Below are 288,358 nucleotides of genomic sequence, written 5' to 3' on the forward strand. Positions count from 1 at the left end.
ATTTGTCTGCTTCGTGTTTCCTGGCCTTTTAGAAGTGTCCTTCGACGCTGATCCATCTGTATCTGCAGCTGTTTTTGCTTTTGTAAATTTGTACATGTTAGGTTGCCCATCTGCTCGTATTTCTCCTATTGTAGTTATCACTGGGGATTCAGTTATTCTTACAGTGGAAAATACAGTTCAGTTTTGAAGTATAAGTCAGAGATCACCGAGAACTAAATTCATTGACCTGGTTTTTTTGTTTGTTTGTTTGTTTTGTTTTGTTTTTTTTACTTTTAAACTTTCTTATATGAAGTCCCTTTTGGATCTAGATACTTTAACATTAGTTGCAATGAAAAATGTCCACTTATGTTAGGGCACTGATACCAGCACTATTCTGTGCCTCAAAAATAGGGGAGAAACATTTTATTTTGCTTAAAGTGACAAAATATATATTTTTTTAACTTTTGAAAGTCCAGCCTTAACACGAGTGTGTGAATGAACTGTGACATACTATCCAAACTGAGGTGCTCTCTTAAAAAGAACTAGCTTATTTTTCTTTAAGCACTGAAGATCTTTTTGTTTACACAACTATCTGGCATCTAGGGTGGTCCAGGGCTGTTGGAGATAGCAGTAAGCAACACCAACAGTAATCCTTAAATCCTCATGGGAGTATTAACAAAATGCCTTATTTCAAATGTTAATGGTCTACATTGAAATAGCTCAAAAAACATCTTCAGAGATCTCAGGTTCCTGTCATAAAAGGGTACTTTTGACAAACTGATTTCATTCAGAACCCCATGGTTCTACATGTATGGCCATATAGTCTTAAGAGCTAATATAGGGCATTCACATTACAGTTCTTTAAAAAGAAAATTACTGAAATTACCGAAAAGTGTCATGTCAAAGAAAAGTGGCAGAATAAGTTAGGGGAAAAAATGAGTATTTAAATGCTAATTATTTCATGCATCCAGAGTTAAGGGAGGGAATATCAGTTTAAATATGTTTGGAAGGGACAAAAAATTCATCAAAATCAGGGATGCTTGAAATTTTCTTGGGTCAATGATCCACTTAAGATTCTGTCAGAACTATGGACTCCTCCCAAAAATATACCATACATGCAACATACATATATATAATAATCTTAATAAAATGTCAAAAGAATCATGGATTTCCTGAAGTCTGATCTGTGGACCCTCAAAGACCTTGAGTTATGAGCATCAACTTTGACTTGGATACCATCTTGCAGTTATTTAAAACCTGCTTTCTGAATTCAATTATAGATAAATTTAATACTTTACCATCAAAGTACACTTATTTACATTTTGAAAAGGAATATTTGATACTGAACAGGCATTGCTAACATTCACAGATTTGTTGCTTTATCCCTCTACATATAATGCCATACTTGTAAGGATTATCTCATTCTTTGGATGGACTCTAAAACATGTTGCTATACCTGTATGGATCTATTAAGACAGGAGCGTAAACATAATCTGAGGAGTGGATGCTGAGTAATAGTAAAAAGAACAGTTTTTGCTTGATATGCACCCCTGTCTAGAGCTAAGAAGTTGCTGCTGGACTTTATGACAGTCTTTGTATTTGGAGATAAAATCAAGTTAAATTATAAGTAAGGGCATTTAACAGACTATTAGTCTTACTAATCTGGTAGGGTATTGGACCTAAAGAAAATAAACATTAGCATTCAGCTTTCTTTAATGGTACCTTTGGAATGTAATCAAATCAGTGAAAATAGAGTCATTACCTAAATTTCCAGTCATTTTTTTAAAGTAGGTGGTGGGAAAAGGTAAGTAAGAGAAAATTTAGTCAAATACCCCTTACTCTTCGATAATATGGGGAGGATATGGGCAGTTTGAATTACAACCTAGATTTATCAAGTCTGGGAGTATTTACAAAGTTGTTCTTAGATAGTGGAGAAATGCAATAGTATATTGTACTTACTAAAATTTGTTGTAATTTCCAAATGTTTTTTTAATCTAGTTGGTTCTAAGAAACTTTTTACAACTAATGGAAAATTAGGAAGAGAAGAATTTCAAAGGAAAAAGGACCAAAACGTAAATGGGAGGGTGTAAGTATGTTAATGCATTAGGTCTAAGTGATAAAAGATTTTTCCTTAGGTACAGAGATAACCATGTGTAGTGCAGCTATTATCAAGATTAGTTTCAAAATCTTTCTCATTGAGGTAGAAACTGAAGAAATTTTTATAAAATTTAAAGGTTAAAGTCTAAAAATATAACAGTGTATTATGGAAGTAATTTGAAATAAAAAAGTTGAAAATAGGCCTGTATTTGTTCCACCTGGAGTAGTCTTTGTTGGCAGTGATTAGGAATGTAAGTACTAGAACATTACTGTATTTACAGTGCCTACTTGAATTCTTCATGATATAAATGTAGAAGTCTACATGTTTATGATATATTTACTATAAAACCATAGAACATATGAGACTTCAAAGTTGCAAATAATGACTAAAACTTGTTAGGAGTAGTGGTCGGTACTATTGTAATTCAAAATATCAATAATATAAGAATATCCATAAAATTGGTATCAGAATGAGGTTTGACTCTGAACTGACTCTGACATCTTTAGCAAAAATCGTACTTTTTGAAAATGGGGCAGGAAGCCCTTTAAAGTAAAAACCTAGTTTAGTGGTAGTTTCACCTACTTCCATTTCATCCTGAATGCAGTGTCTACATGGCGTATGTCCAAGTTTTTAATAGTGTGTTTGTGATATGTTATGTTCCAAACAAAAATTTCAAAGTAAGAATAATAAAAGAAATATGTAAGACACATCTAAGGAGTTATTTGAAGATCTGAAAATACCAAGTAAGGAAAAAGTCAAAGAATCTTGTAAATCAAATAAATAATGTAATATACCACATATTTGAAATTTGTTTCAGTTGCCATTTTGAGCTACATTAAAATGGTTGAAAATATGGAGCTCTTGACATTGTCGTTATACTTTTAAGGGAAGTGAAGTGCATTGGAGGTATGCAATATACAGATTGGTTATTCATTCTGGAAACATCTGATTTATAGATAAAACTTGAGAAGAAGCTAGTGGGTCAAGTACCTTAAACTAGGAATTTTTTAAACAGTCTCTTCAGAAGAGGTGATTTAAAAAAGGGGGGGGGTGCTTTATGAGCTGCCATTGTGGGAATGGACAAGACAGTCCTCATTTTTCTACACACTGTTTTCACTCAGCATTCCATGTGCTAGGGAAATTGTGGTGCAGGGTCGTTTATTTGACAGGAGTAGGCTAAGACTGGCTGTATTTTCAAAGCCACACCAAGTTTTAAAACTTGTTACAGGAATCTTTGAAGAGCTGAAATGACTGAAATGAATTTTTTATGAAGCTATGATACCTTTACTTTGAGGTATTAATTGCTCAATGTACATGAAACTGGTATACGTTATCTTTTAGCAGTCAGTGTTCGAATCAAGGAGTCAAATGTATTCACCCATCTTCAGATCACAAAATAGGCGTGGGCATTAAACAATGCCTTTCGAGTTAATCACTTTGCCTGGATTCCGCAAAATGTTACTATATAAAACTTGAAAGTCCAAAGTGTGAATAGAAATATGAGAGTTGACAGACTGACTTTTGTTGTACAATATGGTAATGTGAATAGAACATTAGGCTATTACTCACATGATTTTAACTTTGCTTCCAGCTTGTGATTTTCGGCCTCAGTTTCTTTATATTAAAAGAAAGATCTGAACTTGTTTTTTTCTTTTAAAAGGCTCTTTACGGCTTGCCTACATTGCCAAACCAATGGACTTGTCAGTGACCAAATAGCAAGATCTGGATAAAGGGCAATATTTTTTCTCTTAAAAATTATACTTTGGGGTAAAAGAGAAGAACTCTTAAAAAATTCCCTTCAAAGTAATATGTTCTTTGTAGATATTAACCAAGTCATAAGGGCTCTTACAGCTTTTTTTGCCCAACTCCTTCCTCCCCTAAAGAAGGGTTCTGGAGCTGGAAAAGCAGCTTCTACTAGTGTTCTGTGATAGTCATTGCCTATCTTTAAAGATTTACATTTTAACCACTTTAATAACTACAATGTAGATATAAAGTATTAAAATTGCATATTGTTTCTTAGAACCTCTTAGAACTGTTGGCTCTGACACTGCAATCAAGTTATTGTTGAGAATGAGATTGCAACTAAAAAAAATCCCAAGAGAATGTGTTTGGAGAACACTTAAAGGTCATGTCAACCCAAAAAAAAATCTGAAGGTCAAGTCAACCGAAAAAATACCAATGGATACTGAAAGGCATGAACACACAAGACAGTGTTTTACTGAAGTGTGAAGAGGCTACACAATTTGGCAGGGGCTTTTTGTACTACTTAAAAATACAGCTAACACCAGTTTGAAGTTTTCTTTGGACGACAAGAGGAATGTCATTTTATTGTCTCCCCCCACAACCCACCCCCCGCCCCGCCCTGCCCCCAAGGCCTCCCACACCTGTAAGGGTTCTTTGACCCTGAGTATGCACAACTGGCCTGTAGGTTGCTATTCCTAAAAAGCCCTCTTAACTGGCTGGCAGGGGTCGAGTGTGAGCGGTGGCTGCACCCTGTTGATCCCGTTTCTTCCGGCTCCCATCCGGGTTAGGGAGTGGCTGTCCTAGGACTTCCAAAGTTTTGGTGCTGAGGCACTGGTGCTCACAAAGCTCCGGTGCATTGTTTCCTTCCAGGCAGTCTCGGTTAGCGCTTCGGCTTAGACATTTATTTTGCATTCTGTCGTCTTGGGCTGCGTGTGCTCTCTTGTTTCTGCGCTCTCTCCACGCCAGTCCCAGTTTCCTGTCAGCAAAGGGATCGCTCTTTCTGAACGAAAAGTTCTCAGAGCCGAGTGGAACCTCCCGGAAAAATGCTCTTCTCTTCCGTGTGCGCCGGCTGGGGGCGGGGGTGGGCCTGGGCCAGGGCCAGAAACTAAACCCCACGTTCCGCAGATTTGAAAGGAACCGAACCCCAAAGCGGAGGCGGGAGAGATACGGTTCACCCAGAAAGGACTGAGGGGTAATGACAGACCGGGGCAGCGCCCATCCATCTCCTGGATGGACTGAGGAGACTTGGTAGTCAGTGGGAACTGTGCAGCGAGGCCCAAGTCTCTCTGGAGAGTTTCTGGGTCCAGGTGGTGGCGGGGTGCACTCAAAGGAGTCGGGAGGAAGCCCTCTGGTTCCCTCTCTACCCCAGGAGCCGTTCCCTGCTGCCCAGATTCCAGGGAGGGCGCGTCGCGCTACCCGGCTTGCCGGGGTTGGTTAAGGTTTCCTGTCTCCTCCGCCCTCCCTTCCATTCTAGGGAACCCAGACCCTTGGGAAAGTGGGAGGTGGATCCCACATCTCCATCACCCCATTTCTCTGTCAGCCTTCATCCTAGGCTATGTGAGGAACTCTTTAATATCCCGACACTGGGTTTGCAGGACTCCCCGGTGGGGGGCCTCCGCGTACCGGGTGGCCCCTGGAGGCGCCCGGCAGACGCTCCGGGAAGGGCGCGCGGTCCCCCGAGACCCTTGGCCAGCGGGACTGCAGGGGAGGCGGAAGATGGCGGCTGCAGCTGGGTGCGGGGCTCCGGGCCCCGCTCGGACAGAGCCCCCCCACTGACCGCCCCCGCCGCCCGCGCCGGGCGGTGCTGTGTCCCCGCAGGAATCGGACAGGATGGCCGGGGCCGGTGGCCAGCACCACCCTCCGGGCGCCGCGGGCGGAGCGGCCGCCGGGGCTGGCGCCGCGGTCACCCCAGCCGCTGCCCCGGCGGGCCCGGGAGAGGATTCATCCGACAGCGAAGCGGAGCAAGAGGGACCCCAGAAACTGATCCGCAAAGTGTCCACCTCCGGGCAGATTCGGACCAAGGTAAGGCGGGCGGCGGGGAAGTGCAGAGAGGGCGCCTGGGGCGCGGGGGTGATCCCAGGGTGATCCCGGGAAGATCCCGGGAGTCTGGGGCGGGGTTTGAGCCGGGGGCGGGGCCCGGGGCTGGACCGCGGCGCTGCTGGAAGGGGTGCCCGGCCCCCGGCCCGCGCGGGGGGTGGGGGGGGGGCGGCCGGGGTCCGCTGCCCCGGAGCGCGGCGGGCGGGACCGAGGAGCTAGGAACCAGCGGCTCCGCGGAGCGTGGGAAAAAGCTGAGGCGCTGCGGAGAGTTCCCACTTAGGGACTTGAAAGGATTGCTTTTTGGTGTTTTGGGGTATTTGTTTGTTTTGCACTCGCAGCCGTGCAATGGTTTGTTAGAGCTTGTGCGTTGTGCAGGGAGCGGAGTGCAGGACGACCCTCCCCAGCAGCAGTGATTTCCACCACCTCGCCCCGCAGCAGCCTGCCCCGCCCCTGGCCCACTCCCCGAGGATGGTGGGGGGCGACTCGGGACAGACGCTTTGCCACCGGCGGCCTTTTGGGAGGCCTGTGATAAACACTGCTCTCCCCGGACTGCTCCCTGGGCAGCCCAAAGAGCAGGCCAGGCTTGAGGGTTCTGGATTCCCACTAAGTGCAGAGGTCAGAGCTCATCAACACACCCATGGTTTTTTTTGTTGTTGCTGTTTTGTTTTGGTTTAAATGGTACGAAGTAACATCTTTGTGATACATGGAGTTTAGAATAGAATGCTGTCTGACTTTTGTGTAGCAGGTACTGATGGCCAGTGAAAGTTCAAAGTTGAGAGTTTTAATTTCACCGTGAATATATACATAGCAAATGCACGCAATTCAAGCTTATTTACATATTCTAATTTTCATGAAACTTTTCAAATCACCTCGCAATCAGTTATCACTGGGGGACTTCAAGGAGGAATTTGAGAAGGGAGCCAATAAAATCATTGGAATTGTGTGCTCTCTTTAAAAATAAATTTGCAAAAGCTAGTTCATTCTATGTCTATTTTTATGAGAATTTGTTTTCTAAGGTTAATGGATTCCTATATGAAAATAGAACTTTTATTATATGCTTGTGGATTCATGTTTGTATTAGCCTGTCTCATTTTCTGAAATAAATGTGTACTCATAAACACAACTGTTAATAAGATGCACTTAAGAAGGAGTGAAGGATTGCTTCAGTCATTTTTAAAGTGCACATCTTGTAATGCTTTTAATACTGACGTTTCTGAATTTAGTGGGCTTTGTAATAAATTAAGTATATGAGGTTTAGTATTTTTGGAAGTTAAGACTAAACAAGATAGGAACTTTCCTCAGTCCCTTTAACACTTAAAATATTAATATTTTTAAAGATCATAAAATTATGTTTTAATGGACAGCATGGCAGGTTTTTTTAAAATGATATATTCTGTGTATTTACACAGAATATGAATCCATTAAAATTCCTTATGTCGAAATTAACCAGTAAATTTATGCTGTTTGAAAGAAAATTTAGAGATAGCTCTAATTTGAATTGAGTAAAATCAAATAACAAGTTTGTTGGAATATCTCAAAAATGTGTAGGTGTAATGTACTCATGGCAATAGCTAAAATTATTCTCTTTAAGTTGATATTATCTATGGTTTGGGGTAAAACATCCTTATTGAGACTAAGTGAATTCAAAAGAATCATGTATTGTTTTTTATTGACCCTAATAAAACTATTTAGTTCATACGTTTTGCCAAGATTAGAGGTAATTAGTAATCAACTAATGAAATGTTCCTTAAATCTCAATACAAAGTTTTACTGAGTTTCAAAAATTCTGTATTTTATACCAGGTCATACAAGTGCATATAAGTTCATCAACATTTTCATTAGGAACACCTGAAATCAAGGCCTGAGACTGCTGAGACCAACTGGCCTCTAACCTCCCTGCTTGCCACCACCCTCCCCACCAGTCCAGACTGTTTATATACACTACCAATGTGAGCAGTTAACCTACATATTGTTTCTCAGGAAGGAAAATGAAGCAGTGTAGAAACTCATTGAATGAGAACTTCTAAGCTAAAGATTTCCAGTCTTCATTTATGATCCAAATAAGAGGGAGGGGAAAGACCTTCTCTTGATTACCTCCAAAGGTGTATAAGATGGGAACCCCTAAAGGAGAAGGAAGCCCTAGGACTAGTTCAAGGCTTAGTCATTTTTAAAACAACTGTAGGGGTTTTTGCTCATACATCCTGAAGATTAGAGGACACTAGATCTGACCGCTTATAATTGAAGTGGCAACATCAGCCTGGTTGAGTGGCAGCCTGGGATGGTGTGTGTGGGCACACATACACACCTACCTGCAGTATATGCACATCTTACATTGCAGGTGTATAGAAATTCTCTGATAAAGCATGTTTGCTTAAACACACAAAAGTCCTACAGCAGAATGAGTTGCACTTATACATCAAAATATATCTTAAATGAGCAACTGTGAGAAATGAGAGAGGGTGTCTTTTTCTAAAAGTCTTTTCCCCTCCCTCTTATTTGGATCATAATTGAAGACTGGAAACTGAAAGGTAAGTTTAGCAGTTCTCATTCTGTGTTACATATATATATATATATATATATATATATTTATGTATATATGTATGTATAATGCTCTGTATGTAAAGATTATCATTAAAACATAGTACTTTTTAAATTTTCTTTTAAGGTGCTTAGGATCATACTGCTGCTTAGTATCCAGTTTAGATTTGAAGTGATAAAAAGCCACTAATTTTAGTAAATACCTCATTTGAAGTGTTCTTTGTAAATGCTGATCAATGTCTTAAATAATTAAAGAATATTAGTAAAGAACTTTAAATTAATTGTGACTTTTAAAGAGTACCCAGACTTTTCTTTCTTAGCAGTAAGAACACACGCAACATTTATTGTTTGTCATCTTATATTGGTGTATTTATGGCGCTCCCAAACAATTGCAATAGTCACATTAAAAATCACTGATAACAGATCTCCATAACAAATAAAGTAACAATGGAAAAGTGCAATAGCGCAAGAAATATCAAAACGTGACAAAGAAACACAAAATGGGCACATGTTGTTGGGAAAATGGAACTATCAGACTTGCTCAATAGGGTTGCCACAAACCTTCAATTTGTGAAAAATGCAATGTCTCAAGTGCAACCAAGCAAAGTACAGCAAATGAGGTATGTCTGTATTTTCAAGGGCCTTACATTTTGGTTGTCCAGACATTTCCTACTTGAGAAAGCAATGCAAGCACTAAATAAGGCACTCAGATAGTGTGAGAGGGTGTTCAGTAATGGAGGGTGTCCAGGGAAAGGTAATCTCCCTCTTACCACAGATCTCTTGTCTCCATCTCAGAGCAATTGTTGATATTTTCTTGGCATGCTTCCAGAAAATTTCTGTGCAAATGCAAATATATATATATATTTCTTTAAAAAAATTCCAATGGAAACATTCTATAAACATTCTTTCTGTGTTTTGTTTTGTTTGTTTTTGTGGAAATCATTTCTCCAATGACATGCATACATCTACTTCATTCTTTTTAGTGATGGCAAAGAAATCCAGTATATTAGATTGAGCTAAGTGAAGTTGCTATGTCAATAAATCAAAAATGGTCGCGAGTAGAAAGGTGGTTGGCAGGAGGTGGGGAGTGAGGGGAATTGGGTAAATGTTGACCAAGTGGTGCAAACTTTCAATTATAAAATAAACAAGTTCTGGAGATTTAACCAGCATAATGCACATATATTCTTTATTATATACTGGAAAATTGCTTAAGAGAGCAGATCTTATTTTTTTAAAAAAATATTTATTTATTTATGCGCACAAGAGCTGGGGTGCAGGCCAGAGATGCAGGGGGTGAGAGGATTCACCAGAAACAGAGTGTCTAGCAGAATAGGCTGATCTACTGAAATACGCTGCTGAGGAGAGCAGCAGGCGAGACAGGAGAGATCTGCTTGCCATGTGGGTCACCTCCCTGGCCGGGGATCCAACTTGTGCTGCAGCAGCTGAGGATAGTTTCATAGTGCTATATCTTAACCCCCTGCACCACCAGGGAGGCCCCAAGAGAACAGATCTTAAGTGTTCCCACCACACACAAGAAGTAACTGAGGTGATGGATATGTTACCTCACTTAATTGTGTGATCATTTCGCATTGTATATGTCTATTGAATCACATCATATACTTTTTTTTTAATTTTTTTTTTTATACAGGCATGTTTATTTATTTATTTGTTTGCTTGTTTGTTTGTTTATACATGCACTGGGTACAGTCAGAAGCGCGGGAGGGTGAGAGAATTCACCAGAGCCAGAGCGGGGAGCAGAGCAGGCAGAAGGACTGAAGTACACTGCTGAGGGGAGCAGCGGGCGGCAGGAGAAGTCTGCGCGCCACGTGAGACCCTCCTCCAGTGGCCGGGGAGCAGCCGGGGATCGAACCGGCGCCACAGAGGCTGCGTGCAGCTTTGCAACCCAGCGCTCAACCACTGCGCCACTGGGGAGGCCCACATCATATACTTTAAACATATACAATTTTATTTGTCAATTAGATTGCAATAAAACTGGAAATAATGGTAGAATATGGAAAATTCATATGATTCTGCCTAACATGGAATGTCATCAATTAATTAAAGAGTATTCTGTGGAAGGAAATATGGTTTGTTTCAGGACAACTCTAATCTCAGAGTTTTTTTTATTGGACACGATGACTTTTTAAGTAAAGAATAAGACTAGCATGCTTTCAAAACTAGCATAGTTTAACAACATCCTCATGTATACTTTAGTCCCTTCCTCACATCCCCGCATTGTACACTTCTTTCCTTTTTCCTTTTTCCTTTTTTCCTGTCTTTGTCCTTGCCATTCTCACTACTATTTTTCTCTTTAATTCATCTTTTTCCTTTCTTTCCATCAGCTAAATGGAATTGCAGGTAGTCTCATCTAGCTACCCAGGTACTAATGACTAGGTAATTTTACGGTGCCTGCAGTCCCCCAAGGGGAAAAAAGAAATCACTTGCACACAGAAGTGGAAATAGTGCTCATGTGGGAAATCCAAAAGGAGCCATAACTACTTATCTCTCTTCCTCTCTCTTTACCCTTTGCTATTATTTCTAAGTTCTTAGTCTAGTCTCAGGGAGAAGGTGGATTTTACATTCGGATTTACTGTTATAGGGAATTTCCTAGGTATTTACTGAGTGGGAGACTCTGTGAGACATCACTAATGCAAACTCTGACTTTGTTGTGAATATGAATGTGAAGGAGACTTTATTTGCTTTTTGTTGATCCATGAATAGTGTGGTATCACTTTGCAGGGAATGACTAGTCAGGTTTATAGACTAGGATTCTTCAACTGTCAAAACTAAATGGTATAAACAAGTGGAAACCCTCTCAGTGACTTTTTTCTGATTTTGACTCATCTCTGCCAAGGTCTCGAAACTTCATGTGTCAAAAATATTTCCTAATTGGGTTTATTTTGCTCTCATTTGACATTTACATGTTAATGTTGAATGGCCATAGATGAATCTCTAAATTTAGGAAGGACATACCTAATACCAGAAAGATACTCAGAATTTTGTAACATTATACTTGGATTGGGAGTTCTCTCAGGCCCATTTATTTATTCTATTATTTTTTTAAAGATTTATTTATTTATGCACACAAGAACTGGGGGATAGGCCAGAGGTGCGGGGGGGGTGAGAGGATCCACCAGAGACAGACGGGGGAACAGAACAGGCAGACTGACTGAAATACTCTGCTGAGGGGAGCAGTGGGCAAGCCAGGAGAGGTCTGCTGTGCCATGTGGGTAGCTCCCTGGTTGGGCATTGAACTTGTGCTGCAGAGGCTGCACACAGCTTCACAGTGTTGTGCTGAACCCCTTGTGGCACCAGGGAGGCCCTCAAGCCCAGTACCTGAAGTCTTCAAAAGTTTTACTTTCCAAAAATTAACAACAATGTAAGAAAAAAAGTACTACATTAAAAAAAATATTTTTTTGAAAAAGAAGATTCTCCATTTCCATGAGGGATGTATAAGCAAACTCAAATCTTTATAGTAAGGAAGTATATGGAAATGTTGACTTGTACTTTTCACTGCTTTGTGAGATGCAGTTTGTAAAATTAAGACATTATCTTTAACCATAAACTTTAGGTAGAGTGGGGTAGGGAAGACTGGTGAAGCCAATTTAGTGGGTCATGATGATTCACACCTAGCAATTAAAATAGAAACAATAGATTAGAAAATACTATTTAAAACTTTTAGCCCCAGTTCTGGGTGGAAACATTGGATTGGGTGATGATTCCAATAGGAAGGGAAACAGAAACATGGCCAGAAGATTGTTAGAAAATGAGAAAAAAGTTGACAATGAGATTGTTAGGAAATGAGAAAAAATATTGACAGGTTAATTGTCCAGAAACAATATGATAGGAGAAGCAACTAGGAACTTGTACATTTTTGACAGGTATCTTGAATAATATGAATAATTAATATTCATCTAGTACAAAATGGGCTTCCTTTTTCTGTAGAGGGCCACATGGTAAATATTTTAAGCTTCAAGGGCCATAAAGTATGTATTAAAATCACTCAGATCTACTACTGTACTGTAAAAATAGCCATAGGCAGTACTTAAATAAATAGACTGTTTCAATGAAACAGTTCTTATGGACACTGAAATATGAATTTTTATATAATTTTCATGTGTTAAGAGATATTCTTCCTTTAAAAAAATTTAAATATGTAAAATACTTCTTAGCCATGGGCTGTACTAAATCAGATGCCTGAAGGATAAGACCTGTGGATTTAGCCTGTAGGCTACAGTTTGCTGACCTCTATTCTAAATGATGGAAAATAGTATAGTTTGGTTTGCAAAGCCTTGCAAAGTTAAGGTGCTGCTAACTGCAATCAGCATTTAAAGGACCACTAAAGCTAGATTTCAATCCATTAAAAATCACATCTTTGTAGAACGATTTATTTTTAGCTTGGTTTGCGTTTTTGCTTCCATTTTAATGTGAACTAAATATAGACTGGAAACTCTGAGTCTTGGTACAGTAATATATGGTATAACAGCTTTCTATTTTGATTGTGAGTTAAACATGGTATCTTATTATTAAAGATAAAAGACATAACGACTAATTTACTAAGCCTTTACCTATTACTTAAGATGCATTATTTGAAAGTATCTAAATTTAGAAAGCTTTCCCTTGGGTTAAGGTGGCATGTTTGCTGTTGGTGGGAGGGATGAAAGGTTATAGGAAACTACTATTCTAAAGGATGCGGGCTCCTTTCTGTCTCCAGGGTACAGTGTTCTACTCATATTGGATTTGTTAGGCTTTCCTTGCTCAGGAAATGTGTTTATAAGCAACGGTTTTAATTAAAGAGAGTTTGTTTTATGTCTAAGAATAGACCAAATTGAAAAAGACCATAACATGTTAGTATATTACATTTTCCTTTGGCAAATTTGTTTGGTTTGGTTGGTTATCGAGCATTTTTCTCTGTGGAAATTTAGTTACTTGAAACACATTCATATGGTTATTTGGTTAAGTGACTCAAAATGGTTCGTAACCATTCTTGATAATAGCCTTAATAATAATTCCACCCCCTTGCTTTTCCTGCGAAGATGTTGGAAGGCTTGTTAGCCTCTTTTTTTTTATCAAGGAAATTTGATTAACTTTATCATGTGTGAAGCTCGAATCTCCAGCTTTCTCACTGTGCGGGTTGAGTATTGTTCAAACTACCAGAATATTACTTTTTATATTAGTGTGGGGCGTACATGTGAGAAATTTAGTAATGCCTTGTTCCTTAGCATTTTGTTTACAGAGCAGTTTTATATATATGCACTTATTTAACAGTTGTGTACAGCTATGCATATTTAAGAAGTGATGAATCTGACACCGAGTTTGAGTATCAGCCTGCTAAGTGTCAGGACAGGGCCTCAGAAGCAGCACTTGTAAGTATTGTCCCTTTATTCCTGGCCACAGTGGAGACAGTGGGTGGGTCCCACTTGCCTTTTTACAGTGGCTTTGTGGGTTTTGAAACTTTACATCTACAGTGAATAAGTGTGAGTATAGGGTACCTGTTCTTACTTCTTTTCCCTTCCTCTTCACCCTTCCTGCTTGCCTCTTCTCTTCCCTTCTCAGCCCTGCTCTGCCCTGCCCTGCCCTGCCCTTATTTACTTGTTTACTTCTCTTTACCAAAGCTTTAGGCTTCTTAATGCTTTTTTGCATTTGAATACTGTGTTTTTAGTGACATGTTGAAGAGTGTGTGTTTGAAAACTGAGTTATAAAATAAAAAATTTCAGCTGAAATTTATTTGAATTTTAATTAATGATTAGCAAAATCATGGGGTCCCTTTGAAAATATTTTTAGAAGGAACAAATTTGGGAGAAAGGCTTATAGGTATCCAACTCCTCAAATAGATTTCTAAAGAAAACTTACTTTCACTTCCAGAAGGTAAGATGCTGTTTTTAAAAGGTCATCATATAGCATTAACCAGAATAATGTAATTTTCCATTTGATTTATGATGACATGTTAGAGGGAAAAATGTGGGTAAAATTTATTTTTAACTAGCTAAGGAGTGAAAATGACAGCTTTCTGGGCCCAATTTTCTCCATATGACTATTTTATTTAGATAAGAAATGGTGAATGTTGGTTTGATTTGGATTATTTGTACAGACTCCTGTGGGACTTTAATCTTGTGATATTCTAATATTTGACATAGTTAGTATTGCTATAGTTTATGAAGCGTGATGGTAAAGTGAGCCCAGAATCCTGCTTCAGAACTGGAACATTTTCAGTACCATGCATCTAATTTTTTATTCCGTTGGTGCCCCTTAGTTCAATCATAGGAAAAAAATACCTGTGAGGTTTGAGGTACCATGGTAGCTGCCAGGGATAGAGCAATAAACAAAATAGACAAGAACCTCTGCCTTCTAGGAGCTCACATTTTAACGCAGGAAGAATTTATAGTACATAGTTTTCTTTTTCTTTTCTTACATCATGATTCATTTTTGTACAATATTTGATTTCTCCCCTCAGGTGCAGTCCCTGTACTTTTCCCACCATGTCACCTGTGACACATCTCCACAGTCCCTTGCGCCCTCCCTTCCCTGACTTGACCCCTCTCCCTCCTCTGCCCTAGCCTCAGACCTGTGGTCAGGTTGCTAGTTTTTGTCTTTTTTTCTGACCCTTTGTTTAGTTTCCCTATATTCCACTATCAGTGAAATATTGTATGCAGTTTTCATGTCTGCTCATAAATATGTATAATGTATAGTATTACAGAAGGTGAGAAGTGCTACAGAGAAAAATAAAAGCATGAGTGGGAGTGGTATGGGAAGGGGAATGTCTTCCTAAGAAGGTTACATCTGAGCAATAATTTTGAAGGAATGAGCCATGTGGATTCTGGGAGAAAAGAAATCTAGGCAGAAGGAATAGCAGCTGCAAAGATCAGAGACTGAGCTGCAACAAGGAGTGGGGCAGTCAGTGGTGCTGAAGTGGGGTGGGGGGGGAAGCAAGTAGAATCTTGGAAATAAAAGTGTCAAATGTAACGTACTATAGAGAAGAACTCTTAGTCTGGTCTTCATGTGTTCCTCCACATGGGCAAGCTTCAAAGGGCTCCTCCGATTTTATGTCTATGTGTATGCCATTCAGAAGATTAAAGGGAATTGTGGAACTGTTATAGGGCAGCCCCGATACAAAACGGGGTGCCTGACTGTGGGTCCTCACCTGCGCACTTAAAAGGACTTATCAATGCTCTACTGCAGGCACACGCGAAAGGTTAATAAAAGGTTTATTTACCAGGGAAGGGGAAATGAGGAAATGTACAACTCAGGGAGAAAAGTGGGAGACAAAGTTTTAAATGTGTCCTACCCGATGCGCCGATCTGGAATCCCAAATGGCACTCAGAGATGGCCGCGAGCCAGGAGCCGTGAAGCCAGGAGGCGAGCGACAGAGCGAGAGAGCCCAAGGCCCACGTGTTTGGTTTTTATACCCAACCTGGCTGCTTAACTCCCCCTCAGGTCCCAGCCACCTTCCCTTTGGCGGTGATGGGATTTGTCTTTCCCAATGCCTTGATGACTTTGGTCTGGAGTGGGAGTGGGGTCCACAAAGCCTGTATGGGATTAGCTCAGAACATCCTTTCCCCCTAACAGGACTGAAGATAAAAGATAGATAAACACAGTATACCCAATATAGTTCTACAATAACATAGAAACCTTGCAACATAGATGAGCCATTGTCATTGTTATATAATGGAGCAATGCTAAATTGGGGTGACTTTAATAAAATGACAGAAGCAACAGCATAGAATAGCAAGTTTCTTTGGAGCAGTTAAGTAGTGTTGGAGTTTGTTTCTCAGCTCTTTCATGTGCTATTTAGGTGACCTTAGACATGTTACTTAATGTGGCAGAGGGTTCTGTGCCCACCAATATCTGTGTTTCTTTTGTTATTCCTGGCCTATGAATGATTTCCTTTCCCCCTTGCAGGTTGGGGCTATGTCTGTGAGTTCTAATCTGTGGAATAGGGTGGAGGTGATGTTTGTCACTTGGCCTCCAAAGCATTTAATGGGACTCATGTTCTGCCTCTTCCCTTGCCTGCCAGCTAGATATGATTATCTGCTGGAAGGAGCTTGGATCCTTGAATGACTTCATGGAACATATCCCTCTGCATTGCCACCCCGGTCCCCCCAGTAGCTACATTGGATTGTGACATGATAGGGAATTAGACCTTTGTTCTGTTAAGCCCTTGAATCTGGCCAGCAGCTGTAGTAGCTGGCATACCGTGACTGTTACACTCCATCTGTCTTCACTTTGGATTTCTCATTTGCAGAATGACTCCTACCTGTTGAGCTTTAATGAGTATTAAAAAAATAGGGCCTCCCCTGGTGGCGCAGCGGTTGAGTGCTGGGCTGCGAGGCTGCCCCAGCCTCTGCAGTGCCGGTTTGTTCCCCGGCCGCCTGGGAGGGTCCCACACACACACATACACACAAATACAGTATGGCTTTGTATCCATGATGATCATAATTATTTTTAAAAATTGGTATAAAACCCTGATAACTCAGTTATTCCTGATCTGTGTGCTCTAAATAATTTAATCAGGGTGTATATAGGCTGCTATACTTCTTACTTATTTAAAAGACCTAATGAAATGGCTCTGTTTTTACAAACCAATATTTTGTGATTAAAAATGCCCCCCCTTTTTTTTTTACCACGAAGTCCCCTTTGGACATACGAAAAACCATTCTGCAGTGAAGATAGACTTATTCTATTCATGATGTTAGTGAGGACCAGGCTTGATTCTAGAGTAATATAAGTTATGAGTGTCTTATGAAAAAGATGCCCTATTAAGAATGAATGACCTTTGAGAGGTGGCAGTAGAAATGATTGGTCAGGTGGACTTTTAGGTGCTTTCATGGTCAAATCTACTTTATCTTGAAATGATCTTCCTTAGATCTTCCCTGCCTCCTCTTTCACAACTCCACTTTATTCCTCAAACAACACAATCTTGCTTTTGCCCCAATAACTTCATGAAAATTTCTTTTTCTAAGGTCACTAATGATCTAAATGTTGAAATCCAGTGGTCTCCTTTTAGTTTTTGCCTGTGTTTCGTGTTCGTTTTGATACTGTTGACTATTTTGTCCTCATGTTCTCCTCTGCTTTCAAGGATTAAATTTCTCGTATTTCTATATCACCATCTGAAGATCTTTGGTCCACTCCTCTCATCCTTCTACCCCTTGCCACCTACCAGTTCATTCCCTTGTCTCCATGGTGTTCTTGAAATGTACCCCCCTTGTAAGGACTAGCCATAATCAAATCTGTAGCTTTGTGATAGCAGTTCCATAAGGGGTTTAAGCAAGGTAGTTTTACTTAAAGCTAAATTCAGGCATAAATCCCAAAATATTTTTGAAGACGAAATACATGACATGACTTCAAATAATCCTCCCATTAAGGATGTCTGCTGAAGTAGTTACACAGTATTGTAGAACCTCAGGTCATCTGCTGTTTTTCACTTATTAATATACAATTGATAAATTTGAAGTTTCTTCAGGACTCTCAACTTCATATCTATGATAAATGGTATATAACCAATTTAAAATTGTTTGCAGTTCTTTAGAAGTACATTGCAGAATGTTAAAAAAGATGTATACATTTTAGTATTATTGTGACAATAGCCTTGGCCTCTTGGCTTCTGCGGAAGATCTTAGGAACACTTTGAGAATGACTATGTTAGCACATTGTACACTGTCCTATTATTTTTGGAGAGAGAGCTATGAGGCTACTTGGAGAAGCAGAGCAAGCAGAGGAAATGTAAATGCAAAGGTCCTGAGATGGAAACACACCTGACAGAAGCGATGAATGCTAGGGTGCTAAGGGTGGCTGGAGCAAAGTGAGGGAGGGGGAAGTGAGTAAGCAGGAAAAATGTCAGCGAGATCAGAGGCGAGCAGACAGGTTGTTGTGATGATTTCTGTGAGGTAATGTACATAGTTAACACTGTGACTGGCACATAATTAGCATCCAGTAGGTGCCAGTATTATGTAATATTATAGCAATGTGGTTGCTATTCCATAGCAAGTTTGATTTTTAAAATAAAATCAGCATCAAAAAAAAATCTTTAGAAAAATAGGAGAGAATTAAAGCACTAGCTGGAGAAGGACCTGGGGACCAAGGGAAGACTTTTTGAAAATGTGAAATGATTTCTCCTAGGAGGAAGAAGGGGATGCTGTATTCTGAGGAGAGTAATCCAGTTGAGAGTAAAGATTAATCTGTGAGAGAGGATGGGGTCTAGTGAGGCGCTCTCTTTAGTGGCAGCAGAACGTTTGTCTAGCATGAGGTAGATGCAAGCCTGGGCTTTTGGGAAGTTCAGTTCCCATTGTTTCAGTTTTCTTAGCTAACTCACCAGCTGAGAATCAAAATGGAGCTATCAGAGTGCTCGCTTTGGCAGCACATATACAAAATGGAGATATCAGAGATCTGAGGAGAAAGGAAAAGGCATGAAATACTTGAATGGGAGAATGGGACGTAAATGGAATAGAGAAATATAGTGTGATTATCAAGTGACATTCAAGTGGCTGAGAAAGAAAAAGAAAGAAAAGAGAAACTACTGAAAGAACCTATGTAGTTTTAATTATTTCAAATATATTTCACATATACATTAACAAAATATTTTGCTGGGGAAATCCTTAGACCACATGTGCTTGCTGGGGCCCCTCCAAGAGTAAAATAAATAAAAAGAATATTTTACTTAAAACATGAAAAGAAAAGTCCTTCAAAGAATGAAATAGATCTAGTTTGGAATAAAGAAATTGTGGTTGATATGTGCAGTGTATCTTTCCCTCCTTAAAAAGGAAGGAAATTCTGACACATGCTACTAATGTGGGTGAGCCTGACAGACGTTGTGCTAATGAAAGAAGATGGTCACAAAAGGGTGAATACTGTGTGATTCCGCTGAGCTAAGGCACCCAGAGTAACCAAATTTATAGCTACAGAAAGTAAAATGGTGATTTCTAGGTGTTAGAGGAGGTAAGTGAGGGAGGAGCTGTTATTTGATGGGTATAGGGCTTCAGTGTTACAGAAAGGAAAGAGTTATGTGCTGGATGATGTGATGGTTGCACAATATGAATGCACTTAATGTCATTGACCTCGGCAATTAGACATGATGAAGAAGGTAAATTTTATGTTATATGTATTTTATCACAATTAAATCATCTTATCAAGCAAACATATAGGAATGGCTCGTATAAGCTCAAATAACATTATAAGAATTTTTTTAGTGAAAGAAAAGTGAAAAACAACCAGAAATATGCAAAACAGCAGGAAAGTGAAGAAAACTATAAAACTTTGTGAGGACCAAAAAGAATTTGAATGGATGCTATAAATTTTGCCCAATTTATAAGTTTTACACAATTACAAATACCTTTGTTGTTGGAATTTTGAGTAGCTTACTAAAATCACAAGTAAGGTAAAGTGCAGTTACCTGTTGAAAAGTGTGAATAAGTTAAACTTAGCACAAAACTGCAAAAAATAGTTACTTTAGTATGGTAATAATCAGAGATCAAAAAATACGATAAAAAGTTAAAAAAATGAGCCCTTAAATATATAAAAATATATTTTACAATCAAGATGTTTTCAGTCAGTGGGGGTAAAAGATGAATTATTCAATAATTCTTGAAGCACTGACTTACTATTTAGTTTAAAAAGTTGAAACCAATCCAGATCTCACATTATGGGCTACATAACTTACATAAGGGTTAAGATAAAATTTAAATATGTAAATCATAAAAGTACTAGAATAAATATAGGTAAATAATTTTATGGTTTCCAATTGGAGGGAATTTTAAAATGTGACACTAAGGAAGAAAACAACAAAAAAATTCATGTTAAATCCTTATGTGCTAAACTCATCACTAACCAATTTACAAGGAAAATAATTTCCCAATTACTACGATGCTTAGTAAAAAAGATATTTCTTATTCTATGTTCAATAATCAAGTATTAATTAAATAAATTGTGTTCTATCCATACAAAAAGTCACCATTTCATCAGGCTCAGTGCCTGTCCAGTGGTTAATAAATGAATGGATAAGTGAACAAATAAAGTAAGTAATTCATTTGTGCCATGATGACATGGAAGATAATCATAGAGAAGGCAGAAAAAGGAGATTATAAAACCAAGAGTAGATTTAGCCTCCTGAGCCCTTTTCTGTTACACATCCTACATGCATATGTAGGCATTGAAATAGGTATGGAAGGAGATAACAGAGCTATAGTGGTTTCTTTCTATATTACATAATTATGGTTGTTTACTCTTTTCATTTCTATCTAAATTTTTTGTCAGTTTATATGCTTGATTGTGTAATAAGAAAAAACTTTAGTTTTTGAATTCAGATAAATTATGCATCAAAGGAATTCAAATACCACCAAGTTTAAGATAATAAAATGTATTTGATAAATAGGTGGCATATGCTTCATATTTCTAGATACATTTCTGTTGGAATACTCAAAGACAGTCATTCCTTCAAGTGCCTTGCCATCAGTAGCAACATGCTAACATTATTGGACATAGCACATTTATATAGTTTTTCCTATAGTAAACATAAATACATGGATGTGCTTAACATTTTATGTGATACATCCTTTTTTAAAGATTACATATTTGCTAATTTGCTAGTCACTAACATTTATTTGTAACTACAAAATCAGTACTCAGTGGCTTTTGGTCATTGTCAGACATGTAGAATGGCGGGAAATTGATTTCCTGCCTGCATGTCCCCAGTGATGCTGAACCAGGCCACAACCTGCCTTCCCATACAGTAAACAAGTGTCCTTTTTGTGAGTAAAATGTGAGACATTTTTCATGTATTTGTGCTGTTTGTTGGTGATCCACTGTTTAAAATAGTCTGCAAGCTTAGTGATGAAATGCTGTCTAGTGCTCCTACAAACAAGAAGACTGTGATGTGCCTTGGGGGAAAAAAAATGTGTGTGTTACATCAGTTTCTTTCAGGTGTGAGTTATAGCACTACTGGCCATAAATGCAATGTTAATGGACCAACGTATATATTAAATAGACACCACACACATAAAATGAGGTTTGTATTGATTAGTTGATGGAAATATCACAGGAACTTTACCCTGCACTTTGCCTGGGAACAATGATTCAGTGTTTCCTAATTCAGCATTCACTGCGACTTTATTGAGCATAACAACTGTATAAAAGGGAGACTCAACTCTGTGTTAAGCTGTTTTAAAGGAAAAATGTCATTAACTTTTATGCATTTCAAGGAAAACAAAAATGATCTATGGAATCCAGTTTAGGAAATGTTTCTACAAGAAAAGATCTATTTAAAAAAACTTAATTTTGTTGAATACCTCTTTTGCTTTTTTGGTTCCCCAGGAGAAAAATATTATCAGACTTTCAATTATTTTTTATTATTCATGAAAGCAGAGCCAATATTTGTGTTGAAATCCATCACTTCAGAATCCATCCAATAGTATACCAGAATAGTATACCAGAATATCTGTTCTGTCAAAATAGAAACTTGTTTGTTTTAATTTTTAACACACTTAAAAAAAAGAATTTTGAAGATGGAACACAGGATTATTCATTTCATTAAGATGACCAGTTTTTCTCTACAACAAACTTATATTTGACTGGGAGATAGTCTATTCATGTCATAGAAAAATGACTTTTATCTCAGAGGGGTTATAAAAGCTCGCAATGACAGACACACATCATTGTGTGTGCTAATACAGACTCTTTATATAAATTCTTAAACTATGGGGTTAATTATTAATTATCACTATAATTGATCTAGCAATCAATAATACAGTTCTGGCTTCAATGTTGGTTTAAGAACATTGAAGGAACGACTCTGAAACTGGAGACATTCTTAGAGATGGAAGAATGTGGTTTACTTTTGTTTTTATCGGTTACATTTGATTTCCTTTTCCCTATCATAATGACCCTTCTGGGATCACTCCTCACTGTATTTATGTAATAGAGTCCCAAGGTGGTCTTTAAAAATAGGGACTGCATTTTGCTTCTGGGAGTTTGTATTGTTTAATGTTTGAATTACAAGGAAAACTTTTGTTAGGAGGCCTCTTTGCATAGTAAGATGAATCAATAAATTGCTGTGTTGAGATGCTGTACATCATAACCGCTCTTACTTCTCAGGCAGGAGGATGTTGGGGTTCAGCACACAGATATGGTTTCTGAGACAGGCCTGGACTTAAATCTCAGTTGTCCTACTTATTGTCTAAGTAACTTTGGGTAAGTTAGTCAATCCCTTTAAACCAATCTCATCTGTAAAATTGGGATGATAATAGTATCTCCCCAGTAGAATTGTGGTGAGGATTTAAATGAAATAGTGGGTAGTTAGAACAGTGAGTGGAATGTAGTCGGTACTTAATAGATGTCAGTTATTACATTAATATGAAAGGAATGTAAATAATGTACCATAGCAATTTGGATGTTTAAAATAAAGTCAGTGTTTGAAACAAACTTAACTTGGTGGTGATTAAAAAAATGTTTACCTTGCAAAGAAACATCTGTCCATTTTCACCAGACAATAGCATCCTTTCTACTTTCTTTCTACTTTTAATTTGTAAGTGATACATAATAGTTACTGAGATGATACTTGAGGTTTCATTGTGGAATGGAAAAAAAAAAAGGCATCCCTGCCCTACCTTGGCATATGGGCTGTGAGGTACCTGTATTCCTGATACAGACATTCCAAAGCAGACTACTCTCCAGTATCCATCCATTCACCTATATCCTCTGACTTCTTGAACACAGAATATTATCTATGTGCTGGGATTACAAAGATTAATAAACATGTCTCTTAACTTCTAGCTGTTCACTGTTATGGTTATCTAATGCTGACTAAAACCCCAAAACTTACTTCTAACAAATGCAAAATTTGATTTAACATAACAATAGAATTTGATTATTGCAAAGTGTATCTACTCTGGAAAGGAGTAGTGGCTGGTACTTGGTTTCATGTTGTGCACTGGAGAGTTAGTGTGAGCTAGTGGGTGTTGCTTGACTTTCTAAGGCATGTAAGCTTTCCTGTCTTTAAAATTAGATATGATAGTAGGTGACTTAATTCACAGCTTCAAGTCTCAGTTTCCCAACTGTAAAAGTTGAGATAACTGGGTTCCCTGTGTTAGTGTTATGAGGAGTCAGTGAGATATGTAAGGGGAATTTCAATCTCACTTTCTGTCTCGTTTGTGCTATTTCCTGCATTAGATCATATTTCTGCCATTTGTTAAAAAGTTCACATTAAATTTAGTAGCGGTGCTTAAAAGTATAATAAACCCTCCAATTTGGCAATACACTGAGAATATTAATTTCAAGACTGGCAGATTTGTGGTGGTTATACTGCTGGATTGTTTCTCACTGTTTTCAAGTGAAAGAACTTTTTAACTAAAATATTTACTTGATCATGAAAGTGTGTCTCCTGAGACTAAGGACATCAATGAATAAGAGACCTAAGTGTGAAAGTGCAATAAGTGCTAGGCTCAGCTTCCACTATCATTATTTTTGTACCACTGTTAAATCTACAAATAAAATACTGGCATTCTCTTCCTAAATTTGCAAATCTTTCAGAGCCCCTTTAAAATTTTTCCCTTAGTACATTTGTAACTAATGCCTAGTACATTTGTGAACTAATGCCTAGTCCTTTTGCCTTCTTGTTTAGATTACTTAAGTGTTACTTCCTAATGTCTAGGTTGCTGAAACCACTGACTGAAACTTAAGGAAGGTGAAGCTTCTCTTAGACTCCTGCAAGGATGGCTGTTCATCCAGTTCTCATTGTAGGCACAGAAAGAAGCACTTGCTGCTACCTGTTTCAGCAGCTTCCTCCTACTCTTTCCTATTTTCAGACTACTGTCTACATTTTACAAACTCATTGTCACCTCGGTTCTACTGGTGTTAGCTATTTCCATCCTTGATTTCTATGCTCTTAATTGAACCTTCCTATTTTTATTTTCAAAGCAACTGAATCTCCTGAATAATTTTAAACAATGTATTTATTTATACAGTAAGCTTTGAATCTCACCCAGGCAATAGCCTTTTCCTTCTAATATGAGCCTACTTTCAATGTGATTTCACTTCCCATTTTGGATCATTGCTTATATCCCCTTATAACCTTTTTCTGGAAATTACAGATGGTGTTTGTAAATATTGTGCAAATTATTTTTATATGTAAATTTCTCAAGGTTCAGTCTGTGATTTAAAGAAAACAAATCTCTATCCTTCAAGAAACTTAAAACAAGTTTTCAAAAATTACTTGACTAGTAAAAATTGTTATTCATTTTTCATAGCCTGTGTAACAGACTGCTGGACAGAAAATTGCTCAATTCTTTAGCCTAAAGAATAAAATAGTTATTGCTATAAACTGAATGTCTTTGTCTTCCTGCAACCCCTACTCCCAATTCATCTGAGACCTAATCTCCAACGTGATGGTATTTGGAGGTGTGGCCTTTAGTAGATAAATTAGGTCATGAGAATAGAGCCTCATGAATGGGATTGGTGTCCTTATAAAAGGGAAGCCCCATGCCCCCTTTGCCATGTGAGGACACAGTGGAAAGACAGCTCTTTATGAACCAGGAAACCAGTCTTTACCAGAAATTCGATCCGTTGGTATCTAGCTTTTGAACGCCTCAGTCCCTGGATCTATGAGAAATTTCTCTCATTTATAAGCCACCCAGTCTAGGATATAGCAGCCCAAATGGACTAAGACAGTTATTTTGAATCAAAAAGATTTTGTGTGTGGCATATTTGGATGTATAGTATGTGCTACATAATAGTTTGCTTTGTATCATGTTATATTCTTGTTATAGAAACTTTCTGTTCTGACTTTGGGACAATGAGCCATTGAAGAAAGAAAGGAAAACCAACCTCAACCTAAAGCTGGAAGGGGAAAGTCATGATATTTATAATAGTAAAATGTTTTATAAGAAAACGTAACCCTCTTCCTGCCCATTTTCTAGAAATCTCACTGCCCTTCATGTTGAGGTTGACCTTTCTTCTCTATATTTGACTCTTTGGAGCTTTGTTTCCAGTTCCCTTGACTATAGCTTTGTAACATGTGATATTGAGAATCTGATTTTATCATGTCGTTTATGGTTCTTTTCCAAGGTCACAGGACGTTGATTTAAAGAAGTGCTATTCAGGTATGACAGTACAAGCCACCCAAAGAAAGCAGCTAAGACCTACTTATTAAAATAAACTCTAGGGCCTCCCCTGGTGGCCCAGGCAGTTGAGCGCATGCTGTGAAGCTGTCCGCAGCCTCTGCAGCACCAGTTAGATCCTGGCCAGTCTGCGAGGGTCCCACATGGTGCTGCAGACCTCTCCTGTCGCGCCCACTGCTCCCCTCAGCAGTGTATTTCATCAGTCTGCCTGTTCTGTTTCCCGCTCTGTCTCTGGTGAATCCTCTAACCCTCCCGCGCCTCTGGCCTGTACCCCGGTTCTTGTATAAAAATAAAATAAATAAATAAAAATAAATAAAAAATAAGCTCTAGTTTCTATAGCATTGAGAAAGGTTATTAGGATGATTTCAGTGTTTAAAAATGTGTGTATGGATGTATTTTTCTTTTGGTGGTTTGTAACCTTGTCAAAGCAAAAGCCTTCAATGTTTTTTCCTCACTAACTTTTATAGACTGTTGAATTATGCACCACTTTCTCTTTCTTTACAAAGTTTATTCACACTCTTTTGGCAATTTAGTTTAGATATTCTTCTTCAGGCTTTGAAATCGCTTATATTTGTGATAAGCCCCCTGCTTGACTATTCAATACCTTCTATAACATAGCCCTTGAGAAACTGGATAGTGTATAGAAAAGACTAGAAGATGATTTTACATTTCTGTCCACATTATGAATTTAACACTTCTGAAAATAACAGTATTTTTTCCTGATATGGTTTAGACCACCATATTATCAATAATTTAAAAATGATGTTGCAAACTTCAAATTAAAATAATCAATACTTAAAGAAAGTCTGCTGTCAGGACCTTTGAAAGCTTGCATGAAACTTTGATTGACTATTACTGGTGGCACTTGGCTTAGGGTTGCAATACCAAGAAAGAATAATGTTATTTACCCAAGAAACAAAAAAAGGATTAATAGTATGTTCCTACAAGGAATAGTAAGTATATATTGTTCATGTGAAACCAAAATAAAATTGGAAAGTAACTTTCACTGTCCTGGGCTCTGTCCTTGAACTTTTATCTGTTTAAAGGAAATGTTAGGGTCATTTAGGTCAATCTATTTGGAAAGATCTTAGACTAGTTTGACTTTTGGTTCAAGGCACTTGTCTGCTGTTCTGGCTAAAGGAAATTAAAGGGACTTTTGACCATCCAGATTTAAATGTTATCTACTCCTATTTCAACCAAATAGAATTAGGATAAAATTTCTAGCTGTAATGTGGCTGTAAGGGTAGTTTGGTATTATTGCATCAGCTTTCTATGTGGTTTTCCTGATTCCGGTCTTGGTTCCCTTAGTCCTCTCTACAGCTAAAGCAATACATTTCTTCCAAAGAGAACTATTTTTTGAAAAAGATACAGAAAAAGTAAAAAGAAGATAATAGCTTTTATATTCTCATTCCAAATTAAACAGTATGAACATCTTGTCATATTTGCAGCCACTTTTTTGTTGTTGAACTAAAATCAGTATATTGTTGATATGAAAGTAAATGCAGTGCATGCAATTGTAATCAGGAGGAATGCAGTAAAGTACTGTATACATGAAGTTTTCATGAAGGAAACAAAAGTCTAGGTAATTTAGGCAGAAACAGATATAATTTAGGCAATCCATCTTTACAAACTTCTGGAGAGATTGAAGTGAAAATCAGAGACCACCATTGTTTGGGTGCCAGTGGGGGTCAGGAGGCTGCTTCTGCTATGGAAGCATCTCTGCCACTGCCGTGGCTGCCTCCTACCTATGAGCACTTTCAAAAATGGCTTATGGGTATTGTTGAGTTCTTTTTGATTTGAGAATGTCCATTTTTAGAAATGTTTGTTTGGCTAAGTATAATATTCTGGAGCCCCATTTTCCTTTCCTCTGAATTTTTAAAAAAGATTTATTTATGCATACAAGAACTGGGGTACAGGCCAGAGGTATGGGGAGTGAGAGGATTCACCAGAGACAGAGCAGGGAACAGAACAGGAAGAATGACTGAAATACACTGCTGAGGGGAGCAGTGGGAGAGTCAGGAGAGGTCGGCTGCAACATGTGGGTAGCTTCCTAGCGGCTGGGAATCGAACTTGTGCTGCAGAGGCTGCAGATAGCTTCACAGTGCTGTGCTTAAGCCCTTGTACCACCAGGGAGACCCTGATTTTTTTTTTTTTAAATTGAAGTAAAATTGGTTTATAGGAGTACCACTTCACACCTTGATAAATGTGTATACCACACCACACCTACTACTAAAGTCTAGTTACCTTTCCCTCTGATTTTTGGTTTGCTGTCTTATTACTGTTAATTGTGAAAAAATCTGAGGACAGCCTGGATTTTCCACACTGCTTTTTCTATCTGAATGCCTGAATAAATCTTTCTTTATCCTTGAATTTAACAGGTTAGAAATATGAATCTAGTTTGTATCCCTTTATAGGTAATGAGACTGAAAATCAGAAAAGACACTAAGAATTAGACCCAACCAGTAACACAGAGAGACTGACTCCAAATTTTTATGTGTCTTCATCCACATAGTGCTGGGAAATGATAGTCCAGATCATTCTTCACTCAATGTTTACCCCTACATATACATAAATTTTAAAATGCTAGAGATACTTTATTTTTGAATAATTACTATGGCATATGCTAAATAGATTTTCTAACTTTACCCTGTATTTATTGCCATTCTACTAAGGAAATTCTTTTCTCCTTTTATTTTAAAATTCATTTTTGCATAAATCAAAATAGGACATCCTATTTTATGCAGTGGGTTACAAGCCACTGCTGTTTATTTATTTGGATGCCTGAATGACCTTGGCTATTCCAGGAGGAGCCCTCTCAGACTAGTTTCATCTGATATGTTCCCTTCTTCATTTACTTGCTGGCATAACGAGATAGCCCAGATTTCATCTTACCTTGTTCTTCCTTTCTCTACAGTTGAAATAAGCCCTCTCTCTCTCAAGAGCTCTAGTTATTTTAAATGGGAGAGTAGTATAATGGTGTGCTCATTGCTATTGACATGTCACTGTCCCAGCCTCCCTCAGAGGCCAGTTATATACACACTGACTGACATGTCTCTTTCTGTATCCATTAATATTGAAACACATCTTTTTACACTGGCACCTGTGACTTCATCCAATACCATAAGGTTTGTTCACTTGTCTCCTTTCTCAGATGAGAAAGCTGATTCTCCTTATCCTCAATGTTTATTTCTCAGATCAATACCCTTTGAAAGTAATCAATCTCTAGGTGTTCCTAGCCCTTCTTCCCACGGTTGCTGTCCTCCATCCAGTGCTGCGTGGGGATCTTTATAACCTGGTGATGGGCTTCTGGACTGAGTTATTAAAGAGAGAAAGGAAAAGTTAAAATATTTTTATTGGTAACAGTAGCACAAAAGAAAGCTACTTTTTGAAAATATTTTTCTAGGTCATTCAACTGTATTGTTATGACTTATATGTTTTTCGGATTTTTATATTCCTAATTTTCTCACAACGTTTGCCTTATCTCAAATTATGTCCAGCCTCCATTTCTATTTTATTATTGTAGGGTTTTTTTTCAGTGTTAGTACATTTCAAAGCAGAGACCCATTAAAAAAAAAAAACAACAACAACAAAACTTCACTGTATGGTACAGTATTTCTTTTTGATATTATGCATCATTGGACCTCAGTGCTTGTTCTGCAATGGAATTAGTGAGTGTAAAGAAATACTAGCTTGTTCCAAGAAGTCACATGAATATTTCAAACCATCATTTTTATGTGATTCTAGAATGATGTCTGGATAATATGTCAAGAGAAGGGCGTGCCAGGCTAACGTCTGTCTGGAGAGGCTTAGCTCCCCTTCTGGGCATCGGGCATCCTCTGAATTTCACCTTTCTCTGCTGTTACAAGTTTTGTTACCATTCTGTATTTGTTTCTTCACTAGCACCTCTAAACTTCCCCTGTTTGGTTTAGATATCCATGAGGCCCAGCCGAGGGTTTGTGAAGCTCATTTGAAATGAATAAAAGAACACAAATGAGTGGTGAGGTCTATTCCTTTGGGACAATAGAGAGCCGGTAGGTTTATGCTGTGACTGCCTAGATTCTTCCTATTTTTTGGTCTAGGAAAAAAGCCTAGAAATCTTGACTTTAGCTAGAGTAATTCTAGTAATTTACTTGACAGTATGTAGTACTTCAGGACTCTGGTTTTGTACAAATAAAGCATATTTGTTAAGACCATGGGCATTAAAAAGAGTTAATGAATTTAAATAAAGCTGTTTGAAGACGGCACTCCTACTAAGCATGGTGACAGATGTCAGAATTTTAAAATATTTAAGATGCCAAGAAAAAAAAATCACAACTTAAATGGGGAGAGCTCTTGTTAAGGGTGTTGGAACTCTGAATAGTGATACGACATCCAGACATCCCTGGACCATTTTCCATTTGTCAAATAGTGAAATGCCTTCTTTCTGTTTTATTCAGCTGTGAGACTCAAATGGAGAGATGCTGAAAACCATGACAAATTATGCAAATGCTAGCTTGGGTTATTTTATTGCTCAGAATGCAGGAAGTCAGGTGCACTGCTTTCACCCTGCTGCCTCTCCTGTGCTGCCTTTCCTGCCCACCAGGGGGGCCTTGATTGGAGAGGCACGGGCGTTGCCCCCACTGGCTTGCCTGGAGCCGCAGGACTAGGGATAGTGCCCTCTGTCATACAGGCTATTCTGAGGTGACCGTGGATTCCCTGAGCAACTGGTTGCAGATCCACAGCACTCTACTAACCTACCCCTTCTCTTTGCTGACCTTACTCCTGTCTCTCCTTTGCTGCCTGGGGTTTGGTTTTCTACATTGTCTAAACTAGGAAAAATGACTTATAAAGCTTTAATAGAAATACTGAAAATGAAACAAACAAAAAAAGTTTTCAAAAGAAAGAAAGAAAAGGAAGGAAGGAAGGAAGGAAGAAAAACATCCCAGACAGGAACTCATTATAGTTTCTCCCAAAATATACAAAGTAGGAAATAAAAGTACAATCGGTGTTAAGCCCTGTTTTAAGAAGCATCAGGGACAACAGAGAAGACTTTCCTATGGAAAACAGTGACCACATCTGAGGAACAAATATGAGAGCAAGTTAAGGTGAGGCTCTAACACAAACTGTGTCCAAATTTTGGTAACAAGCTTTACATAGTGATAGGAGACTCCTAGTCATCTATATTTATGTAATTACGTTAAATGTTTAATGTAAATAACAAGATAGATATTTATACATGTGCATACTTAATATCTTTATAAATATTTACATACTAAAGTGATTTAAGAAAAAAATTTTAGATTGTTTATTCACAGGTATCTCTTAGAAGTTCTTTGCTGTTCATCTTACTGTGTTCCAAACAGAGATCGTACAATCTGTTCTTTTTTCTTTGCTACTGCAGGGTAGGAAATGATCCCATCTGCTATTCAGTGTTGTATATAAGAGTGCTTGTGTGTTTTTAGTTTAGGTGTAAATATTTAAAACTACGGGGATTTTTTTTTCAGGAAGTTATTCACAATAGCCTCATTCATCTTAAAGAGTTTTACTATTTTTTAAAAAAAGGATACTGAGGTTAATTTTATATAAACATAATAAGATGTAGTTACCTAAAAAGTGTGTTAATATATTTAAGCTTTGGCACAATACAGCATTGCCTATATTCTTTTCATTCTGAACAAATATGAAAATAATCTCTTGGTTATATTTGATCTAAGCAGTAATATATTCATATAATTTTATATATAGTTAGTAATATCCTAAGTAAGCTGTAGAAGGTAGGTAAGGATTAGTTTTTCTCCAGACTAGTAGCTTGAACTTGTTAGATTTCTATTTCCTGAAAAATACCTATAATAAATTGGGTTGGCAGTGTTCTGGCAAAATGACAAGGCTTATGGCTACTTAGGTTCTGAGTGTAGCACAGAAATACAGCAAATTTGGAAAACAGATGTTAGTGGTAAATTAATCATGTTTTATTAACCAGTGAAAATTTTCATAATGCTTTGTTAGCATAAAATAACCTTCAGTCCCATAAGTTTATATTGTACATGCACCCTGGATTCCTATTTACTATTTTTGCTCCTGGTACTTTGTTTCTATTTTTATCCCTACTTTTAAACATCAAACAGTAATCCATTTTGAGTCACTGACCCATTTTATGAACTTGAGACATAATAAGAGAAAATGCATATAGGTTATTAATTAATATAAATTATGTAATTAATATAACATATAAAATGATAAAAATGTTAGTTGAGTCTTGCTGGATCACCAGCTGATAGATTTATAGGGCATATGGGGCCTTGGAGAATATAATAACTATTTCTAAATCATAATAGTACATTTCATACTTGTAAAATATACATCAATAAAATAGTTTCAAGGATTCTTCCTTTCCATCCTCTCCACCAGCAGTCCCCAAGTAATGGTCATCCTGCCTGACAGCCCCTTCACTAACTGCACAGTTTGGCCCTTACTCTATGGACTATACTTTGAGATACTTTGTAATAAGAGGGAAGGTAGAGTGATTATGATTTGGAGTTTGTGGCAATAGTATTGATTTTGCTATGATGCAATAGACATACATCTTAAGATGTTATATTACACCCCCCAAAAATAAAACTAGGGTACTAAAAGATATTTCTTCATCCATTTTCATAACAGTATTATTCAGTATAGCCAAAAAGTGCTAACAATTCAAATGTCAATCATAATAAAAGACAAAATGTGATATATATGTTATGCATAAATATAAAATGCAATATTATGCTAGGTGAAATAAACTATTCTCAAAATAATAAATACTCTATGATTCCACTTACGTGAGCTGTCTAGAATATTTTGATTTAAAGACACAAAGCAGAATGGTGGTTCCCAGGGGCTTCAGGTAGGACAGAATAGGGAGTTATTTAATGGATAGAGTTTCAATTCTGCAAGTTGACAAAGAGTTCTGGAAATTGGTGAGTGATCATGTAAATGCATTTAACACTCCTAAATGGAATATGTAAAATGGCTAAGATGGTAAATTTTGTATATTTTATCACAAGTTCAAAAACAGCTTGCAGATAGTGTGTGGAGATGGTCGTTAACACAGAGTTCAGCAACAATTAGAATTGGTTATACGTTGAGATTCTGGGCAGCTTTAAAAATCAAACTTTGACTCAAAATATGTGGCACAATTCTTATCTTTAAATAAAACATTTTCCAAATGTAAATTCAAAATTAGATGTGGTGAAAGTGGAATTTAGTGTGGATCTATAAAAAAGCACCACAAAGTGGTTCACAGGTATTTGTTATAATAACTATATAGATATGCTTTGTTCTAATTTTTATGCTACCTGAATGAGTTTGTATTTTTTCTTCTTAATTTGTCGCAGACCTGTACCTGTGTAGTAAACTGAGTGAGCATTATTAGTTAGATACAATTAAGAGACAAGTGTGCAATACTGTACCATATATAAATTTTATTTTAAAAGGATATTTAAATTTTGATATAGTCTAATTCTGCCAAGATAGAGATTCAGAATTAATTTTTATGCAAATTGCCTATGTTGTTTTACACAGCATATGAAAGACATGTGAATTGACAAATCCTTACATCTGTTTCTCATATACTTAACATAGTTACGACTCATGTATTTCCTTCCAGGTTTTTTGTAATTGTATCCATAGAATAGTAACCAAAAACAAAGTGATGATATGAAGTGTGTCATCTGACTAGAAAAGTCCTTTAAAAAACTTGATAAAATGGGGAGACAGTGGGAGAACTGAAGACCCAGAAGTCACTGAGAGATAGGAAGGGGGTATGGAAGGACTGCTGGGCTCCCCTAAAACACTTTACCTGCTTCACAACTATTTTTCTATTTTGACTGTGGAAGGTTTTGCTGTCATTACCCTCTTGGGTTTGTTGAGTACTTGCTTAATAAGTGTGGACTACTTTTAGTGAGTCATTCCTTTAGGAAAAACAAATTAAATATTGCAGTAAGAAATTGTTTTTAGCAATGCCCATCAGCTTTTGAACTTGAATTATTAGGCAATCATTAATAATTTTTTATTTTCTCTATTCTCTCACCTTCAGAGAAAAACTAAAAAGTCTACTCTATTTTTCTTAAAATGAAGTAAAAAATTTACTGCCTCTGAGTATCTATGTGACTTTACATTTGTTTATGCCCATACAGTCCACTTTCATAAAGCAGTCTTTGATTTGTTACTTATATATAACCATTTAGCTTCATTGTCATGATTAATACAATTTAATTAAGATTATAGTTTGACTTATTTCACTATTTGACAGGTAGCTATGTATTTGCTGGTTTTCTGATTTAAAAACTTTATATTTAATTTACCCAAATCTCCATCTAAATTTAGAGACATTTGCAAATGTCTGTTTAAAAATTATATAATTTTTATGCCATTTGTTAGTTTTAAGAGTTTGAAATTTTTTATTTTATGAATAATTTTAGTTTGTATAAATTCAGGAGAAGTTATGGGGAAAACCTCAATATTCAGCATGTAAAATTTTGTGTCATTCTCTCCTGTTTTCAATATTATATACCTGCCTTCAGTTATGCCTGGGGCTCTCAGTCCAGACATCTTCTTTGTGAGCATCTCCAGACTGGACCCTCACTTTCAGTCCAGGGTGGAGGAGGGCATTTGCTAGGCCATACAAAATTGAAGAAATTGAGGATGGAGGTGAAGTGGGGAGGGGTGGTGTAGGGGAGCATAGTGGTTTAGAAATATATTTCCTTTTTTTTAAAAAAAGATTTTATTTATTTATGCATAAAAGAGCTGGGATCTAGTCCAGAGGTGTTTGTGTGCGGGAGGACTGGGATGGGGAGAGGAGGGCGTTAAGAGGATTCACCAGAGACAGAGTGGGGAGCAGAGCAGGCAGACTGACTGACTGAAATACACTGCTGAGGGGAGCAGTGGGTGAGACAGGAGAGGTCTGCACCATGTGGGTTAGCTCCCTGGCCGGAAATTGAACTCATGCTGCAGAAGCTGGTGATCACTTGATAGTGCTGAGACTTAACCCCTTGTGCCACCGGGAGGCCCCTGAAATAGATTTTCAATTACTTCCTTTTAGCTTCCCCCTTTATCCTGGCATCCAGAGGTATCTAATTTAGCCAGTGCTTAAGTAATCTAGAGATTGTTTTTTCAAGTGGGGTTGATTTTTAACTTTTTCCTATTGCTATTTTACGGTTATGCTAAGTCCATCCACACTCATCCATCTGCTTGACATCTTACAAAAATGTGCAGTTCCTGTCTGATGCCTTTTGATACCTTTTAGAAATCTCTATACTAGAACTTTGAAGTATTGGGAATGAGTAGAGATAAAAGCATATGTTCAATCAGCCATTTTTAATTGGCTCATTAAAACTTAAAACTAAGTTAAAACTTGATGTAGGTGGTAAATGAATGAATGGAAATTATAATTTAAAAATTGATAATTAAAAGCTTGCTAGTGTGTACCAGCAGTGGGACCATATTTTATTTATTTATTATTATTTTTTTAATAGAGGCATGTTTTATTTATTTATTTATTTGTTCGTTTTGTTTATACATGCACTGGGTACAGTCAGAAGTGCGGGAGGGTGAGAGAATTCACCAGAGCAAGAGCGGGGAGCAGAGCAGGCAGAAGGACTGAAGTACACTGCTGAGGGGAGCAGCGGGCGGCAGGAGAGGTCTGCACGCCATGCGGGACCTTCCTCCGGTGGCCGGGGAGCAGCCAGGGATCGAACCCGCACCGTAGAGGCAGCGGGCAGCTTCGCAACCCAGCGCTCAACCGCTGCTCCACCGGGGAGGCCCGGGACCATATTTTAAGAGCCACTCCTTTTGATGACAACACTCCCAAAATAAAACTCTTAAGTACTTGATTCCTCAAGTCCCATTTTCTTTACATTTTCAGTGTGATGCTAATTTTTGTGGTCTAAATGATGTAGTGAATTGTATGGTAAAGAAAATGTCAGGCTTTTCTGCCCTCCTGCCATCAGGATAGATGATGGATCCTTGAGGTCATGAATGCATGCCTGATGGCGGGCACCTGGAATAGGGTGTGGGCATAGGTAGATGGGATTCACCTGGGCTAAGACTGGGCTTTTAAGGGCGGCATCACGGGGACGCCAGGAGAAGTCAAAGAGAAGCCGAGAAGCAGCAGAATGAACGGAAGAGCAGAAAAGCAGAGAGAACACTGGAGAGCCCAGATAGAGTGAGGATTTGCTGGGGGCTGGGAGGCCTGCCAGCCTCCTGACCCCCCACCACCCCTGCCTTCCATGTACCTGGTAATCCCAATAAAAATCTGCAAAAACCACTGAGGACTCACACTCCTCCTTTACCCGGTCTGCTGGATCATAGAAGACCTGCACTGTGTCCTGTCCTGCCTCTACAGAATACATCAAAAGTATAAATAATGTACTCTAAAAATATATTAGTAGTATGTATTTATAAAGTGAATCATAAGGATTCAATGATAAATATTTGAGTGCATATATATATACTAGTGATATATGAGATATTTGTAAGCAAAGGTTAGTGTTTCAGAGCTAATGTTAGTTGAGGAAAAAAAAATTTAATATGTGTAGTCACAATCCTAGCATCTCAACATGTTTATTTAAGCACCTTATATGTGTCAGGTAGTAAGAAGGGTATTGGGGCTGCACAAGGACCCTCAAAGGAGCCTGTAGACATGGACACTGAGAATTTCAGGAAAAAAGTGGGACACTTGAGGAAAGTATTTTCATAGGATCCTATAATTAGCAGAGGGTTGATGTTGAATCCACAGTAGCTGGGGGAGAAGGCCTGAAACAGCTGAGGGTAGTCTAGTTAGGTTAGTGTTGCTGAAGTAGAAGGGGGTAGACTGAGGCCAGTTTGGTTGCTCATAAAGTAACACTGTAAGAAAAGGTGAAGACTCAAAAGATATTTTATTCATTCATCAAATATTTTTGAGCACAAGCTATGTGCCTGGTAATTGTTTTGCACTTGGATGCAGTAGTGAATGAAACATACAGAAATCACATGTAAGTATTCATCATATAAATAGATTGTATGGAATGTTCCAAGGCATTAATTGTGATGGGAAGGAATAAAGCAGGACAATGGAGATGGGGGATCTTGGACCCTAACATTTGGGTTTTCACACTAGATCCATAGCACTCTGGGGTTGCAGAGGTGTTTCAGGAGTCAAAAACATTTGTTCTGAATTTTATTTTTTAATATGTTTTCAAATATTTCAGAAATGGCAATGAGAAACAACATTGCCAAATACATTATGAAGTTTTATGCATTAGATGCACCACTAAAGCATTAACTCATACCACCTCAGCAGCTCATATATGGAAAAAGGCCTGCTTTCAAAAGTTTTGTTTGCATTAATTGACTTTATAACATACAAATTTTATCCCCTTAAACATAAAGATGAATTTACTTTAATAAAACATCTTACATATTTGATATATTGGAATCCACAGCTGAAATGATTTAAAAACCAACTTGCAGAATCCAGTTTGCCTAACTTGCATTAACATAGTGTAGAGGCAGGAATGGACACTGTGCAGGTTTTCTGATCCCATGCAGACCGGGTAAAGGAGGAGTCAGAGTCCTCAGTGGTTTTTTGCAGGTCTTTTATTGGGATTACCAGGTACACGGCAGGCAGGGGTGCTGGGGGGCCGGGAGACTGGCAGGCCTCCCAGCCCCCAGCCAGTCTTCACTCTATCTCGGCTCTCTGGCGTTCTCGGCTTCTCTCTTGGCTTCTGCTACTTCTTTCTCGGCTTCTTGGCTTCTACTGGCATCCCCATGATGCTGCCCTTAAAAAAATCACAGTCTTAGCCCAGTGGATCTCATCTACCTATGCCCACACCCTACTCCAGGTGCCCGCCATCAGGCATGCATTCAGGACCGCAAGGATCCATCATCTATCCTGATGGCGGGAGGGCAGAAAAGCCTGACATTTTTCTTTACCCTACACATAGTTACCTTTGGCACTGTAGAGGCAGGAATGGACACAGTGCAGGTTTTCTAATCCAGCAGACCGGGTAAACAGGGAGTCCCAGAGAGTCCTCAGTGGCTTTTGCAGGTCTTTTATTTAGATTTACCAGGCATACGGAAGGCAGGGGTGCTGGGGGGCCCGGAGGCTGGCAGTCCTCCCAGCCCCCAGCAGATCTTCACTCTATCTGGGCTCCTTCTGGCATTCTCCCTGTTTCTCTTCTTCTCTCGGCTTCTGCTGGCGTCCCCGTGACGCCGCCCTTAGAAACTCAGTCTCTCAGCCCAGGTGTACCCACTCCAGGTGCCCGCCATCAGGCATGCATTTGGGACCGCAGGGTTCCATCCTCTATCCTAATGGCGGGAGGGCAGAAAAGCCTGATACTTTTTACCTTACCCTACAGGCACCTTCAGACTTTCTCCTTCTAATCTCTCTTGCATACCATTGTCAACGTGAAGTTTCTCGCTCTTTTTAAAAAGATTTATTTTTATTTATGCATACATTAAAGCTTTTTAATTAAACCTTAAAGCTCAAACCCTGTTGTGCAGGAACAGAAACCCAGGTGTTAGATCTCACTCTGCCACAAAATGCTTAGTGACCTTAAGTCCTTTATTTTCTAATCAGTAAGTGTTTTCTCTGGTTTAAATTGAACAAAATTTACTTCCATGACTTCCCCCTCCAAAATGAGTGGTCTTTGTGATCTATCTCTAACTTACCCACCAGTGTCCCCGCCCCCAATTCTAATAATCCCTGTCTTCTTCTACCCTAGTTTGTTCATTCCCTTCATACTGTCTATGCACCTTCCCCCTCACACACACATTATTAGCTGATTACTTAGTCTCTGCATATATTCATGTTATTTCCTCAGCCCAGACTGGCCTGTCTTTAGCCCATTGATTTAAATCCTTCATATTCTTTAAAAATAGTCTCCTAGAACTAATGGTTAAAGAACATTTCCTGGAAAAACGTTGGTAGTACCAAATGATGTAGCACTAAGGTGGATTGATAATTGGGAAGAATTGTTTGATATCTTTATGCATTGGCCACTAGCTACATGTGACGATTTCAATTAAAATCAATGAAAAAGAAATATGGCTAAAATTCAGTGCTGCAATCTCACTGGCCATTTCAAATGCTCAAGAAACACTTGGGGCTGGCGACTCCTTCATTGAATGGTGTGAATACAGAACGTTTCCATTGTTTCTGAAAGTTTTATTGGACAGTGTGGGCCTAAAAGGTTACAGGTGACTTGACTTCTGTTTCAGGACTTTGAAGCAAAAATATATTGACGGACAGTCAGAGGAAATGTTTGACAAAGAAATTGAAAGTTAAGATAATTGGTCCTAGTGGCAAGAGGGAAAGATATAGAGGAAAAGGGAATGGCCAAATAAAAAAGAGGTGTGTGGGGGGAAAAGTTGTGAAAATAGAAGGACTGAACCTGTTCTAGACATCCCAGAAAAAGTAGGAAAACTATTGGATATTGGTAAAGCAAGTGGAACAGGATGTTGACATGAGTTTTGCTCTGTTTCAGTTTTGGCTGAGGCCCCAAAAGTTTGCAAACAAAACAATGGGTGGCGGTGATATTCACATTCCTAAGTGATGTTTGCATCCCTTAGCCTACCACCTTGAAGTTGTGGTTGAAGTTGAAGAGGTCAAGACAGGATCTGGTGGTGGGGGTGGGCAGGAAGAAAAGGAATCCTTCCATCTCCCCTCAAACTGAAGGAGGGGGCTGGAAGTAGACTGCTGGGCTTTCTTGACATAATCTGTGTCCCAGAGACTGTAAGGACACTGAACCTAGTCTAGAAAGGTTTAGAAGTCAAGTGCTGGAGCTATTATACCTGCCTGCCTAACTTCAGAACAAGGAGAGGTATCCACACTGGGAACAAGTTATGCTTTCACTAATAACAAGGAGTGGGGTCAGTTTTCCATGGACCAGGACAGGGCTTGGTGGTCTGTTAAAGAGTGGCCCCACCTAAGAGCCTTTTCTGCCATGGTCAGTGTGACCTTTGTAGTAGGTGTTGACGGTGTGCCCATCAGAGGCAGAGATTGGAGGGTGGGAGAGCACTCTCAGCCCCTGAAAGAGGGGCTTTTCTGGGGCTCAAGTGAGGGGGAACTGCAGAAGGATGTTTCCAGAAGGAAAAAAATCTCCACAAAACCCACACAGAGGCTCCATTTGAAGAGCCAGACACACTGGCTAGTGATTGAAGGAAGAGGTAACAACATCCTGCTGTACTTGAAACATCCCGGACCAGGGAAAAGAAGAAATTTTAATAACATTGACTGGTTTGGAGTTTGGGCTGGACATTTTACCTATTGAAATATAGTTGTTTTGATAGCTAGAGATGAACAGAAGACTTTCAACTTTTATGAATGATTGGAAAAGTTTTGGAACAGATTTCATCCATGAGAAGGAATGAATAGACCTCTGAACTGATTGGAAGCACAATAAAGAATACCATTTTGCTGCTTTCACTCCAAATTTGGAACCCTACTTATTTAGGGCAATCACTATGTTAAGTTGGAACTTGATGAGAGCACGTAATGTTTAGAATACCTTTTAGGATTGTGTTGACTCCTAGGTATTTACGCAAAGGACACAGAAACATTAATTCAAAAGGGCACCTGCGGGCCTCCCCGGTGGCGCAGCGGTTGAGCACTGGGTTGCGAAGCTGCCCGCAGCCTCTGCGGCGCCGGTTCGATCCCTGGCTGCTCCCCGGCCACCGGAGGAGGGTCCCACATGGAGCGCAGACCTCTCCTGCCTCCCGCTGCTCCCCTCAGCAGTGTCCTTCGGTCCTTCTGCCTGCTCTGCTCCCCACTCTGGCTCTGGTGAATTCTCTCACCCTCCCGTGCTTCTGACTGTACCCAGTGCATGTATAAACAAAACAAACAAACAAACAAACAAACAAATAAATAAATAAATAAAACATGCCTCTATAAAAAATAAAAAAAAAAAATAACAAAAGGGCACCTGCACCCCTATGTTTATAGCAGCACTATTTACAATAGCTAAGCTATGGACACAACCCAAATGCCCAAAAATAGATGACTGGATCAAGAAGATGTGGTACATATACACCATGGAATATTACTCAGCAATCAAAAAAGATAAACTCATGCAATTTGCAGCAACATGGATGGAGCTGGAAGGGATCATGCTTAGCGAAATAAGTCAGGAAGAAAAAGAAAAATACCGGATGGTCTCACTCATAGCAGGAATCTAGAAAACCTAAATAAGTGACCAGGAAAAAGACTAATTATAATAAAGTAAAAATCAAAATCAACAAATAACTATAAACCAGAGACACACTATGGGGGTGGGGGGAAAAGGGAGTAGGATCAAAACAAGGGTGGTGGGAATTGTATGGGGACTATAACCAAGATGAAAATGCATACATTGTGCAAAAATGAAAAATGATGTAAAAAATATATAAAATTAAAAAATTTTAAAAAAGAGATTGTGTTGAGAATTAAAAAGGTAAACAAAAGGGTAATAACCTGCAACACGCTTGTTGAAGAAAAACAACAAGAATTTATTGGGTCAGGCAAATGAGACCTTTGCTTCTCACTTTGGAGTACTCTGTAGTCTGGGATAAGGAGGAGGTTGTTAAATATTTATTTGGGGTTAAGGTTTGGGTAATGTTAAGCCTAATAGTTCTGTGGATTGTCATCTATAAGGTAAAGTAAATGGAGAGTGATATTTAACAAGCTGAGTTTTCTGTTTATGGTGGTTCAAGTGCCCTTTGATGCTATTAGGGTGACAGCAATTAAACAGACTTCTTTCAGCTCATGGTTGGGTGGGGGTGGTTTATTATTTCTGTTGTATTTTTAGGATTGGTTTATTATAGACATTCTATGGGGACTCCTGCTATACTTCATAAGTTAGAATGCCATCAACTGCAGGTAACAAAAAACCCTAAATCATCTTGCCTTCAGCATTGGCAAAGGGGCGGGCTCTGACTCACTTTCTCTCTGTGATGCTTGAGGCTTTGTCCTCCTCCCTGTGTTGGCTGTATCCTTGGCAATGTGTCTGAATCAATTCCAGGCGTTACATCCAGACAGCAGACAGAAGATGGCTGTCTCTTCTGAAATAACAAAAACAGCCCCCCAGTAGTCCGCCACTCATAACTCATTGGTCAGAGCTGGCTCGCATTCTAAGTCTGAGCTAATTACTGAATGGCAAGGGGAAAGGAATTCTCATAGCAATGCATTAACTAACTAATATATTCGTTCTACAGCCTGAAGAGTCAGCATCCCCTAAGCACATGAATTGCTGGGGGAAGAGGGAATGTCTAAACCAAATAAGGACTCTGTTGGAAGGAGAAAAAGAGAACTAGATGTTGGATAGAGTCTTACACATATTCCTAGAATTGCACAAAATGACTAATTACAGATTAGATGGTGGGAACATAGTATATGTTGATTAACCTGCTGTGACAAAACCCCAAAATATAATGGGATAAATGATAAAAAAGTTAATTTCTCTTTCATCAGTAACAGTTCAGAGCATGTGGTCCCGAGTGAGTAAAGAGGTTCTAACAGCTTAAATGTTAGATTTGCCAGGTTGTAATAAAGAAATTCCTAAATGCAGACATTTAGAGAACAGAGAAGTTTTTCTCTTAATATCACTGTCCAAGGAAAGCTTCTGTGATGCATAGGTATCTCTGCTGCTTGGAGCAACTCAGGCATCCTGCTCCTGTTCATGTTGTTTGTGCCTAGGGAATTATCCTTGCCTGATGTCACCTTTTCAGGTTTTGGCCAGAAAGTAGAGAAAGAGAAGATGAAGGAGGTAGGCCCATGTATAAAGGTGTTAGCCAAAATGAATGTGTTACGTCTAAATCATCCCATTGGCAAGAGCTTAGCTAAGGGGGTATAACCAACTGTAAAAAGCCTACTTATCTGTGTAGGCTGCTCTATTAAATACCATCAACTGTATGGCTTACCAATAACACATTTATTTGTCATAGTTCTGAAAACTGGGAAGTTCAAGATCCAGGCATTAGCAGAGTCAGTGTGTAGTGAGGACCTGCTTTCTGGTCCATAGACAGCCATCTTGTAGTCGTGTCCTTACATGGTAGACAGGGCAAGGAGGCTCTCTAAAGTCTCTTTTTATAGGGGCACGAATCCCAATCCTCGTGACCTAATCACCTCCCCAAGGCCTCACCTCCAGAAATCATCACACTGGAATTAGGATTCAACATAAGAATTTTGGGGAGAAACATTCAATCTCTAGCACCTGGGAAATCCAGTGTCCCTGGGCAACTTCCAAGCTTGCTGATTTCATCACCATTGTCAGTCACTCCAAAGTGGGAAAGAGAGAGTTCAAATCCAGGCCAAGTCCTGGAAAGGGATCACTCTACTCATGTCCCATTGGCCTGAATTAAGTCACATGGCCATATGCAAGGGAGGTCAGGAAAGAGCTCTGTAATTGGAAGGCAGAGAAGGGAAGAAAGGATTCTGGTAGACCACTCGGTGTCCCATACAAAGGTTTCTCTCTGCCTGCATAGTATCTTCTTATTTAGAGGCTGTTTATTTATTTTGAAATGTTTTATATAATCCTTAAGGCCAACAGTCAAGGGCCATAAAACTTCTGAGTTTAGTTTACTTGTCATCCTTCCACAAGAGGAAAACCTGGTAATAGTAGTATAGCGGTATTAATAGAATCGTTATGGATAAAAACATTTCCAAGGGTGCTTTATACAAAATATAAGGTTGAGCTTGGCCTTCTAAAACAATTCTTAGAGTGAGGTATAAGTGTGTGTGTATGTGTGTATATGTGTGTCTAGTTGTAAACTTTTGTCATTTAAGCTTATATGTTTGATAAATGAAAGCAACAAGCATCTTTTTGGAAGTAAGTAGCACCTTGTCTTCTTAAAGCTTTAATTCTGCTACTCTGAGGTGACTACTTGCTTTCTCCTATAGAACTCTATTCTGAGTCATCTTTGAATATTGTCCTAAACTTTGTTTTTTGTTTTTTTTTTAAAGATTTATTTATTTATTTATATAAGCACTGGGTACAGTCAGAAGCATGAGAGGGTGAGAGAATTCACCAGAGCCAGAGGTGGGAGCAGAATAGGCAGACTGACGAAGTATACTGCTAAGGGAAGCAGTAGGCACAGCAGGAGAGGTCTGCGTACCATGTGGGACCCTCGCTTGGCGGCCGGGGATCGAACCGGCGCTTCAGAGGCTGCAGGCAGCTTCGCAGTCCAGCGCTTAACTGCTGCGCCACCGGGGAGGCCCTGTCCTAAACTTAGATATTTACACTTCCATATACTATTTTCAGATTGTTGGGGGTTATAATTAGTAACTAGTTTAATAGGGATTATAAGTACATAAGTAGATTAAACATACCTTTTATATATAGATAAGTTAAAATGAAATTAGGTGTCAAAAATCATTTCTAGAAACTTGCGTATGGTTTTCAATATATTTTAAGTTCCATGAAGGGAGTTGTTTTATCTGTTTTGTTTATTACTCTGTCTCCAGTGCTAGAATAATTCCTGTTATCAATAGATATCTGTTAAGTGAATGAATACCAATGTACCGTGAAGTGTATTTCAGGTATGAATCATCCAACCTGATTTTTACTTTTGCACTGAAGGAATTTGTGTGTCTTAAGCAGCAGAGTGAGCTGGTCTTTATTTTGTCTAACCTGAGGGGAAAATGCAGCAAACATTTGAGTTTTCCAGGCTCTGTGTAACCTCAGCAGACAAATTCTATGTGTATGCAAAGGATCATATATAATAAGTTTAACACACATATGATACGGCCTAGCATATGCATCCAAGATGCAGGAATATATGAATTGGAGAAAGGGAAAGGAAATGTTCCATTCCAACCAGTACCAACAAAAAAATCCACTTATTTTTCGATACAACTTTTCTCAAGTGGATTGGACTTTGAGTAGAATGAGGAAAAAGTAAAGAATTTGAATCCTAGAATGACTTTGGGGGGTTAGGGAGATAATGTTAAGCTGTCTTCTAGAGACTGAATTTGTAACTTAGGACCTATTTTTCTGATTTATTTTCTTCTTATAATGTAAAATATTTTCAGGATCCATGTATACCTCTGGCATTATTAAAAATGAGAGAAATAAGCTTTTTAGAGTAAACATAATCTTAGCACATTGCTCTCCTCTGCAAATCTATTACCTTTTCCAAATAGGGCTCTGTGAGGTCTGATCACATGAAATTGCAAATGAGTGAGCTCTACTTGGGTGGCACATTGAAATGGAAGGTATTTAAATACAGCCCTATGGTGAATCCGTGAAGGGGAAAGATCCTAGAGAAGAACATTCACTGCCTGTGGAAAGACGCTTAAAAAAGGGCCTCAAGATAGGAGGGTGTGTGTTTTGTTCAGCTGCCCTGAGAAAGGGGCCTACAAAAGCAGTAAAGATGAGGCAGTCAAAGGCCTTAAATACAGAGATTTCTTTTTTTCTGTGGCTTATAGACAACAAATTTTGAACAAGGAAGTGACAGAATGAGATCTGCATCTTAAGGAAAGCATTCTGGTGGGAAACAGGGAGAATTAATTAGGGTGGGGCTCCTTTGGTGTAAGAATATGTGTTTTGCATATTTATATCTTTATGATTTTGTTTTATGAACAGTAGGGAACTTTTGTTGGCTTGTGGTGTTTGGTTGAGGCCTGCCCCAGTCAGCTGCATCCCTGTGATGAGTGGAGGAACAGAAACTGTGAGGACAGGCCCTAGACAGGCTAACAAGGGGGTCGGGGTTCTTAGTTTGGGTTTGGAGACCATGAAAGGGGTGCTCCTGACAGGAGCGGAACACCTGGTGGGAAGCCAGATTACAAAGGTCCTGGTTTCCCTCTTTGGGCTTGTAGGTCTGGAGGACAAGTTATTTTACTTTGTCACTTTTGTTATTGCCAACCTTTAGTAAAGACTCTCGAGTGTTCTGTCTTGCCTCCATTTTATTACACATTATTAAGAGTAGATGTTTTCCATACTTGGGTCAAACAAAGGGGAACAGTAACTTCCAAATGAAGTATGAGTGCCTGTGTCATTCATGCCAGCTGATGCAGCTCCTCTCTGAAGCAGGAGGGTTTCCCTGCAGGCTAGACTTTTTCTTGTTAAGAGGTAGTTGCTATAAAGTCATGATGTTACTAGAATCAGGGCATGGCAGTTGGAGCAGAAAGGAAGAACAGTTTTCAAAAAATGTTTTGAACACGGACAATTATAAATCAGAGACATCCTGCAGGGGAGGAGGAGGGAGAGGGATCAGAGGTAGGGAGGAGCACAGGAGACTGTGGTGATGGTGCCTGGGTGCCTTGGGGAAGGACATTCTATGGGGACTACACCTGAGGGGGTGGGGGAAAGCAAATATTGTTTAAAAAAATAAATGAAAAAAAAAGAAATAAAAGGACAATACTTTTCTATGTTTAAAAATCTAAAAAAAAATGTTTTGAACTTCTGAAATATATTTGAGGCTTAAGGAATATAGGGGCAAGGGAGAAGAAAAAGTGGTTGGGAAGTGCGGGGATATGTTTAGAGAAGCGAGCTCCTGTTAGCAGATAGGATCAAAGGAGCAGAGTTGTCCTGGGGAGTCTCCAGCATCCTTCATTCACCCTGTGTTGTGTACTGTTTACTGAAAGTTTCATAATTAGAGTCCAGATTTCCTGAAACAGGCCAGTGTTTTTCCTATTACACTAAGACACGTATTACATGAAATAAAATGTACTGGTTGAGTTTCAGGTGATGATAACATCTCCATGAGGAGATAGCAAGCTGCCCATTGTGAATGGAACTGGTGTGAAAACTTGAGAGTACATGTTGAAATTTGTTTCCGTTCTGTAAATCGAAGTTTCCAGAACTTCTGAAATTGAAGTTCTGTATATATGAAGAGGACAGAATCAGAGCTATGTGAAAGTTAAGTTCGCCCAGAGAGATTTGACATGCAGCCTATAAGTGGAAATAGCTGAGGGGAAGTTTCTTGAAGAGGGAGTGAAAGCTTTGCAGTAAGACTGAAGAAATGGGGAGAGGCAGTGAGCACATTCTACATTGGTTTCTTTCTTTCTCTCTCTCTCTTTTTTTTTTTTTTTTTAAAGTTTTACAGTAATGGTGTGGAAGGCATAGATCATTATCTGGAGTGTAATCAGGGGGTGAAATAAGTTTTTACTTTTCAAGATCAGACATGTGCAAGGGAAAGAGCAGGTGGACAGGGGATAATGAGAGATGGAAGAAGATGGAGGAACTAGAGTTAAATTTTGTTTAACAAACCAGTGATAAGTACCCTTGAGGTCATTGGCACAGTGCTAGGGTACTCACAACACAAATATGACTGTTGGGTCTTGCCTTTGGTAAATTTGCTACCTGATAAAGAGCAGGAAGAAGAATAACACAAGAACAAGTAATGTCCATCGAGTGTTGTGTGTCTGGAGCTGTGTAAGAACTTTTTGCGCATTGGCTCATATAGTCTTCACAACACTCCTACGAGTTAGTTGTCATCAGTGTCGTTCACATTTTAAAGGGAGGAAACTTAAGCACAGAAAGATCAGGTAATCTGTTCAGTGGGGTTGTGACTTGCATAGCTCTGCACCCCAGGGCATAGCTCTGCACCCCAGATGTGGCAGATTATTACACTACAGCACAAAGAGAGAAAAGTAAGAACAATGCATAGACGTACCATAAGAGAAAGAGTTAAAATGTTCTGCTAGGAGATAGACTAGGGCAGGGAAGATTTCTGGAGGAATAAATGAATGGCTAGAATGGCTCTAAATGACAGAACCCCCTATCATGACCCAGGCAGAGAACCTGTGTTGCTATTATATGTGTGTGCATATACCACTGTTTAGCCAAGTAGTTTGCACAGCCTTCTCTTGTCTTTTCTCGGCCCCGTGCTAATTACAGAGGAGAATCACATTTGATTTTATTCACTTCCGTGACTAATTATGATGCTTTGCAACAACTGGATTATCCTTCTAGGCATATTCGTCCTGCCCACTGAAACCATCATTAGAGTGGTGTTTATGATATTAAATATAATATATATGTATCTGTCTATATCAGTGTATCTGTATATCTATATATCTATCTGCATCTATCAATCTACCTACCTATGTATTTATGTCTATCTATCTATTTATCTATCTATCTTCTACCCATCCATCTTTCTGTCTACCTGTTTACTTACCTACCTGTCTACCTACCTACCTATCTGAATTCAAAAAACTAGCAGAAATTTAACAGAGAATTCCCTACGCATTTGAGACCTAGATAACCTCTGAAGAAGAGCCAGACACTTTAAGAAGCAACTCATTGAAGATAAAATTGAACTTCCAGAAAATAAGGGCATATTTTGTGTATAATGGTTAATAATCCTTTCTGAGATAAGTATATGTGCTAAATAGAGGATTCATGGTTAGTCTTCCAGGTCCTGGGCTTCACCCCACTTCCCATTCCATCCTTGACCATAACACTGACCCACCCACATACAATTCCTAACTGTGCCAGGAACTGCAGTCCAGGGTTGGGAACACCGGGAGCGCAGCATTATTATAAGACTCAGGCATGGCAAGAGGTTGTCTGTTTTGTACATTAGTGACTAGTTAAAAAAAATAAACACAATATTTAGTGGTTTATTTTAGGCCATATCAGAATACCCCTACGTCAAAATAGTTGTGTCATTGTGGCCATGTGGGAAAGTGGTTTCATCAGAATGCCATCTGTGGGCAAAGGGATTATTCTTGGAAGTGAGTATGGGCATTTGACAAAGGAAGAAGTAAATTGAGAATTAGAGGATTTTTTTTTTAACCCCTTCACAACAGAGTTGCTATACCACCCATTCCTATCTGCAGGGTTGCTATCTAAGGCCTGCCCATGTTCCTGGCTCTGGAATAACCCTGAGCCTTAGGCGTAACACCACTGCCACCCTGTGGCAATATGTTGAAGTTCATTGTAGTTTATGGAAAGGTATATCTCATGTTTATACAGTAAATATACTTTTACACCTTATCCTTTAAATAAAAGTATATCATGAATTTTATCTTTTTAATAGTAATTAGAAAAATACATTTATGAATTGCCCCAAAGAAGATATATATTTTAAATAGTGACAGTAGCTGATTCTAGGAATTAACAAATAAAAGTTCACAAAATGACTGCAGTCTCAGAAGTGTAATTATATCTATAACTTTTCTCAAGAAAAATCACAAACTACTACAGAGAACAAAGTTAATACTAGATGGTTTATTGGTATAGAGGGTAATTAGAATATGTTGGACAATCTCTATTATTATCCTTTGAATGCATTCACTTATATATAAGTATAAATGTATAAATACTTATATATAAGTATAAATGTATAACTGTCTCATATATTTGAATTTACAGTATTTGGAACAAACAAAATAATGAAAATATTTTTAGTATATCTGGAGCTAGGTGTGGGGAACCGTAGCTGCTTTTTCCCTGCTTCCCTGTATGTGTATTCACTCAGTTTTTGGAGAGCCAACTTAATTACTTCCCAAGGTTTGTTCGTGCTGCAGCATAATTGGCTTTTTTTTTTCTTTTTATGGATTATATTTCATCCTTTTTGGACAGGGAGGAGGTTGTCCTTGGAGTTGTAATGGAAAGCCTTTTTCATCACTGTGTTTAATGTGGCAGAATGAAAAACTGCAGAGACATAGACCCATTTGAGAGTTTCATGCTTCACTTGACTTAACAGCCACTTACGTGCACAGCACTGGAGGATTGCCAGCGTGGGGGGCATTTCCTGTCAACATATACACTCTGTACAGCTTGAGTCAGAGAGAGAGACACGTAGGGATATGAAAGCAAACAATTACTCAGATGTCTTAAGAAACTACTCCCCTAAATCATTGACAGGGTTGTAAGCCAAAGTTACCTCAACAACAAAATCTATGCAAAAAATGAAATGAAAATCATTGGAAAAATACAAATTACATCTGGTAAAGTGAAAAGGAAACAAATAGTGATATATTTTTCAGAGGATAAACACAAAACTACTTCACAGACTTCTAGAATACTCTGTCAAGGTCTTATTCAGTGAATATTAAGTATTATTTTATTAAATGCATGAAATCATCTTTCCTCATAATTTTGAACTGTGTTTCATGGAGCTGTAGAATTCCTTAGAGATACCCTGGATTAGGGAGGTTGAAGGTCAGGCTCTTGATTACCTATTTAGAGTACCTGGTGATATATCCTTATTCTTCTGATATGCAAAACTGTTTGTGGGCAACTGTTCCAAGTGGCAGTTTATAAAATGAGAAATGTCTTGTGATGCTATAAATGACAAGAAGGCTGCCTCACCATTTTGCATTATCACTAAATACTGTTTCCAGAAACATAACTTATCTCCATTCTTATAAACCAGGATATCCCTTTCTTACTGTATTGTCTTTTTTAAAAAAGATGTATTTATATATGCATACAAGAGCTATGCTACAGGTCAGAGGTGCGGGGGCTGGGGTGTGTGTGTGTGTGTGAGAGGATTCCCCAGAGAGAGTGGGGAGCAGAACAGGCAGTCTGACTGAAACGCATTGCTGAGGGGAGCAGCAGGAGAGGCAGGAGCGATCTGCTGCAACATGTGGGCAGCTCCCTGGCCAGCTGGGAATCCAATTTGTGCTGCAGTGGCTGGCGATAGCTGACAGCATTGTCTTTAACCCCTGCGCCACTATCCTTTTTGGACAGGAGGTCCTGTATTGCCTTTTTTTTTTTTTTTTAGCCATGTTATCTTTTATTATTAAATCTATACTGGTTCTCAAATTTTATTTTATTTTTTTAAATAAATTTTATTTTTATATTCCCCATATAATTGCAACCCCCTTATTTTGACCCCAATCCCTCCCCACCCCGCCCCCATCCCCCATAGAGTGTCTCTGGTTCATGGTTGTTTGTTGATTTTGATTTTTACTTTCTTATAGTTATTCATTTTCCTGGTCCCTTATTTAAGTTTTCTAGATTCCTGCTATGAGTGAGACCATCCGGTATTTTTCTTTTTCTTTCTGGCTTATTTTGTTGAGCATGATCCCTTCCAGCGCCATCCATGTTGCTGCAAATTGCATGTGTTTATCTTTTTTGAATGCTGAGTAATATTCCATGGTGTGTATGTACCACATCTTCTTGATCCAGTCATCTATTTTTGGGCATTTGGGTTGTTTCCAAAGCTTAGCTATTGTAAACAATGCTGCTATAAACATAGGGGTGCAGGTGCTCTTTGGAATTGATGTTTCTGTGTCCTTTGGGTAAATACCTAGGAGTGGAATTCTGTATTGCCTTTTGACTCCTGTCCAAAGCAAATCCCCTCATTATTCCTCTACATTAATTTTCTTGCCTAAGACAGGTAGGTGCTAGCACAGGCTTCAGGTGGTGTTGCAGGCTGCAAACATATTAAGGGAGTTGGATGAGCAGCCAGGGGTACTCTTCACTACCCTTCCCCACTTCCTAGTACATGGTCATAACAGTCAGTATGGATCCCACCTCTTCATTTCCCCATGTTCTAGTATCCATCAGCAAATGAAATCTCTCTTTTCTCTGAATGATAGCTGAGTACAGTTTCTATTGCGTTAGCTGGCTCTTAAGAGGAGGAAGGGAAGAGATTGAGTGAACGTGCTCGGTTATTAAACCCAGATTGTGCCCTCCCCTCCTTGCTTTAGAGCAGAGCCAGTATGGGTGAAGAGAGGACACGAATGGCATATTGATGGGGCTCCACACACAGGAAAAGAAACATTTTGAGTGTAGAGATGCAATAACTCCCTACAAATGTGTTTTAAGAGGCTTCTTATACTATGTTTTTTAAAGGCTTAAAACCTTTAAAAGTTAGACTGAGTTAATGGTTAGACTGAATGGTAAGAGTTAATGGTTAGACTGAATGGTCTCAATTAAAAGTGAATGAAAAATGACCAAGGGTGATATATTACCTATATAAAGAGCTTATACAAATTATTATACTTAAATATTGTTTATGACAACTCTAATGCCCAAAAATAGATGACTGGATCAAGAAGATGTGGTATATATACACAATGGAATATTACTCAGCAATCAAAAAAGATAAACTCATGCCATTCATAGCAACATGGACAGAGCTGGAAGGGATTATGCACAGTGAAATAAGCCAGAAAGAAAAAGAGAAGCATTTGGATGGTTTTACTTACAGGAGGAATGTAGAAAAAACAAGGGGTTGGGGGGAAAAAGTAATTATAATAAATTAAAAATCAAAATCAACAGGCAACTATAAACCAGAGACATTCAGCAGGGGGGAGAGGGATAAGATCAAAACAGGGGTGGGAAGAGCACAAGGGACTATGGTGATGGGACACGGGTGAATTGGTGGTGGGAATCTGAGGGGGACTACACCTGAGAGGAGAAAGCATGTATTATACAAAAAAAAAGATGTAAAATATATATAAAATAAAAATTAAAAAAATATTGTTTATGGAAGTGTATCTTAGATTCACTGATAATTACAATCCCTGTAAGAGACTTTGACATGCAGACTTTGATATGCCTTGCTCTAGACCTACTGAATCAAAATATATAAGATGAACTGAGGCTGTTAATATCTCTAAAGTTCTCCAGGTGATTCAGATGATAAGCTGGATTTTTGAAAAATGAGTGTATTTAATAAAACTTAATATAAAGCAGACATACTTATTTATAAAGAGACTCAAAAATTTGGTTAGAAAGTAAGATATTCATGGTGGTACAAAATTCAGAATAAAAAAAGGACACTACAAGGTACAAAGTCAGAAGAGTTGGGAATTAAGAGAACTAATGGAAATTTTGAAAACTGATAGAAAAACTAGGCTTGAAGCACTTGAACATGTGGCTGATGAAATTGCTTGACAGACTGAATCAGAATGAGATCAAATGGGCTGCTTCCCAATGCCATAACATGGGGGGCAATAATCATTTAATATAATATTTCTGGAAAAGATATTTCTTATGTTACAATCACACAAAAAATATTTAGGACAGCTAATGAAAGGGATAAAAGTGACATAATAGGAAACAAACCTGTGATGAAGATAGATTTTTGGTTTTAGAACTTTCTCCTTCTGACATTATTCATTTTACATAATCCTCTTCAGTTTTATACATGTCACAAATGGCAAGATTTCTTCTCTTTTCACACCACATTTGAAAGAATTATGTAATATTTCACAGTCATGGTCTCATATGTCATTATAGCACATAGTAATATGCAGGTATGATTTCTTCTTCTGAGATTCATGCCTGTAAACTAAAAAGGCTTCTCATTAAAGAAAGTTAAATAAACTCATGATGGTAAGATTTACCCAGGAAGGCAGAGACAGCTTTCCTAGTGCTTATATGACAAAATGAATAAGAAAATTCACATGGCAAAGAAAACTTGCCATATTTTGGGATGATGGAGTAGATACTAGTTAAAAGAGACAGAAAAGAAGGGATTACTACATAAATACAGTGGTCAAAACTCCCCTGATCCTGTTTTCATTGGTTTGGGCTGCTGTAACAAAAATACCAGACTACGGGTGGCTTAAACACCAAAAATATATTTCTCCAAGTTCTGGAGACCTCAAGTCCAAGATCAAGGCTCAAGCTGCTTGGTGTATGCTGAGAGCTGATGTCCTGGTTCGTAGACTTGAACTTCAAGTTTGTGTTTCGTCCCATGGCAGAGTGTGAATGCGTTCTCTGGGTCTCTTATAAAGACACTAATCCCACTCAGGGGGGCTCCATCCTTATGACCTAACCTCCAAATATTATTGCATTAGAGGCTAGGATTTCAAAATATAAATTTGGGGGCAGGAGGGTAGAGTGCAGTGGGCACAAACCTTCAGCTCCTAGCAACCCTCTTCTCCCATCACAACAGTTTCCATCCCTGCTCCTTGAAAGGGAAGTGAAGGGCTCATGTTGAGATAAGAGGAGGAGAAACCAGAGCTTCTTTTGGAATATACGAAGGCATATGTAAAAATCATGAGTCATCACTGACATTTCTACTTCACCATATCAAGTTCTTTGCCCCACCCAATTGATGGCCCCAAAATGCCAACATATGAAAATGTACATTTATCAGATAAATCAGACAGTGGCTGTTTCACTTCTAAAATGGTTTGAATGGCTGCACATAGAGTTGCCTTCTGCTCAGGACATTAAAGTATATGCCATGTAAGCAACACAGAGGTGTTTCTGAAATTTCAGGTGAATTCCTAGGGAACCCATGTGTGTATATAATTTAAAAGAGAAATGACTTTTGTTTGCTGAAAACAAAGGATGTGAAATAAACAATTCTGCAACTTTAAGATGCTGTACTAAAAAACATCCTAAGGTGTATGCTCAAAACCTATATAATGTTGTAAACTATTTATTAAAAAACAAACAAGAAAACAGTCTCAGAAAGGCAAATAGATAAGAAATCTTTCAATTTCAATGTTTATTTTATTGAATTATTTTTCTTTCAGTAAGTGTTGGTGAGTATGTGGAGAACACGGAACCCTAGTACACTGTTAGTGAGATTATAAACTGGCACAGCCACTGTGGGAAACAGTATGAAGAGTTTTCAAAATATTTAGAATAGAAATGTCACATGATCTGGATATTCTTCTGAGTACCTTAACCAAAGAATATGGAAACACTAATTTGAGGAGAAATATGCACCCCTATGTTCATTGCAGTATTGTTCTGAATAACCTAAATAGGAGAATAACCTACTATTCCATCAACAGATGAATAGATAAAGAAGATATGCTATATACACAAGGGGATAATACTTAACTATTAAAAAAAGATGTAACTGCTGTTTTTGAGAAAATGAATAAACCCAGAGGATGTTATACTAAGTGAAATAAATCAAATGAAGAAAGACAAATGCCATATGATTTCACTCATAAGTGTAAAATAGATTCAAAACAAATAAAAACAAAACAGAACAGAAACAAACTCTTAAATTATAAGGAAAAAAATGGGCCAAGTGTCTCTATCAATTGGCTAGTGTTGGGTGGAAATTAGATTTTGGTGGTGGCATTCATGTCACCTACCTAAATGCCAAATTATATTGCTGTCCACCTGCACACTATACTCTTTCTTAATGTTTTAAATCAATCTTCAGTAAAAATAAAAAAAAATTTCAAAACTATTTTCTTTTATTTTTTTATTTTTTATTTTTGGAAACTGGATAGTTGGAGTATAGGTGAAGTCTGTATGTCTTTACTGATTTTTTTTTGTGAGGACCAAATAATACTGAACTAACATTTGCCAAATTGTGTGCTAAGGGGCAGTTAAATGTAAATGCTTCTAGGCCCTTTTTGAGTGAGGGAAGAATATATCCTGTTGTTTAGAAATTGGGAACAAAATAAATTAAAATCTAATAATTGTGAGAGTCTTAATTATAAGACTCTCTGATCATAACTCTTTCTTTAACTGTTACTTCACTTTGTTATTCTAATTGCTTGAATAATAATATTGAATATAATAAATATTAGGGTTTTAAAGAATGATTCCTTTTCCTTCACAGTATACTGATTATTTTGAGAATATTGTGCAGGAATCTTCTGTGATACAGATAGAATTTTGGACTCTTCAGCAAGCAAAAGAGAATGAAAGGACTTTAAGCTGTGGCACAGTCTAGTCAGAATTTCATTTTAAAAAATTACCCTCATAACTGTGTGGAGAATGAAATAAGTTCTTAATGCTTTCTAGAACAGCACTTATAGAACTTAAATAGACCAAACATTAACTTTTCTTCCTTATTGCCTTAAACAGAACTTTGTAAAAATCCCAATATGCTCACTTTTATAATCTGAATTTCCAAATTATTTGTTTTTGGATAGTTTCTATTTTTATAGCACTCCAATACTTTAGATTAAGAATTAAACACTCTCTACCGTGGGTGTTACCAGATGTGACAGTGGTGTGGCTGCAGAACACTCCCTGCACTTGCAACTCACAAGAAACTTCTCCAATTTCCTCTTCTCTCTCAATCTTCTGCTTCTAGTTATCCAAGCCAAATGCTTAGACTTTTCCTTGGTTCCTTTCTCTCTTTTTTCCCTTCATGTCTACCAGTAGGTTTGGTAGTCCTGCTCATTAAATCACACCCCAAATTTCTCCATTTCTGTCCATCTCAGTGATGCTAGCAGCTTTGTTGGAGCCCTGCAGGCTCTCCCATGGACGGATGCAGCAGCCTCTTAATTGGTCCTGTACTTCCTTTCTCACCCAATTCCCCCTTCTCACTCCCCTGCTTCAGATATTTCACTAGCTTTTTGCACTTACCCTCTCTTGACACTATGCTGCTACTCCTGCTCTTATTTGCCCCCGCAGTATCCTGCAAACACTTACTTACTTCTTCCAAGAACCTCTTATAATTTGGTGCCTGGCAAGTACTCCCTGAACTTAATAGCATAATGATATCATAATAATATGTTCTGCCATTTATTGAATGTTTTCTGTAACCCAGACAGTGTGCTGAGTGCTCTCCAGGCATTATCTTATAATTAAATTAGATGCAACAAGCTTGTGAAAATGGTATTATTACTCCCATATCTTATTCCCATATTTTAGGAGAGGAAAACTGGGCCACAGAGGGTTGAAGTACCTTGCCCTAGCTCGTGTTGTTAGTCTGTGGCAGAGCCTGGTTTGAAGTCTGTCTCGTTCTAAATCATGCTCTTTGCTACTGAAGTTTCAAAAGTAGTTGGTGAACATTAATTTTTAATGCTCTCACAACAGTTTCTGTAGGACAATTCTAGAGCAAGCTCTAGGAAAAATCTGTTGATCACTTAATTACTTTATGCAGATTGTTACAGGGCAGCCCCGATACATACACCAGGTTTTATCAAATTATTCACATTTATAAAACTGGTGGTAATATTTAATGGAAAAAGGCTACTTTTTTTTTTAATTAATAAATTTTATTTTTATATTCCCCATACAATTGCAATCCCCCCATTCTGACCCCAATCTCTCCCCTCCCGCCCCCCACCCCCCAAAAAGTGTCTCTGGTTCATAGTTTTTGTTGATTTTGATTTTCACTTTCTTATAGTTATTCATTTTCCTGGTCCCTTATTTAAGTTTTCTAGATCCCTGCTATGAGTGAGACCATCCGGTATTTTTCTTTTTCTTTTTGGCTTATTTCACTGAGCATGATCCCTTCCAGCGTCATCCATGTTGCTGCAAATTGCATGTGTTTATCTTTTTTGAATGCTGAGTAATATTCCATGGTATATATGTACCACATCTTCTTGATCCAGTCATCTATTTTTGGGCATTTGGGCTGTTTCCAAAGCTTAGCTATTGTAAACAGTGCTGCTATAAACATAGGGGTGCAGGTGTTCTTTGGAATTGATGTTTCTGTGTTCTTTGGGTAAATACCTAGGAGTGGAATTGCTGGATCCTGTGGAAGCTCTATGTTTAGTAGGTCCAGAAATCTCCACACAGCTCTCCATAGTGGTTGGACCAGTTTGCACTCCCACCAACAGTGCAGAAGAGTTCCTTGGAAAAAGGCTACTTAAACTCAAGGCTGGAAAAAAACTGAAAGAACTCAGGCTAGGGATAAAACTGTGTAAGCTCATGATTGAGGCCATGTTTGGGTCAAAAACACACCCACAAGAGCTGTATGCACGAGAAAAAAGCAGCCTTTTCAAGACTTGAGACAAAGATTGCACTGTGAGTCTTGTAGACCTAGTGTGCTTATGGTGACCAATGCAAGGAAAGTTACTTTGGGCTGGTCAACCACAGGTGTAACTTGGAAACCACGTTGGGCACCAAACTGTTACAGGGCAGCCCCGATATAAAACGGGTTGCCTGGCTGTGGGTCCTCACCTGCGCACTTAAAAGGAACTTAATACTCCACTGCAGGCACACACAAAAGGTTAATAAAAGGCTTATTTACAAGGGAAGGGGAAATGAGGAAATGTACAACTCAGGGAGAAAAGAGGGAAATAAAGTCTTAAATGTGTCCTACACTTTCCACTTCCCTGGAATCCCAATGGCACTCTGAGAGCTGGCTGCGAGCACGAGCTGTGAAGCCAAGAGAAGAGAGAGACCCCAAGGCCCACATGTCTGATTTTTATACCAAACCTGGCTGCTTAACTCCACTCTCAGGTCCCAGCCAACTTCCCTTGGTGATGATGGGATTTGTCTTTCCCAATGTCTTGATGGCTTTGGTCTGGAGTAGGGGTGGAGTCCATAAAGCCTGTATGGAATTATCTCAGGACATCCTTTCCCCCTAACAAGATGACAAACTTTTCTCAATATTTAGTGTCTGTTGGTAATAAAAATAGTGTAAAAGTTGAGAATAAGCTCTGCAGTAGAACAGACCTGAGCTTAATCTCATCACCTGCTAGTCATTCCTATAGATCTCAATATTGTATGTGCCAGATAATATTCTAGGCACTGGAGATACATCAGTGTGCAATCCAATAGTGTAGATTTAACATTTTGGTTTTATAAATTGGTTTTGTTTTAGAAGTGCACAATGGCATAGTTCTTCTATGCATTCAGTATAAATGTGATCCATCTTTAACCCCATCCCAAGGGGACCTTTTTGAGTCAGCCTTGTAACACCTCTCCCAAGGACACTCTCCTAACAAGACCGTAAGTTTAGTTTGCTGTAAATGTAGTTTGCTTCTTCCTACCTCTCTACTTTCCTTCCAGTTAAAATTGAACATTAAATTTAATTTTATTAGATATAATAAACTCAGGGAACTTACATTCGAATAAGGGTGGCCCAGTAAACATAACAAATAAGTGAATTATACTTATATTAAAGATAGATAGTACTTTGTGGTGGATGAAATAAGATTTTTTTTTAAAGATTTATTTATGCACACAAGAGCTGGGGTACAGGCCAGAGATGCGGGGGGTGAGAGGATTCACCACAGAGTGGGGAGCAGAACAGGCAGATTGACTGAAATACACTGCTGAGGGGAGCAGTGAGTGAGACAGGAAAGGTCTGCCTCGCCATGTGGGTTGCTCCCTGGCTGGCTGGGGATTGCACTAGTGCTGCAGAGGCTGCAGATTACTTCATAGTGTGTTGTTTAACCCCTTGCACCACCAGGGAGGCTCGGGAAATAAGATCTTGATGTTGAAAATATGGAGAGTATGTTGCAGATGGACGTCAGTGAGTTGAGTCTCACTGAGATGGACAGAGAATTGGAGGAGGGAAAGGAATTAGGGAGATAAATATAAGAGGGAGGAGGTACTAGTTAATACCCAGTGCATTCTCATTTAAAAGCAAAGTGCCATTGTGGACAGGGGAGGGGATCAAGCAAGGAAGAGATACACCTGAGGTCAGAGTTCCAAGTATTTTGTCAGTGATCAGGAAGTGAATTTGCGTACATAGAGCATTTAGCTCAGGTTCTCAGAGCCCATTATCTTCTCCAGCCACATCTCCTTCTGCTCCCCCTTGTACATCCTACCCTGCATTTATAGCGAAAGACTCTGAAGATGCTCAAAATATTTATGCTGTTTTAAGTCTTTCTCCTTTTTGTACAAATCTAAAATGCCCTTCTCCCCTCCCTTGTCATTCTGGGAAACCCAAGACCCACCTTGGGCTCTCCTTTGGAAGGACTTCTTGGATTCCCTCAGCTGCAGAGCTGGTGCTTCCCTCTCTGGACCACCAAGTACAGTGTTTTGAATATGTGTTGGTTACAGTAACACATGGCTAATTATAACTGATGCTAGTGTCAGCACATAATAGGTGTCTGGTGATAGGTAAGTCCTTACATGTTTATAGTTTATGCCTCACAGCAGCCCTGTAAGAAATGTTTTGTTATCCCCAGTGTATAGGTGAACAAATAAACTTGCCTAATATCATCCAGCTATGAAGTAGTGGCAGCAGGAATTTTTTATTTTTTTACTTTGCTTATTCATTTTATTCACATTGATTTCTTGGTGAAATTAAACTCTCTTACACTTTTAAGCTGCTTTCAGATTAACAGAGGAAGGTAAATTTCCCCCCATTATTTATCAGTATGGAAATTATATCATGTGTACTTCCAAATAAGATAGTAAAAGCACAAAGTTTCTGACTCCAGAGCCCATGCCTTTTTAATCATTGCATTATACCATTTACTGAGTGCTTAGTGTAGACGTATGGTATAGTAAATATTAGTTTGGGTGCATGTGTCTCCCATGCCCTTTGTGACTACTTTGAGAAAGGGAACCTTGTCAAATTCACCTTTGTTCTTTGGAGCTTTGTGCCTGGCTTAACAGTAAAGAGAATGGTTGGATGGTGAGGACAAGAAAGTTCTCTCATGTAATTTGTAAAAGATGGAAAATAGTATTAAAAATATTAGTGAGAGGGTGTTACTAATGCTGAATTGAATTTCGTTTTGAATTTCTTTGTAATCATGTCATTGTGCTTCTGCTTCTCCCCAGACCAGCATTAAAGAGGGACAACTATTGAAGCAAACCAGTTCTTTCCAGAGGTGGAAAAAGCGATACTTCAAACTTCGAGGTCGTACACTTTATTATGCCAAGGACTCAAAGGTAATTCAATGGAATATCAGCTGCAAGCAACTGTATTTATAGATAGATTTAAATTTTTGGTTCTATAAGCTGTTTTTGTTTTGGGACTTAACTATAGAATTGCTGCTCTCAATGTGCATTTAAGTATAAATGTCATTGATTTTAGTCCAAATCCCAAAGGAGGCTATTTGAGTCAATTTCCCTAAGGATAATCTTATAGGAAAGTTCTAGTGTAGTTTGCTTTCTTTCTTCTTTCCTTCCAATTAAAATGAAACATTAAACATAGCCTTGGTAGGTAGAATAAACTCAAAATGTTGGGTTTCCTCTTCTTTCCTGTTACTTTTGGCCTTGTAAGTCTTTCCCTGACCATGAGAGACAGAATTTCTGTAATTGCTAAGAATCCATGCTCTGGTTTCAAATATTCTCCACTTCTAATGGAGTGGCTGTGGCCACATTTGTTGTTAAGAAGCTACTTTAAAATGAGAAAATTGCATGTGATGTGCTAATATAAGTGTGACACGAAACAATCACTCAATTATGCTAGTGGTTAAGAATAAAAAAAATCATTGTGAAATGAAATCAAGGCTTACCATAATCTTTATATGACAACTGAATAAAGTAAGAATGCTGTACTTTAGGAAGAAGTAAAATTTTGACTGTGAACCACCATTTAAGACTGATATTTTAGTATCCTTCAAAAATAAACATTAAAATTTTTGGTACTATCCAGATGAAATTGATATTTTCCTTATTTAAAAAAAAATATGGCCCTGAAATAATTAGTAAAGTTATGCACATGAAGTAAATCTAATTCTTTGTTTATGTGGCTGTAGAAATAATAACCACATAAAATAATCTTATTTTGAAAGTCATAATGTTTAAAGCTGTCCCTGATCTGGCTCCATCCTGACTTTTCACAATTATTTCTAGGCGGCACTGGCCCTATCAAGCCTTCGATCTTGACCTGTCTTCCCATCCCCAGGATGACTTCCTTCAGTTTCCAGCTGATCGAATTACATTGTTTTGTTTTGTTTTGGTTTTCATTTTATATTTTAAAGATTCCTCTCAAAATGATATTGATTCCAGCATTCACAAGAGAAACAGTGTTTTTTCTGCTGTAGAAATATGTGATTTTCCAGAGCATTTCCTGATCTCTTCCACTTATAATTCTATCTTACATTAAAATTAATTGTGTCTGTTTTATCACTGTGCTAGAATATAAATTCTTCCTCATCAGGCAACAAATTTTGCAGTCACAGTGATTAGATTGAAGCAGACTTCCTTCACCCTCTGGATATCTTAAAGGGGAGGTAGAAGCTATCATTGAAGGGGACCCTCTTTTACAGTTCTTGAGGTGCATTGTTATATCTGCCTGGCTGCAAGGATATTGCATGAGTATGAACAAGAACCAATTGACTAAAAAGTAGGAAGTATACTTTTATCTTCTAGATTTTCCTAATCTCTAAATTGCACACTTTTAAGATTCTATTTCTATGGAGTTTTTATCACTGAAACTTTTTAATCATAACCACTTTTAAGAATATAAAAGAAATAGGATCTTATATCTGTAGAGCAAAGTTCAATAAATGTCAACAAATGTAGCCAGGACTAGTTTTCATTTCTTCATTTAGCAAATGTGGAAAAGATGTTGTTGCCTCTGTCTTAGTGACAAAGTTGTTACAGTTTCAGAGGTATGGGAGGATGTGTATAAGTGTGTATGTCCTATACTCAGTAGATTCCCGGTAAGTTATGCTTACAGAGCCCATCAGACATTTGCATTCAAACAACATACCAGGACATTGGGATTTATGTGTTAGTTGTACTTTGTGGTTTTACTCACAAAGTATCACTAATTTATATTTTCTTCATTTTTTATTCTTAATTCCTGACATAACTTCCTCAGTCATAACCTGCTCGTAAAATAATCTTGAGGAGCGTTGAATTAGGTTTTCATTTAATATCTTTGTGATCTTTTTTGTTAACAGTCTCTGATATTTGATGAAGTGGACCTCTCAGATGCCAGTGTAGCTGAAGCGAGCACAAAAAATGCTAATAACAGCTTCACGGTATGGTTATATTCTACTGTCTTTACTCAAAAGTCATAGAAAGACCTTCCCCAAGCATGCACAGAATGCCCTCATCAGTTACAGGCTACATGTCAACTCGTGTGTTGGAGTTCTTACCAACATAATAAACTTAGTAAATGCATTGTATATGCTCACATCCAACACTATTCTTGATTGTTTCAGTCAACAAACCAGTATATTAAAATGTGTTATTTAAATATTTGTATTTTTTCCCTCTTATACTTTTAAATTTTAGAGCTTTAAATCTTTCACTTCCTCCTGAGTGTAGAAATCATATATTGTCCAAAAATTAACAAAGATGTAAGAAAGAAAAGTACTGCCTTTAAACATTTTTTAAATAATAAAAAGGGAAAAAATAAAATTTTTGCTTCCTCAAATTTAATACTTCCAACTAGTTCCATTGCTCTTGAATATTTAAAAGGTTTGTTTTTTACCTTCAATCTGCAAATTATGTTCTCCTTTTCTTCCATTTTGATTCTAATTAATATAGTCCAGGCCTTCATTTTTTCTTAGGTAATTCATTTGGTGACTATTAAAGAGGCACTTTCGTAAAGGTAATTCTTGTATCTCAGACCACACTGAAAGACCTGACAGGTGCATCAATAACTTGACAGGTTGTACCTCTGACTCCACCTGAAAGTGATGCACAACCATGTCTCCACATTCTACTGTTAATGACAGTTGTTTGTCCTGATATACCCACCCACTGTTGGAATTCAACCGTTTCTGCAAAGCTTATTTCAGATATCCCATTCTTCTATATCTTTCATTCAAAAAATATGAATTGGGAACCTACTGGATATCAGGTACTCATGCTAAGCACAGGAGCTCCCAAGATAAATAAATATATACATATCACCCCCCTTGAAGACGTTTAGAATTTAGTGAGGTTCGTTTAGAGTTTTTGTTAAACTGCATATTCCTGAGGGCCTCTGAGATGCCCTATTCTTGCATGTTGTTGCCTCGTCCACACTTCCAGCCCCTGCTCTAGGAAGCCATGACTGCTGACAGTTGTATGGTCCATCAACTAGATATGGGGATGCCAGGGCAGGCAGGATGGACAAACATACAGAGAAGTACCTGAGAAAGGTTGGAAACAACTTTTGAAGGTTTGAAGGAAGCAAACAAGTACAGATTTCTTCTTACTGGTTTATGGTCATGTGAGATAATTCATGGTCTAGATATTCCTGCCCTCCCACCTCCCCAGGGAGAGTGTAGTTTGAGAAGAGGAAAGCCAAGAATAGAATCCTGGGAAAATGTTAAATTTTAAGGGTTGCCCAATAAAGACTGAGTGAGAGAGCATTCTGAAGTGTATAAGGAGCATCAGGAGGCAATGATATAAAAAACTAATGGAGGAGAGTTTCAGGATGGAAATTGTTAAACCTCAAATACTGTAGAGAGGTTAAGTCAGAGAAGAAATGAAAAGTGTTGAATTTGCTAAGTGGGCAGTCAGTTGGTTACACTGATGTGAATAGTCTCAGTGAAGGAGTGCTGTACATTAGTCTGCACTGTTGGTCAAAGTTGAAAAGCAGTAGGAACCAGGGTAAATCACTTTGTTGTTTTTTTCTTAATGTTTATTTATTTATTTATGCATACTAAATCTGGGGTGTAGGCCAGCGGTGCCGGGGGTGAGAGGATTCACCAGAGACAGAGTGGGAAATAGAACAGGCACACTGACTGAAATACACTGCTGAGGGGAGCAGCGGGCGAGACAGGAGAGGTCTGCTGTGCCATGTGGGTTGCTCCCGGGTCGGCAGGGGATCGAACTCCTGCTGCTGAGGCTGTGGATATCTTCACAGTGCTGTGCTTAACTCCGTGCGCCACCAGGGAAGGCCTGGTAAATCACTTTGTCTAAAAGCTTGGCTGTTAAAAAAGAAGAGGCATAGCTAGGAGAATGTTCTGTCTTTAAGGGGGAGTTTTGGTTTTGTTGTCATTCTTTTGCTTTGTTTTAAAAAAATGGGTTTGAGTGTTTCTATATCAGTAAAGAATTGTTGGAATTTGAAGTTGAAGCCTCAGGATAGAGAATAATTGATGGAGCACAATTGCTAAATAAGATAAAGGGCAAAGGAACCAGATCAAGGGTTAAGAGTTAGTTCTGGGTGGAAGAGAGAAAGCTTCTGGAGGTAGGTGTGAGAAGGGAGTTTGTATGTAAATGCAAATACTACTATTTTCTCAATGAAATTAAAGCCAGGGTCATCTGTTATGTGTAAGAGTTTATGAGGAATTGAAATAGCTACTATAGAAAATGAGAATTGAAACTGAACAGGGATCTGTAGAAAATACTAGGTAGTAAATAGTTGTCTACCCAAGATTGGAGATCAAATTTAGTGTGTTCTTAATTCCTATCTGTATGATATTTTCTTTGAGATAGGGATAGTGATTGATTCAGGATTGGTAGCTTATAGGACATTGGACAGAAAGATAAAGGGATTATTGTATATTTGAAGAATCAGTTACTCACCCCTCTTTTCCCTCTGAGTTCTCAGTTTTTGAGAATGAAACACAAAGGAATAAAGTAATCACAGAATAGGATCCAGAACTTGTGATAAGTTGGTGGAGGTATAAGGCTAAAATGCTGCTTATTTTTCTTTCTTAAGTGAAAGTGTTGGGGGGGGGCGGGGTAGAACCTCCCTTATCTTGCCAATCAGATTAACCACGTGCCTCTCCTGGGCTGTGAACAACAGTTCTCTCCCTTCTGGAGATTCATACAGGGAGGGAATGAGGGCTTTCCACTAGTAAGGACCTAGAATTTGGTGGCAAAGAGAGTTCCAAAATTTAAAATTTGAAGTCTGAATAACTTCAGGTGAAGACAAGGTCGAGTGTGTTGTTGTAGCAGGTTAAGATAAAGGGAATGGGAAAACTTTTTCAATTTGGGAGCCATTAGTCAAACCCTTTGTACAGCTCTTTTCTTGGACTTTAAACTGTTGAATTTGTTAACTGGGAGGTCAGTTGATCACATTGAGATAAAATGTGACCAATCTCCTGTTGTACCTTACTTATAGAACTTGCTTATTCTGTCTCATATTTGGTTAAATACTTATGTTATTGTAATCTAGAGGATAGGGACTCTGTTTTATCTTTTTACCTCATAATAGCTTATCACTTAAGTATTTGTGGATTTCAATTAATAAGGTGAAAATTTATTTAAGGCATGAGAAGACTTTTTGTTGAAATGTTTTTAGGCTATTTCTTTATATAATCAATAATTATTTTTGAACTTTGTTGAACTAGAAATGTGGGGACTTAGGCAGATGGCTTGGAATAAAGCAAATCAATTTGGTAGAACTTTCCAGAGGATAAAATGGAACAAGAGCTGTGTTTTCAATCAGTAATTGATAACACCCCATCTTTAAATATTTAAATGTTCTGCTCTCCTGAGTTACAGTGATTGTTACTGATGATGCTTTTATTTTGGCTAGTTCATGTCAGTGGTTCATGGTGTATTTTGATGGCGTGATACCTGGGGGACACAGAAATGGCCAAATTCTGCTTGGCTACAGCCACTCCTCCTCTCTTTGAAGTCCCTAAAGATGATATATTGATGATGGACAGTAGTAAGGGAAAATCTATAATTAGTAAATGGTAAAGCTGTGCTTTATCAGAAAACTCAGTGCTAAACTCTCTAGAGTATTTTCACATTCAGTCTAACAGGCATCAGTGTTATATTCAATACAGGTGAGGGCATAGGGTTGGGATTTACATACAGGTGGAATTATAAGGTTGACTAATTTGTTCAAGGTCATGTAAATAGACATGGCTGAACCAGGACCCACATGTTCTAGAATAGGTGTTCTAGAGAGCATGGCAGAAACTGACTTAACCTGGAAGTCTCTTAAACTGACAGTCATTTCTGCTGCCTTCTAGGGTTAAGAACAAGTCACTGATACTGACTGAGCTCAGGAAGGATCGTAGGCATCACAAAAGCAGTGTCAGAGGATCTGTGAACACGGTTTAAACCTACCCATGCCATGGTGATGTTCCCTCTTGCTGAGTCCTGTGTTCCCATCCTCAGAATGTTAGTTTTCTTTCTTAATTTTTTTTTTTTTGGGGGGTGTTCTGTTATATAGTATTATACTAGTTTTCTATTACTTTGCAACAAATTACAAAAAACTTAGTGGCATAAAACACCACCCTTTTATTACCCACAGTTCCTCTAGATCACACAATAGCTGGGTTCCTCTACTCCAGGTCTTACAATGTTGAAATAAATAGATATGATCAATGAAATATATATTTATATATCTCTATATCCATCCATAGTGTATACCTTTTAATTGGCTGGAATCAGGCTGATTTTACCAAGGTTATTATTTTATAAGTGTTTTCTCTAATAGGCAAAAATGACAGCACAAAACCTACTAACTTTGAAAGCATTTTCTGTACCATTTGGTGTCAATGATGTGATCAGGGAATGGGAAAAGCCTTATTGGCAATTTATATATGTCTTTAAGTTAAAGCTTGTCATCAATTTATTTTTAGCTTAAGACCTACTATGGCATTTTCTATGTTATGGAATCTGTACTATGTTCTTCATTTTTCAATTGCTTATTTTTTATTTTATTTATATGTCTTTTTGGAGTTTTATTTTCACTTGAACATTTTTAATCCTCTTCTGTGCCATGCATGAATGCTTTCATATTAGGCTGGAGAGAACCTCTTTCCCCTTAGTCACACTGGTGCATGCCCTGGGAAGGGGACCCCAGACTTCTTGGTGTTTAATCAGGGTTCTTTCATACGGTATTGCTTTTCCATCTGAGAGTCTGTCTCTGTCCCTCTGTTCTCTTGCTTCCTAGATCTTCTGCCTTCTCTGTCTCTTTCTCACTAATCATGATACACATAGAATGATCCCTTGGATTTACCCATCTGCAGGACGTAACTGTGAAGTCACATGGCCTGCATGTGGGTCCTGGTTCAGCCATGTCTATTTACATGATCTTGAACAAATTAGTCAACCTTGTAATTCCACCTGTATGTAAATTCCAACCCTATGTCCTCATCTGTATTGAACATGATACTGATGCCTGTTAGGCTGAATGTGAAAATATACTAAAATACTTAGCACGGTGATGAACACATACAGTTTCATAACTGTCATTTAATGAACTTTTCACATTTCTTGTGTAAGTAACAGTATGTCTCCAATTTGTAAAAGTTTGGAAATTTTGAAGAAAACGATGGATGAACTTTATCTTGAGAAAACAGTCCATCCTGCCTGTCTTTCAGAGGTGTCGTGAAGATTTGTTTTCAGTTTTATGTTGTATTACTAAGCAGTGTTGGGAAAATTAATCATTCTGAAATGAATGCAATTACAGTTGTATCATGTTAGGTGACTGTTATCTGTTAAAGAAGAGCTTTTTAATGCTTTGAAAGTCATCATAATCACACAGTATACTTTAGGCTTCCAGATGTTTAAATGACTGTTCTCTTTAAATTTTAATGAAGATTATACTAAGCCTTAAACAAATGAGTCATCATTTTAAGGAAATTGTGTTGACATTGTTAATACTTATAGATGTTTGTAAAAAAAAAAAAAACACTTTTTGGGGGGCTTGTTTGTTTTTGAAGTTGGAAGAAATACAGTTATTCTGAATTATTTGGTTTATTTAACCACCTTACCATTTTGAGTGAGCAGTCTACAAGAAACCCCAGGGTGAGGGCACATCCCTGCTAGCTTACTTGGTGTTATGAAAACCAGATGCCATGTGCTAGTGCTTATTTTTAGAACTATATAAGCATTGGGACAAAGAGTCATTTTAGTTCACTGGTCACTTGACGTAGCAGACATGACTGAAAGTTGATTAACTTTAGATTATGACTCTTCTGATGAGGTTTGAAAAAGCATACATAGGAACAAGCCAATAAACCAAGAGAACGTATGCTCAATGCACATAAAATGCTAGAAATACACGTTCATATACAAAGGAAATGAGCAAACTATGTTTTCATGGGAAAGAAAAAAATGTTCTTAGAACCTGCTTTAACATTTTTTTTCTGTTATTTCAGTTTTCCTTTTAGCATCCTCTTCATTAAAAGTTCACTTCATCTTCTCTCTTAAAAGATATAGCACATCCTTTGAACCTCATCAACGTACTTTTATCCAATAACATTTCAAACTTCAGTTACAAAGGACAAAACTGAAATATATTTTTTCATATCCTTTGTGAACGCATATCACACCACAGTTTATTTAATCACCTAAATAATCACTAAAATAAATAAGTTATTTTATAATATTTATTGTTACTGCTATATACCTCTTCTAAATGCTTCATATGTGATGACTCACTCAATAATTTATAGCAATTCTAGTAAGTAGGAATTATTATGCCTCCCATTTTATTTGTGAAAAACCTGAAACCAAGAGGTTAACATCTAATGCAGGTAAATAGCTAGAATCTGAAGCCATCGGGGTCACCTAGCCTTGATCTGAATTTGTGATTACTCTGCTATCCTTCCTTTTCATTGTGGAGTTTAAATGTGTGTGTGAGTCTGATAACAGTCCTCTCATTGCTTTTTACATGTTCGGCTTTCTTTGTTCTTCAAGTCAATTCGAGAGTCATGTGTTATCTTACTAGAGTCTTACATTACATGTGTTGGTTATAATACAAATCTCGATTATTATATTTGGGGTACTACTTTTGAAATAGAAATGTTTACTAAAGAGATCACAGAGGAAGGTAACTAATATTACTATAAAAATTTCTCAGAAATCATAGAATTGATTGACCGTGAAATTGATTGGCATTTTTTATTTAAAAAATTTGGGAAAATTTTTAAATACTTTTTTAAAATTTTTAATACTAAAAAATTACTGATTTTTTAATACTTGAAGGATTAGCATGTGTGAGAGATAGTAGATAAGTTTTGTGTTACTACATCAAGCAGGACAAAGACTCGAATTCATGGGGGCACCATTTCAGCTCTATGCAAAAGAACTTTCTAACTTGATGCAGTTAATAGAACAGGCCCCTTGTGAGGTAACAGAGGTGTGCATTGTTGGACATCTCCAGTCATCTCCTTCTTTGTGAGCTGAAAGGGGCCTTCAAGAAGAGAGGTCTCAGAGCAGACTCAGTTTCAGAGTGGTAAAATGAATGTCTCAAGGTTGGAAGGCTAATCGCTATACATAGTGTAGAGTTCCGGGCTCTCAGCTCGCAGGATTTGTTGGGGTTAGGCAAGGAGCAATGGATTTAGATATTGCTGGGCACTATACTGGACACTTTTCACAAATTTCTTATTATACCACACAGCAAGAGCTAAGTGGCCAACCTTCAGGAATGCTGTTGGGAGAGCTGTGCCTGGTGTGTGTATGTGGGAGGGAGTAAAAGAGACCGTGAAATTTCTTGGCAGGCGCAAAGATTGTCTTCTTCACACTGAGTCTGCAAGGCTAACACAATACATGACAGAAGGGAAAGACAATAAATATTTGCAAAATGAGTGGATGAATATTTGTGAACTCAAGTTTTTCTTTGGGAGAAGAGTCTTTTCAAGTTTAGCATTAGAAAACAGTTTTCTGATTTCCAACCCACCCCTTGCTATTGGACTGTAATATAAATTTTTATATACTTGTTGAAGTCTTTCTATCAGGCTTTTTTTTTTTTTTTTAAATTTATTTTTATTTATTTTTTATAGAGGCATGTTTTATTTATTTATTTGTTTGTTTGTTTGTTTATACATGCACTGGGTACAGTCAGAAGCGCGGGACGGTGAGAATTCACCAGAGCCAGAGCGGGGAGCAGAGCAGGCAGAGGGACCGAAGTACACTGCTGAGGGGAGCAGCGGGCGGCAGGAGAGGTCTGCGCGCCATGCGGGACCCTCCTCCGGTGGCCGGGGAGCAGCCGGGGATCGAACCGGCGCCGCAGAGGCTGCAGGCAGCTTCACAACCCAGCGCTCAACTGCTGCGCCACCAGGGAGGCCCTTTCTATCAGGCTTTTTTAATACTAATAATTACTCTTACAAACATGGTTCTTGCTCATCATTAATCAATGTGATAGTCCCACATAATTATTAGATGTTCAATAGAGGCAAACCATATTTTTTTTCTACATCTGTGTTGGTTAGAATATCTTATAGCACTCTAAAATGATCCATATTAATGCAATTTGAGTGGTGGTTTGGCCTTTTAAAGCAGTATTATATACAATTTAGATTCTTTATACTATGAAAGTTGATAAATTATAAGCTTGAAATCTGTATTCCTTTTTCTATAATATAGATAGCAGGCTTTTAGAAATGAAATATCTTTACACTGTGTCTCTGGGTGTATCATATCTGTCTTTTCATTTAGTGATATAGCCTGGCGTCTTTTGTTAAGTGCTCATAATAGCTTTAAGAGGTATTTCTGGAAAACACTTCTTAAAGCCATTATGTGCTTCCTCAGACCAGAGTCTTTGGGGATAAGAATTTATTGGTCCTTTCGTAGCTAGAGTAAAATCTTGGGGTGGGGATAAGGTGCAGGCAGAAGAACTGTGTTTTGGCCTCCCATCTTGATTGGTAGCTGTCCATGAGCCTCTCAAATAGATTCTTGAAGTCTCTCCCTTCACTAGGAGCCTTCCACAAATCTTTCAAATGGACTTTCTAAAGTAAGTCAATAACCAGTGAGCATGTCCTTGAGAATTCTGGCAATCTGGTGTTCTCAGAGCTTGGGTTTGCTTGAGTAATCAGACCTGGGAATCCCAACCCATAGATCAGGTTCATCAGAGGGTCTGCAGTGGTGTGAGCAGACACTGTCTGTAGACTGGGAGAGAAAGCTTGTCATCTAAGGAACTGCATCTCTGGAGGTCCAGGAAGGGTACCATGTTAAATTTCTGTTCTTGGCATTACTACTTTCCCCCTACCTTGACTGTCCTTGCTGAAAGTAATTTTACTGCCCCCAACCTTAGGGTGTTGCACAACAGCTCAACCCCATCCTATTCTCTATTTCCAGAACAGCCCTTAGATGTTCCTTCATTCATTTAGCAAGTGTTTGTTGAGAATTTGAAATATGTATCAGACATTGTGCTAGATCTGTATATAGAGTGGTGAATTAAAAGAATTGGCCACTGAATAAAGTTCTTTGAAAGTTTTGACCTCCAGGAATAGGTCCCTGTCTTTAATATATATGACTTTGGGAATAGGACTCTTGAGATACAACCAAAGAGTTATCTCCAAAATGAGATTAGAAACTGTACCATCACAGGTATAGGAAAGAGAGGGAGTTACATAACTTCTTGAGCATGAGACTGAATTCAGGATTCCACAGACAAAATCCTCTGGGACTGCTTCATCTGTTCTCTACAAGCACGTCCCCTATGCCAGTATTTCTGAGACCAAAATATGGCAATCAAGTAGACTGCTTATCCCATGCTGGTGTTTTGGTAAACTGGTTCCCTAGGAGTCTTTTAGCTGCATGCAGATTATGATGACTGCCATCTACATGAAAAATATGGTCTAGCTTAAACTGTGTTGTGGAGAAATGACCATCAGCATGTCCTTTGTGTATAGCAGCTGCCAGAGAATGACCACATGCTGTGCCCAAGCTCCTGTTTAGGGGAGGGGAGAGGGTAGTTACAAATCTGCATTTCATGCATATGTTGCACATACCAATCCTTTTATAGACTAGATGGTCCTTAACAGTTGCTGTCACCGTCACCATGAACTTTGGGACAGCTTTTATAGCTAAGTGTTCTAGATCTCATCGTCTCTTCTGAGAGATTCTGCTTGAAAGCTGGCAAGCATTGCTTGAGTCTTGAACCAGCAGCCTCAGTTCCACCAACCATCCATTCATAGGAGGCTTTTAAAGTGTGCAGCCTGCAGCCTGACAGCTCCACTGATACACTTTTTCAAAACACATTTTGAAGGAATGTGGAATTTATTGGACTTCATTGTGGTCTTTATGTGGTTGATGTACTCATTTGAAGGCTCTCCTTAGTCCCCCATTTAGTTTAGATCTGACTTTTAATTAGTTATGATATAGAATGAAACCTCATACTCTATAAAAAGTGCTATCCTCCTATTTCATGGAGGCACCTGGAAGACGGACCTACTATGGGAAAGTAAACTATTGGCAGAAATGTTTAAAAAAAGAAAACCACCATACATGTCTGAGTACCTTCTAAAGAGGGTCTGAGATTCTAGGGTCATCTTACTCAAGAATGGAGCCCTGCTTTTAGGTTTTAATCTTGGAAGTTTTGGACTGGCTTGCATGGGGGACTTTTTAAAGACATATGATGCCCCATATCTCCCAGAAGGCAGGATCTTTGATGCTTTATTAAGAAATTGGGAGCATTGGACAGCATTGGTGTCCTAGGAGAATGCCAAGCCTGCTGGATCTTGTGATGTGCATGTGAAAATGGTACCTTGTCCATCACACCTGGTCATATTGATGACTATAGAATTAGACCTTGCATCCAGCATCAGATGCCGTAAAAATAAGAACACATTGTTAACACCTCTCAGGTTTTGACTCCATTTGCAATTTAAAATATCAAACTCTTGCTTTTTATAAAATATTAAAATAATGCTAAGTTTGAGTTGGATGTGAAGATGATATTAAAATAGTACTAAGGAAAGTTACAAGATTTTAAAAATGTAAGTTGTTTATAATATAAATCAAAAAAATCATTTGTTTCCAAAACCTTTTTGGTCTATTCTATAACCCACAGTAAGAAGTAATAAGCAGACACTTTTTATTTTATGTTTTACTTCATTGTCTCAATAAGCCTATGAAGTGTTATTCTTTCTTCCCTTCAACAGACGAGGAAATGTGGGTCAGAATTTTGTAAATTTATATAGTTAACTAGTAACATAATTAAAGTCTATGCTTTTTCCATGAAAGAAAAGTAAAATAGTGATATTTTCAAGTCCCCTGAAATTATGAGTGCAATAGCAGTAGCCATCATTTTTTTTGAATTTTTTTATTTTTTAATTTATTTTTTATTTTATTTTATTTTTTATTTAAATTTTATTTTTTATTTAAATTTTATTTTTATATTCCCCATACAATTACAACCCCCTTATTTTAACCCTATCCCTCCTTTCCCCACCCCCCACCCCCCATAGAGTGTCTCTGGTTCATAGTTGTTTGTTGATTTTGATATTTTCTTTCTTATAGTTATTCTTTTTCCTGGTCCCTTATTTAAGTTTTCTAGGTTCCTGCTATGAGTGAGATCATCCGGTATTTTTCTTTTTCTTTCTCAGTAGCCATCATTTTTAATAGTGAATCTTCATTACCTTAGGAGAGAGAAGAAAGTCGTGTAGCACAGTGCACAGCTAGCAGTGATTACTGTGCTTGCTCGTTGTCACACAATGTTAATTCCCTTGGTGGCCATTAGGATAATTATCTTGAGTGGAAGGAAGAGAGAGGATTAGCAATTTTGATCACTCTCTATGACAGGTCTCAGGTAAAAATTTAATTTCCAACAAAAGTGGTTCAAAAAAAGAGATTTTCAGTTGAGTAGTTTCTGCCTTAACCATTTCTGTACTCTCTGAACTCAGTTTCAACTAGGTCAGGACCAAATATCAGTGTGTAAATGCAAAGGTAGGTTTATACTTATGTGAGACAAAAATTGCAATTCTAAAAAAAAAATTGCAAATCTAGTCGCAACAGATAAGTGAAATCAAAGGCAAGCTCTCCCATTGACAATGGATAAGTGGGGGCAGTTGGAGGGCTTTGTGTATTTTTTTATTTGCTTGGGTTTTAGTTTTGTTGCTTGTCATAGGCTGAGACAGCTATGCTCGTAGCAGATCTGGAGGTTTTTGGACAGTCCTACACTCTGGTTGTGGTAGCTGGTTTATGAAAGGTCAGAGAGATGACTTGGGTTACTTTCAAAAGCTTCTCATAAGTTGCTTATGAGTATGGAGCTTGAGGCAGAATTTGGTCTTTATATTTTGGAGAAAAACAGATTAGTAGTAGTGAGAATCTATTAAACAGAACTGATAGTCTAGAGAAGAAGATGGATAACCTGACCCTTGACATCAGAACTTCATTAGGCCCCTTTCAGAAAGGCTGAGTGATGTCTGCCATTTATCCAGAGCACAGATGGACAGTCTGATCATGTGGAAGGATTTCTTGTCTCTGCACATGGGATGCTTTTACACACTTTAGTGATGCTTTGTAAAAAGCTGGCACAACACTATTTAATATGAATGTGAGTGGGCAGCTACTGGGGTAGAAACCAGAAGTCACAGAGTCCTGTCACTAATACTTCAAGTGGAAGAGTCCCAGTGTCCTCTGTGTTGTCTATCTGTTCTGTATACCTCATATTTCTAGGAATAATAAGGTTGAGTGTTTGGCTTCTGTGGTCTGATTTCTGCACAGAGTTTGGCCATTTTCTTTTTCAGAATTCCATTAATAAATGATGTTAACAATAATTAATTTTTAATAATTACATAATAATATTATTAGAACTGGCCTATTTTTAGGTTCATTATGTGCAAAAAGCTGTCAAGACAATGCTGCTAAATTTTATCTTTGGAGGACCTTTTTTATGAATTCAGGGTTTGTGTGTGTGTGTGTGTGTACAAGTAAATCGTTGTTCATGTGGTTATATTTATATTGCACATGCCTTTTCAGGATGGATCAATGCATGCCCACTATCAGGACTGACATGACTAGCGTCAAAATGACTGTTAAATTCTGAAAGACTTTGATCTGAAGTTTTACACTTTACAGGATAGATTGTAAAGAAATTTCTTTCACACCTTAGGTTTGTGGATGCCCTGACAGCCCCCTGTCATCCAGAATTAGCAGGGGAAGTGAAATATGCTGTTTAAAAGTGTGCAAAGACATGTATACAAAGATATTTATTGCACATGTTAAGAGCAAATGATTGGAAACAATCCAAGTATAGAGGCTGGTTGAAGTGAATCATGAAATATATCATATGGTGGAATATTATGCACCCATGAAAGAATGAATAAGCCTCTCTCTATAACAACATAGACTAAACTCCAAATTTTATTTAGTGGAAATTGCCAAATATAGAATATTGTGCACATATGGGAAGTTACTCTGTGTGTGTTTGTGTATGTGTGCATACATGTGTGTGTCCAAACCTCAAAAGACTACCTATTTGTTGTATATGAAGAGAGTATCTCTGAGAGATACACAGAAACTGACCAATATTGACCTTTAGAAAGGAAACTCAGTGGTTGGTGGCAGACTTGGAAGGGATATACATTTTTCATTCTAAACACATTTTGAAATTTTTTTTGGGGGGAGAGGCTCTCATAAATGCTAATAACTCATTAAAAATTTTTAATGTTCTATGGAAGCCCTTTCTAGCAGCTTCCTATCAGATACATTTGACAAGAGTATTGGATTTGTTAGCAGGAAGAGCACCTTGGACATTGCTACAATGCTACTCTTACCAGGGTAAGAGTACATGACAGACCATTTGCTGTGGAGGGAAGGATGGTTGAGAGATCTCGTGGGAAAGACTGGAGAGCTGTGGCTAATGGGAAGGAGGGGAAGGGGGAAACTAATATAGAGTGGTTGAATTGGGGAATGTTAGTGTATAAATGATGCCTTTAATTAAGCATAGAAAATTGAGAATAAAAAGTTTGTGGGGAGTGAAAAAGAAGACTGTAGTTCTGGACATTGTGAGTGTGAAATGATGGGAAGATATGGTGAGCTCTAGCAGGCAGCTGAGAGGTATGCTTTAAAAAGTACTGAAATGGCTTAAGTGCTTTTTTGGTATCATTGGTTTTCTTAGCATATTCAAATATCTGTTTTTTTTCTTAAATATGATTATGGCGTAATGGAAAATTTAGATTTTAGAAATGTTTTAGTTTTGTGGTGACCAGTACAAACAAGATAATTATTTTGTTTTTGAAATTTCCCATTACATACATGTCCTGTACAAAGCAATTTACGGTTATGGACCCAAAGCTCTTGTGCCAAGGGAATGAGGCTAATGCATTGTTCCAATCTCTGGTACAGTCTGAAAATATTAAATGAATGGTAAAACTCTTAATGTGTCCATTAAGTAATATTCACTGCTAATTTATAGTGGAAGTGTATGTGACAGCCTACATAAATAATTTCTGATCACTCTTGTCTTTGTTATTACAATTAATACAAAACAAAAAAAAACAAAACATTGTACATTTGCCATGTGCAATGTGATACTTCAAATACAGTGTTGTATATGATTATAGATCTTCTCAATATTTTATTCTCTAAAGGTGCATATTTAAAAACCTTTCTATGTTAGTAAATTTTATTATCATTACTATTATCGTTGCTGTTGATGTTTTATTAGCACCTTTGTATCACCTTTCTCATCTCTAAAGAATGTACAAGTATGTATAGGATTGAAATAGAACAGTGTGGTAGCCATGATTATTTTTAAGAGGACAAGTGTGCAATGCAGCATGTGCAGTCTTTTCTGTTTGTTTTCCTAGGATGATGTCAGTAAATTCTATGCTGTGCCTTCATTCTCTAGTACGAAGGCAGACAGAAGTTACTTTCAAATTTACATATGCTTTGTGATCTTGGACAACTTAGAAACCTTTCTAAGTTTTAGGTCACTTCAAATGTAAAATGGAATTTCTTACATTAATTCTGCCTCCAAAAAAACCCTTTCACCTCTGCTCTCTTCCCAAATCTTCATAAATTGTTCATTTTTTGTTTTTAAATTGAAGTACCATTGGTTTAAAACACTGTTTGGTATTTAGGAGAATAGATTCACTTCTCTGGAGAGATATGTTACCACCCCCACCATCAAAGTGCCCATTGTCCTTCACCATAGTCCATTGGGCTCCCCTCCATTTTGTTCCCACCTTCACCCACCCTCCCCCTCTAGCAGCCTCAGTTCTATTTCTAGGGATTGTTTTGGTTTAATTCCATAAGTTCCTTTGTTTTGTTTCTGTATATTCCACACATGAGTGAAATCATCTAATATGTGCCTTTCCCCTTCTGACTTACTACACTTAGCATCCTTGTCAAAAAAAAAAAAGTGTTTATCTTTTTTATAACTAAGTAGTATTCCATTTTGTATATATACCACACCTTCCTAATCCATACCTCTGTTGTTGGGCACTTACGTTGTTTCCATAACTTTTGTAAATAGTGCCACAATGAACACAGGAGTATATATATTCCTTCAAATTAGTGTTTTCACATTTTTTGGTAGATACCATGATAAATGTTTCATATTTATGCTTCAGATTTTTAAATCAATTATTTATGTCAATGGATAAGTAATTACTTAAGTTGCAGTTTGATTTTTGAAATAAATATTACAATCAGATGATATGTAACTTTTCCTTGGATGGGAAAATAAATAACATTGGGGCAAATTCTCATGTTCAGAACTAATACTTGTCTCTTTTTTTGAGATTTTATGGAAATGTTTGATATTTCCTGTGCTGCAGTTTACAGGAATGCCCACCAGATCAGAAAGTTGCTTTTAGCTAAATGACTCGTCAGAAGGAGAATCAGAACTCGAAACTGAAAGTTTAGAATGACCAATGATCCTCTTTGAATTTGAGTAAAGGGGGTGTGTATAGGATATGTGCTATGTATAAATCTAACCATGGTTATACTTTATTTTTTTAACTTAATTTTTAAAAAAAGTCAACATGGATTTAGAATCCAGAGAATGTTAATAATGCTGAAGTGGATTGGACTGAAATATCTTGATCGTCTTCTGATAGAAATGATATTCCGTGCAAAAAAAGATTCTTAGACCCCCATTTTTCACATTATTCTTTGTGAGTTGCTTTCTTTGAGCAATAAAGGGGTATCTGAAAAAAATTTTAGATTATTCTGAAAGGGAATAGGGAAGACTTTACATTAACTGCCAAGCATTATGATAGTATTCTATTTACATAAAACACTATCTCTGTAGCAGAATTTCTTTATAATTTTCAGCTATACATTAATAATGAGGTTGTTGCTTGTGTGTGCATCATCTGTCAACCACACTCTAATTCTTAGTTCATTACACCTTTATAACTTACTGTGCATCATTTTAGATATCGTGACATTTGCGTTCCAAGGTTTCATGGAACACCTCTCCTTCTTGGTAAGCACTTAATGCAGGTTTAATAGTGTTCATAGCTTAAAAGTGAATGTTTGTCTATGTTATTGCATTGTATAATGAAGTGTCTACCTAATCTAAACTTATTTTATTGATTTAAATTATAAACTGTTGAAAATACCCATGGCGCTTTTTCTGATCGTGGTGCCAGGAATACGTTTGTTGTAACATTTGTATTTGTTTCTCACCCTTGTGAGAAAAATATGTATTTACCTCTTATCAGTAATTAATACCTGAGAGAAAAATTACTTTTTAGGTCAGTAGTTGTCATCGTAAAAAACAGTTCCAAGTTGAGGCAAATGGGTAATAAAACAGGGAAGTAACCACCTCAGAAAGCCCATATAAGACTCCAAATGCAGATGCTTCCAGGGGGGAAGACAAGTGTGTGAAGTGTCTGGCTGAAGAAAATAAATTGAAGCAGAATCCCTTTCTCAGGTGGTGGTTTAGCTTATTTCTTTAATGTTTTTACAACACAGCATTTCAGGGTTCAAACAGAATGGCCAAAGTAAAAATCAGAGATCTTCACTTTTGGCCACTGTTACATCTCATGCTAGCTGATGGGCTATTTCAGATTGATTCCACAAAAAGGAATACTATTAAGGACTGATGGAAACACGAGAAATTTGGGAGCCAGAAAGGTACTGAAAGTGAGATATGGAGGCATAAACATTTAAGAGTACTTCCTTCACATTAGTTAGACCGGATCCTGCCTTACCTCATGCTCCCACCACCCTTCATGGTTGACGAACAGGGCTGGGCATCAGAACCACCACATACAATAGCTTTGCCAGACTAGATTGTATCTGAAATTATCCAGGCTTAGCCCCAAAACAAGATGTGGTTCAGCAAATTTGGCTTGGACTGGGGATGTTTTGAAAAGCTCTCGACTTGTTTCGGGTAGACACATACAGTTAAGGACCTGTGGTCCCAGTTTGCTTTTTGAAAGATGGGAGTAAGTATCTCTGTTCTAGAAACAGTCACTTCAGAGGCATGTCTACAAATGAGGCAGTTTGGCACATTTAAGTTGTCAAAGTGAATTATTTCATTCCATAATAGAAGACTGAAAAAAAAAACATACATAATTGAAGAGTTGGATATAGATTTTATGAGGGAAGATGGAAGAGGCATATCAAGACTGAGCAGTTGGCCACTTCAGGTATAGGAAGTGTAATGTGATAACAAGATAATTATACCCAATTCAGCTATAACAATAGTTGAATTATAGCTCTTAAGTTATTATCAGTATAGATAATACAAAATGGTTATAGTACAACTAAACTTGTGGCTTGTCCTGCTTTCCAAGAAAGACTTCTCACTGCATATGAATTTTTTAATTTTAATTAGTTGAGGGTTAGTCACTAATGAAACAATAATAGGTGTGATCAGTTTGTTATAAAGAAGCTTTGATCAAAAATAAGAGTTATTTCCGAATAGAAAAAGTTGTTGGACATTTACAATAACTGGAGAAGATTACAGAGTTTCCTTCATTGCAGAATGTGAAGTCTGAATTAAAACATGTAACTCTGAGTATTAAATAGTTGAGATGTGATGCCACTGGCGATGCCAGGCTGAGTTCTTCAGTGCTGGACAGGATCCTCTGCTGTGGGTTTTGGTAAGCTTTTGCCATCTTGTGTTGATACTTTGAGGAAGGCTAAACATAGCACAATTAAAGGGGAATATTTTTTTCCTAATTTGTTGATATTTTCCTAACATCTTCTAAGATGTGGGTCATTATCCTTATTCCTATCTTTGGTGGCACGATAGTCAGTGACTACTTTGTTGACAAAATGTCTCCATTTCTGTGTTAATCTCATATTACTTTTGTCTGTGGATCATGCACAGGAAATATATACATTACAGAGGAAATCTGTACATAATTTATGTTGGTGCTAAGAAGAATTATGATGCTAACATTCTGAACTTTGATTTTTGTAACAGACACTGTGCTGAATGTTATTTTTTTAAATTGAAGCAACTTCAGTTTATAACATTATCTAGGTTTCAGCTGCACAACCTGGAAGGTCAGCCCTGCACGTACCCATTGTGTTCACTTTCAGAAGTCTGGCTTGCATCCATCACCAAACTGTTGTCTCTCACACCTGCCACACTCCAAGGACTATGAGTTCCTGCTCTGTCCACCCCCTTCACAGATGCAGAACTGAGACTCAGAGCCATGGGAACGTGTCCACAACCACACAAATAGGAAAGGATGCTACTGGGGGTCAGTCCAGGTGACTGTGGCTCAAGTTTCACACTGAGTCACGGTGCTGTGACATCAGTGATTTCCAACTGGGAATTTGCAGATTAGCAATCCCTTGTTGTTCACTTCTCTGTGGAAACTTTTCTCATTTTTTAAGTTCTAACATTATCATAGGGAACAATAAGATATCTTTAAGACACTGGTTCTCAAATTTAGCTGCACTTTGGAATCATGTGAGAGTTAAGAAAACAACAACTGGTGACTGGGTCCTAACCCTTATTGTGTTCTGGGTAAATTGGTGTGAACTGGCCTGGCCAGTGGAATATTTAAAGATCGCCTAGGTAATTCTAATGCACGTCAGAGGTTGAGAGCTCCTGCTGTGGAATGATGCAGTTTTAAGTTCTAAATTCCCATCCTTCTGTTAGTAAAAAATTAAAAATGTTTCGAGCACACAAGCAATACAGATTTACTTTAGATACTAAACAAACCAGGAAAATTACAGTGAAAATTATTTGTGCCATATTTTTTCCCTGTACATGTTTATGTATTTAAAATCTTACCTATAATATTACTCTTCCATAGGTTTTCATATATTTCACACTGGATTGTCTTGTATCTATTGTGTATATATATATGGTTTGCCAGATTGGCAAATCCTTGATTCTTATACACACATAGTGATGTTGGTATATATATATATATATTTTAAAGATTTTTTTATTTATGTATAAAAGAACTGGGGTACAGGCCAAAGATGCGGGGGGTGAGGGGATTCTCCAGAGACAGAGTGGGGAACAGAACAGGCAGATTGACTGAAATACTGAAGGGAGCAGCGGGGCAAAACAGGCGAGGTCTGCTGTGCCATGAACTACCCATGGCCAAGGGTAGTTCCTTGGCCAGCCCAGGATCGAACTTCTGTTGCAGAGGCTGTGGATTGCTTCATAGTGCAGTGCTTAACTCCTTACGCCACCAGGGAGGTCCTGATGTTGGTATATTAACCCTTATAGGACAGTAACTCTGTTACTCTAATAACTGTTTGTGGATACTTTGTTTATTATTTGATGGAGTGTTTACCAAACTCCTTTGTACTCTGGCCTGTACAATACTTTTTCAGACAAGCAAGGATTTGTTTTATTGTCTAATCTCCATTCTAGATGATTAAGTCAGAGCCCATGTGTTTTATATGCCTAGGCTCTGGCATGCAGTGAACAATAAATGCTGGAGCAGTTAGTTGCTAAAGTTCTGGAAAATGTATTTGGAATTGTTGGGGTGGTAAGAAGAGAGGAAAAGTGAGGGATTGAGATAAGGACAAGGGGTAGGGGGCTGTAAGGGTAAGTGAGCTGCATATCTTTCAAGAAAGACCAAATATCCTCTTGTTTCCAGAAACTTCCAGACTTGGCCCCCAAATAGCTTAGGTAATCTTCCCTGGGGTCTATTCCCATCCCTACATTGCCTCTATCCTTCCCACTCCGCTATCCTACGCAACTGTCATAATAAAAAAGCTAAGTTCAATATACTTTCAGAGTAAAAACCAAATAATTTTGGAGCTTACTGCTCCCCACAATTTTCCTATTAAGATTTATATGAGAAACTCTGTGGTGTCGTGTACAGCCAGAACTTGTCCCATTAACAACTGTGACTATCATATCCTTTCCTACAAATGTCAGGATGAGGAGAATTTAAATAGAGATAGGGAGGGAACTGAGAGCATTAAAAATCGCATGAGGGATTATTCTAGAAGGGATGGGAGACACCCCAGGCTTCCCCTGTGCTTCAGCCTTGTTTCCAAGTGGGCCCAAACAATGCTGGAATGCATGCTGAGGTATTTTTGGCCCCCTGGCCACAAAGCCAGACATCTCTGCGTCACTTAATTTGTGAGGGATCTTCTTTTTCATACCTACTTCCTACAATTATAATCAGATTTCTTAATCACAAAGTCTGTAAGTCAAAATAATTTGTAATTTCTTTTGATTCTTAAAAGTTACTTGCTTATTATTATCCCTTTTAAAATAAATTTTCATTCAAACTATCCACCCACAAAGATGAGCCCCTCCCTACTGAAAGAAGATGATAAAACCTAATGCTGCCTCCACAAAGGGGTAGCAGTCCTTCTGCCCACCTGTGACTATGCAGGTGCTTCCTTTCACCAACTCTCTCCTTCTGTAGGGCAGCAGCATCCTGCCTGCCCATAAGTGTACCATGCCAGGGCTTCTCTTCACTGGCCTGTCTCAGAGGAGGCATCTCTTCTCAAGGCCACCCACCTGCAACCATGCAGGCCTCTCTTAGCAAACCTGTCCATTTCAGGGCAGCTCTTCCTGCCTGCTTGTGTCTGTGCAAGTGTCATTAGGTCGTCTGTCCTTTTTTCTAATAAATCTGCTCTTTAAATATAAAAATGAAATAAAATAAAATTTCATTAAAAGGAGAAATTGGTAATGTATACTCTTATTTTAGCATATAAGGTTATAAAATTATATTGCTGAAATTCTTTAGAACTGAGGCATTTATGTAGTTCTAAAAGCTAGAAGGAAAATTAGAAGCTGTTTTTTCATCCTCCTCCCCTTTTTATTGAATTCCTGATGACTTCTAAAAATAAAGTCATTAGGGCCTCCCTGGTGGTGCAAGGGGTTAAGCTCAGCACCGTGAAGCTGTCCACAGCCTCTATAGTATAAGTTCAATCCCCAGCTGGAGCTACCCTCATGGTGTAGCAGACCTCTCCTGTCTTGCCCACTGCTCCCCTTAGCAGTGTATTTTATTCAGTCTGCCTCTTCTGTTCCCCACTCTGTCTCTGGTGAATCCTTTCACCCCCCGCACCTCTGGCCTGTATCCTAGTTCTTGTATGCATACATAAATAAATATTTTAAAAAATAAAATAAAAACAAAATCATTAAGGATAGTTAAAAACATCTGATATGTTGCTTTACTTAGAATGAATCCAACAAAAAACAAAATTATAGAATAAAATTAGCAAGGCTGCCTTATTTATCTGAATAATACTTGTCTACTGTAAGATCATAATGACAGAGAGGAAATCTTTATAGTCACATCATATAACATATTAAATAAATAAATAAGAAATGATAGAGGCGATGTTTTTCAGATAAGTAGATTTATACCATCAGCTCAGTGAAACTTGGAGATTTCTGGAGCTCTATGGCGGTCATTGGAGCCAGGAGTCTATTATGATTTAATGGTATCTCTCTGCTACATTTGATGAGTTGTCCCAGAAAAACATTTTGAAGCAATAAAGCATCCATTTGGCTCCTAAGTAATGAAGGAGGCTTTGCTCTTTGCATTAACTATTTATTCAGGAAGAGAAGTGACCAACTGCTAATAAGCTTTATCCAAAGAGGTTAGTGTAAAACAGAAGAAAATGTGAAAGTGAGGTTCGCTTCAGTTTCATGCAATTAACAAAACACCCAGAGCTGAAGGATTGGTGTTCCTCTACCATGTGACTTCTGGCCAACTGTATTTAAGTGTGAGTGCCTGTCAGAGATAGTAAGACCTTTTGGTTTCAGGAAGGATTGTGTAGCCTAAATTCATGATAAATGAAAGGCGGCAATGACTGGTGAGTAGCTAAGATTGGGCTGATCTTAACAGTTTTGGGTAATGGGCTTGTTTTCTAAGATCGAGTAGCAGTGGTTGAAGCTTGCCAGTTTACTCTGTATGGGTTCCCTTTTTTTAAAGATGATTACTGCTTTTTCATGACTTCAGAAATCTCACTAATGCAATATGTAGATTATTGCTTCATCAAATGACTTTTAACTTGACAAAATTTCTTATTTGCTAGGTAAATACACAATTTATTGTTTGGAAATAGTTTCTAGGCAAGAATATAGCAGTCTGCTCTTTTTGCATAATAAATGGTTCCTTCTTTGTAGTAAATGCTTAGGATTTAGCGACTTTAAGATTACAACCAGAATACTGTATTCACACACAAATAAGGCTTCTTTCAAGTCTTTTTGAAGCACTTTGGGTGCTATAATAGCATGAAGTATTCATTCTACTTGCTTTAATGTTTTTAATGTAATTAATTTGCTTTCTTTCATGACATGGAAAAAATGAAAGTCACAAATAATGTTTTTAATGTAATTAATTTTCCTTCTTTAGTGACATGGAAAAAATGAAAGTCACATTTATTTTCTTCTCTTAAAGCCAATCAGAGGATGTTTATGCTAATTCTTCTTTTCTGCTCTCACTGAAAGGTAGTACAGTGAGGTTCTACACAAAGGGGGGATTCTTCATATAAATCATATTAAAGTAGGTGATGACATAAAATGGAAATCATATGTAAACTCTGTTGTTTAATAACAATATTCTTGATACCATTTTAAGTGAATTATGAAATCATTTAATATTATGTTCATTTGATTTTCAATTTTAAATATATTTTTTATATTGAAAAGGATGAATTCTAAACTTGCTATGAATTATGTTGAAGTATATCTAAAGCCAATTTTCCAGATATACTCCATGATAAGAATACTTTGTTTATTTGGGTTCACAGTCTTTGGTAAAGAACTGAAAAAGTGTGATCAGTGAGTAGCAATAAAATTAAATCCAAGAAAAGACTAGAATTTTTCCTTCCTCAATCACATTATACCGTACTCAGAAGAAAAAACTCGTTTATGTGCTTGAGAATCTTCCTTTCTTAATCAACAAATAAGAACTCAGATTAGAAATGCAATTACCTTGCAAAAAGATGTTAGGCTTTCAAATCATCTCTCTTGTTAGTTAGTAACAATCAGTAGATTGAATTATCCCTTTCAGATAATCACTCCATTCAGAAGACTCATGCTATGTGCTGAGAACAGAAAGGAGATGGAGGATTGGATCAGCTCACTGAAGTCTGTACAGACCAGAGAACCTTACGAGGTAAAACAGCATCTCTTCTGTCTCTTGTGTTCTTAGAGAATAGATGTTTACTGAAGAGGGAAAGCTACTTTCGCCCAAAAAATTTTTAAAGTATGTGTACATTCATTCAGCAAATTGTTTAAACCTGATAAAGACTTCTCTTTAAACCAATTTAAAATATTACAGATTTGAAATTTTCAACACAATCCTATACATTCCATACAGTTAAATGTCTGTAATCTTGCCCTCTTGTTTGGCAAATCTGTGCTATCATCTCCTTCCTAGGTGGCCCAGTTTAATGTGGAACATTTCTCAGGGATGCATAACTGGTACGCCTGCTCCCACGCCCGACCCACTTTCTGTAACGTGTGCAGGGAGAGTCTTTCCGGAGTCACTTCCCACGGCCTGTCCTGCGAAGGTACTGTGTGCACCCAGCCTGGGCACTGCTTCTGCCCTGACCTCAGGGTAACACGCTGCCAGCTGGGCTTCTGGAAGTGAGCAGGGCAGCACCACCACAGGAAAACTGACTGTCAGCTGTACCTTGGGAGAGTCTCAGCAGGAACATAGTGTCTGAGTTTGAGTGTAGCTAGAAATGGAGCTCTGCACACATAGGACTACATTGGAAAATGTTTTTGTTCAGGAAAAGATCATATAAAATCACTTGAAGGGAAGTATAAGTTAGAATGTAGCATTTCATTCTTGAGGCACTACCAACTACCTTTGAAAAGAATACTTTGGACTGGATAGATCATTATCATTCTAGTGATCTAGTTGTCTTTTTCTGATCTGATTAGTTATGGAGAAAAAACAACCTTTATGTAAGCACACTATGTTCTTTTGGTAGAATTTCCAACAACTATTTGCATTGCACTATTTTATTTTAAAGATTTATTTTATTTATTTATACAAGCACTGGGTACAGTCAGAAATGCGGGAGGGTGAGAGAATTCACCAGAGCCAGAGCAGGGAACAGAACGGGCAGACTGATGAAATACACTGCTTAGGGGAGCAGTGGGCACAGCAGGAGAGGTCTGCGCGCCATGTGGGACGCTCGCCAGTGCCTGGGGATTGAACCGGTGCTGCAGAAGCTGTGGGCAGCTTTGCAGCCCAGCACTCAACCACTGCACCACCAGGGGAGGCCCTGCATTGCACTATTTTAAAGGCTGTTTGCTTTTATTTCAGTTATGTTTAATTTAAATGATGCCATCCTTCTTATTTTATTAATTAGTTTTTATTGAGGTAATATTGGTTAACAGCATTGCATGTGATTCAGAGGCACAGGACACCCCTCCTCAGATGCATGACACCACACCACACCCACCCATGGCACCCACAGTCCTCCACCCTAGTCCACTGTGCCCCCTCTCCCTGCCCATCTCCTGGCCTCAATTTCACAGTCAGTTTTCTAGGGTTGGTTATTGGTGTGGTTGTGTCTGACCCTTTCTTTTGTTTTTCTATCTTCCACATATCAGTGAAACCATCTGCTGTTTGTCTTTCTCCTTTTGACTTATTTTGCTTCGCCTAATCCCCTTCTGTTCTATCCATGCTGTCACAAATGATGCCACACTTTTTCATTTCCTTAAAGTTTTCTAAAGGTAAGGCCTATGCTGTTGTTTTCTTCATAGGATTTTGTGGGTTCATTTTTTAATTTAAGAGCAGTGACTACTTCAAGCAAATACTTTAGTAATTACTGAGAAAAGTCATAGCTTCTTTAGATTTATTTAATTTCATATTTTAGTAATCACACCATTAGTGCTTCTTTCTTAATACAAAATTATTAAATAATTTTGAATATGCTTTTTGTATCAAGTGACAAAGTAGTAATAAAGTCACAGTTTTAATTCACTTTTAAATTATGAAATCTGAGATTTATCATTACTTCAACTCTTCAATCTGCTATAGCGTAGTCGTTGAGACTAGAGCTCTGCAGTTAAATCCACTGCTTCCAGTTCCTCTTTGAACATTGCAAATTCTGACCAGGAGAAGTATAAACTCTTCTAGGTTTTTGTTTTCTCTCCTATTCAATGGGAATGATAGTCATTTATATCTGAGCATTAAGAAACAGTATGAAATTTAAGAAATACAATTTAAAAAAACTACTTTTTTAGTCAAAAAATTATGAAAGTTTATAACTGCTCTGTAGGAAATTTATCAAAGGAAGAATTACAGAATGCATCATGGCTTGATGCAATAAATTTCATGAAAATGAAAATCTGAATAAAGCATTAATTTTTTTTTTAGATTTAGAGAATGATTGTAAAGAAAGATGTAATTAACCAATATGACTTAACTCCTTCCAAGTCTGTAATATTATGTGATGTTATTTTGAAGGCCTTCCAGTATTTACAATGAACACAATAGAGCAGGTAAATGAAACATTTCCAGTGTCTATATGCTAATATTTCTAAGGAAACCCCAGCTATGGACTGTTTTCATGACACCCAAAGCATTTCGAACATTTGGCTATAGAAATCTTAGTTGTTTTACATGTTACATCAAATTAGGAAAATTCAAAGAGAATAGTGTTTAAGCTGTTGTTTCAGATTTCAGTTTACTGGCAGAAATGTAAAAATCAGCTAAAAAGCAGTCACCTTAGTTTTGAAATGTAGTTACACTTCCCTTATATTTCCACTGTAATGATCTCTATTTTTAAATATCTGAAAAGTCAGAAACTAGCATAACATCAGTACCCAGTAATGCTTGGATGATTAGTGTCGTTAGGAGGGTAATTGTGTTTAGTAGTAGTGAGGGTCTGATATTCATAAGCAGTGGTTAATTTTTCCAACACTACAGTTTTTTCATTTTTTCATATATGTGCTGCTGCTTCTTTGCTGGTTTCCTCTTATCTGTTTCATAGGATCCCTTGTGATAGTGTGGCTAGAGAAAATTAGTGATGCTTATAATGGGAACATCCCATCTTCTTTTCTTTCACATTATAGTGTAGTCATCCCAACATATTCTCAAAAGACTGCCTCATCTCTGTACCCTCATCAACCTATTTCCCATGTCTATATATTTTCTTAATATAGTTGTACTTTAAAACTCTTCTGATATTTTCCAAAATTTCAAGTATATTGCACATACAGAAAAAGGCAAATATCAGAGATGTACAGCTTATTGGATTTTCACAGATTAATCACATTTAATTCATTTAATTAAGAAATTAAGAAATATGGGGCCTCTCTGGTAGCGCAGGGGGTTAAGCACCACACTGTGAAGCAATTCACAGCCTCTGCATCACAAGTTCAATCCCCGGCAGGCCAGAGAGCAACCCACATGGTGAAGCAGACCTCTCCTGTCTCACCTGCTGCTCCCCTCAGCAGTTTATTCAGTCAGTCTGCCTGTTTTGTTCCCCAGTCTGTCTCTGGTGAATCCTGTCACCCCCCGCATCTCTGACCTGTACACCAGCTCTTGTATGCATAAAATGAAATAAATCTTTTTTTTTTTTAAATGGGCCTCCCTGGTGGCACAAGGGGTTAAGACGCAACCTATGAAGCTATCCGCAGCCACTGCAACATGAGTTCGATCCCCGGCCAGGGATACATGGCGCAGCAGACCTCTCCTGACTCGCCTGCTGCTCCCCTCAGCAGTGTATTTTAGTTGATCTGCCTGTTCTGTTCCCCACTCTGTCTCTGGTGAATCCTCTCACCCTCTGCACCTCTGTCCTGTACCCCAGTTCTTGTATGCATAAATAAATAAATCTTTTTAAAAAAATCAAGAAATAGAATGTTAACAGCTCCTCTGCATTACTGAATTTTATTTTCCTTTGTCTTGCTTGTGTGCATTTTATCTCCTTTCTTAAGAACTAAGTCTTTTGTATTTTTCCTTTCTGTTCTTCTTTCATGAATACATGAAATCTTTTTAAGTACCTTGATAAAAGTGCTTCATAAATACTTGCTATGTTAGCTTTTTAGAATATCATTACTACTACTGAAGAGTAACTTAAACTTCTTAAAATATTGTTTTCCTTCTGCCCCCTCCCTTTAAAATTTCATGTGTGTTTTTTTTTAACCATTGAGTACATGTTCATTTGGAAATGGTTGACTTTTTTTTTCCAGTGTGTAAATTCAAGGCTCACAAAAGATGTGCAGTGAGGGCAACCAATAACTGCAAATGGACCACTCTGGCCTCTGTCGGGAAGGACATCATAGAGGATGAGGATGGAGTAAGCCCTCTTCTGTCTCTGCTCTCGTTCCAGCATCTCTTCTGTCCTACTTTCTGTTCTTGTGGCTAATCATAGTAGAGCTAAGTGGGAGTGTACATTATTAGGATTAATATTATGAAGAAGGTTTCAGTTAATTATGAATATTCATTTTTAGTCAACCCTTCATAACTTTCTTCAGCTCTTAAATTTTGCAGGACATGTGAGTTGGGATGAGGTGTTGTGCTGCTGGGCTGGTGTTCTAACAAGAGCCCTTATCTGACAAATGAAGACATCCCTTTGCATGCTTTTCCCCTCAGCTATATTACAAGTCCTGAAGGGCAGGGATTTAGTCTGACTTAATCTGTCCATCCCTGCAGTGCTCATGGCATAACAGATGCTCAATAAATGTGGCATAAATGAGTGGATGCCGTGAATGATGCATGGTATTGAATTCACAGAGAAAGAAATAATGATGTGTCTCCCCTGGGATGGGAATGATGTCCTCCGTATGTTTTATGTGACTGCCCTTTCTTCCTGCTGCACAGGTAGCCATGCCTCACCAGTGGCTTGAGGGCAACTTGCCCGTGAGCGCCAAATGTGCTGTCTGTGACAAAACATGTGGCAGTGTTCTCCGTCTGCAAGACTGGAAATGCCTTTGGTGTAAAACAATGGTAAGACTTAATAATTATTTTCCTTTCTTGCCTCTTTTTGTAACTCTTTCATCTATTTGATTTAGAGGCAACAAAAGAATGTATGGCGCCTGCGTGCACACACACCCACTGTAATGTTCATCTTTTTTGAAGGTGTATTCCTTCCAGTCTAGTTCCTTTTTCAAATGCCCTTTGCTTGTATTATTTGCTCTTGTAGCTCTTCTTTGTCTAAGAACCTCTTTCCCACAGTTTCATTGTTTCTCATTAAGCTTTTTCCACACTTGGTGGTTTGCTCTTTGTACACAGAAAACATGTGTGTGTTCTTTGCACACTTCTCTGGTGCATCACCAAATTTTGGTTGACATGCAGAATGTAATTTTACTATCACCCTGAGTGTTTTCTCTGACAGACAGAACACCAAGTTCAGTAGGCCATGCCCTAATATAATTTAAGTTATATAAATGTAAGTTATATAAATAAATATTTTAAAACATCTTTTCATGTGAAAGCAAGCAGTGAGATGCTCATGAAGTATTTCATGACCCCTCTGGCAAGGAGTGGTCCCAACTATGCTGGGCTGCATGACATTATTAGCACAGGAATCAGAGGGTGGACTCAGTCCCATCAGGGGGTGGTGTGGGGCTAAATAATAAGGTGAGGAGCAATAACTATGAGTGGTCCTCTGTACATGGGCTGTCCAACATCCACAGTAATTGCCTTGCATTGGGGCTGATTTTTATGAATTTTTTTTTTATGAGTCTTGAAAGTCAACTCCCCCTCTTCCCCACCAAAGTGGAAAATACATTGCTTTAATAATATGATATAGACGGGCAAGTGTAAGAAATGAATGATATGTTGATTCCTTAATCAATGAAATTAATCTCATAGGGTATAGAATAAAATAGGGGTTACTGTGTTTTAGAAGCCAGGTAGGTAATCTATGTTTCTTTTAATTAATTAATTAATTTATTTATTAATTAATTTATTTATTTTTGTGGGACCCTTACCGGTGGCCAGGTTTCGAACTGGCACTGCAGAGGCCGCGGGCAGCCTCGCAACCCAGCACTCAACCACTGCGCCACCAGGGGAGGCCCTGTTTCTTTTCTTTATTTTATATATTTTTTACATCATTTTTCATTTTTGCACAATGTATGCATTTTCATCTTGGCTATAGTCCTCATACAATTCCCAACCCCCTTGTTTTGATCCTACTCTCATCTCCTCCCCTGTAGTGTATCTCTGGTTTATAGTTGCTTATTGATTTTGATTTTTTACTTTATTATAATTAGTCTTTTTCCTGGTCCCTTATTTAAGTTTTCTAAATTCCTGCTATGAGTGAGACCATCCAGTATTTTTCTTTTTCTTTCTGGCTTATTTCTCTGAGCATGATCCCTTCCAGCTCCATCCATGTTGCTGAAAATTGCATGAGTTTTTCATTTTGATAGCTGAGTAATATTCCATTGTGTTTCTTAAAAAAAATCAAGCATGATTCACTTTGTCCTGATGCTTTTGTTGTTCTTCATAAGTTCCCTTTTCTGCTAGCCATAGGTGATTTAATATATAGCCTTCTAGGTTTCCCTTTTTGGAGTTTAATGTAACTCCAATCCCTGGAGTCCCCCACCTTTTGTCATTCCTTATTTTAAAAGTATGCACCTATAAACAAGATTTTAAGTCTTCATCCCACCTAAAATTTCTTTTGGGGGGAGATAATCACTGATGTATATATTTACTGTTATTTTTATTATTCTGTAAATTTATTGAAGTCTATTTCCCCAATTCTAGGACTTCATTTGTCTTTTCTTATTTTTTAACAGTGGAATATCTAGTGTGTAAAAATAGTCATCTAGGGCCTCCCCGGTGGCGCAGCGGTTGAGCGCTGGGCTGTGAAGCTGCCTGCAGCCTCTGCAGCACCAGTTCGATCTCCGGCTGCTGGTGAGGGTCCCACATGGCGCACAGCCCTCTACTTCTGTGCCCGCTGCTCCCCTCAGCAGTCTGTTCCCTCAGTCTGCCTGTTCTATTCCCTGCTCTGGCTCTGGTGAATTCTCTTACCCTCCTGCGCTTCTGACTGTACCCAGTGCTTATATAAATAAATCTGAAAAAAAATAAATAAAAATCAGGTTTTCTCCACTTTTTTCTTTTTTTTTTTTCTTCAAAGATTTATTTATTTATTTATTTATTTATTTATTTATTTATTTATACAAGCACTGGGTACAGTCAGAAGCACGGGAGCGTGAGAGAATTCACCAGAGCCAGAGCAGGGAGCAGAGCAGGCAGAAGGACCGAAGTACACTACTGAGGGGAGCAGCAGGCGGCAGGAGAGGTCTGCGCGCTATGCGGGACCCCCCTCCAATGGCTGGGGAGCAGCCGGGGATCGAACTGGTGCTCAGAGGCTGTAGGCAGCTTCGCAACCCAGCGCTCAACCGCTGCGCCACCGGGGCGGCCCAGGTTTTCTCCATTTTTAGAAAAAAAATAGTCATCTAATTGAAACCAAAACAAACCAAAACAAACCACAGTTCCACAACCCAAAGGAGTAAATGCCTATTTTTTCTAGCTGTTATATAGTCTCTAGATGTAGCTCTATCTTTTCTGTGAAGATACAATTTTATCTTATGCTTTTTTAAATTAAAATTGTCTTAAATATTTTTCTGTTCTATGATTTTCATACTTTTAAAAAGCCTTTTTCAGTTGTGCATGCTCATTTTTCTAAAATCCATTTGAATTGTTATTCTAATTCCTAATAGGAAACTGTCCAAAATTAGATTATCAGCAGAACAAGAATCACTATTCAATTTTAGTTTTCTCAAAAGTTTTGATAAGTATGCGTTTAATTAACATACCAATTTTCCTGGACAGCCACATGCTAAAGAATAAAACTAGATCATCATCTGACACCTTACACAAAAATTAACTCAAAATGTACTAGACATGTAGCTAAGACCCGAAAGTATTAAGTACATTGATGAAAAAATAGGCCAAATTATTCCATGACATTGGCTTCAGGGATGTCTTTGGAGGCTCCACTACAAAGTCAAGTAAACAAAAGCAAAATAAACGACTACCAGCAAATATGTGGATACCATGCCTCTGACAAAGGACTGATATCCAAAATATGTAAAGAACTCATGCAGCTCAACAAAAAGAAAACAACGAACCAAATAAAAAATGTTGAGCAGTAGAGCTAAGTAGACAGTTCTCCAAAGAAAGCATGTAGATAGGTATATGAAAAAATGTTCATTATCACTTACCATCAGGAAAATGCAAATCAAAACTATGAAATACCATGTCATACCTATGAGAAAAGCCAATATTAAAAAGACAAGAAACAGGTTTTGGTGAGGACGCAGAGAAAAAGTAACCTTTGGAGACTAGTCAGCTCCTATGGAAAACAGTATGCATGGAGGTTTCTCAAAATTTTAAAAATAGATCTGACATAGGACCCAACAATTCCATTCCCAAAGGATACAAAAACCCTACCTGGAAGGAATACAGGCACTTCTGTGTTCACTGTAGCCTGTTTACAATCACCAAGTTATGGAGATAACTTCAGGGCCAAAGGACATAGGAATGGATTAGAAAAATGTGATCTACACAATGGCATACTACTTAGCTGTAAAAAAATGATGAACTCTTACATTTGGACAACATGGATGAAACTGGAAAGAGTAATGCTAAAGGAAATGAGTCAGGAGGACAAAGATTAAGTACTGGATGGCTTCACTTACACATGGAATAAAGAGAAACAAAAAAGGGTCATGCAAAACCAAATCAATAACAAATCCTTGACATCTGACTATAAAACTGAGGCAACCAGAAGAGTAGAGTGGCAGGGTGTGGGAGAGGGAGGGAGAAGGCCAAGGGAACATAGTGGAGGGTTATTGGGACTTGGGTAGTGGGCTTTATATGAAAACATACAGTTGAAATGATTTGACTCTGTAACCTCTAAAACAAATATCATGTTGTAAACCAATATTACTAAATTAAATTTATCATATTAAAAGTAAATTCCAGTTTTCTAAAAGGTTAATGAAATAAGACCATGTTAAATAAGTGTTTAATAAAGTGGCTACTTTACTGATTAAAACATTTAAAGACTCTCTAGCTGAGAAAATAAGCTTGGATGTATTTTAACTATAATAACATGAAAATTATAACTACATATATTACTATACTTACACAAAAATGTTAAAAAAGATATACGAATACAAAGTATCGCTATAGAGTGGACAAATTCAGATTTATTTTCATTAAGTTCTGTAAGAATTATAAAAGATGGATGTCACCCGTTTTTTTCCCGACAGTATTATTGATATATGCTAGTTAGCTTCCCGCCTCCTCTCTCTCTTCTTCAGATTGTCTCTTCCTCTTTCTTCCCTCTGTCTGCATTCCTTTCACTTCTTTCCTCTCTCCTTGCCATTGCCAGGTATTTGTTGATTATATACTACTTGCCTGAGATAAACATGAAATAGGCTGCATAAACCAAGTCAAATTCCCATCTCCAAAATGATTAAACCATTCCTTGGACATGAACTATTGTGTCATTAAAGTAGTTTATGAATTACTGAACATCTTGTGATGCAGTTAATAGCCAGTGATGACTTCCTTCGGTATAATTTGTAATAAAACACAGGTTTATTTTTATTATTCTTTTTTTAAGATTTATTTATTTATATGAGAACTGGAGTACAGGCCAGAGGTGTGGGGTGGGGGGTAAGAGGATTCACAAGAGACAGTGGGGAACAGAACAGCCAGACTGACTGAAATACACTGCTGAGGGGAACAGTGGGCGAGACAGGAGAAGTCTGCTGCACCATGTGGGAATCTCCCTGGCTGGCCGGAGATGGAACTCACGCTGCAGAGGCCGCGGACAGCCTCACAGCGTTGCACTTAACCCCTTGTGCCACCAGGGAGGCCATATTTTTATGAATGTTGATAATTCATTTGCTTACTTTTAGGTACATACTGCCTGCAAAGATTTGTACCATCCTGTATGTCCACTTGGCCAGTGTAAAGTGTCTATCATACCTCCAATTGCACTAAACAGCACCGATTCTGATGGTATGTAATGGTAGTGTAAGTATGTATATTTCTAGTGTATTTATTGTTAACTTGTATGTTTTTTTTCCTAGAAGAAATAGAGCTGTAGTTGCTTTTCTGATCAGCCTTCATATGATAATTCCATTGAAATCACTGAATAAACCTTTACCTTTTACATAAATCTTTTAAAACTGGTTTAACATTGCTACTGACATATTGTATGAGACTTTTAGATCTGACAGTTAAGCATATACAATAAGATCATTATCTGTACTGAAATCCAAATTTAATCTTTGTGACTATTGTTTTCTTCCATAATTGATACTGCCCATTAACATAGCTCTTATTGAAATTTGTTTTTCTTAAGTTTCATCGCAAGAATTTACATACTTATAAATTCATTCACTTTTCTAGAATCCTCAACTTTGTTAAGAGCTAAGGAATCTTTTATAACACGCCTTTTGGATTGCATAGTAATAGCTTCCTTCTAAGCAATCATATTACTAAAGGATTTTTCTCTAACACTGTTATTAATGTATGCTTTTCAAACTTTTTATATAAATTATGTTGGTAATATCATAGCTATCAGGATATAAGCCTCGAAAGAAGTGAATTTTTTTAAACTTGCATTATTAACAACCCCCCAAATCCTGATATATCAAATTTCTGTTGTTTTTTAATAAATTTTAAAATACTTTCTCAAGCCTTACTAAGGAGAAGTTAAAATATTTTATAATACCGATTATGAACATGAATTCTTTAAGAAGTGAGAACAGATAGATTGTGATTGGTTTTTCTTACAGTTAAGTATTATTAAGGCACATGACATGTATTAAATTGTCATTGACTAACATTTTTATCAATTTAAAAATCATTCTATGATTTTTAATTGTAGGACATACATAAAAAGTTAAGTTCTATATTATTTGCACATAAATAAACATTAATTTGAGAGACTAAATGATAACATTGTTAAAGTAATGAACAAGTTTCTCTATTCTTATGAACTTGTCTTCTTTTTTCTAATTTTTGTTAATAGTTTAAGAGAGAGAACTGTAAATATTGATCTTACCTTTTTTTTTTTTTTTCAGGTTTCTGTAGAGCAACATTTTCATTCTGTGTTAGTCCTCTATTGGTTTTTGTCAATTCTAAGAGTGGAGATAATCAGGGAGTAAAGTTCCTCCGGCGATTCAAACAGTTACTAAATCCAGCTCAGGTGTTTGACTTAATGAATGGAGGTCCTCATTTAGGGTAATTTATTTTTGATAAGTCTCATTTGAATAATGTGTAGCGCTGAGCATGAAATATGTCTGGCGTTTCATCTAGACATTTCTGTGTTATTTTCCCACTCCTTCCTTCTTTTATGTTTAATTATAAGTTTCAACACAACATCTTTGATTTCTATCATTGTTGTGCTAGAAATTCCAAAATTTGTTTAGAAAATGTTCTATCTAGAATATATCCCACGCTGAACAATACTCACAGTATGCTTAGGTCTAACGAAGATAATCTTTTGTATACAAAGTTACTTTAGAAAATGGTTTGCATGGAAGATTGGTTGTCACTTTAGGACATATGGCACAGGATGAGAAAAGATTGCTCAGAATTCAAGTGCGTTGGGACAATGAGAAGTCTTGAGGGCTATGCCAAAGAAACTCCCTTAATAAAGGTGAATCAAGGTACAGTCCAAGGACAGCCTCGTATTTATTTAGAATCAAGAGGAAGATAAGAAGTCAAAGAAGCAAGAAGACATGCAGGGAATGTGTTAATGTGTGGGGGATCAGGGAGAATCAGGGGAGGCCTCAGGTTTATAGCTGATTGATCTAAGCCTAGTATCTATTGGTGTTTTCAGCAAGTGTATATATAGTTCCTCATACTAGGACTTTTGCCAGGAAAGGTTCCTTGTCTCAAACTTTCCCTGTTCGTACTCTGTTTGAAGGGCACAGAAAAGTGAAGGCAAAGACGCAGAATAATCCAAGCTCCTACAACTAGTATTGATTTATATATAATGCAGATAATCAACTATGAGCAAAAAACATAGTACCATCGTGGGTTTTAAGGCTAATTCCTCAAGGATGTCAGATTCAGTTCACATAAATGACAAAGAAATCCTTTTATTAGTTGTTTCAGCTTTCTGGAGGATGTCTTATAGCTAAAAATCTAGGAAGGGTGGGAATTAAACAGTATTTTCAATGAGGGAACTATACCTTGAGGCACTTTTAATACATATATAGTGTATATTTATGATTTTTCTTGAAGACATCACATTGTGAATGTACAAGGTATATTCAGGAGGTGGAATGTGTCAAAAGTTGAGGTGAAGGAAGATAGAAGTAGGAGGACTGAAGAGAAGGGAATTAGAAGTACTTGTTTGGTGCTAACACTCATTCATGCTCCCAATTCTGTTTTTTCTTCCTCCTGTTGGCAAGATTTGGTGGGTGTCATTTAAGAACTGCCTGGAGTTCTACACAATAGCATCTGTGTCCTAGATTCCTGACCCTTGGTTTGTAATAAGTCATTCTTATGGAAATAGCATATCATTGTAATAGGAAGAGAAAAATCACTATTATCATTATATTATATCACTTACTTTTTGATCTTATTTGGGTTCTGCTTTTTTTTCTTTTCATTTCTCACTTTCTTTTCCTCCTAATTTTTTTCTTCCTAATTTTATCACCATCTCTACTTAAAATAAATTGACTTCATTCTTAGTATTAAGGATTTTCTTGAGTTGTAAATTTTACTCCAATTAACTTTGTAGTGTAATTAATAATCAGGTAAGTGTTTTTATGTTTAATCTGAACAGAAGTACCAATAAATATAGAAAAACAAAGAATTGGGGAAAGTGATTTTTATTTATTTATGCTAAAATAAAATACTTCTTACTTTCTTTCAGTTTAAGATTATTCCAGAAGTTTGACAATTTCCGGATTCTTGTTTGTGGAGGAGATGGAAGTGTAGGTTGGGTTTTGTCAGAAATTGATAAACTCAACTTGAATAAACAGGCAAGTGCTAATTCCTTTAATGCATATTAACATTCATGCATACTAACCTGCTGACAGAGAAGTACAGAAATGTGAGTCCCTGCTTAACCTCCTGAGCTCTCCTTGCTCTGCTCTCTTTCAGTGTCAGCTGGGAGTCTTGCCCTTAGGGACAGGCAATGACCTTGCTCGGGTTCTTGGCTGGGGAGGTTCCTATGATGATGACACCCAACTTCCTCAGATACTAGAGAAGTTGGAACGAGCCAGCACCAAGATGTTGGACAGGTAAACAAATTCTCTTCTAAAACTAGATTGAAAAGTTATGCTGAAGTCATTTTTTGATCATTTAAAATTTGCTGACTATAATTATGCCCAAGAGGGCAGAAGTTTCCTGTTTTGTCCACAGTTTCACACCTGAGGTCTAGAACAGAGCCTAACTCAAAGTAGACACTCAGATATGTTTTGTTCATTTAAAGGTGAATTGTAAAAGAAAAAAATAGCCAGAAAAAACTAGTTCAGCAAACCCATTATTTTGAAGACAGAATTCTGTGTTGGATTTGAATTACTTTTAATTATGTTCAGGTCAGAAAGGTTAAACAGTTAATTGTGATGGGGTGAGGGCACTGATGAGTATTATATATATGTATTGTATATGAGTATAATATATATGTATATATATATATGGTTCCATCTTCTTGTAATTTCATTAAAACTAAGAAAGACATATAAACTTTAGATTTGTTAAAATAGCTCTTATTAATTATGCACATTAGGAAATAATTGAATCAAAGAACTGAATACTAAACAATGATAATCCTTTCCCATGGAGAGGAAAGTATGTGGAAGACAAGTTCATATGAAGGAACTCACCGCTTTGTTAATGGTATCCTCCATCACATCTCTTAGCTGCTTTCTCTTTAAATACCACCTCCCCCATATAAAGAAATCACATTGTGTGCACCATGATTATCAGAGAGGAGGTGTTCAGAATTGGGGTAGAGGAAACAATGGGGTACAGAACAGGCAGTAAGCAGCAACACCCCTCCCCCCTACCTCTACCCCCACCTCTACTCTCCATGAGTAGAAAACAAATGTCAAAATATCATTATAAACTTGAGCTAGCATGAATCAAAACAACTTTGATAGAATTAGCCATCTGTGGAACTCTTCCCGAAAAAAAAGAAAATCTCATCAGGGAGCCACCAATCTAAAATGTAATTACTCTAAGATGAGCTCTAACCTAATTAATTGTAACCTTGCCTGTCATAAGGTAATGTTGTAATGGTTGAGTCTCTTGCTGACAGAATATTTTAAAAGAGAGCTTGCCTGTAGAGCATTTGTCTGTGTTTATCCAAAACTGTTTATGAGAGGGATAGCCCCAGTAATTTGGGTGCATAAAGTACATTCAGTCTCCAGTATATAAAAAATCCTGGAGCTGATTTCTGAGCCAATAGCCCAATTCTGTGCTTACCAGAAATTACTTTTTGTTGCAAATTTAAATACCACTGTGACTGCATCCAAGGAAATGCTGCTAGATATTTCCTCTCCCCTTGATGTGTGCTTTTCCCTTGTGTCTGAGAAAAATTAACTTTCCAGGTGGCTAACAGAGAAACAGTGCCCCGATGGTAAAATTCCTTGGTACAGACTTGCAAAACACACCAGAAAAAAAAATCAAAAGGGATTTAAAAACCCAGCACCAATATTAGAAACATAAGAATACTTTGCTCTTATATTTTCTTTACTAAATTAAGAATATTGTTTGTAAAGAAGAAAAGGCTAAACACTGCTGCTTAATAATACTCCATATTGTATAAGCTTTTCATAGAAATCTATTTCATCCTCAAAACACCATTGTGAGGTGGCTAAGAAAAGCATCTTTATGACTTTTACAAAGATGGAAATTGAGACTTGTAGAGATGAGGGGGCTAAGGATGATGAATATTTTTTGCCTGCCTGCCACTTCTAGTGCTTTTCCTGATAAAGTTTTAGCTCATTTAATCAGCATTCCATACCAGAGATAGCTAGTGTTAACCATCTCCATCTTATAGGTAAAATAAGGTTCATGACATTTTATGTTATCTTTGCCACATAGCTAATAAGTAGTAGAAATGGCATTCTAAGATGCACTCCAGGATCTATTCCCAGGACTTCCCCTCCCACACACCCCCTTTTTTTTTTTTAAAGATTTATTTATTTATACAGCACTGGGTACAGAACAGGGGACAGAACCAGAGCAGGGGACAGAACAGAGCCAGAGCAGGGGACAGAACAGGCAGAGGTACCGAAGTACACTGCTGAGGGGAGCAGCGGGCGGCAGGAGAGGTCTGCGTGCCATGTGGGACCCTCCTCCGGTGGCCGGGGAGCAGTCAGAGATCGAACCGGCCCTGCAGAGGCTGCGGGCAGCTTCGCAACCCAGCGCTCAACCGCTGCGCCACCTGGGAGGCCCCATTCCCCTCCCCTTTAATGTATGCGTGCACCCTTGGTCTCTAAATCAGCCTAGTAGGTGCCACCTGCCTGGAGCTGTACTTTGTCTTCATTCTCCAGTTCCAGCCAAGAGAGGTAATACAGCAGGAGAGGTACAGGGAATTTAGGACACTTGGGTACATTTCTTTTCTGTTTCATTGTACTTCGACAGAGAAGATTTGCAGCTATGAGGAAGCTGACTTTCATGTTTCCAATTGTGATTTGTCCCATTTATACGTTTGTAGAGTTTATTTTATTTGTTGTTGTATCTATTTCCTACACTAGAATATAAGCTCAATTAGGGAAGTTTTATTCCACCATTGTATTTCCAGACCCTGGAATACTGTCTGTCATTTTGAGAAGTACAGAAAATATTTGTTGGATGAATGAATGGCTTTTTGTATTCAAATGTATATTTCTTTATATTATTTTCAAGTCAAGAGTTGAGTAGCAGCTCTAAATAATTATTCTGTTTATACATCCTTATATCTAACCTGTCTTTTGAAGGACTTTCTGAGATTTTGGATTTTTATGCAAAGACTTACTCATTAATCTGAATGATACTTTAGGTTTTGTTTAAATACTGATGATAATCTTGGGATTTTCCTCTAGGTTCTGGCTTCAGCTATGATAAGCTTTTCTTAAAATTCGTATGTTACAGTACAGCTTTTATAATGCTTTGTGTCTTTGCAAAATTTTTATTTCACAAGTCATTACTGATAACAGTAAGACCCCCACCCAACTGTTCTTTCCAGATTTAAAAATTATTATTTTAGAGAGAAGACTGGACTTACTGGAGCTACTTTTTGCTAAAATCAAATCATTCAACATTTGCTTTAAAGTTAACTATTTACCACTCACTGAAATAAATTTTCTCCTATTACTATTTCTATTAATAGTTTCTCCTTAATCTCATGATTACTACTTTCTTTCTTAATTTAAGAAAAGATAGCTAGCTAATTTTCATTTTACGTATGTGTAAGCAGACTCAGCAAGACATGGGGAATGATTTATTTCTCCTAGGTAGTATGCATTTATTTAATCTAGAACATTGTTTTCAAACTTTGGGTTGTGACCCATTAGTAATTTGTATAACCTAGTTGATAAATTGCAATGAGCATTATTTAAAAAGTGAAACATGAAAGTCAAAATGCCTTGCACCTCATGAAAAAGGGGAACTATTGTTACCTATGTGTGTTTCTTCCCATGGAACATGCCCCCAAAAAGTGTGGAAGTCACTAAACAGAGATGGTAAGATGTGCAAATCATAAATTAGGAATTTGTTGTTGTAGATTAACAAAATTTAATCTCTACATTTGCATTTGGTTATTTTAGATACAATAGGTCACAGTTCATAAATATATGTGCATACGTGTGTGTGAGATGAGAACCAAGATTTTTTTCCCTGCAGGTGGAGTATAATGACTTATGAACTCAAATTGCCACCAAAGGCTTCTCTACTTCCAGAGCCTCCAGAAGCATCTGAAGAATTTTATGTAAGACTTTAACCCTTTACCTACTTATTATTTGAAAATTGGGTGCATGTTTTGAAAAACTGAGAAAATGTCCTCTTAAAATGGTAGATATGGAGGCTTACCTTTGTTATTATTTGGGTTATGGTCTCATTGACTACTTCCAGCACTCTCCCCCAGGAAAAAAGAGGCCTTATGATTGAGGATAAAGTCCTTCTGTGACTAGCCACAGTGGGATGTGAGTGCAGCTGTGTCATTCACCATTGTGGGCTTCTGATCCTTCATCTGTCAACTGAGGCTACACTGTTGTGAGGATTAAATGAGGTCTTGAAGGGGCGTAAAGCAACAAGCATTCCATTCCCTTCTCCACTCCTCATGGTTTTCCCTGAACCAACCAACCTGCCAGCTTCCTCTTGCTAATGGGACTCCAAGAAGGCCAGGGAGCAGTTTCCTGTTAACATTTATGCATCTGCTTTGGTCACAATCACCTGTCTGAATATTAGGTATTAGCCCTACCCCTTTAAACAGTCCCAAACACATTTATGCTCATGGCCAGAATATTCTACCATCGCTGTGTTCCTGTTGGCCTGCTCTGTTGTGGGTACATCCAAACAGGTCTCTAGGTTAAGCCAGGTTGATCAAGATAAAACAAAGGAAAAAAAGATTGTTTCATTCCATCCCTGCTACAGACCGTTAATAGCTAATTTTTAGATGTCTGTCTTTAAAGAGTCAGCATTCTGATTAGACCTCAAAGCACTGATGATTTAAAACAGAGCCTAATTTTCAAAGGATTATTTTCTGACTCATTAAGACCATTTGATCTATGATAGCTTATTTTTGCCTCTAGGAAAATTCATCTGTTTATTTTACAGTTGAAACCTTTGTTATGTCATTAAGAAAGTTAAGATCTTGTCAAAATTAAGAAAAGGAATGATAACTAAAAACAGGGGCTGTTCCTTAAAGAAGCTAATTGTGTTTTAAAAAATATTCTCTGATATAAAAGTGGCAAAAACTGCTTGTAAAAAATTGGAAAAACAAAATCATATGAAAAAGAAATAAAAATCTTATAATTCTGCCACCCAGAAATAATCGCTATTGAAAATTAGTTCATTTATTTTAAACAACATCTTTTATTTATCATTTTATTCAACTATAAACATAATCAATGTCTTTGTAGGAGCCAATCTCTTTTCTAATAGTATTTTTGTAAGTGCTATTAATTTTTCTACTTATTTCAGAGATGTATATTTCCCAGTACATAAACAAAGATAATTCATTTTTACCACCTATAGAGTCACTAAATATGAGGTTCAATTGTAACTACATGAAAGAAACCCCCTTTTTTGATGCAGTGCTTTGAATAAAATGTTCTTCCTTGGGTTTCTTCTTAAAACATCTCATATTGAAAGGATAACATGGCCTTAGTCACAGGATAAACCGACAGACAAGGGATGATCTGCAATGTTACTGGTATTTACAGAGCATAGTTTACAAGAAGAGAGGGCTCTCAGCCTCTTGAGTGGTTTCTATAGAGGAGATTGTGCCTAAACTGGGTTTTTAGCTTAAAAAAAGAGAAGTAAGAATTAACCAGTTGTTGGAAATCAACAATGAGCAAACAGGAATATAGAAAAAAAGAAAAAGAGGTATAGGACTCCTTTAGCATTTTGATTGTTTTATTATTTGAAAGAAATATTTATTTACATGCTTACATGATGATTCAGCATTTTTGGAAACCTTTTATAATATTCATAGAGAAAAGTGCATGTATCATATACACATCGCCTGGTAAGCTTCCACAAAATAAGCAAATCCTGAAATCAACACCCAGATGACAAGGTGGCATTACCAGCAGCCCAGGAGCCAGTCTCATGTCCTTTTTCATTCATTTCCCCCTCACCTCTACCCCAGTAACCACTGTGCTGTCTTTGAACTACATAGATTAGTTTGTCTGTTTTTGCGCTTTATAGAATAGATTCACTCCTTATGTTCTCCTTTGTTTCTGAATTACTTATCATTGTTTCTGAGATTCATCTATGTGGAGGCATAGTTGTAAATCATGCATTCCTATTGCCATGTCATATTCCATTGCATGGATACAGTAAAATTTGTTATCCATTCAACTATTGAACAAATGCGGCTATGAACATTCTAATACATGCCTTTTGGTGAATGCACACTTAAATTTCTTTTGGGTATTTATGTAGAAGTTGAACTGTTGGTTCCTATAGTATTATGCATATGTTCAGCTTTAATGGATACACCCCCACTGGTTTTCTAGTGTGGTGGTAGCTGCGTGCTTTCCCAACCCCAGTGTATGGGGGTTCTGTTGCCCCATACCCCTGCCGATACTTTGCATTGTCCAGTTGTTTTTGCTTTCATTTTAGCTATTCTGGCAGCAGTGTGGCATAGCCTTGGCTTTACTTTGCATTTACCTGATAGCTGATGAGGTTGAGTACCTTCTCTTCTGTTCATCAACCATTGGTGTATCTTCCTCTTTAAATTTCTAGTCGTCCCTTTTTTTATTAAGTTGGCTAGTTTCCTTTGTACTAGCTTGTAGGATTTCTTTATATATTCAGCTATTTGAAATTTTTAATATTTTTAAAATGGTTCTTACAGATTTTTCTCTAAGAATATAAACTACAGAATTCCAGAAGCTCTAGGCCTTTTATAAAGAGGAATATTAATCTATTTTTTCTAATGACTCTTTTATATATTTTATTATAACCATTTCCCTGTTTCACGTGTGTCATAAATGGTCCAATTTTTGAAGGCGTAATAAGCTGATTTGTGTAAATGCCAGCAACAATAATACAGCGTAGGTTTTTTTCTTTTTTCAGATGACAATTTATGAAGACTCAGTTGCAGCTCATCTTACCAAAATCCTCAATTCTGATGAACATGCAGTGGTCATATCATCTGCCAAGTGAGTTATGGAATTGAAGTCATAAAACAGTAATATGATGAAAATGCAAAAACAGTCCTATTTATGTCACTTCTTTGTGATTTTTTTTCAAAAACATCTGGGTGACTTACAAAAGTGGTCACTTAATTTGAGTTTGTCTATTAAAAATCAAATAACCATCTTATCTTTAGTGGAGAATGCTAAGAAGTTATATTTTGGGGGCTTAATGTAAAACACTTGTCAAAAAGGTACAATAAGTATTTAGAGTTTAATTTATGTAAGGGCCATTTAAAGAAGTATTTATGATTAATTATAATATGGAAGACACATTTCACTGTATGCCATTTCTATAAAAACTACTATTTAGGAAATATTTACATCAGGAAAAGGAAAATAATAGGATTTTTCAAAATGGCAATTCTCGGCATGTTTAAATTGCATAGTTATATTATAATTCAGAGTTATCAGATTTTAGTTAAGGTGATTTCATAGATAGAACCAAAGTGACTTGATTGTATTATCTCAAATGTTACCTGACTGGAACACAGAATTTAGTTTTTACTGATGTCAGGGGAACTGAAAGCCAACTATAGGAAGTGGTGAAACCAACTGAAATTTTCAAGCAGAAAAATACTTTAGGATTCTAACTTAGCATGGAAATATTACTAGTATGAAGAATGGAGAAAAATAAGGGAAAAGAAGGAATGAAGGCAGGTGGGAAAGTAGTGGAGGAAAAATTATGCCAGCATTAGTGTATGATTAATTTGCAAAGACGTCAAAGACAGACAAGATAAGCATTATAAACAAATTTTATTGTGACAAAAGTGTATGTGTAGTAGTGATTGCTTTGGGTGCCATAAGCCCAGGAATGGGAAATAGGACTGAGTAATAGGGAAAGCGTTAACAGCTAGGGGGAAGAAAAGCCCACTGGTTACCAGACAGAAGTGGCTACAGATTCTTTGTCTGATGGGTGGTGTTGCTGGTGTCTTTTTTTTTTTTTTCATTAATTGTATTGTTTATGAAGAATGTACATTCTCCAGTTACCAAAAAACAACAAACAAAAATTATAAGGATTTGCCTCCTAAATAAATGTGAAGGTTCAGAGAGTGTGGGCATGTTCTATATCTATTAGATGGCTCAGCTTCATAACATTTAAGTATCTAGAAACTTACCTACTATATCACTCACATATCAGAGAAAATTGTGCATATAATGGAAAAAATAACTACTGGTTTCCCTTTCGTCAAACCCATCAATATCAATATAAAAAGACGTATTCTGTTAAAATAGTCTGATTTTGTTTTCAAAATCACTATAAGCTCTTGCTACCAAAAAAACCCCACAAAGTGCTTTATTGGTGGTTGTTTTTAACTCAATACCAGTCCCAAAGACTTGCAAGACAAATTTTGTATTTCTTTTTCTCTTTTGGTCTATTTGCATTGCAGAGAAACCCAATGTAATTAAAAAAAAAGCAAACCATGTATTGCCAACACTTACATGACCTAAACTAAATTAGTCTTGCATGTTATTGCATGGGTTATGTTTTTGATTTTTAAGTTTAGTAGTTGGCTTTACTAATTTTTTTAAAAAACACCTTTAAACTTTAACTCTTTATTGAAAATGTATTTGATTGATTCCCTAGTAACTTACTATAACTGGTATAGTATATCAGTTATCTTAATGAAAAAAATGGGTGGTTTTATTGATAATATAACTCAATTCAAGTAGCAGGTTGTTTTCCAACATAATAGCCTCTTTGCACTTCAAGACAATGTATTGTCAAGATATCCAAGTGATAAATAGTGAAGCCACAATGACAACATAAGTAACAAACTTACCCTTGTTTGTTCAATGCTACAACTTTCTGTTACGAAAATATGTAGGCACAGGAGATAATGCCCTTCTTAAAAAATGGCATCTAAACATTATCTTCTCAAGATATATTTCAAATATTTGGAAAGGATTTTTATAAAACAAAAATTTCTTTAACTTAATTTATGTAGCACAAGGATCATGTATCCATTTATCACAGAATGTCTTGAACTTTCTAGAACGTGTTAGTCAGCAAGTGGAAGTATGGGTTTATACAGAAATTATTCCAGTATTTTGACAGTCTGCCTAATCATGCTTATTCTTTTAAAGATTGTATAAATCAAAACTAATCAATATACTGAGATTACTGAATTTCACAATTTCTTTTCCTCAAAGGATACTATGTGAAACTGTAAAAGACTTCGTTGCCAAAGTAGAGAAGGCACATGAAAAAACATTGGAAAATGCTGTTGTAGCTGATGCTGTGGCCAGTAAAGTAAGAGGGACCTGTTTTGACAATGTTAACACTGAATTATATTTTACATTTAAATTGCTTAAGTGCTTTTCCTAGCTAAAACATTTTAAATAAAGGGAAAATTACTTTTGCATCAGATATGAGGGTTTAAAAACATTTATGATCTATTTTATGATTACCTTTTAATATATAGAAATTTTGCACTGCTGAAGATCATCTGACAAGTCAAATTTTAGAACTCAGCTCCCTTTCCCCACTGACACCTTGGGGGAGAAATGCACAATAGTAGGTGACAGGGAATGATTCAGGGTGCTGGTATCCTAGTGGGGCGAGGATTGGCTTTCCTTCCAGGCAAATTTTGGCAATCAAGACCCTTCTCAGCGCGGTTCCTCAGATTCCCTAATCATCTGGTCATTATGTCCCTGTCAGATTTCTGTCACTTGCATTGCCTTTTCCCTTATACTTTTCCCCCCTTCATGAACTTTCTAAAATAAGAACTATTTACCAAGGCTTAAAAGCTATTGTCTTTGCTATCATGTATTCATGACAGAACTTTCTTATAACAGACTTGGCTGTCCTGGTCTTGCAAAGGAATGATCTCCCCCAGATTCATGCTGTAGATGGTAGTTTGGTTGAGTGAAAAGAACAGAAAATAGAAGTAAATGTGGACATTTTCCCTTTCTAGTATTATTCTACTCTGTGGAGTGCTTCAGAAGATAGAAACCCTCCCTAACCGCACTTTTTTCCTGTTAACTATTTCTGCTGTGACTTTTTCCTAGCATGTCATCAAAGACAAATAAGTAGAGGAGAGAATTGGAAATTGTATGTAGATAAAAGGTGTATTAGATTGTAGCATCAGTAACTTCAATCCTAAATGTTTTGAACCCCAGTAGTTCAAGAAAAACAAAGAAATGAAGGTTGAATTTCCCTTTTTTCAGCATCTCCCTTCTTTTTCTTCTTTATCCTTATGCACTTTCCTTTCTGTCCTTTCTTTGAGCCAGTAATCCCATAGGCACTAGTCACACCCTTGCAAACCAAAACTTTGAAGGCACACTTGCAAAGACAGCCAGACCTGCTATTGACATGCTCAAAATGGTGCCATAGTTGATTTTTTAAGTAGTTTTGTATAACAAAATTCTGTATAGCAAATTCTGCATAATGTATATATTTTTTGCGTAGGTGTCACTTTATAGTAAATTGTTATTTTCATCTAAGGAAAAATAGCTATACACAGTATAGGTTTTTGCCCATGAGATGTAGTCTGAATGGTTCTGGAAGTATAGTTCAGTAAATTCATATAAAATATAATTATAAATTCTTCAGCCCACAAATGTTTAAAGTATAATTTATAAGATTTCCAATTAATAGTGAACATCAAAACAAGCATCTTCCTTTTAAATAAGAAATCATTCACTTGTTTTCCCTTCACCAAGTGGAGATTTGTGACTGAATTTTTGTTTCTTAGTGTTCAGTCCTTAACGAGAAACTGGAACAACTGCTCCAGGCCTTGCACACAGACTTTCAAAAAGCTCCTTCAGATTTCTCTGGGGTCAGCCCTGTCATCGTAGAAGAAGATCCTGTAGAATCTTCGAGTGAAGATTCCTTGTGTGAAAGCAAGGAACAACTTGTGGATGACACGACAAGACCCTCCTCTCAGAAGGCTGTCAAACCAAAGGAAATAATGCTGCGGGCAAACAGTTTAAAGAAAGCTGTGAGGCAAGTCATTGAAGAAGCCGCAAAAGGTACATATTAACAAAATTAGCTCCTGAGGAAGTTAGCAGCATTTCTATTGCAAGAGCAATGGTCTTGTGGGCGGATATTGGTCAGACTGGACACACTCAAGAATTATTTTAAGACAAGATAGAAAGAAAGGACGTCATTAAAGTGAAATTTGTATTCATCCAGCTTATGCTTAGCATATTGACACATAAAATAAACCCCAAAGTACACTGGAAACACTGAACTTAAACTGAAAGTTAGTTTACATAATGTTTTAACTTTTTGAATATTTTTACTTAATTGGAATCTTAAATTTTTAAAGAAATCAAACCTATAAACTACTTGAAAATATTTTCTTAACATATTTTCTTAAATTTTTACTTTGTTCTTGAAGAGGTTATGAAAGTTCTGCATGTATTTTAATTTTTTGTATTAACATAATGTTTATATACTCCTCAGTATTTTAGTAGCTTATTGAAAGTTAATTTTTATATAAATATATTCAAAAGCCACTTTACAGATTGTAACTTGTAATTAGACTTGTAGTTTCTTCTTCTAAATATTCTTAAATAGTTTTTCTTCTGAAAAAATGTAATTTTGACAGTTCTATTTAGTTTTATAATCTCTAGTATTTATAGACATCATCCCCAAGTTCATTCCCAATAAGTATTTATTTGTGAATATGGAATTTCTTTTGGCATCTGTTTCCATTTTCCTTCCTATGTGTACATTAAAATTTTTGAATTTTATTTTTACTTGTCTAAACATATTTATCTTCTACTTAAAGCAATGGATGACCATACAGTTCACCCCTGTGAGCCAGTTAATCAGTCATTTGATTATGATAGTACAGAAACAGATGAATCTAAAGAAGATTCTAAAGATGATGATGCAAAAGAAACATTAGCTGGTAAGATAACTATTATAAAATTGTTTTAGAATTAAATAAAATGTTACTTAACTGTTAGTTTTCAGAAAACTTATTAGTTTGAAGTAAACTATTTGTATTTGTATTTTTAACAAGGCCTTTCAGAAGCTAAAATAATAAAGATAACATTAGACTATTGTTAGATACTCTTATATGCCTCTTTTATTATATAATCTAGAGATTATAGCAATAAACTAGGGGTTAAGAGACTGAGCATGGCTAGATGCCCTTTTCTGAAAAGGAAACACCCACTAAATCAGCCGATTTTATGCTACATTAGCCCACAGATTCCTTTGAGAATTGTATGAAAGCTGCAGACCCCACTTGCATAAAATTTGGCATTTAAATGATTCAGCAGTCCCTCAAGTTCAGCTGATTATCCTAGGCTGTTGCTAATCCTTATGGCTAAAGCTTTAAAATTGTAGGATTACAACCCTCTCTACTAAAATTATTTTTGCTGGAAATTAACAGTACAGTTGCTTGAATAATACTGTTTCTCCACTTTTAAGGTTTGATTAAGAATGAATTTATACTTTTAACATTTCATATTATAAAAGGAAAAAATTAATTTACTAGAAAAAGACAAAGAGAAATTAAGATATTAATAAAGATGAGAAAGATAACATGAATATGAGTTTCATAGTCCTAATAAAATAAATCAACATTATTATATCAGAACTGTTCACAATCATTAAATTTTTGCCCTCTTTCATTTCATATAAAAATGGGCAGATTACTTTTCTAGAATTGATTACCTCTTCTGTAAAATGGGGATGTAATGTACCTACTTCATAATGTGCCTACTTATCATGAAAATTAAATAATAATAATAATAATGTTTCTTAATAGGGTTTGGTACACAGTACTGTATAAGATATTTGCTGTTGTTATTATTATTGCTATTGCTGCTGATGCTGCTAATTACATTAACTTTGAAAGAATATTCCTTGATTGTATTTAAACTCTAAGACACCTTAAATCAAATGTAACAGACTTCATGTGTCTGGCACTTAACCACAACGCTGAGATATTATATGTACCTATTCCAACACACAACTCAATTGCATAACCTTATATCTTTCTAACTTTCTGTGCTCCTGTTGAGCATAATACGGTCTAGTGCAGGCATATTTATATCCCTCTGAATAAATGGCTATTGAGCCTTTGGTCCCCTCACTTTCAATCCATCCCACTCTTATGGTGACTCTAATTGCTAGAAAATTTTTCTTTATTTATTGAACTACATTTTTCTCCCTTAAATTTCTACCTATGGTTACATTACTACTAATAAAGGTTTATGTTATGTTCTTACAACTACTTTCATTTGGGTAATGCATTATGATTCATCTAAAGCAACTTCACATACATACTTCACTATATTGAGGATGACTTTGTCATGTAGCAGCCTTTAAGTGATACTATAAGCAGTTTCCATGATACCACATTCTCTTTCCATACCTTGTGTCTTCTTTTCCAAAATTATCTCTCCTAAATTCCTCTACCAAGTTTTAACTGGATGATTTCAAACTTTGGTTTTTTCTGCTTATACTTGTTTGATAAATATCTTAAAATATGATATCCCCTTTGGAACAAAATCAGCCAGGTTTTTCTGTAATGCAGCAATACATTAATACCTACGCACCACTCATTTTGGACATTTTTGATGTTATAAAGACTACCTAAGATTTCTTCTTTGGCTTGAAGTATTATATATTAATATTATATTAAACCTGACTTCCTCTACTGTTTTTGTGCAAGTGTTTTTTAAACCATATTATAGAGATTATATTTATTGGTGTGCATTTTTATCTTTTCAATTTGGGTTTATCATTTCACCTAGTGAAAATATTTTGAAGCTTGATTCTGTCATCTCAAGTTTACTTCATCTAGAATTTGATAAGCAGGCCTTGTATAATTTCAGCCATTAGAAATGTTAACACAAGCTGGACTGACAGTGGGGTCTTTATAGTATTCTATAATTTCTTCTAAGATAGTGCCTCTTTTATGGAGGATTGCTCTTTCAGTACTTATTACAAATGATTTTCCAACCAGCTATCAATCCACCTTCTTATACTCTCACGAACTGGAAAATTCCATTGTAATCTGCAAAGGAAATTAAAAAATACAGATCTAGTGCTATAGATACTGATATAAAAGTAGACAGATTATACAATACTCTCTCTAATGCTGCAGTATTTGATCCTAATTTTTAGCTAGTAATTCAGCTTAGTGTGGGAATCAGTAATAACAGAAGTGTGTCTATATCAAAAAATCATAATTTTTGAAGCACACTAATTGTATTACACTAAGTTATATAGTAATGTCTGAGATGTGCAAGATACAGAATATTAATATGATCAATGAGATGTTATGTTTAAGAACCATGAAACATTAATTTTGTTACTCCAACAGAACATAAGTCTTAGTCATAAAAAACATCTCTGTTTTTTATCAGATGAATATCAAAAGCTTGTTTTGATTGGAAATTAACCACAGTGCTCCTATCTGTCAAAAAGAAGAAAGACTGTTTTACTTCTTTAGTGCAACTGGTCTGTTTCTGAACAGACAAAAGAGAGCATAAGATTAATATACTTCATTTGTAATCAGTCTTAAGAAGAGGAAAAATAATTAAATTGTAGAGTAATTTTAAACTGAATTTGAGGATTAGTGTTTTTTAAACACCTGCCAATAGCTCCTTAATTAGTTAAAAATATTATTTGCTCTCCATTAAATTGTCCCAGTTTAGGTAGAGTTAATTTTTTTTTTTTTTGTTATTTACTTTGAGAGTAATTTTGTTTTGGAATAATTTTTAAAATGTGTGTGCTTTTCCATGAGTGTGATTGAACTGTTCTGGGCAAATCATTGTTTGGAATGAATAGTTAAAAGTGCAGAAAAAATATATGGGTTTCATTTGAAAAAAATACTATTTTCCTTTCCATTTATAGAAGAAAATAGTAACTCATGTTTTACATATTAGCTCTTGGAATCACGTTAATTGAATTTGATCTCATCATCTATGAAAAAAGGATTGCTGTGGTAGTATGCATTGCAACATATCAATCAAAATTATCAACATTCAAAATTTTTTTATCATAACTATGGGTTGATTACATTCAAATTATGATTATTATTGATCTTTAGTTATGGTAAGCATCTCTTTTTACCCATCTCTATTTGAAATGAATGATCAAGTCAGGAAGCTATGGCAAATTCCTTCCATATACTAAGTCTCAAGAAAAATGAAAACAAAATGGTAAAAAATTTCATGTAATATTCAATGTAATACTTTTACATAAATTCAATGTAATACTTTCAGTTCCATGGATCAATTCAAACATGCATTAAATTATTTTGCCTTAAATTTCTAGGGGCTAGCTTATTTTTATACATTTTTCATTACCTTTTTTTAATTTTGACTCTTTGCCAACAGTTAAAATGGCACCTCGGTCTCCAGATGGTCGGGCAAGCCGTTCCCAAACTGACTCTGCCCCTGGTCCCACTGTGGCAGCTTGTAAAGAAAACCTCCCTGTGCTCAATACCAGAATAATCTGCCCAGGTAGTACAGATTCTGAAAAAAATGGTATATTTTTAAGTTTTTATGTATAAATGTGTAAGTACTCATTTCCATGAACTATAGAAATTTTGATAAATGTTCCTTTAGGAGAATGTTCTTGGTATACTGATCAACCAGAATCCAGATGCTTAGACTTTTGTGTGTATAAGAACTGCCTGGGAAGGAATAAAATACATGTATTTGGGCCCTGCCTGAGAAATGTTGGTTGAGTAGGTCTAGAATAGAGCCCAGGAACCTGCATGTGGTAAGGACCTAAGGTGAATCTTATCCCTATATTCTACCACTTATTTTTAAGTATCTCCACAGTTTTCCTTTCAGTTTTAAGCCACAGGTCTCTCTGTGGTTATTTTTACACTACTAATATTGCTTCACTTTGGAATGTCTGAGCATTCATTCCTGCCATGGTAAGATGAATTTACCAGGTTGGTACTGGTGGAAACCAAAGAACTTGTGCTGCAGGGAGGGAGGGAAATATAGATGTCTCAGTTGTTTGACTTAAGTACCAGTTTTTTGACTCAGTGAAATTTTTTTCCATGCATTCGAGTGTAGATTAGAGCTTAAGTTACACCTTGAAAACCATTTTCTACTACAAGTTCTTTTTAAAGATTTATTACAATTCAAACTTATATTGTACAGTTTAGTATCCATCTTTCAATGTTGGGTAGAGGAAACAGAGATAACAAGGGAATAGAAGTGTTGAAAAAACACTTAAAACAAGTAGCAGAATAGCAGAATACTTAAAATAGCAGAATACACATTCTTTTCAAGTGCTCGTGGAACATTTTCAACCATACATCATATGTTGGGACACATAAGAAGCCTCAATAAATTTAGGAAGAATGAAATTCTATCAGACATCTTTTCAGACCATAATGTTATAAAACTAGAATCAACCAAAAGAAGGAAAGGGAAAATTATAAATTTGTAGAGAATAAACAATGTACAGTGGAAAAACTACTAGATCAATGAGAAACTCAAAGGTGGAAAAAAAAGGTGAAATCAAAAATACCTGGAGATGAGTGAAATGAAGACATGTGATAAAGACCTATGTGATGCATCAGGAACAAAACTAAGAGGGTACTTTATAGCAGTACAGGCCTATCCAGGAAACAAGAAGGACCACAAATAAGAAATCTAAACTCACAGATAATGGAACTAGAAAAAGAAGAAAAACCAAAACCAAAATTCAGTTGATGAAGGAAATAATGTTAGAGTAGAAACTAATAAAATAGAGATGAAAAGAGCAGTTCACAAGATCAACAAACCAAAAGCTAGTTCTTTGAAAAGATTAGCAAACTAGATAAACCTTTAGCTAGACACAAAGAACAAGAAAGAGAAAACACAAATAAAAGAAGAAATACAAGAAAACAAGTTGCAGCAGATACTGCAGAAATACAAGGGATCATAAGGAAGTATTACAAAAAATTATATGGTAACAAATTGTACCAGCTACAGCAAATGACCAGCCCTAAGAATGTTAATGACATTCCAGGACTGAATAAGAAAGAAAGAGCAAATCTGAACAGACCCATTAAAAGTAAGGAAATTGAAACAGGAATCCAAAGCCTCCCCCAAAACAAAAGACAAGGCCCACCCAAACTCTTCTATACAGTTCAAAATGAGAGAAAACTTACAAATATGTTCTATGAAGCCAACATTACCATGATTCTGAAACCAGACAAGGGCTTCACCAAAAAGGAAAACTACAACCCAGTATCTCTCATGAACATAGATGCAAAAATCCTCAGCAAATCTTGGCAAATCAAATACAACATACATTAAGAGTATCATGTGTCATAACCAAGTGGAATTTATTCCTGGGATGCAAGGGATGGTGCAACATATACAAGTTAATAAACCTGATACTCCACATCAACAAAAGAAAAGACAAAAATCATATGATCATCTCATTAAATACAGAAAAAGCTTTTGAGAAGATTCAACTTTTTTTATGATGCTGAATCCTCGACAAAATGGGTATAGAAGGGATATGCCTAAGCATAATAAAGGCCATATTTGATAAACCTACAAATGACATTACACTCAATGGCAAAAACCTGAAAACTTTTCCTGTAAGCTCAAGAACAAGACAAGGATATCTCCACTCTCACCACTACTCTTCAATATAGTATTGGAAGCCCTATTAAGAGCAATTGCACAAGAAAATATATAAAGAGACCTCCTCAGGGGCACAGTGGGTTGAGCACCGTGCTATAAATCTGTCTGCAGCTTTTGCAGTGCGGGTTCAATTCCTGGCCAGCCAGGGAGAAACCCACATGGTGTGCAGACCTCTCCTGCCGCCCGCTGCTCCCCTTAGCAGTGTCTTTGGTCTGTCTGCCTGTTCTGCTCCCCACTCTGTCTCTGGTGAATTCTCTCACCCTCCTGCACCTCTGATCTGTACCCCAGTTCTTATATAAATAAATAAATCTTTTATATATATATATAAAAAGATATTTAAATTGTAAAAGAAGTAAAACTGTCACTATTTGAAGATGACATAATGATATATGTAGAAAATCCCAAAGATGCTAATAAAAAGCTATTAACAATAATAAATATAACAATGATCATGTACAAAATTAGTTAAAAATATGTTGCATTTCTACACATGGATAATCAATTAAGAGAAAGAGAATTCAGGAAAACAATCTCATTTACAACCACATCAAAAATAATTAAATACCTTGGTGCATGTGATGTTACTTCAATAAAAAAAGAAAGAAAATTAATTGGAACAAATTTAAAAACATAGGTATTGATGAAGTGGCATTGGTAAAGATAAGAAATAGAGCAATTGTATTTTTCAGGGAAGAAATGTGGGTTGGGTGGATTATAAAATCATTAACTTTGAATACTGTGGTTAGTGGAAAGATGAAATAAATTTGAAGAGTTGCATAGTGACACGTAAGATAAATACTTCATTTTTACTGTTCAGTGCTATGTTCTTGAACATTTATAAATCCCTGCATTTAATAACTTACCATTTGTTCTTGACACATTCCTGAGTTTTTACTTTAGGATAGCTATTTACACTTTAAAAATTGAATATTATTATTTATGCTTTGAGAGTATGAAAGTGCTAACTCCATGAAATTTTGGGTAATTCGATATTTAATCCAAGATCCTTACAGATTTAATACTTACTTTGCTATAACAAAGGAAGTAACATTCATTTGTTGAAGTCATAGATTCTCTGGGATGGAAATGACAAATCCACTAAGGGACTCTTAACAGGTCCTGATTTTCTTAATTTTTTAATAATATATAGGTCTTAAGAAGCATCAAAAATCTTGTATTTGCAATGTCGTGGTTCTTAATTTTGATTAATGAGAAAAGAAAGGGTACTGAAAACCATGCTTTGGGAGTAAGATGTTTGAGATTAGACTTGAAAACAGGCTGATTTTTTCTGTTTTTTTTTCTTTACATGTGATACTGTATGTATTTGTTTTTCTGGCCAGGTTTAAGAGCAGGACTAGCTGCCTCAATTGCTGGGAGTTCTATTATCAACAAAATGTTACTAGCAAATATTGATCCTTTTGGTGCAACACCATTTATTGACCCAGATCCAGATTCAGTGTAAGAAAATGCTTTTGCAAATGTTTTGACTTTTCTTGTTTCTGTTTGTATTGATGGTAACATTTTAATAAATATGGTTTCACATACAAAAGGGATAATCAGGGCCTCCCTGGTGGCGCAGCAGTTGAGCGCTGGGTTGCGAAGCTGCCCGCAGCCTCTGCGGTGCCAGTTCGATCCCCGGGGCTGCTCCCCGGCCACCGGAGGAGGGTCCACATGGAGCGCAGTCCTCTCCTGCTGCCCACTGCTCCCCTCAGCAGTGTACTTCGGGCCTTCTGCCTGTTCTGTCCCCTGCTCTGGCTCTGGTGAATTCTCTCACCCTCCCGCGCTTCTGACTGTACCCAGTACTTGCATAAACAAACAAACAAACAAACAAATAAATAAATAAATCTTTAAAAAAACAAACAAACAAAAAAACAAAAGGGATAATCAGAAAATTTTTAAAAGTTGATCACAATGAGCATATTGGTCCAGTTGAAGTGCAGTAGTTTTCCTGATCTGTCCCTCGTCAGCCTGTTTTTTTCAATATCAACCTTATGGGGAGGGAGGTGAGGTACATTTCTGCTCTCTTTCCCTGGAAATGTTATTCATTGGCACCTTCATACCTGTCTTTATGCTTTCCTCAAACTTAAACTCATTTCATTTCTATTTTGCCAAATTTGTCGTCTTGACACATCCAGCTTCTGGATTTACTTGTTCCAGAAAACTTTTGACCTACTTTGATCTCTTCCCTTATAAAAAACTACATTTTTTGGCAGTTTCCTTTTACCTCCACATTTATTTTATTTTTTTCCTTGCAGAATAGAGAAGTGACTTTTATTATTATTATTATTATTGTTATTATTATTAGCATCATTATCATCATCATCATCATCAGTGGAGAAAGGAAATGTGGTATACGTATACAACAATGGAATACTACTCATTGGTCAAAAAGATAAACTCATGCCATTTGTGGGAGTATGGAAGGATCGAGAAGGGGTCATCTTAAGTAAATGAGCCAAACGGAGAAAGATAAACACTGCATGGTTTCACTTACATGTGGTACATGGAGAAACAAAAAAAATCAGAGAAGTACCTTTTCCCCAAAACTTCATTAATACTGGTGATTATTTTTGAGCATTTGCCAACTTAAAATTAAGTAATCCTATGCGTTTGCTTTAACTGACAATTTTTTAACTGTTGAATGTGATTTTTTTCATATTTCTATAGGTAACTTGTCTTCTTTTTTGAAGGAGCTTTTTGTCCATTTGCGTATTGGCTTGTTTTTTTCACTTTTTAAAAATTTTTATATTCTCCATACAATTGCAACCCCGATTTTGACCCCAATCCCTCCCCACCCCCACAAAGTGTGTCTCTGGTTCATAGTTGTTTGTTGATTTTGATTTTTTTCTTTCTTATAGTTATTTTTTTGTCCTGGTCCATATTTAGGTTTTCTAGATTCCTGCTATGAGTGAGACCATCCGGTATTTTTCTTTTTCTTTCTGGCTTATTTCGCTGAGCATGATCCCTTCCAGCTCCATCCATGTGGCTGCAAATTGCATGTGTTTATCTTTTTTGAATGCTGAGTAATATTCCATGGTGTATATGTACCACATCTTCTTGATCCAGTCATCTATTTGTGGGCATTTGGGTTGTTTCCAAAGATTAGCTGTTGTAAACAGTGCTGCTATAAACATACAGGTACAGGTGCTCTTTGGAATTAATGTTTCGGTGTCCTTTGGGTAAATACCTAGGAGTGGAATTGCTGGATCATATGGAAGCTCTATCCTTAGTAGGATGAGGAATCTCCACAAAGCTTTCCATAGTGGTTGGACCAATTTGCACTCCCACCAGCAGTGTAGGAGAGTTCCTTTCTCTCCACATCCTCACCAGCATTTGTTGTTGCTGGTTTTTTTAATATGTGCCATTCTCACTGGTGTAAGATGGTATCTCATTGTAGTTTTGATTTGCATTTCCCTGATTGCAAGTGATGCTGAACATTTTTTCATATGCCTGTTGGCCATTTGCATTTCCTCTTCAGAGAAGTTTCTTTTTAGCTCTTCTGCCCATTTTTTGACTGGATTATTTTCTTTGTTTTTGTTGAGTCTCATCAGCTCTTTGTAGATTTTTGTGATCAGTCCTTTATCATTAGTGTTGGGTGCAAAAATGTTTTCCCAGCAGTGGGGTTTCTATTTGTTTTGGCTATTGTCTCTGCTGTGCAGAAACTCTTTAATTTGATGTAGTCCCAGCTGTTGATCTTTGCCTTTACTATCACTGCTTTGGGTGATGTGTCTGTAAAGGTGTCTTTGAGGTGCATGTTATGTAGTGTTTCGCCTATATTTTCTTCTATATATTTTAAGGTTTCAGGTCTTATGTCTAGTTCTTTAATCCATTTTGAGTTGGTTTTTGTGCATGGCTTCGTAGAATGTATTTGGTAGTATTCCTTCTTTTTCAATTTTTTGAAATAGTTTGTGTAGGATCAGCACTAATTCACTGCTGAACATTTGGTAGAATTCATTTGTGAAGCCGTCTGGGCCTGGGCTTTTGTTTTTGGGGAGTGCTTTGATTACTGCTCCAATTTTGCTGCTTGTAATTGGTCTGTTTAGTTGTTCTATTTCTTCTTTGTCCAGCTTTGGATGATTATATTGTTCTAGGAATTTGTCAATCTCTTCTAGGTTGTTAAATTTGTTTGCGTATAAGTGTTCATAGTAATCTCTTATTATTCTTTTGATTTCTACTGAGTCTGTTGTGATTTCTCCTCTTTCATTTATAATCCTATTTATACATGTTTTCTCCTGTTTTTTCTTTGTGAGCCTTGCTAGAGGTTTGTCTATTTTGTTGATTTTTTCAAAGAACCAACTTTTGGTTTCATTGATCTTTTGGATTGTTTTTTTAATTTCTAATTCATTTATTTCTGCTTTGATTTTTATTATTTCCTTTCTTCTACTGGCTTTAGGGTTTTTTTTGTTGTTTTTTTTCTAGTTCTTTGAGATGTGAGGTTAGGTTGTTTCTTTGAGTTCTTTCTTGTTTGTTGATGTGAGTCTGTATTGCTATATATTTTCCTCTTATTACTGCTTTTGCTGCATCCCATACATTCTGGAAAGTGGTATCCTCCTTGTCATTCAACTCAAAGTATTTTTTAATTTCTTCTTTGATCTCCTCATTAGTCCAATTGTCTTCCAGTAGTGTGGATTTCAATCTCCATAAAGTGGGAAGGTTCCTTGTTTTCTTTTCATGATTTATTTCTAGCTTGATGCCTATTATAGAAGATAGTTGGAATGATTTTGATTTTCATGTATATGTTGATGTTTGTCTTGTGGCCCAGTATGTGATCGATTCTGGAGAATGATCCATTTGCACTTGAGAAAAATGTGTACTCAGATTTTTTGGGGAGCAGTGTCCTATAGATGTCTGTTAAGTCCATGAGTTTATGTCTTTATGTAGGGCTCTAGTTGTCTCTGTTTATTTTTTGTCTCGTTGACCTGTCCATTGGTGAGAGTGGGGTGTTGAAGTTTCCTACAATATATGTATTTTCTTTAATATCTGTTTTCAAAGCTGATAATAATTGTATAATATATTTTGGTGCCCCTTCATTTGGTGAGTATATGTTGATAAGTGTTATATCTTCCTGTTGTATTGTCCCCTTGATCATAATGTAGTGTCCATCTATGTCCCTTTTTACTTTTTTTAATTTGAAGTCTATTTCATCTGATGTAAGTATGGCTGTTCCCACCTTCTTTTTTGGTCCATTTGCTTGTAGGATTGTTTTCCACCCTTTTACTTTCAGTCTGTGTTTATCTTTTGTGGTTAAATGTGTTTCCTGGAGACAGCAGAAGTTTGAATTTTTTTTTTTTTAATCCAGTCTGCTACTCTGTGTCTTTTTACTGATGAGTTTAATCCATTTACATTTAGAGTTAATATTGATACGTTGGCATCTGTGTTTGCCATTTTGTTTGTCTTTTTTGTGATTTTATTCCTTACTTTATTCTGTTCTTCTTGTTCATTCCTCTGTTGGTTTTGGCTTTAGGACTTCTTGTAGAATTTTTTGGAGTTGGGATTTAGTTGTAATGAATTTTTGGAGTTTCTGGTTGTCTGAGAAGGTCCATATTTTTTCTTTGTAGAGGACAGAGAGCTTTGCAGGGTAAAGTATTCTTGGTTGGCATTTGCTGTCTTGAAGTTTACTGAATGTGTTACTCCAGTCTCTTCTTGCCCGTAATGTTTCTTTGGAGAAGTCAGAAGTTAACCTGATTGGTTTTTCCCATATAAGTTATCTGTTTCTTCCCCCTTGCCAGTTTCATTATTTTTTTCCTTTTCTTGGACTCTTGCAAGCTTTGCTATTAGGTGTCTTGCTGTAGCTTTCTTTTCATTATGGTAATTGGGAGTTCTTCTCACTTCCTGTATGTCTATATTCATCTCCTTTATCACGCTTGGGAAGTTTTCTTCAATTATCTCCTTGAATAATTTCTCAGTTCCTTTGTCTCTCTCCTCACCTTCTGGAATGCCTATAACTCTTACATTTCCTCTCTTCATGGAGTCTGATAATTGTCTAAGATTCTCCTCATACTGCTTCATTTGCACTTCTCTCTCCTTTTCTCTTTTGGCTCTTTTTATTTCTGTATCTTCTATAGTACTGTCCCTTTCTTCCATTTCATTGGTCCTGTTTTCATTGCTTTTCCCAGAGTTCTTTATCTCTTCTAGTAATCTTTTTATCTCCTGTGTTTCATTTCTTTCCTTTCTTAAGTTCTCAATTTCATTCTTCTGTTCAGTGATTATTTGTCTCAGCTCATTTTTTTCCTTTTCGTTTTATTTCTGCTTTTTAATCAGGATGATTATTAATTCTCTATCTGATAGGCTGAGAAGTTCTTCCATGTCATCATTGAGCTCTGGTGACTGTGTTTCTTTTTGTGATGTGTCCTCCTGCTTTACCTCCACATTTAATTTTGCTTTTATTGTATCTCCTTTCTCTAATGACAGTCTTTAAGGACAGTACTGCATTTTAAACTTCTTTGTATTCCTACAGTACCTAGAACAGTGCATTGGATGTAGTAGATTTTCTAATGATGCCAACAAGGGGGTATTAGTGCCTGACTACATGGGCCCCCATTTGTCTATGTAGTGAAGGATTTATGTAGGAGGTAGAACTATGAATTTGTTACAATTTAAAGAAAAGCAAGCATAAATCAGTTTTTTTTTTTAGTTTGTTCTTGTTGTTATTGTTTGTTAGTTTCACTGATAGGATCATTCATTTTTTCATCCAAAAAATAGACTATGTAAACAACACATATTCTCATAATCCTTGCAATACGTATATATATGTACATAATACTCATTGTAGCTATCTCACACTTAAAACATACAAAGTATGTTTATTTGTGTGTGTATTTAATTTTCCTGTTAGTTTAAAAACTCAGCCAGTATCTATAGCCTCCATACCTTCTTCCCTCCTCCCACCAAAAACATTTTATCACATTTTTCTTTCCCTTCCCTCTCTTCAGGATTCTATTAAAAATCCAGATTTTGGGCCTCCCCTGGTGGCGTAGTGGTTGAGCACTGGGTGGTGAAGCTGCCCGCAGTCTCTGCAGTGCTGGTTCGATCCCTGGCCGCTGGCAAGGGTCCCACATGGCGCACAGACCTCTCCTGCCATGCCCGCTGTTCCCCTCAGCAGTGTGTTTCATCAGTCTGCCTGTTCTGTTCCCCTCTCTGGCTCTGGTGAATTCTCTCACCCTCCCACACTTCTGACTATACCCAGTGCTTGTATAAATAAATAAATAAATCTTAAAAAAAAATAAATAAAAATCCAGATTTAAATATACTTAATGTTATGATTATATTAAAATGAATTACTTATCAATAATAGTACAGATTTTTAACCTTTTACTCAATTCTCTGTTGCCACTGTTAAATCTTTTATCTCTTTTAATGTTTTTATTAAACTTTTTTATTTTCTTTCATCATTGCTCATTTTTGTACTGTATTTGATTTTTCCCCTCAGGTGTGGTCCCCATAAATCTGCCACCATCACATCACCCGAGTACCATCACCATAGTCCCTCATGCTCTTTCCTCCCCTGTTTTGATCCCTCTCCCTCTCCCTGCACTGCCTTGTCTACCTTCCCTTTACATCACATGTACCAAGAATTACACACACGATGGAGTTGGGGACATGGCATGTGACTAGGAAGTGATTCCTGCTAAATTTTACTCTTCTATCAGAAACTCTGCTAAGTTTTTCTTCTATCAGGAATGGAAGCTTAAATGGTTTAAATGATATTTTGTGTATAAATTAATTATTGTTATGAATCTGAAATTGACTTTTATATGCTTTTCATTATTATCATAGAGATGGATATTCAGAAAAATGTGTCATGAACAATTACTTTGGGATTGGATTAGATGCAAAAATTTCACTAGAATTTAATAATAAGAGAGAGGAACACCCTGAAAAATGCAGGTAATTTCAGTAATAGTAATTTTATTTCATGAAGGCTATTTTTCTTTAATTTCATTTATTATCTCTTTTGCTTGCACTGCCTTTAGAGAGTGAAGAAATAATTACTGAAATTGCATGCCAACATGTATTTTCAGGAGCCGAACTAAAAACTTGATGTGGTATGGAGTCCTTGGAACCCGGGAATTGTTACAGAGATCATACAAGAATTTAGAACAGAGGGTGCAACTTGAGGTAAGCATATCCTGAAATAAAGATGTTTCAGGTTATTTACATAGAGAAATAATTTCATTTGTTGAGTAAATTTGGCCTAAATTCCTCTTGATTAGAGACAAAACACTAAAAGGGAAAAAATGGAAGGGGTTATCAACTTTATACTAAGAGAGGCATAGAAGTTGAATCTAAGTGACTCACTTTATGAAGGTAGTTATTCCTTATGAAACAGGTTTTTTTAGTCTGTTCAGAAGAATGAAGTTGTTTGTTCAAGATCAAATAGTCAATATCTGGAGGTGCCAAAATTTCAAAACCAGTGTTTTTTCATTAGAAAAACACCAACTTGTGGGCCTCCCTGGTGGCGCAGCGGTTGAGCCCTGGGTTGCAAAGCTGCCTGCAGCCTCTTCAGTGCCGGTTCGATCCCCGGCTGCTCCCTGGCCACCGGAGGAGGGTCCCACATGGTGCGCAGACCTCTTGTGCCGCCCATTGCTCCCCTCAGCAGTGTACTTCGTCACTCTGCCTGTTCTACTCTCCCCTCTGGCTCTGGTGAATTCTCTCACCCTCCCGCGCCTCTGACTGTACCCAGTACTTGTATAAATAAATAAATAAATCTTTAAAAAAAAGAAAAGAAAAATGAAAACGCTAACTTGTAATTCTGACTGAACAAAGAAATTTATAGACTTTCCTTTGGGTGCTTTCTGATACCTTAGCATATTGGCCACACTTAGACTTAGCATTATTAGCCCTTTTCATAGATGAGCAAAATGAAATTCTGAAAGTTCAAAGGTCTCTCAGAAATAAGGGACAGAATTCAAAACACCATCTTCCCAGCTTAACTGCAGTTTCATAGTATTTTGCAACATCATGAACCACAAATGGAAATGCGGGAAACTAAAGAAGATTATAAAAGAATGTACCACTCCTGAAGCTTTTCCTAAAAACAAGAGAAATTATTGAGTCAGGTGATGTTAATTTATTGCATCTCATGAGCTGCTCATATTTTTCTTATGAGACTTGATAAAATGGCTACTAAGCACTAAATTCTGAGAGTTTTGATTGATACATAATATGCTAAATGCAGCAGTATATGTAGAACTTCCTTCTAAGTTTTCATCTTTTCCAGATGATTCTTGCAAGTAAAGTATAGTTATAAAATCTTTGAGACTGCTTTGAATTGATTCAAAGATACTTTTATATTTACATTGATGGAATTTTTTCCATTTCCTTTAAGTTAATCATATGATTTAGATAGCTTTTTTTTTTTAAAGATTTATTTATTCATGCATACAAGAACTGGGGTACAGGCCAGATGTGTGGGAGGGTGAAAGGATTTACCAGAGACAGAGCGGGCAACAGAAAAGGCAGACTGACTGAAATACACTGCAGAGGGGAGCAGCAGGTGGGGGAGACAGGAGAGGTCTGCCGAGCCATGTGGGATTCTTGCCAGCTGGCCGGATCGAACTGGTGTTACAGAGACTGTGGACAGCTTCTCAGTGCTGCGCTCAACTGCCTGTGTCACCAGGGGAGGCCCTAGATAGCTTTTTTTTTTTTAGCACAAAAAATATCTATTCAAGTTTTTGGGTTCAGAAACATTTATCATTATACTAAATACTTCATTCATTTAACACATAGACATGGAGCACCACCATCTTTGTGCAAGGAATGGCCTGAGGTGCTAGGATACTTTGTGGACCACTGAATGTGTTCTCATGAAAAAGATAAGAAAGGAATTGTAAAAAATGCCTGTAGGGGTAAATCAAGTATAAAGTATTCTCAGTTATATATAATGGTTGAAAATGGATTCATACCTAATTCTCACTTGTTCTAAAGGTTGGAGATAATTTTAATTGTGCATTAAAATGCAAATTTTATAAAACTAATTATTTTGATGTAAGAATTATTTTTGGAAATAAAGCATCTCTTTTAAGTATGACATCTTACAATCTGCACTCTTAAAGGTTTAAACCTTCTACTCAGTAAGAATTTATCCACATGTCATGTATAATTACTTCACCAGCCATATTTTTTTCCTTATTTAAGTGGTAATTTAATTTTCACTTAAGTGATTAGTTAGAAGGCATGGACTATAAGATGTTTTTGGGCATATTTGTCCTTTGAAGGGTATTTGACCTGACTTGAAAAATTCAGCTTCAAGTTTAGCCAGTTGTTAGTAAATTACATAACACCAAAAGAGTAGCAGGAATTGAGGGAAGTGCTGGATGAGATGAGTAGGACCCAGAGCTCACCTTTATAGAGCCCACTTTCATATGTAAATGAGATGACCTCAATCGCATAGGTAAAGAGATGAGCATAATACAAGAGAGAATATCACAAGTGCCCTGACAAAGGACTCAAGAAAAATATTGCCTGGTTTTGAAGGAAAGAAGAGGTAAAATTTGCTTTTCTGTAATAATTTCTGCTATGGTTATTTGTACTTTGAAAATATTAAATTAAAACAAGTAAGATAAAGTTATCATGCAGGAATGTATTTGAAGGTGATGAGATATTACCACTTTTCCTCCATCATCCTTTGCCTTTGGTATTCAAGTGTCTTCCATACTGGTAGTTTCACTCTAACCTCTAAGCTTTTTACCTACAGTGTGATGGACAGTATATTCCTCTGCCCAGTCTGCAAGGAATAGCGGTATTGAACATCCCCAGCTATGCTGGAGGCACTAACTTCTGGGGTGGAACTAAAGAGGATGATGTAAGTATTGCCTACTCTTGCCTGCTCCTATTGGCTGCCTACATATCTTGGCTTATGGCCTCTTCTTCCATCATCAAAGCCAACCAAGCAGTTTGAATCCTAATGTTGCCTCTGACCTTCTCTTCTTCCACCTTCCACCTTAAAGGACCTTTGTGATTACATTTTCTCCCTGCTCACTCTCCTCCCAGACCATCCAGGACCATCTCCCTACCTTGAGGTCCTTGACATAATCACATGTGCAAAGTCTCTTTTGCCATGTAAAATAACATATTCACAAGTTCCAGGGATTAAGACTTGAACATTTTTGGTGTAGGGAGGAGGATATTATTCTGTTTACCAAAATATCTTTCTGTACTTTTAATTTTCTAAGTTTTGTATGCATTATCTTTTTTATATTTAGAAATATCAAGAGGGCTCATTTGGCCAGGGGAGTTTAGGGCTATTTTTTAATACTTACTTATATTAAAAAAAGAAAAGAGACAATGTAATAAATGTAATAGTTCTAAAAATAATAAAATAAAAGACAGGGCAAAAAAAAAATAAAAAAAAAAGTAAAAGACAGGGCATAATCATTAAGTATATGTAACAATGAAAGTGAGAAATGTTATAATGATCTTGCTTTGAAGAGTCACACATATTGAATGTGACTTTGATTTGAGGCTTATGATATGATGGTTCCTCCTTACCCATTTTCTTAGTACTCTTCCATGAGTAGGCAGGACTAAAGTATAAAATAAATTGCAAAGTATTTGTAGTTTTCATAATATCAGTATATTCCAATCCTTTTGGAATATAAAAACTGACATTAGCAGTCAATAGTTTGTCATTACAATAGTTTTGTCTTAAACATTTTAAAGGGAGAAAATGAGTGAGACTAAGATAAATAAAACTTGAACATCTACTAAGTAGTCAGATAGTGTTCTGAGAGCTTCACTGTCTTTATTTAACTCCCACAATTTTTATCAAAATTTCACCAGTGAAGAAACTGATGCAAAGTTCATACTATAAATAGCAGAAATAGGCCTCAAAACCATGAAATCAGATAACAAAAATGATAAGAAATCATCAGTGTTTACATATATACATCCTATATATTTTCAGTCAAAATTTTATAGAATGCTACCTTATAGCAAATGCTATTTTCAGAAACATAACTATTTATTATGTAATAAAAGAGAATAAAAGGGGACAAAGTAATAGTTTAGATTGATTTTGTGAAATGCATGTAGGTATATCAAGGGAAAGAAAGATTTTGCTCTCTGAGCTTTCTGTTTCCATACTATAAAATGCTCTAAAGTTTTAGTATTAAGAGATAAACCTTATTGCATATACTGCTGTAATAAACACATATTACTTGTAACACCTTGAAAGATTTCCCTTAGAACGAATCAAATGAATGAATGGTGATTTGCACGTTCATGAAATCTGTATCACCTTTTGGGTCCTAAAATTATGTATATCATTTTATCAAGACATCTGAGTTATGGCTGAGTAGATATTCAATACATTGTGTACCAAGGTGAATTATTTAGAAATATAACAGCTCACTAGTTCAGAGAGTGCTTAATGCGAGACGTGAACAGTATATCCACATGAGCTTTTAAAACCATTTTTATTATATTTTTCTGCTTTAAACACCTTAAGTGATGGACTATAATTTCCTAATATTTATTTGCTTTTCTGCTTGCTATATTTATGTATTTGTAAAAATATGTATATTACAGAGTTTACAATGCTTACTTATTAGTTAACTTTATCAGTGAAAGTATAAAGTAGTTTTTCCTTTCAGATATTTGCTGCACCATCATTTGATGACAAAATCCTGGAAGTTGTTGCAATATTTGATAGTGTGCAAATGGCAGTTTCAAGGGTCATTAAACTTCAGCATCATCGAATAGCCCAGGTTTGTTTCTCTAATCAAACCTAATTTCACTACATGGGCCACTGGTAGTGGAGGGAAGCTAACCCAAATGAGCCCTGCATTGGATATCCATCCTTATATTATTGACTTTCTCTTCATGTCAGTTGTTACTGTATCATCATAAGTGAAAAAGCATAATATTCCATTCCACCAAAGACTAAACACCAAGCTTGAGTGTAGATTGTCAATTTCTCAGGATAACTTGTGCTCTAAAATGTCTTGTTTTATTTCAGTGCCGTACAGTAAAAATCACCATATTTGGTGATGAGGGAGTCCCAGTGCAGGTGGATGGTGAAGCATGGGTTCAGCCTCCAGGGATCATCAAAATTGTACACAAAAATAGAGCTCAGATGCTAACAAGGGACAGGGTATGTAACACAAACCTTCTTCTAAATTTTTAATCAAGCCTTTAAATGTTTTTTAGTTGTTAATGAGAAAGAGAAACCAAGGAAAATATTTCAGTTGTCTCTTAAACCTGATGTTTAAGTCGCTATAGCTTTAATTATGAAAAAATATTTAGTTTTTTTGAAGACTTTTTTTTATTACTTGCTCAGGTTTACAGAAAAGAAGTTGAGCAGAAAGTACAGAGCATTCTAATACTATTCCCACACACCTCTTCTCCTCTTACAAACACATAAATTCCACTGTTATTAACATCTTGTGTTAGTGTGGTACAAGTATCGTAATTATTAATAAACCAATATTGATCATTTTATTTCTTAGTTTGCATTAGCCTTTGTGTTGTACTTTCTATAGGTTTGACAGATGTGTAATCACTTGTCACCACCATTGTAGCTTCATACAGACTGACTTCACAGTTCTAAAAATTCTTGTGCTCCACCTAACCATTACTCTCTCTTTTCTTACCCTGACAATACCAGTCTTTCTACTGTGTCCATATTTTTGCCTTTTCCAGAATATATATTTTTAATTAGCCACACCCATAACAAATACGACTGCCAATCATAATTCCATCTATTATACAATAGTAAAAATGAAGCATAAATTGAAACTTTTGTTTTTAAAATTTCATTCATATGTTTATTGTCCCCAATTACTTTTTATTTGTTGTATTACACTATCTAGCTTTAAAACATCTTTTTTTCTACTTGTAGTTTATTTAATGAGATGTTAAATTTTAGGAAAAAGCATTAGTAGTTTCAAAGCCATGCATATAATCTATAAATACACGTTTATTTGGGCCTCATTGCTGTAAACTAACAATTCACTTCAATACTGATTTTTAAATAGGCTTTTGAAAGCACTTTAAAATCTTGGGAAGATAAACAGAAGTGTGATTCTGGTAAACCAGTTCTTCGAACCCATTTGTACATCCAACATGCCGTTGACTTGGCAACAGAAGAGGTGTCACAGATGCAGCTGTGCTCCCAAGCTGCAGAGGAGCTCATTACCAGGTATGGCGGGCTGCTGGCTTCAGGCTATGAAAACTCTGTCCTTGGGGCCTGTCCGGTGGTGCAGCAGGTTGAGCACAGTGCTGTGAAGCTGCCCACAGCCTCTGCAGTGCCGATTCGATTCCCAGCTGGCCAGGGAGAGACCCACATGGCACTGCAGACCTCTCCTGTCACACCTGCTGCTCCCCTCAGCAGTGTTTTCGGTCCGTCTGCCTGTTCTGCTCCCCGCTCTGTCTCTGGTGAATCCTCTCAACCTCCTGCACCTCTGGCCTGACCCCAGCTCTTGTATAAATAAATAAAATCTTAAAAAAAAAATTTTAAAAATTTTGAAAAATAAAATACTCTGGCCTTGGCCAATTTTTTTTTAGTATTAAACTAAAATATTTTAGTATTAAAACTAAATTTCAGTTGCTTGGAGTATCTAAAAGAGATGCATTTACCCTTTTTCATTTACTCCTTCTTTTATGTCTCCATAATTGCTGCACTCCACCAGATTCTCTCCACCATACACATCCAGACACCTGTGTTCTCTACAGAACAGATTCTGGGCATTCCAGAATCCAGATGAACTTGACCTACCACAGTACTCTTTCTGTTACTGTTTATTCCCCCAGTCTATCCACAATTTTTACACTATATGATTCATTTAAATGTTGCCTTGTAATTATTCATTAAAAGTATACACAATGTAGAAAGAAATATAAACATTAACTGTGCTCTCAAGGTGGGTGGAAAGGATTCAAGAATCTGTTTCCAAAAGACATAATACAAAGATTGCAAGAGGTTAATTTTAGTCCACAGAAAGGCGAGAGATTAGAAAAAAAAATCTTTGAGTGTAAACATAAAAATCTCGATTACATGGGCAAGTTTCTTTATCTCCTCTTCACCTAGATAGTCCCTACAAATGGGAATAATACAAGTCACCTCCCCAGGTCTCCAGTTAGGTGAGATCCACCATGTAAAGTGGATTAGATCATGGCATATTTAATGGTCTGTGAATGGAAGCTATTAGACTCTTTTCCCACCTCATCTGGGCACTGACAGAACTGTTGAAAAAGGAAAAAAGGACTAAGGTCAAAATAAGGGGGGGGTGCAATTGTATGGGGAATATAACCAAAATGAAAATGCATACAGTGTGCAAAAATGAAAAATGATGTAAGAATTATATAAAATAAAATATTAATAAATAAATAAATAAGATAATATAAATTTAAAAAAAAAGGAAACCAAAGCTTAGTGCTACGAGGGGCTAACTTGCCTCCTTTCTCTTCCCTCTTACTCGCCACCTGCTCCCCTTCTCTCTTTACTTCTCCTCCTCTTCAGATATTAAGAGACAAAAGAGAAAAGGAAGGCACTTTCTGCTGCTGGAAACCAGCATTCAGAATTAGAAAAAAGTAAAATGAACTGCAAGTTACTGAGTACGTGGGAAGAAAAGGAAAGGAAAGTGAAGGTTAAGTGAGCTAAATCCACATAACCTTGTTATTGCACATCTCAGTTTCCTGTCCACAGAGATAATTTACTTTTGGGTAAATATGTCTTTTTAGATATTACAAAAAAACTTTTACATACTCCAATTTAGACTGGGTTTATTTTACTTTTTGCCTTTTTTCCAGCTGTATTTACATTTCATAATAGGTGTCTGTAAGGGGTGACTGTGACACCCCTTGAGACATTGAGACATAATCAAGCTAATTAACACATGCAAAACAGTATCGAGATTTCTACAAATTTGAAACTATAACCACAGTATTTTATTGAAACTAAAATATAATCCCTTTAACTGGCAACTATAAATCAGAGATATTCTGTAGGGGAAGAGGAGGAAGGAGGATTAGAACAGGGATGGGAAGAGCACAAGGGACTATGGGGGTGGGACATGCTTGAATTGGTGGTGGGAATTTCATGGGGACTACACCTGAGAGGAGAGAGCATACATTGTACAAAAATGAAGAATGATGTAAAATATTTATAAAATAAAATAAAATAAAATAAAATATAACCCCTTGAGACCAAAATGTACTTCCTATATCATCCTGTCAAATATCCTTATCAAAAAAAAGAAAGGGGAGTTTGGCCAGACTTGCTTTTGATCAGCCTACTTTGATTCCCCATTTATACATTTAATTTTTCAAAAGTTCACTTGTCAATTTGAGAATTAATTCATTCACTATTCCACAAATAATTTTGAATCTCTTCTGTGTGCCAGTGACCATGTTCGGCAATGGGCATGCCAAAGTGACTGCGTTGTAGTCCCTTTTCTTAATTTACTCTTAGAGCTGTAGAAGGGGAAAGTGTAGCCAAAGCACTGTTACAAGGCTCACATCAGTGTGTGTCTGATGTGGACACACAGAGAAGGCTAGAGGAACTAAGGGAGAGCTGCTTGGAGGAAGCTGCCTCTCAGTCGAGTCTTAAGGGAGTAAGTGAAAAAACTAAGTGTGGGAGCCAACCTGGGCACAGACACAGTGGCATGTGAGTATATAGTATTTTCAGAAAAACTCAGGGAGTTTGGGGCTAAAATATTGACATAGGGTATGCACAAATATAGGAAATGTGGATGGAGGGGGGAGGAGGTGACAAATTTTTATTCCGATGTTTCTGGAAGCAACATAGATCATTGTCTGCAGGACAGCAAAGTTGGGACCAGATGAACACTGTCAAAAAGGTCTTAATAGGAAATGATGAATTGATGCAGTAGGCATGGAAAGGAAATAAGAGATTTAAAATAGGTTAGGATCTAAAATTTGTATATGGACATGAATTAGGGGACAGGATGACCCTCAGGTTTCTAGTGAAGAGCTGGATGGATTGTTGGAGCCACAAGGTTCATGAAAAGGAGTAGGTTTTGAGAGAGAAAACGATGGATTCCATATTGAACTTACAGAATTTTAATTACATTAGAAATATTCAGGGGGAAATTTGATAGGCAGTTGAAAATGTTGCTCTGAAGTTGATCTACCTTTTTCCCATTCTTTGCAAATTAAGATGACGTTTACCCATTTCTGTTCTTATTAATAATCTATTCTTCATGATTCCTCAAAGTTATTGGTAAGAATGCTAAACATTTGCAGTTTCCTTTTGACTTGGATAACAATTTGTGATCCTTAAGAATTAAACTTTGCCTTTACTCTTGATTCAGCTCTGTATATATATAGGTTTCTGCTCTCGTTACCCTTTCCAGATTGAAGGTCATTTCCCTTGAAGAGGCCAGAAGAAAAAAATATTTGAATAGTCTTGCTTTATTGTTCATTTGCAGCCCTTGTGTTATTTTCTAGCAATTGATGGATTTTTTTTCTTTTCTCTTCTTTGGCCTTAGTACCTTGCAAGATTATGTCTTTCCAGGACTATTTTTGAAAGTTGAAATTCCAGAGGACTGTGACACGTCAGGCTTTTGAGTTGAAGACATAGATTCAAATCCTTATTCTATCATTTATTAGCTTTGTGTTCATACTAAATCTCTCTGAGCCTCAGTGTTTTCATCTGTAAAGGGGAGAAAATTAATTATAGCTACCTTTTAAGATTATGAAAATAGCTAATGTTTATAAAGCATTTATACATAGATGATTAAATATGGCCATGCTGCTCCCCTAACCTCTTGTATTTGTTCATAGTTAACAGTGTCAGTGAATAAAAGATAAGTTCTACTCTTTACACTTGGAAATGCTCTCACTTTCCAAAGCTGATGCAGAATCAAGTGTTACAATCTAAGTAGTGCTTCAATGTTTTTTTTCTGATTCTAAGCCAATAGTTTTTATTTTTTTAAGATTTATTTATTTATGCATACAAGAACTGGGGTGCAAGCCAGAGGTGCTGGGGGGCATTAGAGGATTCACCAGAGAGAGTGGGGAGCAGAATAGGAGGATCTACTGAAATACACTACTGAGGGAAGCAGCAGGCGAGGCAGGAGAGGTCTGCTCTGTCATGTGGGTTGCTCCCTGGCCTGCAGCATGGGGGGATCAAACTCATGCTAAAGTGGCTGGCCATAGATTGATAGCGCTTTTAAAGATTTATTTATTTATACAAGAATGGGGGTACAGGCCAGAGGCATGGGAGGGTGAGATAATTCACCAGAGACAGAGAGGGAGCAGAACAGGCAGACTGACTGAAAACACTGCTGAGGGGAGCAGTGGGTGAGGCGGGAGAGGTCTGCCATGCCATGTGGGCATCTCCCTGGCTGGCCAGGAATCGAACTGGCAATGAGAGGCTGCGGGCAACTTCACAGCGCTGCACTCAACCCGCTGCACCACTGCCATTGGGAGGCCCCTTGATTGCGCTGTCTTTAACCCCTGTGCCACCAGGAGGACCCAATAAGTTTTAATGTAAAGACTTGTGGTTTAGTATTCTTTGTTGCAGTTAGATTTGAATTTTGTAAATGTAACCTGTACCGTTCACAACTGAGGAGTAATTAAAAATTAATTTCCCTTAATGATCTTGTTTTACTTATGTTATTCTACCACTTCTACACTTTAGAAAGATCAGGAATGCTTGAAGTTTTTCATTCATTTCATTTTTGCTTTTAGAATTTGTGACGCAGCTACCATTCACTGTCTTTTGGAGCAGGAGCTGGCCCACGCGGTGAACGCATGCTCCCACGCACTGAATAAAGCTAACCCACGGGCTCCAGAGGTGAGGGGTAATGGTGAAATCTCATTCCACAGATTTTTTTGAAATCGCATCTTTATTTTAATACTAGAAAATATGCCATGCCCTATGAAAGAACATTATATGAGTCTCTGCCATAAGCTTATAGTAAATTTGTGGCCAAATTTGTCCTTATTTTCCTTTTCCTACCATTTTTTTCCATTATGGCTCTTAAATTCTGTTCACTTTTCATTTTCTATTTCACTTTCAGTCACTGGTCACCTTGCTGTTTTTCTTCTTCCCTATATCTTTTAACTCCTACCATTTCTCCTTTAACGCCTTTGACTTTCTCCCCTGTACCTTGACATAGGGCAAGCCTTGATATGCTACATTTTATTAGAGATGTTGTTTGCTTTTGAATTTGTGCCCTGAAATTATCCTTACTTCATTTTGTTTAAAGTGGCAATTTAGTAATTTTTTTAACATAGACATTAATAGCAGAACAGATAGACTATAATGCCTTGAAATGTGTCACATGTGTCATAAAGAAAACTAATAGCCTACTTTATTCTTTTAATGACTCAGTTTCAGTCATCTAAATTAATATACAATTAAATGCTATTCCTGAAAATGAAATGAAAATCTAAAAAAAAAAAAAAAACCAATCTGGCTGGGACTACAAAGAGTGAAAGAGCAAATAGACCTAATTATGTTCAGGTCTTTTGAGAAATAATTTTCTTGACTTAACTTTTCATGGGAATATATTGTTGCTAGAAATACATATGTCCAGGTAGGAGATGTGATCCTGCATGTATTCATAACAGTCAGTGCATTCTTTGGATTCTGTGAGATGAGAATTAGAAGACATAATCATGCTAACAAATTTAAGTATAGAATTTTAGAGTTATTATAGAATTTTGGTAGATTTTTAAAAAATTACTTGGATAGAAATTTAAATTGTGAGAATAAAATTTATTTACTAATGACTGAATCCTGATTTAATACAGAACTACTTGTCCTTGGTCTTTTTTCTAGAGTCTTACAAGAGACACCGCCACTGAAATAGCCATCAATGTGAAGGCTCTGTACAATGAAACAGAATCTTTACTAGTCGGCAGAGTTCCTTTGGTAAGGAAGAGAAATGATTGATAACATTACAGTGATGAAATAAATATATCAGTCTTACCTTCATTAGGGAACACGCATTTGTAAGATTCGAATGCCAGCCGAAGCAGCCTGCTGGCTTCCTTCAGAAGAGCTCAGAGGAGCTTTCTCTTCACCTAGCTTTTGCCTCCAAGAAAACATATGGCCAAACCTAGAAGTTATGAATCAGGCTAACAGGAGGAAGAGAGATTTCCTCTCACACATACCATCATGTTTCTATGAAATTTCCACAATCAACATTTAAGAGATTTGAGCTTTATAAATTACAGTAAACTTTCTTCAGATTCTCATTAACTCATTGTTGTGGTATAGTAGGGAAAATCATAGGTCTTGAAATATGATTGATAATGGTGCTCTAGATTTGCTTAGTAAATGACATTTTCTAGAATCAGTGTTTCAAGGACTAAATTTCAAGAACTAGCTGTATCGTTGGATTGACTCCGATGGATGTTGGTAATCAAATCTGAATCTGAACACAATCCACAGGTCTGAGGTCTAAGTGCTAGAAGCCTATCGATGTCCTGATTTACCTAGAATCTTTGCCTTGTCAACCTTCCCTCACCATTTTCTATATAAGGTCTTTTCGCCACCTAGTGGTTCAATTGTGGGTTCTCCACACATGCTGTTGTGATTGTAGAAAGCCTAGTGCATTAACTATTGTTTTTTCTTTCTGGTAACAGTTCTGAGTAATTGATAAGTGATGCTCTTAAAACATTTCTCTTGACTATAATTTTATCTCTTGCTTGATAAAAATAAATACCTAATTAGAAGTGATAGTAAAAGTCATCACATCTGGCACAGTGGGAAAAGGAGATGTGTGTCACAATAGTCTCACTAATAAGTGACTCTGGTTGGAATTTCTGTTTGATTGAGGTCCAGAAAAGTGCTCTCCTTGGAGCATCTTTTGATCTGAGAAGAAAACTTAAATCAAAGTTTAAGTACATGAAATCCATTGCTCACCCACCTGCAGAAGAAACTGAATTGAAACTTCCTTGCATCAAGAGGCAACTGTCTCTGCTTTGACCATGAAAAAAACCAAAAACTTTTAGGAAGAAACATTCATTTTCTCTCTTGATAAAAACAATAGGAATATTTTCTTTGTAGTTGGTTATTAGAATCCTCTTGCTGTCCTTCTGTAAGTACTATAGAAAATCCAGTGAGCCGTGACATTGGTCCCAGTAGAGGAACAGAGAAACTATACACTTTGTGTTATTTAAAATACTTTTTTTAAGGATTTATTTATTTATGCATACAGGAGCTGGGGTATAGGCCAGAGATGCGGGGGGTAAGAGGATTCACCAGACAGCGGGGAACAGAACAGGCAGACTGACTAAAATACACTGCTGAGGGGAGCAGCAGGCGAGTCAGGAGAGGTGTGCTGTGCCATGTGGGTAGCTCCCTGGCCAGCTGGGGGTTCGAACTCGTGCTGCAGAGGCTGCAGATTGCTTCATAGTGCTGTGCTTAACCCCTTGTGCCACTATGGAGGCCCTATTTAAAATACTTTTAAGGTAATTTCTAATTGATGACAACTAGAAATCTAACTAATTCTGTTCTGGTTCTTTACACTGAAAGTACCCATTAAGTGTTACTTGATTAATATCTACCTATTATGTTAATATTGATGGGTCTTCCATCATTGTCAAATATAGGTGTTTCAGTCAGAATGTGTCAAAATCATTAACAATAGTGATAGGACAATAGAGAATCAATATTTGAGAGCGCCTAAATTTGCTCTTCGTTTTGCTGCCAGGATAAATATGTAATAACCATTATATCAGTTTTATAACACATATTCTTAGACTAAAAGGAAAGTGGTAAACTTTATATGACAGGGTGGAGAATCTCCATATTTTATTTTTATTATATAAATGGTAGCTACATTGAATAACAGGGGGCAAAATAATGTCCATAACAAAAAAACAGTAACATTCTGAACTTTCAGTTTAAAATTCTGTGAAACTATATGTAAGTTCTCTACAATTTTAACGTAATTTATAAAAGTACTGAATAGTTGGATGACACCTTAGAAATAATCTAAACACAATCTATACTTAATGAGGAGGAAGCTATGACTCCTGAAATTAATTAACCCCTCTTTGTTTGCATGGATCATTAATAACAAGGCCTGGACGACAACCTGGCCACTTCCCTGCCAGTTCTATACCTAACAGTGTTTGTTTCACATTTTTATTCATTAATTAAATTTGTCCTTGCTTTTCCATAACTATTTCAGGGGGGTTAGTGTAGACAACAGATGACCAGTCAGATTCTCATTAATGTTTTCACCCCCCATCCAAGGGCGGTGCACCTGAATGTACCCCAGACCTTCCCTCCAGATAACAAAGTTTAGCTTTTAGCTTTGTCCTGAATTTCACCACAGTTTTTCATCACAGTTTTTTTTTTTTTTTTCTGAGATTCATGGTGGTTGTTTTTTTCTTCCCAAACCTATTATTTTAATTCTCTACGAGATTCTTATGACAAGCATTTCTTTTTATATGACATGTTTTTTTTTTTATTTTTATATTCCCCATACAATTGCAACCCCGATTTTGACCCAATCCCTCCTTTCCTCCCCCAAAGAGTGTCTCTGCTTCATAGTTGTTTGTTGATTTTGATTTTTTTCTTTCTTATAGTTATTCTTTTTCCTGGTTGATATTTAGGTTTTCTAGAGTCCTGTTATGAGTGAGACCATCCGGTATTTTTCTTTTTCTTTTTGGCTTATTTCGCTGAGCATGATCCCTTCCAGCGCCATCCATGTTGCTGCAAATTGCATGTGTTTATCTTTTTTGAATGCTGAGTAATATTCCATGGTATATATGTACCACATCTTCTTGATCCAGTCATCTATTTTTGGGCATTTGGGTTGTTTCCAAAGCTTAGCTATTGTAAACAGTGCTGCTATAAACATAGGGGTGCAGGTGCTCTTTGGAATTGATGTTTCTGTGTCCTTTGGGTAAACACCTAGGAGTGGACTTGCTGGATCTATATGACATGTTTTTGACCCTTTTTTTAAATGCTATTACTTATTCACATAGTGACCTATGAAAATCAAAAGGATTTTTTGCTACAAATAAGTAGAACAATGAGATTACTCACTAATGTAAGCAGGCAGAATGGGTGAATGGATGCGTGGAGTGAGAAGGAAGGAAGGATGAGCAAGAATGAAGGAGGCAGGGGAGAGAGTGGAAGAGCTTACATAGAAAAAATACCAAAAGCAATAATTTTTCTGTGAAATGATCAAAGTTGCATTATATCATCTTTGAGAAATAAAGATAAAGCTATGCAGATTTTTTTTTAATTAGCTCAATTTAAAAGTGTTTTTTTTCCTGTTTTTTTTTTTTTTTTAAAGATTTATTTATTTATTTATACAAGCACTGAGTATAGTCAGAAGCGCGGGAGGGTGAGAGAATTCACCAGGGTCAGAGCGGGGAACAGAACAGGCAGACTGACGAAGCACACTGCTGAGGGGAGCAGCGGGCGGCAGGAGAGGTCTGTTGTGCCATGTGTGACCCTCGCCCAGTGGCCGGGGATCGAACCGGCGCTGCAGAGGCTGCGGGCAGCTTTGCAGCCCAGTGTTCAACTACTGCGCCACTAGGGGAGGCCCTCCTGCTATTTCTTTATATAAAAAGAAAACAACCAAGCTAAGCGATGAGATATTCACAGTCAAAGCAATTTATTCTAGGGTCTCCCCTGGTGGCGCAGCGGTTGAGCACTGGGTTGCGAGGCTGCCCACAGCCTCTGCAGCGCCAGTTCGATTTCTGGCCACCAGCGAGGGTCCCACAAAAAAGAAAAAAAAAAAACAACCAATTTATTCTAGTTGAGGTTTGTCACTGAACCTGCTTTATTTATTTTCTCTTTTGTTGTTGTTGTCGTTTAATCCGCTGGTAAATAGCAATTGGAATCACCACATGAAGAGCGTGTATCCAATGCCTTACATTCTGTGGAGGTGGAGTTACAGAAACTAACAGAGATCCCTTGGCTTTATTATATTTTGCACCCAAATGAGGATGAGGTATGTAAAATTCTGTTTCTTTCTAGAGGTTGACTTTATGATTCTTTATAGAATCTGAACATATCTTTTGAAAAATAGATAAAAGAATAAATTGTGGGGCCTCCCCGGTGGCGCAGCGGTTGAGCGCTGGGTTGCGAAGCTGCCCCGCGGCCTCTGCGGCGCCGGTTCGATCCCCGGCTGCTCCCCGGCCACCGGAGGAGGGTCCCACATGGCGTGCAGACCTCTCCTGCCGCCCGCTGCTCCCCTCAGCAGTGTACTTCGGTCCTTCTGCCTGCTCTGCTCCCCGCTCTGGCTCTGGTGAATTCTCTCACCCTCCCGCGCTTCTGACTGTACCCAGTGCATGTATGAACAGAACAAACAAACAAACCAGCAAACAAATAAATAAAGCATGCCTCTATTAAAAAAAAAAAATAAAAAATAAAAAAAAAAAAAGAATAAATTGTGACTACTGTTCTCAAATGTTCTGTTCTTGAATGAGTGAGGAAAGGCTTTTATGTGAACAAAGGCATCCTACAGGAATTAGTACATTTTCAGTGTCATGGAATATTATGAACTTTTTTTTTTAAAGATTTATTTATTTATTTATACAAGCACTGGGTACAGTCAGAAGCGCGGGAAGGTGAGAGAATTCACCAGAGCTAGAGCAGGGAGCAGAACAGGCAGACAGACAAAGTATAGTGCTGAGGGGAGCAGCGGGCGGCAGGAGAGGTCTGCGCGCCATGTGGGACCTTCCCCGGTGGCTGGGATCGAACTGCCGCTGCAGAAGCTGCGGGCAGCTTCGCAGCCAGCACTCAACCACTGCGCCACCGGGGAGGCCCTATTATGAATTTTTTTTGAAGAAGTTAACACTGTTCAACTATATTGTGTGTATACCCTGAGAAAATGTTTTTCTTGCTCATCTTGACAGGAGCCTCCTATGGATTGCACCAAGAGAAACAACAGGAGCACAGTATTTCGCATAGTGCCAAAATTTAAAAAGGAAAAGGTTCAGAAGCAGAAGACAAGTTCCCAGTCTGGTAGGTGGTCCATACTAGGAGGAAGACTGTAACATTATGGGAAAAATATCTTATTAAAGTGCTATCAGTGAGGTGCTGCAAGGCTTTGAGATCACTAGCTAGAGAAGATCATTGCCAAAATTGTAATAGATGCCATGAATATTATACTATAAAATGGTCCAAAGGGTGAACTTTATTTTATATTCACTTTATAATAATTTTAAAAATCATCATCCCTAAAGTATGTCCAGGTAACAGCAGGGAGCTGCAATTACGAAGCACAGGAGGCAGCCAGGTAGTTTTGGTTGCTTTGACTTGGGTGAGTGTCAGTGCCTCTGTTTAGATGGTTCTTTATCTCACACAACAGCAGTTCAAGGCATCAGCATGTAACTTGTTTTTCTTCTTCAGTGTTCAAAATCAGGATTATGTTGATAAAAGGAACATAGAAACTTTCATTTATTCCTTTAACTCACTAAATATATTCTCCACCTAAAAATGTATTACTCTCTTTCTCCTGTTTAAGGATGTGCTACACCATTTCAACCCCTGAATGACAATCCACTTTGACACTTGTGTCAAAGATTAGTTCCTCTCTTTGCTGTTCTCTTTCTAGTCCCCATTCTGCTTTCCTCTAGAGATTAATTTATAATACTGTTATAGTGCAAAAGCACCTTCAAGTTTTGTGTATATGATGGCAGTTGCCTTTCAGAATCAGATCATTTTATAAATCTTTAATTTAATCTATAAATCTCTTTTAATTAAATCTATAAATCTCTCATTTAAAATCTCTCATTATGTCCTTATTTGTGACAATCATAAAACAGCTATGAAGGGCATGTTAAAGTCAAATATTGCAAATAAATAGGCTTTTATTAAATTGATGTGCAGTAAAATGTATAAAGGAATGATTTTACATACTGAAAATTAACAATCCACCTTATCTTAGCAGAATTAAGTCTTTAAATGACGTTAAATTGATTTATCAACATTTTACTATACTTGCCAATAATTATAATTATCAATAGTATTAGAATAAAAAAAAAGCAATGCATGAAATCAGCAAAACTTGAAACAGAAAAATCTGTGTAAATTTGCATACTTTGTCAGATTTTAACTATGAATTAGCATTTGTAGCTCTTTTGCAACTAGTTTCGTAGATGGTCTTAAGAAAATCATCAACACTTATATAGACCTTGCACTACTGATCCAAATCATGAGGAATACATTTTTATGCATATTATGTAGTTTGGGTAGTTTTACGAATGAAATTGATTAAAGGCTAAAGGCACGGGTACACAGCTGTGAATGTCTTTGTGTAGTCAGAGTGCTATGTTGAATGATGTCCACAACCTGCATGGAAAAATGGAATTACAGTTTTGTTGTTAACCTTCTCCTTTGCAAGCACTGCTGCTGCTGTACTCTAGTTTGCATCTTCTTTGGCCAACCTTTGCTTTGTAATGCATTGAGCATGTAGAAATTAAGGGGGTTTTGCTCTTAACTTTGGTAGTTCAGAAATGGGGCACAGAGGAAGTTGCTGCTTGGCTGGATCTGCTCAATTTGGGAGAATACAAAGAAATCTTCATTCGTCATGACATCAGAGGGGCTGAACTTTTGCATCTGGAAAGGCGAGATCTTAAGGTATTTCTTTTGTGCTACTCTTCTGCTCTTGAAAATTTTCTTGCAAAATAGAATCCTTTCTCTTGCACCTCTGCTGTTATGTGCTTATAGCTTGGCTTATGTTATGCAAAACATGCAGTAATCTAACATGCATTGCCTGTGGTCTAATTTTCTTGTATGCTTTTTAAACAAGAATGTTAACAATATTTTCTTGTTAAAATCATTCTCCCACTATTAACAGCTAAAGCTCAGCATGGACTTAATTTCTTCCTGCATCCATTTATATGGCTGTCCCTGTGCTAATATTTCCAAATCATGTTTTCATAAACTCATTTTATTGGATCAGCATGAAAGGTAATAATTGTTGCTGACAATGAATAAAAAATCTTATGTAAGGTTAACAACTAAAAATTAATTCAGAATGCCTATAATAAAACCCCTCTACTATCTGGAACTATATGAGAGTCTTTGCATTGACTTAGAATCCCAGGATTTGTTATGTTTCTAAATTGATCTTTCATAGGTCACATGAACATTAGGCCAACAAATGCAAATTTCATTTCTATGACTGTTTAAGATTATATTGTTTTCAAAAGAAATGTATTGTTTTCGCTCATCAATGAAGTCAACATTACAGCATGCTTTTTCTAGAAAGCAACTCATCAGTTATGATGGGAAAAGAAAGTCATTAATTCATGATATGCAACAATTCTGTTTTAATTTTTGGGTGGACACTGTATCAAAATGATCAAAGTAGCCATTCTGTCCCAGGGCTAGGAATAGAATTTTGTCATGTTATATTCTCTTATCACAAGGTGCCATTTTAGAATTCCAACGCTGACTGATATGCAAGTGACAAAGCCTTCAACATTTGTTGGCATTATCCCTTGCCTATAGACCAAGTTCTAATATCCATAGAATTATGGTTCAGTTAATGCCTAACAAATTTATAAACTGTTGTGACTTTATCTACAAATATGTTAGTAGAGATGTTTGAATAGATAATGGGGATTATTAAGTACAGATCTTTATTAGGCAGAGTTATAGTTTCAGCACATCAAAAGTGAATGCCACTTATACCTAAACATTTATAATAAAAATAATAGATTAATTATTTTAGTTGAAAGTCTTATATCTGAAACATAGTAAAATAAACAGCGCTAGAATTTGTAAAGCAAAAGTTGACTTCAAAATATGCAATGAGTGCACCAAAAAAAAATAAATGTAATAGACCATTATATCCAATTTTTTTTAGATTTATTTATTTATTTGTTTGTTTGTTTGTTTGTTTGTTTATACAAGCACTGGGTACAGTCAGAAGCGCGGGAGGATGAGAGGATTCACCAGAGCCAAAGTGGGGAACAGAACAGGCAGACTGATGAAGTACACTGCTGAGGGGAGGAGCGGGCGGCAGGAGAGATCTGCGCGCCATGTGGGACCCTCTCTGGTGGCCGGGGATCGAACTGGCGCTGCAGAGGCTGCGGGCAACTTTGCAACCCAGCGCTCAACCGCTGCTCCACCAGGGAGACCCCTATATCCAATATATTTATGTAGCTCCTAATGTCCTTAGCAGACAGCAATATTTATTAAATAGCTACTGATCAATGTATCAGACCAGCTTCTCTTACATGGTATCTGCCCTCTGGAAGTTTGTATTTCATTTGCCATGACTAAGCACATGTTTAAGGAAAAGAATGTGGGTATGTGTGCATTTACGTGTGTGTGTGCGCGCGCTCAGTCACACACAGTGAGTGAAACAGATACTTGCAGAATGAAAAAACAAAGCTCATGTATATACTAATTCAAAGTTAGAGTGATAGAGCCTGACTAGGAAGAAGAATAAGAATGAGAGGAGATGGCTAAGAATTGTTTTAGTAAACTTTCTATTTAGCTTTTCATGGGACTTTTTGTCCTATTCTAAAACATGGAAGAGTGGGAAAAGGAAGATAATTTTATAGACAGCGTCTTATGTAATAATACAAAACCACGAAACTAGAGAATGAACTTGTTCTGTGTAGTTATAACTGTCAGAAGGAGTAGGACCTCCAGAATAAAGTCTCTAAATGTGAAGGATTACCTATTCCTAGATAATCTTCTCCATTCCCATTGCTTCAAATGTTGTCTATGAATATACCAATGATTCACAAGTCTCTCTCTCCAACACTTACCCCATTTGTCAACTGTGGTATTATATCAGCCATGCTACTTAATACTTGGCTATCACACAGAGATAATATCAGAGATAAGATTGATAATATCAATCTTTATATGTCCAAAATCAAGCTTTTGATCTCCTACCCACCTCCATTCTGCCCCTTGTAAGTTCTACGCCTTAGTAAATAATCCCTCTCTCTCCAGGTGCTTGAGCCAGAGAAACCAAGGTCATTACTAACATCTTCTTTTCCCCTATCATTTTCCACCTAACTCATCAAGCCCATCACCAAATCTACATCTGCTTCTGTTTATCTCCTTTCCACAAGCCTCCATTACTGACCTATGCAAGATCAGCAGCTTCCTAACTAGCCCTTCCCCTGCTACTCTTGTTTCTGCAGTCCCTTAACCACACTGTAACCAGTGATATTTTAATATTACTTTTCTGCTTAAAGCCATTCAGTGGCTTCTTATTGCTATTAGAACAAAAAATCACACTTTTATGAGGCCTATAAGGTTCTGCCTACTTATTCAAATTGCTTTGAGGTCACTGATATCTCACTGGCCTCTACCCCATCCGTCTAAACTTTTTCTCATCGTAGAGATCTATGCTTTTATGGTATACTTCCCCCCTGCCTGTCACCGGGATGTCTCCTGTTTAAATCTTGTCTCCTTTGTGACTTCCTTATGACCAAAACAATTAGAGATAGCAATTTCACACTCTAAAGATGGGAATAGGAAAAAATACATTTTTAATGTAGTTTAGCAGACAAATGCATTATTGCAATATTTCCCATTCTGGAAGAGAGTAGAAGAAAGTGAGGGACATCAAAGAAAATGGTAAAAACACAGTGATTTTTGTTTGTTCGGTTTTTATTTGTTTCCATTTGCAAAGTTGTATATGTGTGGCTGGACAGATAACTGAATATCTACAAAGCATACTTCTGAAAAATTAGGCTAGTTCATTCAAAGAAAAAACATGAATAATAAGGAATATGATAAAATTGAGAAAGATATAACAAATGTCCTGGTGTATCTTCAACATAGCTGAACTCCTAGAACACGTGGAGGTATTAAGCACAAACTGAAGGCAATACAGCTAAGAAGTTAGCATAACTCTAAGGAAAACATGCCGCTCATTGTACCAAAATAGTGGTTCTGAGTAGAGTCTGCCTCTCCCAAAGAAGTTTTAACCAGGAGTTATTAATGCTGTGACCAGAAATTGATATTCTCCCTAAGATGTAACAGCCACTCAGGGCGCTGTATTTTCCTGAGGGGATCCAAGACTTGGCCCCCATCTCCATAATCTGTGATGTGGGAAAGTAAATAATTGTCTACCAAGTTTTAGCTGATTTCTTTTTAAAAAGTCTTACTCTTGAGGATACAATGTGAATATGGCCTTAAAAAGTATTTAGTATAGGGTCTCCCTGGTGGTGGTTAAAGTCTCAGCACTGTCAAGCTATCGCCAGCCACTGTGGCATGGGTTTGCTCCGCTGCCAGGGAACTAACCCACATGTCACAGCAGACCTCTCCTGTCTCGCCCGCTGCTCCCCTCAGCAGTATATTTCAGTGGATCCTCATGTTCTGCTCCTTTAACTCTTCTGAATCCTCTTACCCTCCCCATCTCTGGCCTTTAACCCAGTTCTTGTATGCATAAACAAATAAAATTAAATCTTTAAAAAAAGTGTTTAATATGAACTATATTTCTTAATCAGCCATGTTACCACAAAGTACAAAGTATATTTAAATGTTCTATTCAAGTCAAAGACTAAAATGCAATTGTTTTGATAAATGCATTTGCATTCCAAATTTAGGTAAAGGGCACTGGCATCTTCCTCTAGGATTTTGCCAGCCTTGTTTTATTTTTTTTTTAAAGCTTTCTTTATTTATGATTACAAGAACCGGGGTACAGGCCAGAGGTGTGGGAGGTGAGAGGATTCACAGAGACAGAGAAGGGAACAGAACAGGTAGACTGACAGAAGTGTACTGCTGAGGGGAGCAGCAGGCGAGCCAGGAGAGGTCTGCTGTTCCATGTGGGTAGCTCCCGGGCCCAGGATCAAACTCGCACTACAGAGGCTGCAGACAGCTTCACAGCGCTGTGCTCAACCCCTTGTGCCACCAGGGAGGTCCTCGCCTTGTTTTAAAGCTTACTATTTTAACACAAACTGAAGAGATGTATAGTTGCTTTAAGATTAATTGTGGACGACCTGTGTCATAGGAGAAGATATTTTTCTAGGTTAGTTAAATTTATAAAAATGTTACCCTGGGACCTCCCTGGTGGCACAGGGGGTTGAGATGCAGCCTATGAAGCTATCCACAGCCACCACAGCACGAGTTCAATCCCTGGCCAGGGAGCAACCCACATGGCACAGCAGACCTCTCCTGTCTCCCTGCTGCCCCCCTCAGCAGTGTGTTTCAGTCTGCCTGTTCTGCTCCTCACTCTGTCTCTGGTGAATCATCTCACCACCCTGCCCCCGCCACCTCTGGCCAGTATCCCAGTTCTTGTGTGCATAAATAAATAAATCTTTAGAAAAAAAAAATGTTACCCTGAAATTATATCAAACCTGTAAAGAGTACTGATTATGAAAAAAGTATTTTCCAGAAGGATTTAGAAGGTATTTTCCAGAAGGATTTGGTAGCATTGCTGCTAAAAAATTCAAAGAGCCCCTAAAGAATATGGAGAGTAGGAGAGGAAAGAAGCAGGGAGAGAGGGAGGATGGGTGTGTGGACTTAAAACAATTTGGACTATTTCATTTAAAATTTTTTAAATAGAGAAACCAAACAAAGGATCAGGAAAATGACAAAACTTGGAAGCTGACCATAGATCTGACGCATACAGCAAGGGAAGGGGAGGGAGGAGGGTCAAAAAGGAACCAGGAAAAAGAATAACTATAAGAAAGTAAAAATCAAAATCAACAAACAACGAAGAACCAGAGACACTCTATGGGGGGTGGGGGGCGGGAGGGAAGGGATTGGGGTCAAAATAAGGGGGTTGCAATTGTATGGGGACTATAAAAATAAAATTTATAATTAAAAATAAATAATAAATAAATAAATAAATAAATAAAGACCTAAAAAAAAAAAAAAGAAGAAAGGGAAGAGCACGAGGAGAACTACAGGGACTACATCTGGGGGGAGAAATCAAATACTCTCCAAAAATGAAGAATGATGTAAGAAAATAAACAAACTTTAAAAATAAATAAATTGGAGAAAAATAAGTTTTAAATAAACAGTGCTCTTAATTTACAAAAAAAAAAATGACCATTTGAAATCTCTCTTTGTAATCGTGTGATATCTTACAATCCTGTTTTCTAGACTGCCTTGGAAGTCATCTTTTTTGCTAATTTTCAACTATTTCAGACTATTTTGAAAGGAAGTTATTTGATATCACATATAAGCAAACTGATTACATCCATTATACTTAAAGAAGTTACAGGGCTTGGAACTAGACTTTTTCATTACAAATTTAGGTAACAAGCACTGATACCTTTCTCTCATATTTGGTCTTGCCTTAAACTATTTCAGCACACACTAAGGAAATGTATAATTGCCTTAATGATTGTGGATGACCTGGAATCTCTGGAACTTTTAACCCTTTCTTTTAATTTTTAAGATAGGAAATATTATGGCTATCTTGGATTTCATCCATTCCTGCAATAACTGTTTATTTGCCAACAGTCTGTTCTGTGCTTTATGTACATTCTGCCATCATCATTGGCTTCTGAAAATTAAATATTGAATTCTTGATACCCACTAGGAATACAGTTCTTTAAAGAACAAAGAGAGTTCTGAGGGAAAGAAGCCAAAAATGTTTGGAAGAAAAGCATCAACCCATAGATTCCTGTGTTTAAGTAATTTCTTATACATATCCATTACAAACTATAAAGAATATTTATATATTTCAAACTAAAACTATAAAAGCATCTACAGATGCAATTACATTCCAAATTTAGGGAGTGGTGCCTTCTGTTAGGATCAGCCCTACTTTTAAGTTTAATGTTTTATCAAGTAAATATATTGTTGCCTTAGGAATAAATGTGGATACCCTGTTGTCACATGTCAACATGTGTTTGACATGAGTTTCCTTTAGATGGAAAAGAAAAAGAATAAACTAATTTTGATTCTGGAAGAACTGTGATTGTATATAATTTATGAAGATATTACATTTAAGAGTTTGCATAAGATGTGTTTTATTTTTTACTGGTTGGTAATTTTTCAATGTCAAGTTACTTTTGTTTTACGCACTTTTCTAACTTTCACCACATTAAACACTGATTATAAAATAAAATAAATGAACCAAACGCTAACTATGTTACTTGCTGGTTAAATATTTTGTCTCCAGTTTTCTCTTATCATTAAACCAACCTTCCTTCCTTCCTTCCCTCCCTCCCTCTCTCCCTTCCTCTCTGCCTTTCCTATTTTTCCCTTTTTTAGGACCTGGGGATACCGAAGGTCGGTCATATGAAGCGAATTCTCCAGGGAATTAAGGAACTTGGAAGGAGTACTCCCCAGTCTGAGGTGTAATCACATTGGTGCTATTCCTTGGAAGAGAAAGAATTGCCACGCAATACAAAGTGCTTGGAAGCAATGGCTGTCCTTGTAGTTTTCTGCCTGGAGAAGTAAGCACCACTGAAACACCTCTATGGTTTGATATTTTCTATGGGTGAAAATTTTGATTTGAGTAATAGAAACTATTTTTGTGCCAAATAATTACATTCCATGAAGCCATTTTCTTATTGGGCCAACTTGACATGTTCAAATATATTAGTAAAATGGTAGGAGGAATCTGAGACAATTGCCTCATCTAAAAGGTGGAACTGCAAAATGCGTACTTTCTTTCAACCTGGTCAGATGAAATATTCTTACTGTGCAATGCATAAGAACATGTGGCTAAAATTTCTTAGGTTTCATTATTAGAGGCATTGACTTCTTCTTTAAGATCGTTGGTCAGTAGGTTAAGCTATAAGATGAGCTGTATTTTGAATGTTAGATTGATATCACATCAGATTTCTGGGGATCAATATTCAAAGATTATGGTTTAGACCCCTCAAATACTATGAATGAATGCAAATCCTAATGCACGAAGCTCCTGCCTGAATTGTCTCTTTTTCTTGCATGTCACATCTAATATTGTTAACACTTTAACAGCTTTAATGTCAGTTTTTAATTGAATTTAATTTATTACTACCTGAGTACTTTTTTGTTGGCTAAAGGCACTTTTCTCTTCTTTGATGTGGAATTTTCCACAAATATTCTGTATCTAAGAATTTGTGAACCTGTGTCTGTGCCATAATAAAAAAAAATCTTACACAAGCTAATTTTATTTCAACCTGTCATAAACATTGGTGTGCACATTAAGAAAATTCTCTAGATATTTTCATAAAATTATGTGTTCTGTTGCCTAACAAAAGCTGTTATAGTTTTTCCAAACCATTTGTCTTACTTGTCTTTCAATTTTAATAATTGTTTAATATTCTGTGTGCACTTATATTATGGTAGACTGTTGATATCCCAGGATTTTCCCATATCTCAGCTAAGATTTATACACTGATTGGTCATCAAGAACCATCTACTCGCTAAAGTGACTCTTGACATGACCTTCCTAACAAAAAAGATTTAAATTTTTTCTTAAGGGCTTTAAATCATCATTATTATTTCATTTGATTCTTATATCCTATCAAATGGATATTATTTTTCTTTTACTAAACTACTATACTTCAATGTAGCTAATTAGGAGTTAACATTATAAGGATCGAATCTCTGAAAGCCAAAGGCATCCATATCAAAAAGATCACAAAAATGTCCTCAGTTAAACTTTCTTAAAACAGTATATACCAAAAGTGAATTATAATATTTGGAAATCTTCTATCATAGAGAAGTAAACCAGAAGTTGACCCAGTGCTGACAATTTTCATAAAGTAGCCTTCTAGGTAGGTGCTCAGTAGATATACGTACACACACATTACACATACACATGTAAACATACACACACATATATGTACATGTATACATATACACACATGTATATACACTTATATTTATATGTATGACCACACTAACATACATGTAGTCTTGAGATATACTCTTATATTTTGTAGACAATTATTTGCCAAATGTTTAAAGAGAAATATTAATGGAGGAACCTTTAAAGTGAACTATTGTCAGACATTTTATGCAAGGAGTTTAAGTATCTGACACTTTATCCTTATTTATAACTTGAGTATTTGACTATCAGTAAAATCCCCAAATGAGGCTATCTTAAAAATAAAGAAACTTAAGAAGTTTCTGACCAAATCTGACTATATGTTTTACCTAAGTTGTGAACAAATGGAAATTTTCCAAAGGAAATTATATCAAGTCACGTATCAGTATGAAAAGCTACTCACTTAATAGATTTAATTTTCCATACCTATGAAATCAAAAGTCTGCTTTTCTAGTTAGTCCATCTTACAGTCCCATCCTGCTTGGTGCCCTGCTCTCCCAAGCACTTTCCTGTGAGCTCAAAAGTGGTAATGCCAGGTTCTCAGCTCTACCAAAAAAGAAAAAATGGGGGGCACAGAGCAAGGAATTCTGGAAAGGAATTAGCATAACAATCTTTATTGAGTTTTCACTTTCCTAAATACCTCTTTGCCAGTGGAAAAGATAGCACCTCAAGCCTTTTAAGAGTAAGGTGTAAATGACTGGGTATTTTTATTAGGTGTTGATCTTTTCATGCTTAGGTAAGATCTTTCATATATGCTGCAAAACCTCACTTAGTGGAATCCTTAGTTAACTAGAATTTTTCTGCAAATAAATTTTGGGTGAGGAAAATTCTTTAAAATGATAATTTTCATTATTTTTATATAGTTAAATTTTTCCTATACGTTTTGTGTGTAAGACTGTGTAGCACCAAATGACATCACAGGTACCCATTTGCTATGATGGTGTCCACAGAAGTTCCTCAGGCCCCTTGTCGGTGTCACAAAGGAACCGACTGCTTATAGTTGATAGGACTACCAAAAAAAAAAGTAGGAAGAGCTTCTCCATGGAACCTGATCACAGGTCTGGGGAGTGCAGGGAGGGCCTCTGTACTTTGATCCATGTTTAAGCTAAGGTGGAAAGCACGTTCTGACTCCTTCTGCAGCTGTCCTTCCCACTTTTCCTCCCCAATAAGCTCCAAGCAGTTGGATTATTTTAAAGGGAGTTGGGGAAATCACAGCTAATATCCACTCTCCTTTCATCTTACTTTCCTGAGGGAGACTCAAGGAGGATGGGGGAAAGGTCAGGCTGAAGTAAAATTTCTTGGAGGACTCGATATTTTTTTTTTGTGTCTTCCCACCTCCTTGTCTGACATTCTTCCCCACTCCCTGACTTTCTGTTCTTTCACCTGCACAATACAGTGAGGGTTTCTGAAATTCATGGGGCAGCATGCTGCCCTCTCCTCATCGACTGTCCCACAAAATGACTCCATCTCCTCACCTTAAGCACTAGTTGTAAGTCATCTAGCTAAGTAATAGGGAGAAAACCATTTAAAGAAATTAGTTTTACATTTATAAAAAGATACTTGCTAATCTAAATGAACTGATTGATTAGATCATTTGGGGACCATGACATATATTGCTCTAAGAAGTGATCTGTGAATGTTTAGATCTGTGCCATCCAGTACCATAGCCACTAGCCACATGTGGCAATTTAAATCAAATTTAATTAAAAATTTGGTTTCTTAGCTGACTAGACACATTTCACACGATCAGTAACCATACTGGACAATAGATATGTTGCACATTCCCACCATGGCAAAAATTCTGCCGGAGAACACTAGTGGATCATTGCTGCTCAAAAATGTGGTGCACAGAGAAGCAGCACCCCTATCCCCTGCGAGCTTATAGAAATCAGAATCTCAGGTCCACTCCAGACCTACTGAATCAAAAATCTTCCTTTTAACTTCATCAGGTGATTACAACTGACCCGATAGATATATTTGATTTCTCCTAGCTATTAGGGATGTGAGATCTTCAAAATAGCCTCAGAAAAGCTCACTACCCAGCCCACTGTTAGCTATTCATTTTCCAGCTATTCCAAGAAACTAGCTGATACTCACCACCCTAGCTAAATTTTCTTCTCAATCTTTATTCCTAATTCTGGTTCTCCCTGAGCCCTACTTATCCCATATTTTCATAGCTAGAATGGGACACAGCTGGCCTCTCTCCAGTCCCTTGCCCCACATCTAAGTCACTACAATCTACATTTGCTCAATCTGATTTGTATGTGACATTCTCACTTGTACACAACTTAAGTCACAGGGGACATTGCAGAAGAATATGTACTGAGATAAGTAAGGACCTGTCAGACTTCTACAACTTGTACATTTTACTTTTCTTATCAGTAGATCATCCTGTTGACATAGTTCATGATGGAGGACATCCAGCAGCACACACCCATGAAATGAATCATTAGGCATGCAAAAAAAAAAAAAAACAAAACTAAACTGAGTACAAGTAAAATGAATGTATCATTAAAGTCCTCAAGGAAGGCATGTTTACTAAATTATGATCTGTTTTTTGCTAACTTATTTTGATTTTCAGATAGTTAATAATTCTTTCAAATAGTAAGTAAGCCTGAAAAGTAAGTCATATTCTTGACCCTCAAAATGGAAAATATTTCTATAAGATATTTCCAATGACTAATTATCAATAATTCATCACTTGACAACTTTTACATACCAATATAATGTACCAACACATTTCTGCTTAGAGAATGTTAGCTTAATTTAGTGAATAAAGAGAGCACTACTTTAACCTTCATGAAGTTATTTTAACAAGAATTGAGGAAGGAAATAGTCACCCAAAGCTATGACTTAGAAAATTATAGAGGAAACCCCTGTATGTCACTTCTCAACTAAATTATTTATTATCTCAAACTGGGCTGACCATATAGTGGACTTTCATATAATACAGTTGTGAATTCTTTATGGATGTAGCTTTTCAATAAGCTATAAAAATATTGCATCTTTCAACCTTGACATCTAGAATCTGCCCTTCCCCTCTTCCCAAAATGAACTCATCCTACATTTTTCAGATGCATGTGGTGGTTTTATAACACCAAGTTCCTTAAATCAGTGGAAAAGAAGATTGAGAAGTGAAACTGATGTCACAACCTTGACACCTAGCCTCTGCCCCCTACCTTCCTTGGGGGCTTCCCACAGTGTCTGGCTGCGTCCTTCTCCCATTCCTCTGGCTGTCCCATGCCAAGTATGTTGGGGCTTGGGTTTTTTTTTTTTTTTTTTTTTTTTGTCTCTGCTATGGCATCTTCTCAGTGACTTCTATTTAGCAAGCTGTGTCAGATGGGTCATAGGATGCCTTTGCAATAGGATGCCTTTCTAAAGAAACATCCAAACAATCTAAAAGGCAATGATTATTGATTTTTATAATATGCAACACATTGATTTTTATCTTTATTATTGTTTCTCTGTATTTTTTTCTTCAAGTTTTGTTTAGAGACATGGCTGTTAGAAGAAAAAATTCTAAAGGTTTATCATTTCAGAGAACTGAGAGATTAAAAGACAGCTGGACTGTACCTATTTGAATACTTTTTGTTATTTTCTGAAACAGAAGTGTAACTGAGACTGTATTAAACTCAGTAACAATAATAAAGATAAACCTATATTACTAATATAGGTGAACAGATTAGTTCCTTTTATGTAGTTAAGATATTCTATTTACATATATTTATACTCTTTGAATTTTTATGCACTTCCAAACCTTAGTTGGAAAAATAGAAACCAAGCCACTACTTAAGTTATTAAATCCCTACATAAAGTATTTCATTGCAGCTACAAGTTATTCATTGTATAGGAATTTATAAATAGTCTTGGTATTTCATAGGAACTGCATTTCAAGAGTAAATTAACTAAATCTAAAGGAACATAAGGTTACTTTTAAAATGCATTAAAGTTTCATACTCAGTTGATAATGCCACTGACATAGGATCAATGCAGTTAGATATACAAGCTAAAGAGGAAAAAGAGTCTATTTTGTGGTCCTTACTGTTTGATTGCACTATTGTTTACCATAGCTTAGCCATATCTATTTCTGTATTCTCAGTATTAAGCTGAAATGTAGCTAAAGATTTCTTACAGTTCTGGTAACTGGTAACTAGTATTGTAAAAGGCTCTGGCATTGTAACATTCCCAGTTTTGTGAGTTATATATTGTATAATGAAGATGACTATAACTGATAAATCGGAGTAATATATTTATCTAGAGCTGGGAAAATACAATAATTATTTTCAAATCTTCAAGTAAGTTGTATTAAATTTTTTCTTCCTTTTAAGTAAGATAAAAAGTCTCACTTTTATGTTAAAATGTCTATTTATACAACATGTTTCTCCTTTTACTGGTCTTATTAATTTTCATATTAAATTTTTTCTTATCTTTTTATACCAAAATAATTATGCTGGTGATTCAAACTGCCAAGATGTATTTTAATTTGCTGGAATCTTGGCAGACGAAATATTCAATAACAAACCAGCTTTGTATATTTTGTGGCTTTAAGGCAGGAATTTTACCTTCAAATCTCTAAATGAGGCAGTGCTGGTATCAGCAAAGTTAATAATAGTATTACTCAGTCATCAGTAGAAGGTTTTCAAAAGTTGTATAAATCAGTGCATTTATTTATTATGTTGTGAAACTTAATCTGTATACAAAATGCATATTCTAGCTCTTTGTTATGCTGTTGCTTAGAGTATAGTAACACAATTCTGTTAACTATTTACTTATGTACTTGAAGTACTCATTTCTGTCAAACAGATGCCCAACTTTTTTCCTTACAAAAAGAAAAAAATGGTATTCTTTACCATCATAGGTAACTGACTAGTAATAGGAACTTCGTTAAATGTTGAAAAATACATATGGAATAAAGATGTAAAGCCAAAATGAAATCACCAATATAAGAATTTAATGTAGCCTTAGGATTATTTTGTTATTTTTTGCCAATATATATTTTATCCTGAGGTCAGAACTTACTTTCTAGAGTAAATTTTCAGTTTTCGAGTGAATGAGTTCTCAGTGATTATACTGCCAATTTGATCTTTAAAAGAAAAAATGTCACAAGCATGTACCGGCCAGCTTTTGATTCTCGGGAGTCTATTTTTTAACACATTTGCATTTGGACTGGTTCACAAATAATGATATGAAAGGTAGTAGTTTAGTTTTTTGTTTTCTCAGTTAAGTTAATGTGATTTCAATTGGATTTTTAAATTATTTCTGCTTAAGAGTATTCTTAATCAATTGTTGAAAAAACTAAAAATTTAAAACAGAATGTCACAACATACAAAACAGAATAAAATTGCATATTTTTGGGGAAGACAAAAAAGCTATTCTGAGTTAAGCTGAGGCAGTATTATATACCAAAGAAATTGCTTTAACAAACCCTAAATGCAACTGTTTTATTGTTTTTACAGTATAAGCAGTACATGAATTGTGAATTATCTAAGAAGTACAGTAGGAGATTAAATAGGAATTAGTTTATTATGATTTTAAAGAGTTTTATATTCATTTTACCATAGTACATGCAATTATTGAAGGTAGGGAAAAGAAAATACGTTAGAAACATGGAAATTAAAGGAAATAGGAGCTTGATCTGGCAATGCAGGAAAGATTTGGAAATGGATCCTTTGAGCATATCTTTATATAATAAATATAAATGTCTTTAACCTTATAGAAATACAAAATACTTGTGGGAAGTACAATAGGCACAGTACCACACAGACAAAAAAATGTTCCACTGGTGAAGTCTGACACTACTTCTGTATCTTATCAAAACAGCCAGTGAATTCGGGAGCCCCTTGTTCTGTTGAAGAAGGGGTAGTTTGTTGAACAAGGTAGTTTGGATCATCTGGTCATTTGTGTTTACTACATGAGGCAAATATCTGATCTTGCTCAACTTAGGTGATACAGGGAAAAATAATCAGAAGAGCTTAAGCTAGTTCCTAGAGAACACAGTTACACGTGGATTAGAACATACCCTGCAGACTAAAGAGATTTTTATGATCTTGCTTTAAGCCTTGAAATTTGTTAGCAATGATGGATTATCCTTCATTTGAAATGAGAAAATTATTAAAAATTACAATATTATAAGTAGCTGAATCCTGTGATTCTGGAGATGGGAATAGTGAGGGTTTATGGGATCTGATCAGTGACTGTGTCCTTTCTACAAAGCTGTATGTTTTGGTGACTCATTTTCCCCAACTAGAAATAGCACACAATGTTATCAACTATAAGTATTTGGTAATTTTTCTTTTACAAGAGGAACTATCTAAGTATGCATCATACCTAAATCTGCCCTTTCTTTCCTCTGTCAATTTATATGTAAACATTAAAATTAAAAGTCCAAATTAATATTCCTTGATGTTCAGTTTTAAAAGACAAGTGCAGTTCTAATAGTACTATCTGTACCAGAGTCAGTCATGGTATTTTCATCTGGATGCTTTAAGTTCATATTATTCATTTGAGAATATGCTAAGAACTCACTTCTAAAGTCTTCAGAAATTTAGAATAATTTTATTTTTTCAATACTCACCTCCAGACAGCGATTTGATAGCAGTGCTTTGTGTGTGTGTGTGTATCAAGTCTTTTCTTAGACTAACTCTCCAAAGGGAAAATTGTCTTCTTAAGTCAGTGGTTGAAAAATTGGAATATGGGACTCCCTTACCTTGTTTTCCCCTGTGATGTAATGTACCATCTGTACTAAGTGACTTCTGCATAGATTCTTTGCTGTTTCTTCCAAGCCTGGGTCTCTGTGCGATGATACTCCCTCGTGCAAAGTACCTTCAAAATTTTCTGTAAAGAAACTAGAGATTATCTTAATTACTACCATAATGGAAATCTGAGTGTCATTAAAAGAAATCATTTCAAATGACCTAGCTAAAATCATTAATTATATATGAGGGTAAAGGAATATTGACTATTTATACCTGACATTCAAAGTCAGCCACCCTATGATCTTTAATGTAAAGATTTCTTTGTTAAATCTGGTAATTTTGTAACATAATATGATAACTTGGAGCTCTTATTGCATCTCCCTCCCCTGAAAATGTTGAAATTATAAGAAGGTGTAAAGTGCAAACTGATGGTATAAGGAAAAAACTGAATCAGAACTCATCAGCATGATATTCTGACCTGTCTTAATGACACAGCTTACTTTTCATGAAGACAGATCTCTAAATGATGATTTCAGAATGACTGATACAGTGACTACAAGAAATTATTTTTCTGAAAATTTTCTTCTCACAGGGACCTAATTAATAGACATGTGATTTTGCATAATGAAGATTAACTATGACATTAGTTAGATCCTGCTTACAGATATAAACTGAATTTGTGTCATTTCAAGTCATTTCTAGTGTATGATTATTCATTTTTTATTCAAATGTAAGAAGTCTTGTTTGCCACAGTTATTACCCCTTGTGGAATATAATAACTAAAAATTGTTACCAAGGGGTCTGCTTTCCTTTTGTGATTCTATAAAACCTTTAAAATGTCTCAAAATTATGACAAATGTTACACCAAAAACTCTTAGAAGTGAATAATTTCTAAAATTAAATAGTTGTCCAAAATGCATATAATTAAATTTAAATGCCCTCTTTTTCCCTCACTTAATGAACATTTTCCTATCTTCTCTGTACTCAGTACTTGATTAGATGCCGAGGCTACAAATGAAATAAGGCATAGCTCTTGTCTGGTAAAGTTCAAGTTTGTTTTCATAATTGTTTTTCGACAGTTTGTTAAATTTAGAGGACTTTTTTATTAAATTATTTTTTTACTGAGGTAACAGTTTGTAACACTTTGTTTTAGAGGTGTAGGTTGACACCTTTGAGAGGTATGCTCCCATGCCACACCACACATCCCACCAAAGCCCCAAGAGCCTTTCACCATAGCTCATTAGGCCTCCCACCCCCGCACTTACCCTTTGCTCCCTATTCGCTACCATCTTCCTCTGATAGCCTTAGCTGTGCAGTCAGATTTTAGGGGGCTTTTTGGTTTGTCTGTTCCTTTGCTTTGTTTCTTTATATTCCACATGAGAATGAAACCATCTGATGCATATCTTTCTCCTTCTGATTTATTGCATTTAGCGTAGTCCTCTCCAATTCAATTCATGTTGTCACAAATTGCAACATTTCATTTCTTAAATAGTGAAGTAATATTCCTGTGCGTATATTTACCACATCTTCTTTATCACCTTATCTGTCCTTATGCATTTAAATTGTTTTCATTAGCACTATTATAAATAGTGCTTCAATGAACATAGGAGTGTATATATCCCTTCAAATTAGGGAGGGCATTTTTAAAAACAAGTATTTCTCAGGTTATTTCAGAGTAGTCTCCTTCCAATAAAAAACTGACCAAATTCTCTGTAATAAGGAAGTGATCCAATTTTTATGTGAAATTTTTTTTTTTTGTATTTTTAGGTCATCTGCAGTTAATGTTTGACCATCACTTGTCAATTACATCTTTCATCAATCCCGTAGAACCCTGTTTCCACAACCATAGGTGCTATATGTGACCCAAGTGACTAACAGTATTATCGAATATGAGCAAAATTTCAGGTCCATTTTAAGAAGGGATAGATCCTGATTAGTAACTCACCAAAATACATAAGGTATGCATGTGAACCGCAGTAGAGGGGAAAGTTTTAAGGGAATGCTTTCTGGTATACTTGAAAGGCTCCACTCCAAGTTATGGGTTGATGGTTCCATCTTGATTATATTTAATGGAAGTAGAAAGAAATAATATTTAGCAGGTCAATGCACAGCTAGTATTTGTGTGCCTCAGAACACTGATATACAGATGAACCCAAACAAAAATATTTGAATTAAAAAAAATTAACTTCTCTAAATACTTGATGATTAGGCAGTAGGGTTTCTTTGAGAAGGAAAAGAATATCTTTATATTTATTGTTAGCAAGTGTGGAAGGACATTACTTGTATGTATAGTTACATTGTGATAGGCATATTTTGAACTGTTTCCCATTAGCATAAAGTATCAACCATTTCTTTGTTCTCTAGCAAAAAAAAAAATTCTTAGTTTAATACAACTTTACTCTTTTTTCTACATTATAAAGGGTCCACAAAAGGAGGCTCAGATGCTGGACATTTGTCCTTATGTTCAGCATATTCTTGTTACCTTTCAATAAATATAATCAGTAGTTATTGGCTGTTTATCATCGTATTAAAAACATAGCAGTTTACTTCCTTTTGTCCTTTACATTGCAAAAGATAGTTTTAATTTCACTTTTGTCATATTATTTATAGTTAAAAATTTACTACATTTTGGTAGTCTGTTGTAAAACTTGTACTTGTGTCTGAAAGATGCAGATTGTGTTTATTTATTACACAGTGGGCTCTGTTTGCTGCAGAAAAGAGTGAAACTTTTAACTGCTTAGCACACTTGCCAGTGAAATATACCTGACAGAGCAGAGGTTATAACTTTGGCTCTAATTACTTTTAATAATGGTAAGAAACGTGAGTTTTGTTTGTTTACATGCTGTTTACAATGGCATAATTTTTTAAATATATACAACAATTGAGATATTTATTGCATACTATTTTAAAGATGTTTTATGTGTTTTCACCTTTGGAATATATTGTTACAGTTCCTTATACAGATAATTTGGGTGGCTTTGTTAATGTAGCTAGTAATTTTTATGACTACTAAGTGACCGGTTTTCCGTGCCTTTTATTGTGGGATGCATGATTATGTATTTATTGTACGGAAGTCACTGATGTGTGTATTTTTGTACTTTGCTGAGATTAATGATTGATCTCGATGTACATGATGATGATGAGAGATGCCTTTCCCAAAGGGCACTGCCTTGAGATCGTCCTTCTCAAATAAAAAAAAAAAAAAAAAAAAGAGTTTGGAGTGTATGAAGTCTCTGTTCTTTCTGGTGGGAGATTTTTTTTCTGATTAAGCTTTTTATTTTGGAATAATTGTCGGTTCACATACAGTTGTAAGAAATAATACAGAGAGACACCAAGTATGCCTTACCCATTTTCCCTCAGTGATAACACCTTGCAAGTGTAGAGCGCAGTTTCACAGCCAGATTACTGATACAGACAGTCAAGAGACTGATCAGTTCTCTCATCACACAGACCCACAACAAGGATTCCTCATGTTGCCCTTTTCTTTTTTAATTTTTTTAAATATTTATTTATTTATTTATTTATTTATTTATTTATACAAGCACTGGGTACAGTCAGAAGCGCAGGAGGGTGAGAGAATTCACCAGAGCCAGAGTGGGGAACAGAACAGGCAGACTGATTAAACACTGCTGAGGGGAGCAGCGGGCAGCAGGAGAGATCTGCTCACCATGTGGGATGCTCGCCAGTGGCCCGTGATCAAACCGCGCTGCAGAGGCTGCGGGCAGCTTTGCAACCCAGCGCTCAAACGCTGTGCCACCAGGGAGGCCCATGTTGCCCTTTTATAGTCATAACTACTTCCCTTCCACGTCCACCTTAAACCCACCTACCTATCTCCACTTCTATAATTTTGTCATTTCAAATGTTATGTTAACAGCATCAGACAGTAGGTGACTTTTTTTCACTCAGCCTAATTTAGAGTCATGGAAATTGTTATATGTGTTGATAGTTCGTTTCTTTTAATTGTTGAGTATAATTCAATCTAATGGAGAAACTTGATCTTTTTCTTTAATTGAGGTAGCATTGATTTACAACACTGTAAATGATACAGAGATAGTGGAGGAATTCTTAATGGCACAACAATTTGGTTTAGCATTTTAGTAATTAGTCCTTGAATTTTAGCAATAAACATTTATTTAAGAGCCCAGTGAGTCATCAAAGACATCTTTACAGACACATCACCCAAAGCAGTGATAGTGAAGGCAAAGATAAACAGCTGGGACTACATCAAATTAAAGAGCTTCTGCACAGCAAAAGAGACAATAACAAAAACAAAGAGAAACCCCACCAACTGGGGGAACATTTTTGCACCCAACACTAATGATAAAGGATTGATCACAAAAATCTGCAAAGAGCTGATGAGACTCAACAACAGCAAAGAAAATAATCCAGTCAAAAAATGGGCAGAAGAGCTAAAAAGAAACTCCTCTACAATAGCTTCTTTACAATAGCTAAGCTTTGGAAACAACCCAAATGCCCAAAAACAGATGACTGGATCAAGAAGATGTGGTACCTATATACCATGAAATATTACTCAGCCTTCAAAAAAGATAAACACATGCAATTTGCAGCAACATGGATGGAGCTGGAAGGGATCACGATCAGTGAAATAAGCCAGAAAGAAAAAGAAAAATACCGGATGGTCTCACTCATAGCAGGAATCTAGAAAACTTAAATAAGGGACCAGGAAAAAGAATAACTATAAGAAAGAAAATATCAAAATCAACAAACAACTATGAACCAGAGACACTCTATGGGGGGTGGGGGGAGGGGAAAGGAGGGATTGGGGTCAAAATAAGGGGGCTGTAATTGTATGGGGAATATAAAAATAAAATTTAAATTAAAAAAAAAAAGAGCCCAGTGAGTGACTGGTGTTGTCTCCAGTGGTAATGAACTATGAATAGCCCTTTGAGATTACTGTCTAGTGAGAAAGAGAGATTATGGTAGCACAGAGTGTTGTGTGCAGTGATTAAAAATATGCCACTAAGTGTGGGTGGTGCCACAAAGGAAAGGCAAATATACAGGAGGTTGAGGGAACCTTCCTAACTGGATGACAGAATTGAGTCTTTTTTTTTTTTTTAATATTTTTTTTTTTAAAGAGGCATGTATTTTTATTTATGTATTTATTTATTTATTTGTTTGTTTATACATGCATTGGGTACAGGCAGAAGCGCGGGAGGGTGAGAGAATTCACCAGAGCCAGAGCGGGGAGCAGAGCAGGCAGAAGGACCGAAGTACACTGCTGAGGGGAGCAGCAGGTGGCAGGAGAGGTCTGCGCGCCATGTGGGACCCTCCTCTGGTGGCTGGGGAGCAGCCGGGGATCGAACCGGGGCCGCAGAGGCCGCGGGCAGCTTCGCAACCCAGCGCTCAACCGCTGCGCCACCGGGGAGGCCCAGAATTGAGTCTTAAAACACTTTGCCAGATAAAGTATGTGTGGAGGAAAGGCAGAGGTGACAATGCAGTTGGAAGGAGGGAAACCATGTGGTGGGAATAGCTGAAGCATTAAGGATACAGAGTAAAGCACAGAAGCTAGAACTTTAGTAGGTGAAGACAGGAACAAATTTGAACCCTAGGCAGATCAGTGACTTCTGTGAGTGAAACTGATGGTCTCGGCACTATGATGCTATCCGCAGCCACTGCAGCATGAGTTCGATCCTTGGCCAGGAAGCTAACCCACATGGTGCAGCAGACCTCTCCTCTCTTGCCCGCTGGTCCCCTTAGCAGTGTGTTTCAGTCAATCTGCCTGTTCTGCTCTCTACACTGTCTCTGATGAATCATCTTACCACCATCCCCTATCCGTGCACCTCTGGCCTACACCCCAGCTCTTGTATGCATAAATAAATCTTAAAAAAAAAAACCCTGACTTATGGGGCTTCCCCTGGTGGCGCAGCATTGTGAAGCTGCCCACAGACTCTGCAGCGCAGATATGATCCCCGCCACCTGGCCAGCCGGCGAGAATCCCACGTGGTACAGCAGACCTCTCCTGTCTTGCCTGCTGCTCCCCTCAGCAGTGTATTTCAGTCAATCTGCCTGTTCTGCTCCCCGATCTGTCTCTGGTGAATCCTCTTACCCTCCTGCGCATCTGGCCTGTACCTCGGTTCTTATATGCATTAATACATAAATCTTTAAAAAAAAAAACAAAAACTTGGGCCTCCCCGGTGGCGCAGCGGTTGAGCACTGGGTTGCGAAGCTGCCTGCAGCCTCTGCAGCGCCGGTTCAAGCCCCAGCTGCTCCCCGGCCACCGGAGGAGGGTCCCACATGGCGCGCAGACCTCTCCTGCCGCCCGCTGCTCCCCCCAGCAGTGTACTTTGGTCCTTCTGCCTGCTCTGCTCCCCGCTCTGGCTTTGGTGAGTTCTCTCACCCTCCTGTGCTTCTACTGTACCCAGTGCTTGTATAAATAAATAAATTAATTAATTAAAAAAAAAACCACCTGACTTACAAAGGGTGGAAGACAGGGAGGTCAGCTAGAGGTTGTAAAGGGGTCTAGGCAAGAGATGGTGAGGGGACTTCTTTGGGCAATTTTAGTGGAAATGAAAAGGTGGGATTAGACTTGAGAAATACTGAGGCTTGTATTTGGAGCCTGACTTTGGATGAATGAGGAGGAGAGAATTCTAGGTTTCTATCAGCAGAGAGTACCAAAGTCGAATTCAGATTCAAGCATCAGAGATTTAAGGTGACATGACAATGTTAGAAAGATACGGAAGGAGCAACAGATCTAGATGTCATGAGCTGAAACCATTAAAGATGAATTTATCCTGCTCTCAGGGTCTGGTCACTACCTCAAAATAGATGCCCAGTGTCTTTGGAACTCAGACCTCTGGAGAGGGGTACTAGCTTCTCTGGGAGTTGGATGCATTGAAGCTGATTCTGGATGTGCCACAGGAAGAAGCTGAAGAATAGGACCAATCCCTCTGCGGGTTGTTCAGACAACAATGGCAAGATAGTAAACAGGAAATGAGTCCTTCTTCCTGCCTTCCAGTTTCCTTCTGATCCCCACATTGGCAGAAGGGGAAGTCAGCTGGCAAAGGATTTCCAACTCCAGCATCACAGAGCAGAGTATGAGTGGGTGCATTTGGATCTGAGACAACAATCCAGTGTCTGCTGACTCAAATCACAGTCTTCTTTTAGAACAATATGCACAATCTTTATTGCATTCAGAGGAAAATAAGGCAAATTGTCTTAGGATGAATAGTTGGGGGAATGGAGTTTTCTTAGCTTGAAAAAGAGAAAAGTCAGGGCTGATGAGAAGGGGTACAGGTGGGAGGAGATGAAGTTAGGTATAAGAACTGTGTTCAAACATTTGTGAGACTATTGTGGGGAATCTTGGACTTACCTAAGTTCTAAATGAGATAAGCAAGTGAAACTCACAGGAAAAACTAATGTCAAAAGGTGTACTGGATTATACCAAAGAATGAGGTTCTCTTGAGGTGAGGGTATTCAAATAGCATCTGAGAAAATGTGAACTCCATGTGGAAAGGAAATGTTCTCACTGATGTATCTTTTTTTTTTTTTTTTTTTGCACTCAATTGCCTGCACCACCAGGGAGGCCCTCTGAGTAATTTTTATTTATTTATTTATTTTTTTTAAATATTAAATTTTATTTTTATATTCCCCCATACAATTGCAAACGCCCCATTCTGACCCCAATCCTTCCCCTCCCGCCCCCCACCCCCCAAAAAGTGTCTCTGGTTCATAGTTTTTTGTTGATTTTGATTTTCACTTTCTTATATTCATTTTCCTGGTCCCTTATTTAAGTTTTCTAGATTCCTGCTATGAGTGAGACCATCCGGTATTTTTCTTTTTCTTTTTGGCTTATTTCGCTGAGCATGATCCCTTCCAGTGCCATCCATGTTGCTGCAAATTGCATGTGTTTATCTTTTTTGAATGCTGAGTAATATTCCATGGTATATATGTACCACATCTTCTTGATCCAGTCATCTATTTTTGGGCATTTGGGTTGTTTCCAAAGCTTAGCTATTGTAAACAGTGCTGCTATAAACATAGGAGTGCAGGTGCTCTTTGGAATTGATGTTTCTGTGTCCTTTGGGTAAATACCTAGGAGTGGAATTGCTGGATCATATGGAAGCTCTATGTTTAGTAGGTCCAGAAATCTCCACACAGCTCTCCATAGTGGTTGGACCAGTTTGCACTCCCACCAACAGTGCAGAAGAGTTCCTTTTTCTCCACATCCTCGCCAACATTTGTTGTTGCTAGTTTTTTTAATATGTGCCATTCTCACTGGTGTGAGATGGTATCTCATGGTAGTTTTGATTTGCATTTCCCTGATTACAAGTGATGTTGAACATTTTTTCATATGTCTGTTGGCCATTTGCATTTCCTCTTCAGAGAAGTTTCTTTTTAGCTCTTCTGCCCATTTTTTGACTGGATTATTTTCTTTGTTGTTGCTGAGTCTCATCAGCTCTTTGCAGATTTTTGTGATCAGTCCTTTATCATTAGTGTTGGGTGCAAAAATGTTCTCCCAGTTGGTGGGGTTTCTCTTTGTTTTTGTTATTGTCTCTTTTGCTGTGCAGAAGCTCTTTAATTTGATGTAGTCCCAGCTGTTTATCTTTGCCTTCACTATCACTGCTTTGGGTGATGTGTCTGTAAAGATGTCTTTGATGTGCAAATCCCGTAGTGTTTCGCCTATATTTCCTTCTATGTATTTTATGGTTTCAGGTCTTATGTCTAGTTCTTTAATCCATTTTGAGTTGATTTTTGTGTATGGTGTGAGGTAGTGGTCAAGCTTCATTCTTTTGCATGTAGCGACCCAGTTTTCCCAGCACCATTTATTGAACAAACTTTCTTTGCTCCAATGCATAGTCTTTGCTCCTTTGTCAAAGATTAGTTGACCATAAATCTGTGGGTTTATTTCTGGATTTTCTATTCGATTCCATTGGTCTGTATGTCTGTTCTTGTTCCAATACCATGCAGTTTTGATGATTATGGCTTTGTAGTATAGTTTGAAGTCTGGGAGTGTGATGCCTCCATTTCCTTCTTTTTTTTTCAGTAGAGCTTTGGCTATTCGGGGTTTTTGGTGACTCCATATGAATTTCATCAATAATTGTTCTATTTCTTTGAAGAATGCCATTGAGATTTTGATTGGAATAGCATTGAATCTGTATATTGCTTTTGGTAGGATGGCCATTTTAATAATGTTTATTCTTCCAATCCATGAGCAGGGGATGTCTTTCCATTTCTTTGTGTCTTCTTCTATTTCTTTTAACAGTGTTTTATAGTTTTCTTTGTATAGGTCCTTTACCTCTTTTGTTAGATTTATTCCCAAATATTTGATTTTTTTTGTTTCGATAATAAAAGGGGTGGTTTTTTTGATTTCTTCTTCTTCAGATTTATTGTTTGTGTATAGGAAGGCTACTGACTTTTGCGTGTTGATTTTGTATCCTGCCACTTTACTGAATTGATTGATGAGTTGAATTAGTTTTTCTGTGGAGATTTTGGGGTTCTCTATGTATATTATCATATCATCTGCAAATAGTGATAGTTTGACTTCTTCTTTTCCTATTTGGATTCCTTGGATGTCTTTCTCTTGTCTTATTGCTCTGGCTAGGACTTCCAGTATTATATTGAAAAGCAGTGGTGAGAGTGGACATCCTTGTCTTGTTCCAGATCTTAATGGAATTGCTTTCAGCTTTTCACCATTGAGAATGATACTGGCTGTTGGCTTGTCATAGATGGCCTTTATGATGTTGAGGTATGTTCCTTGTATCCCAAGAATTTCAAGGGCTTTTATCATGAATGGGTGTTGCACTTTGTCGAAAGCTTTCTCAGCATCTATTGATATTATCATATGGTTTTTATATTTCTTTTTGTTGATGTGTTGGATAACGTTGATTGATTTTCGGATGTTAAACCATCCTTGTGCCCCTGGAATGAATCCAACTTGGTCGTGGTGAATTATCTTATGGATACATTGTTGGATTCTGATAGCTAAAATTTTATTGAGGATTTTTGCATCAGTGTTCATTAGGGAGATTGGCCTATAGTTTTCCTTTTTTGTGTTGTCCTTATTCGGTTTTGGTATTAGTGTAATATTGGCTTCATAGAACGTGTTTGGTATTGTCCCTTCCTTCTCAATTTTTTGGAAGAGTTTGTGAAGGATAGGCACTAATTCGTCTCTGAATGTTTGGTAGAATTCATTTGTAAATCCATCAGGTCCTGGGCTTTTGTTTTTGGGGAGGTTTTTGATTACCATTTCAATTTCGCTGCTTGTAATTGGTCTGTTTAGGTGTTCTATTTCTTCTTTATCTAGCTTTGGGTGATTGTAGAGTTGTAGGAATTTGTCCATCTCCTCTAGATTGTTGAACTTGTTTCCATATAACTGTTCATAGTAGTTACTGATTATTCTTTTGATTTCTGCTGTGTCCGTTGTGATTTCTCCTCTTTCATTTATGATTCTGTGTATTTGTGCTTTCTCCCTTTTTTCCTTTGTGAGCCTGGCTAGGGGTTTGTCTATTTTATTTATTTTTTCAAAGAACCAGCTCTTGGTTTCATTGATCTTTTGGATTGTTTTTTTAGTTTCAATTTCATTTATTTCTGCTTTGGTTTTTATTATTTCTTTTCTTCTACTGGTTCTGGGGTTTTTTTGTTGTTCTTTTTCTAGATCTTTGAGCTTCGAGACTAGGTTGTTTCTTTGAGTTCTTTCTTGTTTTTTGATGTGAGCTTCTATTGCTATATATTTTCCTCTTATTACTGCTTTTGCTGCATCCCATACATTTAGGATATTGGTGTCCTCCTTGTCATTCAATTCAAAGAATTTTTTAATTTCTTCTTTGATCTCCTCGTTAGTCCAGTGGTCTTCCAGTAGTGTGGCTTTTAATCTCCATGAGGTAGGATAGTTCCTTGCCTTCTTTTTATGATTTATTTCTAGTTTGATGCCTTCGTGGTCAGAAAAGATGGTTGGTATGATTTCAATCTTGGTGTATCTGTTGATGTTTGTCTTGTGCCCCAGTATGTGATCGATCCTGGAGAATGATCCGTGTGCGCTTGAGAAAAATGTGTACTCCGTTTTTTTTGGGTTTAGTGTTCTATAGATGTCTGTTAAGCCCAAATGCTCTAGGTCCTTATTTAGAGCTTTAGTTTCTTTACTTATTTTTTGTCTTGTTGATCTATCCATTGTTGATAGTGGTGTGTTGAAGTCTCCCACTACATATGTGTTTTCTCTGATGTCTGTTTTCAGAGAGGACAACAGTTGTCTGATATATTTTGGTGCTCTTTCGTTTGGTGAGTATATGTTAATGAGTGTTATTTCTTCTTGAAGTATTGTCCCCTTAATCATAATGTAGTGACCATTGGGGTCTCTTTTTATTTTTTTGAGTTTGAAGTCTGTTTTATCTGATATAAGTATAGCTGTTCCTGCTTTCTTTTTTGGCCCATTTGCTTGTAGGATTGTTTTCCATCCTTTGACTTTGAGCCTATTTTTATCTTTTGTAGCTAAATGTGTTTCCTGGAGACAGCAAAAGGTTGGGTTTTGTTTCTTAATCCAGGCTGCAACTCTGTGTCTTTTTATTGAAGAGTTTAGTCCATTTACATTTAGAGTTAATATTGATATGTTAGCATCTGTATTTGCCATTATGTTTGTCTTTCCTTTGATTTTATTTATTTATTCTTTTAATAACTTTTTTTTTTTTTGGTCTTCTTTGTTGTTATTCGTCCCTCTGAGGTTCTGGCTTTAGGATTCCTTGTAGTATTTTTTGGAGTGGGGGTTTAGTCGCAATGAAATTCCGGAGTTTCTCTTTGTCTGGGAAGGTCCATATTCTTTCTTCATGGAGGAAAGAGAGCTTTGCGGGATAGAGTATTCTTGGTTGGCATCTGTTTTCTTGGAGTCTGTTGACTATGTCCCTCCACTCTCTCCTTGCCCGTAGTGTTTCTTCAGAGAAGTCTGATGTCAGCCTGATTGGTTTTCCTTTGAATGTTATCTGTTTCTTCCCTCTTGTCAGCTTCATTATTTTTTCCTTGTCCTGGATTCTTGGGAGCTTTACTATTATGTGTCTTGCTGTGTTTTTCCTTTCGTCGTGGAAGTTTGGTGTTCTTCTTGCTTCTTGTATATCAATTTTCAGCTCCTTCTTCTCATTTGGGAAGTTCTCTTCAATTATATCCATGAATATTTTCTCTGTTCCTACATCTCTCTCCTCTCCTTCTGGAATTCCTATAACTCTTATATTTCCTTTCCTCATGGAGTCAGATAGTTCCCGAAGTCTTTCTTCATTCTTTTTCCTTCGTACTTCTCTTTCCTTTTCTGTTTTGGTTCTTTTTATTTCTGTGTCTTCAAGATTACTTATTCGTTCTTCCATTTCATCTATTCTGCTTTCATTGCTTTTCCCAGAGTTCTTTAGTTCCTCCATTAATTCTTTGATCTCCTGCATTTCTCTTACTTCCCTCTTTAGGGACTCAATTTCCTTCTTCTGATCTATCACTTTTTTAATCATGGCAATTTTAAATTCTCTTTCTGGAAGGCTCAGAAGTTCTTCCAAGTTGCTGTCGTTGCAATCTGGGGAGTGGTTTTCTTTTTGTGGTGTGCTTCTTTCCTGAGGAGTTTTTAGGTTGCGTGTGGTTCTTCTACTCCCTACTGTCTGTTTTCTAATTTGTCGTATGCGTTGGGACACTGTGTTGCTCGGACTGACTGACATCTTGGGTGAACTTCTCCGCTCCCCTCTGGCTCTTCCAGGAGCCATCTCTGTCTTCTGGGGGAGCTTTCTGCTGGTTTTAGGCAGTTTTTACTGAAGAAATGTCCCTGTTCTCAAGTGGCGAAGCGGGATGCAGTCCCTGCGCCTCCGGTTTCAGGCACACTCTTCTGCGCACCCAGTCTGCCCCAGACGGGGGTGCCTGCTCCCTCTGTGGGCTCAGACTGCTGGTCGGAAGGGGCCTGGCGTGGAATAACTTCCCGGCTGGCCACTGGGTCCTCCAGAAACCTTCTGCCCTTTTCAAGCAGTCTTAAGAAATGTCCTGTTTTATAGGGCGCTAGTGACTTTTTTTTTTCCTGGTCGCTAGGTGGCGCCAGAGATCTCTCCTATTGTCCTTGGGGGGCTGTTTTTCGCCTCCCCCCACCCCCGTGGGACAGAGAACAGAGCGGGAATGGTAGGGTACACCTCAACAGCTTTGGGGTGCTGTGTCTGCCTTGTGCCCCACCATCGTGGAGAAACCACGCCCCGAATTTTCGTGCCCCGGGTCTCAGTTCAAAGCCCTCAGTTCCAGGACGCGGGCTGTAGCCCAGTTCAGTGGCGCGGGAATGGCGCCTTTTGCACCCGGCTCCCGTGCCTGGGCGCCTGGTTCCTGCTCACTCAGGGAGGGACCTTCACCTCAGTGAGGTCCTCCGCGCGTCTCCCCGCAAGCCTAGGTCGTCTCCCCGCAAGCCTAGGTCGCAGGCGCGGGGACCTGGGCAGCCGCGATCCAGGTCTGCACTTGCTTTTCAAGCTCCCCGAGCGCGCTGCTTTCCCACGCAGGCTTACCGGCAGCCCGGGCTGTGTGCGCGTCTCCCGGGGTCTTTGTTCTTCTCTAATGGCGCCCGGAGCCGTTCGCTCACCGCTGCGGCGGATCCTGCAGGGTTCGCCTCAGCTCCCGTTCACGGGGTGTGGTGGCTGCAATAGTTCCTTTCCACTCACAGTCCCGCTTGCTGCGTCGTTTGTTCTTGTGGGCCGTTTTGGTTTGTTGTTTCCTCCTCTCTGCCGGTCGGAGAGTGCCGCCTCTGTGGGTGGGGGAGGGGAGCAGGGTTCTGTGCTTCCCTCCCTTCTAGTCCTCTTTTATGGCCACTTTCTTCTTCGGGCAGTTCGCTGGCGTCACCCGTTTATCTTCCGTGTCCCAGTTCTCACTGGGACCTGCCGCTTTTCCTCCCTATTCACTTTTTTTAATGGGAGATCTTACTGGCAGCGTCTCCTCGCCGCCATGTTGCTCCGCCCCCCCTCCCCTCTGAGTGTCACTGATGTATCTTAGGGTGTATGGAACCGTGCTGACACATGGTATGTGCCTGGTATCTGTTTGTTAACTAAATCAGAAATAATTCAGGCATCAGATCAGAGGTCTTTTTCAATCCTTCAATTGATCATATGTGACAGAAAAATATTCAGAACCCTAGCAAACAAATGAACCAGAGTTTACACTTCAAAGCACATTATGCAGCATCCTTTTGATGCAAATCACTATTATGTGTCTCTGTGGTGACTGCCTAATTCTGTAGGGCTTTCTGAGTCAAGTTAAATTACTTTAAGAGGCAAATTGCATTTTTATTTGCTAATTTTTTTAAAAGTGGTAATCTACAAAGAGCTAAAGAGACTCAACAAAAACAAAGTAAATAATCCAATCAAAATGGATAGAAGACCTTAAAAGGAACTTCTCCAAAGAGGAAATGCAAATGGCCAACAGGCATATGAAAAAATGTTCAACATCACTTGTAATCAGGGAAATGCAAATCAAAACTACCATTGTTATAGGACAGGGAGAGGGGCAGCCCAAAACCCCGCAAACCTGCCTATTCTAAATGGGTTCTGCCATCCGCCGCATCAACACAAAACATATGAGACTTTAATGGGAAGGAAATTTAATTAAACTAGGAAACAACACAGGTAAGGCAAAGAGTCTAGTTTCTAAATGAAGCACCCAAAGTTACCCATCCCCTCGTGGCTAAAAGTCCATCCATATGGGATTGGCCCAGAACAAGGCCCCAAAGCCTGCCACAAGTCTAAAGCATCTTCCAGTGGGGACCCACAGAAAAGGGTCACAAACAACCAGACAAGCCCGGAAGGAAAAGAGCAAAATCAACATCAAGATAAAAGCTGCCATGGTCACCTCCCCACGGGTCTCACCCACATCTGTGTCACCCAGTCCACGACCAAAAGACAAGTGCAGTTTCTTCACGTGTCTCTAGGCTCCATGCGCCTCCTCCAGGTCTCCTGGCTCCATCCTGCTTCCTTCCTCAGTCTCTTCTGCAGCTTCTCCTCCTCCTGTTCAGCTCCACCCTCCCTTGGGTGGGGCAGGGAAGCTGGAACCTCCCCCTTTCCTGGGGACCACCCTGTTACACCATGAGATGCCATCTTACACCATTGAGAATGGCACATATTAAAATATCTAGCAACAACAAATGTTGGCGAGGTTGTGGAGAAAAAGGAACTCTCTTGCACCGCTGGTGGGAGTGCAAACTGGTCCAACCACTATGGAGAGATATGTGGCAGTTCCTCAACCTGCTAAAGATGGAGCTTCCATAGGATCCAGCAATTCCACTCCTAGGTATTTACACAGAGGACACAGAAACATCAATTCCAAAGAGCACCTGTACCCCTATGTTTATAGCAGCACTATTTACAATAGGTAAGCTTTGAAAACAACTCAAATGCCCAAAAATAGACGACTGGATCAAGAAGATGTGGTACATATACACAATGGAATATTACTCAGCAATCAAAAAAGATAAACTCATGCAATTTGCAGCAACATGGATGGAGCTGGAAGGGATCATGCTCAGCAAAATAAGCCAGAAAGAAAAAGAAAAATACCAGATGGTCTCTCTCATAACAGGAATTTAGAAAACCTAAATAAGAGACCAGGAAAAAGACTAATTATAATAAAATAAAAATCAACAAGCAACTATAAACCAGAGACACACTATGGGGTGGGGGAGGGTAGTGGAGGGAAGGAGAGATTAGGGTCAAAATAAGGGGGGTAGGAATTGTATGGGGAATATAACCAGGATGAAAATGCACACATTGTGCAAAAATGAAAAATGATTTAAAAAATATATAAATAAAAAAAATAAAATATAAAAAATAAATAAAACTAGGATTTAAACTTAAGACTGCTTATTTCAATGTTATATTGCTTGCAAAACACCATATATTGCAGTATTAAAACAATAAGGTACTATGCTTCAACAAATGAAAAAAAAAAGTGGCAATCTGTTTACATGGCCATAGATACCAGTCTGAAGTCCCATTCCCTAATCTTGACAGTTAATAGTTTTTAGTGTGTCTTGGTCCATTCTGGATGCTATAACAGAATACCGGACTAGGGCTTATAAATAGAAACTTATTTCTCACAGTTCTAGAGGCTGCAAAATCGAAGATCAAAGCAACAGGAGATCCATTTTCTGGAGAGACCCACTTTCTCCCCACATCCTCACATGCCGAAAGAGGTCAGGGAGCTCTCTCTGGGGTTTCTTATTTTAGGGGCACTAGTTTCTCAGCCTTTATGGTCTAATTACCATCAAAAATCCCCACTCTCTAATGCCACCCATCACCTTGGGGGTTAAGATTTCAGCATAAAAAATTTGAAAACTTCAGACCATACAGTGCTAGCAAATTAGAATTTTTCATCAGGAAATCTAAATACAGTAGATTTCTCTCATTTGCAAATCAGAATGGTCCCACCATCCAAGCATCTGAATCCATTTTTCTTTCCCTAATTCTGAATCTGGTATTTGTCTCCTGCAGTCCTTGTGCCACCACTGGTGTATTCACAAAATACAACAGTCAGTACTGTGGTTGATAACACTCCAGAACTTGTCCCAAGCAAGCTTGGTGGGTGGTGAGTACCAGCCACCTCAATGAGAAGCTACAAACAAAAAGCTGGTAGGGTGCCAGCACCTCTTTGTCTAGTCATTTAATCCTTACAAAAATCCCCAAGTTTAGTATTTTCCCCATTTGAAATGTCCGCATACCTGCCATACAACTGCAATTGGTTCCACTTGGGCAATGACATTCTGGGTAAATGTGGGCATTGAGCACTACCCTTCCTTAAAGGAGTGATTTTCCCAGTAGGAAGCAGCTCCAAGAACTGGAGTGAACCAGGCAAAGTATGTTCTGAACATATCCCTCCCAACTAGGCCTCCCTCCCAAGTTCATGATCCCATAGCAACCTGACTGGTCACAAATGAAAGACCTTATATCATCTCATCTAATTTTTTTTCCTGGCTGTTTTTGTTTTGTTTTTAAAGATTTATTTATTTATGCATACAAAAACTGGGGTACAGTAGGCTAGAGGTGCAGGAGGTGAGAGCATTCACCAGAGTGGGGAAGACAGAACAGGCAGATCTACTGAAATACACTGCTGAGGGGAGCTGCAGGCGAGTCAGGAGAGGTCTGCTGTGCCATGTCACCTCCCTGGCCGGGGAATCAAATTCGTGCTGCGGTGGCTGCAGATAGCTTCATAGTGCTGTGTCTTAACCCCTTGCACCACCAGGGAGGCGCCCCTAGCTGTTTTTGACTGCTATCCACAGTGAAGTATTTTTCCCAAGTAAGCATACATTTATATGTATGTGTTTATATATTCACATGCATATACATTAATTTACATATTTGTAGAAATACGTATATAAACACATTTGAACATTAAATATATTTGTTTTTATATTGACAGGTTTAACAAAGCAGCACTTATTCACGTGCTAATATTTTAATATTTTCTCTTCTATTTTGTCTTGTTCAGCAGACTGCCTAAGAATCATCTGGAAATCATGTTAAAAAATGTCTTACCCAGGACCTATGCATCTAGATCTCTGGAGAAGGGGTCAGGAATGCATTTTGGTTACCCTCCATGGGTGAGCCCTGCTTGTGACCAGACTAAGGAATCACTGATCTGATCCAACCTTCCCACACTTCTCAGTTTCTGTTTTACAGCAAATAAACTGAAGATCAAAAGACTAAGTTCCAGGCTCCAAGTTATTATAACAGATTTAAAGAACCCAGGCCATACAAACTGGAGATACTTAACACAGTGCAATTAAGTTGGAAATTAATAACACGAAATATGAAACAGAATATAAAGCTCACCTTTTACAATTTTTTTCAATCCATATTCCTGCAGCAATTCAACAAGAGCAATAACCAATTAAAGTACAGAAATCTGTGCCCATTAAACTGACAATAAGAATATTAAACGTCTCAAGGCTACCATAAAAGGTTGTTCAGTCCAAAGGCATAAATGTCTAAAAGCTCATTACTCCATGATGACAATTTTTTAACCAACAAGAAACACTACTATGTAATACTTTAATTAGCTTAATTATGATTTGAAGAGCTATGCAATTTCAGCTGGAAATCAAATTATTAAAGCATGTAAGCTGATTTGAGAGTAGCAAGCTGGCAATATATTATGCCTTTTTTTGGCCTAAAGTAATTTTTAAATTTAAAAGTAAAATTTAGTCTTTATTTTCATCAAGATAGAAATTATCTTGACACAATTAATTTATGGATTTCAATATAATAAAATGAGCACAAATAGGCACAAGCAAAAATTAAAAGTCAAATACCAATTCACATTTGTGCTGCAGTCTCTGGTAACTTTAATTAGAGTACTTTAGTATTAAAGTTATTTCTTTCTTCTCTATATCAAGTTTAAATGAAAGGAAAGCTTCTGGTGCGCAGAACTCTCCTGCCGCCCGCTGCTCCCCTCAGCAGTGTACTTCGGTCCTTCTGCCTGCTCTGCTCCTGCTCTGGCTCTGGTGAATCCTCTCACCCTCCTGCACTTCTGACTGTACCCAGTGCTTGTGTGAATAAATATATGAATCTTTTAAAAAAAAAAAAAAAAAAAAAAAAAAAAAAAAAAGAAAGGAAAGCTTCTGATCCTTCTGTGAATTGCTGTTTTTTTCTTTTGTCTATTTTCATTCTCCCCTATCTCCACATGAAACACACACACACACACTCTCTCTCTTTCTCTCTCTCTCATTGCCTTAAATTATATCTTTATTATTCTCCCTACCTCCACAGCTCAAGGATTCTCCCAGTGAAAGTTTTTAAAATTCACTGACAAATTTAGACATCCTGGTATCTGTTCCTATTTCACTTGATCCTACTACACACCTTGACTAGGGCAACTATAGCGTATCAAGGTTATTAATGCAGCTCACTAAATTAACTATTTCTTACCAATCAAAATCATGTTTTATTCATTTTTGTCTCCATCATATTGCACAAACACTGTCTTAAAAAATGGCTATGATGAGTGATAATATTATCATAATTTTTTGCTTAAAACTACTACTTTATGCTCATTTGTGACATTTCACTCTCCTTCACCAGTTTGGGAATCAAGGTTGCATAAAATGAGTTGAGGAGCATTTCCTCCTTTTGTTCTGTGAAATAATTTGTGTCAGAATGGGGCAGTCTATTTTTCCAATGTATAGTGGAATTATTTATACAACTGCCCAGTCACAGCTTTGTTATTTACTCCTATTTTCTTTGGGATTGTTGTCTTTCATTTTTCTAACTTTTTAGGCTGGGTGTTTAGTATATTACTTTTATTAATTAATAAGAATATGTAAAATTATCAATTTTTTTCTCAGTGATGCTGGGCAAAACTGAGAGGTGCCAGGGACCCCAAACCGCTTAGGGAAAAATCCATGTTGCCTGTTCAAAGGGTTTGGCCATCTGTACACATGAGGGCAAAGAAAGCAGATTCTTAATGTGCGCAAAGATTTTTAATCTGAGAGAAGTTCAAAGGGCAGGTAGGAGGAAGAGAAGACTGGATTTCAAATAACAGATCAAGTTCTGAAATCATCCATGCCCTTGTAGACAAACACGCAGCCAATCAGGGCGCAAAGCTGAGCTGTCTGAACAGACCCAAGGCATATACCAGCAAGAACCACAGGCTGTTGGTACTAGAAGTTAACTCTCAGCACTATAAAGCTATTGGCAGCCACTGTGGCATGAGATATATACCTGCCCAGGGAGTTAACCCACATGGCACAGCAGACCTCTCCTCTCTCTCCACTGCTCCCCTCAGCAGGGTATTTCAGTCAATCTGTCCCCATTCTGTCTCTGGTAAGTCTTCTCACCCCCCTGCACCTACACCCCAGTTCTTGCACGTATAAATAAATAAATAAATAATCTTACCACAAGCGAGGGGTTAGACAGGTCCCAGAGAACTGAGACAGGAGGGTCAAAATGTACTGTACAAACTCCAGCTAACGTACCTGCCTGCCAGAGCTCTGAAACCACCAAAAGGACGGGAGCAGCCTCTGCTCATGTCTCTCCCAATATATATCTGCCTGCCTCCTTCTTCCTTCCCAACAACAGCCCCCGATTTGGGAAGTCAGGTTCATGGTGTGCTGGGAATTGCAATGAAAGGAGTCTGAGATGTTAGCAGCATGGAAGTGTGGGCCAGGAAAATGGCTCCTTCCTAATGCCTCCCCCAGTAAGTACAACTTAAGCTATGTCCTAGAAGTAATTTCCACGTTAGGAGCTATGTATGGTTAAAAATACTCATCTGCTTGCCTAGGATTTCAGCAGACACATGTAATCACTAAAAGAGGTCCGTAAGAATACAGGCTTCTAACCCCAGTTAGGAACCCGGGCAGAATTCCCACTACACCACCAATCCAACATGATGGCAGTAGAGCTAGAGTTCATTGGAGAAATCCATTGGGTGTTCTCAGACATGAGAGCAAGATCCCTAGACGCTAGACCTACAATTACTAGTTCTCCATTAGCTTCTATAGGACACATAAATAGTAAAAGCATAAAAACATTCATGGAAATGATATATATCAATTTCTGGGCAGTGCTTCTCTATGAAGAAAAATGAGAAAATGCCAGTGATAATAAACTTTTAGCTATATCTGCAACATTTTACTTCCTCAATAAAAGAGCTATTATTTTCAGTGTATATTAAATGTTTCATCATTTAAAACTATACCCAGTTCATACCTCTTACCACCATCTTCTCCCTACAGAACAACCCTGAACCAGGATCTGGGCTTTATCCTCACTTCAAAACTTATTTAGGGTACGTAAAATATTCTAGTGTTGACTCTGATCTTTTGCCCCCAATCCAACAACTTACTTTCCTGATTCCTATGACTTGATTCCTTTTTTTTAACTGAAACTGCAGCCCTTCATAATGAAGGAGTTGATTGAGAATTGAATATTTCCCTTGCTTTGGCTGTGCCTCTTCCCAAAAATGGATAGGGGTAATTTTATCTGTTGATATTCTTTCTTAGTGCCTACCAGTTGTCAGCCTGGAATTCTAAGTTACTTCTAAGCCTTGACTCCCTGATGCTATGTTTTGTCTTCTTTTTGGGTCACCTTTTATACTTGGCATTTGGCCCTTTGACACTTGCTGCAACCATAAACTAACTTTGGGATATGGTACTTGGAGCACCAGGCTGGTTTTCCACCCAGCTCTCTTGCCTAAAAACCTGTCCCAATCTAGTAGATGAGTGTAATAGATAGCTGCAACTAAGACTGATGAAAATTTACAGCTCTCAGCACTTGCTAAGCTTTCAGACTTCCTTCCTAACCTGTGTCATACCTATCATATTCAGTACTCTTGAGACCAGGCCCTCAAAATAGAAACTCATTTATTAGGACATAGCTGTCTCTCCTTACTTCCCAAAACTCCTCAGACCTAAAGACTAAGCTGTACTTCTTAAAAATATAAGTCTGTCTTAGAGATGAGTAGGAAATCTTGAGTCTTTTAAGTGTACACCCAGGAAGGCATGACCCTAGGCTACTTGCTTATGAAATGCAACATGCTGGCAACCCTTTTTGCTTTAAATCTCCTGTAATAGCTCTGCATTTGAACAGCTTAGCCCATCTGCTATCTGAAAATTTCCCTGGCTCGTGGCTAGATTGCTCTCTTGCTTCTCTCCAAGACCCATCTATTTATTGCCCTTTTAGAGGCTGATTTATGTCTGCTTTAACTTCTTTAGCAACTGGAACATAACCAACCTGAAGTCTCATTATCTTCAAGCCTACTAATGCTGTTCCCAGCCCTCTACTTCCCTTTTGTCCCCATAGCTCAGGCCAAGTTTTAAGACAAACATACGAAAAGATAATGAAGAGACTAATGGAGCTGTAGAGATGTGCCTGTGGCCAAATTGACACCTATTGCTCAATTTTGTGACAAACCTATGGCAAAAAAATCAATGATAAACAACATACAGTCCCTGCCTGCCTTGAAGTGACATAGCAGTCAAACTGGCTGTATATCAATAAAAACTAAGATAATGGGTAAAGCTGGAGTGACGCAGCATCAGCGTCTAAGGAAATTCATCCAATGAAACTTCTTGATTTCATTCTAGGAATTCTCAGGGAGAGTCAGATCCTTGGGGGTAGGAAGTGAGACTACCTCCTCCAAGTAGACTGAAGAGTTTTCTAGGAACCAGGTGGCAGTAAAAATCCCAGCATTATGAGTCTCCACATCATCTCTGCAGAGGAGTGGACGAAGACCACAGCTGGCAAGCAGAGATGAGGTGACAGGTCTTCAGCATTTGTCTTTTACTTGTACTGCATTTGATGAAGTATCGGGTTTTTATTTTTCCCAGTGGATCCAAGAATTTGATACTACGTATTCCTACATTTTTTACTAGTATGAAAGGCAAACATTGAATTTGGCAGTGAATTTGTGAACTGTAGAATTTGAGAGCATTTAGGAGCTGTAGTTGTAGGTCACAATGTGATGACCCTAAGGCTGAGCAGATAAGAAGATTACCCTGCAGCTTTGAAAGACTCTAGGGAGAGAAGCTACCACATGTTACCGAGGCCAATAATATGCTGGTAGGTTTGTCTCTGGCATCATGTAATTTGAAAGTCACTTTAACTTTTATAAGAAAGTCTGTCACTTGCCCTTAGTAGTTTAGAATTCCTTAACATAGTTTATGTCTATGAACACTGACAAAAGAATTAAGCCCAGGAATTACTGTGGTTAGAAAATATATGGTATTCATATTTGGTATTCTGAGATAAGGGTAGAAAGCATTTAAGTTAGTCAGAAAGAGAAATGACCAATTAGTTTTCTTGGTAGTAGAAAAGGTGTTGCTGATGATATAACTTTAGGTTTTGGTAGGTTATTTTCTGCTGGCTAGCAGTCTGGGGTGGTAATCTGGACAGGTAAGGGAGAGGTTCAGTCTTAAGCATGATATAGGTGTGATGTCATTATCATTTGTTTTCCAAATTCAAGTACATCTGAGAAAGAAAAGAGACATGAACAGCCAAAACATGATCATGCCAGTATTGGCCATGAACAGGATATAAAGACACCCTGAATATAAATACTGGGTGGTCCTTGAACAAGAGCAATCTTGTTGATGCTTTGTGGAGGTAAAAGGTGACCGATATGAATATCCCAGTGGTTCCTGGCAGAGGAAGAAGTGAGCCACTTGTTGCTGGAACAGTCATGAAGTTGATGTTATGAGAGACAGGGAGCTTAGTGAGGAAATCCATGATGAAGGAGGTCCAGGGAAACTGAATGTTTGGCTGGGGGAACAGAAAGCTTTTGGCCATGGCCAATTTGTTCTTGCATGTATCTTGTACATCATTCCTTTCCATTACCTTCGCCTTTTCATCTGAATTTATCAGAAGTCATGAGTCAAGGAAAGTAAACCCATAAGCTGGCCAAAGCGAACAAGTGAACAGAAGGCAGGATTCATGACAATCTCCTATGACATGCAGGTGAATGAGAGATTTTTTTTTTTCTCTGAGGGCAAGCAGAGGATTTGCTTGGTCTCTTTGTATATTATTGTCATTTCAGGATGAGGTACAAGAGGTTCTGTACAGTCTGGATGAGAGGATGGATGGAACATTGTGAAATCCTGTCGCTGATGGAGGTGGTGAATCAGATCATTGGAAACAAGGAGAGGAAACATGCCAGGTCCTAGCAGAAGAGACTGGCATAGAGATTCTGTGTAGTATTTAAGAATCAAAGGGTATTTCTGTGGAAAGGACTCTGTAAAATGGTATTGTGTAGTCATGTTTTAGTCAGGAGATGCTGTAGCAGAAAGTAGCATTGACCTTACAGCTAGAGAGAGGTAGAAGTTCAGGCACTCCAGTGGATGCTGGTGGGGAGACGTAATAATGATCCAGAATCCATCAGGATAGTGAACATTTCAGCAGACTTCAGTTCCTACGGGAATTTAGTTGAGAATAGCGTAATAGAATAAACTGAACAAGAAATGTTTGTGACTTTTTTTTAAGTTATAAACGTTCCCAAAAGCACAGACCAGTATCAAAGTTTAAAGGACAGAGGGTTTGACACAAAAGTCCAAGCAGAAACCTTGAGTTCTCTATCCCACAAGAATGTCATTTCCTCAAGTCAGACACAAAAATTAGTGTGGTATTTTATCAGACTTAATTTTACTGCAGTTTATTTTCATCAGGAGTTTATGACAATTTCATAATAGCCACCGATGATCTGAAAAAGAGAGAGAAAATTACAGACCATTAAGGTGTTGAACAGGAACTGAGTGGGTATATTTTCACTTCCATTATACCCTGCTCATAGGCATGGTGTTTCAAGATAATAGGATCTTAGTAAGAATCTTACTACAGCACCTGATAAGTATAGCAACTTGTACCATATAGTCATATGTGAGATAAGAACAGTTTAAAAACAAAGAATTTTAAAATGAGTTTCTAGATAAAGCAGAATACGACAAAGTAAGAGGTTAGGATCTCATAAATTTGGGCTCTAAAAAGGTCATTTAAAAATAAATTATGATACCAAGAAATCTGACACCCATTGTTTACAAAGACAACCCATTCTATTTTTTTTTTAAACAGTGCTAATTCATCCCCCCTTACAAATGAATGTGAACCTAAATCAACTCCCTTCCCTTTGGAAGAACAGAAGTCTAACACATTTCTTGTATCATAGTTTTTAACTGGTTTATTATATCCCCGTGAGTCTTTACTTCTCCAGGTAAAATACTAAGATTAAATTTTACATATTATATATTCTCTAGTTCCCTCACCTCTGGTCACATCTCTCTTGATTAATGCGGGTGTGAACTGACTAGTTAGAGTGGGATCACCACTTTTTATTGTTAGCAGGCAGACTGGGGAGGCTCCCCAGGACACCCAAATTGTGCATGCGCTAAATACATTCTACCATCCTCCACCTAATGACAAAACATACTTGTGTGTAAGACCTTCAATAGAAAGAATTTTAATAGGATTAGTGTGCAACAGAGATAAGAGAAGAAAGGATAATCATAGTTACCCAATGAATCACCCGAAGTTTCCCATCCCCCTGTGGGTAAATGCCAAGCCAAGGCCCAGACTGGAGCCACTGAGGCCTGAAAGTTTGCATGGTCTGAGGTACCTTCTGGTGGGGAATCATAGGAAAGGGAAGGAGCAAAATCAAAATGCAAATCAAGGTAATAATTGCTATTGTTAGCCTCCCCACAGGTTTCTCACCTGTGTCTTTTTCAAGTGTTTCCTTCCATGTCCCCTAAATCCCTGGCATAAGGTCAAGGCCAAGAAGCAAACATGGCTTCTTCACATGTCACTGTTCCATGTGCATCCTTCAAGTCTTCTCACGCCTCTCTTCGCCATCCTTTTTAGCTTCCTGCGCCATCAGCTCTACCCTGCCATACATTGGGCAGGGAACCTGGAGCTCCCCGCACTCCCCACCCCTGCCCAACGCACCTTTTTAGATTACACTGTTACATTATTTTTCTGAGGGTCATGTTATCATTCATGCAGCCACACTGGTATCTCCCATGTTTGGGTACCTACATCCTTCAGAGGAAGGAGATTGTGTTAACCATGAAGTAATGCAGACCTGCAGACCAACAAAGCAGAGGTGGAGTTTGTGAGGAGTGGCTATGAGTAATTCTAGTTTGTCTTTAGAAAGTTGCTTGATTTTATATGTTCCACTGTGGAGAAGGGGACAGATCTATTGAAGAATGATTCCAGAGCATCCAAAACAAGTTGGGATCAAAATTAGTATGGAGCTAGATGAGACATTTCTAGCAAAGTTTAATGATTTAAAACCCCAAATAGAACAGGTATTTCCCAGGAAACATTCAAAGTAACTTAAGATTTCTGCTACTTTTCTGCCTAGATTTTCACTATAATGTTTAGTGACTTTCTGTGCCAGAAGTAGGTGTGCAATACTCATTTTTAAAGATCTAGTCACATGAGAGTATTTTTGTTGAATTTCATGTGATTAATTAATGAATAAGGACACTGTTATCTGCACATTAAGTCAATGTTTCATTTGAAAACTCAAGCAGTCAACCAACAAGGAATGAAAGACGCAGGAACTACTTGTTCTAGGATTTGTTTTATATGTCATGAGGTTGTGACAATATTCAAAACGACTTCCCTTGCCCTTTAGATACCTAATCCAGGAAGAGTTATCTAACACCTTTTTTGTACAGTATTAAGTATGTATGTTGTTGGCTAACATGAAAAGGAAGTCTATTTTACCTTTTGCAAAAGAGGTTTTGAAAAGTTCTGTAATTTTCTTTTTTGTAAATTAAAGCATTTTTTCATTTACTTATATTAAATGCTTTTGAAATACTTGATTACATTTGTGGTTCTTTGAATTAGTAATGTCTATAACATAAGCTTTTATAAAATTTTATGTTTCTGTTTTATAATTAACTCTCTACCAACCATTTAAAATCAACAATGCAATGCTATTTCTAAAACTTTTATGACGTAATTACATTTTGCATGATTGTTTTTGAGTTTCAGACAATTATACATTACAGTTTCTTAAAAGATGATACATGTGTATTTTACATATTGGAAATTAAGGAAGTCAATTTAGCTATGACTATGATGATTTAAATTAGAAGAGTAATTACATTTGTGTATGATAGCATTCAAATTTATTCACTAATTCAAGAGATCTTTAGATTGGAACAGCACTTCTGAATCATCTATATTATTTACTAGTAAGCATAGTGATAATTTTAAGATTCACTCACCATTTAATGAGCACCTACTAGATATTCAAACACTACTAGTATGAAAGCCTTAGGTAAGGGTGTAATTTATACAATAAAATGTGTTGTAATATATGGAGGTGAGAAACTTGCCACCCATATGTCTTTTTCCCAGGAGATTTATTTCATGGGAGGGTCTCTGAAGACTGAATGGAGGTTGCTTTGATGTTTGTAAACTTCTCTCTGTAAGGGCTTCTCCTGGCATGACCTTAGAAGGCATACTTTTTCTTTGCTATAACTTCCCCAGTGAAGGCCCTAACTGAGTAAGATTTCTTCCCCCAATTTTCCTTGTTTTAGCTAAATTATTTAAGATGGCATCTAAAGCCAAAGCGGGGGAGTTAATAGTGCTGGGTCTCTCATGTATACAAGTGGTATTCATGTTATTAAACTTTTTATCTTTTTCTCTTGTCAATATATCTGATTCTTGTTTGATTATTTGCCAGCCCATAAGAATGCAGAAGGGTATGGGATGATTTATTTTGTGTCCCAACATATACATACTTTTAAAACAAAAGCATAGATGAGTTAGTTCATCCCTTAAATTTAAAAAGCTTTTTTACATGTTTAAATAGCTGATAAAATTATAATTTCTACATTTTCTCATTTTCAAAATGTTACACTGGTGTATTATTACCTTTTTTTTTTTTTAAAAAAAAATAAAGATTTATCTATTTATGCATATAGGAACTGGGGTGTAGGCCAAAGGTGTAGGGGGGTGAGAGGATTCACCAGAGACAGAATGGGGAGCAGAACAGGCAGATCTACTGAAATACACTGCTGAGGGGAGCAGCCCATAAGACAGGAGAGGTCTGCTGTGCCACGTGGGTCAACTCCCTGGTCGGGGATAGAATTCATGCCGCAGTGGCTAATGATAGCTTGTTAGCGCTGTATCTTTAACCCCTGCACCACCAGGAAGACCCTCTTGGGTATTATTATTAAATAAACAATTTATGTAAAACCACCACCAAGAACGGTGGTCTACTCCCCTATCTTTTCAATTATTTTCCAATGTTCTATATCATGTGTATTAATTTATAATCACAAAAAAATTTTCTGAAACAGTATTGGGGAAAAGGAGGACTTGACATCTCTCTGCTAGTAAACCGCCAGCTGGAGCCATCACTCAGCAGAAAACAGGAATTCAGCGAGTGGGCCAAAGGGAGACTCAAGTTTTCAAACAGGAAGCAACACAAATCTGCTTCTGGCTGTCAGAGATTCCTAGTGTAAAGCTCCAAAGCTCCTGGGGAAAGATGATGCTTGCCTTTGTAGTCAAAAGGTCGTTAGGAAGATTAAGTTGAGAAGCTAACTTTGTATAGTATGCTGTTTCATTGAAATGTAGAACCAGATTGAATCAATTCATTTCAGTCTGAACTACAATATTTAGTGCCTCTTGTGATCTAGAACAAATCATTTAAAGCTTGTTGGGTTATAATTCTTTCATGTGCCTATAATCCAAATGTCTTGACTCCATTAGATTTTGCATGCAATTAATATTTCCATTAAATAGCAAAATTACATTGGAGGAGACACCACCAACTTGACAGCTAGAAATCAGCCCACTAAAAATGTCCACTAGGGACATGTGAGGCTTTCCTAGCCAGTCTTAGGTGCACACAGATAGAGCCTGTATGTTTTGACTTGTCACACTGCTTTCCTGTCTCCTTAGTACACTTCTGGCCTTCCTCTCGCCATACTGCCTTTCCAGAGGGAGCATGCGCAGGAACTCTTACCCCAAGCATGGGGCTGGTCTTTCCATGGATTCCCCATACCACAATACAGATTTGGGCTTGTAAGTGTAGGGGGACAAAAATCTGTCACCCTAAAACATGTTTTTTTAGCAAAAGATTAATTTCATGGGAGTAGCTCTGAAGGCTAGCTAGGTGGAGATGCTTTTAAAAGATATTTACATGTAAACTATTTTTCCAAAATAACATTTAACAAGATTTACTTAACAGTCTAGTAAAGGAAGGGAGTAAAATGCAGAATAAACTTCAAAAATACCTTCTTTTCTCCTTTCTTTCTCCTTTTCTCCCTCTATCTTTCTCTCCTTCCTTTATTCTTTCCTTCTTTCTTTTTTCCTTTCCTCTTTTCTTTCAATAGTTTTTGAGTACCTACTATGTGCCAAGCATGGGTATGTAAAAACTGATGTTTTTACTTACAGTTTAATGAAGGAGATAAACTTTGACCAGATGATCATACAAATAAAGATCATCATAAATTGATAAATAGTTTGGGGAAAAAAGCAGAGAGGTCTATACACAGAGGAGCCTGGAGAGTTCTTGAGTAAATGTGAGTAGAGCTGAATGCTGAAAGATTCATGGGCATTCAGAGATAGAAAGAGGAAGAACATCCTACACTTAATGAACAGCTTGTGAGAAGGCTTTGTGGCAGGAAGGGTCTAGTTCTGTTTTGAAGAACTGGAAAGAGGACTGTATGAGAAGTGGAAAGACATGCAAACAGAGGAGAGAGTAGGTATCTGCATAATGAGCCACAGAATGGGTTAAGCAGGAATGTGACAGTCAAACGTGAATTACCTGAGTAGAAATGTGAACACTCTGTGGACAGAGTGTAAATACCTCAAAGAAAAGGCAAGACAGAGCTAGAGAAAAGTAACTGTGCTAGGAAAAGCAATATAGACTTTGTCAACTAGAGAAATCATATTTTTAAAAAATATTAAAAAGAGTAAGCAACAGCCACACAAAACTTTTCCACAAATGTTGAAAGCAGCATTAATCATAACAGTCAAAAAGTTAAAACAAATGTCTATTAATTCAGAAGTTCATAAGTAAAATGTACCATATCCAAACAATGGAATCATTATTCGGAAAAAAAGAAATGAAGCTCTGATACATACAAAAACATGTATGACCCTTGAAAAAAGTATGCTAGTGAGTGAAGACATAACATATCACTTATTACCTGATTGCATTTATATGAAATGTCCAGAATAAGCAAATTAATAGATACATAGATTATGGGTTACTTGGTAGGGTATGGGGTGGGGTATTGACTGCTAATGAATATGGAGCTTCTTTCAGGGTGGACAAAAACTGTTCTAAATTAGGTTTTGGTGATGATTGTACAACTCTGTAAATATAACGAAAAAAGCACCAAATGGTACACTTTAAGTGGCATATTGTTTGGTATTTGAATTATATAAAAATAAATCTTAAAAATGAAAATTACTTTATTATTATTTTTAATGAAAAAAGAATCCAGGGACTAGGGACAACTGTAGAAAAGGATCTCAATCCGGGGCCTCCCTGGTGGCGGAAGGGGTTAAGACACAGCCTATGAAGCTATCTGCAGCCATGGTAGCACAAGTTCGAACCCGGACGGCCAGGGAGCAACCCACATGGTGCAGCAGACCTCTCCTGTCTCGCCTGCTGCTCTTCTCAACAGTGTATTTCAGTCAGTCTACCTGTTCTGCTCCCCGCTCTGTCTCTGGTGAATCCTCTCACACCTCCTCACCTCTGGTCTGTACCCCAGTTCTTGTGTGCATAAATAAATAAATCTTTAAAAAAAAAAGGAAAGGATCTCAATCCTAATTTTTTCCTCACTTTACATTTGTTGTACTCTAAATACTTGTAGCAAGCAAAAGAGACCACCATGATTATCTTACTATTGTGAGCTGGGAGGATTTATTGCTCTTTTGTGCATTCAAAATAACAGAGTTGAGCCCACTCTTGATCTAAATTAGCAGCTGTTTCAGTTAATCATTATAAGGACAGCAAAAAGCACTCAGTCTTAATTCTTTCAGCATTTTAAACGAATGAATCTTTCCTTTAAAAATTTTTTCCTTTTAAAAAATAACCGTATGAATCTTTATTTTCATTAAAATTAAGACGTTAACTTCAAGATATTGCCTCAGGCCTTTTAAATGTTTATCTTGTATCTATTTCTTAAATTTTGATTAGGAACATGAATCATTATTTATTAAATATTCCATAGACTCAAAATAGCCACAGAGAAAGGGTTGATGAGGTTGAGCAGGTGGCAATACTTCTGTCCTCACATACTGAGAAGGCCAAGGTTTCTTAGCATTCCTGGTATCTGTATTGTTTCATAGCTCCTCAGCTGGCATGCGTGTGTGTGTGTGTGTGTGTGTGTGTGTGTATGTGTAGTGATTTCATTTGGCTTGAGCTGCTGTTATAAAAGTTTTATGTAAGTTCATTTCCTTTTTTCAGCCTCACTGTTACTGGTGTGTGCATGCCAAGGTGAATCTCGGGTTTAATCACTTTGAGTGTAGGCTTAAGTTAAATTGCCTTGTTTTATGTCTGAGGAAGCTGAGGCACAGGGTGTAAGTTACGTTGATTTGGCTGCTTCACCAGTTAAGGAGATATCTTCTACTTGGAACTTAAGTTTCTTGATTTTCTTTTAGTGAAACATACTTTTCATCTTTCAGTTTTCAACCTCTACCTTTTTAAATCTTGTACTTAGGAATAATTATCTGCATTGAGTATCACTTTATGCTGCTTTTTAAAAAAGAACTGATTTTAAGAATAGACAGGAGAGGTGGTTTCTCAGTGGTGTAAATGGAAAGAAAAAAAATCAAAGGCGACTTTTTGGGTCACTCGTTTTCCCAAGTAACAACCGCCCTTCCCCCCTTTTATCTCTCCTATTGTAATTAAATAGCAGTAACTACAGATGTTTTAAGCAAAATTAGCAAAAATCACCAGGGCTGCTCTGGCCTAATGGATTTCTAGAGGAGGAACGTCAAGGTCACTGAAAACGAAGTCTCAGGGTTCTCTCACAGAAATCATCAGTCTCCTAATCTCCCTGCTTGCTCTGTGGCCTCCTTAAGATTCTGTATCTGCAGGAAAGAGCTTAAAAAAAAAAAAAAAAAAGCAAATCATAGCTGTTTCCTTTCTATCTAAAAATCTCCTATGCTTTTTGCTCTACACTTAGTATAATTACTTTCTTGATTTACAAAGCCCTAAAGCATCTGGCCCACGTTTGTTTACTTCTCTAAGCCTATTTCCTCTTACTTTCTGATTTTCCTCCTCAAACTCAATTTAGGGGCTTCTAAATAGCTGTCTCCTTTGCCAGGAATGCTCTTCCCTCCTATATCTGCATGACTGTTACGCAAACCGCTGCTTAAGTGTATCCTCCTCAAGTGATTGCCCCACCTCCAGTATTCTAGTAGCCACCCAATCACAATCACCGCCTCATCATTTATTGCATTTTCTCTGCGTAGACCTTAACACCATGTATTTTTCTTTCTTCTGCTCACTTTCCGTCCCTCCAATCCTTCCTTCCTCCGCCTCCCATAAGCTTCCTACCACCTAGAATTGTTTTCAACGCTGCCCAATCGACACCCTGGAGTAATGCCTAACATGTGTGAGAGCTCAACAAATTTCTTGAATGAGAGAAATGATTATATGAATGTGCCCCCTTTTCCGTGCTCTCCTTTCCCAAGCAGGACAAAATATATAACGTAGAGACACTTAAAAAAATGTCTTTCTCATCCATCTGGTATTTCCATCCTTGAGGAAAAGATGTCCTTGAGGATACTGTACAACTTGACCGAATTGGCGCTTGCGATTCTAGGTGGCAATAATAACATTTATTTTTCATCTAGGTTTTCCCTTCCCGATTTCGACAAAGCGCACAGCTGCATGGTTGAGCACTAGGGCCCGGAGAGCCCTAGCTGCTAATTGTTGCGCTTCGGAAAGGGCCGTGGGCCTGGAGCGCCGTGAGTGGTCCTCCCTGGAGATGTTGGGGCGAAGGGGCGGAGCCACCCCGAAAGGATGGGCCTTACTTGGGCCGTCAGATCTGGTGGGGCTGCCGCCCTGGGAAGAGCCCCAGAATGAGGAGGCGGCGAAGCCAGGTAGTGGAGAAGCAGCAGCACAACTGACTCCAGGCCGTGAGCCCCAGGGGTCGAAGACCAGGAGGCCGCATCCAAAACCAGATCTGAAGAGCCAACCAAAGCTTGGGTACTCCGCCAGAGGAAAGGGTTAAACGGTTTCCCAGGTAACGGACCAGGAAGCGCGCAAGACGTCAGCCGCAGGTTCGTAGGTCAACTTCAGTTTAAAGCTCCCACGGCCGAGCGGGTTCTGGCCAATGGAGAAGGCGCTTGATCGTCACGTGACCCCAGGCCCGCTCCACTAGCGGCCCGGGAGCACGTGGGAAGGTTTTTCCTGTTTCTTCTCTTCCATCTTTCAAAGCCCACCCCCTTTTGCGCGGGCTTGGTCACGGAGCTCTTCTCGCGAGACGCGTGGCACCCTCTCGCGAGAGTGAGTGGGAGGCGTGGGGACAAGGTGGTGGTGCGGGCTGGAGCTGCGGCGGCGGAAGCCGGGGGTGGGCTGGGCAGGGCAGGGCGGGGGCGGGCCGTGGGGCGGGGAGGGGGAGGGCTGGGGGGCCGGTGCGGGAGGGGGCGCCCGCCTGCTCGGCAGCTCGCGCGACTGGTCGTTGCGGGCCGGTGACATGCCCGTGAGCTGCGGAGGCTGCGGCCCCCAGGTGAGCCGAGCGGGGCGCGGAGCAGCCGGCGTAAGCAGCGCGTCGACTGGGTTGGCGGCGGGGCTGGGTCGGGAGGATGGAGCGCCCGGCCCGGGCGCCTCAGCCTCTCCGCCTGCCTGCCGTGCCTGCGGTGCCTGCGGGACTTCGAGGCCCCAGGGCTAGGTGTTAGGGCGACGCGAGCAGCGTGGCAGAGGAGGAAGCCCTCGGCGCTGGGCCGGGGAAGGGGGTGTCCCGGGCTCTAGGTGTGGCGGTGGGGCTGCAGCGCTTGATTGACAAGCCCAGTTTCCATCAGCAGGGTGGGCCTCGGAGCCGGGTCCCCTGGGTGCGTGGAGGTGCGTGTGCTCGGTGTGTGTTCGTGGTCCGTGCACGGGAGCCTCTGCAGGAGGAGGACGTCGCACTTTGTCCCCAAACAGCATCTTTAACTGTCAGAACCTCTAAGACCTGGACCCAGGCGCAGCCCAAATCTTGTGACAGAAACGGAAGGCATCAACCCGCTTCTCGGAGTGTTGGTTTGGATTTGCTGTCAAATTTTTGTCCAGGCTGCTAGTAGCGTAAATGCTGGCCCAATAGTATTCCAAGTGGATTGGGATACTCCTAGTATTCCAGGAATCTAAGCTGCTTGATTTAAAAAAAAAAAAAAATGTAGATTTGACCAAAGTGTTTTTTTTTAAAAGTTGGCACAAATAACAGTGGCAGTAGAATCCACATCTCCAAGGTGGTATGGCTCGGTAACAATTCTTTTTCTTTGCTTGCCTTCTCCAAAGTCTTACTCAATTGACGGTGGTTAGCTTATAAAGTTAAGGATTTCAAAATCAGAAATAATTGCTGCGATACATAGTAAATGACCTAGGTGCAAACCAGAGTTTAGAATCTTGTTCTTTTCAGTGCTGTAGCTATTCAGTACCTTGCAAAACATGTGCGTTTTCTTTAGCTTCTTCCTGCCCCGTTAGGAATGCTATATTGATTGATGCTGATTTTGATATGTCTGAATATACAAAGAAAATGCAATGTTCAGAAAATAGAGTACTCAGTGCAAATATGGTTTTAATGTCTTGTTTATGATGTTAGCAAATGGCAGCACAGTTCCCAGCATGATTAGTGTCAGTTAAAATACTGCAATTGAATGATTTTTTTTTTTTTAAATATATAGTCGTGTTTTTCAAGTGGTACCCTGGTTATTCATACTCTTGTTTCTTATGGTGGCATTGACCCAAGGTTTACAGCAGCAGAACTATTTATGAGAGATCAAAGACTATAAGGGAAGTCAGAGAAGAAATGGTTCCCAAGCTGTACTTGTAATTAGTTATGTACCCACATAACTGCACTTACCCTTCTTAAGGGTCTAGTGGCAAATTCCTAGGCATTGTTGAGGATAGGGAACTTGCGGAAGATCAAGAGCCACAGTCAGAAATTTTCTAGCTTCTGAGCTCTCAGGGTGTCTAGAAACTAAAGTTCCTCTTTGCCTTTAGAGATTGGAAGAAGGATAGTACTTTTATTTATTTATTTATTTTCATTCTAGAAACTTAGTATCTGGGAAAAGAAATCAAGCCAAACCAGATTTGATTTTAAGGAAAATTTCCAATTACAGATAGGTTGTAGAGTTCTGCCCATACTTGGAGAATATGTCAGAAACTTAGGAAGTATCCTTTTGTGAATGGGCAAAAAGAGATCAGTCTCCATTAGAAAAGTTCCCTCCTGTTCCATCTTGGTAAACTGACTTTCAGGAATTGACGATTAGAATATTTTGCTAATCTCTAAAATCTTTTGGCAAATGTTTCAAGCATTTGGGATGTAGATATATGTTGTTTTACTTGCCTTTCGAAAGTAATTGAACTAACTTTGGGTAGGTTAATTATTTAGGTAGACTATTAGTTCCTTTTTTTTTGGTCATCAGTGGCCTGCATTTCAGTAACGAAATCAGTCATTTGGAAGGAACAAAGTGTGGGGATAGTCAGAAAAAGCCCTAAGCTTAGCCTGGGTTTGAGTTAAGGGTCTATAAACTGGTGAAGAAAGATACTTTACTACTTTAAACACAGACCAAACATCCAAATATCTTTATTCTACCTTATCTTTGTATATAAAAGTTCATTTTATTATTTTATTTTTGAATATTTACTAGACTAAGGGCATTTGAAATGTATAGATTAGAGCCTAGATATGATAAAACGGAAAAAACCTAACATTTTTGTCTTAATCTGAGAATACTCTGGGGAAAAAAATTAAGATAAATGGTATAATGGACTGGAACAAAGAGGATGTTACTTAGGTGAAATTGAGCTATCGTGTTTGTAAAGAGTTTGGGTTTTGAAGACAGACCTGTTAATATCCCTGAACCTCATAGCCCTCATTTCTGAAAGGAGAACTAAAATAACTGAAAAAGTTATTGTGAAGTACATAGTAGCTTCTTACTAAGTATTTTTTCTTTGACCTCTTTTAGTGATTTGAGGATTATTTGGCTGCAAGGAACAAAAACCCGTTTGATTTAATTTACTGAAAAAAGATACCTGTTAAACAGTTGGAAAACTGTGTAAAGTCCATTGCATGAAGACCAACCTAGTATTCTGGGGCCAGAAAATCTTCAGGCAGTTATTCTTCCAGTTTTTCTCTGTGTAACATTTGTTTCACTTTTTCCAGATTGGCTCTTGGTTTTTGCTTCCCCATAACTTTGGTTTGTATGAAACTCTGGCTTATACAGGTGCCAACACCAGACTTGATTTTGCAGAATTGGTCTGAACAGTTATCTCCATATCTTAATTCTGAATTTTTGGAGAGAGAATTCAGTTGGTCAGTTGCTACTCCAGTTAGTTGAAGGTGGGGGAAGATGGCATTGGGAAAATGGATGGGGAGGTTATATAGGTGTATCTCACAGCTTATTTTTTCAGACTGGAGAATGCACTAAGAAAGGCTGTGTGGACAGGAAAGAAATGATGAGTTCCTTTGGTACACTTCAACATCTTGTAGCTTGAGTTTTCCCCTAGCACTGCATGGAACTTAATCAGGGCAGTGTTCTTTTTTCTGGCAGAATCTGCTGGATGTGTGAGTTAGGGCATATTGTGTAAATGCTTTGTGCTTTGTTTCCTTATATGTAAAATGGGTATAACAACAGCACCTTTTGTTGTGAGAAGTATGGATTCTCATTAACAGCAATTAAACATTGCCTCTCTGGCATCAGGTAAAGATGTGGTATTATTATTACTGAGTGCTTCTTGTGTGGCAGGTACTATGATAGGGGCTTAGCATTCAGAGATGAAGTAGTATCATTTATGTCCTAGAAGTTTAAAAATCTGATGTTGACCACTCCATACTTAAAAACTATTTCTTATCTTCAGTGACACCAAATTCTTCCAAATCTCTACTTTGCTTTTCAGATTGCCTCTTACATATGGTTCTTTGTTTACCTGCCTGAGGACCTTTTTTTTTTTTTGAAAGATTTATTTATTTATATAAGCACTGGGTACAGTCAGAAGCGCGGGAGGGTGAGAGGATTCACCAGAGCCAGAGCATGGAAGAGAACAGGCAGACTGACAAAATACACTGCTGAGGGGAGCAGCAGGCGCCGCAGGAGAGGTCTGCTACACCATGTGGTACCCTCACCTGAGGCCGGGGATTGAACAGGTGCTGCAGAGGCTGCGGGCAGCTGAGAACCTTTTATCATGGTTGCTACTTTAGATCTTTTTTTTTTTAAAGAGTTATTTATTTATGCAAGAACTGGGGTACCGGCCAGATATGCAGGGGATGAGAGGATTCACCAGAGACAGAGTGGGGAACAGAACAGGCAGACTGACTGAAATACACTGCTGAGGGGGGCAGCGGACGAGTCAGGAGAGGTCTGCCACGCCATGTGGGTCACCTCCCTGGCCGGGGAATCAAACTCATTCTGCAGAGGCTGCAGATCGCTTCATAGGGGAGTCCCCTAGATCTTTCTTTATCCTCTATTGTTTCCTAGTGCCTAGGACCAGCATGCAAGTTCTGATATGCATAAGAGACCTAGAGCAACATTTCCAGCTCTGACTACCTGACTAATGGGTATTTTTTTTGGCATATAATATTGGCCTAAAACACTATCTTTTGTTACCTTATAATACCACTTTTCTTCTAGTTTGAAATCTTTAAATTATCATTTATACTCTTTTTTAATGTCTTCTATATTCTGTCATTTATTAGGTTCTGCAAGGGTTGTAGGATGCTTCCTACTGGCCTTGCACTGAATCCTCTACAAAGCAAATCCATTCACTCAAGGCAGAGCCTTATTACTGTTTGCTAGAGCTGCTTAAATGCCTTCTCAGCATATGCTCCTAAAATTAGAGTCACAGATGTCATTGATAAACAGAAATGTGTTTCTAGGTTAAAATTCTGAACATAATCTTACAGATGGGGGTTATGTACAGGATTAGGCAATATACTCACATTGAAAGCACCTCAAGATTTTAGGATTTTTTTTTTTTAAGTTGTGTTTATTGTTGGTGCACAGGGAATTCTGAAGTCACTAGCAGTTCACCCTTTGTATTTTGTCAATTAGGCCCATATTGTTATTTTAAATATCAATGACTGCCAAGGTTCAAACATAGTTTAGAAGAATTAGATCCCAACTTGAAATGCAGTAGGAAGAACAGGAAATTTTCTCTGTGAATGCTTGAGTAAACAAAAGAGGCAGAACAAATATCCCTGGGTTGATTTTTCAGAAAGTCATTAGATAGGTAGCCTCAACTAGTTTCTCTTTAAAGATAATACTCTTTCCACCAAATGTCCCTTTGAAATTCATGTCCTTGCTGAAGTTTTCCTTCACAGTTGTTCAATTCAGCACTATCTCTTTCCATCATGACATAGTTTTCAATGTATAGGTCTTTCATCTCCTTTGTTAAGTTTATTCCTGTGTATTTTTGCAGAGATTGTAAATGGGATTGTTTTTCTTGATTTTTTTCTCTTCCAGTTTGTTTACATATAGGAAAGAACATACTTTTGTGTATTTGTATATTGATTTTATTGTCTGTTCTTGTTTTTTTTTTCCTTTTTATTTTCTGTACTGGTTTCTAATATTTCATCCAGTGAAGTCTTTAGGGTTTTATGTGTGTGTGTGTGTGTATAAAATCATGTTATCTGCAAATAGTGCAGTTTTGCTTCTTATTTCCCAGTTTGGATTCCTTTTATGTTGTTCTTGCAAGAACTTCCAGTACCATGATGAGTAATAGAGGAGATAGTGGACATCTTTGTTGTGTACCTGATCTTAGAGCAAAGGCTATCAGTTTTTCAGTGTGTGTAATGTTAGTTGTTTGTCATATGTGGCCTTTATTGTACTGAGGAATTTCCCTTTTATCCCCATTTTATTGAGTTTTAAAAAAATTATAAATGGATGCTGAATCTTGTCAGATGCTTTCTCTACGTCTATTGATAGGATCATATGATTTTTGTCTTCCTTTTATAGATGTGGTGAATTACATTTATTGATTTGCATATGCTGAACCATCCATCCATGAATCCCTGGAATAAATCCCACTTTATTATGATGTATGATCCTTTTGATGTATTGTTGAACTCAGTTTGCTGAGATTTCATTGAGGATTTTTGTATCTATGTTCATCAGGGAAATTGGTCTGTAGTTTTCTTTTTCTGTCTGGCCCCTGTGTGCTTTTATCATCAGAGTAATGTTAGCTTCATATATATGTATTTGGAAGTATTCCCTTTTCACAATTTTCTGCAAGAATTTGAGAAGGAAGGTATTAGCTTATCTTTGAAAGTTTGGTAGAACCTTCTTCTGGTCCTGGGCCTTTGTTTTTTGGGGGGACTTTATTATTGTTCAGTTTCCATTGTAATTATTTTGTTCAGGTTTTTATTTCTTTCTAGTTCATTCTTGGAAGGTTATATGCTTTTAAAAATTTATTCTAGGTTATCCAATTGACATAACAATGTATTTCTGAATACGTGTTATAACTTCTCTTATTTTATTTATTGGAATTTTCTTCTTCCCGCCACCACCCTTTTTAAAATGAACCTAACATAAGATTTATCATATCTTTTTAAAAAAACTTACTTTTGATTTCATTGCTCTTTTGGCATGTCTTTTGTTTTCTATTTCATCCTAATTTTTATTTCCTTCTAGTGAATTTTGGTTTCATTTGTTCCTCTTTTTTAGTTCCTTAAGGTATAAGATTAGATTATTTTAGGTCTTTCTTGTTTCTTGAATGTAGGTCCTATATTAGTATATACTTCCCTCTGAGTATTGCTTTTACTGTATCGCATTGGTTCTGGTATCTCATGTCTTTATTTCTGTTTTTCTTTAGGCATTTTTTTTTAGTCTCTACATATTTGAGGTTTTCCCCACTTTCTTTTTGTCATTGATTTCTCATTTGGTACCATTGATTTCTGGTATGATTTCTGTCTTCATGAATTTATTCGCAGTTGTTTTTTGACCCAAAATGTACTCTATACTTGAGAATGTTCCATTCCTGGAACATTACTTATTTTACTTAATAATCTGTCTTCTCATACAATAGGTATATGATATTCTATAACACTAAAATCCCATGTTTCTTGAGTGACCACTGTCATGAGTTTAGTATATATCCATCATAATATGTCCAAAGTGTGTGCAAATACACACATGCACATATATGTAAGAGTTGTGTGTGCACATATAGACACAAGTAGAGAACACTATTTACACTGTTCTATAACTTGCTTTTTTCCCTTAATATCCTGTGGACTTGCTGTGATGTCAATATGTTTTGATCTTTAACAGCTGGGGAATGCTCATAGGAATATATTATAATTTATTTGAATTGATGGACTTATAATTTTTGGTTGTCATCTTTTGTTTTATTTATTTATTTTTTTAAGATTTATTTATTTATTTTTACATACACGCACTGGGTGCAGTCAGAAGTGCGGGAGGGTGAGAGAATTCACCAGAGCGGGGAGCAGAACAGGCAGAAGGACCGAAGCACACTGCTGAGGGGAGCAGCGGGCGGCAGGAGAGAGGTCTGCACACTGTGTGGGAGCCTCCTCCGGTGGCCAGGGAGCAGCTGGGGATCGAACCAGTGCTGCAGAGGCTGCGGGCAGCTTCGCAACCCAGCACTCAACCGCTGTGCCACCAGGGAGGCCCTGTCATCTTTTGTTTTAGTGGATATTCTTTCATGTATGTCTTCATGAATTTTGTGGATGTATACATGTAGAATAAATTTTAAGAAGTGAAAGTGCAGGATCAAAGGATAGGAATAATTTATTCAAAGTGTCTTCTTTTCTATAATGGTTTCTTTACTTTCAATTTGTTTTCTTTTGCATTCTGATATTTCTTAAACTTTACCTTGCATTAATATCTCTTTTGCTCTTTTGTTACCTCTATAGGAACTTCATTTATTTAAATATTTTGTGTCTTGAATTTCAGCTTACTTTTCAGTTACTTGCCTGGTTCATTTGTACTTTCTTGTTTCTGATGTGCTTTAAAAAAATGATCTAAGTTCATTTTAATTTGGATATAGAGAAAAACATAGTTATTCACTGCCTAGAGCTGGTATTTATTCACCCAGAATATGGCAGAGCAAAAATGCATTAAGTAAAATATTTATTATCATAAAACAAAGATATCTGTGTGTAACACAAAGGTATTCTGGGAAAAATACTGTATTTTTCTCCTTTTTTTGAGATCTATCTGAAACTACTTTATCTTTAGTTATATAAAATGGTGAAGAAACCTTTGCTCTATTTTTCTTTTTCTCCCATCTATCTTTACTTAATTGCTAAAGATGATTTTTCCCTTTTGCTTTACAAGAAATATGAGTTAGGTTCAATTTTGTGGACCATGGCATAGATAGTCTCTGATTGATTTTTGCATGTGAGATAATACTTATTTTATTTGGGAATGATATAGATAAAGTGAATTGGGGTAGCTCGAGGTTCAAATCTATGATGTTATCTCAGAGCACCCTGACCTACTTCCCTACCTCAACTCCTTATAACTCTCTTCTGCCTCAGGGACATGGGATGTCACAGTTTAGGTGAGTAGCACATCCAGATAATTGGTCAGTACCTTTCCTGGCAAAGTCTCCTGTGAGTTAATGTTTAATCTTGTCTCTATTGACTTTAGTCACCAGATGCAGAGGTAATTGCTGTTTCCCATCTCTTTTCAGGACTCCGCCTTTTCAAGCAAGGTTAAGAGTCAGAAAAAGCAAAGATGCTTTGTATGCTGTTCCTCTGTCCTTCAGCAGTTTTTAATGACTGCCATCCTGTTATCAGGGGAAAGCACTTTAGGTTATTTAACCACTTTCCTGTTTCTGGAATCTGGAGTTGCCTCCTTATTTCTATTATAAAGTTTAGAGGAGCAGTTAAGAGCCTGGATGTTGGAGTTTGAAGATTTGGATTTTTTAATCTCTCACATTGGAATTACTGATACCTTGACTTGTTCTGCAACCACTTTATATTACCTTGCATTGTAAATCCCCCAGAGGAGGATAGTAAATTTTATTTTCAACCTTTCTTGACCAAGGAAGAAGCCTCACTAATTTGTGGAATCTACTTAGAACTCTGTCCTGAAGATTTGGATTTGAATTTTAGCTGTACTGGCTTACTATGTGGGCTTAGGCTAATTGCTTAACTTCTCTTGCCTCAGTTTTTCTCATTGTAAAACTGGAGTACTCTGCCAGTCCTGAGGATTAAATCTCTTAGCAAAACATTTATTTTGTGTTTTAAAAACTCTGGTTGGGACCCTAAGTGCTCTAGGATCATTGTTTTCCTGAATTCACAGAAACAGAATTGCTGTGTCATAGAGAGGAATATTTTTTGCATTATAGACTTTTCCTCCAGAAAGATGGTGCTGGTTTACTGAGATTAGTTTGAGGGTTTTACTTCTCTGGAACCCTTGTCTTGGCCTCAATATTGTATGATTTTTGTAAAGTTTGAAGCAAGTCCATTTTGCTTCTGAGGGTTTCTGGCAATTGTCAGAGAGCTGTGGGGAAGAAAGGAGAGTCAGTTGGCCTGGGAGAATTAAAGGAATTATTTTCTTGTGTTAGCAATATATAAACCTTTATTCTTAAACCTTGTATTGAGAATTTTGGTCAGCTTGATCATTTTGTCCATAGATGAACATTAAAATTTTTCTTTTACATATATTTTATAGTTTCCAAAGTGCCTCTTATAAATTATTTTCTATTTGATTCTCAGAGTAAAGTAGTCGGATAAGTGGGGTAATAATCATATTGAAGAAATAGTTCCTATATAAGGACATTCATTGGTTTTGTTCATCTGACCTAATTTCATATGTACAGATTTCATATTCTCCTTTGTGTATTATCAAAACTTTCTGCCCAAGAAATAATGTCTAGATCATTCACAGTTCCTGTAGGTAGAGAGTGACTTTGGGAGGCGAGAAATGTAGGATTCTTTTTTTGTATTCTAGAAGGTTTTCCAAATGTTTCCTATTGAGGCTTTCAAATATCTTATTTGTAATAAAGGGTAGTAAGATTAAATCAAGGTAAAGAACTTTATAACTTGAACTTTTTAAGACATTTGTGATAATTTGATATCTCATTAAAGTACCAGAATTTAGATATTTTTTGAAATATTCTTATTGGGTTGCTAAGTAAATTTTATGATGCAAATTTTTTTTTAGATAATTGTATTTAAAGAAATTTTAGGATAGAATGCTTGCCTGAGTCACTAAGCTCAATAAAATAGTTGTTTTCTTTTCATTTGTTTTCTTTAGATGTTTTATGGATTAACTCTTCATTGATTGCTTACAATAGCAATATAGTTATGGCGACTTTCCAGACTTCCCGAAACAGTCACAAGAAGACTAGACCATCTGTCAGAAAAGTAAGTTCACTATATTAGGTTCCTTTTAGTGATAGTTGTAATAAAAATCTTGAACAATTTTTGGAAAGTATGATACCTGTTCCGTCTTCTTTCCAGTCTGAGAAAGAACCCCCTCTTTCCTTCTCCTAAGACAATTTGGTTACCTTTCCATATCTTGACATTTTTGTCTTTACTAAAACTTTATGGACATTACTTAGAAGGAGAGTATGAATGGATGTTGGCAGATGGTTAGCAGTCTTTGTTGGTCCTTTTTTTTCCTAGGTATTATCCTCTATAGTATATGACACTTTTGGCAAGTGCTTACATCTTTAGAATGGTCTTTGACTTCTTTCATTACAGTATTTTTCTCCTCTCTGTCTTACCATAACTCCTGTCTTCTGTTGATCTTTCCAACTTCTCATTATTGGTGCTCTCATAAGCTGCCAGGGCTGCTTTTTCATTTAGGCATTCTTTTCTTCAGCGAGCTAAGAAATGTTTGGATTTTTACTGTTAACTGTAAAAATAGTTCTGAAAGCAGAAGGTAAATTAATTTTAAACTGTATAGTAATCACTTTGTTAATTAATATGCTACACGTTTTCACATGAATTGTTTAAACTTAGTAGTTTCACTTTTTAATTTGAAAAAGGTACAGTCAAACATGTTTTTTTTCAGTTTCTAATTCAAGCATTTGGACCTGTAGTTCTAAATAATAATTAAATGTATTAAATGAAATTAAATTGATTTGAGTGAACAATTATAACTAAAAATATATACAAACTGTAATGATGAGCTGTGACCATGTTCTTCAAGTATAATACTACATACCTATTTGTATTGAATTTACTAATAATATAGTCCTGAGATTGTGGAACTTGGTCTGAATTCTGAAATTTTATACTGTTATCATTTAATGTCTTTTATTTTTCAGTACATTACCCATATTAGACTCACAGTAAAGATTTGATAGACATTCACTTACATACTTGGAAACCCACTGAGATAAAAGAATGTAAATCTAAATATCATACTCTATGTATATGTATGTGTTATGCAAGTATGCTCACACATAAACCTGCATACCTACCACCCGTATTCAAGAACTGTTATTATTTTAGTTTATTTACTTTCTTTCTATGTGTATGTTGATTTTTTTGGTAGAACTATTTGAAAATTAGTCTTGTTTCTTCACCTCTGAGTACTAGAGTATGCTTCTCCTGAGAATAACAACATCTTCCCATATAACAATAATACCTTTAAAACATCCAAGAAAAGGAAATATATTTCTCTTATATTTAATACCCAGGGAGGCCCACCTGGCATTCTTCTTAAAGAAAAACTTTTCCTGGGGCCTCCTTGGTGGCATAGGGGTTAAGTCTCAGCTCTATCACTGCTGTGGCCTGAGTTCAGTCCTGGCCAGGGAGCTAACCACATGGTGCAGCAGACGTCTCGTCTCACCAGCTGCTACCCTGAACAGAGTATTTCAGTAGATCCACCTGTTCTGCTCCCCACTCTTTCATGAATCCTCCCACCCCCCACACCTCTGGCCTATACTACAGTTCCTCTATGCATAAATATATCTTTTTAAAATTAAAACTTTTCCTCATCAACCATAGATGAACTACAGTATTTCCTATAAAGCAGGGTAAATGTGCTTTAATTTACCAGTTTTCAGATTAATGATTTGATAGGATAGTCACCTCCAGTGGTGGCAAGTGAGTTTTATTTCTCCCACTTATTTGTATTGCTTTGTACTCATAGATTTTTAAAATTCTCTGTTTTACAGTCATTCATTCATTCATTAATTCATTCATGTATTTTAAGTTGCTCAAATTCTTCCAAAGTTGGTTCCTGGGAGCCCCTCCAAGACAATGCATTTTGTCTTTTTGTCATAGGCTCGTAATTATTTTATTGTTTCGTTGCTTTCTCGTACAACAGATTAACCTAGTTTCACCTTCTACTTTTTCATCCTCAGAGCTAGAATCGGCTAATTGTCCAAAGAACCCTGAATTGTATTTAGATACTAAGATCTCTGTACTAGGAGTGCCTCTTGCTCCTTTAGTGTCATCAGTTTGTATTGATATAGTTCAAGTTCAGATTTCACATTTCTTATTTTTTTTTCTGTTTTGAGTTTATGCTTATAGCTTAGCCTGAAAACCTCCACTCATAAATGAAAATAGACTCATTTAAAGTTTTGAGTTTTTTCAAGCCCACAGTAAAATTGGGGGAGAAACTCAGTACAATTAAAATCGTATATAGTCTTCACTTAGATTCACCCTCTGCTAACATTGTGTGAATATTGCTTCTTACCTGAAGATGACTTTGAATTACGGTGTGCAGTCTGTTAGGCATTAGTGGAAGGTGAGAGTAAGTGAATCTGGTGTGAGAATCTTAGTAGTTTGGATGTCTGGGCTGTGGTGTGTGTTCTGAGCATGTAGAACTCTACTTAAATCTTTCCTTCTTTCTTTATCTCAGATGAAGTGAGTTCTGTATATATCAAAAGGTGCCAAATGAATAGTAACTGGTGTGATTCTTCACATAAAAGTAGGATATCTCCAGGATCTCTTATCTTGTCTTAGAATTAAACAAATTAAGATTGTCTTTTATTTTCAGAGCTTCAGTGAAGATGTGTTCCAGTCTGTAAAGTCTTTATTACAGAGTGAGAAGGAACTATGCAGTGTATCAGCAGAGGACTGTATAAAGCAGGAAGATCATACCAACTTGACTGAGGTTTGACACATTACTTTCTATATGCCCTCTTAATAAAGCACAGTGTATTTTCTGTTTTTATGGTTAAAATGTGTGAGAAGCACCTGTTTTAAATACCAGCTAACAAAAGTGTTTGAATGTATTATAATGAGCACATTTAATTCAGCACAAAGGCAATATTGACTGGCCATTGAACTTACAGCTCTGTATTAGGTGGTTCCTACTCTGTGAGTGATTGGTACTTTAATACTAAGATTTTTACTCTGAAACATAAAATATATACTTATTTCTTATACTCACTTTTTAGATAATTGTTAACTTCCTTGATTATGTAAATTCAGTGCTTTGAATCAAAATGAAAAAGTGATAATATTTTGAAATTAAGATATTTATTCCTTAAGGATAAGATTTTTTATTGGCTTATCTATTTCTCTGCTATATCAGTGTTTCCAGTTTTGTTTGAATTTATTACTATAAAAAGGAATAGATTATTTTTCTGTATTAAAATCATTGTTCATCAACACATTCATATTACCAAATAAGAGAGATGGAGTATTAAATTGTTGATGTTTACAATTGATAAATATATTTAACAATTTTTGAAATGAGGGTTCTAATAAAAAAAAAATCACTTGATGATTCTCATTTTGGGGGATGATTTTCTTTCATGTTCCTTGAGCAACTATATTTGATGTAGTCCCATGGGATGGTGACATACCTTTTAGGCCTGTAGTGTTCTCTGACATGAGCCTCCTCTTGTCTTTTGTTTTTTACATTTTAAAAGGACAGGTTTAGTAGGAAAAGGGAGAAGAAAAGAGAGGCACCTGCAGAAAAATGTGGGCAAGAGAGCTGCCTTGAGCCTCTATTTTTTTTTGAGTCAGCTCAGTTTCTGTGGCTCTTGACTATTATCTTCTTTGTTTTCCCTTTTTACTTTAATAAAGCCGAACCTCTTGTAATCTGCTTAGTTGTTGCCACGTGTGGCAAGTCTCTTGTGTCTTTCTGCCCTCAATTTCCCAGCCCATATCTCTCCAGTTATTCCATTATACCTTTTGGAGCCCATGTTCCTAGGGAGGCCTTCCTTCAGTTGAAATATAAAACTGTACTGGCATCTCCAAAACCCTTTCTCAGCTTACTTGCTCTTATGTATTCAGAAAACGGAAATGAGAGAATAGATGGAATGTCTGTCTCACTTTAGGGTGTACATATCTCAAATGTTTTCTTGAAGAAAGAACAGAAATTTGTTTTTTGAGGGTTTATGATACACTAGGCACTTTACATTGTGCAGTTTCTTCTCACAGCTATCGAAGAGGAATTGCATTCCTTTAAGTTCTATAGATGAGGAGATAGGCTCCTAGAAGTTAGTGACTTGCCTAAACACTGGAAATTAAGTGTAACACTTCTGTGAATTGATCGCTATAATTATCAAAATAAAGAACCTGGGGTAATTAAGATTCAGACTTGTTTCTGAATCGTTAGAAAGAGACCACTAATGTATAGAGTGTTGCTTATGTAGTTTTCCTATAGTTCTTTGATTCTTGAGAATTGATTATCTATATTGATAATCTATATTGATTATTTCACAATTTTTAGTCACAACATTTGCTTTGTAGACAGTTTATTCTATTTTCAGATGGAAAAAATGTCTTCTGTGATGTGAAAGGCAAAGGGAATACACTTCTTTAAATATCATTTTTTTCTGCATATAAAAGTAGTACATATTCCTTGTAGAAAAATAAATACTGAAAGCATAAGAGAGAAAGTGACTTATTAATCCTATGAATTAGTATAAAAAACATTGAGGGGGGAGTAGAAAAGATCAAATCACTTGTAATTCCAACATCCAGAGTTAATCACTGCTTATAGTTTGGTTTATTGCCTTATTATTCTTCAGTATTATGTTCCATATGTATGTTTTTTTTTACGTGAAGTTGAAATTGTGTGTGTACACTAAGTTATTTTTCTGTGATTTGTCCTTTTTACTTAATAATGCAACATTTTCTTGTGCCAGTAGGTAGTTTTTAGAAATGTAATTTATAAAAATTTATGTAGAGTAATCTCTATATAATGATATTGAAGGAAATAAGCAAGAGAGGAAATAAATGGATAAGCAAGGAGGTGACTTTGGGGGTTTATCAGGCAATATCTCGCCAGAGGAGGTGATAAATTTAAGTTGAAACTTAATAGAAGGAAGAGGAGCTAGGCAGGAAAATAAGCAAGGGATAGAGAATAGATAATAGTGATCCACACTGAGAATTTTTGATATTACAAAGCCCTTCCCTTTGGGAAGAACATACTGGACATGTTCTAGACCCAGAGAGAGGGACTATATGTGAATGTAAGTGAGGGAAGTTTGAAGGCACCATCTAACTTAGAACCTTGGACCTCAATTAGGACTTTAACTGGGAAGCTTGCAAAGGTTTTAACAGGGAAATGGAATGATAATTAACTGGGGCCAGATGGGAAAGGATTGTAGTAGTGCAGGTGAGAAGTGTTGGCAAGGGCAAAGGGGAGGAGTGACATATGCGAGATATGTGTTGGGAGTAGAGTTGATTGAACTTGCTGATGAAGGGGATAATGGGTGACGTGGAAGAGCTTATCGAGCCAATCTTTGGTGAAAAGCCTTATTAATCATCTTCGATGCAATTAATCATCCTCTTCAAGACAGCCAACACTTTAAGGCTTTATGTACTTTTTTCTGTTTTTCTGAAAACAATTTTAATTGAGGCAAGATTTAAAAATGTAAATTAATGGAGCTTTCTTTTTTACTCAGGTCACTTTTCTAGGTTTTAATGAAGAAACAGATGCTGCTCATATACAGGTATGGTCAATGTATAGAACCGGAAAGGACTGTTAAAGATTGTTTAGAAGATATTTTGAGGCCTTGAAACATTTTCCTTATTAACCTGAATTTTATGCATTGAACTCTTCTGATTTTATTCCTGTTTGATTAAAATATGTCATTTTGAGATCAACTTTTGAGTGTGCTTTGGACATTTTCATTTTCACTGTTTTTCAGTCACGTTTTCTTGTTGCAGAAAGCAATTTTAGGTCAGGAAACCACAAAAGTCACTTATCTGAGACAGTTGCAAACTGCATGCTAACCTTTTCTCCATTCTGTGCAAAATGTAGAATAAAAGAATTTTTTTTTTTTTGATAATCTGACTTTAGCAGCCAGATTCTAATAATTTTAATCAAGATGCAATTAATTAAAAAAGATAAACTTGTATAAAGCAATGATTGATCATTGTAAAATACTTATCCTGTTTGATTTAGGCAGGTATTTACATAGTGTCTGATTTGAGATTAAGATCAGCAAAGGAAAGTTTCACAGTTACATAAAGAATAATTGAAGCTCATGTAGGTGTGATTGTCATACTTTTTTAACCTCATGTTGTATCTTAAAAAATTGTCATTATTGTGTTTCCTTTTGAGGCACATCTTGTAATAGAAGAAGAAATAGCACTATTCCATTTTTTATTGTTTTTCATTAATGATAATGAAAGAAAATTTCTGTTTGTCTTAACTGTGCCCTTGACTGAAGGAGGTAGTTTATTTTTTCTTTTTTTCTTTTAACATATATCATTTTTTACATTTTTAGACAATATTTGCTTCCCCCCACCGCCTCAGATTGAATCCTCATAGAATTTCCTTCCCTAAAGGCACCCGTGCACCATCACCACAGTCCCCTGTGCTCCTTCCTCCCTCCCTCTCACCCCTCTCCCTCCTCCTCCCCTGCAGGATGTCTCTGGTTTATAATTGTCTGGTTTTGCTTTGTTGTGTTTTGTACTGTTGTTATGATTTTTTTTACACTGATGTCTTATTTGGTTCCCCTATATTCCTGTGAAGGAAGTAGTTTAAACAGAGGTACAAGACATATATCTAAGAGTATGTATATCCTTAAGACTGAGAAGTGTTCCCAAGTATTTCTCTCATACTGTTTCCTCTTCAAGTGTTTATAAACCATGTTTATAAAAGAAACTACTCTATGAAGGGGCAGAGACATTAATAGTTCTTTATGCAAAATATTTACATCAAAAGGGCAAATGAAAAAGGTTATTTTTCTTTTTCTTCACATCTTCATAAGGTTTTCAGTTAAAGTCTAATATAATATCTTGGAGAGGAAAGGCAGAGAAAGTAGACTTGTATTTTGTTTTTTTAAAGATTTATTTATTTATGCACACAAGAACGGGGGTGTAGGCCAGAGGTGTGGGGAATGAGAGGATTCACCAGAGACAGTGGGGAACAGAACAGGTAGATTGACTGAGATACACTGCTGAGGGGAGCAGTGGGCTAGTCAGGAGAGGTCTGCTGTGCCATGTAGATAGCTCCCTGACTGGGGATTGAACTCACGCTGCATTGGCTGCAGACAGCTTTATAGGTTGCGTCTTAATCCCTTGTGTCACCAGGGAGGCCCAAAATAGGCTCGTATTATACAAATACAAACTTTAGCTTCAAAGAAGTACATGCTGTAGTCAACAATTCATATAAAAAACACCATAGTTAAACCAGTGGACTACATATTGACATTGGCACCTAAAAATAATGCCTAATATAATGGGTACGTGAAGGAACCCATGTAAAATTTTTTTATAGGTTCATATCAGTATGCTTAAAATGCCTCAGAAATAACTGATTTTGGACTTTCTTGGTGGTGCAGCAGGTTGAGTGCAGTGCTATGAAGCTGTCCGCAGCCTCTGCAGGTGGATTCAGTTCTTGGCTGACCATGGAGCTACCCACATGGCATGGCAGACCTCTCCTGTCTTGCCTGCTGCTCCCCTCAGCAGTGTATTTCAGTCTGCCTGTTCTGTTTCCCCCTCTGTCTCTGGTGAATCCTTTCACCCTCCCACGCCTCTGGCCTGTACCCTAGTTCTTGTATTTAAAAAAAAAAATGAATATATCTTTAAAAAAAAGAAATAATTGATTATTAAAATAGTATATTTTAATTTTGAATTTTTTAAAAAATTGGGGATGATAAGCCAAACACACACACACATGCACACACACACATACATTGCACAATATAATATGCACAATATAATATCGCACAATATAATATATAATATTGCACAATATAGCACAATATAATATTGCACAATATAATATGGCTTGCCCCCAATTTATATATATAAACACCCAATTAACATGTATATAAATTATATATATAAATTGTATACATAAATACAATTTATATATATAAATACACACAGACACACACAAACACAGTGTGTATAAACTATATTACCTGGAAAAATTTTTAACTATCAGACCCTAGGATTTTTTGATAGGATATACAGAAGAACCTTAGAAAGTGTTATTCAATAGTGTTATTTTTTTGTGTTATTGTTTTAAATTAGGATTTATCTGCAGTTTCTTTGGAACTTCCAGCTCTTCTGAATTCACTTCACTTCTGCAGTCTAAATGAAAATGAAATTATTTGTATGAAGGATATAAATAAATCAGATATAAACAGTGACCCTCTAAACCAGGTAACTTTTATTTGTTATTTCTAATGAATTTTTCAGGATTAAAATTGTACAGTGACATTTGTTTGAGAGTATTAGACTTGCAAAGGGTTGGTTGAACATTTTTTTTTTAATGCTATTTCAAGGATATATGATTCATAAAATGTCTTAACTCATTGATGCTTTGACATCACCAGAGGATAGAATAATTTTGGTCAAAGCTTTAAGTTAGATTTTCCATGTGTGAAATTCCCTAAGCAGTATGTAAGTACATATTCATCTTTTTTTCTGAAAATTCATTATTTCTGCAACTTTCTATAAGCTATTGGATTTCTCTCCCTTTTTATGGCCAATTTCAAATTTGTATAAACATTATGCTATATATTTTAGAGTACATACTTTAACTAATTTTATGATTTAAAAAATTCCATGTAGACACCCTGAAGATATGTGTTCTTTTTTCATTAACAAAAATGTTACCATTTCTCACAGTTAATTTTATAACATTCGGCTTTTAGTTCTTTACTAAGCATTATTTTGTTGATAATGCATTAAAATTGCTTTTTACCTCCTAGAAATGAAATTAGTTGGTTTAAAATTTATTACTTTCTGTAAGTATAAAAGACTGTTCATTATGAGGACTACAATTAAAAGTACGACTGCTACACTCATTTCCTTAGCTATATTCTTCATTTATATTCACTTGGTTGTATTTGCTAGAATACAAGAGGTGATTTGCTGTTTAGTTTCTAGTTTTTGAATAAATTATTTCTCAGTATTTGCATTTTTAAAGGTATGTATGGGAAATATGTGGCATCTTGTTTTCTTAATCAAAACTATAAACATTATTGTAAGTTGTATATGTAACAATATATAATAAGGGAAAATTTAGGTAAAAGGAGGGGGTAATTCTTTTTTAATGGAAGAGAAGATGGTATTATGCTGAAAGCTACAAGAAAATAGAAAAAAAAAAATGACTAGAACCTAGTTCATGTCCTCGGGCTGTTTATAGTGTATAGTTGGTGAGCTAGGCAAGTGATTAAATAAGAAAAATCACAGGGCTATGAAATAATACAAAAAACATTAATTGCAAGAAAAATGGAGAGTAAGTTTTAAAACATTTAAAGAGATAGAATAGGTGGAATTTGAATACCTGGATAAGAGAAAAATAGGAAAGAGATTGAGAAGTGAGAAATGTTGGAGAGAAAAAAAATGAATTAAAAAACCCCTTACCCATTATAAAAATCAGAAAGCTGCTTTCGGGATGTATGTATTTCTTTCTTTTTTCTTCTTGAGATTGTTTTATTTCTAAGCTTCATTTCTAGATCTGTATCTTATATGTGTAATGTTTTGAAAATAACATTATTTTTGTTACTTTCGTCTTTCCCAAGAATCATCATTCTGGAATGCTTTGTGTCATGAGAGTGTCACCTGTATTACCAAGACTCAGAGTTGATTTTATCTTTAGTCTCCTAAGTAAATATGCTACTGGTATCAGATACACCCTGGACTCATATTTGCATCAGAAGCACCATCTTGAGACCACTAATGAAGATGATGACGATACTAACCAGTCTGTGTCTTCCATAGAGGATGACTTTGTCACTGCTTTTGAGCAGTTAGAAGAAGAAGCTTCAAAGCCATATAACGAGGGTTTGTCTTTTACTGGCCTTTTCCTTAAAATATGAGATTAAAGCTTAGTTCGTTTTGACAGTTTTAGGTTGAATAGTTCAACTGAAATGTATTTTGAAATTTAATCTGATTTTCATATTTTCTGATTGCCTAAGGAATTGTCTTGTGATTTTTAAGTTCACGGTAAATTGGTTTTCAGTCTTGCTGTTTCTGTTCTAGCTTGGGCAGAACTGTTCAAGCGCTCTTTATCTCACTACCTAAAGTGTCTAGAACATGCTTTGGTTCCAGTTGCAGAACAGTAGCTGGCAGTCACATACTGGTGTTTCTAACACTTGTGGCAGCTTGCTGAGCAATCCGTAGACCTAGCATTCCCAGATATGGAGTAAAATGAAATAATTTAAGTAAAAGTCATATGACTTGGGATAAATCTGTTAACATTGTTTAGAGACCCCTATGTTACAAGTAAACACTTCATCCAAAAAGTCAGCTTATTCCCATTGATTTAAATTACTCTTTAAAAATTCTATACAAGAGTAATGTAATTCTTTTATTCTTTTCCTGTAGGAATAGACATTACTGCACCAAGGAACCAGTGTGACGCTGCTTCACAGACTACTTCTGTTCACCCTTTAGAAACCCGTGATTTAAGGATTCTGGTTAGCTCTGGTCAGCAGAAGTCATTGCCTAAACCTTCGACATCCTTAATAAATATTCTGGGACACAAAGAGCTACCTTCTGTGAAAACTTCAGTCACAACGTCAATTTCTGAGCCTTGGGTACAAAGGAGTTTCTATAGGTCATCTAATGCTTCAGATAAAGGTAGTGATACACAGAAAACGTTCTTTTCCTCTTCACCTGCCTACTCATCTGAATCAGAATGTTCAAGTCCAAGTCCTGTTATTTTCTTGGATGAAGAGGGTTATCAAAAAAGTTTAAAAGCAAAGCTTGAGCTACCTAAAATTCCTGTGATGAAAGATGATATAGAGAATTCAGACTCAGAAGTCAGTGAATTTTTTGATAGTTTTGATCAGTTTGATGAATTAGAACAAACTGTAGCGGCATCTTGTCAATTTCCAAAAGATCCTGTCATAGGGAAACAATCGCAAAAGAAAGGACACAAACATGAAAACTCTCGTTCTGTAACCACTACTATGAATCCTCAGAAATTCAAGTTTGATCGTCCAGCTCTCCCAGCTAATGTTAGGAAGCCAACTCCTCGTAAACCAGAATCCCCTTACAGTAACCTGTGTGATGCTCCAGATTCTCCCCGCCCAGTGAAGGCATCAGGGGAAGACAGTGGTTTGTTTAGCCCTATCCGATCCTCTGCTTTTAGTCCTCTTGGAGGCTGCACTCCTGCTGAATGCTTTTGCCAAACAGATATCGTAGGAGATAGAATTCATGAAAATCACAATTCTCTTTATTACACCTATGAAGATTATGCAAATCTCCTTTCATGTGAAGTACTGGGCTCGGTTCTTCATACCCAGCATAGTAACATAATAGTGAATACTAACAGTATTAAAAAAGAAGAAAATAAAACTGTAGCTCTTAAATGTGGAAGCCTTGATCCAAAAAGTAAGTCTAAAAATAAATCCTTAATGATTAAAGATAGCATACAGAAATTTGCAGCAGATCTTGTGGAAAAAAGTTTTGGTAGTGCATTCAAAGACTTACAGAAAGGGGTCTCTTCTTGTACCAATGCATTGTGTCACTTAGCCATCAAATTGACATCATCCGTTCTTCAGATGGCATTTAATGAATTGAGACGACAGCGTGCATTTTCACTGAAAGAACGTGCCATTAGTGGTCTGGCTAATTTTTTGGTGACTGAAGCTCTGTCAAATGCTTTACAAGATCTACAGTATGTAAAGAAGCAGATATTTACCAATACAGTGGCTGCATTTGCTGCAGATCTTGCTGAAGAGCTTGTTTTCGAAGGTATCATGGAAGTGTGCCAGTTTTCATACCCTCCAACACCTGCGTCTCCAAAGGGTCAGTCATTTGACTATGAAGACAAGGTTGTGAAATCATATGCAAAAGATTTATCTGAATCTGTAATACAGGAAGCATTCATTGAACTGTCACAGGTTGATGTGTCCTTCACAACGGAGGCTGCAGTTAGTGTTTCTACAGATAACATAAATTATGTGAGTGCAGAAAATGTAGTACCATCAACACAGACCTTCACATTTTCCCCTGCTTTCAACAATCAGACAATTATGTTGACAAAACCCACGCAGGAATATAAGAAAGAATACACAGTGCAACAAGCCTTGTTTTGTACTTCGGGAATTGTTACTTCTATACCCGTGCCCTTGGCAGGAAGTGCCCTTCTTCCATCTCATATTTCCTCTCATATACATCAGGCAAAGTCTCATGTGTCATCTGTTGATAGTAATTCAAATAGTGATTCTATCCAAGAATCACTTGTTGCTACAAAAAACAAAGAAGAACTAGCTTGTCTCAGAAATATTTGTTTGCCTTCAGAACATAGCCCAGGTAACCAGAGTGATTTTAAACCAGCTAGTGGTGGTATTGACATAGAAAACTCTTCAAAATTAACAAGTGATCCGGTAATTATTAGCAATTTTTCTGCAGCAATGGTGCATGCAATTGTAAATGAAACTTTACAGCCACCGACGTCATTCAAAGTCACAGAACCAGTCGATGAACACACAGATTGTTCAGTTAACAGAGTAAATGGAAACACCCCCCATCTTCCCTTTGATCAAGGAACACTGCAGAGGCGTGAAGCTAGCAATAAGTACATGTTTGCTGATCAGTTATCGAAGTCTATTATTAAACATTCCATAGATAAAAGCAAAACAGCGATCTCAAATGTAGATAAAAATGCAGTACACAAGGAAGGCTTACCTATTACTGGAGAAGAGTCACAACTGACCTTGGAAAAATTCCCCAAATTTCTTAATGCTCAGGATCACTTAACTCACTGTTCACTTTCAGTAGGAAAGAACTGTGTTCCAGAATGTAAAGGTTCTGTGACTCATGGATTTTCTTTAGAGACAGGTGCAATTATGGTAGGTCAAAAACCTGATTTGAAGGAACTTGCAAAGAAAAAATCAGTGAAAAAGACTGATTTGAATAATACAGCACTTGAGCCCCTGTCATTGGGGCAGGAAAACCCCTTTCCTGCTTCACATACATTCTCATCTACAGTGCTTACGTGTGTGGATGGTTTACATGTAGAAGACAAGCAGAAGATCAGAGATGGAAATATAATACCTGATACTCCTCCATCGACTCCTCTCCTACCATCCCAGGCAAATTCTGAATGGGATATCAAGAAGTTAACTAAAAAGCTCAAGGGGGAATTAGCCAAAGAATTTGCACCTGCTACGCCACCTTCTACACCTCACAACTCGTCTGTTGGTAGTTTGTCTGAAAGTGAACAAAATACTATAGAGAAAGAAGAGTTTATGTTGAAACTGATGAGATCCCTTTCAGAAGAAGTTGAAAGTAGTGAAGGTGAAGAGCATCCAGAAGTGGATGTGAAGGCCCAGTACTCAGGGAAGAAAGTTCAGTTTGCAGATGCCTTAGCTACACACATCCTTTCTCTTGCAACTGAAATGGCAGCTTCCCATTTAGATAATAAAATAACCCAAGAACCCAAGGTTAAAAGCCCGTCCTTAAATGTACAAAACTCAAGAAGTGTATTGCCTACTTTTCTAAATCACTCAAATGAAACTTTGCTACCGTTACAGAATTTTGCAGGTGATATGGCCTCAGAAGTCATTACAGAAGCCGAGAAAATAGCAAACATTAGAAGTTGTATGCTTTTCAGGCAGAAGAGGAACAGCTGTTATGGTGAGGGGGACCGAGCTGTATCAGAAGAGAAGTTGGATACAGAGGCTGTGGCATACTCACAAGAAGTGGATTCATTTATTCTTTCATTACCACCAAGTTCTTGTATGTCAGGCCTGACATACAAGTATCCTAGCTGTGAAAGTGTGACAGATGAATACGCAGGTCACATTATCCAAATACTAAAACAGGAAGGTGGTAATAATGAGTTAATAATGGATCAGTATGCTAATAGGCTTGCTTATCGATCTCTTAAATCAGGACTACAGGAAGCAGCTAAGTCAGCCAAAATGAAGTGCAACTCAAAAATGTCCCCTGTGCAAAACTCACGGGCAAAAACTAACAGTGAACTGTTAATGTTCCTAAATAAAGAACACCACCAAGAAATAGAGAAAAAAAGGCAAAGTAAAAGAAGTGGAGGTTGCCTTTATAAAAATCAGACTTGTGAATGGACCCAGGATACATATAGAAAAGAGTGTTCTGAACTATCCAATTTTTCCACCTCTCTGGCTCACAGCATTACAAAAGATGTTGAAAAAGAGCTGACAGTATCTGCAGTTGGCTTGCCAAAGTCCCTACCAGATTCTTGCCTTTATGAAAAAGCTGGAGGTGAAGAAGATACCAAGACTCATGTTGAGCCAGAATTTGCTCAGTCTCTTCAGCCTTCCTCACAAAATCACAGGTTTTATCACAGTACAGGCAACTTAAATGGGTATGGCTATGAAGAGAATGTTGTTCAAGCAATTGAGCAGTATGCTAAAAAAGTAGTGGATCACACTTTAGAATTAAGTTTAGGATCTGCATTTTTTCAAGTGTCTGGGTCCACAAAAGCAGCAGAAAGGATCACTTATGCAGAAAAATTATCACCTCTCACAAGTCAGACCTGCAGATATTGTGACCGTAAAGAACTCCATGATTGCACTGGAAATTCATCTCCACAATTTTTCAGACAGGATTCACTTTCTAATAGTAGGCTAGTCTCTAATTCAAAATTTAGCAACGTCTACCAGAAATCTAGAATTTTTCATCTTGATGTCCCTCAAATTCATGTTGATCTTGATAAGAAGACTGTGCTTGCAGAGAAGATAGTTGCTGAAGCTATTGAAAAAGCAGAGCGAGAGCTGAGCAATACCAGTTTGGCAGCTGATAGTGGAATTGGACAGGATGGCCTTAGCTTTGCTGAAAGCCTTAGCGCAGAAATAGTGACCTCTGCAATGACAAATGTTGGACATGCTGCTAGCAGGTAAGTTTCAAGTTTCTTTTCAGTGTTATGATAAAATGAAAAGTTAAACTTGACCACGTAAGGCCTCCCTGGTGGCGCAGGGGTTGAGACGCAACCTATGAAGCAATCCGCAGCCACTGCATGAGTTGATTCCCGGCCGGCCAGGGAGAAACCCACATGGCGGAACAGACCTCTCCTGTCTCGCCCGCTGCTCCCCTCAGCAGTGTATTTCAGTCAGTCTGCCTGTTCTGTGGCCTGCTCTGTCTCTGGTGAATCCTCTCACCCCCACATCTTTGGCCTGGACCCCAGCTCTTGTATAAATAAATAAATCTTTAAAAAAAAAAATAAACTTGACCATGCATGTATTAAGTCCTGTTCAAAAAGGTACAGTTTTTTATCCTAAATTAGGTACAGTTATTATCTAAAATAAGTCCCTATTTTAGATAATAGGGACATTTTCCTGTTATATGTAATTATTAAAAAAAATCCCTATTTGTCTATTGTTTGATATCCTGCCTATTACTTTCATATACATTGTTTCATTATCCCACAACAGCCCTTTGAGGGAAGGTATTAACCATTTACCAAGCTGGAAGATGAGGCTTAGAGAAGATAATCACCTTGCCCGAGTTCACAAAGCTATGACGTAGGTAAAGTTGAATGGAAGAAACAACTGGAGAAATTCATACAGCAAATATAGAGCATTACCATTTTAATATGCTACTCTGAGATTAAATTTTTATACAATGTTTTGTATCTGGTCACAAAGGTAAGTTTTCTTATGAAGAATATAATATAACCAAATTGCGATGAGGAAGAAAGCAAAAATTCTCCAAATACTTCCACTATTGCCACCACTTCACTATCTGAGGGGACAGTTCTTTCTGATAGTCCTACAGTGTCCTGTTCTTCAGTATTTGTCTTGTGTTTGGTGATTCTAACACCTTAGTTAAAATTTTCATTTTAACTTTCTCTCTGGGAGAACATCAGGACCAACTTGTGTTACTAGTTTGTATGGTTATATTTGTCATTTCCACCAAATAGAGAAATAATAGCTTTGAATTGAAGTGAAATTCAATTGAGGCACATGATACCTCAGATTTTCTGGTAGCTTTTATCAAAGCAGTGATGAGAACTGCCTCTTTACTTAGCCTCCATAAAATAAGAAAATGCAGTTTGGGCAGGACCTTTGAATCCAGTGATTCTGCAGCATCCTCTTGTGATGAGAGATGCTATCTAATCTCTGGTGAATGAGGGGAGGTTCTCAATTTGCTATAATCAGCAGCTTCATATGTCCCAGACCAGGGATTGGTAAACTCTACAACCCATAGGCCATATCTGACCCACTGCTTGTTTTTGTATGGTTCTGTGAGCTAAGAATGTTTTTTTTTTACATTTTTTAAGTGTCTTGAAGAAAAATGAAGAGTATTATTTTGTGGCATGTGAACATTATATGAAATTCTGTTTCATTGTTCATGAGTAAAGTTTTATTGGAACACAGCTGTGCTCCCTCATGTATGTATTGTGTATGGCTGTTTCATGCAGAGACCTTGTAGTTGGTGTTGCCTAAATGTTTAATTGTCTGGCTCTTCACAGAAAAAATTTGAGAACCTTTGCCGTAGACCTATAACTCTACATTAATTCCTAATATAATGATAGGCATATGATGAGTAGTTAATAAATGTACATATGGGCTAGGCCTATCTATAATTGAAGCAACTTAAAACGAAACAAAAAACAGCCTCATACTCTTTGAACTGTCTCTTTCATCTCAGTCTCATGGGAAGAAAAGAGCCTCTGCTCATAACCCTCCAAAGCCTAGTGAGGTCTTTGCTCTCAGTTTCCTCAGTATTTTCACTTTTCCTTCTTAGTATTGGGTGAGTAGATAGATAGACCCCCAGAAGTTCTTTCTGTAAGGCATTGCTGTCTAATTTCAAGTTGTTATCCAGACCAACAGAATATTACTTGGTATTTCTTTTCCTCTTTTTATTTCTTAATAATTGTGCTAGGATTCTTTAAGTGCTGACTATTAAAAGTTGACTAATACATATAATGTTATTTTTTTTCCATTTTCTATTTCTAAAGTTAAAATGGTTTGTGTCTCAATCTTTAAGGAGGGATTCACTCAAATAGATTATTTTTAAAGGTATTATTTGATTTACTTGCTAGTGTTCCCTTTTCTTATGTTTGATTCATGAAAATAACCATAAATATTTCACAAAGCTGTGATATACAGAAGAGAGGTACATGATTGTCAAATGGGGATTATATGATGGGGCATTTTGGGGAAAGCAAAACATCTAAATTATATTCTGAGCTGCTATTTCTGAACCAAGATAACCTAGCAGTTGTTAAAAACTTCCCTGAAACCCACTTAATGGTCATTTATAGCCCAAAAGCATTAGCTTGTGACACATTACAGGTTAAAAAAAAGAACAACAACAACATTGTACTCTATTATGGTTCAAAATTATATAGTGTGCCTGTCGCTGGATAGCCAGTATAATTCTGGTTGCTATACCTTAATTACAAACTGAAAAGAGTCAAAAAAAAAAAAAAATGGGGGCGGGTCAGGTTCCTATTCTAGGCACTAGGATTATAGAAGTGAAGCAGACAATCGTGTTCTCTTGGTGCTTGTATTGTGGTATAGTCTGTCATGTGGTGATAAGTATTTTGGAGGGAAACTATAGTAAGGAAGGGGGCTGGAGAGTGGTGAGGGTGGTGCGAGCTGTCAGAGGGGGGATGGTTTGCAAATTTGAATGGATAATGAGAAGGATAACTCTGACAGAGTAACATTTGAGCAAAGAGCCATGGGTGCAGAGAGAATAGTCACTGGGCAATGGGAGGGTGGACCTGTCCCTACTGGTAAATCAGCAGAGAGGTTTGTGTGGGTGAAATGGAGTGAGCCAGGGAGGGTAGCAGGAGAAAGGGTGGAGGAGACAGATGATATACTATGAGCATTTGGATTCTTATTCTCATTGGTGAGAGGCCACTCTCATCACTTAGAAACTTGTGTTCCGTAATGGTATTTAGATGAGTGACACACAGTGACAATTTACATTAAGCATAACAGGCTAAAGATAAGTTTGGGGTACTGGTGGTATCTCCATTAACTTTAAAATTAATATGCTTCTGCAAAGTCTCCCTTTTAGATGATACAAAACAGAACACTAAAATTTTCTGTCTTCATGTTTAAAATGTCACTTTAAACTGCTATGCTGAAAATAAAAAGTAGAGGCAACATTACGATAATTGAAGAGTGAATGGACTTTTTTGCAAAGATGGAATTAAAATATGTGTCTTCACTGGAAAAAAAATGGGAAAGGTTATGATTCATGCTCAAAATCTTGAACAGATATGGTTTAGTTTGCCTATGCACTAGAATTCCTTTTTTTTTTTTTTTTTAATTCTTAAAGCCAGAAAGGTTTCTTTTAATACAGATAAAAGTACTATCTTGGGCCTCTCCTGGTGGCGCAGCGGTTGAGCGCTGGGCTGCGAAGCTGCCCGCAGCCTCTGCAGCGCCGGTTCGATCCCCGGCCGCCGGCGACGGTCCCACATGGCGCGACAGACCTCTTCTGCTGTGCCCACTGCTCCCCTCAGCAGTGTATTTCATCAGTCTGCCTGTTCTGTTCCCTACTCTGGTTCTGGTGAATTCTCTCACCCTCCCGTGCTTCTGACTGTACCCAGTGCTTGTATAAATAAATAAATAAATATTAGAAAAAAAAGTACTATCTTACAAAGCAGATGGTAAACTTAGGAACTTGTGCTCCATAGTGGTATTTAGATAAATGATGCTCTTGGGGTGGGTTGCATAACAGGCTAAAGATTAAGTTAGGGTGCTGAGGGTGTTTCTGTTAACTTTAAAATTAATATGCTCCTCTGCAAAGTCTACTTTTTAGATGACACAAACATTAGATGGGCCACTGGCTTAACTCTGTGTATCCTTTTTGTTCTTGTCATCTTTATTATCAGATAGTTACACCTCAGAGTCTGATGCTCTCCAGTTGAATTTTTTGCCTTTCTTTTTAGTCCAAAAGGAACAGAAGACTTCCAGTCACCTGAGTCGCTTGGAAGTCAGCAGATGAACCTCAGTATTGGTGATGACAGCACTGGTAGCTGGTCTAATTTAAGTTTTGAAGATGAACACCAGGATGAAAGCAGCAGTTTTCATCATCTGAGTGAAAGGTAATAAAGATATTGCATGTAATTATATTGTTTAGTCCCCCTCATGCTTCAGAAGTGAGTTATAAACTTACATTAAGCATTGTTTTTAAATACCAAATTTGAGAAGCTGCCATTATTTTCAAAATGTATTTTTTTATTCACAATCTGTTTCTAGTGGTTTCTGACATTTGTTATATATGGTAATTTAGCTGAACTGATTTTCTTTGGATGTGCTAAAAGTCAAAAAGTATTGCATACATTTAAATACCTGGACTTTTCATGAAATTTGAGGAAAGAGTTTTTTTCTCACTTTAAAGAAGGTACTTTTTTTTAAAATTTAATTTAAATTTAGAGGAAAAGGTATCAAAATAGCCCTGTAATTTTCCTGATATTAAAGTGATATTTCTTTTGAAGAGGGATTTCTTAATTGTCCTGCTATGCAGGAATAAATAACCTGGAACATTTATATTTGAGTGATGGAAACTGTATAAAATAGGGGTTTATTTTTTTGCAGCAGAAGGCACATATTTTATGCATAACTTTTCTTGATTTTGTTCATAGTCTTTGGAATATTTTATTAATCATGATACATTTGATTCTTATATTCTTAACTCTCTAAAGACATTCCTGACTAACTTGTACAGTTCCATAAATCTTTATCCACATTAACTGATAATTGGAAATAATGAATACATGCATACCTGAATCTAAGAAGACAAAAAGTTTCTCAGCATACATACTTCCAGTTTTGGATGTATGTGGAAAGGATTCTTGAGGCTTCAACTGAGTAGAGAGAGCCCTTGGAATTGACTTAAGAGGAAGGGAGGGGAGGGAGGGAGTTAGAAGACTGTTGGAGGAGGAGATAAGGAAAGGAAACGGCTTTTTACCTGTTAGAGCGCATCATTTCAGAGTATTTTGTTTGATGCTTGGCTTGACTAGTAGGCTTTAATATTTTTATAAAGCATCTATTTTGTCATAGCCTCTTAAAATGCTATGTAAACCACCAATCTTTCTTAAAATCTACATCCGAAAGGGGCAGTCTTTAAAACTGACAGCAGATAGTGAGGGTAATATTACAAATCATAATTTGACCCTTTCCCATAACTTCATCTAGAATAGAATAGTAGCACTTACATTCTCTCATCTTTGAGAAACACAGGCTTCTAGAATTTCAGTAATGGTTGACATTGTTGCTTAGGAAATGGTGTTACAATGGGAGAACTAGGGCTAGAGGCTAGTTGCAGGATTGTGGCCTGTTGAACAACTCTGTGCAGAGTGTTATTTAATTAAATTGAGAAATGGACACGTCGAACATTGGACACGTGACCAGGCTCTGTCCTTGGTTCTGTTCTCTTTAGCAAAAGAGAGAAGAAAAGACAATTTCATTAACAGAACCAAGGTTCAAAAAGACCAAATCAGATTCTGTTTTAACATTTAGCACTACAAAATGACTTACTTGAATTCAGGATAGGGTAACCCTGGCTTGATAACATTTTGTCAGAAAAATACCTGTGGCTTTAATTTACCCAGTCTGAATGAGAATTAATGATGATATATGGAATTCAGGTTCAGGCACAAAGTAAAAGTCAGTGGGGCTCATCCATGGTTGGTGGTGTGCTTGTTGGTTATACATTTTCCAGAGCCTTGCCTCCCAGAGGCTGATTTATTAGATCATTGGAGGATCCCCAAAATCTACATGGATGTCATGCTCCTCAGATGACATTAATGCAGGTGATTTGAGACTACACTTAAGATACATGACTTTATATTTTGTTTTTTGATGATGTCTGATACAGGAACTGTAATTTTCTGGTACAGAGTTCAAGGTAGGTGATAAGAGACTTTAGTGGCTTGGACAAACCTTGTACTTTTCACTCTAGTAGGTTCAATAGTGGGGCACAGTTAAAAAGAACAAATAACATCACATTTTCACAAGTGTTTAAGAGGAATGTTTAAGTATTTGATCAGGCAGGAGAATTGCTCTGTGAATGTGAGTCTCAAGTATGACTTGGGAGTTTATGGATTTCTTAGAAGTTATGTATTAGATTAGGTAAGAGATGGGGCTGAACTTACAGAATTTTTGAAATAATTTTTATAAGACATGTTAGAGTTGACATTCTCTTCTTAGGGCCAAAAACCTTGAGACAGAATTTTAGTCCTTGACTACCACTAGTTTGTAGTCATAGAAATTGACCAGTTAGAACAGAAAGTGATAAAGGCAGGACAGTGTTCAAGAATGAAGTATGAACACTATTACACAAAGAAATTAAGTTTTGTTTTATGTTGGGTTAACATAGTCTCATCATTACCTCTCTCACTTTGTTCTGGACATCTGATTTACTTCTGCTGTTCTGATCTGGTTATTGTGATTTCTTTCATTTCCAAGTGTCCTGGTTAGATGGAAAATTACATGATCACCCTAGTAGAAGTAGCATTTCATAAATAACTGACTTCAAATCTGACCCAGTTTTGAGGGACACAGAAGAAGGTGAATGAAGTGAGATTAGACAGAGGGAGTTTGAATTTTAGTCTTTATATTTCTAGCTGTTATTTCTTTTCATGTTCACCTAATACTTAGGTAATGGATTCTTATTGTTAATTAAATGGAGGATTCACTCTTGTGACTAGGATATGGGTAAGAATTTTAATTTTCTCATTTCCCCCCCTTTATTAATTACTAGTATAAATGAATGTAATGTTTCAGGTCTCTTATTTTTGTCCTTGGCTTATGGTGTTTGACCATTCTCTAGTTCACATATTCTCATTTTGGTTTCACAGTAGATGAGATGGGCAAAATTGGTTGTTCTAATGGTTTTATAATAGGGCTATTTTTTTTTAACATATATTGAGAAACTGCTCATTTGTAACTTACTAATAAATTATGGTTTGTGACAGCTTGTAAGTGTTCGAGTAATTTAAATATGTAAATTATTTAGAAGTTATTTACAACTTTTAAATCATTCCTTTTTGGTAACCTTGTCAACATTTACTGATGCATGTAAAATGATTTTATGTTAATTCATTTTTTAGGACCAAAAATCAGTTTTTATAGTTATCTAGCCTAATACTGGAAAATATAGCCACTTATCACTGCAAACTAACATGCTTACTAATTATCAGAATTTTTAAAAATTGCATGTTTTAGGTTTTATTCTGAAAATTGAATTTTGTTTCTAACACAGTTGCTTTTTTTTTTTTTATTGTTTTGCCTCAGTTTTAGAATATAGTTACTTTTTCCTTTTGGTTAGGATAGTATCAGTAGTTACCTGTATGGCATTAGTGACTGGCCAACCAGACAAGTGTAATATTGAGTAAGCCTTGGCTATTCAATATTCTGGAGAAAATGTATGTAGCTTGTCTCATGCTAAATTATTCGTAATACATGAAATGATGGTCATTGACATAATAAGAATATTTTAAAGCCAGAAAATCTCTCTGCAAGTAGTTAGAAAGGCCTATTTGGACTTTTAGGGTCTATTTGGGACTGAGCTTTCAATCCTATTTTCCATTTCCCACTGCCCTCAACCCAGGTCATCACTGTTCTCACTATCTTGAAGACTGAGAGCCTGAGACCATGTTAACCTGTCTTTCTTTTTTTAAAACTTTATCCAGACGGAAGGTATTGGCTTTTCACAAATTATTTTGCAAGATTTGCCAGAGACTATTTCATTGTGAAAGTTTTTATTTCATGCATTCATTTGCTGTCACAAAAGTCATTCTGTTGCCTTAATCTGTAAAATAAATATAAATTTAGAATAGTTTTCATGATGAAGTTAAAAAAACAAAACAAAATTCTCAGGTCTCCAAAGCTGTCAGATACCTTTCATAGTAGCTGTGATGGTCTCTAGCACTGTGGGTGTGCCACCCCGTGGTGGCAGCTTCAGAACATCCACACTTATCACTGAGAGAAGCTGTACCAAGGAAAACCAAGATCTTTTTTTATTATTCATTTTCTAGTTCAGCTCTGTTCTTTTCTTCCTCTGGCAGTAATGGTAACAGCAGTAGCTGGAGCAGTCTTGGTTTAGAAGGAGATTTGTATGAGGACAATTTATCCTTTCCAACATCAGACAGGTTGGTCCAGTCCAGAAACTTAAAAACTGATGAGTCTTTCACCACTAATGCATGATGTCATATTTGTAAAAGAATGTGGATTACAGTGCCAATATGTATCAACTTGCTTTTCTCCTACATTTTTGACATGATTCTGCTTGATCAGTTTACATCTAATGAAAAAATTCAATTATGCTAAGATATGACTGACATCTACTTGCAAAATGTGTTACTTTTATGCATGTGTTGCTCCGCTTGCTGTTTTTCATTCTACCAATGATTGTTTCATTTAAAAAGAGCTTGCTTCCTACAGGATTTCTGGTTTTGTTTTTGTTTTTGTTTTTTTGCTTTTTTGTTTTTGTATGTATTTCTAGTCCATATATTAGGAAAAAAATTTTTACTATGTTAAAACTGTATAAATGTCAATAGAAGCATTAATAAGTAATTATTCATGGCATTCTGTGATATTTGAATGCTGTATTATCAAAACCCAATTAGAATATTTTGACTTTAAATTATTTTAAATTAATTTTTATTGTGAAATTACTTGGCTGTCTATATGTCATGGTCAGATAGAGCATTTGGTTATTGATAAGAAACTCTTAGGCATCATTTGCAATTTTTTAACTTTAACATGAAATGGTGTGAGAAGCAAAGCTTCCTTTTTGATTGTCATTTCTCCTCTTTTTAAATGCCATGTCATATTGTAACATCATTCTTTACAACATTTTAAGAATCGGGTTTATTCTGTTATTAATTAAAGCTTTTTTTTTTAACTGCTTCTGCCATTTTATTGGAAAAGTGATGAGCCTGATGATAAAGATGAAGAGGATGAGGATGATGGAGAAGGTAAATTGACAATTTGTTTTTCATAGTGTTTGCATGTTTTTTGCTTAACCTTCTGTAGAAGAGTCCTTAATGTTTTGTATTTGCTCATTTTCATCAGCTAGATCAGGGTATTTACATTCCAAATCAGGGTATTCTTGAACTGATTTATCCAGTGTTGTGTCCTGTCTTGAGCAGTTTGTAATATTTGATTGGTAAACTAAAGATTGAACTGTCTTAAAAGAATTGGCGTAAAGATTGAACTGCCTTAAAAGAATTATTCAGTTATTTGAGAATTTATGATAATCTCTCTCTGTATTTTCAAAATGTAAAATCCTTGTATTATAGTTTCATATAATTATGGCACATATCAGTGCATTGTCCCACTAAACCAGTAACTTTTAGAATTAGTGTTCAATGTCAGTCTTAAATATTGGGTTGTCTGAAAAGTCATGACATATATTTTCTGTTTTTCAAGCATAAGTGCATGATGACTTTTCCAACAGACCAATCAATCGATTAAAACAAAAGATATTTTCAAATCAATTCTTCTGTCCCCTAACTCCAGTCCTACACTCACATGCTCACACATTTGAAGAAAGTTTTCATTTCTTCCTTTACTGAATATGGTTTCAAATATGTAAATATTAGAGATACTGGTCATTGAGTTCTGGACTGCAACTAGCAATCCTTAATTCAAAATGTATTTGAATATATGAGTGAATTCAGAAACTTCACATTGAAGTTGAGTTTTTGTTGTATCTGGATGGTTGTAGAATTTTTTTCAAAATTCTGTTTTAATTATGAAAATACCAGTAATGTCTTCTCTAGAGTGGCACACAAAAACGTATTTATACTATTTGTAATATTGTTTCTGAGTCAGTGAGTTTTTGGTTATTATTTCTTTAGAAGTGGCCAAAATGAGAAAATTGCCAAAACAGTTTCTTGAAGTGTACTTTATGACACTTGAGTTTGCAGTCAGTTTTATCAATACCAGTTATGTTCTTCTTGCTTAGGAAAACCATGTGCCTATTTTCAGCCTGAAGTCCTCAGATCTAAGGTTATCATGTTTTTGCTTATAATCCTGCTTTGTAGACGTTCTTCTTATTGGGTTCCTAGAAGTAAATTTTCCCTTATTGGATATAAAGGTAGAGGTAGGGCAATATTTTCAGTTATTTGTTGAGTTAATATTTGTCATATTTTTGCTGAGTATAAAACTGTTGACTTTGTCTAGAAAAGTAGTGTCCTTTCCCCTATTACTTGTGAACAAAGTTATTCTAAATGTTCTACATGGCACAAATATATGTAGTAAGTCTTTTCTCTAATGAACTAGTTATTACTCCACTTTGTTAAGAAATGACATTGTCTTTAGAGTTCTGTGAGTACATAGAAATCATAGATTAAATATATGTAGCTATGTCATTACTCAGCTTTTGAGATTATAGTCATCTCATTATATAGAAAACTGTGCCAACTATTAAATTTGTTAAATAGAAACTGAAACTGATAAATTAGGAGGAAAATTGATGTGAATTGATAGAAGGAGAAAATTATGGAAACCCTAAAGTAACAGAGCTTATTTTGTTGTTGCTTGTAGTTGCAGGTTTTGCCTTTCTCTTTTTTACTAGTATTAGTGATATAAAAGGTCACTTAGACCAGGCAACCAGGAGTTCTGTCCTTAGAGTCCTGAACAAAAAAGCATGTGTGCTTTGTTTCTAACTCCATGGCCCTTGCAGGATTTACAAAATGGCCAAGGCATTCTGGTACCATGGTGTACCAGAACCATTTTTGAATGGGAATCAGTGGGAAGAGAGGAGGGAAAAGAAAATGCATTTGATTTAAGAGAATAACATGGACAGATTTTTTTTTTAAAGTCTTTTTGCCTGTTTTTATTTATTTATTTTTTAAAAAGATTTATTTATTCATTTACACAAGAACCGGGGTACAGGCCAGATGCGCGGGAGGGTGAGAGGATTCACCAGAGACAGTGAGGGAACAGAACAGGCAGACTGATGAAATACACTGCTGAGGGGAGCAGCGGGCGAGACAGGAGAGGTCTGAGACACCATGTGGGACCTTCGCCAGCCGGCTGGGATTGAACCTGGCACTGCAGAGGCTGCGGACAGCTTCACAGCGTGGCGCTCAACCGCCTGCGCCACCAGGGGAGGCCCCATGAACAGATTTTTTTACATTAACAATTAGGGCCAACACAAATCCTAAAAATGATTAGTAGTGGTCTGGAATGCCCTGCAAACTGTTAAAATGAATTAGGAACATCCATCAGGAAATTTCTTTTACTGGTACAAATTGGTGTGATGTCTGCCGCCATGTCCCACTGCTTCCCCCTGTGTGGGAGGACTCAAGTTTCAGCACCGCTTACTGCTCAGCCATCATTAATCAGGAGTGTTCAACACATGACCTTGAGCCACAGGTCCTTAGTTTTGCAGTCAACATGGATTCTTTATGTTGAAAATGTAATTTTCATAAAAAGAAAATAAAGTTGAGTGCAACATCTTAATTATAATAGGGACGCACCAGATAATTCCCTGGCCTGGCTTTTGGGGTATATGTAGTTGATTTGACATTTTATTCTCCCTGTGTTCATATCCGGATTGAGCTACTTCCCTGCTGCAAGATGCCAGATCTCTCTCTGCTTCAGATCCCTTGCCTGTGAAATAGAGATGATGATAGTTGCTAGCGCACAGCATGGTGGTGGGAATGAGAGGAGTTTATATATGTACAAAGAGCTTGGAGCATATGAAGTGTTTGTTGCTACTGTTATTTTTCTTAGTTAGGAAAGCTTCCTTATGCATCCTGAGATCCATAAATATGTGTCATTTTTTGACACAAATTAATGGCATATGTTCTGCATTTGTTTTCTTAGTAGGTGATCAAACTTAATCCTTTGTTCTAGCATTAGTTTGTCCTTTCAAAGAAATGTCTTAGTTGATATTGTAGTATGGTGAAGAAAAGTTGGATTTTTCCCCCCCAGCATGCATTGGACTCTAAAGAAATGGAAAATGTCTGTATGTCCTTAAGAGACCAGAGTGTTGAGAGCTCATGAATTTTACATCATATTGTTTAAATTTAAATATAGGTTTGGAGCAAGATGGGAAGACTCTACTAATTACAAATATTGACATGGAGCCGTGCACAGTGGACCCCCAACTAAGGATCATTCTTCAGTGGCTCATTGCCTCTGAGGCTGAAGTTGCAGAACTTTATTTTCATGACTCAGCAAAGAAAGAGTTTATACTAGTAAGTACCTGTCTTAGAGGATGGTTGTGAGGATACATTTGTGATATTCTGTACCATGCAGTTGACCTACTTAGATGCCCATTGATAACAGAGTAGTTAAATGGTTAGGTGAGGGTCCAGTAGTTGGGCTAGGCTGTCAGCTCTGCCACTCTCCAGGAGTGCAACTTTGGGCAGGTTCGCCAGCCAGTTTCTTTCTCTGCACTGTGAAAATGAGTATAGAATCTACTTTACAGAGGCTTGTGAGGATTAAATGTAATACTGTGGGGGAAAATTGTGATTTGGTGCTTGGCACATACTAAGTTTTCAAAATTAGGTGTCATGTATAAGTGTTTGTATGAAAATACTGAGTTATTTTTTGTATTAATTGATTCATAATTGTACCTAGTAATTAGCATGTCTCTGTTAATCCAGTTTCATTAGTATGAGAAGCTAGCATAATCAAACGCTAATGAAAGTTTAGACATCTAATAAGAGATAATGGGCCACTTTGAATATTTCATAGGCTCCTAATAATAAAACATTCAGATTTGATTCACTAATTGTTACTTTTATTGAAAGCTCACCTGATTAGTCAGAATTGTCAGTTTCCAATCTTAGGTCTTTGTCCCAGAATTTTCTTATTAAAACTTTGGCTTAATCTTATTAGAGGGTGAAAAACAATGTATAGCCAACAAAACGGCAGTCTAGTTAGTTTTGATTTCTGGTTCTGAATTTATGAAGATATTGTTGAAAGAAGTATGTAAAAGAGGCGTAGTGTGAAAGTAATTTTTAGTTTATTGTTTGTTTTTACTTAGACTTTCCAGATTTTCCCAGTTGAGGTTTCTGTTTGGGACAGAAGGAAAAATAATATAGGAAGGGATGTTCAGGGAAAAAATTGTCAAGGGGAAGGTAGAGATAAGAAGAGGAGGCAGAGAGTGAGAACTGACCTCAGGGAAGCACACATTTGTCATGTAGACTTGGATAAACTGAGGGTGAAGAACAGCCTCAGGCAGAGCTGAATCTGATGGTGCCTGTTATAGGAACCTCATCTCCCTGTCACACAGGAGAACGTCGTGGCACTTCTCAATGGGTCAGGAAAGTGGTATGTCCATGCAGTGGGCTATATTATCTGTCAAAAAGGGTATGAAGTACATTCATGCTATACATTGAACTTTGTAATCATTATGTTAAATGAAAGAAACACATGACTGAAGACCATATATTTCATGATTCCTGAAATGGCCAGAAGAAACAAATGTAGAGACTGAAAATAGATTTGTAATTCCCTAGAGTTGAGGGCATTGAGGAGAGAGAAGTGCCACTGGTTACTAATGGGTAGGGTTTTTTCCTTTTGGTGTGATAAAAAAGTTCTGATATTGATTGTGGTAGTTGTACTTAATAGAAAAACATGAAGATATGTTCTGATTGGTAATTATATAGTAATTATTTAAACCCACAGTTACTTACTTTTTTGGTTACATTTTTGTTGAAACATTAGCATTTCTTAACTTAAGAAAGCCAAGTTTCCATTGAGGGTAGAGTATGTAATCCAGAAAAAAAACCACACTGTATGTTGTGGAAGACAAACCACATCCTTTTATTAAGCTTGACATTGGCTTTATTGTTTTATGATTCTAACTGAGGGTGTGGCAGATGTATTTAGTTAAGAATTTCCTGTAGAAATTTAACCTCTATACTCCCACACAGATAGGTCTCTGGGTGAAGTTTGTGGAGTTCTGTCTTCAGCCATCCCCAAAGTGTCATTCTGTGGAGGAGATGTATTTACAAAGGGCAGAAAAGAAAATTGGTTGTGGTTTTGGGAAGAAGACCTTATTATAATTGGGCAACTTTAATTGCAAACAGTAGGTCTTAGTTTATCTGATATGAAAAATGAAAATGAAAACTTTATTGTTAAAAATTTTACTTTGTTAATGTTTGACTTGATGTTTTTCTTACTAGCTTTCAAAGCAGTTACAAGAAAAAGGATGGAAAGTGGGCGACCTCCTCCAGGCTGTGCTGAAATACTATGAAGTGATGGAGAAAACTTCCAGTGAGGAGAGGTGCAAGTCACTATTTGACTGGCTCTTGGAAAATGCATAGAACCAACTCCAGTCCAGTATCTTATTGTTTGGGGGGATGGGAAGAAAGATAAAGATGGATAGGGAACACTTTGAATAGTGAGTATTAACATTTAAAATGAATTGGGAGGAAAATGAAGTGCATTGTGTCATCACGCAGTGTATATAGTGCACACTTTTGTAATCTCTGTCAAAATAATTTTCTTTGTTTATCCTTCTGTACACTTGTGTCCTGTGTTAAGATCCTAAGAACAGGTGTATGAAGGAGGGCGTGACCATGAGGTTTTCAGGGACATTGACTGATGGTGTTCTTTTCTGTATTTGAATAGTGCTGCTGGGAACTGCACTGAGGTGACTGAGGATAGGTTCCAGGGATAGTTAATAATTTTGCTTCTTTGCAAACAGATGATATCCTGTTAATCACTAATTTGACATTAAAAAACAGCATTGAAGTTAACTTTTTTTCTGATAGTTTTTTTGGTCTTACTTTTAAGGTCAGTTGTTTTTATTTTTAAATAGCTCATCTATTGGTAGCCTTTTGACTTCCCAAACCATTTAATTTTTTAGAAGCAGATTTATATAAATACCACAAATGATACTTTCCCCAGTCTTTCCTAAAAAGACATTATTTGCCAGTGTTGCCAATGGTTCTGGCATGAAAATGTATGTGTGTGTAAAGAAGTTCTTTAACCTTGTTAGTGATTTGTGCCCTCTACTGTTTTCTTGCTTAGAAACCCACTGTTAACATTTAAAAAGGTGCTTTAAAATAAAATGTCTATAATGATTGTGCATTAAGAATTTTCTTTCTCATTTTGACTATCTTGGGCCCCCAACTTACCCTGTAAATGAAAATAAAGGTGTAAAACATGTTGAAATTAAAAAAAAGTAATGTGAATATGGGAATTTATTTAGAGAAGCCCAATAATGGTTTTAATTGTTGGATTTTTTTTTTTAAGTGGAAAGCTTATCCGCTTTAGCAAGGATAAGCTTTTTGTAGACTTAGAAAAGTAATTTCCCCACTCCCAATGAAATATATCTCACTATTTTGTAAAGTTCTCTGCCATGATCTTCCTGTGCTCTGCATTTCCTACTACTTTATCTTCAGAAACTGCAAGTTAACTTGAATAGAGGGACTAAGCTTGTGTCTTGATTTTTGGATGTGAGAGTATGTGTGTTTGAAGTTTTGATTCTTCTGCTAGTAGTGGATTTGTACTCTAGGTTAAATCACTTTTTTGTTGGGGTCTTTGGTTTTGCTCCATTACATTTTCTTTTCTCTTGAGCATTGACTACGCTGGAAGCGATACATATAGAAGACATTGGCTAAGGGGCAAGGAATAAGGGCATTTACATTATTTTAAGTTCATAATTATGGTAGAAAAATTATTTTATTGTGAAGGGTTCAATTTGCATTTTAAGAAAAAACATCAAAAGCTATTTAAATATTTTGAGCTTACATTTGTTTTTTTCCTCAAATTTAAGATAATGAAATAGAGCAAGCCTTAAAAATTAATTTTCCTTAAGTTTCTTCAAGTATTTTTTAAGATAGAGAAATATAGGAAATGTAGGACCAGAATTGTTTCTTTTTATTTTAACTTTTACAACCTGAGGTGCAGCAGCACTAAACAGGATTGTTAATTATAACGCGGATTAGAAGATTATTAAGTTTAGTTTCAGTTTTTGCAAGTATATAATTATCAAATTGTGTTTAGTAACTTGGATGTATGTACCTGTTTGATTAACAGCAAACTGAGTTCTGGATTTCTTTTAAAACTAAAGTGACTATATTAGTCTTGTAAAGCTTTCTGTGTTTGAAAATATTTATGTTTATTTCTCTTATGGTAATAATCACTCTGAGTTAAGATTTTCCTTATATCTTTGTTTCCTTTGCATTTTTCTGGAGACATGCTGGGTTTAGAGTTCCATTATTTACCCATTACATAATGACAGATCAGTCAATAGGTATGAGCATGCATAGAAATAATTACAGTGGAACTCCACACTTGTATCCATTCAGTAAAAGGCCCAGAGAAAAATATCAAGTATTGGCAGAAATGAAAAAAAGCATGAGTTAAATTTCCTTATATAAAGAGAAATGTTGTTTTTAGAGCTAGCAGTATCTTTTAATCAAGTACAGTCTAAACTTAACTTTCTTTAAAGGCACTTTGTGATTTTCCAAAGATGTTGTAGATCTGCTTGATTGCTCAATCATCAGAACAACTCTGTTGAGAACAGCTCTCACTGTCTTTATTACAAATCTACTTGACATTTATATTATAACATTTAATATTGCCATTGTGCATTTTGTCCTTGGGAATATCATGTCTTATTCAGAATTGTGTATTGAGCTGAATTCTCTCTTTATCAGTTTCAGAACCATCAAATAATCTGTGGAAAGAAAGTAAATGAGGCCCCTAGAGGGCAGGGGGGGATGTGTAGAACATTATTTCAGATTGAAATACAGCAATTACTTCATACTCTTCTTTTCCCAAGCCAAATTTAAATGACATTTTATATTTTAGGTATCATTAATGTTGATCTTGATAATATATTCTGATTTATTAAAAAAAACTCATTTATAAATCTAGAAGAAAATGACAGTATCTGTTGGATGGTTTGATATAGTTTAATGGAATAATAAAACCTTTGAGAGTATTCACTCAGTGTATATGTGTGATAACATCTTTATACATTGAGGAATGTTCCAGTTACCCTTTCTGAAATAATTAATTCAATTTATAGTCCTTTCACTTTGCTTAAACAAGGGTTTTAAGCGGGTAGGAGAATTTACTTATTGAATGTACCATTGATAAAGTGAAAGATCATTTAACCACTTGATTTTGACACTGTGTATAGCCTTCAAATGCAAAGTTTAACCTTGACTCATCACAGTCCAGACTCAACTGTCAGCTTAGTTAATTATTTAACTTTCTTCCCCAAGTAATATTGTGTTTCCCATAAGTATATTGTTTTAAATTTTATGTTTTTCATAAGAAACAACCCATAGAGTTTTTTTTTTTTTAATCAAGGTATCCATACTCAGGGTGTAGGGAAAGTATTTTCCATTTGAAACCCTGTCCACCTGTCACCAGCACAAGAGAATTAGAGCTTCAGTGAGGATTATAAAATTGTGCTAACATGAAATGCTTTTTTCTCCTCATTTTTATCAAAAGACCCTGGCGCACATTTACTCATTTACTGTATTCCTGCTCTGAAAATGCAGATACAGTGTTAGTCACTCTTGTCACTTTATTTATTTATTGTTTTTTACCGTTCATATACATTCCTTTCACATGAATAGAGTTGTAATTCTAGAAGTTCATTGTTTTGTTGTAATGTTTGAATAATATTTAATATCACATTTTAATATTGCTGGATTTGCTACCTTTGGTTACTTGTGCAGTATTAAAAATATTCATATTCTTGTTTAATATACCAGATATATAGGAAAAGCATCTTTGAATAATTGTAACTGTTTATTTGACTGTGCTGAACTATTACATTAAAATCTTGTAGAATAGTAACTTTTTTTTTTGCTTTTCGGTAATTTATTATGTTTAATTACCAAAATATGAACTTCAGGATGCGCTAAAATTTTGTTTTAGTGGTGGCTCAAAATAAACATTTCAGAAATTGCTTTTGTAATAATTTGCTATTAATTGTTCTTTTATCTTTTATCAATTGTTTAATTCTGTGATCTTTCCTCTCCCAACAAAGAATCCTCCAATAAACTTAAGAGATGCCTGGCCTTGGTTTTCAGTCTGTGATATCTTGTACCGAACTATAGTGTATACTAATATATAACAACATACTGAACTAAAACTAAGGCATGTAAGTGGAGCTGCTTTGGTAGAAGACCCCATCGAGGGATCTCAGTGCTTCTGTCATGGTTTTAGAAGACACAGGAAGTCAGGAATATTATTTACTTGAGGCCAGACTCTACTTACAGATGCCTCTGAATGCTGACATAAGCGACTTAAAAAGCTGTTTGCCCAGTATGTTGAGGTTTTAGTGCAATATAGAATGTTAAGTTTGCCTTGAATGTCTGTTTGTTAGGAAATTCTCTCAGTTTGGATAAAGCAGTCCTTCCACTCACTGGACACGGAGCTCACAGCTCTATCACACCATGTAGCATGCGGTACTTAAAGGCGATGTGCTGTTGCTTTTGTAATATTAGTAGTATTTGACTTTGTCTTGAGTATTTTAAGCCCAGAAATTGGAGAATGATTTTCTAGCTTTTTATGAACGTTTCAAAATACTAGCAAGTAATGATAGCAAACAATGTCTTGAGTATGAATGAACTCAAGAAGGCAATTAAAAAATGCTGAGGGGCCTCCCCGGTGGCGCAGCGGTAGAGCCCTGGGCTGTGAAGCTGCCTGCAGCCTGTGCAACGCCGGTTCGATCCCCGGCCGCTGGCAAGGGTCCCACATGGCACGCCAACCTCTCCTGCCGCCTGCTGCTTCCCTCAGCAGTGTATTTCGTCAGTCTGCCTGTTCTACTCCCCGCTCTGGCTCTAGGGAATTCTCTCACTCTCCCGCACTTCTGACTGTACCCAGTGCTTATATAAATAAATAAATAAATCTTTAAAAAAAAAATGCTGAGGAAAAATCAGCAAGAGTCCTAAGATCGTAATTCTAAGGAATTACAGGGTTTTCACAAGAAATGGGGCATTGTGACAATGGAGATTGGGTTTTTTGTTTGTTTTAAATATTTATTTTTATTTATTTATGCATATAAGAACTTGAGTATAGGCCAGAGGTGTGAGAGGGGGTTGAGAGGATTTACCAGAGACAGAGTGGGGAGCAGAATAGGCGGAGCTACACTGCTGAGAGGAGCAGCGGGCGAGACAGAAGTCTGATGCACCATGTAGGTACCTCCCTGGCCAGGGATCAAACTCATGCCAAGTGGCTGGCCATAGCTTGATAGCACTGAGACTTTAACCTCTGTACTACTAAGGAGGCTCTTTTTTGTTTGTTTTTATTGAGGTAATGTTGGTTTAAATCACTGTTTTAGGGGCACAAGTTCACACCTCTTCAAGGTGTGTTGCCACACCATACCCACCACCACTGTACCAGCAAGTCTCCACTGCACTTCCCTGCAGTTCCCTGAATAATTGAGGATTCCTAACTTTTTGAGAATGTATTCCCAAACACTAGTAAGTAACACATTATTGTGTACATAGAGGGTCAGAGCTGATGTACAGTAGCTCATTCCATCTAAAGCTTTTTTATGCTGCTTTGGATAAAAAGTGCATTGGAATATACTGGCCAGGGGTATCAGCATTTCTGAGCTTTGTACAGTAATATCAAAGGGTAATATTCAAGTAGAATTGAAATAAACTAGGCCACTCTTTGTCCTTGTGATTGAACCACAATTTGACATTTTCCTCCAAAGGCAGGATGGTTCTATGTTTATACTGCCCTTTTAACTATGGGTTTGAATATTTTCCTCCAAGTAGTTGATGACTTTTTATATAAACTTCATTCTTTTCCTATTCCATAAATTCTGTGAACCCAGCAGGTACCTCTTGGCAATTCCATAAAAGCTGAAAGAGTCAAAACAAGCTGTCTGAGATCAATATCATCTCTTTTCTGTTTCTAATAGGATTTGAATGGCTGTGGAGATTGCAGTGTTAAGTAACTTTTCCAATCTTTATGTCTGTGCCTTTGAGTCAACTTTAAAAGCATTTTGGCAAATGCTTAAGTTGCTTAAGCTTGGGCAAGACGGTTGCTCTCCTCACTGCCCTGGAACCCTCAGAAGCAGTAGCTTCCAGAAGGGTGGGCCCCTGATAAGAGGCAATAAATGTCAAGTGACAGACCCCCATAATGTCTCAGCAGGCACAGATGACTAAGTGCTCTAACAAGGTGGGAGGTAATACTAGTTCTGCCTAAGTAGAGGGTAGTAAGAGGAAAAAGCTCCAGGCTTGTATCTGGGCCGCAAGAGGCTGCAGGGAGAAAGCACGCCAGTGTCAGCGCCCTCTTGGAAGTGGGAATACATTTAAATGAAAAAAAAAAAAAAAAAAAAAGGCTATAATATTTATTCCCCCCAATCATTAATCCTTGCCTTCATGGAGCTTTTTGTTTAGTAGAGAAGAGTGATTAAATGAGTAATTTTGTAAATAATTGTTTACTGTTATAAGGGTGATGGGAACCTAAAACAGAGGAACCTAACTTGGAACATGGTTGAAGATGTGATGCTGACTGAGGTTTAGCTGGGGTTGTGTCCAGTAGGAACCATCCAGGCAAAGGAAGTTAGGGTAGGGCGTGTGAGACATCTTGAAAAACACTTAGACATCTCAGCTAACGCTCACTCAGATGCCTTAAAGAAAGCATGGTTTTCTATACTGCTGTTTTTCATACTGCAGCAGCTGTTAAGTGCAGAACATGGTAGATGATAGTCTTGCTGGACCCTGTGCTTTTCAGACCATGCCTGAGTATTGTGTTTAGTTCCAGATGCCAAGCAACCATTCACATACGTGACTATATAACAGGAAGGAGCTAAAAAGGTATAAATTGAGTTTTCACAGAACATCAAAAGGCTGTTTTACCTGGAGAAGGAAATGTGTGGGGGTGACCTCAAGATTGAAATATATGAAGGGCTCTTGGTGGAGACAGATTGAAACTTGAGACTGCAGAAGACTAGATAAGGACCAGTGAGTAGAAATTAGAGGCAGATTTCAGTTTGGCCCAATAAAATTGTGCAAAAATGGACTAGGAAAGTCATGAAAAGGAGTGAGCTCACCTGTGCAGAGATGTCTGTTGTGCTGGCTGAGAGCTTCTGTGAATTTTGATAAGAAACCCAAACAGCTCGTGGCTTTGGTTTATGTGACATCCTGTGCCCCACACTTTCTTTTTCCCCATGGCAATTTAGTAAAGTTAAGAACATGGGCTCAGGGAAAGGGGTGGGTGTCAAAATAGCTTGGTTTAAAATCATAGCTCCATTGCTTGCAACCAATTTGTATGGTCCAGAAAAAGGCTTAGGGTGATGGTTCCTTCAGGGGGATTTTCATTTGCTTCTGACAGGTCTCTGGGGGTACAAGTAGTCCTGGAGTTCCTTAATTTAAATTCATGCCTTGAGGTTTTGTGGATCATTTAGGTGGCTTGAAATTATTGCATGGCCAGGTCAGAAACTGTGTATGAAGGGTGTAGCTCCTTGGGTCCTAGCTTAAAGAAGAAGGTGGCTTATGAGAATCCCTCTGTTGAACTGGGTGGAGAGGATTGATATTTGCCTTTCTAGCCTTATGAGTTTGGCAAGTATTCTGAAGACAATAAAGTGGTGTTGAATGCTGCAGGTTTTTTTTTTTTTGCCAGATTTTGACCCATTGATTTCTCAGTTTCTTAGTATCTGTTTGATGTTTTCAAAATGTTTTACTATTTTATCCAACTTCCCCTTCCAGGGAACCACTCTTAATATTTTAATTCACATGTAGAATTTTAAAGGTATAAGAATGTACTGTGACAAGTTCTTCTCATTACTCTCCAGCCACCAGGAACTTTCTCTGGGAGACAACTTGGTTACCAGTTGGAAGGGTGCTATATGGAACATTGCAAAGCTGGACAGGCTGTTGTAATGTACTGTTGGATGTTAATTTGAAAGCAAAAACAAAACAAAACAAACAAGAAATTATTACCCTAAAAATCAGGGTAATGGTTACTTCTGGAGCAGGAGGTTATATAAGAGACTAATGTGGTATGAACAATGTTCTGTTTCTTGACTTGGATGGTAGTTAAACTGTCCACATAGATTTGTGCAATTCTGAGTATCCATTTCATTTTATACATGTGTGCGTGTACATGTGCACAGTGTTTAAATAAAGCAACTGCAAAACTGATAGAAAACAGATTTATAACCAGCAAAACAACAGTTATTTCACAGCAATTTATTCAACAATTATGATAGACACCAAAAGATAATAGAATAATATCCTTAAAGTACTGGTTTTAGAAAGTCATTCCAGAATTTCATATCCTTCAAAACTATCCTTCAAGAGTGAACTTAAATTATTGCTGTTTAACATGGCGGCGAGGAGACGCTGCGAGTAAGATCTCCCATTAAAAAAAGTGAATAGGGAGGAAAAGCGGCAGGTCCCAGTGAGAACTGGGACACGGAAGATAAACGGGTGACGCCAGCGAACTGCCCGAAGAAGAAAGTGGCCATAAAAGAGGACTAGAAGGGAGGGAAGCGCAGAACCCTGCTCCCCTCCCCCGCCCACAGAGGCGGCACTCTCCAACTGGCAGACAGGAGGAAACAACAAACCAAAACAACCAACAAGAACAAACGACGCAGCAAGCGGGACTGTGAGCGGAAAGGAACTATTGCAGCCACCACACCCCGTGAACGGGAGCTGAGGCGAACCCTGCAGGATCCGCCGCGGCGGTGAGCGAACGGCTCCGGGCGCCATTAGAGAAGAACAAAGACCCCGGGAGACGCGCACACAGCCCGGGCTGCCGGTAAGCTGCGCGGGAAACGCGGCGCGCTGGCGCGCTTGAAAAGCAAGTGCAGACCGGGATCGCGGCTGCCCAGGTCCCCGCGCCTGCGACCTAGGCTTACGGGGAGACGACCTAGGCTTGCGGGGAGACGCGCGGAGGTCCTCACTGAGGTGAAGGTCCCTCCCTGAGTGAGCAGGAACCAGGCGCCCAGGCACGGGAGCGGTGCAAAAGGCGCCATTCCCGCGCCACTGAACTGGGCTACAGCCCGCATCCTGGAACTGAGGGCTTTGAACTGAGACCCGGGGCACGAAAATTCGGGGCGTGGTTTCTCCACGACGGTGGGGCACAAGGCAGACACAGCACCCCAAAGCTGTTGAGGTGTACCCTACCATTCCCGCTCTGTTCTCTGTCCCACGGGGTGGGGGGAGGCGAAAAACAGCCCCCCAAGGACAATAGGAGAGATCTCTGGCGCCACCTAGCGACCAGGAAAAAAAAAAGTCACTAACACCCTATAAAACAGGACATTTCTTAAGTCTGCTTGAAAAGGGCAGAAGGTTTCTGGAGGACCCAGTGGCCAGCCGGGAAGTTATTCCACGCCAGGCCCCTTCCGACCAGCAGTCTGAGCCCACAGAGGGAGCAGGCACCCACGTCCGGGGCAGACCGGGTGCGCAGAAGAGTGTGCCTGAAACCGGAGGCGCAGGGACTGCATCCCGCTTCGCCATTTGAGAACAGGGACATTTCTTCAGTAAAAACTGCCTAAAACCAGCAGAAAGCTCCCCCAGAAGACAGAGATGGCTCCTGGAAGAGCCAGAGGGGAGCGGAGAAGTTCACCCAAGATGTCAGTCAGTCCGAGCAACACAGTGTCCCAACGCATACGACAAATTAGAAAACAGACAGTAGGGAGTAGAAGAACCACACGCAACCTAAAAACTCCTCAGGAAAGAAGCACACCACAAAAAGAAAACCACTCCCCAGATTGCAACGACAGCAACTTGGAAGAACTTCTGAGCCTTCCAGAAAGAGAATTTAAAATTGCCATGATTAAAAAAGTGATAGATCAGAAGAAGGAAATTGAGTCCCTAAAGAGGGAAGTAAGAGAAATGCAGGAGATCAAAGAATTAATGGAGGAACTAAAGAACTCTGGGAAAAGCAATGAAAGCAGAATAGATGAAATGGAAGAACGAATAAGTAATCTTGAAGACACAGAAATAAAAAGAACCAAAACAGAAAAGGAAAGAGAAGTACGAAGGAAAAAGAATGAAGAAAGACTTCGGGAACTATCTGACTCCATGAGGAAAGGAAATATAAGAGTTATAGGAATTCCAGAAGGAGAGGAGAGAGATGTAGGAACAGAGAAAATATTCATGGATATAATTGAAGAGAACTTCCCAAATGAGAAGAAGGAGCTGAAAATTGATATACAAGAAGCAAGAAGAACACCAAACTTCCACGACGAAAGGAAAAACACAGCAAGACACATAATAGTAAAGCTCCCAAGAATCCAGGACAAGGAAAAAATAATGAAGCTGACAAGAGGGAAGAAACAGATAACATTCAAAGGAAAACCAATCAGGCTGACATCAGACTTCTCTGAAGAAACACTACGGGCAAGGAGAGAGTGGAGGGACATAGTCAACAGACTCCAAGAAAACAGATGCCAACCAAGAATACTCTATCCCGCAAAGCTCTCTTTCCTCCATGAAGAAAGAATATGGACCTTCCCAGACAAAGAGAAACTCCGGAATTTCATTGCGACTAAACCCCCACTCCAAAAAATACTACAAGGAATCCTAAAGCCAGAACCTCAGAGGGACGAATAACAACGAAAGAAGACCAAAAAAAAAAAAAAGTTATTAAAAGAATAAATAAATAAAATCAAAGGAAAGACAAACATAATGGCAAATACAGATGCTAACATATCAATATTAACTCTAAATGTAAATGGACTAAACTCTTCAATAAAAAGACACAGAGTTGCAGCCTGGATTAAGAAACAAAACCCAACCTTTTGCTGTCTCCAGGAAACACATTTAGCTACAAAAGATAAAAATAGGCTCAAAGTCAAAGGATGGAAAACAATCCTACAAGCAAATGGGCCAAAAAAGAAAGCAGGAACAGCTATACTTATATCAGATAAAACAGACTTCAAACTCAAAAAAATAAAAAGAGACCCCAATGGTCACTACATTATGATTAAGGGGACAATACTTCAAGAAGAAATAACACTCATTAACATATACTCACCAAACGAAAGAGCACCAAAATATATCAGACAACTGTTGTCCTCTCTGAAAACAGACATCAGAGAAAACACATATGTAGTGGGAGACTTCAACACACCACTATCAACAATGGATAGATCAACAAGACAAAAAATAAGTAAAGAAACTAAAGCTCTAAATAAGGACCTAGAGCATTTGGGCTTAACAGACATCTATAGAACACTAAACCCAAAAAAAACGGAGTACACATTTTTCTCAAGCGCACACGGATCATTCTCCAGGATCGATCACATACTGGGGCACAAGACAAACATCAACAGATACACCAAGATTGAAATCATACCAACCATCTTTTCTGACCACGAAGGCATCAAACTAGAAATAAATCATAAAAAGAAGGCAAGGAACTATCCTACCTCATGGAGATTAAAAGCCACACTACTGGAAGACCACTGGACTAACGAGGAGATCAAAGAAGAAATTAAAATATTCTTTGAATTGAATGACAAGGAGGACACCAATATCCTAAATGTATGGGATGCAGCAAAAGCAGTAATAAGAGGAAAATATATAGCAATAGAAGCTCACATCAAAAAACAAGAAAGAACTCAAAGAAACAACCTAATCTCGAAGCTCAAAGATCTAGAAAAAGAACAACAAAAAAACCCCAGAACCAGTAGAAGAAAAGAAATAATAAAAACCAAAGCAGAAATAAATGAAATTGAAACTAAAAAAACAATCCAAAAGATCAATGAAACCAAGAGCTGGTTCTTTGAAAAAATAAATAAAATAGACAAACCCCTAGCCAGGCTCACAAAGGAAAAAAGGGAGAAAGCACAAATACACAGAATCATAAATGAAAGAGGAGAAATCACAACGGACACAGCAGAAATCAAAAGAATAATCAGTAACTACTATGAACAGTTATATGGAAACAAGTTCAACAATCTAGAGGAGATGGACAAATTCCTACAACTCTACAATCACCCAAAGCTAGATAAAGAAGAAATAGAACACCTAAACAGACCAATTACAAGCAGCGAAATTGAAATGGTAATTAAAAACCTCCCCAAAAACAAAAGCCCAGGACCTGATGGATTTACAAATGAATTCTACCAAACATTCAGAGACGAATTAGTGCCTATCCTTCACAAACTCTTCCAAAAAATTGAGAAGGAAGGGACAATACCAAACACGTTCTATGAAGCCAATATTACACTAATACCAAAACCGAATAAGGACAACACAAAAAAGGAAAACTATAGGCCAATCTCCCTAATGAACACTGATGCAAAAATCCTCAATAAAATTTTAGCTATCAGAATCCAACAATGTATCCATAAGATAATTCACCACGACCAAGTTGGATTCATTCCAGGGGCACAAGGATGGTTTAACATCCGAAAATCAATCAACGTTATCCAACACATCAACAAAAAGAAATATAAAAACCATATGATAATATCAATAGATGCTGAGAAAGCTTTCGACAAAGTGCAACACCCATTCATGATAAAAGCCCTTGAAATTCTTGGGATACAAGGAACATACCTCAACATCATAAAGGCCATCTATGACAAGCCAACAGCCAGTATCATTCTCAATGGTGAAAAGCTGAAAGCAATTCCATTAAGATCTGGAACAAGACAAGGATGTCCACTCTCACCACTGCTTTTCAATATAATACTGGAAGTCCTAGCCAGAGCAATAAGACAAGAGAAAGACATCCAAGGAATCCAAATAGGAAAAGAAGAAGTCAAACTATCACTATTTGCAGATGATATGATAATATACATAGAGAACCCCAAAATCTCCACAGAAAAACTAATTCAACTCATCAATCAATTCAGTAAAGTGGCAGGATACAAAATCAACACGCAAAAGTCAGTAGCCTTCCTATACACAAACAATAAATCTGAAGAAGAAGAAATCAAAAAAACCACCCCTTTTATTATCGAAACAAAAAAAATCAAATATTTGGGAATAAATCTAACAAAAGAGGTAAAGGACCTATACAAAGAAAACTATAAAACACTGTTAAAAGAAATAGAAGAAGACACAAAGAAATGGAAAGACATCCCCTGCTCATGGATTGGAAGAATAAACATTATTAAAATGGCCATCCTACCAAAAGCAATATACAGATTCAATGCTATTCCAATCAAAATCTCAATGGCATTCTTCAAAGAAATAGAACAATTATTGATGAAATTCATATGGAATCACCAAAAACCCCGAATAGCCAAAGCTCTACTGAAAAAAAAAGAAGGAAATGGAGGCATCACACTCCCAGACTTCAAACTATACTACAAAGCCATAATCATCAAAACTGCATGGTATTGGAACAAGAACAGACATACAGACCAATGGAATCGAATAGAAAATCCAGAAATAAACCCACAGATTTATGGTCAACTAATCTTTGACAAAGGAGCAAAGACTATGCATTGGAGCAAAGAAAGTTTGTTCAATAAATGGTGCTGGGAAAACTGGGTCGCTACATGCAAAAGAATGAAGCTTGACCACTACCTCACACCATACACAAAAATCAACTCAAAATGGATTAAAGAACTAGACATAAGACCTGAAACCATAAAATACATAGAAGGAAATATAGGCGAAACACTACGGGATTTGCACATCAAAGACATCTTTACAGACACATCACCCAAAGCAGTGATAGTGAAGAGAAAGATAAACAGCTGGGACTACATCAAATTAAAGAGCTTCTGCACAGCAAAAGAGACAATAACAAAAACAAAGAGAAACCCCACCAACTGGGAGAACATTTTTGCACCCAACACTAATGATAAAGGACTGATCACAAAAATCTGCAAAGAGCTGATGAGACTCAGCAACAACAAAGAAAATAATCCAGTCAAAAAATGGGCAGAAGAGCTAAAAAGAAACTTCTCTGAAGAGGAAATGCAAATGGCCAACAGACATATGAAAAAATGTTCAACATCACTTGTAATCAGGGAAATGCAAATCAAAACTACCATGAGATACCATCTCACACCAGTGAGAATGGCACATATTAAAAAAACTAGCAACAACAAATGTTGGCGAGGATGTGGAGAAAAAGGAACTCTTGTGCACTGTTGGTGGGAGTGCAAACTGGTCCAACCACTATGGAGAGCTGTGTGGAGATTTCTGGACCTACTAAACATAGAGCTTCCATATGATCCAGCAATTCCACTCCTAGGTATTTACCCAAAGGACACAGAAACATCAATTCCAAAGAGCACCTGCACTCCTATGTTTATAGCAGCACTGTTTACAATAGCTAAGCTTTGGAAACAACCCAAATGCCCAAAAATAGATGACTGGATCAAGAAGATGTGGTACATATATACCATGGAATATTACTCAGCATTCAAAAAAGATAAACACATGCAATTTGCAGCAACATGGATGGCACTGGAAGGGATCATGCTCAGCGAAATAAGCCAAAAAGAAAAAGAAAAATACCGGATGGTCTCACTCATAGCAGGAATCTAGAAAACTTAAATAAGGGACCAGGAAAATGAATATAAGAAAGTGAAAATCAAAATCAACAAAAAACTATGAACCAGAGACACTTTTTGGGGGGGGGGGCGGGAGGGGAAGGATTGGGGTCAGAATGGGGCGTTTGCAATTGTATGGGGAATATAAAAATAAAATTTAATAAAAAAAAAAAAAAAAAAAAAAAAAAAAAAAAAAAAAAGAGTGAACTTAAAATTAAGGTAATTTCTAATAGGAAAAGGTTATAGTTAACTTACTAGTGCTGAGAAAAACTGCTGAAGAATATATTATTTCTATATGGAGGAAATAATGAGAAAGCAATATTTAAAATAATAATTAAAATAGAAAATGAAAGAGGAAGGAGAAAATTCCATCCTTGTTCTTATAATAATCCCTGTTCACTATTGTGGTAAACATTTTATATCACTGAATCCGTACATCAGCCTTGTCATTATTATTCCTGTTTTTCATTTGATGAAACCCAATAGGCATAGTGGTAATGCCAGGATTGTCAGGCTCCCAGGCCCAATGTCACCATCTCTAAACATCAAAATAGAAAAGCATGACAAATTTACTTTTAATATAGACCATGCCCAAAATATTGTGTTTAGTCCCAGAGAAAACAACTATTTATATGTTGTAGTTTTTTTACCTCCTATACATATATTTTATACAATTGAGGTTTCCCTTTAGTCATAAATATTTCTTAAAAATCATATAAACAAAACCCCACAATCACCTTTGGGGTTTTCAGTCAATGCATCTTGCCACTTTTCTTGGCTAGAAACACCTTGGCCAGAGCCCTCTGTCTGATTGATACGTAGTTGTATTTTCTTGGCATTCATGTGCCATGTTGCCTCCAGTCAAAGCTGGTCCAGCTGACAATATTTGCAATATAAGTATTTTAACCAGATCTTCTGAAATGGATAAGATATAAAAGGGATATCTGGTTGGGTTCCAGAAACCAGGACAGGGTATTGCTATCTCAGCTTGATGATCCGATTTTCTTCCTTCCTTGCTTAAATCTTGCTTGCTCTCAGGCAAACATGCATCTCCTGTGTATGCTACCGGACATTGTTCTAGCCAGTCAAGTCTGACCCCATTGGTTAATCTCTTCGGTATCTTGGATGTCTCCTCCTCTATCCTGATTCCCTTCTCCAAGAGAGAAGAGGAAGAAAGTTACTTGGAAAAGGTAGGAGAGATGAGAGGTGTCAGGGAAACAAACAATACTCCATTCAGGAGGCGTGGGTAAGAAAGTGAAATATAAAAAGATGTTTGGGAAAGCTGGTAATGTGGTGTGCTGTAAGCCCACCCTTTGCAACTAGTGGAGACCTTCGGTAAAGGTCTACATTTCTCCTCAGTGATTTTTTTTTTTAAAGATTTATTTATTTATTTATACAAGCACTGGGTACAGTCAGAAGCACAGGAGTGTGAGAGAATTCACCAGAGCCAGAGCAGGGAGCAGAGCAGGCAGATTGATGAAGTACACTGCTGAGGGGAGCAGTGGGCACGGCAGGAGATGTCTGTCATGCCATGTGGGACCCTCGCCAGCGACTGGGGATCAAACCGGCACTGCAGAGACTGCGGGCAGCTTCGCAGCCTAGCGCTCAACCGCTGCGCCACCAGGGGAGGCCCTCCTCAGTGATTTTGAATCACATAGGTTAAGTAGACTAGAGAAACACATCTGGTCATCCAATGAATTGAACATAAAAAGTAAAAAAGACTATAGCTACATGGAACGATATGGATGCATATTGTGGATGCAATATGGATGCAAAAACATAGTAGCGAAAGAAGTCAGAATATTAAAAAATATGAGCCAATTTAGATAAAGTTAAAAACTAGACAAAACTGTATGCCATATATACATACCCATGTATGTATATAATCACATCTCTATAATCATGACTATAACAATATAATGAAATAATACAAAATTCAAGATAGTGAATTACTGTGAATGTGAAGGCATGAAGGAAGATACATTAAGGATTTTCAGGTATCAGTAATGTTCTGTTTACAAGTGGTGACTTCCTGAACATTCAATTTATTATTTTTCTTCATATTATGTACTCCTTTATACAATATTTTACATGTATGCTGTAATTCACAATGGATGAAAAATGAAGAGACTACTCATCAAAATTTGTTTAGAGGGCAAAAAAATTGCTACTTAGGTGGTTTCTGAAAATTTGTGGAAACAACTTTTAAGAAAAATGATATGTAAACATAGCTGAAGGTTGAGGAGAAAAACAATACTTTGTTTTCTGAATCTTTCTCTAGAAAAGGTATAGATTACCTAGGTTTTCTGCTTGTCAGCTTCTCAAAGGGAGGTGAGTGGAGGTGAGAGAGGACACCTCTGTCCATGGAAGGGGTTGAGGAAGAGAAGCTCTTGCCAATGGCCTGTCTTGTCTCTGGATCTGTCTTAAATCTCCTGTCCTCCTCTTCACTCTGGATGCCCACCCCAGCTCCTGCCAGAGATGCTCATTATCCATTCTTAACTTGATGTAACAAGAAGAACCTGTTGCCCTGGATCAGAGGCAGAGGTTGGAGGAAGGTGAGGCAGAGGAGGGAAAGAAATGGAGGTTCTGAGTAAGAGCCATTAGCAGGAGTAACTGCCAGAAGGAAGGACACTGTTTGGCCAGAGGGCACAGAAGAGGGACAAAGCTGCACCATGCACAGTGTGGCGCTCAGTCAGGTGTAGGGAAATGCCCCACCTTGGAATGAACAGAACCTGAGATGTGGAGCTATGGGTGGCTGTGTTGTCCTGTTGATCTTCCTCTGGGCAATGGTACCCATGCACCTCCCTCCAGGCTGGATAGCTCACAGAGCTGCTGGCTGCTGTTGGTGTTATGGAGCAGCCCCGATATAAAATGGGTTGCCTGCCTGTGGGTCCTCACCCGCTCGCTTAAAAGGGACTTATTAATACTCCACTACAGGCTCCGTAACATTGGGATGCACTGTCCTTCCACAAATGCTCCTGCAGCCTCGCCAGACAGAGCTGGGTGGGTCTCTCTACAGGGCTGTGCTCATAACCAATGCAGGGACATGTAGTGTTTCATTGCAATGAGAGGGAATCTTTCGGAAGGGATCACAGGCGCCCAGATTCCCTGTCCAGGAGCAAGAATGGTCCCTTCTGCTCTCAAAGCTGCAGTGTTCCTCTGAGCCTCCAGGTGGTACAGCAGTCCAGCCTACAGCTTACAGAAAGCCAAGTTCAACTTGGCACAAGAGCTTACTTGAGCACAATTAGTCTCACTGCTTGAACATTTCTGTCTCTTGTGAGCATCCCTTGTTTCAAATAGGCGGGTTCCTAGTCTGAATTTTGAGGTTTTTTTCTTGCTGCTGCAACCAGTCCTGGTCAGAATTGCAATCATTTTCTCAATATTTAGATCACAAAAAATAGCCTATCATGTCACACCCAGGTCACGTCTGCTCAGTCGCAGATGAGAACTGCTGCTGGCTGTGGACATGGACCTGTCTTCGCTGGCACCACCTGGGCCAGTGCCAGGCCTCTGGGCAGGTGAGCAGAATGCAGGCTGTCCCTGCCAGTCTTTCTCAGTGTTGAAGCTACCTCCTTCTTTCTTAGTTTACCCATTCCTGCTCGCCTCCTGCTCACGAGCAACCTCATCCACCGAGGCTGTACATCTGAACATCAAATACATGTCATTTATAATTTTTTTAAAAGATTTATTTATTTATTTATACAAGCACTGGGTACAGTCAGAAGCGCAGGAGGGTGAGAGAATTCACCAGAACCAGAGCGGGGAACAGAACAGACAGACCGACGAAATACACTGCTGAGGGGAGCAGCGGGCGTGGCAGGAGAGGTCTGTGTGCCATGTGGGACCTCGCTGGCAGCTGCAGAGGATCGAACCGGCACTGCAGAGGCTGCGGGCAGCTTTGCAGCCCAGCGCTCAACCATTGCGCCACCAGGGGAGGCCCGCATGTCATTTGTAATTAACTCTTATTCTAAGCATACTCTAAATTTCATTCCAAATTTAGTCTCTGCTCCAAATGTTCCCTTGCCTATGTGGTCCTTAACACATGTGAAAAATGACCTTCCTGTACTCTTTGCCTGTTTTTTTTTTTTTTTAAAGATTTATTTATTTATTTATACAGCACTGGGTACAGTCAAAATCACGGGAGGGTGAGAGAATTCACCAGAGCCGGAAGTGGGGAGCAGAACAGGCAGACTGATGAAGTACACCGCTGAGGGGAGCAGCAGCGCTCAACCGCTGCACCACCAGGAGGCCCTTTGCCTGTTTTACTTTATTTTGTTTTCCTTATTCCTCCTTTTGTCAGATGAGGTAAGTGTATAGTTACTAAGTCTCAATCCCCTGGAGCATAGGCACCTCCTGACCTGGGATTTTGCTGGTTTTGTTCTCTGTGGTGTCATCAGCCCTAGAATGCTGTCTGGCACATTATGGGCATTGGCGAATGTTTGATGGACAGATGTATAAACGGACAGTCTTAACCATCGTCTGCAGGCTAGGAGGGTAATAACAGAGGACTTGGAGTTTAGTTTAGGTTTTTGGTTTTGGTTGAGCCAGTAGTCATATGTAGGACTTTGGGCAGGTCTCTTTGTCTCCCGGTGGCCTAACCTGTACAATGAGTGGGCTGCATTTCATGATGTAAACTTCTTTCCTAGTTTGACGGCTTTTGACTTTATGATTAATCTTCCAGAAGGAGACAAGTTGACAGGCCAGGTGACAGACAACATGCATTCTTGGCAGGAAAGTGTGGCAAGTAATATCCTAGCATCAAAAGATGCATGTAGATACATGAATAAATACTTAAGTGCATCATAATATTTATGCCTTGAAAGAAATCATTTCCCTTAGAAAGTTTTGCATGTATTGGTCTTGGTTATTTTTCCCATTTTGACCTCTGGCTCCATGGCTTAATTACTCTGATTATTTTTTTTGACAAAGATTTTCTTAAAATAAATGACCATTCTTTATTTGGGATTTTCCTAGGTTATTTCTTCTCATTACGAATTTATAGTTATATAAAGAGTTGAGAATATATTCTATAGAAGATATACCTATAGGTTTCTTATTTTTGAAAGTTAGTAACATTATTTTGAGAAAGATGTCATCCTCTTAGTGTGCTTCCATAGTGACAGATTTCAAAATAAAATAAGCTTACCTCTGAAGAAAAACTATCACCTTATGCCATAATTTTCCTTTTGCTACTTGTTTGTGATTATTTTGTAGAATTGTTACTTCTCTGGTATCTAGAAAATCCTAAAATCTTTTTGGAACATAGGAGAAAAATGTCATCTCCTGAGATAGAGGTAGAATTTCATGAAAGTGGTTCTGTTTTTCTTATCCAAGGGAGGAAATCTTTTCTGTTTCTAAATGAGCTTGAAGGCAAAAGGTAATGCCTCTCCAGTGTGACAAATGGATTCTCCAAGTCCCCAATTTTAAATGTTTACAGCACATTCTTCATAATGGAAAAAAAAAAAAACTACCACATTTGATATCTGTGTTAGGCTGAATAATGCCCTCCCCCAACTCCACCACTTTTGTCCAGGTCCTTATTCTGGGGCTAAGTTCCCCTACATAATAAATATTTCCCAGAACCTAAAATTATATTTCCTTAAATGGAAAAGGGAACTTTGTTGATGTTGTAAATTTAAGGACCTTGATATGGTGGGCTAGCTTGGACTATCCAGATGCACCTAATAAAAGCTTATTATGCTGGGAGAGCTTTCTTTAGCTGTAGTCAGAGGAAGATGATTTGGAGAGATTGAGGTAGAAAAATGCAAAGTTTCTACCTTTGAAGATGAAAGAAGGTGCCAAGAGCCAATGAGTGCAGGCAGACTCTAGAAGCTGGAGAAGGTAAGAAAATGGGTTCTTCCCCAGAACCTCCAAAAGGAATGCAGCTAGATAACATCTTGATTTTCTCCCATGTCAGACTTCTGACCTATAGATAGGGCTAAGGTAAAATTTGTGTTCTGTGAAGCCACTCAGTTCGTGGTAATTCCTTACAACAGTCATAGGAAGCTAATACATTACCTTATTGAAACAAATGCTCTGGGCTCCCACAGTAAGAGACTAGACCAGGGGTCGAGAACTGTGCCAATCAATAGGTGACTGTGCCTCTGTCCATAGGTGACTAGTGGACACTTGAAATGTGGCCAAACATCCAAATGGTGATGTGCTCTAAGTATAGACACACATTGATTTCAAAAGATTCAGTGTGAAAAAAACCTCAATGGTTTATACTGATTACATGTTCAAATGATAACATTTTTGATAAATCATCAAATTTAATCAACCTTTTAAAAAGCTGTAAAAATATGATTATAAGAAAATGTCAGCTACAGGAATCACTGGAGGATCGGAGATGGTCATTTCTGTAGAGACTGTTCTCCAATCAAGCAGTGAGCTGTGATGGAAACCTTCAAGGACAGGATTCTAAGAGGAAAAGACAGGCTTTCTTGCATATTCTTGTGCTGGACTGTAAGAGAAACTGTCGCAAGGGTCTTTATATCTTCAGAGTGACTGACACATGTTCAGTAATTGTGTGTGGTGATGACCCTAGAAGGTGCTTTGAGGTGTTACAATGAGATGGTATGTCTGTCTTGAGCAATAGTCTTGAAGGACCTAGAAACTGTGGTCTAACAGAAAACAGGATGCAGCTACTATATCTCTCTTTTGACCAGTACTTGTTGCCCTACCTCAGCCCTCCTGGAGAGGCTCACTTAGCCTTTCCAGGAAAGAGAGATGTCAAAAAGAGAAACCAAAAGGCAGCCTCAGATGTCTGAGCCCAAATTCCAAGAAGCATGTTGTGTAGTGATTTCTGTTTGCTCTGTTCCTTAGCTCAGTGGCAGGTTCTCAGTAATGCAGATAAAAATGGCTTGAACTTAGAATCAGGAGACAAATCCTTCATTTGAAAGATTTGCTCCATGATCAACTGAGCTTCTCTGTAGCTCCCTTTATCATGTCTGCACACCGAGGCAAGTGTTTATATTTACCAGTGCTGAGCATGGTGAGGATTAATTAGTGACTCTTGTTAGAAGAACTTTTTAAATATCAGGAATAATTTGCTTCAACAACAAAATAGGTGGCACAGGCCTTGAGAGCAGTTCCTTCAGTACAACCCTGACTTTGACAACTATGGAATCTCTTGACTCAACAGCTATTATGGGTTCAAAACACCGTATTTTAACGTGTCCACCATGGTTATATGCAGCTAAATGTTGCTGGGTATTTTTTCCCCCCTTGTATGATGTCATTTGCTTAACTCAAGTGAACTTTGTGCCATTAAAAATGGGGAAATACAATTGATTTCAATGCCACTTGAGTCTGTTTTGAGGTATTGTGGACGGAAATATCCTGGTTACTTTGTTGGGATGATTCATGTAGTAGAGCAGTCTGAGGAATAAACTTTATCTTGTCCTTGCCTTTATTTTTGTTTTCTATATGGAAACTAATCATTTGAGGTTGGCAACATGGATTTGGCCTAAATTTCTTCAATGAATTTTTTTCCATGGTTCTCTACTTCAAACCAAAAGTCTCCAACTCTCGGCTGCTTTCCAAAAGCAAATCTACTCATGTTGTCAGAGTGGCCTGAAAGACTACAGGCCCATCAGATATTACAGAATTCCTCCTCTGAGTTGCCTAGAGTCAAAATTTGTTGCATTTTAGTCGAAACCAGAAGAGTGTGACACTTTATTCCTAGGAGCAAGAAAACGAGTTAGTCATGAAAAATGTTGTCAGTGGAGACAGTTGCCTGGTACACAGGCTGAGCTCATTAGTGTGAACCCTGTGCTGGGGCTTTGTATGGGTGACCAGTGAGAAAATGCTGATGGCTTGGTAATTGAAGACAGCATATGTTCATTTCATCGCCCATGCTCACAGTGCTGTCTTCAGCAGACAGTATGACTGCCGTGGTTAAACACACACAAACACACACACCACACACACACACAAACACACTTATATTTCTTTTTGTGCTTTAAGAAAAACCGGAAGTTAAGACAAATCATTTGGCCTGAAAGTGACTGATCATCTTAGGATAAGTAACTGATGATCCATTATGAAAATGTCAGGCAATAAATAACATGCCTGCCAAAACAAGGATACTCATGAAGAGATCAAGGAGTTCCCTACCCACAGAGATAATAATAGAGGCACAATCCAATTGTTGTTCCAGAATTGTCTATAGCAACACATTTGAATAATAAGGGTAAGATTTATAAAATACATATGTGTTTATCCTCTTCAACTAAACTAGTTTAAAGTCATTTGCTTAAAAAATATGATTCCTTTAAATGACCAGTTATAGAGTAAATATCTTAGTGTTTGGGAGAACACCTTTAGACCACATACAACTAACACAGTTGGATCAAACTTTGAAGAGATTCATGTTCCAGCCTCTTCCCTGTTCCCTTTCTGGTGAATGAATAGAGTTTGTCCATGTGATGTTAGGTTTTATTTGAGGGTTGCTGGAAGCAATGTCTTTTATTCCCCTGTATTTTCTTTACTTTGCTAGCTGGCAGAGCAGGATGCTGCTAGATGTTACCGATGTTATCATCTTCACTGTTTAAAGCTTATCTTTGTGAGGGTGATCGTACTTATATATTGTCAAAACCTGAGGAAATGGAGTTTCTGGTGAACAACTGTGGAATAACATGACATAGATTGGCTTAGCCCTGGTAATGCTACTCATGGCCAGACAGGAATGAGGCTGTCATTTGGTCCTTGGAGCCACTGGCCAGCGTAGAGGCAGGAACACACTTGGTAGGCCATTTGTTTTTCTGTTTCAACAAATATATTTGGTTTGCAGCCTTCTAAAATATTGCACAGACACCTGCAATGGATGACCTGGTGGATTACAGTGCAGGGTGGTGAGTCTTACCCCAGACTTGCTGAGTCTGTCTCTGGGGGCAAGATGCCCAGGAATCCAAGTTTCTTTACATGAACTTTAAAGTTCAGGATAGTTTCAGATTTACAGATTTACAGATTTTCTTTATTATGTTAGTATATATAGTTAATAAACCAAATATTGACGTATTACTATTCAGTAAAGTCACATTTATTCACATTATGTTCTTTTTGCTATTACAGAATAATAATCAGAATATAGCTTTACCTTTAATTGTCCTGTTTTAGACTTTTCTGGGCTGCGAAAGTTTCTCAGACTTTCCTTGCTTTTGTGGATCTTTGACAGCTTTGAGAAGTACTAGAGAGTATTTTGTAGAATGTTTCCAAGTGGAATTAGTTTGATATTTTTCTCCTGGTGGACATGGGTTTTGGGAAGGAAGACTATGGAGGTAAAGTGTCCATCCTATCATATCCCATCAAGTGTAGGTACTTTCTGCATGACTGCTCTGACATTTATTTTGATCACCAAGCTGAGGTGTTTTTGACAGGTTTCTCAACAGCCAAGTCATTCTTTCGCCCTGCCTTTTCATACTCCACACTTTGGAAGAAAGTTCATTGTGAGTCATCCATACAGAGGAGGGGACTTACATCCACCTCTTGAGAGGGAGCAGAACCATGTCAATATTGTTGAATTTTTCTGCATTGAAGACTTGTCTATTCTCCCCTGTTTATTCGGTTATTCATATCAGTTTGCATGCAAGGATAATATAATATAATATAATATAATATAATATAATATAATATAATATAATATAATATAATATAATATAATATAATATAATATAATATAATATAATATAACTTTGTTAATCAAATTACTCCAGCTACATCCATTGGAAGTTCTTTCAATTGGTTCCCATGTAGATTTTTTGGGGGGTACACTTCTGAGACTTTCTGTTACTACAAGAGACTAGAAATCATCTGGGAAACATCAAAGCAGCATTTTCCTGGGATTTGCATGTTTTTGGACACAGACACATGACCGGGTGAGGGCAGCAGTGTTCTGAGTGAGCCCGGCTCCTACTAAGAGGATCTCTGGCCATATGTGCTGCCTCCCTTATCTGGGACTTTCTGCTGCCTCCTGTCCCCTGAGAGGGAGGGTCAGAAAAGATCATGGACAGCAAAGCTGAGGGCTGGGGCTATTATTCAGGGAGGGCTTTGTGAGGGCACCTGCTTCAGGAAGCGGAGGGAGGTGACTTTGCCAGTACAGGGAGTGGAGTGTGAGTGACCAGACACACTTGCATGTGGGCAAACATTCCCTCCATCTCTTGATAACTGCCATCTCCCTTGGACAACTGGATTAGATGGAGGGCCTATTGCCACAATATGCATACTATGCCAACACCTCAAATCCATGAAGGGGCACTTAAGTATCCATTTCAGATTCATGTTAAACACTCTACAGTGGCGATGAAAATGCCACCCCAGCACACAAAATTGCCCCAGCATGAAGGTAACAGCCTGTTGCTTTTCCAGAATCTTGGTTTGCATATTTGCTTTGGTTCCTCTGCAGTAGCTAAACATCTGTTTAGCTTTTCAGAATGCTTGTGATGGTGTTTCTAATTAGTGATAACAACAAAGTACATCTACATCTTGACATTATAGCATTTTAGGCTGCTGAATGTTGGTCTCATAGCCAGGAACCACTCATCAGCTATTATTGTGAGTATTCCACATTGTCGATGTTGATTCTTCTTCTTCCTGTCTACCCTGCGCCCTTTTCTTGTCCCCAGAGTGGCTACCCCCAACACACTTGTCCTCCTCAATTCTGCCGATAAATGTTAAGAACTTCCTCCAGGTCATCTTCCCCACAGGCTATAGTGCCTGCAGTGGCTGTCTCCAGGTGTGATTGTTGGCACAATCTCTAGTGTTCTGGAAGCATTTATGTTTTTCAGCGCTTTAGCCACTATTGATTATTTTTATTGGGCATTAGAGGTGTTGTGTTTGGTCTCACGGGGCTTTTTTTCCATCTGTTGCTGGGCTTGAATTTACAGCACAGATTCATTTGAAATGGGATTGAAGCCCCCTTTTTTTTCCATTCGAGGCAAGAGTGCAGATGGGCTGTTCTTTTAATTCTCTTGCTGCCACCTGGGGTAGATTTGTCATTTCATTCCTAAAGTAAAGAGGAAGAAGAACCACATCTGAAATAATCTAATGCAACTGGATGCCAACAAAGTCCAAGAACTCCGGCATAGCAATTCTGGCAACTTGTGTGATTACTGATGTCTAGAAATAATCTGTTAGTGGGAAGAACTCCAGCCTCCACTCCAGATCTGTAATAATAATAAAAGTAATGCTGACAGCAACAAGAAAGTGACATGTTTGTTGAACGCGGGCTACTTGATAGTTCAGTTTCCATCATAACCTTTTGATATAGGTATTACGATAGGTTTCCCCTGCTATCCCAAAGTAGAACTTGGAATGCGCCTATGAAATCTGTCATAAGCCAAAAGGGCATGAAAAAAGAAGCAATTATTCATTTGCATGGAAAATTGTTTGCTCATTCTCAGACACAAAAAATAACCTATCAAATCATAACAAATAATACCCCAAGCCTAAAATAACACGAGTATACATTAAAAGCAGGAATGGGGCCTCCCTGGTGGTGCAGGCGGTTGAGCGCTGTGCTGTGAAGTTGTCCGCAGCCTCTGCAGCATGGCCAGCTCTCCCGGCTGGCCAGCGAGGGTCCCACATGGCGCAGCAGACCTCTCCTGTCTCGCCCACTGCTCCCCTCAGCAGTGTATGTCGTCAGTCTATTCTGTTCCCCACTCTGTCTCTGGTGAATCCTCTCACACTCCTGCACATCTGACCTGTACCCCGGTTCTCGTATAAATAAATAAATCTTAAAAAAAAAAAAAGCAGGAATGCTGTGATGCAAAGAAGTAAGCAACTCCTGAGGAAGCAGCCTGACGAAGGTGCCTGACTTGCGTGCCAGTTGCTTCTGGAGTGGCTGCTACAACAGAGATGTGGATGCTGTTTTGCTTTTTGACTTTTGTCATAAAAGCAAAACTCCTTGTGGGATTTCTTTCAGTTAGCCCAAACAAGTACTAGGGTAGATCGCCCATAAAAATTGCAAGGCGTAACGTGAACTTTTGAAAGTAGGGATGCCGGTATCCCCAATTTAACAGCTGGGAGACTGATACTGAGGTTTTTTCCCCCCTTCTTCAAACTCATTAATCTCCTAAAAGTGTATACAACCTAGGTAAATTAACCAAGAAACAGAATTACAAGAGAGCTAGTGCAACATGGATGGCGCTGCAACTATGGAAGAGAAAGCTTGGCATAGCTCTGGATCTGAACAGAGCAAGGGGTTTGCCCCTACGAAGGTGGCCCATTTCTCCGGGGCCCTCTCTGACCCCACGCTGCTCCGTGCTTCCCCTCGACAGTTCCTCGCTAGGCTTGTCCCCCCATGGCGGAGGTACTTTCCTGTCTGTTCCCCCAGGATGCTCCTCTGGGCTTCCAGCCCACCCAGCGCTGACCTCTGGGTCACCTCTTTCATTCCTTTCCTTCGGGAAGTCTCACAGGGATTTTGTGCTAACCCCTCACCCACTTCTTCTTCCCAAACTGTCAGAGAGCATCTAGAATGCCACCTAACTATGAAGACAGCTTTCATCGTCAATGAAGCCTTGCTCTTCAAGCCTTAAAATGTTGAGAGCTGACTTGTGGTTCCTGCCTTTGAATGGTTGCTAAGGCTTGCGGGCTGCCTTCACCTGTCACTGAAAACATTCCTTCTTCCTCCTGGCCAGTCATAAACACGGGGTGGGGTTGGGGGGGGGGCAGAGGGTGCTGCAGGCACTGCTTTGGGGACTCCTCTAGGATTTCCTCTGGACAAAGACAAATCGACTTCATAGAGGCTCCCAGAAATTCCCTCTCCTTGCTTTTTACCCACGTTCCTTTCCTACCTCTCTCCGTAATGGTTCTCCTTCATCTTGTCACGAGGACTGCCTTTCTTCTTTAGGTGTGGAACAGCTCTGTTAAGGGAATTCTTAGTGTTCTTCCCAACCAAACACAAGATAAAAAACAACCAAACAAATCCTCTTGCTATTACCCGAATCAATACGTATTATGCCAAGACCTTCCAACCCTATACATATGCAACACACAAACCAGCATGGGGGGTGGGGGGAAGAGTGAGGATGAACAGAAGCTCCCTAGGGCCAGCAGCAATTCTCCAGCACCCCTGAGGACCCCCAAGTCTGTCCAGCTTTGGAGCCAGCATTATGTATGTCTCTCTGAAACAGGTGACATGAGCCTATCATATCTGTTTCTTTCAAGGCTTGTTTCCTTTGGCAGCAAGTTCTTCTTCTGTGAGGGTCACCCCCTTCTCCCACCTCGGAGCAGTGAGGTGATGATGAGCATCCCGGAGCTGGGTGGGGAACGTCCTCAATTTCTGCATCTCAGGCAGCTCCAGGGTTCTTGATGTCTGTGCCATTCCCTAGGTTCCATTTCTTGCAAACCTTTTTTTGAGTAGTTGTTCAAATATTGTGCCAGTGTGAGGTGGTGGTACAAATAATGGAAAGATAATGTTCTTGCTGTCCTGAGACTCACGAGAGAGAGGTAGCTGGTGGAGATCTCCACTTCCTTTGCATTATTTACCTGAGCTTGTCTTTTGAGTGAATGGAGTCTTAAGAACGGGCTGAAGGAGAGAGAGGTGGGCTTCGAAACAGAGATGATCTGGAGTTTTCTTGTGGGAGGTAGAACGTGTTCATGACCTTGCCTTTACCTAGGAGTGTGACCGACAGGAATCCGCAGCTGAAAAAGTGGCCCAGGCACAGCGGGGGATGTGGAGGGGCTTGTTTTCAGGGACTCTGAGTGGATCATGTGCCTGCTCAGCTGACCAGTGTGGTCCCCATGGAGACATGTGGGGCCAAGGGATGGGAAGTGACACTCTTGAATTCCGTGGTAGAGGACAATGTAAAAAGCACTTTATATATATGTTAAAAATATTGGGCATAATTCTCTGCAGGGGGATGGCACTGTCACTCACCACTCTACTGTCAGTTTCAGTTTTGAGCTTTTTTTTTAAGATATGTTATCCTTGCACCTGTGTGGGCTTTCCCCCCAGAATATCATAACGTATTTCATTTGTTTAAGCTTGTTTTGACTTTGTAAATGCCTTCAAGCCTTTTATTTTTATTTGAGGGCATAGCTGGCATATTTGGGGGCTTAAGAATGCTGGGTATGGGGGGGCCAACCTGATTTCAATCTCAGCTCTGCAGCTCCCAGATTTGTGATGATGGCAAATTGCTTACCTCTCCTGCTTCTTAGTTCTTTATCTGTAGAATGGAGATAATAATAGTTTGTATCTTTCAGGGTTATTTTGAGGATTAAATGAAATTATACCTAAGAGCTCATACTGCCTGCCACAAAGAAAATAATAAGTATCCACTATTGTTATTATGCTTTTAAACACTAAATGAATTATTCATATTGGTGTTGAAAACTTTGAAGGAATAATACATATACACAGTGAAGCTTCAAGCACAACCACAACCCCCTATTAGTACTAGAGGGGAGCAGTAAAGGAAACCACCCTGAACTCCTGATGCCTCCCAGCCTCAGGCAGTCACTGTTGAATTTCTTGTGCATCCTTCCACAATCAGCTTGAGCTTCTAGAACATGTGCATGTGCTTCCTTCTCTCTAAATCCGAAATATATATCTGTGCAAGTGTATCTGTACATATACACATACATACATGTACTTACATATAGTTTTGCACCGTTTTTCCACATTATGACATATTTTGGCAGTCATTCTATATGTGCAATATGGACCTACACAATTTTTCAAAATGACAATATAGCATTTCACTTCACACATATGTATACTTACATACATACATATGATACACACATATATGTAACCAGGCTCTTAGAGCAATTAAGATTGCTACCACTCTTTGTCTTACAATGTACCAATGATCATTTTAATACATTTTCATTTTGATGAATATTATCAAATTGTAAATTATGAAGTAGATTCTTTCCCATCCTTCCATAAAATCCTTAGTGTATTCTACATTTTTCTTTCATGCTTCATGAAATGGATTGACTTGGGAGATATGATGCAGCTTCAAAGTGTTATAGAAAACTGAGAGGTTGTGAGTTAGAGAATTTTTTATTCTGAAATAGCCTGTGCTATTTTCTCTCTCTCTCGTTCTCTCTCTCGCTCTCTCTCTCATTATATTATTGTGGTAACACTGGTCTACAGCACCGTATATGTATGTGGAAACAGGTTCACACTTCCTCAGATGCATGTCCCTACGCACACCCACCACCAAAGCACTCACAGTTCTTTATCATAGACCACTGGGTCCCTCCCACTTTGTTCTCACCCCCACCCTCTCCCAGCTCTAGTAGCCTTGATGTGCAGTTATATTTTTAGGATTTGTTTTGGTTTAATTTTGGCAGCTCCTTTGTTTTGATTCTCTATATTTTGCATATGAGTTAAATCACCCAGTATTAGTCTTTCTCCTTGTGACATATTTTGCTTAGCAAAATCCCCTCTAGTTCCTTTCATGTTGTTGCATATTGTAAGAGTTCATCTTTTGTTATAGCTGAGTAATATTCCTTTATGTATATGCACCAAATCTTAATTCATTCCTCTGTCACTGGGCACTTTGGTCGTTTTTGAATTATTTTCATAATTGACAATAGGAAATAATAAGACATACTTTTTAAAGTATGGAATTAAAGGAGGAGAAAGACTGCTAGAAGAAGGCTTACTAGCAATTTTAAGAAAAAGAAGGAAGGACACATAAGATTTAAGAAAAAATAGCAATTGGCATACAGCTAAAACTCTAGGAATTTCAATCAACCCTCTGGACAAATTATACTACCACTATCAAAATAAATATTAATATTTGGAGATTTTGACTCTCTAAAAAATAAAAAGACTTAGCGAAGTTATAATAGGCTGGCTCAAGCAAGCTAGAGAGGAAGTGTATAGTACATCTTAAAATAATCTTCATCAAGATAATTTATGAAGTATTGTCATTTAAAGGGGATTCAGCTGCCATTTGAAAAATGCAGCTTTTGTACATTGTGCAAAAATAGATATTGCTTAACAATGAGGGACAATTGAGACCAGGCTGTTTTCGGTTTTTTGAAAAGTATACTGTTGTATGCTATTGTCAGACAGATCTGTTTGCTTATCCCTCAGTTAATTATCTTTGATTATACTATTCCTTCCTCGTTCAAGTTGTTTAAGAAAGTGTCATTATAAAATATTGATAGTGACCACAGAAAAACTCTGAAAAGTGACCCACAGGTCTAATTCCTTTCCAAAGAATTCAAGGGACTTTCCAAATTAATTCATTTGACTTCCACTTGGAATCTGCAGTTCAGAAAGGGGCTGATAAAAGCTTATATTTTTTTGTCATCTATAAAGATGGAGTTTACAAGCAAATGACTTATGTTTAACTTTCAGGAAACAAACTTTTAAAGTATCATTAAGCTTTGTTACAGGTGTCTGTTCACAAACAAATGGTGTGTTGTGTATGACATTACCGATTTGTTTAATCCTTTTATTTAACTTGCAAGGGCATGGCTTGAAACAATCTGTTAATATACTTGGAATGATTTTTTTTTTTTTTGTAGGAGTCAGTTGCCTATTCTTGGAATTATGGGGATTGAATTTCAATACCTTTTTTTGTTCAATGTGGAGATTTTGTTGTAATGGCTTCCAGTGGCCATTTTCTCCTTACTCCCAATCTGTCCTTATCTCCAGTGTTACTGAATATTCTGCGGGGCTACCTGACTCTACTATTTTTTCTTTGTTTTTCTAAAACCAGGTACATAAGCTACCCAAGGAAAGAACCAACCTTTGTCTCTCAATGACACATGGCATGTTTCTTATCACCATTCAATGAATGCCCAACAATGCCTTCAGCCCCCTGCCCTCTTGATTCAAGTGTCCCCTGCAGGGGTATAGAAGCCTTTTGGCTAAGATCAGTCCATCCCTGCCTGAACTGGGGGTAGAGGGCAGTCCATCACAGCGCCTAGCCAGCCCCCTGTGCTAGATGGCTAGATTCCTGACACAGACAAAACTGAGCTTTAAGAACTTTGGACTGGATATTGGAATTCTTTAATTTTTTTTTTCCAGCTCAGCCATAGCATATTACCTCACCTCTCTGGTCTTCAATTTTGCTATGTTGGTTTAAGAGGGTGCTCATTTTAAAGGTCTTTCCTGGCTCAAAAATCTATGGTTCTAATGAAAGAAAAAGAAAATCACAGCTTACGTAGGAGTATACATGTTAAGATTTATTTATTTATGTATCCAAGAGCTGGGGGTAGGCCAGAAATGCAGGGGGGTGAGAGGATTCACCAGGGACAGTGTGGGGAGCAGAATAGGTGGATCTAGTGAAATACATTGTTGAGGGGAGCAGTGGGCAAGATAGGAGAGGTCTACTGCACCATGTGGGTTAGCTCCCTGGCTGGGGATTGAACTCATGCTGCAGTGGCTGCAGATAGCTTCATAGGGCTGAGACAACTCCTTGCACCACCAGGGAGGCCCAGCAGGGACATACTCTTAAGACTAGTTCTCATTTACGGAGACTTTCAAGATCTCTCTTCCCTTCCCCATGTATCAGAGTTCCCTTTTCCTTCCACTATATTCCCACAGTGCTTTAAACTTGAAGGTTCCCCATGGAAGAGTTTATCATGTGACTTTGTACTTATCTCATTATCTTAGCTGTCTCCTCTATGGGACCATAACTCCTTAGCAAGCAGGAAATATATCTTACTCATCTTTATATCTGCAGCCCTAGCCTTCTAGTCCATCATATCAGGTACCCCAAAATGACTGTTGAACAGCCATTCATCTATAGGAATAAAAAACAACAAATCTGAAATCCTGAGAATCCTCTCCTTCTCAAAGCACTGCATAGATAGTTCAGTCTTATCAGATGTAGGAAAACTGACTATTACAACTGACCAGCTCTGGGCTCTTAAACAATTCCCTAACCTGTAATAAAAATCACTGGGTTAAGTGTTTATGCACAGGAAAACACTCTGAAGAATAAAGAGTTATTAAGAGTCACCATTTCTTGAAACCATGCTAATTCCACCATTACTATCACTATTTTGCTGGCGAGGAAATCAAGACTCTGACATACTTTGTTCAAAAGACGATATAGTTAACAAGTGGATGGTCTGGGGGGACTCTAGGCTCAGGCACTTTCCTTTATACCAGACTACAATGCATACATATTGTTAAATCCTACTATGCAATGCATATTGTTAAGTCCACACATCAATATGTAGTAATAGCATTATACTAAGCATCATACATCTCTAGTAATATGTGTAACACATTCTATGTGCCAGGTGCTGGGTATATACAATCTACTGGTAGTGATGAAGAGATTGTAAAAATATAGAACTTAGATGCTGCATTCATATATAACTCATAGTTTTTAGTCCTCACCCTACTGAGTGGCCCAACACCGTGTGACCCTCTTGTTCATTTTCTTCCTTGAAACATGCTCCTGGCTTCTGTAATGCAGCCCACACTTTGTAGCTATTCCTTTTCAGTTTCCTTTGAAGACTTTTCTTTTTTTCTACCCAGCTTTTAAATGTTGCTGTGTCTTAAGACTTGGTCCGAGACCCTCTCTAGGGGTTTCAGTGGTTACTTCTATACCTACGATTTCCAAGTTCACATTTCTGACCTCTCTGCCAGGACACCTACTAGTCATTTCCAGTCCACAATGGGTCCAAAAATAAATTCAATCTGCTCACCCCCTCCCAATGATGTCACCTTCTGGTTTTCTTCCTGTTTTTCTGAATACCATCACTTAAGTAGGCCAGAAATCTAGGAGTTCCACTGTGGACTGCCCTCTACTCCACTCTTCTTCTAGTTGCAGTTCAGTACCAATTCCTACCAGCATTTCCACCAATTAGTTCTCATAACTGTTTCATTATCTCCATTTCCACTGCCCCATTGCAATCTAACCCACCACAGCTCATGCCAGCACCACCTCTCATTAGATGCTGCATTAGCTTCCTAGTGTTTTCCTCCCTTCTCGCTGGCCCTCCTTCTTCTGTCTTTTTCCCAAACAACAGACAGTGATCTTTTCAGATGTGTAAATGCATTCCTCTTCCTCATCCCCAGTAGGTTTGCACTTAGGAGAAAGACCTTGATCTTTGTCATGGCACAGGCTGTGAATGGTATTGTTCTTGCCCACACTTCTGGCCTCACCTCATCACCTCTCCCCCTCTCTCCACTTCACTGACCTTGCAGTTCCAAGGACTTGTTTTCTCCACTTACAACTGGGTCTTAACACAGGCCGTTTCTTCTTTGCAGTATTTATTCTAACTCCAACCCCTCTGTAGAAGCCTGAATATGTCTCCCAAATATATCTAGGTCCGAATCCCTGACATCTGTGAATGTTACCTTATGTGTACTGGTATTTTGCAGATATAGTTAAGGATTATGAAATGGGGGGATTATCCTGGAATTTCCACATGAACCCTAAATGTAATTGGAGGGAATCTGACACACAGGCAGAAGACAATACAATGTGAAAGCAGAGAGAGATTTGACGATATGCTGAGCTGGATTTGAAGATGGGGGAAGGTGCCATGGACAAGGAATCTGGCACAGAAGCTAGAAAAGGTGAAGGAACAGACTCCTCTACAGCCGCTGAAGGGAGTGTGTCCCCGCTTATACCTTGGTTTCTGTACTGTGAATCCCATTTCAGACAGTTCTTCTCTAGAACTGTTCCTGTCATTTTAAAGCTCTAAGTTTTTGGTACTTTGTCATAGTAGCAACAGTAAACTAATGCAAGACCTTGTTTAAGCAAATACTTTGAGCTTCTCAAGGTAAATGAGGAGTAGCCAGGTCAGGGCCCTAGATCTGTACCATCCAATGTGGAAGCCAGAGATTAAAGTGGCTATGAAGCACTTGTAAGTTGTGCTTTGGCTTGTGCAACCAAGGTGGGACTGTGAGAAATTAGGGTCATTTTCCTAAAAGCAATGTAAATCCATTGGGGGTGGGGGAGAGGGATGCATTTGAATTTGATAGGGTTGACAATGGCAGATGACCCTCCACTGCCCCAGTCACAGTTACGAACACATGGCCCAGGCATGGCCAATCATGGTATGCGAATCTATTCCCAAGTCCGTGGCCTCATGGTCTAGCATCTGAGCCAGAGCAATCAGTGTCCTCTCCAGAGATTGTATATGGAGATGGCAAGATCTTTCTTCCCCCCAGAGTTGCTGGGGTTATGCAAGACTGGAACTATCTATGACCTGATGCTTCTTTTCTCCCTCTGCCTGGGGGATGTGAATTGATGGCAGGAAGGAGGCTGACATACAGAGAAGGGCAGAGATTGGTAGGGATGGGTACAGAAGGAGAGACTGACCTAATTACATTTTTGGAAACCATAGTGTCTTTATGGCCAGTTTGTTCCTGAGATCATGTGAGTAATGGATCACAAAAACCTGGGTGTCGAGGAGGTTACTTTTCTCACCGTGTGGCATGAGCTTGTCTAGAATGAAGTGAACAGGGATGCAGACAGAGCTGAGAGATGGGGGAAAGGAGTTAGCATTCTGAAGAGAGCTTGTGAGCTTCCGGGCTCCAATGCACCTGACTCCAGCGTGACCTCTTAGATGTCCCGGCCATGTGAGCAAATAAGTTCTCCTTTTTCCCTTAATATTTTGAGTTAGGGTTCTTTCAGTTGACTAATTGAATTTTATTCACATAACTAGCAAGGCTACTGGACACTATTTGGAATAAAATTTAAAAAATTATATTTGCACTGTGAAGAGAAAAAGAAATTATTCAGACATTCTTGAAAGAAGCTTAGATAATGAAGTAATAACTTATTTTATAATAGCTTGTAAATGGTTGCAATAAATCCAGGCCCCAGTAAATCAATGACCTCCCTGCTACTCGTTCATTCCACCGTCTCCTGCCCCCACTGGCTAGGAGACCTGTGATGTGAAAAAAGGTAAAGGGTCTGTGATCCTTTCATATTTGTCTTAATGGTGATGATTTGGAAAGTATTATAAGAACTAGGGGAAGGATTTGGGGGTCTGCATTGTACCCTGTTAAGGGAACAAAGTGTCTAGAACAGTGCTGAGCTTATAATAAATGCTCAAAAATGGTTTGTGAATGAATGGCAGCAACATTTACTTTACACTCTTGGCTAAGTACATTAAGAAATGCCAGGGTTCCTCCCTGGATTAAGTCGCAGCACTGTGAAGCTATCCACAGCCTCTGCAGCACGAGTTTGATCCTTGACCCTTGGCTGACCAAGGAGCTACCCACATGGCGCAGCAGACCTCTCCAGTCTCGCCCGCTGCTCCCCTCAGCAGTGTGTATTTCAGTCAATCTGCCTGTTCTGCTGCCCACTCTGTCTCTGGTGAATCCTCTCACCACCCCCCCACCTCTGGCCTGTACCCGAGTTCTTGTATGCATAAATAAATAAATCTTTTAAAAAAATTGAAGAAGTTAGGGATGGTTCCCTGTTCTCGTGGAGGGAATGTAGTTTTTACTTTTCTTTCCTTCTGAATTTATTATAAACCCATAAACTGAAAATCTGTGATATTTTTTCTCTTTCACTTTGCAAAATATGTTTCTATAGAGCATCAGTGTTCTTAGACACTCATACATTATCTGGCTCAGGTATTTCCATGGATGTTACATGTGTACCAATCACATGCTAAAGAATTATAGGCTCCTTGGAATCGCCAGTATACTATGAGATAACGAACCCTTTGCTTTTAAGCATAGAAAATAGATAAATGAAAGAATGGATGATTTAATTCCATATATGAAGTCACAACATAACAGTGAATTCTATGTTACTATTCATGGAACAAATGCAGGCATGCAAGGAGACTGTGGAAATTGTGAATAAAGTGACCATACTGACTCTGTGAGGGCGGCTTTCTGAATACCACCATCCAGGCCACAACCGGAGCTATGCGAGTTCCCCCTTTTATGTAGCTGAGCTTCTGAGCTGGTATTGAAACTGAACATGCCGTCACTCCCTGACTGGCCTGCATTGTTTATGGTAACCCACATGGATGCTGCACCCTAGTGGCCTTCGGCTCTGGTGTGTGCACAGATAGGGGAGTGGCCCGGGTTGGGGCAACCTTCCCAGCTTCAGCACGTCCTCATGGAAAAAATGCCTCATGTCAGGTCAGGGGGTCCTGGAGATTCTCACTCCATGCAGAGCACAAAGTAAACAATCTCAAAATCAGTTCACGTGGTCAGTCTCTTAGAGTCCCCGGGTGAAAAGCTGTGCATGTGGAGTAAGCACCAGGAATTGGCTACTGCCTACTTCTGTCTTGTTAAGGACATTATTAGCCAGGAAGGAACTATGACACCAGTTTGGTCTTTGTGGATTTCCTGATTCAGTGTTTATGAAAGAGACATATTATTAATGGTCTAAAGCTATTTGTGAGGTATCTGCTTCAATTTGTATCATGAGATAGTCCTTTTTCATTTTCTTTGCTTTGGTAATTTTAATCCGCTCTCTTCTGTGACCGTGTGGAAATAAGTACTGTGGAGTTAGAGAAAAAGGTGGTGCTTTTCATTCTTTCCATTATAGCAACAGGGTGAGGGTGCAAAGAGGTCTCTGTCAAAATTAGCTTGGAAGGTCCTTATTATGTTCAGAGTTTGACTTGTAATAAGATATGTCTTCTATCATTCATCATGCTGGTGCAGGAATCAGGGGTGTCTGGGGGCGGGGGGAGGTGGGCTGAGCACTGTGCAGTGACCTGAAAGGCCTGCAGGGAGATCTGAGATTCTGTTGACTGAACAACTCACCGTGAAGGGAAGATATGAGGGCTGAGTCCCTGCCTACAGTCAAAGAGTGGCATGGTATTTGTGAGGCTTTTATGCCTTTGAAGGCAGGTGCCCTAAGACTGTGGGAGAAAAGTTTCCAGAGATGAAACAATGGTCAGGAGGCCCTTTGAGGGCTGACAGCTTCAATGCAACCGATTTTCCTTTCTGTCTTGCCACAAGACTCTCAACATTCGGCTTATTGTAATGTAAGAACTTGAGGGAGCTAAAGGTACTGAAATAGCCTGTGACGTCTCCTCCATCAGGAAATGGGAAAGAAGAAAGGAGAGGAGGAAAGAAGGCTGGAGGGGCAGGTGATGGGCAGGCTCTGATGCCGGGCTCTTCCTCCTAAGAGCTGGGAAGGGAGAGGCGCTGCGAAGCCCAGAGCACCTTGTTTCCAGGATGTGTCTTGCACCTTCAAGACTCTCTGCATTTGTGGTTCTCTTAGCTGGGGCTGCCCTTATCTCCTCTGTCATCTGGGGAACCGGTGAAGTTTTCACTGATAATGGGGGAGGGTGGTTAGCCAGCCCTTCCTGGCCTTGGTGGGCACCCTGCTCCAGCACGCGGTGCTTTTTCCCACCCTGTTTTTGTGTCTATTTCTCCCACTAGACAAAAGTTCAAGCTGGACTCCTTGAGTCCAACCTTGACTTTCTTAGGTTGCAAGTGGCTATGGAAAAGAAAGAAACCTTTCAGTGGCTGGTTCTTAAATGCTCCAAATGTGATGTGACTGATGTATGGGTAGAATGGCGTCCTGGTTTCTGATGCACTTTGATTTGATTTGATTATAGGCACCACCTTCTCCATGTGATATGAGATCCAGATCCAGTACAAAACTCCACAAAAGGCAGTTGAGTTACACAATCAGCAAACTTATTACTTTGGAGAGTTCACCTGAGTCTGTCTGGAAGGGCAGCTGTCCAGAAGCCCCTGCTGCTTGATCAAAAGCAAAGACTCTAGAAAGGATCTGCTGAGCTGCATGATTAGACTTCCTGAAGCCATTTCTCACATTTCATCAGGTAAAACATTGGAAGAGATGACTGCAAATAGCATGGGAAACATGACAATGAGGTGTTGAACCTCTGAAATGAGGTGATTTTTATCAATATTTTTGGTTCTTCCTTTGTGTTGAAAAAATTTCTTCAATCACCATGTGTGACATATAATCACAGGTTAAACAATGATTTTAAAAATGAGATCATTTGAGCAAGAAGTTGAAGGAAGATATCCTATTATTTCTGGAGGGGAAATAATTAGGCTAATAAGTCTCCAAGTGACTAAGAAGGAAGCAAGCAAGGAGATGGATTATTGTGGAAGAGTAAGAAATGCCTTGTTTGAAAAAAATCCCAAATGAAATAATTTATTTTAGATTACACATGTTTAGTGTAAAATTTAATTATTTCAGGAAAAAGGTAAAAAAAAAACACCTCAGATATCCAATCTTTAGGGATAACTGCAAATCAGTAAACGTCTTTCAGACTTATAGAACTCGTAAATCACCTGTAGGACTATAAATTTATATAATATGTATCAAATACAAACTTATGTATGTGTCAAAATATATGACCCAGCAAACAAATTTCTTAGGAATTACCTAATTTACCTAATAAATTACCTAATTTATTTGGAAGAGGAGTGTGCACTTATATAATTGAAGAATATGTACATAGTTTTGCAGATGGGATTGTGCAACTTGCATTTTGACTAGCATTATAGTTTACACAGGTTTCTATTGTGAAATGACAAAGGTCTTTGTCATTATTATTAATGGCTACAGAATATTTCATCACTCAATTGACTCAAGAGTCTCCTTTTGATTGGTTATGATAAGCAATGCTATAATAAACATCTTTGGGCACACTCCTATTTTCCATTTGGGTGACAGGTAAATTAGGTAATTCCTAAGAAATTTGTTCACTGGGTCATTTTACATGTTGACACCTACATAAGTTTGTACTTGATACATATTATATAAATTTATAGTCCTACAAGTGATACATGAGTGCCTTTTCCTCACACTTTAATGGGAGGCATAAATTTCTGTTGTCTTTTGTGTATAATGCAAATATTTTTTCTAGGTTAGTACTTTTTCAATCCCTATGGTGCATTTTTGAAAAAGAATTTCCAAATTTTATATGTTTAAATTTATTGGTCTTTTTAGTTCTGATCTTGTGTAACACATTTACTATTATTTCCACAGCTACAGACATATTCCACCAAATCATTTCATGCTACACTATGTAATTTTATTTTTCAAATCTTCAAATCCTTGAGACAGCTGGAATTTTATTTTTTTTAATATTAGGAAAAAAGGAAACAGTATGGCTGGATTTGTCTCTCCACTTAAAGCAGTTTTTCAATCTCTCTCTTAAATATATCATATTTCTTGTTTGATTTTAAAAGTGACCTTTATTTTCTATACATGCCTGGGCTTATGAGATTGTTTATTGTTTCTATTCTGGCTATCATTTGACCTATTCCTGCACTAGTGACCCATTTATAAATTTACTATTGTTACATACTTTAAAAAAAAAAGATTTATTTACTTATGCATACAAGAGCTGGGGTACAGGCCAGAGGTGTGGGGGCGTGAGAGGATTCACCAGAGACAGAGTGGGAAACAACAGGGAGACTGACCAAAGTATACTGGTGAGGGGAGCAGCAGGGAGGACAGGAGAGGTCTGCTGCGCCATGTGGGTTTCTCCCTGGCTGGTGGATTGAACTTGTGCTGCAGAGGCTGCGGACAACTTCATATGTTGCATCTTAAGCCCTTGCACCACCAGGGAGGCCCCTATTGTTACATACTTTTACATATCTAATGAGGCAAGCTCATCTGCCAAACCCACCCCCAATTTCTCTTATTACTCAGGTTGGATTTTTTTCATGCTTTCCTGTCAGCAATCTTTTAGAATCATCCTGATAGACTATGATTTTTTTCATATAGTCTGCCGAATTTATAGATTACTTCAGAAGAACTGATATCTTCATAATATTGATTCTTTTAATCCATTGATACTTCTCTTATTTATTCATATTCTTTTTTATATCTTTCAGTAATATATTAATGTTTTTAACATAGAAATTTTCTATAATGCTGATGAAGTTTTTTTATATGTGGTGTTTTGTACAATGTGAAGATAGCTACTCAGGAACTGTGTTTCCGAAGTTCTTTCCCTTGTTGACTCAGGTTAGGATTGACCACAACTGATAATTACATAAGATTTAAGAATTAGAAATGAATGAGCAACTTTTGACTCTGAAGGTCACCTTTGGTCCGAGGTGGGAAGGATGGATGCAGATGTGCTAGTGGTTTCCAGTTGGTCCTTCCTTCTCTCAACACTACATACTCTTTCTTATGGCTGCTTACTAGTTTCAAGTGTGCTAGAATCTTCACATGGGTGGCAATTATGAGGAGCCACCAACCACCGTGGACTTTAACACCAGTCTCCTCCATGGTTCCTCTACAGGAACTGGATATGTCTAGCTGCCCACAAGCTCTGACTCATTTAGCCACCCCAGGATGGGTTAGTGACTTTTCTCCGGTCCTTTCTTGGACCTTTGCTTCCCAAGGTCCTCTGACAATTTTCAGAGGTTTAATTCCAATAATAAATTTCTTATTTTTAAGTATTCATAGTTCTGCTTCACTGGCACAGAAGGACAGGGAAATTTCTATGTAAAAAACGTTAATATATTACTGAAAGATATAAAAAAGAATATGAATAAATAAGAGAAGTATCAATGGATTAAAAATCAATATTATGAAGATATCAGTTCTTCTGAAGTAGTCTATAAATTCGGCAGACTATATAAAAATCATAGTTTGCCAGGATGATTCTAAAAGATTGCTGACAGGAAAGCATGAAAAAAATCCAACCTGAGTAATAAGAGAAATTGGGTGACAGAGGGACAGGTTCGTGCAAACACATGGCCAGCAGGATGCACACAGACCTGCAGGCAAAACGGGAGCCACGGGGTCTGGAGCTCCAGGAGAGGGTCCCTGATCTTCGACTGCCTTCCATATTCATAGTGGAGTTGGAAAGGTCAGAAATCTTTTAATAGAGTTGTCAGGACCTGAGTTTAAATTGATCTATAGATTCAACATAACTCTAGTCAAAATCCCAGCAAACTATTGTGTGAATATCAACAAACCATTTCTAACGTTTATATGGAAAAGTGTAATGGCCACTAGAATATTGGAGAAGAGTAAAGTCTGCGGACTGACACTAGCTGACTTCCGAAATGACTACAAAACCCCAGTAAACAGGGCAGCGTGTGATCTGTGAAATACCCAGATCACCTGGACAGAGTCGGTCCTATCAGAGGGGCAAGATGGCGGCAGAGTGAAAACACTGGCCTCGCCTCCTCCACACACAGTGTGAGAGCAGAACAAAGCAGGCGATTACAGCACTTGTTATGGGAAACATCCCGAGGAGGGGAGCCCCAGCGGGCAGGTAGCTTGTTCATGCTGGCGAGGCTACCCCAGGTGTAGGCGGGCGCTGAAGCCGCACAGTGGAACCCGCAAAGCCTGAGCATGGTCAACCCCAGAGGGTTGCGAACCCTGAGGCGCGCCCCAGGAGCAAACCTGCCACCGCAGGCCCCCGCAGACATGTGCACAGACTGAGGTAAACTCGGCGTGTCTGGAAGCAGTCCCTGGGCAGACCTCCACGAGTTGCGGTGGACCCACCACAGTGGGACCTTGGCACAGGCCTTCGAGAGCGCCAGGGCGGGTGCTGGAAGCAGCCACACCTACAGGTGCCCTCAGGAGACCGGGACCTGGAAGCCGACAGACCAAGGTAGGCCCCTGTAGACCTTGGCGAGCTCCAGGAGGGTCCTTGAAGCAGGCTTACGGCTTTAGACCTGTGCAGATTTGAGTGAGCCCTGGGACGGTTCTGGAAGCAGCCTTTGTTTTTTTTTTTTAAATTTTATTTTTATATTCCCCATACAATTGAAACCCCCTTATTTTGACCCCAATCCCTCTTTTCCCCGCTCCCCCGCCCCAATAGTGTGTTTCTGGTTCATAATTGTTTGTTGATTTTAATTTTTTCTTTCTTATAGCTATTCTTTTTCCTGGTCCCTTATTTAGGTTTTCTAGATTCCTGCTATGAGTGAGACCATCCCGGTATTTTTCTTTTTCTTTCTGGCTTATTTCGCTGAGCATGATCCCTTCCAGCGCCATCCATGTTGCTGCAAATTGCATGTGTTTATCTTTTTTGAATGCTGAGTAATATTCCATGGTGTATATGTACCACATCTTCTTGATCCAGTCATGTATTTTTGGGCATTTGGGTTGTTTCCAAAGCTTAGCTATTGTAAACAGTGCTGCTATAAACATAGGGGTGCAGGTGTTCTTTGGAATTGATGTTTCTTTGTCCTTTGGGTAAATACCTAGGAGAGGAATTGCTGGATCATGTGGAAGCTCTATCTTTAGTAGGTTGAGGAATCTCCACACAGCTTCTGGAAGTAGCCTTTGTTTGTTAGCTCACGGCAGACCCAGGATTGGACCAGGGCTGCAGGAAGAGCCCCAGGACATAGAAACAATTTACATATAAAGGTTCCTGGAAGCAATCCAGACCCGGTAGGTCCTGGCAAGCAGTGGAGCAGGCCCTGATAAAGGGAGCAGATGTGACAGGCCCTGGCAGAAACAACTGCAGGGCCTGGTTCCCCCAAGGCTTGACTCTTAGACCACTGAGCCAGACTGACACTGTTTGGACATAGCTTTTCAGACACCTATAGTGGAATTGATTATCCCTTGATTAGTAGAGACCAATACAGACTTCAGCAGGAATGACACTGAGGAGATTCATGCTAAGTTGAACAGGGGGTGGGTGGAGGGAGGAACCTGTAGGTTGTGTTCTGGAGTAGCACATGTGGGTGGCACCCGAGACCCTGTCAAGAGATGAACAGAGATTGTGTGGATACATACTGCCATAAACGAGGGGAAAACTTTGTGGAGGAGTTGGGGTGCTCCACACAGATTGGGTCACCAGTAAAGATAACAGAGCAGGCATTCTGATCTGCACTCCCCCTCAACCCCCCCCCACCCCCACGCACTGGTACTTTGTGAGCACACTGAGAACACAGGGACTGCTGAGTCTTTCATCCAAAATCCCAGAGAGGGGGGATATTGGGGGTGCCACAAATAATGAGACAGTCCCACCACAACTCTGCCACACCAATATCTGGCTCCCTCTAAGACCCTCCCCAGCAACCACAAAATAGATCTGAGTATAGAAAGAAGAAAGTAAGGTCCTGCTTATTTATAAATAAATAAGTAAATAAATAAATTCAAACACTAAAGATATTAAAAAAATAATAAAATAATCTCAGGTAGCAAAATGGGCAGGCAAAAAATATAACATGGAACTACAGGAGCTCATAAGGTCAGAACAACTCTTCAGAATCAAAACACAAAAAGATAGAAGATTGTTTTTCTTTATCAGACAAACAGCTCTGAACTGCAATAATAAAAATCCAAAGAGAGAGGGGAAGACTAAGAAAGACAAGTCAAAGTAATACAATTAGTGAACTCAGAAAAGCTAATCAAAGAGATACAACAAAATTCATAAAAACAAATTAATGAACTCAGAAACAAAATCAATGAACAGAAGGTAGATATTAAAGTTTTAAATAAGAAAATAATAGATCAATAAATGAGATCAGGGCCTCCCCTGGTGGCGCAGGTGGTTGAGCACAGTGCTGTGAAGCTGTCTGCAGGCTCTGTAGCACTGTTTCAATCCCCACCAGCCTGAGAGTGTCCCACATGGAGCAGCAGACCTCTCCTGTTGCGCCTGCTGCTCCCCTCAACAGTGTATTTCGGTAGATCTGCCTGTTCTGTTCCCCACTCTGTCTCTGGTGAATTCTCTCACCCCCCACAACTCCAGCCTGTACCCCGGTTCTTGTATAAATAAATAAATAAATAAATAAATCTTTAAAAAAAATGAGATCAACAACTCTAAAGGAAGGTATGAAAGTAGAAAGATCAAATGAAGAATGGAATCAGAGGTAGTAATGTACTAAGGACCCAGGTGGAAGAAGAGTAACTAGATGTTTAAAAAAAAGGAAATTCAAGAAATAGCTCAGCTGGGTACACATAGGTGTCTATCTAAAGAATACAAAAATATGGGCCTCCCCGGTGGCGCAGCGGTTGAGCGCTGGGTTGCGAAGCTGCGCGCGGCCTCTGCGGCGCCGGTTCGATCCCCGGCTGCTCCCCGGCCACCGGAGGAGGGTCCCACATGGCGCGCAGACCTCTCCTGCCGCCCGCTGCTCCCCTCAGCAGTGTACTTCGGTCCTTCTGCCTGCTCTGCTCCCCGCTCTGGCTCTGGTGGATTCTCTCACCCTCCCGCGCTTCTGACTGTACCCAGTGCATGTATAAACAAAAACAAACAAACCAACCAGCAAACAAATAAAGCATGCCTCTATTAAAAAAAAAAAAAAAAATAATAATAATAAATAAAAAATAATAAAAAAAAAAAAAAATAAAGAATACAAAAATACTAATTCAAAGATGTACATGCACTCCTATGTTCACTGCAGCACTATTCAGTCAATTTGTGGAAACAACCTAAATGCCCATCAACAGAACAGTGGATTAAGAAGATGTAGTATATATACACAATGAAATACTATTTAGCTATAAAAAAGATGAATACTTGCCATTTGCAACAACTTGGATGAAACTGGAAGAGATTATGTTAAGTTGAAGTAAGTATGAAGGAGAAAGGCAAATACCGAGTGATTTCACTTATATGTGGAATATAGAGAAAAAAAAAGTCCAAGAAACTTATAAAACTAAATCAAAACAAATGCTAGAGATATAACTATGAAATTAAAGTTGCTAAAGGGGGAGAGAGGATGAGGATGGGAACAAATTGGGGAGTGGGCCAAATGATAAAGGACTATGGGTGATTTGATGGTGGGGGTGGTAACAGACATCTGAGGAGGTTTGAACCATTCCCCTTATTCACATACAGTGTTGTAAATCAATACTATCTCAATAAAGAAAAAACAAAACAAATCCAAGAAGATCCTAGAAGTAATCCACACAAATATAATCAACATATCTTTGACAAAGGAGCAAAGGTAATTCAGTGGAAAAAGGGTAGTTTTTTTCAACAAATGGTACAGAAATAATTTGACATTTCTATGCAGTAATAATATCTAGACATAGACCTTACTCCTTTCACAAAAATTGACTCACTGATTTAAATATAAAAATGCAAAACTGCAAAACTTCTAGTGGCTCACAAAAGAGAAAAATCTAAATGACCTTGGGTTTGGTGATAAACTTTTAGATATAACAGCCAAAGCCTGATCCATGTAAAAAAATATTGAGAAGTTGTGCTCCATTAAAATTTAAATTCAATACTACTACATGCTTATGAGAATGAATGAGATAATAATTTAAAAAACCCTGATATGTAATGGTGAGATTGCAGAGCAACAGGGATTCATTGCTGGAGGGAATGCAGAATGTTGTAGCTATCTTAGAAAACAATCTGGCAGTTTTTCACAAAGCCAAACATAGTCCATAATTCTGGATCCAAAGTCCAGAAATCAGGCTTCTTGGTATTTACCCAAATGAAGTGAAACCATGTCTATATAAAAACCGAAACAATATTGTTTATAGCAGTTTTACTCATGATTACCCAATAGTGGAAGGGACTAGATGTTCTTTCATAGGTGAGTGGTGAACAAATCATGGTGTCATGCTTACATTCCAATAATGGAATGTTACTTGTTAACAGAAGAAAATGAGAGATTAAGCCATGAAAAATACATGGCAGACATAAGTGCTCAGGGCTCAGTGGTAGATGCCAATCTGCAAAGGCTTCATACTCTATGACTCCAACTACCTGGTAATTTGGAAAATGCACAACTGGAGACAGAAGAAAGAACAGTGGTTGTCACAGGTTGAGGGCAGTGGCAGGGTGACGAATGGTGAAGCATAGGAAACTTTTAGGATGGCGAAACTCTTTTTTATGACTTACAGTGGTAGGTGCTTGATGTTATGCATTTATCAAAACATAGAACTATATGAAAAAGAGAGAACCTTAATGTAAACTGTGAACTTCAGTTAGTATCATGAATCAATACTCAATCATTAATTGTAACCAACACATCTGTTAATAATACAACACAACTGTTAATAATAGAAGAAACTATGTGTATATTGGGAGGGGCTGGTATGGTGGGAACTCTATATTATCTGCTCAATTTTTCTGTCTTGTTCTATAAAAAGTAAAGTCTATTAATTTTTTTTAGAAGTGTATTAATTTTTTCTGGACAAGTGTTGCTTTTCTATAGATGTAACTAGATGCAGGAAGACAGACTTGGCTGAAAGGACCACAGAAAAGTCCTTTGTGTCCCCTGCTGTGATTGTGGATCCCTTTTGCCTTCCATATACCTTCCTATTTTATAATACTTTTTTTCTATCAGATTTTGATCTTTACAATTAGAATGCTCAATCTTTACAAAATGTCTAAAAATACATATTGCATCGGGTATGCTTTGCAATATAAGGGAAAATATAAAAGGGCCCAAAACCAAATCAATCTCTTTCTGGCATTCCTTGTTGTATTCTCTTATCCACTTTCTAACACTCTTGCCTTCATATTAGTCTATGGCAAGCACATAGATAGGCATACTGGATAAGAGGTTTTGAAAAGAAGTTCTGAACTGCTGGGCTCTGGATCTTTTGATCTTACGAAGTGCGATTCGTGACATTTAACCCTCTTCTTCCCTTTTGATTGCCTCTGCAGAGCTTGCTGAAATCAGAAAGTCTAACACATCTTGTTAACCATCCATCAGAGGTAATTTAGAGATAGAAGGCCAGAAAATGCTTTTGCCTTTAAGGACAAAAGAAAATTGGTGATGGGACTTTATTTTATTTTGATAACTAACAATAGCTATGACCAATTGCAAAAGAAACCTCTGTCGTTTTAATGGCATACAAGCATCACTCTATAACCCAGAGATTAAATACAGTACTTTATACTTGAGCTAATAGTCACTGGTGCAATTAATAAAGTCAAGGGATGCTGAGACCCTAAATCCTCAAGCGAAGCTAGCTGCAGTAGGTTCTAGCTCAGCAATTTTCAAGGTGGGGTCCTGCTACCCTTGCATTTTAACTGTAAGGTATAAAGCATTTTTTATAATTCTTTAAAAATAAGTTTCTCATTCATTGAGTTGACATTTGTGCTGTTGGTGGCTAATATAGTTCAAACTTTAAGACCAGTTAAGGCAGTGGCATCAAACTGTACTAAAATGTATTTTATTCTTAGCTCTAGGCACTGGCAGTATAATTTGTAATCATCATTATGTTCTGCCCTGACCCATCTGTCATGAGTTTCCCACAATTATTAAAACATGTTTTACAAGCAGAAATGTGCATTTCAAATGAGGAAAAGCATCTTTTGTGATTGAGTTGCAAACTCAACTACCTGCTTTTTCCTTGGGTCACCACATTTGTTTGAAAGAAAGATTGACAGGTGTGTTTTTGGAAGGCATTTTTCTAAAACAAAACAAAACAAAACAAAACTTGTTTCTGACACTTTTCAGAAACATCTGATGGTATTTGTAGCCAGTGATAAAATTTGGGCTTTTCAGTGAAAATAAGAATTTTGAAAACTTGCATGTCTTCCATGAGTTTGAGAGTTTTATAATACTTAAACTTTTCTAATAAGATCCATGGTAATATGAACATAGTAATTTTTTGATAGTGTGTGATGGATTTTAAAGCTCTGTTGATGTTTTCCAAAAGACCAATGTGTGAGCTGCAAAATTCAAATGGCAAGAAAGGATAAATGGATTTAAATGTAATGGTTTTAGATTCCACATTGAAGCTAACTTCTAAGAAACTATCACTTGTTGAAGATTGGTGTAGATATCAAAGAAGACTAGTCACACTCATCTGCAATACCTATTATAATACATCTTTTTCAATTACGTATCTGTGGGATACTGAATTTTTTTCACATACGTCCACCAAAATTACACTTTGTAATTGATTGAATACAAGTGGATTTGTGACTCTAACTCGTCTCTATTAAGCTAGACATGAAGGAGATTGCAACATTGTGGAACAATATCATGATCTTTTTTGTTTTGAAAATCTAGTTGTTTTTCATAATAATACTTTTATATTAATAAGCAATGAGGTAATTTTTATTTTTAAATGAATTAGCTCCTAATATGGTAATTACTGATTAATAGAAGTAAAACTTTGTGGGGTCTTCAATGATTTTTAAGAGATTAAAGAGATCCTAGTACTAAAAAAGTTAGGACCCTCCAAGAATTAAGACCTTATCCTTAATTTGGGAGTTAATTATTTAGAATGCTAGTAATGACTCTTTATAGACTCTCATTACTTGTTTGTATTTCTCATTGTGCCCAGGCAAGTCCTGGCTTATTAGGTAATCAATAAATACAGACAGATTCCATATGAACTTCTTCACAAACTTTTTAAGCTGGGTGGAGGTGTTGTGGTCTTTGTAGCAACAGCGGACCCTGACTACATCAGTGCTGCTCCCTGATCAGTAGATGTGTTCTGGAGGTACTGGTGTGACTGAAAATGTGAACAAACATCTGCTTTTTTGGTGTTTATCACTTCAAATCATCTTCAGTTTGCTTATCAATTGATGTGATGATGACATGTTCACTTTGGTTTCTGTTACTTGTCATCAAAGTTAGGATCTAACAGCTAACCTGCAGAAGAAGTTAAATAGTCACTTTCGTTTTGGGGAAAAACAAAACCAAAACCCTCCCCTTTGAGGAATGTATTTGTGCGAATTCATTGGAGTTCTGGCAGGCTGGTTTAAGTACAAGGATTTATAAAATGGAGACCTTACTCTCTAACACCTACTTGTGTGGGTTGGAATGTACAAATAGGATGACAAATGTGTGTTGAAGCATGAACATTTAAATTTAGATGCTATCAAAATCCCTATTATTTGATTAATACTTGTGGTGAGTTTCTGTAGAAGGAAGACAAAATTGTAACTCAAAACTGAAAACTTATGGGTTAAAAAAATTAGAATGGTAGGATTAGGTAAATACAACAATAACTACTACCAGTAGTATAGCGACAGTAATAAAATTCGGAGAGTTTATTTTAAATTTAGTTCTATCCAGGGCCTCCCCGGTGGCGCAGCGGTTGAGCGCTGGGTTGCGGAGCTGCCGGCGACCTCTGCGGCGCCGGTTCGATCCCCGGCTGCTCCCCGGCCACCGGAGGAGGGTCCCACATGGCGCGCAGACCTCTCCTGCCGCCCGCTGCTCCCCTCAGCAGTGTACCTCGGTCCTTCTGCCTGCTCTGCTCCCAGCTCTGGCTCTGGTGAATTCTCTCACCCTCCCGCGCTTCTGACTGTACCCAGTGCATGTATAAACAAAACGAACGAACAAACAAACAAATAAATAAATAAAAACATGCTTCTATTAAAAAAAAAAAATCTTTATAAAAAAATAAATAAATAAATAAATAATTTAGTTCTATCCATAGTTAGTATTATACGTATATAACAATGTGACAATAAGTACAATATATAGTTTTGTCTTCCCCTATTTATTATGTCCTATCTTATTAAAAGCTATTAAAACATGGTCTTCAAACAGAAGTTTACACTTAAGATGAGTGAACACAGGCTCTTGCAATAAAAACAATTTGTGAGTGAGAGGGTATTTATTTAATGGAAGAAAAACACAACAGAGAAAACTGCAATTTAGTCTTCTTAGGTAAGACTAAATTGGTTTAATAAGTCAGATGTTTAATAAGTCATCTGAATTGCTTTGTTGAACTTACTAGTCATAAATTCATTTATTTAAAATCCAGAAAGCAGAGAAAGATTCTTAAGTGATTTGCTTAGTTAATTCAGGTTTCCTTCTGAAAAACCAGTCACAACTATTTATTGAGCATCACTGAACACTAACAATAGGATAGGCACTGTTGCTAAGTATTGGAAGGGATTAAAAACAACATGGAATCTCTTCATAAATTTTGATTCATACTTGCCTCCTTTAGGTGTTTTTTCACTTTCAAATTTGAGGACGTAGACTATGCCATTCTAAACCAAAATTATGTTTACCTGCTTCAGAGAAATTTGAAGGATTTGAATTAAAGCATACTGTTGGTAGGTACAAATTCCCTCTCACCATTTCTGCAGCTATAAGCCTGGCCATCAACCATTTAGACCTCTGAAATACATTGCAGGAGGGGATAGGTGCTTCATGGCTTAGATTTACTTAAAATCCCACCTTGTTGCTACACTTGTTAGTATGCTCAGAACCTGCACTTGCTGAGGCAACTTGAGTGGCTGTACACAGCAGGATGAAGCCTGCGGCTTAAGAGGGATATGATTTCTGTTTGTGATAACAGAGATCTCATTTTATTAGGCACCTTGCAAAGAAACCATGAACTTGGATCTATATTGTGCTGAGCACATGGCCTGACACAGAGGAAGCACTCAATACATGCCAGTTATTAGCTCCACTATCATAACCACTGGGTGAGCTTATGCAATTACCCTCTGAGCCTAAAATGGAAATAATGCCAGTGATATTTACCTTGCAATATTATTGCAAAAATTATAAGAAAGATTACATTAAATGTAATTAGCATAGCAGCCAATCGTCAAAATAAAGAAATTATAGCTGCTATTATTATTGATGTTGTGACTGTTATTATTACTATTGAGGCTGGGAGGATATCTACTTCTGCTAAGCCATCCAGTCCTACAACACTTCATGCCAATAAATCATCACAGTTACAGTTGCTGTGCTTCTGCATTGACATTTTCTAAACAGATAAAACATCATATCAACTGTTGATTTAATGATTTAGAATTGACATCATCATATATTTATTTTCTAGGTGTACCATACAAATCTTTTCATGAACACACTGATAGCACCTTTTATTTTCCTTTCCTCAGTCAGTTTTTCTCTGCAACATTTAGTCACGTTCGCATCAAAAACAATGACTACCTTAAGGAATATTGACTTTCTTACCTTTTTTCATTTTCGTAATTGTCATGGGAAATTAAGATCAAATCAGAAGTCATGGCCTATGTAGCATGGGAAAAATGTGATGCAGAAGACAACACAGGACATTTTTCTTGTTAGATAGTTCTGAATTTTAGACACTTGCCAAAAATTGTAGAAATGTTTTGGACTAAAAGGATTCTTGCTGTACAGATTTTTTCATATTATAATTGCCAGAGTCATTAAAAGCTAAAGGAAAATAACAAAGATGCTATGTGGCAACAGGCTCTTTGTTTGATAGAAAATTCCATACTTTTCATTGATTCAAATCTTTGGGGGAAAAAAATAGAAGTGATAGAAAATAATGACCAAGGAGGACAGAGGTGGATATTGTTGCACAAAACCTTTGCTTTTTGATTACTTACTAATTGTGTTCTTGTACTATATATGCAATGTATAATTTATAAAAGATATTGAAAAATATCCCACTGAAGTTTCATAAGGATATTGTGATGGTGTGGCACAGTCCCCTAATTATATTCATTTCCTTTTCATCCTTTTAGAATCTCCCTAGTTGGACACATAGACCTGATTTCCTAGGCCCCCTTGAAGGTAGCCTAGGAAATTATGTAGTTATTTATGGTAAATGGGATGTGAGCTGCCCTTTAAAGAAAAGCTGGTTTCTATGTTCTCTTTTACCCTTCTTGTGGGATGGGAAGGAAAGAAGTGTTGCAGATGAAAGCGGCATCTTGGGGAACAGTGGAACCACATGGTAGAAGGATAAACTGATTAAGTCAACTGACTCTCTGCAAAACAGACCTTCATAAAAAAAAAATAGAAAAAACCCCCCAGAAGGATCTGGGTTCCTAGAGGACCTCGTAGAGCAGAGATAGTTTCCTGCATTGACCTGCGCATGACCTCTGCTCTCTGTGCTAAAGGGAAATATATTTCCATCCTGCATGACACTGTGATTTGCTGGTAGCTCTGTCTCAGTAGCTTGGGTTAGACCTTAAACTGGAGGTCTTCAAAATTTTCCACACTTGCCAATTTCCCACTGAGTGGAGGACTTTAGAGATAATGTTTATGTTAAAATGAAAAGGAAAAATGAGTTTATCTTTTTTTGATTGCTGAGTAATATTCCATTGCATATATGTACCACATCTTCTTTGTGCAGTCATCTATTTTTGGGCATTTGGGTTGTGTCCATAGCTTAGCTATTATAAATAGTGCTGCCATAAACATAGGGGTGCAGGTGCTCTTTGGAATTGATGTTTCTGTGTCCTTTGGGTAAATACCTAGGAGTGGAATTGCTGGATCATATGGAAGCTCCATGTTTAGTAGGTCAAGAAATCTCCACACAGCTCTCCATAGTGGTTGGACCAGTTTGCACTCCTACCAACAGTGCAGGAGAGTTCTTTTTTCTTCACAGCCTCACTAACATTTGTTGTTGCTAGTTTTTTTAATATGTGCCATTCTCACTGGCGTAAGATGGTATCTCATGGTACTTTTGATTTGCATTTCCCTGATTACAAGTGATGTTGAACATTTTTTCATATGCCTGTTGGCCATTTGCATTTCCTCTTCAGAGAAGTTTCTTTTTAGCTCTTCTGCCCATTTTTTGACAGGATTATTTTCTTTGTTGTTGTTGAGTCTCACCAGCTCTTTGCAGATTTTTGTGATCAGTCCTTTATCATTAGTGTTGTGTGCAAAAATGTTCTCCCAGTCAGTGGGGTTTCTCTTTGTTTTTGTTATTGTCTCTTTTGCTGTGCAGAAGCTCTTTAATTTGATGTAGTCCCAGCTGTTTATCTTTGCCTTCACTATCACTGCTTTGGGTGATGTGTCTGTAAAGATGTCTTTGATGTGCACATCATGCAGTGTTTCGCCTATATTTCCTTCTATGTATTTTATGGTTTCAGGTCTTATGTCTAGTTCTTTAATCCATTTTGAGTTGATTTTTGTGTATGGTGTGAGGTAGTGGTCAAGCTTCATTCTTTTGCATGTAGCGACCCAGTTTTCCCAGCACCATTTATTGAACAAACTTTCTTTGCTCCAATGCATAGTCTTTGCTCCTTTGTCAAAGATTAGTTAACCATAAATCTGTGGGTTTATTTCTGGATTTTCTATTCGATTCCATTGGTCTGTGTGTCTGTTCTTGTTCTAATACCATGCAGTTTTGATGATTATGGCTTTGTAGTATAGTTTGAAGTCTGGGAGTGTGATGAGTCCATTCCCTTCTTATTTTTTTCAGGAGAGCTTTGGCTATTCGGGGTTTTTGGTGATTCCATATGAATTTCATCAATAATTGTTCTATTTCTTTGAAGAATGACATTGAAATTTTGATTGGAATAGCATGAATCTGTATATTGCTTTTGGTAGGATGGCCATTTTAATAATGTTTATTCTTCCAATCCATGAGCAGGGGATGTCTTTCCATTTCTTTGTGTCTTCTTTTATTACTTTTAACAGTGTTTTATAGTTTTCTTTGTATAGGTCCTTTACCTCTTTTGTTAGATTTATTCCCAAGTATTTGATTTTTTTTTGTTTTTGATAATAAAAGGGATGGTTTTTTTGATTTCTTCTTCTTCAGATTTATTGTATAGGAAGGCTGCTGACTTTTGCATGTTGATTTTGTATCCTGCCACTTTACTGAACTGATTGATGAATTGAATTAGTTTTTCTGTGGAGCTTTTGGGGTTCTCTATATATATTATCATATCATCTGCAAATAGTGATAGTTTGACTTCTTCTTTTCCTATTTGGATTCCTTGTATGTCTTTCTCTTTTCTTATTGCTCTGGCGAGGACTTCCAGTATTATATTGAAAAGCAGTGGTGAGAGTGGACATCCTTGTCTTGTTCCAGATCTTAATGGAAATGCTTTCAGCTTTTCATCATTGAGAATGATACTGGCTGTTGGCTTGTCATAGATGGCCTTTATGATGTTGAGGTATGTTCCTTGTATCCCAAGAATTTCAAGGGCTTTTATCATGAATGGGTGTTGCACTTTGTCGAAAGCTTTCTCAGCATCTATTGATATTATCATATGGTTTTTATATTTCTTTTTGTTGATGTGTTGGATAACGTTGATTGATTTTCAGATGTTGAACCATCGTTGTGTCCCTGGCATGAATCCTACTTGGTCGTGGTGAATTATCTTATGGATACATTGTTGGATTCTGATAGCTAAAGTTTTATTGAGGATTTTTGCATCAGTGTTCATTAGGGAGATTGGCCTGTAGTTTTCCTTTTCTGTGTTGTCCTTGTTCAGTTTTGGTATTAGTGTAATGTTGGCTTCATAGAACGTGTTTGGTATTGTCCCTTCCTTCTCAATTTTTTGGAAGAGTTTGTGAAGGATAGGCACTAATTCGTCTCTGAATGTTTGGTAGAATTCATTTGTAAATCCATCAGGTCCTGGGCTTTTGTTTTGGGGGAGGTTTTTGATTACCATTTCAATTTCGCTACTTGTAATTGGTCTGTTTAGGTGGTCTATTTCTTCTTTATCTAGCTTTGGGTGATTGTAGAGTTGTAGGAATTTGCCCATCTCCTCTAGATTGTTGAACTTGTTTCCATATAACTGTTCATAGTAGTTACTGATTATTCTTTTGATTTCTGCTGTGTCCATTGTGATTTCTCCTCTTTCATTTATGATCCTGTTTATTTGTGCTTTCTCCCTTTTTTCCTTTGTGAGCCTGGCTAGGGGTTTGTCTATTTTATTGATTTTTCCAAAGAACCAACTCTTGGTTTCATTGATCTTTTGGATTGTTTTTTTAGTTTCAATTTCATTTATTTCTGTTTTGGTTTTTATTATTTCTTTTCTTCTACTGGTTTTGGGGTTTTTTTTGTTGTTCTTTTTCTAGATCTTTGAGCTTCGAGATTAGGTTGTTTCTTTGAGTTCTTTCTTGTTTCTTGATGTGAGCTTCTATTGCTATATATTTTCCTCTTATTACTGCTTTTGCTGCATCCCATACATTTAGGAAATTGGTGTCCTCATTGTCATTCAATTCAAAGAATTTTTTAATTTATTCTTTGGTCTCCTCATTAGTCCAGTGGTCTTCCAGTAGTGTGGTTTTCAATCTCCATGAGGTAGGAGAGTTCCTTGCCTTCTTTTTATGGTTTATTTCTAGTTTGATGCCTTCATGGTCAGAAATGATGGTTGGTACGATTTCAATCTTGGTGTATCTTTTCATGTTTGTCTTGTGTTCCAGTATGTGATCGATCCTGGAGAATGATCCGTGTGCGCTTGAGAAAAATGTGTACTCCGTTTTTTTTTGGGTTTAGTATTCTATAGAAGTCTGTTAAGCCCAAGCGCTCTAGGTCCTTATTTAGAGCTTTAGTGTCTTTACTTATTTTTTGTCTTGTTGATCTATCCATTGTTGATAGTGGTGTGTTGAAGTCTCCCACTACGTATGTGTTTTCTCTGATGTGTGTTTTCAGAGATGACAATAGTTGTCTATTTTGGTGCTCCTTCGTTTGGTGAGTATATGTTAATGAGTGTTATTTCTTCTTGAAGTATTGTCCCCTTGATCATAATGTAGTGACCACTGGGGTCTCTTTTTATCTTTTTGAGTTTGAAATCTGTTTTATCTGATATAAGTATAGCTGTTCCTGCTTTCTTTTTTGGTCCATTTGCTTGTAGAATTGATTTCCATCCTTTAACTATGAGTCTATTTTTATCTTTTGTAGCTAAATGTGTTTCCTGGAGACAGCAAAAGGTTGGGTTTTGTTTCTTAATCCAGCCTGTGACTCTGTGTCTTTTTATTGAAGAGTTTAGTCCATTTACATTTAGAGTTAATATTGATATGTTAGCATCTGTATTTGCCATTGTGTTTGTCTTTCCTTTGATTTTATTTATTTATTCTTTCAATAAATTTTTTTTTGGCCTTCTTTTGTTGTTATTTGTCCCTCTGAGTTTCTGGCTTTAGGACTCCTTGTAGTATTTTTGGAGTGGGGATTTAGTCGTAATGAAATTGCAGAGTTTCTGCTTGTCTGGGAAGGTCCTTATTCTTTCTTCATAGAGGAAGGAGAGCTTTGCGGGATAGAGTATTCTTGGTTGGCATCTGTTTTCTTGGAGTCTGTTGACTATGTCCCTCCACTATCTTCTTGCCCGTAGTGTTTCTTCAGAGAAGTCTGATATCAGCCTGATTGGTTTTCCTTTGAATATTATCTGTTTATTCCCTCTTGTCAGCTTCATTATTTTTTCCTTGTCCTGGATTCTTGGGAGCTTTACTATTATGTGTCTTGCTGTATTTTTCCTTTCTTCATGGAAGTTTGGTGTTCTTCTTGCTTCTTGTATATCAATTTTCAGCTCCTTCTTCACGTTTGGGAAGTTCTCTTCAATTATCCTTGAATATTTTCTCTGTTCCTATATCTCTCTCCTCTCCTTCTGGTATTCCTATAACTCTTATATTTCCTTTCCTCATGGAGTCAGATAGTTCCCGAAGTCTTTCTTCGGTCTTTTTCCTTCGTACTTCTCTTTCCTTTTCTGTTTTGGTCCTTTTTATTTCCGTGTCTTCAAGAGTGCTTATTCATTCTTCCATTTCATCTATTCTGCTTTCATTGCTTTTCCCAGAGTTCTTTAGTTCCTCCATTAATTCTTTGATCTCCTGCATTTCTTTTACTTCCCTCTTTAGGGACTCAATTTCATTCTTCTGATCATTGATTATTTTCCCCTTATCATTGTTTTCCTTTATGACTTCTGTCAGTTTTTTAATCATGGCAATTTTAAATTCTCTTTCTGGAAGGCTCAGAAGTTCTTCCAAGTTACCGTCGTTGCAATCTGGGGGGTGGTTTTCTTTTTGTGCTGTGCTTTTTTCCTGAGGAGTTGCTAGGTTGCGTGTGGTTCTTCTACTCCCTACTGTCTGTTTTCTAATTTGCCGTATGCATTGGGACACTGTGTTGCTGGGACTGGCCGGCATCTTGGGTGAACTTCTCTGCTCCCCTCTGGCTCCTCCGGGAGCCATATGTCAGTTTCAGGCAGTCTTTACTGAAGAAAGGTCCCTGTTCTAAAATGCCGATGTGGGACGCACTCCCTGCATGCCCGGTCTGCCCCGGCGGTGGGTTCCTGCTCCCCCTCTGGGCTGGGACTGCAGGCCAGAAGGGGTCTGGCGTGGGCGAACTTCCCAACTCACCTCTGGCTCCTCAGGGAGTCTTCTGCTGCTTTCAGGCAGTCTTTACTGAAGAAATGTCCCTGTTCTAAAATGGCTATGCGGGTCGTGCTCCCTGTGCGTCTGGTTTCAGGCACACTCTTCTGCACGCCCAGTCTGCCCCGGCCGCGGGTGCCCGCTCCCCCTCTCGGCTTGGGCTGCTGGTCAGACAGGGCCTGGCATGGGAGAACTTCCCAGCTCACCACTGGCTCCTCCGGGAGCCTTCTGCTGGTTTAAAGCAGTCTTTACTGAATAAAGGTTCCTGTTCTATGGGGTGTTGGTGATTTTTTTTCTGGTCGCTAGGTGGTGCCAGAGATCTCTCCTAGTGTCCTTGGGAAGCTGTTTTTTTCACCCCGTGGGACGGGGAACAGAGTGGTAGTGGTGGGGAAAGCTTCAACAGCTTTGGGGTGCTGTGTCTGCCTTGTGCCCCACAGTCATGGGGAACCTACGCCCTGAATTTCGTGCCCCGGGTCTCAGTTCCAAAGCCCTCAGGTCCAGGACGCGGGCTGTAGCCCAGTTCAGTGTCCGCAGAAATGGCACCTTTTGCACCCCGCTCCCGTGTCCAGGTGCCTGGTTTCTGATTACTCAGTGAGGGACATTCACTTCAGTGAGGGTCCCCGCGTGTCTCCCTGCAAGCCTAGGTCACAGGCGTGGGGACCTGGGCAGCCGCGATCCGCATTTGCTTTTCAAGTGCGCCGCTTTTCTGCACAAGCTTACAGGCTGGCCCGGGGCTGTGTGCAGGTCTCCAGAGTCTTTGTTTTTCTCTAATGGCGCCTGGAGCCATTCGCTCACCTCCACGGCCGAATCCTGCAGGGTTCTCCATAGCTCCAGTTCACAGGGTGTGGTGGCTGAATAGTTCCTTTCCAGTCACAGTCCTGCTTGATGCGTAGTTTGTTCTTGTTGGTTGTTTTAGTTTTTTTTTTTTTTTCCTCCTTTCTGTTGGTCGGAGAGTGCTGACTTTGTGGGTGGGGAGGGTAGCAGGGTTCTGAGCTTTCCTCCCTTCTAGTCCTCTTTTATGGCCACTTTCTTCTTCGGGTAGTTTGCTGGAGTCGTCCGTTTATCTTCCGTGTCCCAGTTCTCACTGAGACCTGCTGCTTTTCCTCCCTATTACTTTTTTTTAATGGGAGACCTTACTCGCAGTGTTTCCTCGCCGCCATGTTGATCCACCCTTGAAAAGGACTTCTTAATATAAGTCATTTGAGGGCCTCCCCTGGTGGCAGAGCAGTTTACAGTTTAGTGCTGGGCTGCGAGGCTGCCCACAGCCTCTGCAGCACCGGTTCCCAGGCCGCCGGTGAGGGTCCCACAAAAAAAAAAAAAAAAAAAAAAGTAGTTTGATGACTCCAGAGATATTGCAAGTTTCTCACTCTTGTTTGAGGGGCCCTTCATAGTCTGCCATTTTCCAGTCTCTGGCTTCCAGATTTTGAGCACATAGCATGCACCATCATCCCTTTGTAAGACTGTCCCAATGACCTTTTCCAACATAATTTTACTTTGACACCCATGAGAGTCTTTGGCTCTAGTTGACTGTGTCCAGAGGACAATCCTGAGACCCTGAGATAGTTCTCTAGTTCTTTAAGAAGAGGCGGTTTAGGAAGGAAGAGGCTATGTTGTCCACTCACTCCCAGCCTCAGTCTCAACAGGCCAGGACAGCTGAAGGGGAGACCACAGTTCTGGGGCACCAACTTTTCAGCTGCTGCCCTTTTGCCTAAGATCGTTAACAAGCATGCTAATTAGTGGCAATTTTCCTGGTGGTTTTTGTGATGTGGGGATTTGTCCACGAAGAATGGCCTGGAACCACAAATTCATTTAAAATAGTCAGTCCTACTGGAGATAGAAATAACTCCTGTCTATGTTTATCCTAGCTAGTGACCAGTAACCAGGAGGTGAAATCTTGGGAATAGAGGCCTGAGCTTCTGACTCAGCAGAAACCACCATCTGACATTTTTAGCCTCTTCTTTGGGTCTGTCCTACTGTAAAGACTGTTCTTCCCTCATGCTGAGTTAGACAAACTATTTCTAGTAGGTCATATTCTGAGGTGTAACAATGGCCCATGCTCCCACAGTCAATAAATTTGGTTCCCTTTTCTTTTTTTTTTTTTTTTTTAAGATTTGTTTTATTTTTATAAAGAACCAGGGTACAGGCCAGATGCATGGGAGGGTGAGAGGATTCACCAGAGACAGAGTGGGGGACAGAACAGGCAGACTGACGAAATACACTGCTGAGGGGAGCAGCGGGTGAGACAGGAGAGGTCTGCTTCACCATGTGGGACCCTCACCAGCCGGCCAGGATAGAGCCCGCACTGCGGAGGCTGTGGACAGCTTCACAGTGCTGCGCTCAACCGCCTGCACCACCAGGGAGGCCCTGGTTCCCTTTCTTGTTATGCTTATGATGCTAAGGATTCATAGCACATTTCTCGAAGGAACCCCCAGATTTGTATAATACCTGAACAAATTACTCAAGAGGAAAGGTAAAGAGAGCATCATAGTGGATAAGCGATTCTCCACCAGGAGTGTTTTGAGCCCCGGAGATGTTTCAGAAAGTTTGGAGACATTTTTGTTGCCACAACTTGAGGGGAATGAAGTGAAGTGTGTGCGCCCCTGGCATCTGGTGGGGCGAAGCCAAGGATGCTGCTCAATATCCACAATGTACAGGACAGCCCTCCACAGCAGTT

At 37.8% G+C, this 288,358-nt stretch overlaps 2 protein-coding genes and 1 long non-coding RNA gene across 15 annotated transcripts; 2 read left to right on the plus strand and 1 right to left on the minus strand.

Annotated features, from left to right (window-relative positions):
- The first annotated feature begins 5,635 nt into the window (after positions 1 to 5,635).
- On the plus strand, positions 5,636 to 159,804 carry DGKH (diacylglycerol kinase eta). 8 transcript variants are annotated; one of them, XR_005128304.2, is made up of 31 exons: positions 5,636 to 5,842; positions 59,775 to 59,885; positions 61,850 to 61,930; positions 84,941 to 85,045; positions 85,310 to 85,442; positions 89,083 to 89,189; positions 89,714 to 89,839; positions 94,771 to 94,873; positions 95,944 to 96,103; positions 97,749 to 97,857; positions 97,979 to 98,118; positions 101,708 to 101,792; positions 104,606 to 104,691; positions 106,879 to 106,978; positions 108,423 to 108,699; positions 109,464 to 109,586; positions 113,035 to 113,160; positions 116,637 to 116,754; positions 123,073 to 123,183; positions 123,318 to 123,414; positions 125,993 to 126,100; positions 127,890 to 128,003; positions 128,255 to 128,389; positions 129,273 to 129,436; positions 133,951 to 134,056; positions 135,047 to 135,139; positions 139,068 to 139,187; positions 140,095 to 140,203; positions 141,690 to 141,820; positions 148,385 to 148,569; positions 153,008 to 159,804. XR_005128304.2 is itself a non-coding variant. In XM_037526941.1 (30 exons), exons 1-30 carry the CDS (start codon positions 5,651 to 5,653, stop codon positions 148,472 to 148,474), a joined length of 3,660 nt encoding a protein of 1,219 aa, XP_037382838.1. In that variant the 5' UTR covers positions 5,636 to 5,650; the 3' UTR covers positions 148,475 to 149,031. The 8 variants fall into 8 exon arrangements, 6 of the variants coding, with proteins under 6 accessions (XP_037382838.1, XP_037382839.1, XP_054557514.1 ...); XR_005128303.2 differs by having other exon boundaries at positions 158,396 to 159,804; XM_037526941.1 differs by lacking the exon at positions 153,008 to 159,804 and having other exon boundaries at positions 148,385 to 149,031.
- Positions 159,805 to 189,026: 29,222 nt separating this feature from the next.
- Positions 189,027 to 232,504, plus strand: AKAP11 (A-kinase anchoring protein 11). Of its 6 annotated transcripts, none has more exons than XM_037526948.2 (13): positions 189,027 to 189,309; positions 199,453 to 199,562; positions 202,153 to 202,269; positions 205,019 to 205,066; positions 207,603 to 207,734; positions 209,102 to 209,363; positions 209,907 to 214,407; positions 214,943 to 215,032; positions 218,416 to 218,571; positions 222,538 to 222,621; positions 223,403 to 223,449; positions 226,523 to 226,683; positions 228,622 to 232,504. In XM_037526948.2, exons 2-13 carry the CDS (start codon positions 199,503 to 199,505, stop codon positions 228,760 to 228,762), a joined length of 5,799 nt encoding a protein of 1,932 aa, XP_037382845.1. In that variant the 5' UTR covers positions 189,027 to 189,309; positions 199,453 to 199,502; the 3' UTR covers positions 228,763 to 232,504. The 6 variants fall into 6 exon arrangements, with proteins under 6 accessions (XP_037382845.1, XP_037382847.1, XP_037382846.1 ...); XM_037526950.2 differs by lacking the exon at positions 189,027 to 189,309 and adding an exon at positions 189,451 to 189,535; XM_037526949.2 differs by lacking the exon at positions 189,027 to 189,309 and adding an exon at positions 189,682 to 189,758.
- LOC119258725 (uncharacterized) lies at positions 218,287 to 219,674 on the minus strand. The gene is made up of 3 exons (XR_005128305.2): positions 219,438 to 219,674; positions 219,252 to 219,360; positions 218,287 to 218,560 (listed from the first exon to the last, which is right to left on the minus strand). It is a non-coding gene; the product is annotated as an uncharacterized LOC119258725 (long non-coding RNA).
- Positions 232,505 to 288,358: the final 55,854 nt, after the last annotated feature.

Source organism: Talpa occidentalis, unplaced genomic scaffold (assembly GCF_014898055.3).
Source record: "Talpa occidentalis isolate TD23 unplaced genomic scaffold, MPIMG_talOcc4v2.1 talOcc4.5, whole genome shotgun sequence".
In the NCBI taxonomy this organism is placed as follows: Eukaryota; Metazoa; Chordata; class Mammalia; order Eulipotyphla; family Talpidae; genus Talpa; species Talpa occidentalis.

Coding starts and splice junctions, on each gene's coding strand:
- DGKH (XM_037526941.1), top strand. CDS start 5,651: ATGGCCGGGGCCGGTGGCCAGCACCACCCTCCGGGCGCCGCGGGCGGA. Junction 104,692..106,878: donor GTGGTCATATCATCTGCCAA/GTGAGTTATGGA, acceptor TTTTCCTCAAAG/GATACTATGTGAAACTGTAA. Junction 139,188..140,094: donor TGCACCCAAATGAGGATGAG/GTATGTAAAATT, acceptor TCATCTTGACAG/GAGCCTCCTATGGATTGCAC.
- AKAP11 (XM_037526948.2), top strand. CDS start 199,503: ATGGCGACTTTCCAGACTTCCCGAAACAGTCACAAGAAGACTAGACCA. Junction 205,067..207,602: donor CAGATGCTGCTCATATACAG/GTATGGTCAATG, acceptor GTTTTAAATTAG/GATTTATCTGCAGTTTCTTT. Junction 209,364..209,906: donor TTCAAAGCCATATAACGAGG/GTTTGTCTTTTA, acceptor CTTTTCCTGTAG/GAATAGACATTACTGCACCA.